Raw genomic sequence first — 288358 nt, 5'->3', positions numbered from 1 at the left:
AACAGAACAGTGCGGTTATCAGACTTTAAACCTTTTCAGTCTTCATTAGGCTTTGGACCTAAGCCACAGAATTATCCGCATCTGAACCTCTCAAAAGCAGACAGAGGCCAGGGGGAAAGCTCCATTTCTTTCAAGGTGTCTCTAATAACCCTTCTTCCCATACATTATCCTTTCTATCACATCATGAGGCTCTGTAAGAGACAGTGACAAACAGGCAGACTTCTCAGTGTCAAGATTTGATGGGAAGAATCTCACACACACCATCCTAGGTCACCATAGTAACAAAGGTTCTGAAATCATTTAATCTACTTTCAGATTCCATCTCCAAGGTGAGCAAAACCAATGTAAGAGAAGAAATATTAGGCCAGTAAGGCCAGGGGAATATTTAAGTTTTAATGCCAGTGTTTTGAACTTTAAGACACAGAGCATGAAGGTTTGTGTGGCTCTCCATCTTATTTCACTTAGAAATACTTTGGGTTTCTAAATGGAAGAATAGAGGATCACCTGGAAATTAATGGACAGTCAATGTGGAATAAATGAGGCAGATTAGCTGGTAACCTGGCTACAGGAATGCAGAGCATTATCCCTGTAAAGAGAGGCCAAGAGTGCCTGGATGTTTCACCAGCCTTCCACACCCTTCCTCTCATTCCCCCCTCAGAAGTCACTTCAACGTCCAGCTGGATGCCTCCTCTTGTCCTTGCATAAGCTCATCAGAGTGGCAGAACACAGTGCTCATGGAGGAACCTGCCTTTGCTGCTGGACAAATCAGCGTATGTGTTTTGGTTCTGCTTTTCCTAATTGTGTAACACCTGGCATATAAGAATCTTGTGTGGATTAAGTGAGATAAGCATGTTGATCTTCTAGCAGAGAAACTGCCACATGAAGAATGCTCAATAAAGGTCACCTGGGTGGATTAAGTCTCTGCCTTCAACTCAGGTCATGATCTCAGGGTCCTGGGATCAAGCCCTGCATTGGGCTCTCTGCTCAGCAGGGAGCCTGCTTCCCCCCCACCCCTTGGCCTGCTGCTCTGCCTAACTGATCTCTCTCTCTCTCTCTCTCTCTGTGTGTAAAATAAATAAATAAAATCTTAAAAAAAAAAGAATGCTCAATAAATGTTTGCTATCATTCTTACAATCATTAATGCTATAGAGGCAGTAAACACTCATATCTGTGAGTGAAAAACAGCACAATTGTATTGAAAGCATGACAAAATGGAAAGAGAAGAAACAACAAGAAAGTTATCACCCAAGTCCTCTATATTTCATTTTCTCCCGAGTTGCCTGCTTTGTACTACATGGTGAATTCCTCTTTAATGGAGCGACTGTGGTGGTAAACCACTGCTGCCACTCAGGGCCTAGGCCATGGCTTCAGGAATGTTCCACTATTCTTCACATGGGTTTCACTGAACATAGTCCCCAGGCACTGTAACACTAACATGAATTTGGGAAATTAATTAACAGAAAGAAATACAGTTAATGGGGAAAAAAATGTATATAAACCTTAAGCAGGGAGATTTCAAGTCACCGTTAAAACCATCACCAAATCCTGCTTTCATCATGAGAAGATAACATTTGGGGGTAAAGTGGGGCTTGGAAGCAAAGACTCTCTGTACTCCAGAGTTTAGACTTCCCTAGTCTCAGTGGGTATCTTCTCAACAGTCAGAAGAAAAGGCTTAAAGAAAAGGCTTAAAGAAAAGGCTTTGGGACTTTCCCACACCCCTTCTTGCACTGTTACCTGGCCTGGGACACAGTGTCATTCCTGCCCCCTGCCCCCTGTCCTTTCTTCTTTACCACCAGCAACTGTCTACACCGCTTCCCACCTCGCCACACACTGAAATGCTGCAAACCTGCCCACCTGCAAAATGGCGATACTATATTTCTTCCTGACTGTATCACCTGGGTCAAGTTCACGAGCTGCTCATCTGATGAATAATCACTCTAGACTACAGAAGAAGAAGGAAACCAAATTCTTTCATACTATCTATCGATAGGAACACATGATGATATTTCTTTTTAGGGAGGCGTGATAGATATGAATTAGTCCACATGACAAAAGTTAAACGTGTATGCAGAAAAATAATCACTTGAGATACTAGGTTGAACTATATGAAATTGCTGCTATTTGACTATTTTTCCCTACAAATACAGCAATCTCACACAGTTCAACCTAATAGACACATTACATTATTTTACAACGTGCATATTGCCTCTGGAGGAAAGAAAGTGGAACACTGAACCAGTATTTACCATCACAAAAAGACACTGGAGGCAATCAGTGTGATTCAGAGGAGCTCAAAAGTTCTCCAAACACTTTCTCAATATTCAGAATGAAGAGACCTGAGCAAACACCACATCCCCATTTTGCAGGTGTGAAGTTTAAAGGACCACTATTAATAAATTGACTGAACATAATGTAAATCGACAGCCAACATGTTTCTCATTGTTTAGTGCTAGTTCTTGGCACAAAAATATATAAGATAAAAACAGGCACCCTGTTGCAGAGAAAGAAAAATTGTGAAAGTAAAAGTAAGGTGCCCAAGCACTCAGAGGACAGAAGAAGGGGTGCTGACTCAGTAAACACACACACAGGAAAGTCAGTAATTGCAATCACTCACTCAAACAACGGGCTCACTCTAAGTTTAGAAATCAGACAATTCACCTCAGTTCTCTCACCAGATTCAAAGGATGTGTTCCTAAGGCACCACTTCTTGTATGTCTGTCACTTTCTCTCCCTTCAAAAACTGTTCTTGGTGGATAGATCTCAGCTCTGTTATATAAGAAAAGACTCCCGAGGACTGCTTTGAGGCAGGAAGAAAAGAAAATCAATAAGTCACCATGGAACAGAAAACCAGGAGGCTCAGTTCAAAGAGACAACCTAAAGAGTCCTTTTCCTTACTCATGAGGATGGCCAAAACGCTTAAGTACCTACCACCTGTGGGCCAGTCATTAGATGATTTACACTCATTCAAAATCTCAAGATTCAATCAGTGTATTTCTATAAAATATTTCAGTTTCTTAAAACATAGTCCCAACCATTATCCTGTCACCCCATGAAACAGGAAGGAAAATAATGTTCTCCCTATGAATAGGTAAGAAAGGTGGCAATTTTTCTGCTGATAAGGAAACCAAGGCTCATGTGCTTACCCAAGACCTCACAGGCATTCCGAGAACCACGACCAGAATCTAGGCCTTCTGACCGTTCCACTTCAGAAATAACATGCTTTGGATCAAGAGACTAGCATCCGAGTGTCAGGTCCAGAACCCATTTCTCTGTATTCAACTGAGTCTCCATTTTGTTGGCTGTGAAATGTGAACAACTGGGTCTATTTCATGGGGTCAGAGGTTGTGCTTAATTACTGTTGGTTCTGTTTCCCCTGCCTCCCCAAGAGGGAGGAGGCTACGATGGAAAAGTAGAGTGAGGCAGGGAAGAAAAGAATTTTGCAGGTCCATGTCTGAAATTACAAGAACGCCTTTTGAAGCTCTGGACCTCCTTCACAGTGTTGTTACCCAAATCACTTAGAACAGTGGTTTCAGTCTGAAGCTAACATCCTTCAGGTTGTCCATTTTCTCCATTACACATGAGTAATGTGCTTTAACCTAGGGATTACATATACTCTAAAACCTAATTAAAAATGAAGATTATAACCCACTCTCCTTATCCAATGAAAACAAAATACAAAAGAAGTTGCCCTAGAGGTTAATACAAAAAAAAAAAAAAAAAGAATTTATTATCTTGATTCTTTTACCTTTCTAAAACATTTCAGTTCAAACCTAAATTGAATACTGGATTAGCTTTAATGAGGGATGATAATTTCTTGAAAAATATAATGTTGCCATATCTGAACTATCTTATTTATAGAGAGAATCAAAGGAACAAAAACCCTAAAACAGCAGATTACCTCAAAGAATTTTCTTTCCAGGAAGACTGGAATATGGGTGAGGTCATATAATTTTAGAAAATACAAACTACTACTTCATGAACATACACATCTTCGAGGATGGTAAACACAGCAAGCTACCAATTTGGTACAAATTAATTCACCAGCTAGTTGTCACCTACATTCTAAGTGGGACATTAAGAGAGTGGGACTTGGAAATAATCATCCTAACAATAAATAACAATTTTTATGTGACAACACTGAATTCAAAGGAAATACTCATTTCTCAGTTCTTTGGGACAGCATGAAATTCTGAGGGAAAGGAAGAGAGATCACCAACACAAACATATCCCCATTACCTTTTGCATGGATTGGACACTGTATTAAAATGTGCAGGATGTTAACTGCTTTTTAAAATTTTATAAAATATATCTATTAATTTTTTCATTCAATAAATGTTTTGAGCACCAACTATTTGCCATGCACAATGCAAAATTTTAGGAAGGAAAACAAGCTAATTCCTAGCTACCATTCCCAAATAGTTTAAAATACAATGATACATAAACTTGTTTCAAAATAAGTTTCTATTCTCTGAACCACAGACAGAAGAGGCCTTAAGGAATCACCAAATGAACATTAAAAATTAATTGTAATCACCTCAAACTATCAGGCATTAGTTGAATGGAATATAGTACATATCTTAATGGAATATGATGAACTAATTTAAAAATAATGTTCTTGAGTTTTAAGAACATAAGAAATTGTTCACAATATATATATATTTTAATTAATTAATTTATTTTCAGCATAACAGTATTATTATTTTTGCACCACACCCAGTGCTCAATGCAATTCGTGCCCTCTCTAATACCCACCACCTGGTTCCCCCAACCTCCCACCCCCCGCCGCTTCAAACCCCTCAGATTGTTTTTCAGAGTCCATAGTCTCTCATAGTTCACCTCCCCTTCCAATTTCCCCCAACTCCCTTCTCCTCTCTAACTCAACCTTGTCCTCCATGCTATTTGTTATGCTCCACAAATAAGTGAAACCGTATGATAATTGACTCTCTCTGCTTGACTTATTTCACTCAGCGTAATCTCTTCTAGTCCTGTCCATGTTGCTACAAAAGTTGGGTATTCGTCCTTTCTGATGGAGGCATAATACTCCATAGTGTATATGGACCACATCTTCCTTATCCATCCGTCCATTGAAGGGCATCTTGGTTCTTTCCACAGTTTGTTCACAATATATTAAATGAAACATCAGGTTTAATATACAGTATCTCTTATATCACTTAGGGGCTTAAAATAACAAAATGGTATATTTCATAATCATTTGGTCGGCTAAGGAGGCCTTCTGTTGCAGTCTTCTGGGATCACTGATGGAGGAATGCCATGAAATGGAGCTACAGGCTCACCTGGGACCTGGCTTATATGGGACATTTGGATGACTGGACTTCCCTATAAACGTGGTCTTATATTCTCATGAAGGTTAGACCAGGTGACTATCAAGCCTTCCACTTGTATCAGGCTTCTTGGTGTCCCACTGGTTGATAAAAGTCACTGGGCTAATCCCAAAGTCAATGTGAAAGGGATAGGCATACATAGAGGGATGACTCCTCAGCAACCATATACAATCCACCACAAATTATACGTCATTATGATCACATCCTAACACACATACATTTCATACACACAGTCTGAAGGAGTTCGAATAAAATTTTCTGTGGATATGGCCCCATCCAACAACATGGAATTAGCTCAACCATTAATATATCTGAATGATACATATTTCATAGCAAACATACCACTTAGAGACAATGTCGTCCTTCTCTCCCTCAATCTTTTGAAAGAAATTTGCAACACCCCCATGGCTCTTTTCTTACAACTTTGCTAAATATCACACATCCATTTAATTTTGAAGGTTTGAAAATTACATGAGTCATGCGTTATTCATCAAAGATTATAGTAATATTAGAATGCCTTCAGGCAGTGATTTAAATATACACACATACTTGTAGCCAAATCAAGTTATACTTAAGAGGGTCACCTCATTCTTTAGTAACAGTCCCACAACTAAAGCTACTGTGCTTTCTGTCTTCTGATTGTCCTCACCCTTTTTGTGGTCAGTCACTTCCTTTGTTCCAAAGCCTCACCTCACTAGGCCAGCCCAGGCTTATATCTTCTTTTTTTGCAGCTTGTTCAGTCACCTGGTTTGTATTGTTCTTCAGTGGCTTATCTTGTATACATGAAGGCCCTGCATGACCACTGTGATTACTTGAATATTTGAAACTTCTCAGAAGCTCTGACCTCTGTGTGTGGTACTTGAACACAAGCTTTGATTATCTAAGTGCCTTGAAATTTCAATTAGTTGAGCCTTTGGATTTTCAGAGGTAAGGAGCAATCCCAGTTTCCATCTTTTCCTGAGCAGCAGGAGAGACGGGTCTATGCAGATCTCCTGCTTAAGAGCAGTCCTCATTTTTCCTACGCAGTGACACCACTTTTTGGTAAGAGAACTTCCTTACAAGTAGAAATTTTAGCAGGTGCACCTCACTTTGGAAATTTGTGAAGGCCATTTGGCGAGAAGGCATTTTAGTAAATGAAGAAACATCTCTGCAGGGGTAGATTTTGCTCATCACAAATAGAACAAACTCATTTGGAAGACCCCTTCTCCTCCCCTTCTATCCTCTTCCTGAGTATCCTTTCTATCATCTGGAGAGGAAAGAGGGTAGCTTTGTTGGAGACAAGACTTACACAGTAACATCTCCTGGAGCCAGAAGGGAGGCAGGCAGCTCTGGGTACATTATGGAGATGTAAGGAAATGGAGTTGTTTCAAAAGCAGTAAAAGTTCCCTTTATATAGTCTCCTCTTTTTTACAACAGTTGTTTAAGTCTGAGGATTTCATAGCTTTTTGCAGATGATAAAATGGATGGAATATTTACCTACTAAAGTGCATGCTATTAAACAAGCAATTTTATTTTGAAAAAAAGGTGCATCATCACTTTCTTCCACCAGCATCCAAAGTGGGATTGACAAGCCTTTTCTTTTTTCATTCTCTCTCTCTCTTTTTTTTTTTTCCCATCTCTGCCACTCCTTCAGGATTCAGTGTCCATGTTTGTGCCCCGACACTGCCAGAGGGGCATGGTGCTGATCTCATCATCGTGGTGCTGATCTTATCATTATGGTGTTGCTCCCCAGTTGTTTGCCTGCCTTATCGTGATCCTCTTCCTATAGGACTCGAATGGCGAGGAGACGGCTTGCATTCAAAGCCTGGCTCCACCACTTCTTAGGTGGGCAAACTTCAGCAAGTTATTTGACTTGCGTGTGCTTGGATTTGTTTCAATCTATGATCAAACCTACCTCATAAGTTTGTTGAGAGATTAAATGAGTTGACACATGAAAAGCACTTTGAACACCATTTATCACATTATGAGCACTCAGTGAATGTCATCATTATATCTGTATTCATTTCTTAAACCATTTGAGAGTGGCGTCCATGTCTAACATCTCCCCTACAGTATCTGACTGAGAGGAGCTTATTGCCTCCATGGATGCTTGGACCAACCTAAGAAATGAAAAAATAGATCTATAAAAGGAACTTAACGAAATTAATGCTGCCAAATTTTATAGAATCCTGGAAACTAAAAGGGAATTAGAGACAGTCCAACCTAATGCCTATCAAAGTTGGAAATATCGATCAGAATAACCTGGAGAGATTAAATTTGCATTCTGTCCCCACTAACAGCTTACATACATACACCATCAACTCTTCCACCTCCATCCTACCTGGAATCCACCAAACCTCAACCCCAGATTCTGTTAAGATTCATTGAAACCCTATGTGTAGTTTGAAAAAAGCAACGAGATTATCTGAGATATTTTCACTCACTCCTTGCCCACTGGAGTCTACATACCCTAACTTTCTTGGTTTGTGGAGGAGAAAAATGATACCAGAAGAGGAACAATGACTTTACCAAAAACATGCTTCTAGTTATTGTGGACTAGGGCTTCCCTGGCTCTTTCCCCACAGCTGCTGGCTTAGGGTATCCAGCTTCTTATGATCAACACTTGCCCCTAAGTAAAATAATTTCTGGCAGTCCTTAGGGATGATATCCTACGCATGCTCAAAATCAAATTGTCCTAACAGCTACTGAGTGGTGTCTCTGTTCCTCTTCTTCCATTCTTGATCAGCTCTTTGAATTACTAACTCATGTTCCAGGTAATGCTGGGCCCATGGCACCTACAGGTCCTTTGGCACGTTTCAGTCCCCACTGCTGCTTCTGCTGAGCATGCATGCTGCCACTCCCATGGGTGCTGCTATCTTCCACTTGGCACCACTGCCTATCCCTGGGCACTGTACCCCCACCAATGCTTGGGACGTTTATAAGGCACCAGAAGTATGTGTTGTGTAGTACGTCTTGTCACACAGAAGACCAAAGTAGTGCAACTTGTGTCGCAGTCTGCCCCAGATTGCAGAATAACTCTTCCTTCCCCATTCTTGCTTATGGCTCCTGTTTTCCACCCTTATGTCTCTTACTCGACTTGTGTGTGAAAATGAATAGATAAAAAATACAGTAGAGAATACAGACAACTAAGAATCAGAGGTTCTAACCACCCTACTTTACTGCCTATGGCAAGATAGTTTGCAAGCTGACTAAAATTTTACGTACAAATGTTGCACGTACGCGCATTTTTCTTTCTGGTTAGAAGTATGAGATACTGAAAGGGCCAAAGGAGGCCATAACTTTAAGTTGAGGTTTCCTTTACAAAGCCCTATAGTCTCTTATGAAAACAGACACTTGCTACATCTACCCCTCTGGGTCACCACACCTGTCAACACATGTCTGAACCTCAGTAATGGATGCAGCGCTCAGGCTTCCACTCTATCAGCTTTAAGTAGCACAATCAGGACCATGTGTTTAGCTAGGCTGAGCTGATTGAAGCAACAATATCACGTGCCTCTCATTTTCCTAACTGAAGTCTTTCTGGATAACGGAAGACCCTGTGAAATTGGGGGGCTGGAGCTAGGTAAACTGAAAGAATCCAATCCATGAGAATGTCAAGAAAGGCGATAAGCCCAGTTTGGTGGAAGCCACCTCTCTGGAGCTGACGACAAGTGTATCCCTCCCCACCTGTGTCTGCTCAGGCAGCCCCATGGGGTGGTTTAGCACGCTGCAGCTGTGCAGATTTCCATCTCTGATAAAACTTTGCCTGAGAGCTATTTGCTGATGATTGTCAACAATCAAATGAATTATAGATGATGTTGGTAAACAAAATGCTGCCTTGATGAATGATGAGTTGGCTCTATTCTGACACGACTGCTAAGTCATTCAAAGCGCTGATTAAACCCATTACTGTAAAATAATCACCATCCATTACCTTTAATGTCGTGAACTGACAACCTAGTTAAGGCAGCTGATGGTGTCAGCAAAGTGATTTGTTGTACTGCATGTCCATCGACAATAAATCACTCCGATAAATCAATGAACAGTAGCAATAAAACAATATATTTTCATATTTCTTGACATTCAATTACAGAGTGTGTATACTGACTTATTCTTAAACACAAACACCAATATGGAAGGATTCAGCATTCACCAGCAATGAACACAGGATTAATTCTATTTTAGCCTAGACTGGAGGCGGCTTGTATAATTGTGTGTGTGTGTGTGTGTGTGTGTGGTGTGTGTGTGTGTGTGTGTGTGTGTGCCTTCTTCAGCTACTTACAAATAGTTGCTGCTGCCAAGATAACACATTATAGAAGCGTAATGATGATACTAAAGATGTTTCTGGTCCTTAACTTAGATAAGGAAAGGCAGTAACACAGAATAAGAACCAATGGACAAAGAATTAAGAGACCCAAGAGCACATTTTAAACCAGCTGTTTGACCTTGCACAAGTCACTTAACCTTTCTGGGATTTAGTTTCTTCAACTTTAAAGTAGGGATGATACCTGTCTACTTTAGAGAGTGATTTTATCAACCAAATGATGAGGTGACATACAGAAGAATCCTTTGCAAAAATGGAACACCTTCTTCAAAATTTAGTTTTCATTTTCCTTATTCTGAAGCCACTGTTAACTTTAAAACTGTCAACTTATATTTTGAGGGCTCTTTCCAGGTCTAGAGGTCTTGTATGCAATTAAATCTTTGCTAACTCGATTTTTAATATAGTAATACTTTACATACTTAATCTTTATTTATTCACTGACATTATCGAGCACTTAATTTTTGCCAAGCGATGTCCTAGATCTGAAGAGGACAGTAATGGAAAAAAAAAAAAGTTCAACATTTAATGATGGAAATGGAAAAGACGAAAATAACAGAACTTGCATTAAAAAAATCATTATACAAAAGTCAATTCCCCCCAAACCCCAAACCTATTTTATTTTAGCCATTATGGTAGAAATTTTGAAAATGATAATGCATACTTCTGAGTCTTCAACTGAGTTTCACAAATATTTTTCAGTCAACTCTTAGATACAAGGGGTTGCACAGATTAGGCATACATATATGATTTAGACCCTCACAGGACCTTCTTTCTAGTTGAGAGGAAAAACACGTATACTAATAACGACAATAGGAGACAAAATTTGTGGAGAACAGTCAAAACAGTAACCACTAATCCTTAGGATTAGAAGAGAAATTACATCTGATTGGGCAAATAAAGAGAAGCACTAAGGTAGGACTGGCGCTCAAGATGGTTCTATAAGAAGCAATAAAATTTAAATAAGTTGAGCAATGTGATGAGGGCTGGAGGAATGGATCGTTATAAGAAAGAAGTTTTTAATGGACAGATAAACAAAGGCTAGTGTAAGGTTATGGGAGAACACAAAGAGATAGGGAAGTTGGTGAGTTCCCCTACTTTGGTGATGCATCAGTTTAGAGAGGCTAGGTTGTGTTGTGGTTACAAATTAACCCCCAGAATCCCAGTAGCTCAAGAACACACCAACACACGGAAGGTTTATTTCTTGCTCACAATGCATTTTGCAGCTGCATGATCTGAAACGTGCAGCTTTCTTTGTTGCTTCAGGAGAATAAAGCAGCATGGAGAATTCACGCCTGTTCCTCTGTGCTCTGGCACAGAAGAGACCCATGTCTTTTCTGCTAACAGCCAATTAACCAGAACTAGCCATATGTCCTACTTAACGGCAAAGAGCTGAGAAGTGTAGAGAGGGTTAGATTCTTTGGTGAGCATTACTATCTGCGTCATGGCTGGACTATAAAACATGCACAAACAAAAGCAAAAAATGAGAAATATCAGTCACTTCTAGCCATGATAAATAATTTGCACTTACCTTGATAGGAATTGGCATGCCCACTGAAAGTGTTCGATCAGAGGAATGATCTGATTGGGTTTGATTAAATTCGGTTGTAATCCTGAAGGTAGTGATCTGGAGAGAGAGAGAGAGAGAGAGAGAGAATGAATTAAAGCTTTAATTTGGTGCCATAGCCGTGAAAATGGAAAGAAGAGAACATACACAATGAAGTTACGATGGTAAAACCTATTAGACTTGGCCATTAATTGAATGTGGGACCTGAGAAGTGTGGAGGAAAAGAAAAGAAAAAGGAGAGATCCAGTGACTTGAATAAAGCTAATGTCATTGCACAAGTAGTCTAGAAAAGAACACACATTAGAGATGCCCTGTCTAGGAACTAAAGGTTATCATTATGAGAGTCACAGTGTTGAACTGAAGAACAACCACTACAGCAGAAGCCAGAAAAGTGAGTCGGGTCTAGTCTACCTTCTCATCCATTCAAAAACTGCTTAGATTTCTAATTGGCAACTCTTCTATTTCTTTACCAATATCGTGGTCACACAAATCTTCACTAAAAGACACCATGTGTCTTATACATCAGCAAGCACAGTGTTTTTACAAATTTAACATGTCTCACTACCCATAAATAATTACTGTTAATAATGGTAAATACAAGTCTGAAGTTTTTATTTATAGCGTAATGGAATCAGGGTGCTTCTGTTCTGCCTCTTACAGTAACTAGATATCAGAACTCAAGGGAATTACTTCATGACTCTGTATTTCAATTTCCTCATGGGATATGTGCTGTTTACTAAAAAGCCGTCTTCTCCATGAGGTCTTTTCTGGTCATTCCACCTAAATATCAATGGTCACCCTCCTACCAATATTGCATATACTATATACATATTTTTTATACTGAAATATGCCCTATTTTTTTCTTTTCAGTCTTGTGAATAGTCTGTCTCCCCCAGTAGAATGCAAGCTCCATAAAAATGGAGATACTTGTCTATTTTGGTCATAAATACACAGTACACAGAGGGCTGTCTATAAATGTAATAATAAGAAGAGTATCATTACCACAAAAAAGCTTGTAATTGGACTTGGCAGCAAACTGAATTTAGCCTGTTGTACTAGGTTTTTGGGGGACTCAAATAAGGCATATTCTTTTGACCCTAAAATTATTTCTACATGATCATTGTTAATATATGCTTAATATTCCAATATAGATGTTCCTCAAATTTAACTTGCCACTTCCTGTATCTTCATTAATCAAATTGTCATCTTACTATGAACCATACTATAATAAATACCATCAAACATATAATTTTGCATTCTTCTCACATCATTTATTTTATTCCTAAAAGAGGAATGCTTAGGTAAAAGCATATAAATATTTTTCGATTTAAGTGGTTTTTTTTGTCAAATTGTCTTCCAGAAAGGCATTATTTTATATTCTCCTTAAATAGAGAAAGCCTCACAATGATGAATGGCCCCTTAGGTTGATGCTGATTTCAAATGTTATCTTAATGACCTCTGTTTGAAGGTGCTAGGCAACTTACTGAACCCCTCAAGGTCTTAATTTCCACATCTGAAAAATAGGTAACCTAATGATATTTATTTCATAGAGTTATTCTGAAGATTAAATGTGAAAATATACAGAGAAATGTAAAATGGGGCCTGATACATATAGTATGTATTAAATAAAATTTAGCCATTGTTATTTCAGTGTATAAGAAAGTCTCTTCCTCACCCCCCCCAAAAAAAAGAAAGTCTCTTCCCCATACCCTTATCAACATTGGATTATCCCAAAGCTAAAACATCTTTATATTATTCATCAAATTAGCATTTATTTGATCATTAGTAAGGATGAACATGCTTTCTGATGGTTATTTCATTTCTCTATTGAGGCTGTCATCTCGTACTGACCTGTAAAATTTATTTCAGTATTAAGAAAGTTAAACCTTTATCTGTCAAATGTATTATAAATGCTTTTCCAGATTGTGATGTGCCTTTTAGTTGGGTCTACGGGTTTAATTGCCTTACTAAATCTGACATTTTTTTGTTATCAAATCTATCAATATTTTCCTTTTTGAGTTTCATGTTGAGGGTATGCCTAGGCAGTTCTCCTTAACCAAGTGTAATTATTCACTTATTTCTTCAAGTCCTCTCAAGCTTCTGTTATTTATATTTAAAATTTCAGTCCATCTGGAATTTATTTTGGTTTAAGGCATGCAGTAAGCATCTAGATTTTTTTCACATGCTAATTCAATTCGCTCTGTTGTCTGCTCATAATTTCTGTTCTTTTTTTTTTTTCTGATAAGCTAAGGCATAACCAAAGGTACCAAGAGTAAAAGGTTAACAAGATTAATTATATCCACATCATTATTTTACGCAACAGTCTAATTCATAGACTCTGACCTGACTTCTCTAAACTTGTTAGTAAAATTTATTTAGGTAACAACTTCCCCATGTAACAACTAGTTTCCTAATGGTTTTCCCCTTTTTGGTTCTGCCAAAACTGGTCTTTAGGCTGAATTTGCTATAATACCAACAATACTATAATCATTACCTTTTCAGAAGTGGGCACTGGTATTTCATGTAGGCATGTTGATGTCTTTGGAGAAAGTTGCAGAGAATTCTTAAATCTGTAAGAGACTACCCTGTAGATACTTGTTTTAGGGGACTTCGCTTTGTAAAGTCAATTTTACCTACCTTTCTCCCATTAACTCAAAGAGATAATATCTCTTAAATATCTCTCTAATAGAAGTCAGAATTTGATCTTTCAAAACATAATTGATTTTATTGATTTTTTTGTCTTCCAGCCTACAGAGTCAATTTTTCCCAAAGAGTCCTCCAAATTTATTAGTTTTGGCAATTTATCTGAAATAAAACAAGCCGGCTTACTTAAGACCTCTTTCAGGCTGTGGTTCTTTGGGCTCGCTAAGTATAAGATTTTTCTCCCTCTGAAAAGGATCTTAGGGGAGCAGGATTGTAATACAGAATTACTGAGAGTTATTATCTATCTATCTAGTTATTATCTATCTAATGGCCTTACATCCATTCCCCCATCCCAGGCCTTTAAGTCAGTCTCCGGAATGTCTTCCACCGGCTCATAAAAGCAAGTGCTCCTGACAAGATGGCCCAGGAGGCTAAGGTCAGGGTCCTCTTTTCCTAACCCTCTCACCCTCTCTCTCTAGAGGTTCTGTTCTTGTTTCACCTCATCTACTTGATTTCAAACTCTGGATTCCCTATTTTGAGTCTATAGTGTAGTGGGAAAGGTCTATTTCTATTTTATTATCTCAAAGGTCCCTTTATTTTCATGTGTTTTTTTGCATTTGTTCTTACCACTTTCAGTTTAGCCTTGTTCACCCACAGTCCCTTCTGTCTTTCAGGAAGAATCAGACATTTCTGAGGTATAGGAGTTACTGTCTGGTGTGGGTTTTAAATGCATGATGATCATCTTACACAGGGACTATGACAAGGTTTACAATTCACGTTTTACCGGACATAAACACCTGTCTTTTCATCATCCTTATTCCCTCCTCTACCCTTATATTCATTATTCCCCGCTCCTGAAACAACTAACCTTTCTCCTGTTGTCTAACCCTTTAGGCCCTCCTTAAATCCGTGAAGCCTCTTCAAACTGTTATTGTCTTTTACTTTCCTTCTCTTTGGGACTTCATATTGCCTGTACAATATGTATTCACCAACTTGTATGTATATATTTTCTTGTCCAATTCCCAGGTCTGGGTCTTGCTTCTTCAGTTGGGTTATGGTCCTCTTAAGTACGGAAACTAGAATGTTGTATAACCCCCACAATGGTTAGCTTCGTGTCAAAGGTACAGTAAGAGCTCAGTAGATGTCATTTGGTGTATGAGCATCTCCTTTCCCACTACACTGTAGCCTAATGAAACATGGGGTTGCCTATTCTGATTAGAATTAACTCAAGGAGGAGAAATGTCCAATGTGTTTTTTGTTCATAATGTTGTCTTCCACAAAACTTGTGCTTTTTCTTCATCTTCTTCCAGCCTTCCTCCCAACTGTACAGATGACTGTACAGTTCATCAACTGTACAGTTGCTAGCATCTATTTATGTTACTAGAAATACTTACTGGAAATATTCATTAGTTGCATTTTAATATAAGGCTTTAAAATAAACATTGCAAGGGCACCTGGGTGGCTCAGTTGGTTAAGCGGCTGCCTTCGGCTCAGGTCGTGATGCCAGGGTCCTGAAATCCTGCTCCATGGGGAGCCTGCTTCCCCCTGCCGCCCTGCACTTGCTGCTCTCTGCCTGCTTGTATTTTCTCTCTCTCTGTCAACTAAATAAATAAAATCTTTAAAAAAAAATCAACATTTCACAGTTTTAGGATATTTTATCCATCAATCCTTAAAAAATAGAAAAGGGAAATATTTTCATATTCTTAATATGTTGATGAGAAAATGGAGATAGAGTAATTTCAAGTGGCTTCTTTAAGTGCATACATTCTAGCTTCTTCACCAGCCCAGGTGAGACCCAAACCATTCATCTGACCTAAAACCAAGAGTCTTCAGAATGAAACCAGTGCTGATTCCACTAAGCTTCCTCAATTACTTTTAGACCAAATTTCAATTAAAATCCATCTCACTTGAAAATGTGTATAAACATTAGAGAGTAGCAATGTCTCAAAACTTATCATTTAAGACATTATTAATGTCTCAAATCTTAACCATTCCTCTATGTTGCTTTCGTAAAAAAAATAGAATTCTAGACTTCAAGGCTATGATTTGTCCATCTATTTTACCCTGCAAACCAGCTATTCCCTTAATTGAACCAATCTTTATAAAACACTTTCATTTTTCTGTCAGAGGTATTTCAGTGCCTTTTACTGAATTGGATATGAGGATTGTGTCTGAAATTAGTTAAGGAGATAGAGTGGCAAGCATACTACGGCTACTTGCAAAATGCAATTAAGCCCTGGGATGGCGGCCAAGAGTCCTGGCAGGCAGAGACTTGAAACCAGGGAAGGATTATACTGGAGCCATATTTGTACCATCTAAATGCCGTTTCAACTTTCTCCTTTCAGCCATACTGGTTGTCCTGGCAGGGACGTGATACTTCCAACACAAGAACAAGGGCCAAAGAGAATTTATCATCAGACTGAATTTGTTTGTGTTTGAATTAGTCTGAGATCTGGCTGTGAGAAATTATTTCCTTTACACCTTTGCTGTTGTTCCAGATGTTCTGGGGCTTGTGGGGCATTATGCTGCTGATTCAGCCCTGGCCCTCACACTAGGAAATGATAGCCAACCAACCTTTGGAAGTCCATCCCAAGTCAACTGTTAATAGGTTTGTATGTGTTCCAGACACCAGGACTTTTGGAATGAAACACTTAGACATTACACCGAGAGAGAAATGAACATTTAAATTCCTTTTCATAGTAAAGGGAATTGGAACACCATAGTATAAAATGTGGTGGTTGTTTGTAGGAGGAAATCCGTTTTTTCCAAGTATCTTCTCCACTTTTACCTGTAATTCTGTACTAGCCAGAGTAGAAAATATCATTCACTTCAGACTCTTATCAAAAGCAAATCCTCTTAAAATGGGGGTTACAGCTAGACCAATAGGTCAGTGTGGACGAGCAGGAGAGATTGTGTTGGCTTGAATGAGGTAAATATGCAAAGGAGAGGTTATACAGGCTGAGGCAAATCTTACTCTGAAAAAGTAGCTACTTTTTCCAGAGTGTAAAGGGTTAACATGTAACATCTTCAGACATATATAAATATTGCTAAGCCAATATTCCTCAAAAATTGGTGTCTTAAGTAGTTCACTAAATGTGAATGAATTTACCAAGTTAATAAATGCAACAAATGCCTTTACCAAGTTAGTAAATGCAATATATCAGATAAGCAACTCAAAGAATACCTCTAATAATTGAATTAACTATTTTAAAATTCTCTCCCTAAAGATATTTATTTCCTTCAGGTTACTCTGTAAATGTGTACTATTTTTATTTTATTTTACTTATTATTATTATTATTATTATTTTACTATTCACATCTGCATTTGCAGGATGCTAGAGTTACATTTGTATCTTTGCTCTGAGTGCTGGATATAGTAGAGTAAAAAAAAAAAAAAATCAGCATTTACTTATATAAGATAAATAAGTTCTGGATATCTACTACAAAGCATAACACCCATAGCTACAATACTGTATTTTACTTAGAATTTGTTAAGAATGTAGATCTTATGACATTGTGTTCTACTACTATGACAATGACTACTGCTACTACTACTACTGGGAAAGGGATGAAACTTTTGGAGCTGACAAATATGTTTGCATCTTGATAGTGATGATGGTTTCATGGGTGTATACTTATCCCCAAACCCATCCAATTGTGCACATTAAATTGTGTATAATTTAATACACAAATTATTTCCCAATGTAATAACACATAACACCAACCCAGAAAAAATTCCCACAGAAATTTCTCAGTAATTCCCAACTTGGGATAAAAGAATGGTAATCAAACCACTTTATATGTCAAACATATTTCAATAAAGTGGTTTTTAAAAGATTCGTCATTCTGCATTCTTCCTGTGCTGCAGAATCTTGCAGTACTGCAGAACTGGGAGGGGAAGAGTAACACCAAATTTAGAGCTCTCAAAGGCATTAGTTACATGGAAATAAAGATACCGTTAAACACCTAGTATAACAATCTGTTAACACTTTCTGTGACTTGGAGCAACTCTGTTTTCTCCCTTTAACCATCTGACTTCTAAGTCATGTGATCAACACAAGCAGAACCTGAGAGGAGGGAAAAAATCACCGCTTATCCTCCTCCATCTCTACCCTTTCCTGTCCCAAGCACCCACACCACAGGCCACCACCATAGGAAAAAGGGGCAAAGAGGAGATCATTTAAGTGGGGCCTTATTTAAAGGCGAAGCATGGAAAGAAATCCGGTGGTCCATTGACTTCCTGCTCAGAACTGAAGGCCTTTTTGCAGCCTTTTCTTTTCTTTCCTAGCTGATACCCCTTTTCCCTCCATTGTCTTCAGAAACATTCCTCCATTTCAGTGAGTCATATGGAAAGGGACAATGGAATGAGATGCAATAAACAACAGATTAAGTTTCAGTCCTTCAACCCATTTGCACTGGAAACCGGGATGCCGCCCTCACCACCTAGAAAACTGGTGTGCTCATTTCACCTGGAGGGACTCTAGGCCGACGCTGTCCTGCTCTCTGGCCGTGTCTCCACTCATAGCACTCCAATGGGATTGAAGAGGTTCAAAAAGAGGATGTTTGATTACCACACTTTTATCCCTAGTGAAGAATTGCTGAGAAATTTCTATGGTACTTTTTCCTAGGTTGATGTTTTGTGTTAGTACAATGGCAAATTATTTACCTATTGAATTTTGAAAAATGCTGCAGATGCCTGAAATCTCATCATCAGACATTTTTCCTTCATGTTAAATATTACTATCTTTCCTTAAAATGAAACACCAATAGTATGGATCCAAAAAAATCAGTCCCATTTCCCTCTCCCCAGCCCTTGAGAGCTGCAGGTCCTGTATGCCACCACCAACTGAATAATGCCCGGCCCCCACCAAATGCCCGTGAACTAATCCTGAGAAAAGATATATGTTACCTCATCTGTCAAAAGGGACTTTTGATTAAGTGAAGAACTTGACGTGGGAAAATTATCTTGGATTAACCAGGTAGGCCCAATGTAATCACAAGGGTCCTTATCAGAGAGAGTTATAAGAGTCAGATACAAAGATTGGAAGATGCTACAATCCTGATTGTGAAGACAGAAGAAAAGAACATGCAAATGAATGCAGGCAGCATGCAAAAACTGGAAAAGACGAGGAAAAAGATTTTTCTCCTAGAGAATCTAGAAGAAATGCAGCCCTGCTGAAACCATGATTTTAGGACTTCTGAACTCTAGAGCTGTAGGATTATACATTTATTTTGTTTTAAGCCACAAAATTTGTGGTAAGTAGTGGCAGCAGCCATAGGAAACTAATACAGCCACTCAGTTTATACTTTTTAATTTGGATCTGTGTTGCGTTGGTTGTTCCTTGTCATTATTTTTAATTAGAGTAACTTCATTTGAATTATTCACATTAACACCTTATCCCATAACTAGCCGGTGCTACTCCTAAAGCTGGAGATTAGGACAAGTGGGTCAAAACTCTGGCTCTAGAACAAGACATATCTGGGTTTTAATCCCTTCTTTGAAATATTATAGATCTGTGACCTTGAACAAGATACTCTATAACTCTGATACTAGCTTCTCATCTATAATAACACTATATTAATTTCATAAGGCCAATGAGAGAGTAAATAAGATAATTTATAGTGAGCACTTAACAGAAGTTGCTATATAGCAGGTAGTCGACGACTGGTAGCCAATTTTTGTTTTAGAAGGGATGATTCAATCAACTAAAAGGTTTAGCACAGAGATAAAGAAGAAGTGCAATCCAAGTTAGGCCTTGAAGATTTAGGTAAATTTGGGTAGAGCCTTTCAAAAGTGAAGGTATCACACTGGGAATTACAGGCTTTGGGACAGCAACTTGAGTTCGCTGCTTATTAGCCAGGTCATTTCAGGCAAGTTATTTCACTTCTCTGACCCCCAATTTCCTCAGCTACAATTTGTAAAACAATACCCTCCTCAAAGGATCATTTTAAAAATTAAATGAGGATTGGGGCGCCTGGGTGGCTCAGTGGGTTAAGCCTCTGCCTTCCACTCAGGTCATGATCTCACGGTCCTGGGATCAAGTCCCGCATCGGGCTCTCTGCTCATCAGGGAGCCTGCTTCCCCTCTCCCCGCTGCCTGCCTCTCTGCCTACTTGTAATATCTCACTCTCAGTCAGATGAATAAATAAAATCTAAAAAATATAAATAAATAAATAAAAATAATTAAATAGGCTTAAGGATATGAAGCCTTGAGAAAAGCTCAGCACAGAATGCAGCCAATGCAGTTAGGAATGCAGCAGAGACCAAGTTGTAGGGCATGTTTGAAAAGAGCCAACAGAGGGTGGAACCAATAGACTGAAGGACAAGAGGCGACAACACTTGAGGATAGATTGGAACCAGATTATAGGGAGTCCTAGAGTCCTAGCTAGGATATCCTGGCCCAAAGCAGTTAAAGTTATTTTTGTAATAAAAGCTATCAAATATAAGGCACAGAAGGTTTTATGTGACACTATAAATTTCCATCATTTTGCCCATAATGCAAATAATACAGGACATTATAGAGAGGCACTCAGGTAATTTTATAGGCCAATGTTTTCAAAGTTTCAATGTTTCTTATCATGCATTATGTCCATTTTCTTTCTTTCTTTCTTTCTTTCTTTCTTTCTTTTTTTTCAAGATTTTTATTTATTTATTTATTTATTTGACAGAGAGAGAAAGCAAGAGAAGGAATACAAGCAGGGGGAGTGGGAGAGGGAGAAGCAGGCTTCCCGCCTATCCAGGAGCCTGACTCGGGCCTCGATCCCAGGACCCTGGGATCATGACCTGAGCCGAAGGCAGATGCTTAATGACTGAGCCACCCAGGTGTCTTTTTACGTGCATTTTCTTAGGATGTAATACATGCATTGCAACATATTACATTGTAAAAAGTGAAATAGTGCAGAATCCCAACATATAAATCACAAAATAAATTTAAATATAAATTTATATTTAAACATAAACTTATATTTATAAATTTTTACTATATTTCAAATTTAAACATATATATTAGGAAGGTATCTGTTGACTACCTACCATTTAAACAGGGATAAAATAATGAGCAAAGGCTTCAGTCACTGTGTTTATGTGTATGTGTTAAGTATGGAGACTGGTCTCATCAGAGAGATAGACATGAGTGCCTGTATATATACTTTATATCATATAATATATAATCACATGATACATTTGCATATTTTATACATGCTATGATAGGGAAGTATTAAAGGTTGTGATAACATATTCTAGCAAAACTTCATACAGTCTGCTATGAAATTGTGTCCCCTAGAATTTATATGTGGAAGATCTAATACCACCCTGTGTGACAGTATTTGCAAGTAGGGCTGTGGCAGGTAATTAACTTTAGATGAGGTCATGCCAGGGTGGCCCTCATGATGGAATTAGTATAAGAAGAGATATCAGAGAGCTTGCTCTCTCTTCCTGCTATGTGTGAGCACGGTGGAAAGGTGACCATCTGCAAAGCTAGGTAGAGAAGCTTCACCAAAAACTGACCATGATGACACCCTTATCTTGGACTTCTTTGGAAATTCCACAACCGTGAGAAAATATCTAGTTAAAGCCACCCAGTTTATGGTATTTTGTTATGGCAGCCAAAAAATACTAATAGTCTAGAGACTGTGTATCCTTGACATCCTTCCCTCTCTCTCTCTCTCTCCCCTGTTGGGTAAACTCTGAAGGAAGGGCAGGAGTCACTCCATCTACAGGCTCTGGAATGGGCCCCTGATTATGGTAAGCCAGTTCAAGGCAAACTCCCCTCCATCCTGGAACACCTGACTTCCTAGCATGTCACCTCCTCGTCATTCACTGACTTCACACACTCTTGGTGATCATAATTCTCATCACTTAGCTCGCTCCCTACGTATGTTGTTAAATGATGAGCATGATATCATCTCCTTGATTGTGTAAGAACCATTTCTTCTCCTACTCTCTACAAAGTACATACTGTGGTCGGTATGTACCTTTTGACTTGACTAACATGACTAAGTATATGAGGAGCTTCTCCACCGAGCTGGAATGTGGGAGAGTGGGTATGGCATGAAATAACAAATATTGCCAGGAGAATCAAGGAGGGTTGGGAAAGTAAGAGCAACAAGAGCAGAAACAACAGTAACAAAAAGAAGGAAAAGAAGAGGCCACTCAGCAGCTAGAAAGAGAGACCCCATCCTGAGTTAAACTGGACATGGGTTTCTAGAGTCCACAGAGTCAGAGCAGCCCCCAGAGAAAGGTCATTTGCTGCCACAGAGTTGATTTGATGTCTCTGAACCAAAAGAAGAGTAAGTGCTTCAGACAAAAGAAAGCAAGTTAGTTCTACTGCCTCCAGGTTTATGATCTGTTACTTTTGCCAGGCACAAAGCCTACAGATGATGTACCCACCTGGTCTATAACTAAAGCCTCCTCATAGTCTCTCACCCTCTCTTCTCCAAGTCATTCTCCACAAAGCAGCCAAAATGACATTTATAAACATAAATTGAATCACCTCCTCTTTAAAGCCAATCTGTGCTTCCTTTGGGTTTAGAATAAAACTCAAGCCCTTCACTATGGCTTACAAGGTACTAAACAGTCTGATTCCTGCCCACCACTCCCAGCCCATATGCTTGCCATCCTCACTCACAAAATTCATCTGCCATACTGGCCTTGCTTCCATTGTTAATCATGCCACTTCATCCTCACCTTTGGTCCCTGTGAAGGCCAAATGCTGGGCCAGCAATGCTCTTCTTTCACATCTTCAACTGCCTGCCTCTTTCTCATGTGTCAGATTTCAAGCATGAACATCATCTTCTACAGGAGGTCTTTCAATATGTATGCTGTCATATAATGCTTTATTTTCCTCTATAGCACTATGTAAACCAACACTGCAACAGGTAGATTTTCCCATGAGGGTCATGGTTTGTTCTTTTGTTCATCACTATATTAACAATACCCAAGCCATTGTCCTTTATATAGCAGCCTTTTAATTATTTGTTGGATGGATAGATGGCTGAATGGATGGATGGATGGATGGATGGGTGGTCGAATGGTGCATATTAGGCTGGTATCCCTGGGGAGAAAGATATGTGAACCAGACAGCAATTTTAACAGGAGTCATTTTTTTAAATTAAAGTTTAAGCCCTTCAGGAAATTAAAATCTGCCTTTATTTGGCCAAATGCAGAGTTCCCAAACACTTCTTTTCCATGCTTTCCCTTTTTCCTGGAATCTTATGGTACTAGGAGTATGTACACTATCCTTAGCCTTGTTAAAAAAAAAATCTTGTTTTCTTAATTTACATGATTTTGTCTATAACCTCTAGACCTTTGCCCAACATCCAGTAGGTCTTTAATAAGTACTTGTTGAATAAACAAAAGTATAAATCCTTGAGGACAATAATCATGCCAAACGCCTCTTAGGCATTTTTAAAAATTAAGCAACATGTCAAGGAATGAATTGACATTAATGGATTTAGACACCAACGTGTAGAAAAAAATAAACACATTAAAATCTTTCTGAAATCTAGGATATATATTTTTGCTTCTTATATATAGACACTGAACACAATCTGACATTTTCTTGATGTTTCAGGGTTACTAATATGAACATCAATTATTGTTTGCTTCTTCCTCTGAGAATGTAGTTTGGTCTGACATTTGCAGGAAAGGAAGGAGGCATATAAGCAAGAGCAGTCTCTTACAGCTCCCCTCAGCCATCTATGCCAAATGGCCTGAAGCATGCAAGACAAAAACTCTAAGACAACCAAACAAACGTCTTCCATGGGAAAGAGAAATGGATCCAAATGCAATCTCTCTCAAGACAGTAACAGGCATCTCATTTCTAGTGTAGGATGGCTCTCACATTTTCTCTTTCACCATATATGCACTTAAGAAAATAAGTTGCCAATTCTATCTTTGGGGCTTCCCACTTTAAATGTTTTGAATTATTCTGAGAAAGTGTGATTAAAAAGGGTACTGTATTTAGAGTCAGAGCTGAGGCTGAATCTCAGTTCTGCCACTTCTAACCATGCAAGGGGGATGTGGGGATCGAATTATATAAGGTATATGTCATACTTCACACAGTATCTGACACACAAATAAATAACTGTTTCAAGGGATTTTCTCATCCCCTCCAGTAAGTCATCTGCCCCCAATGACCTAACTGCCCTGTGATGTTCAGTCTCCATCCACATGCCTGGGGAAGGTACTCAGATTTCTTTCCTCTGCCTTCTGCCATCCATCAACAACAGTCCTTCGGAAAGAAGCTAATTGGTTTATCCAAAGGTACTGGGTTCCGAAAATTAATTACATGTTTTTCTTTCCAGGGGAATTTGCATTTGGAAAGAGGACAATGAATTCATCCACAGCAGTGGCTTTTAAATAACAGAATAGCAGGCATCAATAGAGTCAAACTGGATGTCGAGTCTGTTGAGGGTATGGGTTTGCCCATCGCTCTTCAAATCTCACCACCTGGGTAATCTATCTTTGCCTTCATGCAGGGCAAAGCCTCGCACCAGATATTTTAATGCACATATTTAAAATCAGTGTGCTGATATGCTTGATATTTAAGATTTATATGAAAACTTTCTTCTTCAAATGTAATATGGTGTAGCATAGCCCATACATTTTCTACCTGGAAAATAAGGTAACCGCTGTGTCTTTATATGGCTGCATCTCATTCTGACTTACTGAACGATTTTGACTTTTCATGGAGTGGGTTTTAATGAAGCCACTTTAAGCCTTTTTTAGATTTGAAATGATAAAAGCATTGGCAGGACTTGTAAGAGATAGCACAGGGTCGCTGTACAGACATCTTTAACAGTGGAAACCTGCCCCTATCCAAAGAGAGCACTTTGCTACTTATCAAGATTTAGGGGAGAAACTGAAGTGCAAGCATGATGCAGTTTTGAAAGATCCCATCAAAAGTAGACATTTCCACACCTACTGGAAATAGGCATCATTTTATCTCAAAGTCTGCAGGTGGAGTATTTTCCACTTCTGTGACCATTAGGGTATGATTCCAGAGTGGAGGCTGACTTGCAGGTCCTAAGGTTCTTTGTAATCAGAGGGATAAAAAACTCTCTCAGATAAACTAGTAGTAGCTCAGATGATTCATTTATGTGGTGATTTCATATAATACATAATTAGAAACCAAAGCATTAATTGCAATCTCAAGAAATAAATATATATTCTAGGGTGAAAAGGCAGGTGGGTTAATTTGTTTGGCTGCCTGTTACTACTGCTTGTAAGTTTATATGTAAAGTCACTAAAACTATGTATTGTGGCTTTGTATTACATACAAGCCCAACTTCATAAATATTTTCCTAAGCACTGAAGCAGAAATCAAGGAATACACCATTTCTTTAGGAAAGTGATATGGTTGACACCTTCTAAAATAGGTCCAAATGACCCTCACCTCCTAGTATTCATGTGCTTATATAGTCCCTCTCCCTCTGTATGGCTTCAACTAAAGAGAATATGGAAAAAGTGATGGGATGTCACTGCTGAAATCAGGTTATAAAGACTATGACCCTCTTTTGCTTTCTTCCCCTTCCCCTTCTTCTTCCTCTGTGTGTGTGTGTGTGTGTGTGTGTGTGTATGTGTGTGTCTGTCTGTCTGTTTCCTCTCCTTTCCACCTTCCTCTCTTCCCTCCTGTTTTCTAGGATAAGGCCAGGTACCATACCATGCTGTGAGTTCTCCTATAGAGAAACCCACATGATGAGGAACTGAGTACCCAGTTTCTGAGTAATAACAAGTGAGGAATTTAGTCTTTTAGTCCAACAGCCCATGAGGAACTGAATCCTATCAAAACCCACATGTTAAAAGCAGATCCTCCAATAGCTGAGCGTTCAAATGAGACCATACCCCAGCTAACACTTACTGCAGTCGTGATACAGACCTTGAGGCAGGTGACTCAGCTAAGCCACGCCAGATTCCTGATCCACAGAAACGGAGATAAAATGTTGTCCTAAACCACTAGGCTTTGGGGTAACATATTATGCTACAATAGATACCTGAATCAAAAACATTTAAATATGTAATATTATATTCTGTAATAGAAGAGTAGATAAATAAAGTATGGTAAATTCATATAAGGTTGAAGACCATTTGGTCATATGGAAATAACGTCTAAATGGTTACATATATTACCTCCAAATAAGACTAAATCAATTTCCCCAGAAGGCTAAGAGATAAAGAAACCAGAGCTTAAGGCCAACATGTAGAAATTATGGAACACTTTACCAAAAGGCATGGGAACATCCCAATTTTAGTTTTAAGGAATTCTGTTCTTTATCAGCCAGTGCCCAGGGAAGTAAACAGAAATTATGCTGGAGAAAGAGATTTAATCCAAAACATTAGTTAGAAAAGTAGTGGAAGTTCTTGGGGAACAAAAGAGGAAGGGTGACACTAACTATGTATCAAGAAGCTTCTAGTGTTCTTGCAAGAACCCAAGGGGCTACACTTGCTGCTGGTGCCACTGAAGGTACTAAACAAGAATGTGACCCTACTGCTAGCTCTTATGCCTAAGGTACAGCAGAAGAAAATGGCTTCTACTGCCCTCTTGCCTTCTTATACTCCATGAAGTTCTCCTATTGACAGAACTTCCCTCGAGCTCAATGGAAAAGAGGTTCTGGGAAATGCACCATCAGTAGCAAGGTGAGTAGTAGATGGCTAAGTGAACTATATCTGCCACACATATTGGAACAGTTTAAACATTCCCCTTTGAATGACAGCATTTATTTTTCAATACTAAAATTTTCAGGCAAGGATACATGGTACAAAATTCCTTGAGTGTTTTACAAGAGTGTGATAAATTGAGCTCCAGACTACCTCTGTATTCACATGATGACAAGATAACTGGATGAATCCATCCATTTCATCATACATGAAACTAAGGGATTCTGGATTTAAAACGTCACTCAAACCTGTTATGAGTGGGTTTTAGTTACTCCAGGCAAAATAGTTTATTCCAGAACTGCCCTATATACAATACTTACAAGTCTAGTATGCCCAGGTTTATAACCTTACTGTGCTGAGAAACAAAAGGAAAAATGCCAGCTTAGACATGAGCACTTTCAAATCCAAACTTTCTCCTTATTCATTTACAGAATTGTTTGGGATGCTGAATATGTAGTCCTGATATGTCCAGCCACACCAGACAGTATCCAATGTTCTTGAATATTTTGCACAACATTTTCCCAGGCAATTACTTACTTTTCCCTTAACTTGGTCAAATTTTGCAGGCATGCGTAGGAAAGGAGTCAGGTTAGCAATTAATTTTCACCTGCTTATTACTCTAGCTTTCAAACCTACCTGAATTTTCCTCTGTGTGCCCTCACAAAGTGCCTTTCTTTGCCTCATTGTTTGGAAAACGTGGTATTTGAAAACAGTGCCCATATTTTCACTTTAACAAATATTTATTGGTGTCAACAGTTCCAAGATGTTCCAAGCACCGTGGTAGTTGTTACCCCCACATCTTTTTTGAGGTCCAGTACCATATTCTGGCCTCATACTCTGCCTGGCCTGAAGCTACTGTTTGAGTAGTTATCAAATAACTGGTCAGCTCAAGAAAAAGTACAATTCATGAGAACTAAAACTTTTCAAATTAAACCACAGTCTGCCACCTATTATTGTAATGGATTTATTTCCTATCTGCCTTCAGAATCCCTGGTAACTTGTCAATGGCATGGTTCCTGCAGAGGAGAGAAGAACCTCGGTGTGTTGCTTTAATGCTCGGATTTGTACAGGTAATTGGATTTCTTCCTTCTTAAGGGAACACAATTGGAAATACATGTCTCTGGTCCTTGTCTTTAAAGAGTCTAGAGGGCACTCAACCACAATTTGCACGCTCCTTTTAAGAGCCTTTACTGAGGTGAGCTAAGTGGCAGCATTAGAACGCTTCTGAAGGCTACTGGAGGGGAAGAAAGGGCAGGTGTTGACATTTGTATCTGAAAATCTGTACCCAACACCAGTGCACTCTATCAGGCCCTCGGGTATCGCTCTTACCCCTGATCCTTACTTGCTCATCTGAACGAACAGTTCTAACTGCCAATGTCAACTGAAGAGGCCCTGAAAGGACAACATTCCCAGATCAATGATGCAACTGACGCAGGCACCAGTGAGAGATGGCAGAGTACACGCGAGTGCTCACCTCGGCGCCTTTCAGGACATACGGAAATGATAGGAAAACTATTTGGGGGAAGTATAATCTCGTAAAGACAAGGAGAGGAGGCAACAGCCACAACATTATAGAAGTTGGAAGGCAGATGCTCAAGGGCAAATCCGAAACACTGAAACCTAAGTGAAGTAGAGAACGCAGCTGAGCAGCAACTTGATTCATACTTGCAGAAACCTACTAAAGTCCTAGAAAGGGCATCCTACACTCTGTATGTGGGTGTGAAGATGGGGCTCCCAACGCCACAATCAGATCAAAGTCTGCTTACATAGCACTTCAACCCCAAGGTCATCTCTCTGATTCAATGTACATTTGTACTCCATCAGAAGACTAGAGATGTATTCCCTGGGGAAGAAAACAGAAGGTCCCTGCTTTAGGGGACAGAAAACAGTGATAAAAATAGAAATGTGATACCAAGGAAAGGAAGAAAATATGAAGGTCTGCATACAGAATCTTGAAATACCCACCACTACCACCACTGATGTTTTCTTTCCTTGCTGAGTCCTCAGAGTGCTATTAGTCTTGGAAATCTGACCAACCCTAGAGGAAATGCCGAAAAACTGATAATTCCCCATTATGACACCATCCAAGGAAGCCCACAATTAACTATCCCATGCCAACAGAGCTTCTATTATCTTAAAAATGAGCAGAAAGCCAAAAATCAGCAAAAGCTAAGAAAACACTACCTGAAAAGCAGAAGCAAAACAAACAGAGAAAACAACTTAGGGAAAAAAACAAAACAACAACAAAAAAGTAGAATATAAATATATCATTAGTATCTTCATAGAATTGACAATATGTTGTGCAAAAGTAACATTCAGATAAAAAAAAACTTGGAAATTAAAACTGATATCATGCACTTAAAAATTCAGTTAAGAGTATAGAAGAGGGGCGCCTGGATGGCTCAGTGCGTTAAGCCTCTGCCTTTGGCTCGGGTCATGATCTCAGTCAGGGTCCTGGGATCAAGTCCCGCATTGAGCTCTCTGCCCTGTGGAGAGCCTGTCTCTCCTCCCCCTCTCTCTCTCTACCTGCCTCTCTGCCTACTTGCAATCTCTGTCAAATAAATAAATAATTTTTTAAAAAAAAAAAGAGTATAGAAGAAACACTTGGGGAAAAAATGCTCAAAGAGCTGTGCAAAATGACAAGATGGAAAAAATGGGATTTGCTTTAAGAAGTGAGGTGAGGTGTGCCTGGGTCGCTCAGAGGGTTAAAGCCTCTGCCTTCGGCTCAGGTCATGATCCCAGAATCCTGGGATCGAGACCCACATCAGGCTCTTCTGCTCAGCGGGGAGCCTGCTTCCTCCTCCCTCTCTCTCACTCTCTCTCTCTCTCTCTCTCTCTACCTGCCTCTCTGCCTACTTGTGATCTGTATCTGTCAAATAAATAAAATCTTTAAAAAAAAAAAAAAGTGAGGTGAGGCAAATGAGAGAGTTAAATTCTTATCTTCCAAAGGTATGTGTCAATAGACAATATTAAAACTGAAAAACAAGAAATAGTAGTATAAGCATGTTATACAAAGTTAGGAAAGTTAAAAGTGCAGTGGGAATCCGTTGTCTTTAGGAGATGAAAATGGGAGTGATATGGTCAGGAGATTATTTTTTTTGGAAACAAGCCACAATGTAACTATATACAAGCCACTGTATAACTCCCACAATGTTTTCATACATAAACTTCAATAAGCCTGTTTTTATTGTCTACACATCACAGACTTTTTGCATCTGGTTTTTAAAATTTAGCTCTGCCACTTAGAAGCCTTGGGCTTCTCACTGAACTTCTTTAATGTCTCTTTTTCTGTTTGGTGTGGGAAAGAATATCTATTCACAGAATTGTTGTGAATATCAGAGATGACACTGTATATGGAGAGTTGATTAAATAGCCTCATAAATATAAATGACATGTTAGCTATTATTATTCCCTAAATTAGCTAGAAGTCAATTTGTCATTTGCTAGAGCATTTTCTCATTCCATCCTTGTGACAGTGGAGAAGGAAGGAGCTTTGAAAAATACTGTATTTCTAGGCCTGCCTCCAGTTCTTGAGAAGGACAGCGACCAACTAAAGGTTTCTATAAACTAACCCTTGGTACCTATTGTTATGGCTGCTAACCACCTCTTCTACACCAGAGAAAGAAGTCTGGAATAGAGAGTTTATGAAGATGATGAAGGGGTAATATGGAGATTCTTGTTCCCTGATAAGTAAAACAGTTATTCTCATGCTATTGTTTAATTACTTCTGTTAATCTAATAAATTTTCCAGCCACCAAGAAATGAAATAGTGACAATATTTGTAAAAAGAATAACACTCCAAAGATGTGCATGCTTTATCCCTGGATCCTGTGAATATATTGTATTACAGGGAAAGGGGAACTTTGCAAATATAATCAAAGATACTAACCTTAAAATAGAGAGATTTTTCTCAATTATCTAGGTGCCCAAATACAATCACCTGAGCCCTCACAAGCAGAGAACTTCATCTGTCTGGAGGCAAGAGAGAAGTGGCAAAAGAGAAGTCAGGGACGTTAGAAGCAGGAAAAGGGCTCAACCTGACATGCTTGGGACCATTCCGAAAGCAGGAAAAGGAGTGCAGGCAGCCTCTGGGAGCAAATACCAGTCCTTGACTAACAACAGGCAAGAAAAAGGAATCTCAGTTCTGCAAGTGCAAGGAATTGGATTCAGCCAAAAATTTAAAGAAATTGGAAAGAGTTTCCTCCTCGGAGCCCCTAGTGAGGGACACATAGGCCTTCTAGTACCCTGAGTTTGGCCTTGGTGGACCTCAGCAGAGGATCCAACAACACTCACCCCAACTTCTCACCAACTAAGGACTAATTTGGTGGCAAATTCTTATGGCAGCGTAGATAACTAATGCTATATTAAAACACTAGGAGAGTCTCATCTGATTCAAAATGGGTAATCTGATCCACTGGGTCCAGCGTATTTTCTAGAGATTTCACAACATAAAAACATTTTATTGTAGCAGGTAGTACTTTAAAAGGGTACTTTTAGGGGTGCCTGGGTGGTTCAGTGAGTTAAAGCCTCTGCCTTCAGCTCAGGTCATGATCTCAGGGTCCTGGGATTGAGCCCCACATCGGGCTCTCTGTTCAGCAGGGAGCCTGCTTCCCCCTATCTCTGCCTGCCTCTCTGCCTACCTGTGATCTCTGTCAAATAAATAAATAAAATATTTAAAAAGAGGAGGTATCTTTATGATATAAATATTAAATACGTTTATCTTTAAGACATCAATGAGGCTTAAAACATTAAAAAAAAGACATCGAGGGGAGGAGTCAAGATGGCGGAGAAGTAGCAGGCCGAGACTGCTTCAGCTAGCCGGAGATCAGCTAGATAGCTTATCTAAAGATTGCAAACACCTGAAAATCCATCAGCAGATCGAAGAGAAGAAGAACAGCAATTCTGGAAACAGAAAAACAACCACTTTCTGAAAGGTGTTTTCTTTTTTTTTTAATTCTTTTCTTTTTTTTTTCTTTCTTTTTTCTTTTTTTTCTTTCTTCCTTTTTGAACCTCTTCTTATCCCCTTTCTCCCCCCTCACGATTTGGGATCTCTTCTAATTTGGTTAAAGCATATTTTCCTGGGGTTGTTGCCACCCTTTTAGTATTTTACTTGCCCCTTCATATACTCTTCTCTGGACAAAATGACAAGAAGGAAAAATTCAACACAAAAAAAAGAACAAGAGGCAGTACCGAAGGCTAGGGACGTAATCAATACAGACATTGGCAATATGTCAGATCTAGAGTTCAGAATGACAATTCTCAAGGTTCTAGCCGGGCTCGAAAAAGGCATGGAAGATATTAGAGAAACCCTCTCGAGAGATATAAAAGCCCTTTCTGGAGAAATAAAAGAAATAAAATCTAACCAAGGTGAAATCAAAAAAGCTACAAATGAGGTGCAATCAAAAATGGAGGCTCTCACTGCTAGGATAAATGAGGCAGAAGAAAGAATTAGTGATATAGAAGACCAAATGACAGAGAATAAAGAAGCTGAGCAAAATTGGGACAAACAGCTACTGGACCACGAGGGGAGAATTCGAGAGATAAGTGACACCATAAGACGAAACAACATTAGAATAATTGGGATTCCAGAAGAAGAAGAAAGAGAGAGGGGAGCAGAAGGTATACTAGAGAGAATTATTGGGGAGAATTTCCCCAATATGGCAAAGGGAACGAGCATCAAAATTCAGGAGGTTCAGAGAACGCCCCTCAAAATCAATAAGAATAGGCCCACACCCCGTCACCTAATAGTAAAATGTACAAGTCTCAGTGACAAAGAGAAAATCCTGAAAGCAGCCCGGGAAAAGAAGTCTGTAACATACAATGGTAAAAATATTAGATTGGCAGCTGACTTATCCACAGAGACCTGGCAGGCCAGAAAGAGCTGGCATGATATTTTCAGAGCACTAAATGAGAAAAACATGCAGCCCAGAATACTATATCCAGCTAGGCTATCATTGAAAATAGAAGGAGAGATTAAAATATTCCAGGACAAACAACAACTGAAAGAATTTGCAAACACCAAACCAGCTCTACAGGAAATCTTGAAAGGGGTCCTCTAAGCAAAGAGAGAGCCTACAAGTGGTAGATCAGAAAGGAACAGAGACCATATACAGTAACAGTCACCTTACAGGCAAAACAATGGCACTAAATTCATATCTCTCAATAGTTACCCTGAATGTTAATGGGCTAAATGCCCCTGTCAAAAGACACAGGGTATCAGAATGGATAAAAAAACAAAACCCATCTATATGTTGCCTCCAAGAAACTCATTTTAAGCCCGAAGACACCTCCAGATTTAAAGTGAGGGGGTGGAAAAGAATTTACCATGCTAATGGACATCAGAAGAAAGCAGGAGTGGCAATCCTTATATCAGATCAATTAGATTTTAAGCCAAAAACTATAATAAGAGATGAGGAAGGACACTATATCATACTCAAAGGGTCTGTCCAACAAGAAGATTTAACAATTTTAAATATCTATGCCCCCAACGTGGGAGCAGCCAACTATATAAACCAATTAATCACAAAATCAAAGAAACACATCAACAATAATACAATAATAGTAGGGGACTTTAACACTCCCCTCACTGAAATGGACAGATCATCCAAGCAAAAGATCAGCAAGGAAATAAAGGCCTTAAACGACACACTGGACCAGATGGACATCACAGATATATTCAGAACATTTCATCCCAAAGCAACAGAATACACATTCTTCTCTAGTGCACATGGAACATTCTCCAGAATAGATCACATCCTCGGTCCTAAATCAGGACTCAACCGGTATCAAAAGATTGGGATCATTCCCTGCATATTTTCAGACCACAATGCTCTAAAGCTAGAACTCAACCACAAAAGGAAGTTTGGAAAGAACCCAAATACATGGAGACTAAACAGCATCCTTCTAAAGAATGAATGGGTCAACCGGGAAATTAAAGAAGAATTGAAAAAAATCATGGAAACAAATGATAATGAAAATACAACGGTTCAAAATCTGTGGGACACAACAAAGGCAGTCTTGAGAGGAAAATATATAGCGGTACAAGCCTTTCTCAAGAAACAAGAAAGGTCTCAGGTACACAATCTAACCCTACACCGAAAGGAGCTGGAGAAAGAACAAGAAAGAAACCCTAAGCCTAGCAGGAGAAGAGAAATCATAAAGATCAGAGCAGAAATCAATGAAATAGAAACCAAAAAAACAATAGAACAAATCAACGAAACTAGGAGCTGGTTCTTTGAAAGAATTAATAAAATTGATAAACCCCTGGCCCGACTTATCAAAAAGAAAAGAGAAAGGACCCAAATAAATAAAATCATGAATGAAAGAGGAGAGATCACAACTAACACCAAAGAAATACAAACTATTATAAGAACATACTATGAGCAACTCTACGGCAATAAATTTGACAATCTGGAAGAAATGGATGCATTCCTAGAAACGTATAAACTACCACAACTGAACAAGGAAGAAATAGAAAGTCTGAACAGACCCATAACCAGTAAGGAGATTGAAACAGTCATTAAAAATCTCCAAACAAACAAAAGCCCAGGGCCAGACGGCTTCCCGGGGGAATTCTACCAAACATTTAAAGAAGAACTAATTCCTATTCTCCTGAAAATGTTCCAAAAAATAGAAATGGAAGGAAAACTTCCAAACTCATTTTATGAGGCCAGCATCACCTTGATCCCAAAACCAGACAAGGATCCCACCAAAAAAGAGAGCTATAGACCAATATCCTTGATGAACACAGATGCGAAAATACTCAACAAAATACTAGCCAATAGGATTCAACAGTACATTAAAAAGATTATTCACCACGACCAAGTGGGATTTATTCCAGGGCTGCAAGGTTAGTTCAACATCCGCAAATCAGTCAATGTGATACAACACATCAATAAAAGAAAGAACAAGAACCATATGATACTCTCAATAGATGCTGAAAAAGCATTTGACAAAGTACAGCATCCCTTCCTGATCAAAACTCTTCAAAGTGTAGGGATAGAGGGCACATACCTCAATATCATCAAAGCCATCTATGAAAAACCCACCGCAAATATCATTCTCAATGGAGAAAAACTGAAAGCTTTTCCGCTAAGGTCAGGAACACGGCAGGGATGTCCATTATCACCACTGCTATTCAACATAGTACTAGAGGTCCTAGCCTCAGCAATCAGACAACAAAAGGAAATTAAAGGCATCCAAATCGGCAAAGAAGAAGTCAAATTATCACTCTTCGCAGATGATATGATACTATATGTGGAAAACCCAAAAGACTCCACTCCAAAACTGCTAGAACTTATACAGGAATTCAGTAAAGTGTCAGGATATAAAATCAATGCACAGAAATCAGTTGCATTTCTCTACACCAACAGCAAGACAGAAGAAAGGGAAATTAAGGGGTCAATCCCATTTACAATTGCACCCAAAACCATAAGATACCTAGGAATAAACCTAACCAAAGAGACACAGAATCTATACTCAGAAAACTATAAAGTACTCATGAAAGAAACTGAGGAAGACACAAAGAAATGGAAAAATGTTCCATGCTCCTGCATTGGAAGAATAAATATTGTGAAAATGTCTATGCTACCTAAAGCAATCTACACATTTAATGCAATTCCTATCAAAGTACCATCCATCTTTTTCAAAGAAATGGAACAAATAATTCTAAAATTTATATGGAACCAGAAAAGACCTCGAATAGCTAAAGGGATATTGAAAAAGAAAGCCAACGTTGGTGGCATCACAATCCCGGACTTCAAGCTCTATTACAAAGCTGTCATCATCAAGACAGCATGGTACTGGCACAAAAACAGACACATAGATCAATGGAACAGAATAGAGAGCCCAGAAATAGACTCTCAACTCTATGGTCAACTAATCTTCGACAAAGCAGGAAAGAATGTCCAATGGAAAAAAGACAGCCTCTTCAATAAATGGTGCTGGGAAAATTGGACAGCCACATGCAGAAAAATGAAATTGGACCATTTCCTTACACCACACACAAAAATAGACTCAAAATGGATGAAGGACCTCAATGTGAGAAAGGAATCCATCAAAATCCTTGAGGAGAACACAGGCAGCAACCTCTTCGACCTCAGCCGCAGCAACATCTTCCTAGGAACAACGCCAAAGGCAAGGGAAGCAAGGGCAAAAATGAACTATTGGGATTTCATCAAGATCAAAAGCTTTTGCACAGCAAAGGAAACAGTTAACAAAATCAAAAGACAACTGACAGAATGGGAGAAGATATTTGCAAACGACATATCAGATAAAGGACTAGTGTCCAGAATCTATAAAGAACTTAGCAAACTCAACACCCAAAGAACAAATAATCAATCAAGAAATGGGCAGAGGACATGAACAGACATTTCTGCAAAGAAGACATCCAGATGGCCAACAGACACATGAAAAAGTGCTCCATATCACTCGGCATCAGGGAAATACAAATCAAAACCACAATGCGATATCACCTCACACCAGTCAGAATGGCTAAAATCAACAAGTCAGGAAATGACAGATGCTGGCGAGGATGCGGAGAAAGGGGAACCCTCCTACACTGTTGGTGGGAATGCAAGCTGGTGCAACCTCTCTGGAAAACAGCATGGAGGTTCCTCAAAATGTTGAAAATAGAACTGCCCTATGACCCAGTAATTGCACTATTGGGTATTTACCCTAAAGATACAAATGTAGTGATCCAAAGGGGCAGCAATGTCCACAATAGCCAAACTATGGAAAGAACCTAGATGTCCATCAACAGATGAATGGATCAAGAAGAGGTGGTATATATACACAATGGAATACTATGCAGCCATCAAAAGAAATGAAATCTTGCCATTTGCGACAACATGGATGGAACTAGAGCGTATCATGCTTAGCGAAATAAGTCAAGCAGAGAAAGACAACTATCATATGATCTCCCTGATATGAGGAAGTGGTGATGCAACATGGGGGCTTAAGTGGGTACGAGAAGAATAAATGAAAGAAGATGGGATTGGGAGGGAGACAAACCATAAGTGACTCTTAATCTCACAAAACAAACTGAGGGTTGCTGGGGGGAGGGGGTTTGGGAGAAGGGGGTGGTATTATGGACATTGGGGAGGGTATGTGTTTTGGTGAGTGCTGTGAAGTGTGTAAACCTGGTGATTCACAGACCTGTACCCCTGGGGATAAAAATATATGTTTATAAAAAAATAAAAAATTATATAAAAAAAATAAAAAAAAGACATCAATGAGGCTTGACAGCATCTACATGTCTCTGCATATAAGAAGGGTTCCAGTGGCTGGATGACAACCCCAGAAACCCGTACGCAGAAATATCACAGATCAACTACTTTCAAAGGTGATTTGGTCATTCATTAACTTTACAAAGAGCTAAAGACACGAATGTACACCATAAATTATAACATGGCATTTATTTTCTGTCATTGCTATTAGACTACATTTTAGCCTTTATTGAAAGGTAGTAAAATACATTATAAGAGACTACCTAATTCATTTCTAAAAGGGAAGGTTTAAGTACAAAGTGGACATTAACGTAAGTTGCTGAAAATTGTGAATTAAGACCTTATCAACTGTGATACACTATAGCATATTATCAAGTGTCCCATTTATAAAGCAAGTTACCTTGCAAACAGCATAAAATCTCAGCCCTTCACTCGTGTTGGTAATTGGGGAGATGATACTGGATGTCCACAGAGACATAGCTTTCTGGAAAATGAAGTTCAAATGCTCCATGGACTGGTTTCAAGGATATGGGAAGATTCCCCAAGATCCATTATTGAATACTGGGACAATCAGGGTTAAAAAGTCACAGAAAGAGAAGCATGAAAAATTATAACATGTACAGGAGTAGGTAAAGAATCTGTTGTGCCAGAAGCAAAGGACTAGAGAGAAGATAAAGGAGTAGAGGTAATGAGGCGTTGGGAAGACAAAGAAGGATCAGACGCTGTAAGCTAGGGTTGGGCTCGTGGACCAAATCTGGACAACCATTTGTTTCATACAGCTCATAAGCTAAGAAGGACTTTTACATTTTTAGCTTGTTGAAAAAAATGAAAAGAAGGATGCTATCTCATTTATCTTTCTTATAATGGATACTATGACATGTAAATTACACAAAATTTAAACATCAGTGTCCACAAATAAGGTTTTATTGGTACCCAGCAATGTCCAGTTGCTTATGTATTGTCTACGGCTGCTTTTGCAATATAATGGCAAAGGTGAGTAGTTGTGACAGGGACTATGTTGCCCACAAAGCCTAAAATAGGTACTGACTTTCTACAGAAAAAAATTTGCTAGCCCCTGGTGTAGGTCTTTATATGCCACGTTTCCATAATTGAACGTTTTTCCTATGAACTCTTAAAGAAACAGAAGTCAAATAAAATCAGAATTGTAACTCCAAGGCAGTATAGAGGATGAATTAGATGAAGGAGCAGCTATTTACAAATCAATCACTTAGAAATTATTGCCAGAACCCAAATTACACATGAAAAGAGAATGCACTTGAAGAAGAGGGTGGGGCAGGGAAGAAAAGGCAAGGCATATGTTGTGAGATGTTATCATATATAATTGACAAAATCTTGCCGGGAAAGGAGGGAAATACAGGACTGATACCTTCGTTTTGTTGGCTAATGTGACATTATTTGAAGACAGGGGAGCAAAATTGAGAATAGGAAAGAAAAAGCAAATGAGTTTGGTGCTGTACATTAAAAACGAGGTAGGGGCACCTGGGTGGCTCAGAGGGTTAAGCCTCCGCCTTCAGCTCAGGTCATGATCTCAGGGTCCTGGGATTGAGCCCCGCATCAGGCTTTCTGCTCAACGAGGAGCCTGCTTCCCCACCGCCCCCTGCCTGCCTCTCTGCCTACTTGAGAGAGATCACAAGTGTGATCAGATAAAGGACTAGTGTCCAGAATCTATAAAGAACTTAGCAAACTCAACACCCAAAGAACAAATAATCAATCAAGAAATGGGCAGAGGACATGAACAGACATTTCTGCAAAGAAGACATCCAGATGGCCAACAAATAAATAAATAAATAAATAAATAAAACAAATAAATGTGTCAAACAAATAAATAAAATCTTTTTTAAAAAATGAGGTATACCTGTGAAACAGCTATATAATCCTTGCCGCTGAACATTTACAGTAATCTCATGTCATTGACTGCCTATGACATTGTACTACGTTTTGTATAAAATGAATTTTATTGTATTGTGATCACCCAGGGACACATTTAATGCCCTGACACAATGTGTTGTACATAAGAGGTAATTCATACCTATTCTTGAATGGATGGCTCAATTGTAGACTCTTGAAGGGCAAGAATGTGTCTTAAATTGCTTCAGCGCCCCTCAGCAGCCAAGACATTGCAGAGAACACCAAGAGACAGGAACAAGTAGTTTGTGAACCAACCCTCCAACCTACAATGCACTGGCATTGACCATCAGACCCCTCACCAGCCTCTCCCTGGCCCCGTTACATACACACCACTTGCTGTAATTAGTCAGGTTTCTGGAACAGCACTTGAGAGGGGGATGTGGTCTGGTCAAGAACTCCTCTCCCAGCAGCTGCACACGATGGAAACAGAAAGCCCATTTTTTAACCTTTCCGTCCTCAGGGGACAGAGAGAGACAACAACGGTTGCTATTTTAAAAGACAGGTTATTGGAAAAGTTGATGGTTCAAATGAATGGGAGAACACTTTGGCAGTGAAAAGAATAAACACAGGAGCATTAGGAGAGCCATCAGGAGATGCCATCCCCCGCAGCCAAATAAACCTCCTTGCCAGTGACATTGCTCGGAACCACTGGCCAAACTCAACTGTTGGCAAACAGACTCTCATATCACTAGATAAAAAGGATAGGGAGTGACAGGTACGATTGGTTGAAGGCTACCCTGTTATGTACAGTGGATGCCTGAGGGTGATTTTTGAATGTGTAGATTACCATTTGAGATTAAATCATTCACAAACAGTTGCCAGAATGAGAATAAAAGAAAATAAAAGGATGCTGGGTGGAGGCCAGGTGAATATGGGGCTGCCACTGAATCAACGGGAGTGATGCAGAATGAAACAAATGGCAAAGTCACAGATGTATCCACAGCCACAAAGAGTAAGGTCTATAAGTGGGACCTTCGAGAGGAGAAAAGGCTGTAATACAAATGACTTTGGTCTTAGGGTGAACACCCTTAACTTGGAAATTTTCCCCTCACCTGTTCAGCTCACAGCCCTTCTACCTCTTACAAATTAGGGTACATTTTCAATACATGCCACTCAATGGTATGGTAGGCCTAAAAGAAATAAAAATATATACTCCCTCCTTTTGTCCACTTAACGGGTACAAATACTCAGTCAACAACTTTTTCACCAGCCTTCCATACCACCAGGAATCCTAAATTACATTCACTCTTCAGGACTGAAAGCATTATGATCTCCTGGCCCTCTTAAAGAATAGATTTACCCTAGAACAGCAGCATTAGTACTTTTTTAGGATGGTCTCAGCATAAGGTGGCATCTCATGAAGCCAGCTGAGTAGGCCCAAAATAAAAATGGCTGGGCTCTATAAGAGGATGAGAGAGAGAAAGAGAGAGAGAGAGAATGGTGGAAATGAGAGAATTTCTTTGGCTGACCAAAGCCCACTATACCCAGAACATTGGTATCTGTGTGTTGTCCGGAAGAGTTGCTATCAGCATGTACTATCTGGTGAAAGGGCAAGAAACACTCTTCACATCAGTTTGGGCTGTGACATCCTCTGACTTTATTTTTGTTCTTGGCAATCATCATGCACAATTCACCCATTAAAAAAATAAGATGAATTGTCCTATATATTTCAAAAGTAACTTACAACTGAAGAGTTCAAAGCACCAGCCAAATTCTTACATCTTTCTTTAGAAAGCCATTGCATCTGAAGTTCTTTTTAACCTATGATTTATTTTAATGATTGTGGACCATTAGAAAATAGTTTGTAAGATGGATCATCCTTGGAAAGTTCCCACTGAAAAAGACAAGGTTCACAGAGACTTCCCATGGGGGACGTGGCCATCACTGAAGTAGAACGTCATGAATGATCATACACTGTGGCCAAAGGTAGAGGAAACTAAAAGAAAAGGAACCCATCTCTGCCTCAAAGAACACAGTATAGAGGAAAGAGAAAACACGGGGTGCATGTGTGGCTTGGTTGGTTGAGCATCTGACTCTTGATCTAGGCTCAGGTCTTGATTTCATGGTTGCAAGTTGAAGCCCCTTTTGGGCTCCATGTTGGGTGTGGAGCTTACTTAAAAAAAAAAAAAAATAGAGGAAAGAGAAAACACATTCACAAGCTTTTGAGCTGGGCAGATCTACATTTGTATACTGCCTCTATTACTTTCTGTGTATTCTTGGGCAAGTGTTTTAATATCTCTGAGGCTTAGTGTTGTCATTTGTAAAAATAAGTATGATATATTATCTCACAGAGTACTTGTAACAAATGTGCCTTGTATATTGTGGGTACCACATAACGCTTCCATCTGAATTTTGATTTCCCACCTCACATTGGGCAGATAACAATTTAGTAGAGGTTGCTTGATATAATGGCTAAACCAGGAAGGAGTCAGAGGATTTGGCTCCTAGATATAACTCTGCCCCTACAAGAATAATAACTGTTATTTTTACCAATTTTTAGTTTATAAACATGTTAATGTATACTCCCAACTATCTACTGTTAGTAATATCATGTCACTGAATTTCAGTTGCATCATCTGAAAAATGAATGGAGCTGGTCAGATACACTAAGAGCTCGTCCACCTCTCTGATTCTAATTACTAGATTGTATAAAGTATAATAATTGAAAAAGAAGTACAATGAACACTAGAAGATCCTGATCAGTTTGGGAACCTGAAAAAGTTTCATAGACCATCAGATCCTACCTCGTCTCCTGAATCATGGGTAGGATGCAAATAGATGAAGGAATGATGACAGAATGTCTCTAGGTGATGGTGTAATTCTGGGTAAAGGCAGGGAGTCATAATTAAGGAAATGTACAAGGTTAAGGGAGGAAAATAACCTAACTGAAGCAAACAAGAGTACTGAGATATAATTATGAAGAAAGGCCAGGAAGGAGACAGGCAGCATTTAGATACATTGCAAAGCCAAATGAAAATGAGATTAGCTATGGCAGGAAACAGTTACTGTTGAACATTTTTTGTTTTTATTTGCCCCCTCTCCTGTTGTAATATGGGTTAGAAAAGAACCAACACAGTAAACAACTAACATCTCTTTAAAATTTCCTATCTTTGTAGGAAAGAGAAAACACATTCACAAGCTTTTGAGCTTACCAAGTAGATTTCTCCAGGGCTCAAACCACAACTTCTACTTGCTTATAGAATTATAGACACCCAATCCAAAACACATGGAGTGGCCAAGTGCTTGCACCAAGTACAGTGCTTATAGTGCTGTGATTCACATGGTATGATACCAAAATGGAACTTAGGTCAAAGAACATGGATCATACAACCAAAAGAAAATAAAAATAATCCAGCTCCAATCCTCACTTTTTGCCTAACACTTAACACCGTAAAAAGAACTTGAGTGAATGTCAGTACTTCTTATAATTTCTATCCTTCTCCAGGGCATGTCTTGCATACACTGTACCTGCTTTCAGATCCCTTCTCAAAATCACCTGAAGTTACCCCTCAAATCCTGATTATCACCCTCTGTTCCTCCTCACTCCCCCAATTCTTTACCCCTAAATCTTAGAATAAATCCAGGGAGGAAACAGAGATACTGAATAAACTTAACAAATTTTTTTTTAAGATCTTTTTATTTATTTTGGAGAAAAAGCACAGAACAGGGGAAGAGGGAGAGAGAATCTCAAGCAGATTCCCCACTGAGCACAGAGCCAGACACGGGGCTCAATCTCATGACCCAGAGATCATGGCCTGAGCCGAAATTGAATTGGATGCCTAACCAACTCAGCCACCCAGGCCCCCCCAAACTTAACTAGAATTCAAGAGAGAAGGAGGAGGCGATTTGGTAGCTATTTACGCATTCCTCATTTTGACATACATTTCCATCATCTACTCTATGTTGTACCAAACGTGATCAAGTACGTTCAGTATAGTGTGTCTCATCTAGATTATACTAGAGATGGGCTTCAAAGACCCTAAATGCACAGACAGTGAGAGAGGAGGGGCGGCAACAGCATTTGGTTCCGTGGTACATCTCCTGGTGGGTGGGGTCAGTACACTTACTGCTTCTAAACTGGCCCTGAGGGGCACTTGGGTGGCTCAGTCCGTTAAAGCATCTGACTCTTCAGCCCAGGTCTTGATCTCATGGTTATGAGTTCAAGCCCCAGTTGGGCTCCATGCTGGACAAAGAACCTACTGAAAAAAACATTAGATACTAGAATGGCCCAGAGCCAGGAAAAAAAAAAAAAAAATGGCCAAGAGTCAGATTTGAGTCAAAAGGAACAGAAGAAAGGCATTTGAGCAGCTTGGATATCAATATACACCACAAAGTCCGAAGTTTCTCCATGAAATCTTAAGTTTCTGGTTAGGCTTATCTCAAGGGAACTAGTCTTCACTGAACTCATAAAGATAACTTTCCCCAGTTCCTAGCTCCTGCCCCTGAAATCCCTTTATCAAGGGTCAAAATATCACTTCCCTCTTTTGTTTCTGCTGAAAATGAGAATAACTACAAACCCAAGGAGCTAAAGAAGCCTACCCCTGTTGTCTTCTGGCAAAATTCCTGCAACTCTTTAAATAGCTCCAGGGGAAACCAAGATCAAAGCTTATCTCTCCAGGATATGCAAATATGTTCATTCTAGTATCTCTTTCCCTTTCTCCCTACTTGGCGCACATGTCCCTTCCCATTAATTGAGGGCAGGCTGAATCCAGTTTCCATAATCCCACATTAACAAATCCTCATCTAGTTTTTATGAGGAGCCTATGCCCGCCTACAGCCCTCTTCCAAAATACATGATGAAAAATCTACTTGGGAGCTATGTTTCTGCAAGTCAGAAAGATGCCCTACATATTTTTTTTTTTTAACTGATCAGTCTAAAAACAGCTTCAGCCAATTTAAACCACTTTTTATAAAATAGCATTTGCATCAGGTTTGACAGCCTGCCTGCCATTTTTCCACCCCATTATGATATGAAACAGCTGAGCTACCAACTCTGAGGAAACGAACTTTCTACAGGAAAGGACGACTAAATGGTGGTGGTCACAGGCCTAGAAGCCATCCTTAGCCCACGTTATAGAGCTCAGCCTGGGAAATTTAAGAGCAGTTAAATCAAGCTGAAAAGGCAGAGAAAGAACTAATTTCCCTGTGTTACACAAGTGAGGAAAGAGATGCTGGTGTCTCCATGCTCTGTGGGGCCTCAGGTAACTGCACCAATGTTCCTCAGGCCTTGTTATAGGCTCTATGGGGGAAAGGGTCTCCTTCACCAAGAAACACTACAGCCAGGGGTACAACAAGTGGCTGGCCAATGGAATGAGCTCCCCAGCCCTGAGAAGCAGTGCCTGCTAGAAAACACAGTTGAAAAGTTCCCTGTAATTAAAGAATTGCCTGCCTAGGACTATGCTTTGCTTTGCTTAGCTATACTAAAGCACACAACCCAATTCTGAAAGTCACTGTGGTATGTCTACAATTTAGACAACTAGAACAAGGCACATGAAATATACTCTCTGTCTCTCCCCAGATGAGTTTATAAAATGCTTCTATTCAAAAACTAGAGCTCAAATTTGGGGACAGAAATCCATAATCCTAATTGTTCTGGGGTACCACGTCCTTGGACATATTCCTGTCACGCAGGAACAAGCGGATTTTACTGACATTCAGTCAACTAGCTCTTCCTGCTACCAGTCAGCGAGCTGACTCAGAGGAACTAAAACCTTGGTATGGAGCCATCCTAGACGTCTGGAAAAGGCTAAATGCTCTGAGAGCTGCTCCAGACTCTTATCATTCAAGACACTCACTCACCTCAAGTTCTGCACTTCAGCTGCCCTTCCTCTCCTGGGGGATTTTTTTTTCTTTTTTTTTCTTTTTTTTCTATTTCTAATTTTTAATTTTTTATAAACATATATTTTTATCCCCAGGGGTACAGGTCTGTGAATCACCAGGTTTACACACTTCACAGCACTCACCAAAGCACATACCCTCCCCAATGTCCATAATCCCACCCCCTTCTCCCAAACCCCCTCCCCCCATCAACCCTCAGTTTGTTCTCCCAGGATAGCTCCCTCACCCTCTCCCTCTCCTCTTGAAAAACCTGCTGTTGCTCTGACCTGGGTCTCACCCAGACCCCTACCAAACAGGCTGGGATTCACATTATTCTCCCACATGCTAACCACTATTGGGGGGGGGGGGGTGGATATAATCTCTTCTCACTACTGCCAGCATATTCCAACCCTGCCTCACTTCATGACCTGTATGGAAAACGGTACTTACTCATTCATTCATTCATTTGTTCATTCACTCAACAAGGCTTATCAAGCACTCTCTATGCTAAGCACTGTTCTAGCTTGTAATAGAGCCCTGAACAAAACAAACAAAATCCTCCCTCTTCTTGAAGTTGATATACCAATAAGCAGGAATTAGATACAAGATTTAGAACCTTTCAAAAATGCCACTTAAAATATTCTCCTTCATCCTCTGTGCTAGCCAGCAACCATCTCTACTCTCTATTATTTCTGTTCTCCTATAAATAAAAAAGAAACCTTATATTTTACACAATTATGGCACTTCATATTTTTTTAAGTTCAAATATTCAAACATTATTGCAGAAGTTCCTTAAACAATTCTGTGAGGTACAGCTTTTACATTTTTTTTTTTTATTTTGACTTAATTATGTACTTACAGAAAAGTTGCAAAAATAGTTCTGAGAATTCAGAACTATTTACCCCACTTCTTCCAATGTTAACATTTTAGCAAGGTACATTTGTCAAAACTAAGCAATTAATGTCTGTGCAAGAATCTCAACTGTAAACTCCATACAGTTTTCACAAAACTTTCCACTAATATGTATTAATGCTTCTTTTTGTCGTTGTTCAAATATTCAACCCAAGATCCCATAAGCATTTACTCTCCTTAAACTTTTCCAATCTGTGGTAGTTTCTGAGTTTTTCTTTATCTTCATGTCTGTGACACATTTGAAGAATACTGGCCAGGTATTCATAGAACACCCCCTTCCCCCACAGCTGGGTTTGTCTGCTTTCTCATGCTTGGATGGGGTTATGGGTCTGTGAGGAGAAAACACCACAGAAGCAAAGTGCGCTTTTCATTGTATCATATAAGGTAAATGATAGCAATATTAACTTGTTACTGGTGGTGTTAACCTTGATCAGGGGTTAAAGTGCGATCTTTCAGGTTTCTCCAATGCAAAGCTGTATTTTTCCCTTTCCATATTCTTTGGTGGAAGTGAGTCTGTGTCCAGTCAACATTCAAGCAGAGGGGAATTAGCCCCGCCTCCTGGAAGGAGGAATAGCAAGTAATATGTAGATGTGTTAGAACCAGCAAAGCATTTAATATATATATTTGGGGAAAGATAATTGGAGGCTATGCAAATATTCTGTTTCTCCTTCAAGGTTTGCCCACTGGTTTTAGCATCCACCTGTGGATCTTAATTGGAGCAATCTCCTAATGGTGATTTTATTTCCCTAATTCCTTCTACTTGTATTTTCAGAATTCTTCTGTTTGCTTCTTTTTCCTCATTTATTTACCTTATTTTATATATATATATATATATATATATATATATATAATTTATTTTTATATATATTTTAATATATATTTTATATTTATTTATATATATTTATATATTTTTTATTTATATATATTATATATATAATATATATATATTTATATATAAAATGATGGATTCATTTATGTTCCTGGATCATCTGGTAATTCCCATTCTACAAATACAGGAATTGAGACGGAGAACATTTTTATGATTCGCCAAAGATCACACAGTTACTCAGGGAAAATCATTATTTACAGTTCAGGTTTCCTCCCTCTCAACTCTACCCTGCCTCTGCTTTTACCTGGCATGCAGCTTGCTACATAGCGTAAATTTATGAATGAATGAAGGAAGGAAATCCGAAACTTAAAAATTCACCTGATGATTATAGTCGACTGTCAGTAATCTTATTCTTTTTTTTTTTTTATGTTTTATTTATTTATTTGACAGATCACAAGTAGGTAGAGAGGCAGGTAGAGAGAGAGGGGGAAGCAAGCTCCCTGCTTAGCAGAGAGCCCAATGTGGGGCTCGATCCCAGGACCCTGAGATCATGACCTGAGCTGAAGGCAGTGGCTTAACCCACTGAGCTACCCAGGCGCCCCCAGTAATCTTATTCTAAGAGCACAGAGAAGCAACGGATATGTGGCTGGGAGATGGGAATACCAACCCCCACAGAGGAATTTTACTCAACAGTAAAAAGGTTTTATCCTATTCACAAGGTGATTTTGTAGGTTTGGCACTTGTCCAAATGTTCAGAATATATCATGGTTTCCTCTGGCCTGATTTGATTTGATTTCAAAAAAAGAATGAAAATATAATCCCTGTAAAAGGAACACCAGCAGCTGGTTTTCCTGATAATCCACCATGATCCCACTGTGTTGACTTAATAATGCTCCCAGGAATCTACAAACTGCTCAAAGGCAGAAGTCATGTCAAATCTGTGTGGCACACACTCAGTTAATGCTGATGAATATGTAGCTTGCTTCTTGTGGTTCCTCCTTTGGGAAAATCACATGACCAAAACTCCCTTGATGAGCTGACTTAGGTTTAGGTTCTGAGTTACAGTTTTGTTTTGTTTCTGAATTATGTTTTTAAATGACAACTTAAAAAAATATATATATGTTATTTTTTTCTTTGACAGAGAGAGAGCGCACGCACAAGAAGGGGGAGCAATAGGCAGAGGGAGAAGCAGGCTCCCTGCTGAGCAAGGAGCCCGATGTGGGATATGACCTGAGCCGAAGGCAGATACTTAATGACTCAATCCAGGCACCCCTAAATGACAACTTTAGTAAATAAATTGCATTATTAGCAAATCATGTCCTAGTAACAGTAGGGTCAGTAGAAACATCTGGCCCCTTGCCTAATTTCTGGTTTTCGGTAAGTGCTAAATAAATATTTGCAGAATTAATACATGAAGAAATGGATCAGTGGGCTAGAATAGTTGGAAAAGACTTTGTGCAGGAGGTGGGGCTTGAAGAGGACCAAGAAGGATTCTGATGGCAGGTAGAAAGCCTTATCAGAACATCCTGAACAGTCTTTGTTTTATAGTTTCAGTAACATCAGCCGGTAGTAAGACTTTTCACTTTATGAGAACGCCCCTTGGCCTCTCTGGGACTGAGGTGCCCTGGACTCTTAGAGACTTAGTAATTCTAATCCAGGGTCCCAGAGTTGCTCTTATTCCTTTAGCCGTACTCTTGTTTCTGTGAACCTGTTCAGTTAAATGGGCAATAAGCTGTTTAGTTAAGTTAGTATGTGTTCAGTTTCTGCTACATACATACAGATTCCTGAAAACAACAGAGATTAGTCATTAGAGGTGAAGCATTACAAATATCCAGCCCCAGAATTCTGAGCTGGTTGACTTCAGGGAGAGCACGGTTATAAGATGGCTATTATGTGGCCTGGGAAACTGGAATCCCCATTAGGTAATCTCACAGCAGACAGTGAGATAAGACAGCCATCTCTTAGGGTCATAGGCCAACTGTACATACCAGGACAGGGCCTTTAAGGACTTGGAAGACAAATATGGGGACTCTAGGAGGTTTTAGCTTCCTCTTATGTTTGTCAAGAGGTTCTCATAAAGTGAGAAACAACCAGGAAGAGATGCAAGTTGTTCAACACACCGAGGACAGGGTACAGACAGGAAGAAGCACCACACTGCCTCCGTCCTGGGCTGCACAATGATTGATGCCTTGTCTTTCCCACTCTTGCTTTTCTCTCTCCCTTTCCCTCTGCCCCTTTCTGGTCAACACTAAGTTTATGGAGACTAGTGTGGAGGGTGAACTGGGAAGACCTGCAGACAGAAGGTGTCTGGAGCTTCTTCTGTTGCAGAGACCCAGGGGAAACTACTCATGACTAACAGTCCTCGGCCACTAACAGTCCTAGCAGAAAAACGGCATGCCTTGGGAAAGGGACACCCAGACAGCACAGACACTTATAATCAGTTCAGACACGACATAGCTGTCAATCTAGGGGGTGAGATGATCTGTGCTTTGGGGTATTTAACATTTAACATTGATCTGGGCTTCTATTATCTTCTATCAATAAATTACACTCTTGTTTGTTCCATCCTTTTGACCTCTGTTTAACACATTAATGTTGCATTTATTCTCGCTAGGTCTACTGTGCCTCACAGGTTACTGACAAATGTCCATGAGTTTCCTCTGTGACTCACAAGATACTTACTTACTTACTATCTATAATTAGTCTTGCTTCTATCTTATGTATTTTTCCATGTAATGGAATTAAATATTCTGGAATGAAACATAAAAATTAAGCACATGATAACCTTCAAGACCTCATCCAGCACTGTAGCACTGGGTGACTGGGGAAGGAGCGCAGATGAAAGCTAGGCATGGAAGCCAGCAAAAGAGATGCCTTCTCTTCGGTCCTCCTCTCCCCATATGCCAGGATAGCCACCATCAAAATACTCCTCTGAATGGTGAGATATTTTTGTGACTCAATGAACATCTGACAATTAACACTTAGATAAGTTATGCATGTTTTCCTTCCTTGAGTTCAAAAGCAGTTTGGTAGGTGGGCAGAATCCCCCAGTTATAAAACTGGCTGGTGGCTGCCTACGTGACCTCAGCTACTTTCTTGTCCCATACCACATTTGGTAAACAATTCTTGTATGAGCTCAGTTGTCTCTGGGGATTGGGCAGCAGTGATAACCTCTCAGAAAGCAACATCTATGGGCTGCAGCCATTTCAGCAAGAGGGCGTGACCTTGCGCCGTGTTTACCACCCAGCTTTGTCTTTCTGCCTCAGACAACCCAACCCTGACCACCACAACTGCAATCCACTAAGACACAACAAGAAGTCAGGCTGACAAGCAGAGAGTGGAAGAGTAAAAGAAGGTATGTTCCAAAAACTTAACCGCACATTAACTATGCAAATACTTTTAGCCCTCAGACCTGTGCTTTCAGGATGGGCTACTGGAAAAAGCAAACCCACCCCTCCATCTACCTTTCAGGAACAAATAAATGAACACACAGAGATAACCAGGAGAATGAAAGACAGGGGGAGGTTTTTACTTTGTAATTTAAATAGGCCAGGATTGGGCGCCTGGGTGGCTCAGTGGGTTAAGCCGCTGCCTTCGGCTCAGGTCATGATCTCAGGGTCCTGGGATCAAGTCCCACATCGGGCTCTCTGCTCAGCAGGGAGCCGGCTTCCTCCTCTCTCTCTCTCTGCCTGCCTCTCTGCCTACTTGTGATCTCTGTCAAATAAATAAATAAAATCTTTAAAAAAAAAAAAAAAAAAGAAAAGAAAAAGAAAAAAAAGAAAAAAAAAAGTAAATAGGCCAGGATTTCTTGCCAGAGCCAACTGATGGGGATTGGGTGGTTGTCTGACAGCTGGGTCAAAGAAAGGCTTTGTGAACGATGCCTAGGATCTGTGGGACCAGAAATACAGTCAGCAATGATGCTATACCAGGCATTCCTGTTGGACACTTTCTGCAGGCAATGTCAAAGTGCCAGCACATCATGAGAGAAGTGTTTGTCTCCTGCCGGTTTCCCATTTTGTTTGTAACTCCCACAGGACCCCGTCCAGCTTCTCCTCATTCCTTGCACACAGACAAGTTCCTGCCTCACTTCAGCAGGGGCATCCCAAAGAACTCAGCAGGGAAGGCCAGGGAATTAGCATAAAATTTGTCTTAGACCAATAAAGCTTCTCAAGTGACAGACACAAACAAATTAAAAACTGCCCCATAGGGATACATCCTCAATTCAAGTCACACAGGATTTCTACAGATAAATACCCTCCAAAATGAGCTCAAATCCCAATTACAGAATAAATGAGTTGACAGTCCATCATAAATGAGTCAGCGAGAACAGCAAAATCAGACCATCCTCAAAACTTCAAACAACTAGAATATTAAATATGCACCCCAAAATGAGTATTTTCAAGTATAGAAATTAAGAAGATTCAAAAACATGTGAAAAGCATGTACAGATTTGAAAAGAATCAAACAAAATGTAAAATACAAGGAGAGAAACTGAAATTGCCCAAGAAAATAATTATTTTTTCTGTTTTTCTGTGTTTTCCTGAGTTCAATGTCTCATTACATGATTATCTGCCTTCAGCTAATCATATGATGATTTTTTTTCTGTGTTTTCCTGAGTTCAGTGTCTCATTATATGATTATCTGCCTTCAGTGTTACAACTCTCATATCTTCTTCTGTGATCTTCACAGTTGTAAACTTTTTTTGCTATCCTTGATCAGGAAAACTGGAACTGATCTTTTGAGGAACTCAGTAAATAAAGCCCAGTTGATTTTTCCAATACAGAGCTAATAGTTGGACTAAGCTAACAGTTCTCAGTTTAGTTTACTTCACATGTGATTTCTAAAATTTCTTGAATATCTGCTCTTAATTAAACACAAGTCTCAGACATCAGGAAAGGAGTGTGGCTACTCTGGTCAGTTCTCCTAGTCTACTGGCTACTTTCTTGTGGTGAATGGTTAGCTCTACCACCATGGCCTTCTAGTCAGTTGGGCCTCCCTGTAATACCTCACCAAGCTGGACCCTGGACAGAAACAAGGTGATAGCCAGTAGTTGCCAGTGGAAGAGCTTACCCACAACTTTGCTTAAACCCCACACCTACATGAAAAGTTCTTCTAATGTTAAGATAGAAGAAGAAGACAAAGAAGATGAACTTTAGGATAACCATTTGTGGAGCAATAAAATATGAATTTCACAACACTGTTTTGATGCTCATGGTTTACTCTCTGCTGGGCTATTCTCTGCTCAGATGAATGAAGAATGGATTCAGCCACAAAAAGTGAGTCCAACAAAAAAATCCACAGCTCCTGAACTGGAGAGAGGAAACAACCACCGACTTTGGTCTCCCATAGTATTATTTTAATATTAAAATGTAGGAAGCCTTTTTTTTTTCTTTTTAAGATTTTACTTCTTTATTTGAGAGAGAGAGAAAGAATGGGAAGAGGAGCAGAGAGTGAGGGACAAGCAGACTCTCTGCTGAGTGTGGAGCCTAATGTAGAGCTAGATCCCAGGTCACTGAGATCGTGATCTGAGCCAAAATTATAAGTCAGTTACTCAATGAACTGAGCCACCCAGGCACCCCATGTAATAAGCTTTTTAAGCAACAAGAATTATAACAATCATTGCTTAACTCTAGATACTACATCATGCCTCATGTGGAGCCACAGAGGGGTGCATCACGTAGAAGAGTGTTTGAAGGTACAGAAGATTCCAAGACACGCGACTAAGGGAAGACACTAAACAATTTAGTCTGGTCTCCATGATCTCATGGTCATAGAGCTCATGGACAGGACTAGTTATCACACTCTCCTTCTGTCTTGGTAAATGGCAATAAGTCAGGAAAGCCTTTTGAGAAAGACTATTCCACAATTTTGTTTCCATCAATATAACAAAGCAGAAATCCTGTAATATGCTGGTTACAAAAGTATAAAACTGTTAGACAAGATGTTGTTCAAGGACCTTTGTAAATTAATGAATAAATGTAGACTAAATTAAATGAAATTCAGAAAAAAATGGGAAAGTGAGTCTGGGAGATAAGCCAGCACTGTAGCGTTGCATACCAAAGACACATGCAGAGATCCAGTTGGTTTGGAGCTTCAGTGGATAAGGGAAAGGTTAATGAACCAGAACTTAGATCACTCCACACAAAGCAAGGGCTCAGGAAGGAGTGTATGTACCGAATCAGAAGAAAACCCATCCAGTAGAGGCTTAAAACCAAGGATGTACCATATCCTTTGCTGTGGATCTTGAGATCCAAGTGAGTTTAGGTTTGAATTTGCACTTTTTTTTTTTTTTTTTAGTTGAAGAAACCACAACTTGAAAACTTCGATTTAAAGTAAACCTGGTTCTGTAGTAGTGCCCCTAGATGCCCAAAGCATCAAAGGCACATCTCTCAGGAGAAAAACACTTCAGTGTGGCCCTCTTACATTTTTACAGATAATGAAAGCCTATATAAATACAAATAAAAGAAATCAGAGGCACAAAAGACCTCACATTTAAGAAATAAAATGGGACACAAAAATAAGAGTAAATATCAGGAGACTATCAAAAATCAACAAATTGGTTTGATAAAGATTCAGAGAGATTTCTTAGAATTGAAAGGTATGATCACTGAAATAAAAAATGCAATTGGAGGATTAAACACTAGAAGAGACACATTTTACATTTGTAAAGAAGCTGACTGGAAGGGAGATACAATGAAACTGAATAGAATGTCCCGGAGATTGAAAATAGAAATTGGAAGTAGAAAAGAGAGGTTAAGAACATGCACAGTAGAACAAACACTTATCTAAGTGCTCTGGCAGGAGGAAATGGTAAAGAAAATAAGGAATGGATAATATTCAAAGAGATAATGCCTGAGTCTCCCAGAATCCATGATAGACATGAGCTCTCAGATTTAGGAAGTCATGAAACCCAAAGGAGAGCAAACATTTAAAAAAAAATCCATTTTAGGTACAGTGCAGTCAAATTACAGCAAAGATTAAAAAGAGGGTCTTAAGTGCAACCACAGAGAAAAGTTAGATTAGGTACAAAGAATATTATTTAGACTGACATCTAACTTTTTGATGGGAACAAAAACAGCCAGAAAGTTGAGGAAAAGTACCTTCAAATACTTTCAAACCGTGAGTGAATGGTCAATCTACATTTGTATGCCATTAAAAAAGTATCTTTTAACACAAGAATAAAAGAAAAATATATCTCTCTGATATGAGGAATTTGAGAGGCAGGGTGGGGGTTGTCAGGGGTGGGTAAGGAAAAAATGAAAACAGATGGGATCGGGAGGGAGACAAACCACAAGAGACTCTTAATCTCACAAAACAAACTGAGGTTTGCTGGGGGTGAGGGGTTTGGGAGAGGGTGGTGGAGTTATGGACATTGGGGAGGGTATGTGATATGGTGAGTGCTCTAAGTGTGTAAGCCTGATCATTCACAGACCTGTATCCTTGGGACAAATAATACATTTTATGTTAATAAAAATAATTTAAAAAAAAATATATATATATATATTCACATTAAAAAAAAAAAAGAAATGAGTCTTCCACCTACAGACCTGCACTAATGCAAACAAAGGATGCTACTAACCCTAAGGATGAAGAGTGGTTAAAGTAAAATACTAAACATACTAAACATGTAGATTAAACTAAACAGTTATTGTACAAAATAAGAAAAACAATAATAAACATTATTTTTAAAATAGTAATAAGGTAATTAGTGAGGTTAAAAATAAGAGCTCTAAAAAGCTAAGCAACAATGTCATGTAAGTTTGGAATGTGTTTCCCATTCAAGCATTCGTCCGTTTAACAATACTTCGTGAGTGCTTACTGAAGGAGGAGCTGTTGGATCCAGGGTACACAAGAGTAAAAAAAAGCTTATCCCTATGAAATTTGCATGGTAGTATAGAAAAAGCAGGCAATAAACAAAGTCAGATGATTATAAATTCTACGGGGAAAAATAGAGGAGAGAGTGAATGAGTACACAAGCTGAGGGCCTTCTTATCCCTTCATATCTATCATACATTCCACGTGTTATTTCTATAAATTTATCTTACGATAAATAGAAAATTATTCTAGGGCTTTTATATTTTTGAAGGCGAGTAAATCTCAATTACATTTAGGTTTAAGTTTATGAAATATGGAATTCAAAGAAGTAATTCAAAGAAGTAACATTCTTTGAAATGTTAAAATTTCAAAAATGAAAAATAGAAGTAGACCAAATAGGTATGAGGAGGGGTGGTTAATGGAATGAGTTTTTTTTTGGGGGGGGGAGGTTTCAATCAATTCAAAAGGAAGCAAGAGAGGAGGAAAATCTGAGCAAAGAAAGGGTGCAAAAAATAGAAAGCTTGAAAATAAGATGGCAAAAATAAATCAAAATAATTTCAGATATTATAGTAAATGAGAATGGACTGAGCTCTGTGGGTAAATGGCATGAACTGTCGGACTTGATTACAAAAAATCAAGCAATATATGGCTTTTAGATGAAAGAAGCCTCACACATAAAGACAGAGAAATACTGAGGATAAAAAGAAGAAATAAATATACTAGGCAAATATGAGCCAAAGATATCTGGTACACCTATATCATACCAGCCAAAATAGGCTATATATCTATATATAGAGATATAGAGATATAGAGATATATCTCCATATATCTATCTCTATATATCTGAAACTGGAATTAATGAAGATCACATCAAAAGGGGAAAAAATATTTAAGCTTCCTGGGAAATGTAATAATTCTAAATTTTTATTGCTCTAAGATAACCCAAAACATGTAAAGCTAAAAGTGAAAGGACTGTGAGGAAAAACTGACAAATCTATCAATCTGTGTCAGGTATTAAATCGTCTCTGAGTGATTTACAGATCAAGCAGGCCAAAAATCAGTACCAATAAAGAAGATTTAAATACTACTGTTAACAAGCTTCAATAATAAATAATATGAAAAATGTTGCACTAACACTTTCTTTTCAAGCTTCCATGGGATACTTATAAATGTTAAAAGATGTTATGGAGATTACATTCTCCTGGAAGAAGACAGACGTTACCTAAGTAAATAAAGTCAATAGTATATTAGGTAATGATAAATAGTAAGGAGCAAAACAATAAAACCAGAAATGAGGCAAGAAATTAGAGGAGATAGAGAAAAAAATTCAGATAGGGAGGTGAGGGCAAATCTCCCTAAGAAAGAAACACTTGAGTAAAGACCAGAAGGAGGTGATGGAGGAAGCAATGTGGTATCTGGAGGGAAATCATTCTCTAGCCAGAAAAAAAAGAAAATGAATAAAGTCTGAGGTCAACTTATGCCTATACCGTTCCAGCAAGGTGGACCATTTGTCTGGAGTCCCCGCAGAATACACCTGAGGGAAAGCGGTTGGGGTAGCAGGAGATGAGGTCAGAGAGGGAGGCCAGACCAGGCACAGCTCCACAGCCACTCTAAGAAGTGTTGCCCTTTTCCATGAATGAGAAAGGATAATATTGGAAGAGGATTTGATCTGATCTATATTTTAATAATATCAAGCTATTACATTATGAATAGGTGAAACAGGCAAAACAGACACAAGAAGACAAGTCAGGAGGCCACTGAAATAACTAAGTGAGAAATCACAGTGGCTTGGAACTCAGTGATAGTAGCCAAAGTGGTAAGAAATGGCCGGATTCTGCATTTATTTTGAGGTAGAACCAAGGACATGAGTGACAGGTTAGATGCAGGGTATTAGAGGCAAGCAAGACCCCACATTTTTCAGGCTGAACAACTGGAAGGATAAAATCTAAAAGAGGAGAGCTGTGGGAGGCACAGAAGCTCAGTGTTAGATGTATCAACCTTTGGATGTCAGACATTCAGGACAGAGATCACATAAGCAGCTGGGTATATGAGTCTGCTGTTCACAGGAGTGGTGGAGGCAAAAGGTATATATTTGAAAGTCATCAGTATATGGATAGTTTTTAAAGTCTGAGACTAGATGAGATTACCAAGGGAGTGAGTGTAGATAGAAAAGGAAGAATTCAAGGATTGAATATGGGAGTCAACCCACACTGAGAGTCAGAAAGCTAAGGAGGAAATAACAGTGCTAACAGAAGGGTGACCACACGTGCAGAAGAAAACCTGGGTGGCCAGCTGTGTCAAATGCAGTTCACAGGTTAGACAGGATAAGGACTGGATACACAAAGTAATACCAAATGGTATTCAACAGTGTTTGAAAATGAAATCTTGTAAATATCAAATTGCATTTAACACAGGGATGCAAGATTAATATACCTTTAGAAAATTGATTACAGTATTTACTATATTAACATTAAAAAAGGAAAATCAAATGATCATACTAAAAATTCAGAAAGGCATTTAATAAAATTCAACATCCATTTCTAATAAAAGTTTCTGGGAAACCAGCAAAAAACTGAGTATCTTTTAGCCTTATTAAGGGTGTACACCAAAAAATCCTACAAAATATCCACTGGATATTCCAATAATTGAACTACATTTTAATATTAAAAAGAAGGCAGGGATGCTCACTATTCAACATATTCTATTAAGGATTTTATTGAAGGTCTTAATGATCTTAGTAAGTAAAAATAAAAAGTAAAATGGGAAGAATTGGCTAGAAGACACAAAATCTCATTGTTGAAGAATTATATAATTACCTACAATGAAAAACAAAACAAAAAAAAGCATACAAACAAAATGGTAGCATTTATAAGAGTTTTGAAATATAAAGAGTGATATAAAATTAACTGAATTTTTCTCTACCAAAAACATCTGAAAATGTAATTCTAAAAAGATACTTTGTATATTAACAGCAATGTAAATATACGTATTTCACCATGAATGCGATTAATAAATGCATTGAGTAATTAAATAAATGACCTCAGAGGTCAGTGATACACAATGATCTTGGATTGGAACACTGAATTTCATGAGCACATACAAATTATACCTAAAGTGACCTATAGTTTGAATACAGTTTCATCAAAATCCCAAGAAATATTTTAAAAATTCAACAAGCTAATTCTAAAACGTCTCTGTTAGACCAAGACCAAGAAGACCCAATACTCAGGAAGAGAAGCCCTGCTCTATCAGAGAAAAAGATTTGTCATAAAGCTCTAATAAATGAAAAAATGAGAATCAGTTCAATGAGAGGCAAATACAATGATAGGCACAGTACAGAAAAGAGAACCCAGAAACACTCTTACATAGATGTTATTTGCCATATTGATGGATGTAGCATTACAGGTAGGGAAATGAGGAATTGTTTAATAAATGATGCTAGAATAAAATGGTTAGCTATATAGAAAAATTGAAATTCTATCTCTAAGGTCACAAAACACACAAATCAATGCCTAATGGATTGAAGACTTACACATAAGAGGGAAAACATCGAAATTTATTTCTATGACTTCAAGGTAGTGAAGCAAAGGCTGACCATAAAAAGAAAATATTTTACTAGATCTAAATAACTTAAATGACTGCATTAAGAACTTTTATTCATCAAAAAGATTCCAGGGAGAAAATGAAAATAGAAGCCATAACCTGTGAAAAAGATCAGAACAAAGTTATTTTTTAAAAGAGCTTCAAAAAATCAATAAGAAAAAGGCATACAACCACAAATAAAAATCTTCACAAGATATGAACAAGCATTTCTCAGAAGAAAAACAAATGACTGATAAATAGGTCAGAAAATACTCATCTTAAATAGTAATCAGAAAACTGCAAAATAAAGAAATGTGATTCACAATCACTAATATGACAAAAATTCTAAAATCTGACCATACCAATTATGACAAAAACATGGACTAATTAAGATTATACACCAATAATGGAAATTCATATTTTTTCCCACACTTCTCTTGCCTCTTTCCAGGTTCTATGATGAATGGATAAATAGCTATTACCAATTAAACCTAGCTAGCAAACTAGTTGTTTAATAACAGCACACCGACTTGAGTAAAACCAATTCAAAGTACAAGTTACATCTTGTAAAGCTGATGAATGTAATCCTATGACCCAGAATTCCACTTCTAAGAATATCTTAATTATGTCCTAAAGCAATGCTGTCTAATAAAAATCAAACACAAACTACATATGTCAATTTTTCCGATAGACACATTCTAGTTTTCAAATAAGGTGAACTTATTCTTAATAGGATATTAAATACATTTAATTTAAAATAATATATCTATAATATCAATTCAACCTGAAATCAATATAAAAAATGTGAACTTGATATTTTACATTATTTGTATTAAATCTTTAAAATCTGGTGTATATTTTATACTTATATTTTATACTTTGATACTTTTTTATACTTATACTTTTACTACTTGTATTTTATACTTATACATCTACCAATTCAGAAAGCCCACATTTCAAGTTCTCGGTAGCCAGAAATGGCTAGTGACTACCATACTAGGGTATAATTTAGGAAATCATAGCAAACATGTATGTCAATGTTTACTTTAATGGCAGCTCTGTTCCTGACAGAAAAAAAAACTGGAAACAATTTAAATATCCACTGACAACTGAAGGATTAATTTAATTGCAGACTGCTCTGCATTTAAATTTAATGGAAAACTATGCAACAATAAAAATGAAAGAAAGCAGCCCCACATATTAAGAATGTATCTTGGAATCAAATGCTGGTTGAGAGGTGCCTGGGTGGCTCACTCTGTTAAGTGTCCCACTCTTGACTTCAGTTCAGGTTGTGATCTCAGGGTGGTAGGATCAGCCCTGCCTTAGGCTCCATGCTCAGTGGGGAGTCTACTCATGATTCTCTCTCTCCCTCTGCCCTCCCCCTCTCACTATCTCTTTCTAAAAGGAATGAATAAATCTGGTTTTTTTAAATGCTGACTGAGAAAAACCAAGTTTGAAAATAATAGACAGTATATTATCATTTTCATAAAGCCCAAAAGAATCAAAACTAAATAGTGTGTTAAGAATACATACTTGTGGGCACCTGGGTGGTTCAGTCAGTTAAGCATCTACCTTGGGCTCAGGTCATGATCCTGGAGCCCCAGGATGGAGCTCCATATCGTGCTCCATGCTCAGCAGGGAGTCTGCTTCTCCCTCTGCCCCTTATCCCACTGGTGCGCTCTCTCTCACTCTCTCTCTCTCTCTCTCTCTCTCAAATAAATAAATAAATAAATAAAATCTTTAAAAAAAAAATAAAGACAAAGGCTTTACAAAAAAAAATTCATATGTGGTAACATTATGAAGAAAAGACAGAATAAAAACCAAGACAGAAATTACCTCTGAGGGAAGGCAGAGAAACAGCATCAGGAAAATTCACAGAAGTTCCGAGGATTTAGGTAACTTTTTACTTCATGGTATTTTCACTGCTAATTTATTTAGTATTCTGACTCATACCTCATATATGTTCTTTTTTTATTTTGTATCTATTAACTTCTTTGTAATAAGATGAGAAAAAAAACAGAGGTTGTTCTGGAAAGCATCGGATTACTTTGCTTATGGCCATTTCCCTTTTCCTCAACATTTTTTTCTCAACCTTTTTTCTAAGCAGTGGAGAAAGTAAAGAATGGCCAGATTTAAATGCATGTGAGTTGCATCTTAAAAACAAATAATTATTAACTGTCAAGGCATGGACTAAATTCTTTATATCCAATATCTTATTTAATCAGACCCCCTAAAAAAAGTGGGTTGGCCCTTCTTTGATCTCCATTTTACATAGGAGGAAATAAGTTCAGGGAGATGAAATGATTCACATGCCCAAAGTCACAGGGTCAAATGGCCAGGACAGGAGTTGAATTCATATCTGATACATATCAGAGCCTGAGATCCTAACACCTGTTGAACGGCACAGCTACAGCTGCTGGAGCAGGGTCTAAAAGGTCATTTACCTGGACCATACATCATGAGTGCACAACTGCCACTGATTAAATAAATTATTTACACCATTAATTAAGTACTTTCTCTATGCTAAGTGCTGGGTATGCATTAAGTCTCTAACTTTCACCACACTGCTAGATAGGCATCCTCTGTTTCAGAGGAGGAACCTGAGGCTCGGAAAGTTACAATGTTAGTGGAACGTCATTCATTTAGTTGAGGGCAGGGCTGGAATGCAAACCTCAGCTGAGGGTGCTTCCTCAATCTTAATAAATGCTAAAGGCATGAGAGCTGTGGTCAATATGTCTGTCAGATGAATTTGCAGCTGGGTGGACCCTGTGTGAGAGAGCTAGGAAATCTTTCCTATTGTGATCATGAAAGCCTTTAAAATGTAAAGGATGACATTTACATGAAACATGACTATATATGTGTAAACCACAGCGGGGGCAGGACATGCCCCAGAGAGGACAGAAGGAGGTTCTGTTACCTCACTGAGGGGGGGTGAGTTGGGAAGAGAAGCCACATCAGCAGCAAGCTAGCCAGGAAGGAAGGTGAGTAATGATTCTAAAGATGCTGTCCAGTTCATGAACATGAAGGTAAAGGCAAAGCATTGGGTGGTTTAGGCAGTTTTACTTTTTGAAAAGCACACTTTGAAGCCTGATGCTATATATAGTGAATAATTCATGCTCCCAGGGATAACAGAAAGGATTTGAGATGCTCTAGGAAAAAAGAAGTGGGGAAAGCTGTCCAGAAGGGGTTGTAGATTTGGGAAGAGAGGAATATGTATACTCCATACTAATGCAACCCAAACCAGGTTTCTGGATCAGCAGAGCTTGCTGCAGATCACATGATAAGGAATCAGATTGGGTGGCATTCTGTGGAAGCTCAACCAGCTCTGTAAACTATTTTTTTTTTTTTAATCATCATACAGTGAACATTCTGTGAGGTCTCAAAGCTCAAGCAGCTTTTTTTCTTTTCTTCCATTATCGCTATAGGCTTCTGCCTCCTTCCTCTCTAGGTCAGCTTTACCTACTGGGGTCCACCACCCACCCCTGAACTGCCAGTCAGTAGTCCTCAGACGTCCAGACCAAATTGGAAAATCTTGTGATTCAACAATTGCAGGGGGAACCAAGAGTTGAGGGAACTCCACTGGATGACCCGATCAGGACTTCTGTTAGTTAACTCAGATATATTTCCACAAATCCCAAACACTAAAGAAGGAGAACAATGGTAGAACACAATTTATACTATGAAATGCCCCCACTAGCCATCTCATTCCCACAGAAAATCTATTTGGATTGAGGGAATCCACAAGGAAGGACTGCCAAAGGAGTCCCACACGACATAATACAGAAAGCTGGATGTACCTTGAAGGGTCACAATGGACATAATCTGAGCAAAATCAGAAAACCCAGAGCAGCGAAACTATATGAAGGATTAGATGCAAGGAGGAACTAGGAAAGCACAGGGCAGGCAGCCATGCTGAGCATGTCAAGAAAGTTTTGGAAGCAACAGTCAAAGAGACAACAGAGACTGAACCATGGCTTTCTTCCTTGAAGGTGACTCATGCTCTAGGGATGTTAGAGATGGGTGAGACCTTCAGGTAATGAACTCTTATTGGAGTGACAACCTCACCTGCTACTTTAGTGAAAGCTACTCCCAAGGAAAGTTACTGGGGCTGCTCCAGCTCAGCAATCCTTAAGAGATACTATAAGCCTTAACAGTAATGGCTCCCAGCAGCTGCCCCTCCAAAACTCTTAGCTCCTTGACTGGTTCACCCATCTCTTGGGTCCCTAAAAGTTTAAAAATGGATGATTTTGATGATCATGGTAATGACGATTATATGGAGATGATAGCTAACACACCATGTCCGAGAGATCATGTACTGAGAAGCCATTATTTTATTTATTCTTCAAACTAAACCCATGATGAAGGTATTTTTGTTATGATGATGATGATGATGATTACACCCCTTTTAACAAGTCAGGAAAACGAAGCACAATTCATTTAAATAACACACTTATGTTTATAGTTTAAAGTGCCAAAGCTCATATTTGAACCAGGTCTCTCTGATTTCAAACTCTATGCATTTAACCCCTAGAACAATGTCTCTCAAATTTGGATGATGTACAGACCTCTTTAAGACAAAAGGATCCTAATCTCCAGGACGTACTTGTTCACTTTTTTACAGTTTTATTAAAATGTGAACAAATATAAAACTAGCTATAAATCCCTTCTAACATCATGAAACCCAAACTAGACATATATATTAAAAACATTTAATAACTAAATTTTAAGACCAGTTAAATTCAAATTAAAAACATTAATTCAATGTGATGAAGGACATTGTTCTGCTGAAATTAGACCATCAATGTGGGTTTTAATAGGAGAAAGATGAGCCTCAGGTCAGGTTTGGCATTTAACTGTGTGTGTGTGTGTGTGTGTGTGTGTGTGTGTGTGTGTGTTAGCTTCAGTGATTCAGATAATGCCTGTTAGCATAAGTACGTTATTAATAATTTCAAGGCCTTGCTTGCTGGTTCACAATAAATAGACTTCACATGTTCCCCAAACGCTGCCAACAAACAGTCTTCAAGTGTCAATTTTAATTAAGTGTCATTTGATAACTCTGTAATGCTGTCTTGTTTGCTTGAAAAGAAGGTTATGATGGAACATTATTGAAATTTTCATTAAATAAACCCTGATTGCCAGAAGCAGGTCTCGTTTCATGTGTCTGGCCACGCTTACAATGAACGAGCGGTGACAATTTGGCTTATTCAAAGATGGGTTCTGCAGTGGGTGTCTGTGCAGTTTGAGATTGCCTGCCCAGGAGCATATGGTTGTGAGTGTGATATGCATATAGTTCTTGGAGCCTCTGATGGCTCAGTTCTCCCATCACATTTCTTCCTGTGAAATTCTTATTAGTGCATCACTCCCTGAAGTCATCCGACCTACCTCTAGTAAAAATGAAATTTGTAAAAACAAATGCCAATGTCCACATAGTGAACAGCAGTTCATGGAATGTGTGATCTTAAAAGGATTGAGAATGTATGCTAATTTATTGGAATACCACTGAGATGCAACACAAACTTAAGAACATTCTTTTATGAGACATTTGTCCATGGGTTCTAGCTTGAAAAACATGGATGATGGCTTCTGATTTCCCAGCATCCAGTGTGTAGACAGTGGTCCAGCCCCTTGAAGGATTCTCCACTATTAAAAAACTTTGGTCCTAAAATCATCTGTCAAATACACCCAGAAGTTCTATCCTCAGCGCCTTTCTCTAGATCCTCAACACATCCCAACATTTCTGTTTCTGTAAGTCCCCTCAACATTCACAGACACTCCTGTTTCCTAGCACCTAGGTCTCTCCATGAAAGTGAGGAAAGCAATGGACTTGAGCCCTACATTAGCTTGTTATGTCTGACCTTGTAGGGAGACAAGTTTCATCACCCTCTCTGAATAGATGAAGAAACTGTAGCATAATGAATTGATGTGAACTTGCCAGGATGTGAACCTGCCAGATCTCACTGAAAGAAGTTACAGATCCAGGATGTGAACCCATGGTACCTGGGTTCCTGCTTCATGTTGTTCCCATCAATACAGGCTGCTTCATCCAAGTAACACACCTACCCACTTTGTAGCAGCAGGAGATTCCCACATTACTGTGACCTCAGAGAAAGAGGGTGCACAAGAACAAAGGAAGAGTCAAGAGCCGCTTTACACTTCTATTAAAATATAATACTGGAACCTCTTATTCTACGAATACCAACAACATTACAGCTGATGAGGCAGAATTTCAGGTAAGGTCTCTACTGTCATTTGCTCTATTTGCCATTGGTTTAAAATGCAATTATTAAAGATATTTTTTTTTAATCACAGGACCCTAAAATCCATTTACTAATTCAACAAATACAAAATTTGGAAACAATAAACACAAACTTTAAATGTTTTCATTTTATTTTAATGGGAAAACTTCTATTTAGAAATTGTTAGAATCTTTTGAAGCCAGATTCCTTGGTTTAGGAGAAACCAACAGGGGGGACCTTTCCATTCCACAAAGAAAATGGAAATGCCAATGGCAACAACTGTTCTCAGAGAAAGTTGATCTCCCCACAAATGTGAATGTAGATCTTGTAGGCCCAAGTTTTGCACATTTCTGGTTGGGGAAATCGGGTGTGTGCATTGTAAGCCAGACTGGGACCTGAAAGATTCAGACAGTTGTTCTAAAGTAGGATTAATAATTAATGCTCCTTAAATGGCATGATTTAAATCAGAGTATCTCAGACTTAGGGAAATATATTGCTGACAATTTCAATTGCCTTTCCTAAAGTTCCCCTGAAACAAATGCATATTTGTATTACAGAGGGAAATAAAATCTTCTATAGGCTCAGAGATGTGTGCCAGAGGTCCCAGCAGAAGCCAATGCTTATGACAGTGCATATTAAACTTGGAGCTGTCCTTCCGTGATTACACCAGCAATCTGTAAATGAGTCTGGTCTTAGCTGTGCTTTTGAAGACCTAATGGAAGAGACAGTGCCCATCCTTAGTGTAGAGATCCAGCACTCTGCAGAGCTGAATTATAAGGTAACATGATAATGCAGCATTTGCAAGTAGCAGGGTTTTAGAGCTGAGGTTGTGGACAAGGTAACACATAACTACCAAGTTGAGTTTGCAGAACATGTAAGCATTTATTGGGGTCCCACTTGGTAAAGAAACCTGGGAGAAAGATTGACTCCTAAAATCTGGATCAAGGACCATGACTATTTTGGGCCAATTTCAGGAGCAAAATAAATCGGACCTTAAAGTTATGTTTTATTATTTGTACATGCCAGACACAATGCCTGGAACTGGAGATCCAGGTAAACAAAGCATAGCCTCAGCCTTCAAAGCTCTTAAAATTTCTTGGTGGTCATTGTATGTGTATGTGTGTGTTAGGAGGGTGAAGGGGTGGTAGGCAGATCAAGAGGGTTGTCTTTCACCACTAGGAGATCAAAGTATGAATAATCATTTCCACGTTTGTGATCTAGATGTAGAAGAGGAAATGATTTGGTACCTACAGCCTTCCTACTAGTGTTCCTCCAGTGTAACCTCCTAGGTTAGCCACTGGCTAGCCTAGAACAATGGGCAATGACATGGCAGAAGCCACACTTCAGTCACAGCCCCTATGAGGCAGGGGGTGCTTCATGCCAACTGTGGTTTATTTCATTCTTTCTAAAGTAAATGAAAAGATTTAACAAAAGAAAACAAGTTAACTATTTGTTAAGACATCAGGAGAATACAAATGAAAATATGAACCTCTGTGAACTGAAAGCCAAAAGGAGGAAAGACAGGATCCCGTAATAATCTCACTGACTAATAAGGAAGAGGATGATTATGTTCTGGGTTTCAGCCTGGGTGATCTCTCCCATCAACATGGCAAACTGGCTTTAGCTTCCTCCTAGAGTCACCTGGGGCAATGGCAGCAGCCAGAATTCCTCACAGCACACATTGATGGAGAATCACCCCCATGTGTTAAGTCACGTGAAGAAAGATGATGGCTCTCTCAGAGAAATTGGAAAACATGATTTTTTATTGAAGAGGCAAAAATAAAGCAAGCATCAGATTTAGGAAAAGCCATCTCTCTTCCCACCTCTCTCTCATCATTATTCAAGTTATTGACAAATTATTGAAAGGTTTTAAATGACCTAGCACTTGTAAGAGTCAGAATTGACTTCTCTTGAGGGGAAAGAGGGGATATGGGTCTTGAGACCTTAATCAGTGCTGAAGTAGACTCTGTGCGTGAGGGAAATAAGCCAATCACTGGGGCTAAGAGTGCTTTGTTTCCTCACCTGTAGAAGTTGACTACACGTACAATAGGATTTTCTCAGGAGTTTGTGTCCCTAAGGCTAGTAAAATAAACATAACTCGAATTTCACCTATGGTTACCAATGATATCTACACTGTTAAAAAAAAAAAAGGCGTAATTTTTCTGTCCTTCGGATTTCATAACAGTCTTGACCACTTCTCTCTCTTCATGTCCTCTCCCCCTTCCATCCACTCTCTTCTGATTCTCCCTTAACTTCGCTGACTCCCCCTTCTCAGCTTTTCACAAATCTCTTCCTTCAGCCCCTTATAGAGCGATGCTCCCTCTTTCTCTCAGTTTGCTCTTCCCCTGCACTAATGAGCCCACATTGTTTTGTTTACCTTTTAACTTGGACTGATGCAACAGCCTCCTTCTGGGTCCTTTCACCTTTAGTCTTGAGTCTTTCCAATTCAGCTTCTATATAACTGCCAGAGAATTTTTACAAAAGAAATCTCATCAATCTTTTCCTTGCTTAAGAGTACCCCAGGGTTTCCCATTATGCATAAAACCGATCCCGTGGCTAGGCATAAAAGGATGTCATGATCTGGCTCCTGTCTCCTTTCTTGAAACTTTCCTCCCACTACACCTTTCAACACATAACTTGTGATCTGATCATACAGAATTATTTGCAGCTCCAAAATGTTGTGTGCCATCTTTACAGAATTCTCTACCCTGCTTTGCCAGATTAGCCCTCTCAGGTAACCTTCTAGACCATGCCTGTGGCACCAACCAATCTGGGTGAGGTGACATACCTTTCTCATCTTCCTTTGTGCTCACTACTTGCCCTCATTAGAACATCCTCTGGCAGTGATTTGAACAGGATTCACACAGGAAAGCAGACTCACTCTAAGTACAATGGGCAAAGGGGGGTTATTATAGGAGTTAGACTATACAAACATGCAGGGAGGTAGGAAAGAGATGATCTGGAAAGGGAACCTGGAAGGTTAGAATGACAGTTACTAGTCAAATAGTCAAAGTATGAGTGGACCCATGGGAGTTTAAAGAGAAATCCAGCAAGTCACAAAAGTGGGACCACAAAGGTCATGGAGAAGTCTCTGGAAACTCACCCTCTGAGGAAGAAGTTGCCTCTGCATAGTGCAGGCTTGATGGGTCCCCAGCCAAGCACCTGGTGACAGGCCTATACCCAGCCACTGGTGAAGACAGAGTGGATGAGGAGGGAAGGGGAAAACTGGAGCCCACCAGGTACCTCTCTCTGTCCATCACCATAGCGAACGACAAAGAGCTTGTGAGAGCCAAAGAGTCTTGTTTCATTTCTGTCAGCCAAACTGCATGCAAGCTTTTGTTTTTGAAAGAACACCCAGGCAAGGTTATCTGGGGAAATAAGCTATAGTTTTCAGATTTGGCCAAGTTGGCCTAACACGGTCTAGCACACGTTAGCTGTCTTTTCCTACTCCAGACTGTGGTATCAGAAGACAAGGAGTGTCTTATTCATTTTCAACTATGAAGCAGCAAGCACAGGGCCTAAAACATAGGAGACACTCAGGACACTGGGCAGTGAATAAAGCACATTCATAGCTGGTACGGCATTTGAGTTTTCGATCATCCTCAGAATAGATGGTGGGAATGGTACAATGCCTTCTTGGAATCAAAATCTCTCAAGTGACAAGACTGAACTCCAGTGACTAAATAAATATAGAAAGATTCCATCATGGAAACTAAATTTGATTATTTACATCAACACATGAACTTAAAATGTAAAGGAAATGAAGAAATATTTTCTAAAATCATTTTTTTTTTCCCTTAATGTGATCAACATTTTCAGCTTCACTGTGTTTTATTTTGGTTTTGGGGAGGTCATTCATTTTGTTTTGTTTTGTTTGCTGTCATTGTTTTTAGGACGCTGACAGTAATGTATAGGAAAGGCCTATATTGTGTCTATTACGAGGTTAACTGTGGTTAACTGTGTTTTTATCATAAAGTCAAAACTGTTTGAAAGGGCACTGGTTTTTTACATCTGCTTCAAGCAAACCATAGCCATCTCTCTTTTCCTTCTTAAAGAAGAAAAAGCACACACACCAAAAAATTTTTAAAAAATTATAAAAAAATTAAAAAAAAAAAGAAGAAAAAGCACATTTCCATCAAGAAGAGGAGAAAGGCAAATTCTAAGTTACATCAAATACATACCATTGTTTTAATCCCACTGTATCCAGAAATCCCAAATTTTAAACCACCCTTCTGATGAAAGCCAATGAAAACCAGGAGTGATGGAGCCATGTGGAAAGAAGCTCCTTCCTGTTACAGGTTGTCCTGGGTCAGTATGATTATAGCAGGAGATTTCTCTCCTTGTTTTCTCTCCCAGCTCTTGGCACATCTATAGTGTACTCAGCCAGTAACATCGTCAGAGTAGCTTCCTTATCTCATACTCAACCTCTGGTCTTCTGAAGTATTTGGAGGGGAAAAAAAAAAAAAAAGTATGAAATGAAGTCCAGGTTTTTATTTGACTTTGACAATCAAAATTCTAGACGTAGACTCCAAAAATAATGAATTCCTCCCTGATGTCAGCTGCTGTGGGTGGTTTTCTATTTCCTCATTCCCAAAATGGAGGATGCAATGTGATGCCAGAGGTAATGCACTGGGGCCAATAAAAATGGCATGACTTCTTTGTCTGTAACTCTTACTATGGGGATATGTGAGAAATGTGATAATAAAGCCATGTGAACATGTATATTGTAAAACAGAATCTAAACTCTACATGGATTTAAAATATAAAAGAAAAGGCCCCAAAGGAATGTTGACTTTACTGGGGATCTCTCTGGAAAACTCACCCTCCCCCCCCCCCCATCATAGGTAGTTAGATGGACATTGCTGAGGAGCCTGGTCTCAGATCAAGCATTATTTTTGGCATTAGTAATAAAAAACACTCAAGTTTTAGACAAGGGAAATTTTCTGTCAATCCCAGAAAGATTTAGGATGGGAAGCTACTTTCTAAATTGATACTGTCAGGTTAATCCAAGAAACATATTTATGTTTCTTTATTACCAGACATGACACAAGACAACATGTCATTTGATCAATGATGCTGTCACGAATCAATGCTCATTTGTCAGCCCAAAGAGAACATATGACAAGAAGGTCAGGGATTGAAAGGAGGAGGGGTCTGGGTTACAAGTCCATCGTCACACTGGAAGACATTTCTGAATTTTGTTGGCTTAATGGCACCTGGATTGTGCTTCCTCCCTTCCACCTTTCCAGACTCCCTTTCTCCTTCCTCATTCCTTACCCCCTTGTTTAGAGCCCCAGACCAGCAATATGTGTTATTTTCCAGATTTATGTTATGTCTTTGGTTAAGTTGTCTGTTAAGAGAAATTCCATCATCTCTGGTTACAGTCCAGTTTATAAATTTTAAGGGAAAATGATCAAAGGCCTTCAAGAGTAAGTTCTTTAATTGCTGTAAGTAAGAACAGCCCAAATTCATTAACTTGGGCAGTAATCAAGAGGTTTCCACATAACTGTGTCATGCTGACATGGCAAATCAGAGCTGCCTTGGTTTAGTAGCAGTAAGTAAAGGCTGAGGGATAGTGTTCACATTCAGACAGGAGATAACAATTGCGGTAGGAGATAACCATGTGGTAGAGGAAATTCACTTTGGTGTGGCTGTTTCCTGCTTTGAAGACGTACTTGGCTGAGTAATGCAGATCTTATTTCCTTGTTAACTATACATTTCAATCCCATATTGGTAGGGTGATCATAAGCCTTTGGTGCCCAGGATAGTCCTGGCATAATTGCCAAGAAAGTCCCCATTTACTCTCAAATTTGTCCTGGTTTACATGACGATTAAGTATTAAAAGAAAGAAAGAAAGAAACAAACAAACAAACAGACTCACTGGAAAAACTGGCATTAAAACTGAGCTATTTCCAGGTAGATCAGAGCCACAGAAATAAAAATGTACTATTAAGGCAGGTAATTCGGTCACAAGGGAGTTGGGTTAAGTAAGACCATATAGCAGAAACAAGTGAGGGACCATGGCTTTCCAGGGTCACCGAGGTAATAGAGGGAGGAGTTTCTCTCCCCTGGAAGATCAGCTGAGCACAGTCCAGCAGAAGTCACACTGTCAGTCGGCCAATCAACTGGCCTCAGCCTGCTGCTTCTGGTCCTGTGCTGGGCTAGCCACCTGCCTTTCCAGAGCAGTGCTACCCTGAAGCAGAGGGTCACTGGCTTTAGAGCCACGGCACTTGCATTTCAGTTCTAGACTAATAATTTATCAGCTGTATGACTCTGGGCAGATTCACTTAACTTCTCTGAGCCTCAGTTTTTCCATCCACAAAATCAGAATAAGCAGAGCTTCCTTACAGGGTTGGTATGAGGATCAGAGCTTATGTAACTGTTTAGCCTGGGGTCTAGCGCAAAGTTAGCATAAAATAAATAGAAACTGTTCTCATAGCCTGTATCTGAATTCTGAATAATTTAGTAGATGACTCTCCACATCTTATAAATGGGTCCCTATTTTTATATGCCTCACTCTCATCAATCCCAGGAGTCAGCAAATCCCTTAAGGATAGTCTCCATTTTATACCTCAGTTTTCCCCAAAGCACCCAGCATTCCATGGTGCAAGGCATAAAGCAGGCCCTCAAGACATCCCTGATCAATTACTCAGTTCCTTCCAGAGCCCAGTGAACACTGATGGCCAGGGCCTGCCTGCTGGCGCTTTCCCTTGCCCTAGAAAGCATCAGAATATCACAGCACCTGCATCGCCCGAGGTATCCGCCGGGAAGGGGACATCACTGTGAGGCGAAGGCATGAGGCCCTATGTGGAGTCAAAATAAATTATCCTTTGAAGGCAATGAAATTTCACTGCTTCTCTTTTCTTTAACCATGCTCATAAATAATGGAATGTCAGGATTATTTTTCTTCCTTCCAAAGAATGAAAACAGAAAATAGGCCTTGGGTTTCTAGCTTGCAGTGCTGTGTTGCTGGCAATCAGCCCTCGTTCTTTCCTAAACAATAGCCCTACCCTGAGATGCTGTTATGTTTCAAGTGTATATATACACTACACACACATAAATACAGATATGTGAAATATTTTGTTTAATTAGGGTTTGACTGAGATGTTTAAGTGGGTATAGGAAACCGGTGTGTCAGAAAAGTGCCCGATCAGCTGCTCTGGAGACTCAGCTTAAAACCCGTGTCACCTCAAGCACTACAACATTCACAGTTTGAAACTGAATACTGCTGCTCTCCTTTAATTCTTCATTACATTCCTGTGAAGTAAAGAACAATTAATATTGCTAAAATGTCCATCCTACCCAAAGCAATCCATGGATTCAACATAATCTCTATCAAATTATCGGGAGCACTCTTCACGAAACTAGAATAAATAATACTAAAATTTGTATGGAACTGCAAAAGACCCTAAATACCAAAGCGATCCTGAGCAAGAAAAAGAAAGCTAAAGGTATCACAATTCCAGATGTTAAGACATACTACAAAGCTGTGGTAATCAAAACAGTATAGTACTGGCACACAAGAGACACACAGAACAATAAAACAGAGATCCCAGAAATAAACACATCCTTATATGAGCAATCATCTATGACAGAGGAAGCAAAAATATACATTGGGGGGCACCTGGGTGGCTCAGTGGGTTAAAGCCTCTACCTTCGGCTCAGGTCTTGATCCTAGGGTCCTGGGATCGAGCCCCGCGTCGGGCTCTCTGCTTGGCAGGGAGCCTGCTTCCTCCTTCTCTCTCTCTGCCTGCCTCTCAGCCTACTTGTGGTCTCTGTCTGTCAAATAAATAAATAAAATCTAAAAATATATATATATACATTGGGGAAAAGACAGTCTCTTCCTGTAAATAGTACTGGAAAAACTGGATAACTACAGGTAAATGAATGAAACTGGACCACTTTCTAACACCATATGCAAAAATGAACTCAAAATGGATTAGAGACCTGAATGTGAAACCTGAAGCCATTAAAATCCTAGAAAACAGCACAGGCAGTGAATTCTCTGGCATGAACCATAGCAACATTTTCTAGATATGACTCCTCAGGCAAGGGAAAGAAAAAGCAAAATGAAACTATTAGGTCTACATCAAAATAAAAGTCTTTTGCAGCAGCAAAGGAAACTGTCAACAAAACAAAAAGGCAACCTAATAAATGTGAGAAGTATTTGCACATGATATATCCACTAAAGTTAAATCCCCCCAAATAAACAAACAAAATGTATACAATTCAACACCAAAGAAATCGTCTGTTTTAAAAATGGGCTGAGGACTTTAATGGACATATTCCACAAAACATACAGTTGGCCAACATGTGAAAAGATGCTCACCATCACTAATCATCAAGGAAATGAAAATCGAAACCACAATGGGATATCACCTCACACCTGTCAGAATGGCTAAAATCAAAAAGCAGAAGAAACAACAAGTGTTGATGAGGTTGTGGAGAAAAAGAAAACTCATACACTATCAGTGGAAATGTAAATTGATGCAGCCAATGTGGAAAAACACTGAAGAAAAAGTTCCCCAAAAATTTTAAGAGAGAATTAACTATGACCCAATAATTCCCTTACTAGGTATTTACCTAAAGAAAATGAAAGCACTAATTTGAAAATACTTATGTATACCTATGTTTATTTTAGCATTATTTACGAAAGCCAAGTCATGTAAGCAATCTAAGTGTCCATGAACAGACAAATGGATAAGGAAGATGTGGTATTTACACATATTGGGATATTATGTAGCCTTTAAAAAGGATGGGATTGTGCAGTATGCAACAATGTGGATGGACCTAGAAGGTATTTTGCTAAGTAAATCAAATACTAATAAAGGCAAATACCATATAATTTCACTCACAGGCAGAATCTAAAAAAATAATAATAATTTTTTAAAAAAGGCAGAATTAGAACTTACAAATGCAAAGAACAAACTCGTGGTTTCCAGAGGGAAGGGGTTAGGGAAATTGAAAATACAGGTGAAAGAGAGTAGGAGATACAGACTTCCAGTTAGGGAATGAATAAATCATGAGGAAGAAAGGTACAGCCAAGGGACAATAGGCAGTGGTATTGTAGTAACACTGTGTGGTGACAGATGGTAGTGGTGCATATAGCATAACACAAAAAATTGTCAAATCTCCATGTTACACACATAATCCTAAGGTAATGCTATGTGTCAAGGATACTCAAATTTTAAATTTTTTTAAAAGAATGTTATATCATGCTCTCATAACTAAATGTTTCACCTCCTCAGGTGAAGGGGCAGTATATTAGACTGGTATATTCCAACTCCTAGTTGATACTAAATATCAGGTATATATTTCTATTCATACAGGCTTTACTACCAGAATTCCTGAGGACATTCACTAACTTTTTAACTTTCTCACAGAACTTCCCACGATCAAACCAGAGACTAGATACAGCCGCCACCATGGCCTCTCCTGGGCTCCTGTCTGGAATCTGAACACATGAAGCATCTGGGCTCTATATCCACATGCCCCATTTCCCAAGCATGCTCCCCTTCAATGTCTGCCTTACTGTAAAACCTAGAAATGTTAGAAGTCAAAACATGGACACAGGATCATTTGCAGTAACTAAAATGTGATTTGGATTTTTTCCATTTTGTTTTTAAAAGAGATGAAGGCTTTCTATGTGTCTCCATGAGAAATTAAACTAATGCAAGGATTTTAAAATCCACTTTGTTCACTCAAAAGCAGCATCAACTTGCCCACCAAGTTACAAAAATGCCTCTCCTTCACCTATCATAGTAACATTTTTGTTGATATAAACTTGACTGTATACTTCATTTGTTATCTGAAGCAGTCAAGGACAAGTCAGGGAGGGTACGTCATCTCTCTGCCCACATTGTCAGCCTTGAACTCCCCAAGTCCTGACTGAGAGGAAGGGTTTGAAAGGGGAAATGGGGTCAGTGAAACTCCATGTTGCCAACAGCATTATTGTGGTGATGGGCTCAGGCAGGTTTTAGAGAAGAGGCATGCAGGTTCAAACAATCATGTGACCAAAGTTGTCCGCATGCCACTTCACCACATAAACTGGAAATTTGTCATTAAAATGATCCACTCCCGCAGTGTTAAGCAGTTTACTTTTCTCCCCTTTCACCACAATAGCAATGAAGAGAACATCACACATTCCCACTCCCAGTGTTGCACATGCTTATCTCATTCTGTCCTCACAAGAGCCCTGTAAGTTACATGTTCATATTCACATTTTAGAGAAGAAACTGACTTCCAAATGATTGACAATCTCCCAAGATCCCACAGTAGTAACAAAGATATGACCAGAGCCCAGACCTCCCAAATGCAGTGAACTGCTCCTTCCTTTGCTGGCCTTAGTTATAGGTAATACAATCAGCTGCATGGAATCCTAAGGGGTGCTCCTCTGCATCACCTCCCCTGATGCTGAGTACTCTGCCAAGTGTCTCTGCTAAGCCTCCACTGCCAGTGTCCAATATGCTTATCCTCACTAGGTCAAGTACTCATCATGGGCACCCACCCAGAGTCCCCACGGCAGGGCTGCCAGGTGCAGTTGTGCAAGTTGTGCACTGCTCAACCCAAGAGGATTCATTAACATTGTGGCCTAAATGTCCTGTCTCAATATGCAAAATGTGCCATGGCCAATCAGGTCATATATGACTGGTTGCAGAGCTGGTGTCACAGGCCCATATATAATGTATTTCAACTACATAATCTCATATAACTCTCTACTATAAACTGTATTACAGAACAGCAAACTATCAATAAATAAAGCCTAATGTGTAAAAAAAATAAGTATTAGAGAAATTATAACTAATATAATATTGACAAAGAAGACTCAAGAATGTTGCTAGCAAGATTTAGTGTTTCAAGATTACCATGTTTTAGTAAAGATTCACAAGCTATATATTTATGCTCTTTTTCTATCACAAAGAATTTTTATTCCTGCTATGAGTCTCATAGCATACTTCACTAAGGCCTATAATATTATAAAAAGGCTACATTAAAGCATATCAACAACTGAAATCACAACACAATAATGTATAAAAAGAGAAAAGGAATTTGTTTTTTAAAAAACAAACAACTACCAAATATGATTTCTGAAGAGGGAACAAATACCTTTGTTGTCTTATAACATCATAGTTTTAAAAAAGACCAGCCAACATTACTTTCCCTTTTGGGGTAATAACATGCTTAAAAATTGAACAAACTACTAAGAGCTGAAAATGAATCTGCAACATTATCATTGCCAGTATCCCTATTAGTTGACCTAACTTGTATTTTGGAAAACAATAAGGAAAATAAATTACCTAGTGTAGACAATAATGTCCTCTCTAAATGTTTAAGTGCCTGTGCTAAATGTTGGGAAAAGTGGCTGCAGTGATTTCCACTCGTGTATGCACACCACTTTGTGTTTCTGTCATTAAGAGGTGAAATCCTGCAGCCCTTGAATCTGATCTGGTCTGCTGATTTGGCATGACCAAGAGATTGCAATAGAAGTTATTGTGCGCCAGTTCTAAGGTTCTTGGAATGTCACCATGTGAATACCAGCAAGCTATCCTCCTGGGGAATGAATGATTTTGTAGACCAGAGCTAAGAGATTGCAGCTGAAGCCATCTTGGACCATAGAGCAACCCCCTGCCCCGACGCTATAGCTGACTACAGGCATATGAATGAACTGGGTCAAACCCAGAACTACTCAACTGAACCCAGACCAAAGGGCTAACTCCCAGAATCATGAATAAAACAAATGGTTGTTTTAAGATATGATGACTTGTCGTTGGCAGTTAAGCATCAAAATCTAACGGCATAAATAAGAGAGGAAAAAATATCATCTTATATTCATATTTAGTTTCTTTTTAGCACAAAAGTATCTAGTGCAAATATTTCTACCTCACCTTATTTCACAGTCTTGCTTCTAGGACTCCATTCTTTCTGTGGCTACTGTCTCCATCATTAGGACATCTTTCTGCCAATAGATGGACAGATATTCTCCTACTGACCCCAGACATCTTATCTTCATAGGACTTCCCTGAAAAGAAAATTGGTTTAGCAATTAGTTTTTCCAATTTATGGTCAGCCATTTCAAATTTCTAACCTGTGACAAAACCTTCCTTGGTAAAGAATTCTGCACAGTTGTGTGAGAACATCAGAGTCCACAGCATAAATCTGCTTGAAGAATCTACCCTAAGTCCTCCACTCTAATGATGCAAAGACATGCTACTAACCCATCTTTGAGATTTAAGGTCTTTGAGATTTGAGAAACTTTAACTTATTAAATCAGGAAGCTAAAATGGACCTTGAGGTCCTAAGAGAGTCCCAAGGGAATTCCTGAGTCCATCCCAGAGACATGCTACAATCATAATTATCATCACCTGATGTTTACTTAATTCTTAATCTCTAGGAAATCAACAGGGAAATCTGAGCAATCTGAAGGCAGTGTCAAATACAAGGTGTCCTCTGATAAAAGGAAGAATAGGCAAACAACCTCAAAAGAAAGCTTTTCATGAAATAGAATACATGAAAGAAAAAAATGGAGGAAGCTAACGACAGGATTAAAAGGATGACAAAGGTCAAGTGGGAGATTTACTGTGGTAGAAAAAGAGCTGTATTCCATACCATTTTTCAGGGCTGAACGCTCAGTAATAAGTCATTTAATTCAGGTTTCTCACCACTAATCTCCTGGTAAGCTGTTAAAAGTCTCATTTTCCGTATCTGACTCCATTTGATATTAGAGAAGGACTTTTCCCTTCTGTCTCCAATACCACTGCCTAACATCGCTGCCACAACTGCTATGCCCAATTCTCTTCAGGTGTAAGTAGCGCTTTCTTTCACTTGAGGAGAAGAGTGTAAACCAGATAGTTGCTTCTGAGAGCATGCCATATATATATATATATATATATATATATATATATATATATATGTGTGTGTGTGTGTGTGTGTGTGTGTGTGTGTGTATGTGTGTGTATGTATACATGTATGTGTGTGTGTATATATATATATGTATATATATATATCTCCCCTGAAACACTTCTCTTCTGCCCAGATTCGCATAGAGCCCATAGAACTCATGATGGTTCTGACAAAACAACCCAGAACAACACCTTGGGCTTCAGGCACTGAGGTAAAGCGACTGATGTTGGAGATTACTCTAAAGTGGAGATCTGGATGAACTGTAGCACGTGCCAAGCTATGTCAGATAAGGAACAAGCATAAGAACAGGGGATCACACTGACAAGAAGATGATTCAAGAGGTACAATAAAGCCAGCAATGTGTTAGGACCAGCTCTTACCTGCTCGGAAGAGCAGATGGATAAATGTTCAGGTATTTTACAAGCTGGCTGACATCACATTGGCAGCTTGATATACTCTATAGTGGAAGAATTTATACCACAGAATTAACAAATACAACAAATAAGGACTTCTTTTCTGTTTGTTACACATTTGCCAGTTTATCACTGAAAATAACTGTCTTCAACTACTTTAAGGCTTATCTTTCTAAAGAGATTATATTTAGTCATAAGCAATGCTACAGAAGGCTTTCTAACACAGTATCCATAAAGGCAAGTGAGAATAAAACAGACTCCTTGGAGCTCCAGTGACATGGTCCAAAGTGGCAGAGAATTGAAGCGAGTATTAAATGCACAAGATGATATATAATTATGATGGAACTAAAATACTGGGCAACAATACATGTATTTTATCTAGCCCATGAGTAGGCTTTAACTTTTAGAGTCCATGCATTGTTCAGGAAGGCATTAAGAATACTGATAAAATTAAATTTTAAGAAAAACTATATGCATAAGGTAAATGTATAAGGTAAAAATTTGGGAGTAACTATTAAAAATTTTAAGGAGAATATATAATGTCCAAAACTGTATATGGGACATAATATAAGACTATGAAATAAAACAACAGCAATAAGTAAGCAAACACATGAAAATTCAACAAACACACACAAAAAATTCAACAAATAAAAGAAAAGAGAAAAAATGGAAAATGTAAAATGAGAACAAAATAGAAAGTTACATGGTAGGAAAAAAATCCATATATGCTGATCATTAGAATAAATATTAAATTATTAAGGTCATCTGTTAAAAGGGATTTTAACAACGGACTAAAACACAAAATCCTGTTGATAAATGGTTATAACAGATATGCCTAAAACATAATGACATAAAGGTTGAAAGCACAAAGGTAGAAAAATATACTAGAAAAATATTTGTCAAGTGAAAAGCTGTCATATCTATATTAATTTCAGGTAAAACAGCCATTGACATAAAATATTATGACTAGAGTAAGATTCTATAGAGGGACTGAAGTTTCAATTCACTAGGTATATGGCTCTAAACTTACAACCCCAACAATATTTAAATACATCAAGAAAAATTGACAGGATACAGGGACAAGTTTTGCCATTCTGTGAAATATCAACAGAAATCCCTCAACTAGATAAATTAAAACTTAATATGTTAGTAAATATGTAGAATATTTTAGAAAAATAATAATATGCTGGATTTATGGGATAAATATAGGACCTGTCAACAAGTAAATAGAGAATATTGATTCTTCTCAAGCTCACACTGAATATTTATAAGAATCAACTATACTAAGCCATAAAACAAGTATCAACATATTTCAGGGAAAAAATCAATACAGAGAATAGTCTCTATTAGGCAATTAAATTAGAGGTCAATAACAAAGAGATAAAATTAAATATTTCTGGTAGTTCATAAATTTCAGAAGAGTACATCTCATTTATTTATGTGCCAAAGAAGAAATCAAATGGAAAACTGAAAAATATTTAGAACAAAGCTATAATGAAAAACTTACCTATCAATATCTGTGGAATGGAGCCAAGGCAAAGATTATAGGAAAACTTACAGACCAAGTGTATATATTACAAGGAAGAAAGACTGGAAAACTACTGAATTGGCATCAAATAAAAAGTTAAAAAGGAAACAGAGCAAACAAAAAATAAAGGAAAATAAGAGTAAAAATTGTGTAAAGAGAAAATAAGGGCATCAGGAAAAGGAAAATTAAGTCTTTTGAAAGAATTAATAAAATAGAGAAAATTTTGACTATGTTGGTCAATATAAAGAAAATGGACAGAAATAAGCAATACAAGAAATTGTTTTAAAAGAATTTCAAAAAGAATACTAAAATATTGATAACAATATTAATATCAAAATCAGAAAGACACCACCAAGAAAAAAACCACTGTCTGATATGTGTGATGAACGCAGATGTAAAAATTCTCAACAAAAGATTAGCAAACAATGTTCAGCAATACATTAAAAGGCTCATTCACCATGATCAAATGGGATTTATTACAGAGGTTCAAGGATGGTTCAATATCTACACATCAGTGTGAGACAATACATTAATAAAACAAAGGATAAAATCCTATGATCATCTCAATAGAGGCAGAGAAAGTATTTGACAAAATTTAATACCTATTCATGATAAAAACTCTCAACAAAATGGGTTTAGAGGGAACATAACTCAGCATAATAAAAGCCACATAGGAAAACCCCGAACTTGCCATCATTCTCAATGGTGAAAAGCTGAGAGCTTTTCTTCCAAGATCAGGAAAAAGGCAAAGATGTCCATTCTTACCGCCTTAATTCAAGGAGGAGGAGGAGGAAGAGGAAGAAGAGGAGGGAGGAGGAAGCAGAAGCAGAAGAAGAGCAGGAAACAAAGGACATCCAAATTGGTAAGGAAGAAGTTAAACAGTCATTATCTGAAGATGACATGATAACATATATTGAAAACTCTAAAACTCTACAGAAACTATTTTAACTAATAAATGAATTCAGTAAATTTGGAAGACACAAAATTAATACATAGAAATCTGTTGGGTTTCTATTCACTACAACGAAGTAGCAGTAGTAGAAGAAGAAAATAATTCCATTTACAGTTTCACCAAAAAGAATAAAGAGGTGAAAGACCTGTACACTGAAAAGTAAAACACTAAATAAACTGAAGATGACACAAACAAATGAAAAGACATACCATTATCATGAATTAGTAAAATTAATGTTATTAAAATGCCTATACTACCCAAAGCAATCTATGAATTCAATGTAGTTCCTATCAAAATACCAATAGTATTTTTCACAAAACTAGAAGAAATAATCTTAAAATTTATATGAAACCCCACAAAAGACTCCAATAGCCAAAATAATCTTGAGAAAAAACAAAGCTGGAGGTACCACAATTCTAGGTTTTAAGATATACTACAAAGCTGTGATAATCAAAAGAGTATGATCCTGGCACATAATGGAGACATAAAACTATGAAACAAAATAGAGATCCCAGAAATAAACTCATACTTACATGGCCAATTAATCTATGATAAAGGAGGAAAAAATACATAATGGGGGAAAAGACAGTCTCTTCAATAAATGGTATTGGGACAACTGGGCACCTACATGCAAAAGAATGAAGCTGGACTACTTCCTGACTTGATACACAAAAATAAACTCGAAAAATAGTGAAGACCTAAACATGAGACCTGAAACCATAAAACTCCTAGACAAAAACATAGGCAATAATGTGTTTGAGATCAGTTTTCTAAATAAGTCTACTCAGACAAGGGAAAGAAAGGCAAAAATAAAATACTGGGACTATGTCAAGATAAAAAGCTTTAGTGCAGCAAGTAAAGCCATCAATAACTGAAACAGCACTATACTGAATGGGAGAATATATTTATCAGTGATACATTCAATAAGAGGATAATATCCAAAATATATATTTTTTAAAAACTTATAAAACTCAACACCAAAGAAACAAATACCGATTACAAAATGGGCAAGGAACTGAATAGATCTTCTTCCAAAGAAGATGCTAATAATCACTAATATGAAAATTTTAAAAAGATGCTAATAATCACTAATAATCATGAAAATCAAAGCCATCATGAGATACCACCTGATACTTGTCAGAATGGCTAGTACCAAAAAGATAAGAGCTAACAAGTGTTGGCAAAGATGTGGTAAAAAAAAAAGGAACCCTCTTGTACTGTTGGGTAGGAACATAAATTGGTTCAACCACTGTAAAAAACACTATAGAGATTCCTCAAAAAAATAAAAATAGAAATATCATGTCATCCTATATTTCTATTACCAGGAATTTTTCCAAAGAAATCAAAAGCACTAATTAAAAAAGATAAATGTACTCCTATTTTATTTTAGCATTATTTACAATAGCCAATATATGGAAGCTACCCAAATGTCCATCAATAGATGATGGATAAAGAAATGTGGTGTATACATGTAATGGAAATTAATCAACCATTAAAAAGAATGAGATCTTGCCATTTCTGACAACATGGGTGGATCTAGAGGGTATTATACTACGTGAAATAATCAGAGAAAGACAAATACCCTGTGATTTCACTAACATGTGGAATCTAAAAACCAAATGAAGGAACAAACCAAAAATGTTAAAAGATCCATGAATGCAGAGAACAAACTGATGGCTAACAGAGAGGGGGGGATGGGAGAATGGCAAAAATAGGTGAAGGCGAGTGGGAGGTACAAGTTTCTAGTTATGATGATATGTTATCTAGTTATGGTAGAATGAGGAAGTCCTAAGGATGAAAGGTACAAAATGGGGAATAAAATCAATCATATTATAATATAGCATTGAATGGTAAAAAATGATAGCTACAACTATGGTGAGCATAACATAACATGGAGTTGTTGAATTATGTCCTACACCTGAAACTAATCTAAAGTTGTGTGTCAGTTGTACTTCAATAAAAATAAATGGACAGAAATAAAATTGTTTTTAAAATATTTCAGAGAAAACTAAAATTTTTATGATAATAAATTTTAAAACAAATTACATCAAAAATTTCTTAAAAAGTATAAAAAGATTTAAGAAAAAAAGAAGAAGCCCAAATAGTCCAGTAACAATTTTAAAAAATTGAATTCATATCTTTAAATACACACAGTATAAAACCAGGCTTAGATGGTCTTATAGACAAGTAAAGCCACACTTAGAAGGAATAGATCATTCCAATTTGTAACTTTTTTATATATAAAAATAACAGAGATCAGCTTGATCTATGAGACAAATACACCCTTGATACCAAACCACATAGGGCCAACATATGTGAGAAATCGCATTGCTCACTAAAAATTACTCATTACTTAACTACTAAATTTAGCCTAGATGCCAAAATCCTAAATGAAATGATTGCAAATCAAGTCAGGGTATAAAAGTGACAATTACTCATAACCAAGTTTGTTATTCCTAAGAATATGAGTGGTTTAAGTATAAAATTATCATCATAACTCAACAAACTAATAGGTTGGGATGGGAAACAAATGGAGAGAAAGGCATTCAACAATATTGGTCTCCATCAATACTAAGAAAGAAATTCTTAGAAAATTTTCTAACATATTTAACCTGGTATCTATCCTGGTATTCCCCAAAAGCCTATAACAAAAATCATCTGAGCAGTGAACAATAAGAAAATATTTTCTTTAAAAGCAGGAACATGACAAGAATGCCTTACACGTCTAATGGTCATTGCCCTTGGTATCATAACCAGAGAAGAAAAAAAAAGGAGGGCGGGGGAAGAGAGATGGAGGGGAAAAGACAAGGGAAGGAAGGAGAGAGAAGATAGTGGAGAGAAGAGAGAGAAACAAGAACAGGGAGGAAGGAAAGAATGACTTAAGAAGAAACAGACGCATATATACATATTACATACATAATATACATATTGTATATATGTGATTGTTTAGATGTAAGTGATATCCTATATAGAAATGTAATAAGGCAGTTAGGTATGAGGTAAATATTATAAGGTAAATATTCCAAAATCAATTGCATTTCTACCATGTGATAACCAACATGGTGTTATTTTAAATATTGATGTTATTTACAATAGCAAAATAATGTAAATGATATTTAGAAATAAATTTAAGAGATTAAGACCTTTATGGAGAAAGTATCAAACTTTATTGAAAGACATCAAAGAAGGCCTTAGAAAGATGGTGATATACCACAATTAGGAACAGGAAGAATTAGTATCCTCAAGGTGACATTCTCTCTCAAAATTAATCTGTATAATCAACGTAATTTCAAACAAAATTCTATCCCAGTTTTTTTCAAGGAGTTTAACAAGCTGATTCAAAAATTCATATGGAATAACCAAGGTCCAAAATAGGCAAGATCCTACTTTAAGAAATAAGAGAAAGGTATTTTCTTATACTATATCATATACCAAGACTTATCAAGACTTAAATTTCACTGGCACAATTTCACTGCTCTAATATAGCACTGGCAGCAGATAAAAAGGACAATGGATGATAAAAGAGCTCAAACAAAAACCCATGCAAAACAATTACTAAGATAAGAGAAAAATAGTTTTTACAGATGAGGGGGAAAGGGTCTATTCACTTTCTGAGACAATTGTTTATTCATGTGGATAAAAATCCTAAGTCACTGGATAACACTGAAATTGAGTTCCTGATTCACACTACATATAATTATCACTGTCAAACAGTTCAAGGCCTTAAATGTGAAGAACCAAACTATAAAATTTTTAGGGGAAAAAAAAAAGGAGAATATTTTCCTGAGCTCAGCATAAAGATGGATCACATGAGAATGAAGACATAAATTATAGCATATTTACACAATGGGATATTATATAGTAATGAAAATTAATTAACTACGTTGACCTGTTTCATAATAAATGGGTGGTTCTTAAAAATGTCAAGTTAGAACAAAACAGAGGATCACAGGGGAAGGGAGGAAAAAATGAAACAAGATGAAATCAGAGAGGGAGACAAACTGTCAGACACTCATAATCATAGGAAACAAACTGAAGTTTGCTGGAGGGGAAGGGGCTGCGAGGGATGGCATACCCAGGTGATGGACATCAAGGAGGGCACATAATGTAATGAGCACTGGGTATTATGTAAGACTGATGAATCACTGACCTCTACCTTTGAAACTAATAATACACTATACATTAATTAATTGGATTTAAGTTTAAAAAATATTAAAAAAGGAAAAGAAAAAAATATCAAGTTAGGGTAAAATAACAAGTAAAGAAGACTCCTTAAAGACTGATGAGATTTGTATAAAACCAGAAAAAAGGCAAAATCCTGCAACGTATTATTTGGAGATTCATAGTTTGATGATAAAATTTTTAAAAATTTTAAATCACAAAATTCACTTTAGTGATCACTTCTGGGCTTAGGAACATCATAGGAAATTAGAAGGAGCAACTAAATAGAGGCAGTGGCATTGGTTATATCCTATTTCTTCCTGCCACAACTATTCAATTACTTTGCTTAGTAAGTTACATTTATTTTATTTAAATATGTTATAAGTTGTGAACATGACATAATTTTAGAATCAAACTCTCCATTTTAAAAAGATTTGTCCTCATTATAGATGGTCTAATCTAAATACAATTGGAGTTCTACAGGTCTAAGTGAGGATTTGTGGGGAGGGGTATAGGTGGGAGTTTCTACTGGTAATGAGTTTGGGTTTTTGTTTTTGTTTTGTTTTGTTTTGTTTTGTTTTTAATCACTGGAGTTAATCAAGCATAGGGAAGTAAATCCCTTTAAATTGCTGTATTTTAGAGTGAACTAAAGCATTAGTTGACTGATTACATTAAATCCCTTCCACATCTGAAAGACTATTATTCTGTAGATCAACTGTTGAGTGAAATAATTTCACTATTCACCTTAGCCAAAATTGGAACCATAGAGAGTCCATATAAATACTGCCCTGATCTTCTAATACTGGAATTAGAATGAATCAGTTGCTCCCAGAGGAAAGTAGGGAATATTTTCATCCTAAAAGCAGCGTGCTTCTTCTGTTTCCCCCTTAAAGATAATTTAATCCTTTCATTGTAAGTCTTTACTCCTTGGTGAGGTAGGGGGAAGGAAGAGATGGAAAAATAAATGTTTAGTATTTCCACCTAACTCAATTTTATGAAACTAATTACTTAAAGATAGTGCTGAAACTAATTTTAGCAAGTAATAAATTGTAGGTAGTATCTTAGAAAATATTCTGCCTTTTAATCTTTATAGATTCTAGAGTTGGAAGTAGAAGGCCACTTTCCGGAAAGTGTTACCAAATGTTGCCAGATCCCACACCATCAAGAAGATCGAGAATGCCAGTCAAAATGCCAGGACTGTCACCTAGAGGGGTCATTTAAAATTAACTTAAAAGCATAGATTTTCAAAAGAAAAATGGAATGAAAGCAATTCATTCATGCCAATGTCCTAAAGGCAAGGGAAATCTTCTGAGCCTGAACATGAGATAAGCCAGAAGGATCCACAACAGAGGGTGGAGTGTCCACAAAATCCACAGTGAAAATACCGCCTGTTCCTCAAATCACTCAGATAAGTCCATTATCTCTTTGGACACCCTCTCAGAGGTGCCCTCTCCCTGGGATAACTGCCCAGCACTCACTAGTCCACCCCTTCTATTTTTGGTTATTAATTATAGCAAGAAAGGAATCATGACTACTATCCAGAAGCTACAGTTTTATACCAAGTGGGCTGGAGGAAGATGTTGACCCCAAGACTGGAGACGAGTCTTTGCCCCTCACTGAGTGACACTCTTACTGATGTTTCATGTCGTAGGTCATGTCTTTTTTGGAGAAAGTCAATCATATCACTTTCTGGAAGAGAGACTAGTGATCAGCAGGGGACACTTCTACAGTATAATTAATGTAAACTATTCCAGACATGCATTAAGTTTCTATTTCCTCTCTCCCTTGGGTCAGCGTACAAGAAATCCAACAGAGAAGGATAAGGGAGTAGCTTATCTTGCCCTGGAAATCATTAATGACACACAGGAATTTTGCTCTTTGTCTGGAAGTGACGGGAAAAAAAAAAAAATCCATAGTGGGTCACATGACCCTGGCAGATCTCTTCTCATAAGGGCTGTGTGAAGCTTCTGAAATCTGTGGAGATTTTTCTCTGCAGATGCAGGAAGAAAGCAGGTGGATGGATGAATAAGTATGGCCTTGCTCCCGGTCGCCTTGCTGGCATTCCTGAGCTTAAGCTCGGGATGTCACCATCAGATCTGTCACTGCTCTCACAGGGTTTTCCTCTGCCAAGAGAGCAAGGTGACAGAGATTCCCTCCGACCTCCCCAGGAATGCCGTTGAACTGTGAGTATCTGAGGCAGCGGGAACAACAGTGGGGCTGGCATCTGTGTGTTGTATGCTATTACTATTTTCACGTTAGGCTGATAACTGTTGGGCTGAATTAATTCTGCCCTGACCAAGGGCTTGAGTAAAACAGACTCCCCCAGCCTAACACCCCTGCTTGCAGCTCTCCCAGGATCTTAGAAAGATTTTGACTCAGCAGCTGCCAGGGAAGAGCAGTGTGGAAATCTCAATCCAAAGGCAAAAAGAAGATATTTGAGTCTTTTCAACACATTTGCTCTTGGGTTCCAAACTGTCTTTGGTAGAACCAGAAAAGTAAAACTAAGAAAACCTAGAAACTTTGAAGACCTGGAATTAGAGGCAGAAAGACAGTCATGATTTAAGGGGCATATACAACGTGTCTCCTAAAGACACAGAATTTCAAGAAGGCACGAGTCACTGTCACTTTGGAGGCTCCAGAAGATAACTCCTGAACTGAGTTTCTGCTTCCTGGGGAAACAGAGTTAGAGGAGAGGGGAAGGGGTGTGAAGAAAGAGAGAGAGAAAGGAGGGGGGTAGTGATCTGGAAAAAATATTGCATCATCTTTCATACAGCTGGGAAAATGTGATTCACAACTTTAGAATGTCACTGAACTATTTTAATAGGAAGTCCATAGACTCTGAGAGTAGGACAAGATCTTAGACATCATTTTACTCTAGCTCTTCATTTTAGAAATGAGGATTCTGGGGTCCAGAGAGTCAAGAGGTTTGTCCAATCTCTTACGATGAGTCAAGGCACATCAGGCCTTTTGACTCATAATCTACTGTTCTTTCCCCCAAACCCTATTCTGACTATCCAATTTCTACTTTCCCGGAGTACTAGTAGGTTGTTAGGCTCAGAAGTTGAAGATAAACTCAGTCCAAGGATGTTAAAGAGAAGCAACTATTCTAGAAGCCTGTTTCACTCTTGGTCCCATAAAGCTACAGATGACTCTTACTTGACTGCAAAGTACAGTCATCTATTCAGTTCACAATTACCAACACTACACTCAAACATGGAGGTGCATTTCAGGTTGTCACTCAGAGACAAATGGTCACACACTTGGTTAGTTATGCTTGCTACTTTTCCCCTGGTCATCTCGTGTCTTCAGTTCCTATGCAGAGGCTGCTGCACAGGCAGAGAAAATAACTAGTCAGCTCTGTGTTTTGGCTACACTGCTTCCAATGAGACAAATATTCCTGATTACGGGGAAGAATGTGCCTATGCAAAATTTGGTTTATTGGGTCATTACAAAAACAGGAGAAGGTCAACACACTTGAGCTCCTATAAGAAGTCACTTACTCCTAAGCAACTTTGAGTAATTGTTTAACCCTTTCCGAACCTCAAGTTCCTCACTTCTAAATGGTTTTAACACAAGCAGTTTGGTTGGATTATTGCTAATACTAGAAAATATAACTCCCTCACAAACATACCCATTTCTACCTCTCTACTTCTTCCAATGTTTCTAGATGAGCCTAACAGTGCCAACCAACTGCTACAGCAGACGATCCCTAGCAAGGTTTAATTTTAGGGTGATACTCATGCATCCCAAACTCCCTTCTGCACTAGACCATCTACTTTCTGACATCTCTTTATCAGAAGAGAGATTTTTTTCATTCTGCATAGAAAACATGAAGAAGGAAAGAAAAGAAGGGAGGAAAGAAAAGAAGAAAATTCATTCCCAAACTCCAAATCTCAGGGAGTATGTGCATATAATATGGGAGGAGCAGGAGTATGGTTTTTGGAAAGTAATTCATACTAAGATGTAAATGACTAAAATACGTCTCTGTCCAAGAGCACTTTGCAACTGAGAAAGAAATTGTAGGAGAGCGTGTTTATCTCTTGACAAATGCTAGCTCTGGGTGAACCCCTCCCTTCGGTGTATATACTAGGGGACAAAGCTGCATAAAACTAAGGAAGGGAAGAAAGTATTTGCCTGTTATTGGCAAATAACCAACCAAGATAAATGTTGCTTTAGTCATTAGATGTAGAAAAATTATTTGAGGATATTTTTGAGGTTAGTGTTTTCATCACTGTAGAGCAGATAAAATGCCAAGTGAAATAGAACTCAGATGTTGAGTTAGAATGCAAGAACAATAATTTTTATTTTTGTTTTTAAAAGGATTAGGTGGGGCTTATCTGAAACACCAGCAGAGGAAAGATGAAATGGCTTTTTCAACTACGGATTTCTAATTCACCTTGCAGTCTTCTGCATTTGGGTGTTGACTTAATGATGATCACATCAGGTGGAAGTGGGTGGAATAGCTGGGCTTCAATGAGTGCAACAGCTTAATCCATCACCAAATCACAGCTTCATAATCAGATTCACCCAGGGGAAAGCAACTGCTACCTCTTACCATGTATAATTTATCCTATCATTCCATCTACTTTGCAGCACTCTCATTTCATATACATGCCAGCTATCACGAGAGGTTCCTAATTCCCAACCATCTGCCCATGTTAATATACGGCAAAGCAAGAGGAAAGCACCACCAACAGGCAGGTGCATTCCATTTACGGAAGGGCCTGTACCATTTGCCTGAAGCTCTACACAAAATACTTTATTAAAAGTTCACAACAGAACTGCAAGTTTGGTATTATTGCTCCATTTTTCACATGAGACAAACCAAAGAGCCCAAAAGTTTAATAACTTGGACGCTGTCAGCCCTGTGGCTCCTGGATGGCAGAGCTGGAATCCAAACTTGAACCTGTGTCTTCTGTGCTGTGTATAATGAAAGCTTCAGACTCCTTTCATTTGTTCCTCTTCAAACAGAGATGTACCTTAGAATTTGCCCAGAGGTCAGTAGTTTTTCGCTTAAGACCCAGTAATAAATACTTTAGGCTTTATGGGCCATAAGTCTCTGCTGTGACTACTCAATTGTCACAGTTGTAGGAAAGGTGCCAAGGACAAAATGCAACAAGCATGGCTGTTTTCCAGCAAAACCCTATTTTTGCCACTGAAATTTGAATTTTGTACCATGGTCCCATGTCCCCAAATAGTCTTCTTTTGATTTTTTTTTTCATCATGTAAAAGGTGAGAAATAGTCTCAGCTCATGAGCCACAGAAAAACAGAGGGCAGGCCCACTTTGACCCACAGGTTATCAGGTACCCAATTCTGATTTAGACGGTAGCTAAAAGTGGCTAAGTCTTACTGGCTTAAGTGGGGTTGAGACAGCCTGAAACAACATGGCACCATGGAGAAAGTACTGATCTAGATGAGCTAGGGCAGGAATGGAGGGACTTGCAAGGCAATATTCACAGGGGGGCTTCTTACTGTTTTTGACAAGTCAGAGATAGTATAGAATAGTCTTTAGAATCCAAGAGACTGAAGTTTGAACCCAGGCTATGAGCTTCTTTGCTCTACCACATAGTCTCATGGCTGTGTAATGTAAACTGTAATGTGAGCCTTTCTCAAAGTGTTGCTGTGAGGACTACAAAGGACAATGGATCTTTAACACCTAGGGCAATGCCTCTCGGGTACTGGTGGTGGTGGTCACTGGTGGTGGTGGTCATCCTTGCTATCTGTTGCTATATCTGTTGAACACTAGTAAAAACAAACAAATGCCAAAGGGCCTTCATGATGACCAAATGAATCAATAGGTATGAGAATGTTTTCAACAACTGATACAGAGATCTTTGTAACTCTGAGACAGTTTATAATCTCTTACTTAAGAATGATCTCCTCCTTCTCCCAGTGGCTGAAGCACTTACTCTCTATGCACTTATTTTCTGAGTAAGAAAATGTGTTCATTTAGGCTTTCAATATTTGCCAAGAACTCAGGGAGGTTTCATTCTGACCACGGTCAAAGGAAATTTGATTTCTAACTTACCCTAGAAACTCAGTTTAAATTGGAGGCAGTCAGTCAGTCTAGAAAGGACACTTCAATCTTGCTTTATTCTTCCTGGAGTTAACAATTTCTAGGGAGAATGTGAGCACCCATTCAAAATCCAAAATTTTAGCTCTAAGTGACAGCATACGAACAGCCATCTTTTTCTTCAGCAGGTTCAGACGACCTCATTAATTAGAGGAGAAAAGGGTCCACTGGAGGTCCCTGTTGACTCAGGGAGATTGGTGTTGAGATTTTATTATAGGTTGCCTGTGTTGACCCCTCTCTTCCTATCAAGTTCTTGTATCTCATTGTGATCTCAAATGACTCACCTTTACTTTTAATTTTCTAATTATAGTTTTTTGTTTTAATTTCTCCCTTTGCCTTTTATTTCTTGTTTTGCTGCTTTGGTTTAGATCACTCACCTTATTCCAGAATCACAGATTACTGTTTAGCTAGGAGCTACTTTTGTCTTTCTTTAGTTCTGAGGGATGTATCAGTACTGTGTGCCAAAAGGAAGACTTTTACTGTGCCAATAAAGTTCTGTGATCTTCAAAAGGGAAATGGAGCTTTAGATGTGTGCAAACAAGTTTAATTGTGCATTTTTCCCCACTGAAAGCATATTCTGGGATTAATATCTGCAGAACACACTCTAAGAAAGGCTACTCCAAAGGCTGGTCTATCCAACCCCAGCCACCAGAATGAATCCTTTGTCAAGTCTGGAGCTGCAGCCTGGACATCCTACCTCCCAGTTCAGGGTTCAGTATCAGCTGGAGGCAAATCTTTGGCTGGGGTTTCAGGGCTTTGTGTCTGAGAAGCTGCTATTTAAGAATGTAGTGTGTTCTCATAAAGAAGATGGTTGTGAGGACTATAGCCATGTGTTACTTAGACTGAGGTGAAGAAAGGAAAAAGAAAACAATGGATTATAAGATGAGTAAAAACCACTCCTGACTTCTGGATTTGTTGGGTATCAATGGCTCACTTTCTTGATTGCCCATATCCAATCAGTTTTATAAACTCCCTTCCTACTGCTACTACCAATAATTCTTTTTTTTTTTTTTAAGATTTATTTTATTTATTTGAGGACGAGAGTGTGGGCACATGCAAGTGGAGGAAGGGACAGAGGGAGAGGGAGGGAGAGAATCCCAGACAGACTCCCCGCTGAGTGTGGGGCCCAACAGGGGGCCTGATCTTACAACAAGATCATGACCTGAGCAGAAACCAAGAGTCAGAAGCTCAAATGACTGAGGCAACGAGGGACCCCCATTAGTAATTCTTTCTTTATTGCCAACATCTGTTTAGGCCCTGAACATCTAAAGCCAGGATTGTATAATTATGTCCTACTTTATCTCCCTTTAGTCAATTCTCTTCTTCTCTAAACCAGCCTGCACACTGTCATTGAATTTTTCTCCCTAAAAAAAATTGCCACCAAGTTATGATTCCCCCATTCAAACTCACTCAGTGGCTCATTTTTCTGACTGCTTCTCACTCCTCTCCAACAGGAGCCATCTACTCTGTAAGACTGACGAAGACTCCCTCCTAAGCTCAGTTTGTGCATTTCTGCCTCCTTGTGTCTTCATGTTATGCCTCCTGTTTATACTATCCTGAGTTTCTTCTTTCTTGCCTCTTAAAATCCAACCTACTTATGATCACCTGGCTCAAAGGTAGCCTTTCTTAGAGTGTGTTCTGCAGATATTAATCCCAGAATATGCTTTCAGAGGGGAAAAATGCACAATTAAACTTGTTTGCACACATCTGACCACTTCATCTTTATTTAATCCGAAAGCTAGTACAATTCATTTTGCACTTCATCTTACTTTGTCCTTATTTTTTCATGTGTGTCCTATTTCCTCCACTGTAGTGAAAATTTCTTTTGTATTCTTTATTGTGCAATGTATGTTCTGGGCCCTCAATTACATGTAGAACAAATGATACAATAAATCAGGGGGAATTACATCTGTTTATTTGCTCCATTCTTCAGTACTAAGGAAAAGATTCCTATAAAAGATGATTATTGCTCTCCCTGTGGTGAGCTACTATAGGATTTGATAGCTTTCTTATTTTCCTTGCCTTTTTTATGTGCTTGTTTTAAGAAAATGCCTGTATGTCATTCTAGAATCAATTAATTTATTCAGAAAGATACAAAGATCAGGAACAAAGTCTAAGTTAAAAAGTTGAACAATCTGTATTCTAAGCACGTCACTCAATTCTCCTGACATAAGTAATAATACTTGCTTCTCTATACCTAACAAGAATATTGAAAAGATAAATGACATTGCCTAAACAAAATCACTTTAAGTCAGGCAGAAATGTTCAAAGAAATATAATTTTTGCCAATTAAGGTCAGATCCCAGACCCTGAATGTGAGGTTTCCTGTGTTCTCCAGATGTGCTTTGATTACTGTAGTTCTATCTGGATATCAAAACCAAACACCCCACTGTGAAGATTACCCCTGGTGCCCATATCCTGAGACTCCTACTGTCTTGTTTAGATATTTCTTTGAAGGAAAAAAACAGCACAGTTTTTATGTTAATGCATACATAATCCTTTCTCTCAAAACAAAATCTTGCACCTACTTCAGTGAGAAATGGTATATGTATGCCCAACATTTGGAATTTAATTGGGCTGGGGGTAGGGGACATTTATATTCCCCATGGAGGAATCAGGAAAATGACCAAAGGGGGAGCTATATAATGTGGTATCTTCAAAGGGGAAAAGTAGAAATTATATCACAGGGAAAGAATCCTTTAAAATACAAGATGAACTCTATCCTGAGAATTGGCTGAGAGCTATAATTTACAGAGTCATTATCAGCAATTGAAGAGTAGGGGCTTGAGACAGCAAAATTCCGCTAGCTTGGTGATGATAAAATCCCTTGTTTACCCTAAAGATGAGAGTTTTCCTTCCCCACCCAAGTCCTCTACCAAAGAAGCTTCGGCTTCAGAAGCAAGATATGCTGGCAGTAAATGGGAAATTCATTTAACTTTTGATTATCTTTCCCCAAAGCCACTAATTGGGTTATCTAGTCACTATGGTTGACTGGACTATACTTTTATTTTAAGCTTTTAGATTTAGACTCTCCATTTTAGCTTTATTTAGACTTGACTCTAGCTTATATACCCCACAAGGTCAGCTAGGAAAGAGAGTAATTATTTTTAATTGCTTAGAATCCGATTATAATGAGATCTGGATGTTTGTTATTAATCTGACCTCCCCCTGAAATATCTCAGAGCATGTTTTGTGTGTTCGACCTGAACATGCCATTACCTTGTTCTGTCATACGGAATAGGTCAACTGATCTGAAAAACTTCAAGTGATGTGCAAAAAAAAAAAAGGAATAAAGTAACCAAACCTTTGCCATAGCCTTGAACTCAATGATATTTTTAGTCTTAGGAGTAGCTTGAACCCACAATTTCATCCCTTCTCCCAGACACTTTCAGCAAGAGCTAACAGAGTCATCACAGAATGCTATGTCAGAAATAGTGGAAAATAAACAGTATTAGACAATGTTGGTATCCCACTAACGCAAAAGTTGATGAATACCTCTAAAATAAAGGAACATATACATTTAAGTGACAGAGAGATCAATTAATAGAGGAAATCAGAAAGAAAATTTGTCAGTACATTGGTGGAAACTTGAAGTAAAGTTAATGCCAAAATTTCACTCAATTCTAAAGTGCTTCGATGTGACAAACATCTTCAGGCACCAAACCTCCCAAAGCCAATAAGCTTTTTCTAGGTCTCAGAGTCCAGCAGATATATACTCCTCAATCCTGTGATTTCAGTTGGGGGATTTAGGGGGGTGGGAGTTGAGCAGGGTTCTTTTAGGCTCAATAGACAGTTTTGTTTTGAAATCCAACACGGGAAACCTCATACAGATACTCCTCTCTCTCATTATTTTCAATTTGGCAAGGGGTTTTAAACAAAGATCTGTGGGAGATCCCATCTCCAGCAATGACTGGAACTCAGTAAATGAGGGCTGACTGGAGGACCCTGAACATTTCATCCACAGTCCTCCAGGAATAAGAAGGCCATGAAAAAGAGAGGTCCCTCATGAGGAAAAGCCAAAGCCTGGAGCGCTAGATTCTTCAGGAGTGACCCAGTTTAAAATATTCTGTCCCTTCTGATAAAGTCTACTAAATTTGGGCTCGCATGATGGATCACATCCCTGGAAGACAGGCTTCCCTCTACTGGTATGTTTCTTACCATCTCACAATAACAGCTTCTGAACTGGTTTCTGTGCCTACCATAGGTTGCCCTCCAGCTCCTTGTTCTGAGCTCCTGCTCTCATTTAATTCCCCTGTGGGCTCCAATACACAGAGTTAGGACAAAAGCCCCAAGTCCTACATTGGACACTAAGGTCTTCCATACTTTGGCCCCAGATTAACTCTCCTGTCCTCTCTCTCATCTTCCATCCCCCTAAATCTTTGCTTCATGCACTACTTTGTGTTCCTAGAGAGATCTTCTATTCTCCAACCTCAAGTATGTTACTTCAGTATTATTCAGTTTTTGAGACCAAAGTAAAGATGCTCATTTTTTCAGTAAGCTTTCCTTCAATGGAAAATATTTGGTTATCTTTGTACGAGGCACTGTGCTAAGCTGTCAGGAAAAAAGGGATCAACAGGAGAGGTATGGTGCCTGATCTCATGGAGTTGTTTTAAGAGAAGAACATCCCAGAAATAATAACAATACTGTTTTTCCTCACTTTTACTCACAAAAATAAAAATCCCTGCTGAGAATCCAGTGTAGTCAATGTCAAATGCAATCATTTCACAACTAACTGCAAGTTGCAATCTGAAATCATAGATTGTGTGAACTGGAAGGAACAGATGCCTAGTAAAAGCCAATAAGAAGCTTGTGTGCTTCATACCAGAGGCAAGTGAGTGAGAAGCAGGGCGTCTGTCTGTGCCATCTAAATTGACTCTTCTGACCACCAAGGGTTGGTTTCAGGAGTCAGGCAGGGCCTCTTCCACAACAGTCTAATCCTTAAAAGGTCAGAAAATCTTTGCTTTATTTTTCAAGGACAAAACGGACCTCAAATAAAAGAGAATGACAAATGAACACCAGCAAATTTATGGTAAGGTTGAGCAGACTGATGTTCAGATATTTAAGTGTGACTAGAAGTTTTCAAGTTGTGCAAATACAAGAGACCGGGTCCTTTGAATTGAGATAGAAAAGAATAATACAGAAGGTGGAAAACAGCACCAAAAGGGAAAACTTAGTCTGCACTGTTGTCTTTGCCAACTTTATAATTTTCCCCGACGCGGCTGTGTTCATGAATACTATTATGTGGTTACCAGGAGAGAGGAGGTTAAAAGACTACATCAATCAACAGACTGTGTATGCCGACTCTCCCCCAAAGAAACTGAGTGTCGTCTCTGAAATCCAGTAATCATGTAGACTTAGGCTCAACAAAACCCAGATGTCTCTTCTGAAAATGACACAAGTTTAAATTTTCAACTTTAGCAAAAGGGAACGCTAAGAAGGAATTTTTCAGTGCTCCTGAACTTATAAGCAATTTCCTTTTTGTGTAAATTTTAAACTGTTTTGCATGTCTATGCTAACTTTAGAATTGAAAAACACATTGAATGAAAAAGAAGGATCACACCAACATCAGGTAACACCTGAGCAAGTATCAAGAGCCAGTCCAAAACCTTGTCACCGCTATACACCCACAAAGTCTAATCTCTCTTCAAGGCAGGAACGAAAGAAGCCTTCACTTAATTGGTGTTTGTTTTGTGAGCAAACTGTGTAGAATTTCTGTAAGTAAATATATTGGGGGTGGGGGAGAGACTGGGAAAACGCAGCAAGAAACACCCTTTTAATTTAGAAAACAAACTGAAAAGGCAATGAAAGCAAATATGACAATATGGTGAAGAGCAAAGAGGTCAGCTGAAATTCTACATAAAGTAGCAAAACTGCTTATCGGGACCCTGATTGTGAAAATCTGTTGAGCTCCTTCAGTAAGAACATATAGTCTTGGAATGGCATCTCATTCCTCCAAACAAATACTAGAGACAAGAGAAAAAAGAACAAACAGTTATGATAGGCAGATAAGAAAACTACAAAATAGCTCTGGAGAAAATTACAAAGTAGCTCTGGAAGCAGAGCTCTCTGGTGAGATGGGGGTGGGGGAGAGGGAGCAAAAACAGCAAAGGAAGCGGAAAAGAACAACGGAAGGAAGGAGGGAAAGCGTAGGAAGGTGGGGAGGATAAAAGGGGGAGAAGGATGAAGGGAGGGAGGAAGGAAGAAAGGGAAAGAAACAAACAAATGGCTGCGCTATGAAGTTGGGAAACTGCTGAGTCCGTATGTAAATCTTGCCTCTTGGATTGGTCAAATTCCCTGGTAAGATTTTCCCAAGCTTCTACCCAAAGGGTGAAGCCCTATGCCAGCATTCTGGTAGCTGAGGAAAAAGGCTAGGGCCTCAGCCGTCATCAGTATTACCTGGTATCCTCCAGTCCAGAAACTATCTGCCCTACTCTCTTTAAAGAATAGCCCTTTGTTGTTTTGCTCAGGTGGAAGGAAGCACTTGCCTGACTGCTTCCAGTGGAAAGCATGGCTGCCTCTTCATCTCTCTACCAGTCCTCTCTATTGTAGCCACTCGACCCTGTTTCCTCCCTACTCCCACTTCCAGGGACGCTAATGCCTCCAATTCCTGCGTGTTTTAGGGACATGCAGGGTGAATCACATCTGTTTAGGATTCCATTTCCTAGAGTCTGCCAAGTCAGTACTTCTCAAACTTTAATGTGGAAGCAAATCAGAAAGATGTAGTGGGAAAATTCAGATCCTGGTTCAGTAAGTCTGGGGTGGGTCCTGAAGGTCTACATTTCTTACCAGCTCCCAGGAGGCTTTGCGGCTTTATAAAAACCCTTTAAAAAACAATGGCTATCTTCTCATTGGGATTTCCAGAGGAAACAGATAGTTATTTAGTTATTTGTTTACTATGTCATCTTTTCTCAGGAATCTCCACATGTTATTCAACCCACTGAATCTGGTTCTTTTCCCATAGGAACCACTGAAAATTTCCTTGCTATAGGTACCAGTAAACTTTATTTTTTGTATGTTTTATACTGTGGTTATATCTTTTTTCAAATAAAAAAATAAATATTAGAGTATAAGAGGAATGTCACGCAATTCAGGTGCCAGAAGTAATCAATGGTCACTCCCCTAGCCACGTGTCACATGCCTCTCAGGAACACTCCACACATGTGAGCCTCCTCTTGCTTGAAACAGTTTTCTCTTTGAACTTCCAGCTTCTGTAACACCACACTAGCCTCTTCTTACATCTCATGCCAGACCTGGATCAGTGCTGAGTTCTTCACTGCTACCCCGTCTTTCAATGTTGAAGTTCCCCAGACCTCATCTGGAAACTCTTCTCTCGTTCACCTGTACTCTCTGCAGGTATATATCATCCAGTCCATGGTTTTAAATATCATGTCACCTACTATATATATGCTGTTCCTAACCTCTTCATTTACCAGCTGAAACCTTGACATCTCCACTTGGATCTCTTACTGGCATTTCAAAACCAAACAAGTAGAAAATAGTACAATTAATCACCCTTCCCTAAACTGCTCAGAATCTCTCTGGCAAGCTTCATCATCTACAGAAATGCACATATCACCAACCCCCCCACACATACACAACCAAATCCAGTCTGACAGCAAGTGCTTGGATCTGACCCATAAAATACACCACAAATGTCTCTACTTCTGATCTTCCCTACTACCACTCTAGCTCAAACCATCATTGTCTCTTGCCTGAACTATTAGAATAATCTCAACCTCTTCTACCTCCTGGTTCCCCTTGAAGCTACAATCCAGCCTCACACAGCAGCTAGATAAAGCTTTAAAGAGAATGACATACAATTACTTAGAATTGTACTTGGAATAAAATTTATTCAACCTGTGTTCCATGTTATCTCCTATAACAGGCACTGTTCTAGGTGTGAGAGATCCAATATTGAGTAAAACAAACAAAACCCCTTCTTTGTTGGAGCTTCTGTGCTTTGCCATGGCTACAAGACACTCCATGATCTGACCTCTACCTGTCTTTCCACGGGCATAGTGCATATCGTGCCACTTGCCTATCTTCACTAATCTTAACCACCCTGGGTGCCATTCTACTCTTCCAATACACCAAGCTCTTTCCCACCTGAAGTTTTGTTGGTGTGTGTGTGTGTGTGTGTGTGTGTGTTTCACTTGCATTTCATTGTCTATAATGTCTTTTTCCCCCCTCATTGACTTGCATCTTTCCAGCATCTTCCAAAATGCTACCTCCTTAGAGAGGTCTTCCTTGACCACTCTGCTAATAGTAGCAATCCTCTAGCATTGTACCTTTTTCTTTCATAAGGTTTCATAAGGTTACTGCAATTTGAATGTTTGAATGTTTTCACTTAGCTATTTATTTTCACCTACTAGAAAGCAGAAGAAAACTTTCATGATGGCAAGGATTCCAGGATGTAGAATATTCCTGATACAGAGTAGATGCTCAATACACACATGAATGAATTAGAGTACCTGGATGGCTCAGTCAGTTAAGTGACTGACTCTTGGTTTTGGCTCAGGTCATGATCTTAAGGTCCTGGCATCGAGCCCCATGTCTGGCCCCATGCTCAGGAGGGGGTCTGCTTGAGATTCTCTCTTTCCCTCTATCTCTGTCTCCACCTCCCCTGCTCAAGCTTGTGCTATCTCTCTCTAAAATAAATAAACCGCCCCCCCAAAAAAATAAATACATGAAGGAATAAATGACAGTCCTTTCAAACAAATGCAATCTGGAAGGAAATACCAAATTTAACAAACATCTAGGAAGTCCTACTATATCACCAGACTGTTTATTTCTCCTAATACCTCACCTAACAGTCTTGTACTATAGCTATCACTGTTCCCATTTTGGAAATAAAGAAAATGTAATTGAAAAACTAACCCAAACTTATTTAGCCCCTCAGTGTCAGAAATGAAATTAATATTCTTGATAAACCTAATTTAAAGATACCCAGTCTTTGTACTAACCATGAAAAAGACAAAGAGGACCCCCTGTGCTCTGAATCTCTAAAGCAAAACAATCTAAACACTGTATCTACATGTAAATATGTACAATTCTGGAGTTATCCATCATGTAAAACTTATATATTATCTTGTCTCTCAAATACAGTAAGCTCTGTGAGGGCCAGCAGTCCATCCCTCTCCTGCAGCCATCCAGGGCTGAGTACTCAGTCACTACTCAATTGGGAGGACACACACAGACAGAAGATGAATGAGCAAGGTCACGAATAAACAGAGGAGGACTGGAAAGTAAATGTCAATGGTCATTTCCACTGATATATTGCAAAATAACAAGAAGTTGTCTAATAACATTTAAGACCCATTTGAGCTATTTGTGTGTGCCTATGGGAGAAGTGATTGGTGGGGCTAACTCCACTCTCTGTTGCCCCTTACACATGTCCTATGAAGACAGTCCCTTAGAAATAATTAACTGTCAGCAGGTGGAGAAGCTCATCTTCTGAAGGTGTAAAGGCTTTAAAAAAAAGTGAATGCTATGTGAAAATGGAGTGCTGGATGAAGGCTTGGAGAGCTCTGTAGATACTCTCTAAATTGTCTTCATGCAATGTTAATGAACCTTGCTGATGATGTTACAAAAGTTCCACAGAGTTAAAAAAAAAAAAAAAAAAAATCCTTAGTGATCTCATGTGACCTCACAGCCTCTTTTCTAAGAGTTCTTCTAGATTTGAGGAACTGTACCTCTGTTGTCTCATCTTGGATGTGGTTTGAAGTCTAGTCCACCTTGCTCTAACTAGTCCACATCTTATGTAATACGATTTGAGAAGCACCAAACTGGCTCAGTTCACCCAAAATATCTCCCCTGCTACTTGTTGCAATGCCACCATTAATAAAGTAATTCTGGGAGCCTTCAAGATTGTCTTAATTTCTAAGACTCTGCAGTTAAAATACGAAACCCTCTTAGAAGTATCTTAAGTTTTTGAAGACTAGCCCTTTGCTGTAGCATTTTTCAAAATATATTCCTCATAACCCTACTTTTTTAAGACACTCAAGAAAAAGCAAATTTTAAAAAGTCTTCCATGACCTTAGGTTTGGAAAAACTACATGCTTTATCCCCATTCTAAAGATTCACAATGTACATATTAAAACTCTCAGAAGCATTCCAATTTTATGTAACCCGTAAGCGTTCTATAGAATACACTTTAGGAAACTGATTTAGTGAGATGTAGCTAACTAAGATTACGATTTGGCAAATGGGCCTCATATATGCCCAGAGGAGCTGGAGTGACGAGCAAGTTAGTATATACAACCCAATATAGGCACCAAAAACTATTTCCCCTCTTTTTGAAAGTCTATATCTGTCAATTCTTCATCTGTGCAAATCTGCTTTGCTCTTCAAATTAGAGAACTTTTACGCTAAATGAACTTTAGAGAGCATATGCTTCCTGTCTCCTCTTGCTTTAGGAATGAAAAATGAGGCCAAGCCAGATGAAATGACTTGCCTAAGGTCATGTGGGTGATTAAAGCTATTGCCTAGTCTCTGTTTCCAAAGCCAAAAACCTAAACCCACAATTTACAAATTTCTATGTCTGGATTCCTTATAAAACCTACCTCTCGGGGCACCTGGGTGGCTCAGTGGGTTAAGCCGCTGCCTTCGGCTCAGGTCATGATCTCAGGGTCCTGGGATCGAGTCCCGCATCGGGCTCTCTGCTCAGCAGGGAGCCTGCTTCCTCCTCTCTCTCTCTCTGCCTGCCTCTATGCCTACTTGTGATCTCTCTCTTTCAAATAAATAAATAAAATCTTTAAAAAAAAAAACAAAACAAAAAAAAAAAAAAAAACCTACCTCTCTACTCCCACAAAGAACAGACAATCCTCCACTACCACCTGTGCCTCTCCTTATACCCAGATTTTATGAGCATTAGAATTCTACTGTTATTTTCCTCTGACCTTCACCTGCTTTTGAAAAACAGCATTATTAAGATAGAACACAAGCACACAAGTCATTCAAAGAATACATTTTGGTGGTTTTTAGTATATTCACAGGTATGTGTAACTATCACCATAGTCAATTTCAAAACATTTTTATTACCTCAAAGAAAATCCTTTATCCTTCAGCTAGCACTCTCCTCCCTACCCTCTTCTACCCAGACCTGAGCAAGCACTAATCTACTTTCAGTCTCTAAATTTCTCTACTATGGACTTCCTTCTGGATGGAATTATATGAGGTTTTTGTGACCAGCTTCTTTCCCTTCACATGCTATTTGCATGGTTCATTCAAGTTGTAATAGGTATCAATATTCCATTCTTGTTATGGCTCAAAATATTCCTTTGCATAGATGTATCACATTTTGCTTAAGCATTTGTCTGTTGATGGACATTTCAATTATTCACCTTATGGCTATTATAAATAATGCTACTTTAAATATTTGCGTATAAGTTTTCGTGTGGACATGTGTTTTCATTTTTCTTGGTATATACCTAGAAGTGGAATAGTCGAGTCATATGGTCACTTGATGTTTAATACATGAACTGTTTTCCAAAGTGGCTGAGACATTTTACGTTCTCGTGTGTGAGGTGCCTATTTCTCCACATCTTTGTCAATCCTTGTTGTTATTTGACATTTTTTATTCTAGCCATCCCAGTGAGTAGGAAGTGATATGTCATTGTGGTTCTGATTTGTATTTATCTTATGAGAAGTGATGTTGCACATAATTTTATATGCTTATTGGCCATCTGTATCACTTCTTCATTGAATATCTCTTCAGATTCTGTGCCCATTATTTAATGGTTGTCCTTTCATTACTGAGTTGTTAGAGTTCCTTGTACATTCCAGAAACAAGTCCCTAATTTGCATAATTTGAACATTTTGGCCCATTCAGTGAATTGTCTTTTCACTTTCTTTTTTTCTTTTTTTTTTTAAAGATTTTATTTATTTATTTATTTGACAGACAAGATCACAAGTAGGCAGAGAGAGAGGAAGGGAAGCAGGCTCCCCGCTGAGCAGGGAGTCCAATGCGGGGCTTGATCCCAGGACCCTGGAATCATGACCTGAGCCGAAGGCAGAGGCTTTAACCCATTGAGCCACCCAGGCACCCCATCTTTTCACTTTCTTGTACAAAGGTTTTAATTTTTATAGAATCTAATATATATTTTTAAAATTTTGTTATCTGTATTTTGGTGTCATATCTGTATCCAAAAACCCCTTGCCGAATTCAGGGTCATAAAGATTTACTCCTATGTTTTCTTCTGAGAGTTTTACAGTATTAACTCTTACATGCAGTCCTTGATCCATTTGGAATTAATTTTTGTATGTAATATTAGGTAATTGTCCAACTTCATTCTTTTCCAAGTAGATAACCAGTTGTCCCAGCACCATTTGTTGAAAAGACTACTCTTTCCTTATTGAATGGTCTTGGCACTGTTGTTGAAAATTAGCTGACCATAGAGGTATAGATTTATTTCCAGACTCTCAGCTCTGTTCCATTGATCTGTATGTTTATTCTCCTGTAAGTACCACACTGTCTTGCTCAGTATTGCTTTCTAGTAAGTTTTGATATCAGGAAGCATGAGTCCTCTAACTTTGTTCTTTTGCCATTTTGTTTAGTTTGCACTTCTGAATGAATTTCAGAATCAACATGTCAATTTCTACAAAATAATGAGCTGATTCTGATAAGGGATTGTACTGAGTCTACAACTCCATTTGAGGATTATTGCCATCTGAATGATGTGAAGTCTTCTGACTCATAAACATGATGATTTTCCATTTATTCTGATCTTCTATCATTTCTTTCAATGTTTCATAGTTTAAGTTACACATTTTGTACTTCTCTTATTAAATTTACTGTTTTATTCTTCTTGATACATTAATGAATGAAATTATTTTATTTTCAGTCTGTTCATTACAAGTATATAAAAATACAAATGGATTTTATATATTGATCTTGTAAACTGTAACCCTACCTGAATTTGTTAGTTCTAACAGGTTTTTCATTGATTCTACAAGATTTTCTATATAGAAGAACATGTCATCTGTGAATGGAAATGTTTTTCACTTCTTCTTTTCTACTCTGTACAGCATGTCACTGTTACTTTTTATTGCCTACTTGCCCCACCTACAATCTTCAATACAATTTGAAGTAGAGGTACCAAGAGTACACATCTTTGTCTTCCTCCTGATTTGGGGAGAAACAACTAGATTTTTACCATTAAGTATGGTGTTAGCTGTAGATTTTTCATAGATGCCCTCTATTGTGTCGAGGAGGTTCTATTCTATTCCTCCTCATTTGCTAAATATTTTTCATCAAAAAAAGCTGTTGGGTTTTATAAAAAAAACTTTTTATGTATCTGTTGAAGTGTTTAATTTTTCTTATCTGGTCGATATTATGTATGACATTATAACATTGGGATGTTAAAATAACCGTGCATCCTTGGGATAAATCCCACGTAATCATCATGTATAATCTTTTTACATGGATTTGGTTTGCTAGAGTGTTGTTGAGGATTTTTATATCCATATTCCTTTGAAATATTGGTTTATCGTTCTCTTTTCCTGTGATGTCTGTCTGGTGTTGATATGAAGGTAATATCTGACTCATAAAATAAGTTATAAAATGTCCTCTTCAAATTTTTTTAGTAGATTTTTTGAAAAATTGGTATTAATCCTTCCTTAAGTATTTGGCAGAACTCAGTAGTGAAGCCATCTGGGTTATGGAAATATTCTTGGGAGTTCTTTTTTTTTTTTTTTTACTAACTCAATGTCTTTACTTGGTATAGATCTATTTGGATTTTCCATTTCCTATTGAGTCAGTTGCAGGAGTTACACTTTTCTAACAAATTTCTCAATTATTCTAAGTTATCTAATTTGTTGAGTACACTTATTCATAGCATTCCTTATTGTTACCATAAAGTCAATGATAATGTCACTTCTTTCATTTCTGATTATAGTAACTTGAGTGTCCTCTCTTCATTTCTTGGCCATTTTAACTGAAGTTTGCCCATTTTTTTAGATCTTTTCAAAGACTCAGCTTTAGGTTTCTTTTTTTTTCTTTTCTCCCCTTCATTCATTTCTGCTGTACTCTTTGTTATTTTCTTACCTCTCAAGTTAGGTTTAGGTTGCTCTTCTTTTCCCATTACCTTAAGATGGAAGGTTGATTTAATGTCTTTTTTTACTGCAGGTATTTACAGCTATAAATTTCCCTAGAAGCATTGCCTTAGCTTTGCCTTAGCTACATCTTGCTATGCTATGTCTTGATTTTCATTCACCTCAAAGTATTTTGTTTCCCTTTTTACTTATGATACGTCGGTTATTTAGTAATATATTTTCAATTTTAGCATACTTGTGAGTTCCCATTTTTTTCCCTGCTACTGATTTCATATTTCAATCCACTGTTGTTTGACAACATACTTTATTTCTAACTTATCAAATTTATTGAGGATGTTTTTTATGGCTTAGCACATGATCTACTCTGGAGAATGTTCTATATGCACTAGAGAAAAATCTGTACCTGTTGTTGTTGAGTGTTCTGTATGTGTCTGTTAGATCTAATTTCTAATAGTGGTGTTCGAGGGTCTTATACAGTTGCTGATCTGTCTAGTTTTTCTACCCATTATTGAGAGTAGGGTGTTGAAGTTTCCAACTATTACTGTTGAATCTTCTATTTCTCTCAATTTCTGTCAGTTTCCACTTCATGTATTTTGGTGCCATGTTATTAAGGGCCTATATGTTTATAATCATTTTATCTTCCTGATGATTGAAACTGCTATCCTCATAAAATATCCCTCTTTATGTCTACTAAGATTTTTTTGTTTGTTTTAAAATCTCCTACCTGATATTAGAATAGCCACTCCAGCTCTCCTGTGGCTGTTTTTACAAGATATGTCTCTTCTAATATTTTTAATCTATTTTTGTCCTTGAATATAATGTGTCCTTTAGAATACATAGTTAGGTCATGTTTTTTATATCCTATTTGACAATCTGCATCTTATAATTAGGTTGTTTAATTCATTTGTATTTAATATTATTGATAAGGTTGAATTTACATCTGCCGTTTGACTTTTTGCTTTCTATATGTCTTTTTTGTTCCTCTATTCATCCTTTACAACTGTCTTTCATATTAAGTGGATCTTTTCCAAGAAGCCTATTCATTTCTTTAATGATCTCTTTCACTATGTTTTTGAGATTTTTTTTTTTAAACAGTTGTTCTTATCAGAATTGGCTTTGGGTTTATACTAGATTAATTCCAGAGTAAGAGTAAGAATGAGAGAGAGAATGTCACACCTATAAAGCTCTATTCCTATCAGTTAAAAGCAAAAAAGAAAAAAAATACACATTTATGGAATCTTTTATCATTACATAATTACATTTACTAGTGCTTGTTTGTGTGGATTTGAATTACCATCTGGGATCACCCGCTTCAGCCTGAACCAATTCCTTTACTAGTTCTTCTAAGGCAGGTCTGCTACCAACAAATTCTCTCAGTTTTTACTTATCTTGGAAAATATTTTGCCTTCATTTTTGCAAGATAGCTTTTCTAGATGTAGCACTCTTGGTTCACAGGTTCGCTTCCTCTGAGCACTTCAAACGTGTTATCCCACAATCCCAGGCCTCCATGAAGAGTGAACTGCTAGTTTTATTGAGGTTCTGTTGCAAGTAAAGGCACTTTTTTGTGTGTTTTTAAGATTTTTCTCATTTTCTTTGACTTTAAGCATGTTTACTATAATATATCCGTTTACAGGTCTTGGTGTGTATATCCTACTGTAGAATATTGTTTTTCAAAATATTTGGGAAGTTCTCACCATTACTTCTTTAAGTATTTTTTCTTCTTCTCTCTCTCTCCTCTTCTGTACTCTCATTACACACATATTGGTTTCCCTTTTTTGGCTCTCGTTTCTCTAAGGATCTCTTCATTTTTCTTCATTCTTTCTCTCTGTTCTTTGGCTTGAGTTATCTCTATTGATCTATTTTTTTCTAATTCTTCTGCAGATTTAAATCTACTGTGGAGACCCTCCAATTCTTTAACAAAATTTCAACTGTACTGCTGAACTGTAAAATTCATATATTTTTAAATAGTTTTTATTAATATTCTCAATTTGATGCAATATTGTCATTGTACTTTATTGCTTTAATCATGCTTTTACTTTTTTGAACATATTTCCAATAGTCATAAATGACTGTTATCTTTTTCTGTTAAATTTGGCTATCTTGTTACTCTCGGAGTCAATTTCTGTTGCTTACCTTATTTTTCACTATATGGGTCATACTTCCTTGTTTCTTTGTATGCCTCATAACTTGGGGCTGGAAAGTTGATATTTTTTAATCTTTTTTAAAGATTTTATTTATTTATTCATGAGCGACAGAGAGAGAGGCAGAGGGAGAAACAAGCTCCCCAACGAGCATGGAGTCTGATGTGGGATTTAATCCAAGGACACTAGGGTCATGACCTTAGCCGAAGGCAGACTATTTTTTTTTTTTTTTTTAAGATTTTATTTATTTGACAGACAGAGATCACAAGTAGGCAGAGAGAGAGGAGGAAGAAGGCTCCCCGCTGAGCAGAGAGCCCAATGCAGGGCTTGATCTCAGGACCCTGGGATCATGACCTGAGCCAAAGGCAGAGGCTTTAACCCACTGAGCCACCCAGGTGCCCCTGAAGGCAGACTCTTAAACCATCTGAGCCACCCAGGTGCTTGAAAGTTGGTGTCTTAGAAAAGACATTATAGCATTCTGGGTACTGATTCTCCATTGTTTGCTATTTGTTTACTTAGTGACTGGCTGGGTTATTTTAGTCGAAGTCTATAGTGTTCTCAGAGAGATACAGAGCTGAATACACCCACAGCCATCCTGGGAGGAAAATGGTACTGGGAGGGCTCTCTTTCACTTTTCCCTGACCACACCAAGATGTTAATCTGTATTACTTGCAGACAGACAATGTTATGATTCTTAGCAATCCCCTGCAGACCTAAATTTCTTTACAGACTAAGCAAATTGTGGCTCCTTCTAAGAAATAATTTCTGAGGTCATTGTTTGATATTTGTTCTGACTCTGGGAGGGCTTCTTCCAGCTGTCTTATTTTCCTGGTTCTTTCCTGCAAACTAGCCAGCCTATATTAGATACTTATTAGATCCATGAATCTCCCAATTGCCTTTTACCACACCTCTATTGGTTTTAAGAATGCGCTTAGGCTTAAACTTTTCCATGCTCCATTGCAAATGAAGTCCTTTCCCTTGGGAGGAGGTTACTAGATATCTGTTTTGTAGACTGCTTTCCCTCTACCTCCCTAGACAATATCTAAGTCCCAGCACTGGAACCAGGAGTAGATTCAATGGCAACTTCTCTCTGAGATCCTCCTTCTAGGAGTTAAGCACTTGGTGAAAGGTAGGGTATCCACCTAAGATCCTCTCAGTTGGATTCTTCGGCCAGGGAAGCACTGCTCTTCCTATCGGCCTCACAGTTTCTTAAAAACCATGATACAGTGTGCAAAACAGGTGGAAATAGTTACAACTGAAAGGGTGCTTTCCAGGTCTGCTCCAGTTTGTTAGATCACAGGAAAGAACAGATTTATTTTCTCCTGAACAGAATAGAGTTAAAATGACCTTCTCCCTGTGTATTTACAGTCTTGACCATTTGACTTAAGTATTTTCAGCAACAGAGAGTGTGCAGTGGTACCGAATGGAAAACAAGCCAAGAAAGTATCAAAACCCTGAGTTCAGCATCTTCACAGAAAAATCATTGAGACCCTAAACCAAACAGTACATCATGCACAACCTGCTCCTCCAGCAAGACACCTTTACTGAACACTTACTGTGTATACAGCCATTGGCTGGGATAGAAGAGCCAAAGATACAGCCTGACCCATGAACTCTTAATGTAGCTGAAGAGAGTAAACACACACACATACACATTCACAAGAAAAGAGAAGGCTTTTCAGTTTGTCATGTAATGACATAAGGAGAGAATAAATGGAACAAAATTAGAGCACTGCGTACGTTCTTTGAAGGGACAAATCCCTACGCTTGAGATTAAATATAGAACACTTCCTTGGAAAGGTGACACTGGAGCTAGATATTTTTTAAAAAGCTTTAAGTATACAGTACACCAAAGGAGATGCATGGTAAGCAGGAAGAACACATGGAGAGCTAGGCACAGAGCAGCAAATCAAAGAAAGCGTTTCTTCTCCTGAAGGAAATAGTATTGCTGCTAAATCAATTTCATTGCTAGAAATGTGCCAAGTATACACTCAGGTGAGGGTGGGGTAAATTGGAGCATTTCCATTCCAGATCTTCAAGGTCAAGAAATACTGTCTAACAGGAAGAAAATGAAGTTCCCTTTTAACATTCTGTGGAAGTTTAGGTGAAAAAAAAACCAAGGTATAGTTCACTGATTGGGTTGTAATAAAAGGTTTCAGAAATCTCTATTACTGAATGTAGAACAGATTAGATCCTGCCTTAGTCTGTAGTTAAGAAATACAAATTACTTAAGTCACTTGAAATCTCTTCAAACAGAATTAGTTTTTTATTCATTTATTTGCTTCAAGTGCCTGAAGTGGGGAACAACTGAGATCATATTATGCCTGGCAGATCTTTGGATCTAAAGCCACATGTATCTAAAATAAATAATTCCTTCAGAGACACTTATTTAAACATTAGCTTAATTTATTCTTTTACACAGTAAGCAAATTGGCTTCAATTAGATCTAGACAATTTTTCCTAGAATTAAGCTGAAACTACCATTTTGTTTGTTGATCCCCGAGTTAAATAAAGAATGAAATGAATGAATGATTTTAGAAAGATAAATTCAAAGATGTTTCTGATATCCTGCCTCCCCATATACTGTGCTTTTCTAACTCTGCCTTTAAGACAGGTAGTCAAAATCAGCTACTGATCCGTAACCCATCTAATTCTGTCTTTGTCTTACCCTAAGTTATCTCCCTTCCAATAATCATTATGGTCTCAGTGACACTCCAGGGAAAATCAATTCCTTCTGACTAAATAGAAAAGCCCAGTCTTTGTTTATTTCACTGTTGTTTGAGCCCTGCAACAGCCACCCTTTTGTTTTCAGCAAAGTCGAGTAATTTGTCTGTTACCCCTCCAGGGAAGATTTGTCACTCTTTATGAACCGCCCCTCACCCCTTGAGTAGGAATAATTAGAACCACTTCGGTATCAGAACTGCATTTCCCAGCCACTGCAATTGGCTAAATGTTGTTTACTTAAAAATTGTTTAAAGGAAAAGTCCTTTAAACCCCTAAAGGGGTAGAGTCTTTCTTATTTTCTCTCCACTAAGAAAAGATGTGAAGCTACAGAAGGCATTCATATTTGTAAAACCTTCAAAAAACAAGGATTCCCATGACTTGTTTCTGACTTAGTTTTGGCAAGTATATGGATGACTTAGACCTCCGGAGATAATGTTGAATAAAGGAAATGAATGAGTTGCACTAAATTCAATTGACAAGATGAACTCAATTGGATTAGATCACATTGGAATGAACTGCAACGAGCTTCTCTGGACTGACAGAGTAGCTATCATGAAAGTAAAGGAAGGTCAAGCTGTCCCAGTCGCCAGCTAATCAAAGCCAGAACTTGGAATGATCAGGAGTCCTCCTGGCTTTTGAGAAGAATGAAGTTAAATGATTTGGCAAAGACAACAGCAACGCGGGAGACACCGGAGACTCCAGACATAATAACGATATACTCAAATAATTGGGCTTACAGTATTGAGTACCTACTATGTGCTCCATGTGTTTCCCTGTATTATCTCATTTACTCCTCAGAGTAACCAGGTAGGCCAGACCCTAATATTATCTGCATTTGCAGATAAAGCAACTAGGAATAAAACAATTAAGCAACTTGCCCAAGTAGCACATCTAGGATTGGATCTCAGAAGCAAGACCCCAAGACTCTTAATCATTTCAAAACATCATGGGGAGTGGAGAAAGAGAATTTATAATATAGTCTAAATAAAAACTTTTAAAAAGGAAATAGCATTTTAAGAAAATGGAGAAAGAGAAGAAAGGACGATTCTTTCTTCTCTTGAGGACTTGAAGTTATATACCTGTTCCAATCTCCTTTTTTTTAAAGCTTTTAAAAAGCCATATTTCACATCTCTTGGGTCACTTGAAGTTAGACCTTGGTATTTATGTCAGATACATTGTACAGAGCCTTGTAGGTATGTCAAGGTTCTAATTTCTGGGAATGCCATAAAGTGAAGCTTTCTTAAAAATAGTACATAATTTCATATTCATATTTTTCTATCCTTTATATTCCAAAACATAGCCTCATAATGTTGAAAATGTTCAACTTGAGTATCTGGGTGGCTCAGTTGTGTAATCAACTGCCTTTGGCCTAGGTCATGATCCAGGAGTCCTGGGATCAAGCCCACATTGAGCTCCTTGCTCAGCAAGGAGTGAGCTTCTCCTTCAGCCCCTTCCCCCTCTCATGTTCTCTCTCTCTCTCTCTCTCTCTCTCTACCTCTCTCTCTCAAATAAATAAATAAAATCTTAAAAAAGAAAAGAAAAAATAAAATATTCAACTAATACCTTAGGACTCAGAGACCCTAGTCAATATTGGACACCATGCTCTGCCCTCACCTCCAAATGGACCGGGAACCCTGACGTGGCATTATCTCACTGCCCTAGATACCAAAGTCCTGTTCACCTCTGAATTTTCTGTGAAGAATAACCAAATGCCTCTGCTGAGCCTGACACAGAGATATTCTAATCAACCTATTAGAATGAAAACTGCCCAAGTGATAATAATTATTCACTTCTCTAGTTCTGACCATCTAAGCTCTTTAGATCCTGAACAAACAGAACTCGTTACATAATGGTTTTGTAGGCCACTTAGCAGTCTCTGCTCACTAAGAATCAGATGGGAATCAAGTCATCAGGGATGGCTGTAGATGCAGAGAGGCAAATGGTGACTCAGGATCCTCAGACGTGAATGATGGATTTGCTATGAGGTATGAGGCAGAGGCCGAAGAATAATGCCCAAGTCTAGCATTTACAATCTAGTGGACGGCAGTGTCATTTACTGAGTTATGTGAGGAGCAGACTGGCAGAAGATGGGGAGGGTAAAAACAAAAGTAAAGTTTGGGACATGAATTTGACCTGAGTTTGAAACACATGAGTAAAGAAGCAAACAGATAAATTTTCTAGAAGATTTAGGTGCTTTAACCACCATGTGGGATGAGAACATGAAATTAGGATTGTCCTGTGATGTTCTTAATGAATCCAAGTTATTTTCTAGTGATTTTTAGTTTTTTTCCTCTGTTTATTTGTAAACACCTCACCAACTATAAATTGCCAATCCTAGAAGAAATTACTACTGAAATTGATGTTTTCTGGTATACAGTTTCTAGAATCTGTTTTCCATCTTTCTGAAAAAGAAATGGATCATTACTTGTTACTCTCCAGTCTTTTGATAGCACTCCTGTTTGTAATTCTTCAAATATCAGGAGTGCCTCTTCATTTCCCTTAGTCTTTCCAGAGCCTTGAGATGCCACCCTTCTCTGTTAGGAAGTAGAAACTCAACTGAAGCAGCTCGCTCTTCTCTCTCTGTCCTCTCATATACTGAACTTCACTTCCAATACGACAAAAGACAGTTCAACACTCTCCAGGACTGTTCTCCAGGATTAAGAAGGGAGAGGTCAAATAGGAATCAGTTACTCCTATGTTCTCTTGTTATCTCTGAGAGTTACAGTAGTGGCAGGTTGATCGGTAGCTCTTGTCCTGAATGCGGATGAAGAGTCTTCTTTGTAGGTCTTAGTATTTACCCCAAGCCCCAACATACTCTAGGATTTAGGTTCCTGTCATTCTTTCATCTTTACTTGTGATTTTGGCCTCCTTTCCTTTGTATGGTATAACCTTTAGTGTAATGTTTTTCAAGATGTTTTCTCAGCCATTGTTCCATCTTTCCATATGTGTGTGTGTTTAAGATCCTCTATAAATACTTTTAATTCTATTATGATTACTTAATAAAATGTTTCCATTCATTTAACAAGTATCTTTTGAGCATGCACTGAAGTAGTGCTTGTGAAGGACAAAAAGACTAACCAGACACAGATCTGAGTTTAAGAAGTTAACACACCAGCATGAGAGTAAGTTATGTATAAATCACAGACAACATAAGAGATAGAAGTCTTGTGGGAATTCAGAAAAGGAAGATACTACAGGCAGCATTTGTGGATGACATGGTGGATCAGAGAAGAAAAGTTTCATGGAGTAGATGGCAGTAGACCTACACCTTTAATAATGTACAAAAGGGAAGGTAGTGTGCGTGCGTGTGTGTGTGTGTGTGTGTGTGCATGTGCTGGCCTTTGTTGAGGGAGAAGCAGGGTATTTCAGAAGTAGGAAAGAGAACATTATTGAAAATCAGTCTTTAATTAACACAGGAAACTTAAATGTATGTACTTATTCCATTCCATTTCTTATTTCTTCTTTTTTTTCCCCCATAGTGCACATTTCTTGCAATTCCTTATCTATATTGTCTTAAACGCTCAGATATTTCAATTATTTTTGCCACCTTAGGACTCTTTTTCACCCGAGATCATTACTTTCCACATTTCCCCACCTCTCTTTGAGTTTACCCAGAACACCCTTGGTTGCTCACTGTTTACCTGCCAGCTTGACAGAGGTAGACAATCTCTCTCTCTGGTGAATACAGAAAGCAGAGGTAAAGGATGAATACCTCCCTGGGGGGCAGGCTTGCAGGCCATCCCTGTAACCCTCAATTTCCACCTCCTGAGAGGCATATCAGAGGACAAAGAAACCATAAAGTAGTAGAATGACCCCAAGGCTTGAAGGGAGGAGGCCTGGGTTCTGGTTCTAATCCCAAGAACACTACATTATATAACCCAGGAAAATTATTTAACATTTTTGGGCCTCAGTTTACTCCTTTATAAATAACTAAACCCAGTGATTGCCAAAGTCATACCCACCTACACTAAACAGAAAGAAAACTTGACCCATGGGAATGAACTGTGACTGAGTTTGTTCAACCATTTTTTTTTTTATAAACATGTATTTTTATCCCCAGGGGTACAGGTCTGTGAATCAGCACTCACCAAAGCACATACCCTCCCCAATGTCCATAACCCCATCCCCCTTCTCCCAACCCCTCTCCCCCCAGCAACCCTCAGTTTGTTTTGTGAGATTAAGAGTCACTTATGGTTTATATTTTTCTTTATTCGTTTTCTTTTTTTAAACTCTTTTATTTTTTTTTTTATTTTTTCTTTCTTTCCTTTTTGAACCTCTTTTTATCCCCTTTCTCCCCCCTCACGATTTGGGATCTCTTCGGATTTGGTTAAAGCATATTGTCCTGGGGTTGTTGCCATGCTTTTAGTATTTTACTTGCTCCTTCATATACTCTTATCTGGACAAAATGACAAGGCGGAAAAATTCACCACAAAAAAAAAGAACAAGAGGCAGTACCGAAGGCTAGGGACCTAATCAATACAGACATTGGTAATATGTCAGATCTAGAGTTCAGAATGGATGTTCAACCATTTAATAACAAACCAGCTTCATGTCTGGTTCACTGTGCTCCGCAGACTGCTGCTTTCGTGACCCTTTATAATAGTCTTGTCATTTGTGAGTCTAGGAATCTCACATGCATAGTGAAAATCTTGTCCCCTCCCTTTTTTTTTTTTTTCCAAGCCACTTTCTTCTAGCTTGTGATGATTAAGTGGCAGCAGGAATAAGCTAAAGGGCCAGGGTCTTTTTTTTAACAATTTGTCCTCTAGACCCTGCCCCAGGAGGAGAGGTAGCAGAGGTTAACAGGCTCACCAGCCACCTGCAGTTATCTAGTCTGTAGGTCTCTTAGCAGCTGATATTTTGTCCACACCACTATAGCTAGTGGCAAGATTGGGAGTAAGGGCCAGTGTGATTGTTTCTGGCTTTCTTTGTCTAAGTCTAATATTCAAAACCAACAGTCCTACAAACTTGAGGCAGCAGATGACCTTAAATTCCTCAAGTAACTGAATATCATTTCCTAAAGAAAGAAGGAAGCAAAGCTTGGTGACCATCAGTTCACTCATTCATTCAACAAAACCCACTGATTCCCTACTCTGTGTCACACAACGCTCTATATGCTAGAGAGAGAGCCGATAACAAAACAGACTGCAGCAAAAGATAAAAAGCTCTCATGGAGCTTATATTGTATAGTAGATGATTGAAAATGAACATGAAAAATAAGATGTAAAATGTATTAGATAGTGATGTGTCCTAAGAAAAATAAAACAGGAAAAGGAAGTAGGAAGGGTCAGAATGGTAAACACACTGGCCATAAAAGCCCTTCAGAGAAGGAACCAATTGAGTCAAGACCTCAAGGGGGTGATGGACTTAACTATTGAACGACTTAGTGAAGAGGATTGCAGGAGAGAAGCCGGCAGGACCAAGGACTCTTGAGTCAGGGACACGCCTGCATATACAAGGGACATCAAAAAAGTCAGAATGCCTGGAATGGATGAGTGAAGAAGGCATAGTGCAAGGTAAAGTCAGAGAGTCACAGAGAAGTTTGCATGTAATGAAGGACATATAGACCCTTATAAGGACACTCGCTTTTGTGGGGGGTGGGATGGGAAGCCATGGGAAGGATGTGATCTGACTCAAGCTCACAGAGAATACTATTAAGAAGAGACTGAAGGATGTCAAGAGAGAAGTAGGAAAACCAGTTAAGAGCTATTACAATAATCCATGTGAGAGTAAATGATAGATCCTATGAAGGTTGGGGACAGTAGAGATAATGAGAAGGGGTCAGATTCTGGGTGTATTTTGAAGGCAAACACAGTAAGATCACTGAAAAACTGAATATGAGGTATAAGGGAAAACAGTGTCAGAGACAGCTATAGGTTTATGAACCTGAACAATGAGAAAAATAAAGTTGCTTCCCAAGATGAGAAAGAATGCAGGAGAAACAGGGCTTGTTGGGGGGGGGGGGGGGGGCACTGGTAAATGGAGCGGTAAGGACTATGAGACAGACCTCACCAAAGGAAGACAGATCTTTATCCACTTAAAAATAATTCCATAGTCTAAAGATTTGATTTGGATATCATATTCTTATTTTCAAATGCTATCCAGGCGAAACTTCTGTCTGTCCTTTGTCCTTAGAATGTTAACACTAAAATCTTATGCTTAAAAAACAAAACAAAACTGAAGAGTTCGTGGATGATTACATTGTACTTCAAGATTACCTTTTAAAAATGCCTCTAAATTGCTAAGTAAGTTCCTTCCAGCTATTAATGTAAACCATATACCCTCTTCTCTAGTGATGATGCAGGGAAGACCCTCTCTTACGTGAAGATAACTACCAGATCTGTTCCTTTTATCAGCAACACTCATAACCTTCCTCTTTGCTTTGTCTTCCCCCGTGGCAAAGTCCCAGTGCCTCTACAAATCCCTTCTCTCCTTCTCCCCGACCTCCACCCACCCTCTGCTAAAGACCAATAGGATATGCGAAACCTGCCTGGAGGGCATGACTTATTTTACAACAGTTTTATAGACAGGATATGGAAGACAGAGTCTCTCCCTATATTACTATGTTACTCAAGTAAGTAAGTCATTGAAATTTGCCAGGTTCTGGTTTTTTGTTTTTGTTGTTGTTGCCGCTCTTTTCTTTTTAATCACAAATCAAACTGTGGGCGGGAGAAGGAAGAAGGCAGGGAAGAAGAGAGGAAGGGAGGAACTAACAGAAATGAGGAGAAATACTACAATTCTTAGAGAATAGAGAATTATTTGAGATCCAGAGAGCTGAGGGAAACTTCCCCAAGACACAGAGCCAGGATTTGGTGAAGCCAGGAATGGAACTCAAAATTTTGGACCTTAATCATTAGCAGAAGTGAGTCCTCCTCAGCAGAAGGGACTTTAAAAGAGAGGCAAATGACTGTAGATTGAACATGACAGGCAATGGGAAGCCACCGTGGGCCCTAAAGCTGAAGCAGGAAGTCATGTTTTCAGTGTGCCTCCTTGAAGGTAAGTGTCCTAGACAAGTTAGAAAAGAGACAAACTGGTGAGAAGGAGACAGAGCAGAGGCTATTCAGTCATGAGGTGAACAAGACTCTTGACCAGAATAAAACTAGAAATAGAGAAGAAAGGTTGAATTCAAGAGAATCTTCCAAAGAAGAAGCAATCAGACTTCTGAGTAATGGGATTGAAAGCTAGAGATGAGTCAAAGAGGACTCCAACTGCCATAACCACAGAGGCTGGCTCACTGTTTCAAAAGCTTCTAGTAACCCTGTGGATCCATTCCTAGAGGAAACCAGGTCCATCCCCCATCCCCACAGTTGGAGTTTGACAGTTCTGTCAGCATAATCAGTAAGGCACCAGTTCATTCCTGTGTAAGCCAAGAACATGCCCACATGGATCTGTCAGTCTATTCTCAGCTCTTTCTTTCCATCTTGAAGGTACAAAGAAAAATGCTCAGAGCATGCTTTAGGCAAAGCATATTTTATCCCAAAGCTGAGAAAGAAAAAAAGTTGACTCTTGTACCATCACCACCAGGATTTTTAAAGCACCAAGAAGTGGATAAAAGAAAATAAGCTACAGCAAGGGCTCTGATTCCTTAGTTAGGAGCATTTGCAGAGGTATGAATGTTGCCTGACTAAGCAAGCTTTGGGGAGGGGAAATACAGAAGGAGATTTAAGAGTTTGAATGAAAATTTTCTCAAATAAATAAGTAACTGGGAAAGAATCATGTTCAAGGGAAAGGGTATTCATTTTTGTCCTAAAGACATAGATCATGAAAGGATAAGGCAGAGAAAAGACACTACTTTATGGATATTATTCTTAAGGGGGGAAAAAAAGAGGTCTTTCTTATTTAAAATGCAAGACTTGAGAATTTTGACATGGTGGTCCTCTGTCTTCCTATGATGAACTTCAATGTTGGAGCTTGGGTTATTATGCATATAACTCTGTCTCTGAGCTTCTCTTTTCATATGCACTGAGGTATTCAGAATAACTTAGAGGCAAAGTCAAAGCTACACAGGAGTCTATCACTGATACCAGAACCTCAGTCAGGTATGCAAAAGCCCTCAAAGAGTATCTGGTATCCCAAAAATGATTAGCCCCCTCGTGCTACTCTCAATGATAGCAATGTTCAGGCTAGGGACTTTCAGAGATCTCAAAACATACCAGATTTCTGTTCCTGAGAGTTCAACTTCTTCACAATAGCTAACATTTACGGAACACTTTTAACAGGCATTATCTCATCTGCTTCTCACAATATACAAGCATCTTAGTCCATTTGGGTTGCTAGAATACAATACCAAAACCAGAGACTGGGTGAGTTATTAACAACAGACATTTATCTCTCAGTTCTAAAGTCTGGTAAGTCCACAATCAATGTGCCAGCAGATTCAGTGTTTGAGGAGAGCCTGATTTCTGGTCTATAGATGAGATGATGGCACATTTCCGCTGTAACCTCACATGGTGGAAGTGGCAAAGGAACTTTCTGGGATTTCTTTTATAAGGACACTAATCCCATCCATGAGGGCTCCATCCTCATGATCTCATCAGTTCCCAAAGGTGCCACTTCCAAATATCATCACCAGGGGAGCTAGAATTTCAACACACAAATTTGGAAGAGACACAAACATTGAGACCACAGCAGTAAGGTAGAGGTTACCATTCTGAACTGATGAGAAAACTGGAGGTCAGAGAGGTTAAATGATTTGCTCAAAGTTATGCACTTTATAAATGATGAAAATGAATCCAAATCCAAGGTTGTTGTGAAGACCAAAGGTAGGTCATGTCAACCACTCAGTAGCACGTCTGACGTACAGATGCCACTTCATATTGTACTTATACCCCAAGACAGAAGATTCACCAAAACAACTTGTCAACCACTTGAGCAATTCTTCCTTCAAAGGATGACCATGAAAAGAATGATTAGGTTCATTATCACTCTCTGTCTAGAAGACTCACAGAGAGTCTAGAAGATTCACTCCCATTCCTGTAATTTATTAAGCCAAGAAGAAAAACCCCACTTCACCAATATCTTCCTGGTACACTGCCATGCATTTTGCTCTCATATTCTAATACCCAATTAATTTATACTGATACAACATTGGTTTGGGATTTAAAATGTGGAAGCAGAGCAGGAAGAAACCAAGTTTTGCCTATCACCTGCTATAAGTCAACAATTATCATAAGCCCTTTTTAAAACAACTCCAGTAGGAGAGCTGGAAATTACAGTCTCTTAGTACAGAAGTGAGAAGGCACAAGAAGGCTGTATAATTTGTCCATGGTGTAACTGGTGTGTTATGGAGCCAGGGTCCGACACCAGAAATTGTGTCTGGCTCCAAGTCCAGCCTATTTCAACAAAAGCACAGTACCTCTTGCTTCAACAGATTGCTAGAATCCTATTAAGTGTTACTTAAACCAGCAAATTCTAGCTCTTTCAAGACTTAATATTATATCGCTACATCAATATAATTCAAAGTGCCAGATTCTCCCCTGAGTTAAAGAGTCAGTTAACCACAAAAGGCCATTGTGTCCAAGGACAGAAACCAGAATTCATCAGCATTCATCCTCAGGGAGCCACAATACATTTCCCCCAAATTTTGATTCATAATAAGATCCACTACCACCCTGACTTAGAAAATGAAATTCTGCACTTAGTGTAAAGAATTATAACCATTTCCTTCTTCTCTGAAGAGCTTCCATTGCTGGGCCTCTCCGTGTGCTGGTCACTGCATTTTGCTGTGATTGCACTCTCTCATTGAATTCTCAAATTAACCCTATGATGTCGAGACTATCTCCTTAGTCCCAGTCTGCTGATGGGGAAACTAAGGTTCGGAGTGTTCATGCAACATGATAGTTCACACAGTTCTAAGTATGAAATGAGACACAAACCCTGTGCGTGGGCTCCTTGCTCCATTGTTATACTTTTGACCACTTGTTTTAGGTTGAAAATCACCTCTTACAATCCTCAAAGCTGCAAAAAGAGTACGTAAGGATAATGTATGTCACCCAGGATTTCAGTAACAATCTATGACAAATGTTTGTACAATATTTGCACAAGAACCCTATAAGACAATCCAATCCTAACATTTTTTTTTTTACAAATAAAACAAACCTATAATATTTGCCATTGCAACAGAAAGGGATTAAACTGTGTAGGTGTGCAGCAATTTGAATTGGTGGGTTTGAAAGGGAAGTTAAGGAAATATTTCAGGTTTCCAGCATGGAACTTTTTAGAGAAAAGAAGGTGATTGGGAGGACCAAAAATAAAAACAAAAACAAAATTTTTTAATTTTAAAAGTTTTTTTTTTCTTTTTTTCTTCTTTTTTTTTTTTTTTTCTGGTCTGGCCAAACTATGTATTATTTGTATATGGAGCATCTTCTAATATATGTAACCTAAATTTCTTCAAACTTCGCTAGCATAGTAGAAACAAATTATAGTGTGGTAAAAGTAGATTACAAAGGCTCTGACTTCTTGCCCCACTCTCTCACTCCCCAGTCACATCAGCTGCCACTCTGCACACCTGCTCATCAGTTAGGCCCCAACACTTCTAAATCTGTAAGTGTTCAAGTCACCTGGATCCCAACACCCATATGTCACCCTAGTTCCTAGTCGAGGGTTCAGTAGTGTTTGCTAAGTGCCACATCATTGTTCCCTAACTTAGTTCTTTAACTCTCCCTTGCACTGGTTCTCTACCTCTGCCATAATGGGTGAATATTGCCCTGGGGCAAAATAGAACCCCTGGCAGTGAATAAAAATGTTAAGATGAGACCAGGTGAAAAGTTGGGATAACTTATTTTCAAGAATGGTCAAGCAAAATAAACACTGAAGGCAGAGAGAGAGGCACATCAGAAAAGTGAAACAAAAAAGATAGCCAGGAGCGAAGAGGTTAAAATACCTCTCCTGTGCTATATCCCATCTAATTCATTGTTAACATTTATCGGGTTGTTAGTATCACTGAACCTTTTACTTCTTCAGCTGCACTGTCCTATAAGGACAACCCAGTTCTGTGGAATAAAATGCTATTTTTTTTCTTTCTTTTCTTTTTTTTTTTTAAGATTTTTTTTTACTTGTCAGAGAGAGAGAGCACATGCAAGGGGGAGCAGCAAGCAGGGAGAGAAGCAGGCTCCTCAACAAGCAGGGAGCCCAATATGGGACTTGATCCCAGGACCCTGGGACCATGACCCAAGCCAAAGGCAGACACTCAACTGCCTAAGCCACCCAGGCGTCCCAAAATGCAGCTCTTTAGAATTCTGATTAGTCTTTGGGATAAATAAACAGAAGCAACTGCTAATTTCTATGGATCCGATTGAATTCCAGAGAAGGTAAAAGGACTATCCATGTATAAACTAATATTTCTTTGGCTCCACCTTGTTATCAGTGGACTATTATGCAAATACTCAGAGCCAGAGCAAGTCCTATCAGATTAAAGGTGTCCATCCCATTCAGTAAAGTTCTCTCACTGAAATACCAGATGTGCAAAGATGTGTGTGTGTGTGAGAGAGAGATACAGAGAGAGAGAGATGTGAGGCAGAGTGAGGGACTTGCTTTGATCTGGGAAAATCATCCCAGAAGCCTGGAAGGGTGAGTATTAAACAGAAGCTGCATATTGCCATACTTGCACTCAGTGATTTTTTTCATGTAAAATTAAAGTCAGTTTCTCCTGTGAACATTTTCTTGGCCTGATTTGGGACTGGCAGCCCCCAAACTCTGACCAAGCCAACGACAGCAATCCTAGCTAGAACTGATCGGGTGCTCAAAAATGCCAGGGCCATGCTTTACGTGGCGGCACGTGAAGAAGGCGAAGAAGCCTTCCCCCTTCCCAGTTCAACCTTCTCGTGTTTTTCTTCCTCTTAGAGCTAGTGGCACAGAAAACACTTCCACCATTGTCAGTCTCAGGCAGAAACAGAACAGAGTAGGGTGACTGTTCCCTTGTCTGCTTTTTGGCTTCTAAGTAAAGCCAACAAAGAAGGTATTAGGTAGAGAGGCCAGAATCTTGAACTAAGAGCATTACTCTAACAAATACAGTAGCAGAATGTGGCAGCATAAAAACCTATGCTTGGAGACTTGGAGGTTAGGGAAAAATTCTAGCTTCCTTTTTCAGCTATCACTTACCAAGTTACTTCACTGTGTGTTAGGTACTGTGCTAAGAACTTTACATGCATTTATTTCATGTAATCCTCATAACAACCTCATTAGAAGCATTATTTCACCCTCATTTTACAGACAGGCAAACACAAGTTCCGAAGATACATGGCATGTAAGTAGCGTAGCCAAGACCGAGACCCTGATTTGTCTCACTCTAAAGTCATGCCCTTGATCTCACCACGTTGCTTCCGGGCAATACACTTGCCAGAGCTGTGAAGCTCATCAACCTGTCCTGCCTTGGTCTGATCCCTCCCTACCTCCCTCCCTCCCTCTCCATAAAGCAGCAAAGGGAACTTAGGAACTCAACTTTGATCATCTTACTCCCATGCTGGAAGCTTCTCAGGGCTCCCTAAATTCTCCAACACGGCGTAACAAGAGCCTCCTGACTGGACAGTGCTCAGACTCAGACTCCATTTCTGCCAACGCCTCACTCTTCTCTACCTGTGAAGATTCTGCCTCCATTCCTGGAAAATGACACATCTCCACATTTTTTTTTTTTTTTAAGATTTTATTTATTTATTTGACAGAGACAGACACAGCAAGAAAGGGAACATAAGCAGGAGGGGGTGGGAGAGGGAGAAGCAGGCTTTCTGGTCAGCAGGGAGCCCAGTGCGGGGCTCGACACCAGGACCCTGGGATCATGACCTGAGCCAAAGGCAGACGCTTAGTGACTGAGCCACCCAGGTGCCCCCCCATGTCTCGTCTTACTTGCAGGTATTGGTGTAAGATGACTGCCCCTACCAACAAGAGGCTTGTCTCTCCCTCCTACGTCCTGATTACCTGTTTTGCCAAAATGCAAACACACCTACAGGATTTGACACTGATTTATTTACTGCTTCTCAGAAGAGTCTCAAAGGCCCTGCAAGTTGTCCTTTCTTCTGGGGTCATGGAGCCACCCCTGCACCTGTGTCATTGCACTTATCACACAAATCACTTTTCTCTCCATCCCCAGATCAAGGGCAGCAACTATCCCATATTCATTGTTTTAGTCCTTGAACTTGGCACTATGCCGTCCATAAACCAGGCCTTCTTCTATCAATCAGCTCAGTGACTGAAAAAAAACACCTGATGCTGAGAGTGGACTTTCACTAATAGTGCCACATGAGCAGGAGATCCCTAGAGCATAGATTCTTTACCCTTTTCATGATATAATATAGCACGATTTAAGGGGATCGTGTCTCCAGCAGAATGTGGATCCCTAGTTTCAAAGCCCAGCCGTGACTAATAAGTCCCTAAAGTGAACCACCTTCAGGAGAAGCTTTACCTTGCTATTTCTCTCCTCTTTTTAGTAACAGCACTGTGTTTGTTTTCACCATAGTACTGAACCCAAATTGCAATCATCACTCCACTGGACTACACAGACCAGTCAAATCAGGACCATTGCTAAACCGGCTCTTCCCTCTTTCCACTAACCTACAATAGTGTTGGCACATAGAAGGTGCTCAGTAAATCTGTGTTGAGTGAATGAATACTGTACCTCTCTGACTGTGTGTAAGATCATAATAACTATCACAGGTGACTATCACGTGGCACAGATAGAGTGCTAGGTTCCGAGTTGTTGTTCAAAGTGTATCTAGAGCTATCGAGGAGTGCATCTGGCAGCCATGACCTCTCTCCACTCTCAACCCTCCAGACATGCTGGTTGGATGCTGTGAAGGTTCATGCTGTGGCCAAGTCTTATTATCTGCCCTTCTTGATATAATTCGGGTGTTCTCCCCCCACCAGTTTGGGGTTTGGGGAAGGCAGCTGCTTTGCTAGTATGTGCTGTCCACTGGAATTGGGCTTATACTGGATCATTCTCTACAGGCAGAAAAGAGGCCAAATAAACTTTTCAATCAATGGCTTAAACCTAATTCCAGTCCTTCGTGTTTTAGCATTAGGTAATAATACATTTTCTGTATATCTTCTTAACGTTCTAAGGATCCTTATTACATCACATCGTTTTTACTACAAAGATTTCTTTGATCATTGTAACAATATATGGCTGAGCCAAGTATGTTTTAATGCTCCTTCCCTGCCAAAATTTCTGCCTTCATTAGAATTCAGGGTGTGAATTCTAGGCCTAGTGAGGGAGAAACCATCCCAACCTCTCACTTCTTCAACAATATAAAGAATTATGATTATTGTTTGACCTTAATTCACTTTCTAAGACATTTTCAAATGCTCTGTCCCTTTTCAGGACCATCGTAACCCCCTGAGGCTTCTTCATTTGTTCTTTTTTTTTTTTTTTTTAATAGTTGTAGCAGCTGAGACCCAGAAACAGTAAGGTCACAAAGCTATTAAGTACTAGAGCCAAAGTTTGAAGATGGGACTCCAAGTTAATGTGCAAACCTTTTCATTGAATTTTTTCTTCTGAAGCACTTCCCAAAGGTCACTGTGATTCATAAATGAGGGAAAATAGAGCATGCTCGTTCTGACATGTCATGTCAAAGCCACACATGAGGAGACTATGGTATTGGTCTAGAATGGATGTCTGAGTCCACAGAGGCTCCCAGGATACAGAATTAATTATTCCCCCACCATCACATTTAGCATTTGGATAGCACTCAGCCTGTGATGGGAGGCTCAGCAAAACTTCCCTGAGTGCAGGTGGTTGTACTGGCCAGGGGGTGACGCTGGGGTTCCAAAGCTAGTCATTTGCACAACGGCCTCTGTGTCAACCTCTCGTAACCAAGGAGAGAAGTGAAAAGATGGCTTTGCTGGAGAGTAAAAGCCTGCCGGGAGAGAAGCATGAGAGCATAACCATCCTGCTAACTGGAATAACAGCGTGTTTTGCTGATGTGGCCTGGAATCTGGGAAAATGAGCTCTTTACTAAGTCTGCCATGTCTCCAAATCTTACTCATCCCTTCTTCTAAATGGGGGGGTCATAAGACTTCCTTGAGACAACTCACAGGTGACTTGAGAATGACGGGAGATAACAGGTGTGAATTATTAGGGCACTTTGCATATTATCAATGGAAATGCAGGGTTTGCTGCCACCATGTCTGGTTGTGCATCAGGGCCTACGAACCTGGGCTTCTAGGCTTCCCTCAGTGTGTCCTGGAGTCCTTTTCTACACAGTTTTAGTTCAGAAACCACCTCCTACAAAATATCATTGTCAAAACAGGAAAACCAGCGGCCATGTCACCAACAGAATTATTCAATTCAATTAAAACTAGGTGGGGGAGGGGAACAGACAGACAAACTTGTGTTCTCACAGGTCCTATGTAGTTATCCCCCAGTTAAAAAAAAAAAAAGAGAGAGAGAGAGAGAAATGAAGAGGAAACCAGGCAAACTAAAAGGCTTGAATGGTTTTCAATTTAAATCTTGTCTCCTGACCTGCTGAGCTAACATCAGTGCTCTCCCTGTCTGTGTAAATCCACAGCCTCCCAGAACATAAGGTAGGGATATTGCTGGATGAACTGATTTCATAAATAATCATTCTTTTCCATTTTGGCACTGAGGAGACAAGAACTCACAGGGGCTCAGAGAGTACTTTTCTCAGGGCTCAGCCTCTCACCCTGCCCCGCATGCCTCCCAGACTTGCGCAGTCACATAGGGCCATCTGCACAGAGATCTCCAACCCATATTTTGCCGGCGGAATAAACAATGTGTTAAAATGGCTTAGCCTTGTCAGGCAGAACTGGCTCTCGGAGCCGCCAGCATCGCCTGTCTGGAGGTGTTGGCATCCCCTCAAGGTCACTGGTAGTTAAGGCTGGTGGTGAAGGGCGCCCTTCCTGCACTGTCTCCACCCTCCTCTCTTAGGTCACAGCTCCCACGGTGTCCTCCTACAGACCCTCCTGCCTGCTGCTCAAATATGATCCACCAGCTCCAGCCTGTTTTCTTTCCCTCTCACACTCCTGCAGGCTTTTTTCTTGCCCCCTCTGATTGCTTTCTCCCAACTGGGCATTTGGATTTTTGTCTCAGGAATAAAAATTTTCAGGGCTGGATCCCTTATGGCCCATTTTGCATTAATGAACCTTTCAAACACACAGCATCACTGTGTCTCATTGAAATACCTTGGTGCAACTTGAGAAACTAAATAAACAAATAAAAGCAACTTATAGGGGCAAGAAGCCCCCCCCCCTTTATTTAGTTGAGTATTGGGAAGTTTCTCTCAAGGAAATAAAAATCTGGTGCCGGTCAATATTTGGTTCTAATGGTTGCAGGAGTGATCTTACGCAGTGTTCCCTTTAATATATTTACCACGTGGTCTTCTACTCCTGTGTGAGGATTCTGGCTCCTCCACTATCAAAATATCTTTATATATTTAGCATTTTGTTACAAAAATTTCAAGATGTTCAAACATGTGCACAAAGCAATGTAATAACCCCAAAGTAACATCAGTTTCAACAATTATCAATAAGTGGCCAATCTTGTTTCATCTAGGTCCACCACCTTCCTCCACAACCTCCTCTACCATACTATTTTCAAGACAACCCCAATTATAATTACCTTATATTGTAAGTATTCTTCTATGTATTTTATAAGAAAAAAAAAAATACGTTTCCCTTTCCAATCTCACCTTCTTATTAAAATGCAGTTACTTCACCCTGAAGCACTTTGGGCGTACCTGCTTGCAGTTTTGTGAATGGAAAGGTAATGACTGGAATGGGTATTCTCTCTTTAATGAGCTTGAAGACTCCCGTTAAAGGAAGCACACACACATTACCAAGGCATTGATCTCATTTTCTGCGAGAAGTGACACAATGAAGTGAAAAGAACGTTGACAAGGTTCTCGTTGCTACCCTATCACTTGACAGTTGTGTTACCTGAGTAAGCGATATTCCCTCACTTACCTCTTCTATAAATTGGGGGTAATTGTGCCTGCCCACTTGTCTGACAGAGCTGTTAAGAGAATCCCCCTGGGATGGTCCACATGGAATCACCTTGTAAAGACAATGTGGTGTGCAGCTGTAAGAAATAATTACTGAGGGGGGGCAGGAAACAAACTAAACTAAACAAGACACATTGCAGAACCAGAGCTCAGCAGGAGTGGAGAGAGAATATGGAGATTTTTCCCTGCCAATGCTCCCGTTATGGTTCCTGGCGCCTTCTGTGAAAGCTCCTAACGCACCCTTGCTGAGAAGCCATGGAGAGCGCCAGCTGCAGCGCTCTCCCCGGAGAGGTCTCAGCACGTATGATCTCGATCAATAAACCTGCCTCCTCCTCCACTGTGTGGGATATTCAGACACAAAAGCCACCAGAAAAAGGCTATTTTTCACCTTCTTTTGAGACCTGAACAGAAGAACAGATCACTGCTCTTTCCCCTTAGACAGAAGAGAAATTGTCTAATGATAATCCTTTCCCTGGCTGGCCAGAGAAATAAAGTGACCAGCTGAGCTGCAAGTAGATGGTGATTCTTTCAGCAAAAACTATGATCGGTCGGAATTCAGAGACCAAAGGCATTTTAAAGGCAAAAAAACACCTGGGGAGAAGAATGGACAGTGGATTAAAACAAAAATTTCCCTCACCTATTTTCCTCACAGGGCCAGCCAGAAAAGAACAGGAGGCAGAACAGGCACTGGGAAGGAATAAAATAATGGTTGGTTATACAAAGGCCCTTTGTCAGAGAAGCGTTCTGGGGCTGCCTTTCTCTCAGACATTCAGAACATGGGTTCTCACGTGTCCTAAAGACTGCATGAGAACAAGATGGTGACAGCTAACTGATCAGGACAAAGACAAGTCCAGCGGGGTTGGGGCGGGGGTCTGCCTCTGGTTAAGTTCCATGGCTAGAGGCTATATGTGAAACAAGACTCCATTTCTTTTCTTAATTTAAAGAAATCACTGTGCATTCATAAGGGCAAGCCAAACTGCTATTTAAAGCAGCCTCGCCAAACTGCAGTGGCTTAACATGACAAAACTGTATTTCTCCTTCCTGCATCATGCCTGGCTAGGTGGCTCTTTGACTTAATTCCATTGTCAGTACCCTGAACAGCCCCACCGGGATGCAGGGGACTGTAACTGTTGTCCCTGGCTGGGCAGCCACCTCCCCACAATAACCCCACACATGGCACGGCAGCAGAAGCAGCAGCTTTTGACTCTGACAAACTCTAGTATGAATAGAAATGGTACAGAACAGCCAAATTGAGGGGAGGAAGGAGCTGGCTGATAGGCATTTATGATCACCTGCTTGACACAAAGACCTATACCATCTGTTATAAGGCAGACAGGAAAAAAGACCCTTAATCCTCAAGAGGCTGAAAATCTAGAAGGTGACAAATATGCAGACAACTAACAACTAACTAGATGTTGAACCTCCATCCTTCCATTCTCCCTCGATTGTTATAGCTAACTTACTTCATGAGATATTGAGGAATGTCAGATACCCACCTAGAAAGAAATGACTTACAGTTTAAGTGTCACAGAAAGCAGTGCTGATGAATTTAATGAGCAGAGGCATATTAAGGCGTATTAAGTGGTTAAGAATTGGCATTAGGGCTAGAGTACCTGTGTTCGGATATTGGTCTGCCACTTCCCAAAATTTATTTGCTCTGTCCCTCAGTTTTTTCTCCAATGAAGTAAGGATGGAGATTGTTCTTACTTCACAAGTTACTAGAAGGTTTAAATGAGTTATAGAGGTAAAGCACATATAAACATGGGAATTCTTGACTTACTCTGCTTCCAAACGATCAACATGCAAAATCCTCCCAAATGCACTCTTCTTAGACTACTCTTACACCTGTCCTGACCTGTTTCTCAGGTGACCTGAGGTGATCTGTCACCCATAGGCCCATGCTGTCATCCTAGGAAGTCCTTTTTCTTACTCCTTAACTCTGGTCCCACCTAAACAGATTTGTCTTGATTTCCTAGAAGCAGAAAACATTTAATCATTTTTTTACTGGAGGATGCCTTATCCTTTTCCTAATTTTAAATTTTATTTTGATTTTCTTAATATGGCACAATTGCCTCTCATCTCCCCATCATGAAGAGAAATGAAGGAGAAAGCAATGAATTTCTAAAGAATCATAGGGGTTTCTTGGAAAAACTGATATTGAGTTGAGCAGGGCTACGATAGGTGCAGGAAGCTCTTCATGGCAAAGGGTTTTCCCATTATTTGACCAGCTCTCGCTATGTCTGGTCTACATATCTTAACCTAGATTTGCCCTGTTTCCTCTTCCTTCCCCAACTTTTGTAACTATCCTTTGGTTCCATTCCTGGAACAGACTGGGTTATAAATGTCTATAGCATGACTTTTCAGTGCCCCATATCCAGTTAGGTATCTAACGTTTTAACTCTGTCAGCTATCCCTGGAGTATATGCCCCTCATCATCATTCTTCCAGTTACCACCACAGCTACCTTCTCCTTTCTTCTCCTTCAGGCCACTACTTGCCACTCTATTCCAACCCGGTCTATGTTCTCAATTGCCACACAGGACTAACTGCACATGTCCTTATTGTCCCTCTATGGTACATCTCACTTTGTTTTGCTTCCATTTCTGAAAACCCCCATGTTCAGATTTTATGTAATGGGTTCTTGGCAGAAGAATATGGGTTCTTGGCAGACCATATGACAACAGGACATTGTCAACATGATCTCCCCCACCCCCAGTCCTTTCTAAGGTAGGTTTCATTGGCCAGAATGGAGCAGAGCAAGGAGAAAAGACAAAAGCCATGTGAGACTTGGAAGGCAAATACACTGAGGAGCTGATATGTATTGATGTATCCAGGTAAGGAATGTGTACTCAAAATACATCTCAGTATGCTTTGCTGTGGGGTGGGAGGAGAAAGAGCGCCATCTTTGGGGTCAGAAGTACCTTGCCTGAAACTCAACTCTGCTGCTAAATAATTGTGTGAACTTGAACAAGTCACCTAACCTCTTCCCAACCTCATTTTCCTCACCTGTAAAACTGGGGTTACTTGTTCTTCCTTTGTAAGGTTATCAAGAGAACTACAAGGTAGACAAATAAAGACCCCCATACAGTTCGTGTCACATAGTAGATTCCCAATAAAAGATAGTAGTTATTACTAAGAATTTTGTGATTAACCTTGTTGATTAGTTTTCATTTGAAAACTCAATAGCTTCTCTTGTACCATCACAGATGGATCAATTACTCTCCAATAAATACTCATTATACACCTATTGTTTTTTAAATACAAGATGAATGAAATCGGAGCCTACGCTCCCGGGGCTAATTATAAAGGGGTAAGCATCCAGGTCAGCAAATGGTCACAACAGTAAGAAAAGTGCAGTAAGATGGGTACGAGCAAGGCAGCACGCATGCCCCAGAAGAAAAGGCTTAGAGGAGCCGAAGAAGGTCAGAGGCCAGAGACATCCACTCTGAGGAAGTGACACTGGAGCGGTCTTTTAAAGGGAAGAAATCCGTTGAGAACCAGGAAGGAGGAAGCCAAAAGAGTAGCGTAAAGCGTTCAGGAATGCAGGAGTCTGAACTTTATTCTATGGGTAATAAAGAGTTGCTGAGTGGCAATGACAAAGTAGGATTTACATTTCAAGACTTTTCTTTGGATAATTTTTCATTCTACAATTAGAAAATGGATTAGAGTAATATTTTCCTTTATTTTTTTTTAAATTTTTCCCACACCATGGCACAACAGACATCACAGCGCACATAGAATAATAAAGGAATGACTCAGACTCACTGTCCTCAGAGACAAGACTGCTTTAGGCGAGAAGGCTGCCCTGGATCCCCATGCATGGCTCAGAGAGTCGAAAGGGCCACAATTTTACATGTACATAGCAGCCTTGTACCCACCAGTGTGACGTGGCACGTGACTTGGGAAGAATACAGATTCAAGGACAGCTGAGATGATTAAGCAAGAAAAGTGTCAGAGAATTAACTACATTGAGGTTGTCTGGGTGAGCCCTAATGAGCGAAATGTGAGGGATAGCCAGTGACATAGATTTAGTGTCAAGAACGTTGCTGCATGCCAGTAGGCCCGGGGTTTGGTAGGGTTTCATAAAATGTCTCTTTCCATGGCATAAAACCTCCTAAGGAACAGGATGGAAAAAAAAAACTATTTCTTTCTTCTTCCTTGGTAATTTCAATCTGTACTTCTGAAGAAAAGCCCCGAGTGGCAGGATCAGCCTCAAGCCCAACTGTGAAAATGGTGATGTTTATCCTGGGAATCTTGTCTTCCACCATCTCTCTCCTTCCTTATGCACCCACATCTTTATCCTTGAGCCAGCTTCAGGGACACCCTCTCTTCCCCTCCCCGAATCACACCTGCCTCTCCAGACATCCCTGGCGCAACCACTCATTCCTCAGTGTCCCAGTGTCACTGCACACCTTCTCCCTAGAGAATGTGCACTTCAGATAGCATCTTTTTGTTAAACATGAAGACTTGCTTCCCTTTCAAGCTATTTCAGGCTTTGAGGCTCAGAAAAAAGAGAGGTGGACAGGTAGAGAGCCTTATCTGCACACTCCTGAAATCACCCTACACTAGCTAGATATCTCCATAAACACCCAGGGGGTATTCATAGCTACCAAATATTGCCTTTTTTGGTTTTCCTAATAACCTGGTCAGAGGGCAGACCACATGGTCATATCCCCGTTTTACAGGGGAGAAAAACGAGATCTGGAGGGGTTATGTGATTTGCTCGAGGCCTCACAGTTCTCTTTAGCACTGAGGTCTAGCCTGCCGAATGGTGGTAGGGAGGAGTAGCGTCAGCTTGCCATGTAACTCTTCTGTATTAGTGTTCTCCAACTCCCACCTCCACTTGGAAGATCGAGCCAGCCGCACATGGTGAATGGAGGTCAGTCCATCCAGACACACCTCCCCCAGGGTTTTGTTTGTCTTCGTGGTGGCCTTGAGTCTTGGCAGCTCCCAGCTGGCTTCCAGGGGAGCACAGCTTAGAAGGACAGAGATGCTTTGTCCTGAAGGACTACATGTTATCAGTGTTGAGACTAAGAAGGGACATGTGGGGACTGGGAACCAACAGGCACTGGTGAGAGTCGGCCTGCAGGGCCTGATCTCTCTGAGAAAGCAGAAACTTCAACTCTTTTTCTTATTTAAATATTTTCCATTTCTTTCTTTCTTTCTTTCTTTCTTTCTTTCTTTCTTTCTTTCTTTTTCTTCTCAGCCTCCTGACTTTGAACATTTAATAGCCAACTTTGGTTTTTTAAGCACAAACAGGAAAGTGTCTGGCCTTCTAATGCATGCAGCAAGCTGAAACGAGGTTTCTTTGGACCACAGCCCTTTCACTGAACTTAGGAAACAGGCCATCCAGTCTCAGGAGTAAGTGGGCGACTGGGGTGCAGCTGGTGGTAGAGGAAGCTAAGGAGGAGTATGCCAACAAATCACGATTAAGGCATAGAAACACTAACAGCACTCCCCTAGCACGCCAAGGCAAAGAGGAAGAAACCATCCCTGCTCTTTCAATATAGGCTGTTTTTGTTTTCTGAGTTTTTTTGTTTGGTTGGTTGGTTCAGTTTGAGGTTTGTTCTGTTTAATTTTGTTTTCAAAGCTGTTCTGGAAAATCAGATAAACTGGGTTGCACTGGTGAAAATACACTCAATCTTTATGCTTTGTGTTATGCTTTGATTCTTTGAGAAGCACGAATTGTGACTGGCCTCAATCTCCTGCCCTTACCCTATCTGGGATTGATGGCTTTTCCTCCAACATCTTTGTATCTGTGGATTTTTCTACACAAAGCAGGTATTTCTATCTGTTATCTGTATTTACTAAACTTTAATTCTGCAGTCCCCACCGCCAAGCCCTTCTCACCTTCCACATCCCCCAAGTAGTTTCTGGAAGCCTGGTCTCTTCTCTGCTACAGACGAAACCCATCTTCTCTTCATCTCCTGCTCCATGACCTGAGGAGCTTCAGGCACCTGGGAGTCAAGCTGAGCTAGACCAGCTAGACTGCCTGAGGACTGCTCCCTCTCTTTACACTTTGCTTTTTCGAGGACAGTCAAAGGGAGACAGAAGCAAAAAGAGAGACCCAGTTGAAGTTACTCCAGTCTTCCACATTCAAGGAATTTGCAGTCCCATACCACACCACGCGCCCTTTGGAACACAGTATCCGCAAACCATTTTCCCCTTACTAACTTTCCAAACTGACTTGCTTCTGTCAAGGTTAAAGCTTAACTAGCAGTTAAGAAAAGACTGAACAGAAACATTTTCTCTTTCTTAAACGTTTCCCCTTTTTCTATGTAAAAGAAAAGGCTTTGATAGATGTGAAAGAGAATGGAAGCAGAATGGCTCTCAGAGCAGCCTTCCATGGTGACTTGTTTTGAACTCTGACCCACATAGGAACCTCCATGCTCTGTCCCTTTCCTCCTTCACAAAGAATGCTGCCCCAGCCAGCCTCTGCCTAGCACCACCTGCTTCTGCTCAATGCAATTCTCTGTCTGCAGGGGAAGGAAATGCTCATGGCTGACCAGAAGGTCAAAGTGTGCCTGTTAATCTCATCGGCCTGCTGGGACACTAGAGAAATCCAAATTGTTAGTTTCAAGGACCACCCTTTTCTTTGAGGGGCCTCTAGGCATTGTGCAAGCTTTAGATCTACTCTAGTTTTCCTCCATTTGAGTTTTTGCTTCTACCATGTAAAGATCTGTTCTTTTCTGTTGTCAAAAAAAAATTCAGAGAGCTTTATTCAACATCACTATTTTACTGAGCAAAGTGCTCCTGAATAGGTATACTTTATACCCAAAACCGGTAGGACTGAGAGGTATGACATCACAGGGTGGCTTACAACATGAGCACCGGGATGTTATTAAACCATTGGTTATTGCGTTGGAGGCTTCCAGAAGGCAGAGGATTGGTTAAAAATGGTCACCCAATCATTTTAATAAGATGACTTAAGTTTCCTTTACGACTATCAGGAGCACTTATAAGAAATAACCTAAGTGAATTTCCACTTACATCCATGAAACATGCAAGATTAAGTTTCACTTATGTGGCTTACCTGGTTTTGTCTGTTTGAGGAATCTCAAAACCTGTCTCCAATTTCCACTTACATCCATGAAACATGCAAGATTAAGTTTCACTTATGTGGCTTACCTGGTTTTGTCTGTTTGAGGAATCTCAAACCTGGTCTCCATTTTATTTTAACATTATTCTTTTCTCTGGCTGAACTGAAATTGCCATGATAATGCTAAATTCTTTCAACATCTCTTTAAGGGATAAGGAAAGTGTAGCTCACCCTGTTTATAATAACCAATGGCATTTGGACTTGGGGGAGAACCAGTGGGTATTCAGTTCACGCTAAAAGAAAAAGATAGCTCTTGGTGTCCCCTACTCACCTAGATTTAAGGTGACCTGTCTTAATTCCAAATTTCATCCCAAGTGGTGTTGAGTGGTGAGTGTGGGCTTTCTTATATCTCTTTTGGAACATCATGAGAGCGAAACCCTGGCCATTATTTAGATCATTATTTCAGTAACAGTCAGATACACTGACTTAAACTCCTATCTCCTTTTCACCATCATTTAACATAACAGGAGCAGAGACTCTCTCAACTGACAAGCCAGTCATTAGGGGCAGGTCACCAGTTCTGTGAGGATGCCATCTCAGAATGTGCCCATTTCCCTGAGATTATTAGGTACTACTTGGCCCCTTACCCAAGATCAGGGCTGACATCCACTTCTTGTTACAAGGGGCTCTACAAAGCAGTTTCTGCATTTGCAACTTTGGAAAGAGTAGGGAGAAGTTGACTTCTACGGTCAGTACCAGTCCTTCCTTACAACTCCTCAGCGGCCCCTATTCCTCTCAAGAAAAGTCCAGACGGGGCGCCTGGGTGGCTCAGTGGGTTAAGCCGCTGCCTTCGGCTCAGGTCATGATCTCAGGGTCCTGGGATCGAGTCCCGCATCGGGCTCTCTGCTCAGCAGGGAGCCTGCTTCCCTCTCTGTCTCTGCCTGCCTCTCAGTCTACTTGTGATCTCTCTCTGTCAAATAAATAAATAAAATCTTAAAAAAAAAAAAAAAAAAAAAAAAAGAAAAGTCCAGACGTATTTACCTTGAACATTTCTTCTCAATGGGATGATATTACTCATGAGGAGGTAAAAATGTGCTCTTGGCGAGGCAAGGGGAGGCAGTTTTTACTCATTTTATATATAAAGAACAGATATACATATAGTACATAAACAGATATACAGTGTATCATTGGTATTAAAATTTCATGAGAATGAAAACATCAGGAGAGGAAGATTGAGAGGAAAAATGTCTTCTGACAAGGCTCCTTAGGGAAGAAATAATGCAAGTCAAAGTAGATCAACACTGACCTAGAACAAAACCTTGACAATCTGATCCCTACATGCCTTTCTGTCCTTTCTCCATCCAGCCAATGGTTTAAAAGGCAGATCCTAACAATCACAGGGATTTTTGTAGAAATATTTATATGTTGGAATTAACATGATCAATCTGTAATATTCTGTTATATGAGCTAAACTGACACAAGATTTTGAGCTACACTACTTCATACATCAACTTAGTTTTCAATGTCCATGTAGCCGACTCATTTGACAATTAACCTCCTATATGCTAGATAACTCTAAAGACTCTCACTTTGGTTCTGCAGCCATTTCCAGGGCACATCCTCATTTCATTTATTGTCCAGAATTGTCCACCACAGTCGGTATTTAACCCCATTTGTCTCTTCTACAACATACAACCTCCTATCTTATCAACCCTCACCACACTTCTTGATTCTGACCCCCTGGCTGAACTCCTACCACATGATCCATTGATTTTCCTCCTGGATGTCACCTACCTCCTAGCCCTCCTCTCTTTTCTATCCAGACCTGGTTGAACCTTTACTTTATTCTTTCATCAGAATTCTTGACTCTTTACACCTAGCCTATCCCCACACCTTCCCAGCAAAGAACCAAAGGGAGAAGCATCCATGAAAGGGGGATAGCTCTGGTGAACTGCCACAATGCAATCTCTTCACCCCTGTGTCCAAGAGACTGTGCCCTAAGAGTACAAATGCACACTCATGGACAAATAGCCAATAAAACAAACAAACAGAAAATACAGTTTTGGACTAAAGCGTCAGCATCATGCTTAGCTATCCTTGGTTAGTGGTTTTGTCCATTCTCTTAATCTAGAACCCAATCCTTATTATTCTCCTCACATGCCTTTCTCAAACCCACCTCACCACTGAAGCCAGTGGCCTTGCCCCCTGTATAATTTATTATACAGAAAATTCAATGTATCTGGTTAATCTGTCTCCCTCAATAACTTGCTCTCTTACCTGGAGAATTAACTATAATCTCTCCTTTCTCTACTTAATTTTCTCTAGTCTCACTGGACAATGGTCTTTCAGACATGTCCAAGATCAGCCCCTCTGCTAACATCTTCCCCCACACACTTCCACTTTGAAGGGACCCCACTCTATCACTCTTCCTCATACACATACACACAAACACTTGCTCCTTCCCAGCCTACAAACATGATTGTGTCTCTCACCGTCGGGGGGAGAGGAGCTCTTCTTTGACTTTCCTTCCCTCTTCCTCTAGCTACCCTCCAACATCTCTTCCCTATGCACTCAAAATTGTTGAAATACTATTTCACACTTGCTATCTTTGTTTCCTTAACATCTCCACATCTTTTCTCAATTGTCCAGCCTGAATATTTTCTGCTAACAGTCCATAGAAAATGCTCCTTATAAGGTCACAGTGACCTCCCAAAAGTCAAATCCAAAGCACACTTTAGAGTTCTTATGTTACCACATCTCATTGGTGTACTTGCCATTTTTTTAATCTTCCAGGCTGGGAGACTGGAGAAGGGTGGTGGTAGGAATACTACTTTCTACACTTGAAACATTAATTTTTTTTTTTTTTGCAGAAGGGGAATCCTTATGAACTTTCACAAGAAATGTCTCACATGACCACCGTAAGCTGCAACAATAGCTAAGCAGTGGAGTATTTTAGTTTGTAGCCTTGGAAATGGAAGAAGTCAAGGAAGAAAAAAGCTGTGAATTTCTGGATTTTGATTTGCTGGTACTCAATGTCTGCCACAGAGTATAAATGCACTTTCTCTCTTGGTGTCAATTAAGTTCAACAGGCAGAAAGGCAAAGCACCCACAGCATGGACAGTAGAGTTGGGAGTCCTTAAAACAATTTGGGCACTATAACTTGCTACCTTTGTGACTTTAGTCAAGTCACTTGAACCCTCTGTATTTTGGCTAATTTAAAAATCTGGAATAGGTAATGGTACCTACCTAATGGGTTTGTTGTGAAGATTACATGAGTTAATTTATATAAAAGACTTAGAACAGATCCTTCCATAGAGCAAGCATTATAAAAAGAGGTAGCTATTACCATTTTTATTATTAATGCTTACACATACACTGCCCTATAAATTTCTTTCCTTCTAGCTTTGGATTTGTACAGTTAACTGTCCACTAGACCCTGTTTGAGCTGCAACAGGGGCTGCCATGACAAAGTACTACAAACGGTCAGATTTAAATAGGAAAATTTTATTTTCTCAGAGGTCTGGAGGTTACAAGTCTGAAATTAAGGTGTCTATGGTACACATTCCTCCCAAGGACTGTCAGGAAGCAACCATGTCATGCCTCTTTCCTAGCTTCTAGTGATGACAAGTAATACTTCGCATTCCTTGGCTTATAGGCACATCACTCGAATCTCCGCTTCTATCTTCAGGCAGCTGTATGTCCTTACATGTCATTCTCCTCCTTTGTCCCTATTTTCCTTTCTTAGAAGGACATCAGTCATATTTGATGAGGGCCTACCCTAATTAAGTATGATCTCAACTTGGTTACCTTTGAAAAAAACCTATTTTCAAAATATTAGGATTTCTACCTTTTGCAGGGGTAGGGGGGACACGATTCAACAAATAGGCACCACAACTCTCACAGAGGTACCTTCTAAACAATATAGGATGTCTGTGATTCTTCTCAATCTCACACCCCCCAAATTCAAATGACACACCAAGTTCTGCTGGTTCATATTTGTGTGTGTGTGTGTGTGTGTGTGTGTTGTAGTAGCAGTCAGTAGTAGCAGTAGATATATACATAGTTATACATGTGTGTGTGTACTCACACATACTCACACATTATTCCTTCCTCTTAACCCCTTTTCTTCTACTCTATTTCTCCAACATTCAAATGCAAAGATATAATCTCCATAAACTGGCGTTTAGGTCTTCCAAAGTCTGTCACATGTTTTTGCTGAAGACCAGGTACTAGCTCCCACCTCCTTGAAATGTTTCCCTTTGCCTAAAATCTCTCTCTCTCCTCTGCTCCCTTTCATCTGGTTATGTTCCACTCAACCTTCAGGACCCCACTGGAGAAGGACTTCCTCCAGAAAACCATCTCTCTCTCTCTCTCCTGGCTCTATCCTTCCAAGACTGAATTAAGTAACTAATCTTAGCTTTTTCCTTAATATTCTGTATTTATTTCTATCACTGTGTGATCACAATGTGATTTCTATCACATTCCATTAAAACTATTTTCATGCATGTACTACATGTGGCTACCCTGGAAAAAGATCAAAATTCAAACTTTTAAGTACAATTTCTGCTGAATGCATATTGCTTTTGCCCCATTGTAAAGTTGAAAAATCATTAAGTTGAACCATACTAAGTCAGGGACCACCTCTAACATTATAGGAAGGTTGAAAATAAAAGGGTGGCAAAAGATATTTTATGCAAACACTAATCAAAAGAAAGCTGGAGTGCTATATTAATATCAGACTTTGTAGCAAATAAAACTACCCAAAATAAAAGGAAACATTACATAATGACAAAGAGTCAAGACTTAATTTTAAATGTATATACACCTAACAGCATTGCTTCACAAATGCATGAAGCAAAAGCTGACACAACTGAAATGGGAAATGGACAAATCCAAACTGTATATATAGGCTTCAACACTCCTCTTTAAATAAGGAAAAGAACAAGTAGGTACAACATCAATAAGGATGTAAAAGAATGAACAATAACATCAGCCAACTGGATCTAATTGGCATTTCCAACTCATTTTATGAAGCCAGCATTACTCTGATACCAAAACTAGACAAACTAGAGACTAATATCCCTTATGAACACAGATGAAAAATCTTTGACAACATACAAGCATATCAAATCTAGCAACATACAGTAAGAATCATACATAATGACCAAGTGGGGTTTATCCCAAGACTGCAAGACTGCTTTAGTGTTTAAAGATCAAACAATGTAATCCACAGGCTCTAATTTAAAAACTAAAGAAGAGGGGCGCCTGGGTGGCTCAATGCATTAAAGCCTCTGCCTTCAGCTCAGGTCATGGTCTCAGGTTCCTGGGATTGAGCCCCACATTGGGCTCTCTGCTCAGCAGGGAGCCTGCTTCCCTCTCTCTCTCTGCCTGCCTCTCTGTCTACTTGTGATCTCTCTCTGTCAGATAAATAAATAAAATCTTTAAAAAAAAATTGTCCCTGTTAATAATAAATGACAATTGTATACTTATCAGATCCATGAAATTTCAAGGAAGAAAAATGATTCTAGAACTACTCAGTAAGTTTAGGAAAGTCGCAGGGTGCGAAGTCAACAAGTAAAAATCACTTTTACTTCTAAATTAACAATGAACAACTAGAAACCAAAAATAATATCCAATACCACTCACAATCACTTTAAAAAATTTGAAATACTTAGGTATAAACCTAATAAAATAGATTCACAATCTGTATCTTGAAAGCCATGAAATGCTGATGAACGAAATCAAGGATGATCTAAATAAATGGAGATACATACTCTGTTGTGTTTATAATTGAAAAATGTAATACAATCAAAATGTCAGTTCCCCCAAATTGATCTGTAGGTTAACACAATTCCAATCAAAATCCCAGCAGTATTTCTTGTACATACAGATTAGCTGATTCTAAAATTTATATGGAAAGGTAAGGAAATTAAAACAGCCAAAACAATTTTGAGAAAGTATAAAGTCTTACTATAAAACCTGCAGTAATCAAGAATAGATGGCTTTGTCAAAGACACAGACACACAGATCAATGTAAGAGAGTCCAGGAACAGACTCATACAATGTAATTTTTTTTTTTAAGATTTTTTCTTTATTTATCTGACAGAGATCACAAGTAGGCAGAGAGGCAGGCAGAGAGAGAGGAGGAAGCAGGCTCCCTGCAGAGCAGAGAGCCCGATGTGGGGCTCGATCCCAGGACCCTGGGATCATGACCTGAGCTGAAGGCAGAGGCTTAACCCACTGAGCCACCCAGGTGCCCCACACAATGTGATTTTTGACAAAAGGGCAAACTCAACTCAGTGGTACAAATTGGAGCATATGCAAAACAAAACAAAACATAAAACAAAAACACCTTGACCTAAACTTTACATCTTATACAGAAATCAACCCCCAAACCCAAAATGAATCATAAGTCTAAATGCAAAACAAAGAACTATAAAACTCCTAGAAGAAAACATTGAAGAAAATCTCTATGACCCGAAGTTAAGCAAAGAGGTTTCAGACAGGACATTAAGCACTATCCATAAAAGAAACAATTAATCAATCAGACTTCATCAAAATTAAAAACATTTGCTCTGGGTAAGACATGTCAAGAGAACGGATGACTGGGAGAAAATATTCGTAAATTATGTATCTAAGAAATGGCAGGAATTCACAATATCTTTTTAAAATCCCAGAATGTCACAGAAAGAAAACAACAGAAAGGTTGGGTAAAGATTTGAAAAAACATTTCACCAAAGAAGTTATACTGATGACAAATAAGCACACGAGGAGATAATCAATAGCCATGGCCATTAAGGAAATAATTAAACCTTAAGATGATAACTTGTCAGTAACTGGTCAGTTACTGCAACTGCAGAAAAACGAAATAAAACATACTACCAAGTGCTTGCAAAGTTGCAGTGTTCTTGGAACTCTCACATGTCGCTAGTGAGAATACAAAATGGTAAAGCTTTTATGGAAAACAATTTGGTAGTTTCTCATACAGTTAAATTTAAATTTGCCATGTAATCCAGCAATTTCATTCCTAGGTATTTATCCTAGAAAAATGAAAATGCATATTTATACAAAACCCTGCATCTTCATATTTATAGTAGCTCTATTCATTATCCAAAAATGGAAACAATTCAAATGCCCTTCAGTAGGTGAATAAGTAAATGATAGTATATTCCTACAATGAAATATTACTTAGCAATAAAAATGAACACCTGACCTACACAACAAAATGAATAGCAAATGAACTATTTAAAAAAAAAAAAAAGCCACTCTCAAAAGATTCTATACTGTATGATGCCATTTATACGACATTTCAAAAAGGCAAAAATGTAACAGCAGAACACAGATCAGTGGTTGCTAGGGCTCAGAAGTTGGGGTACTGTCATAAGTGACTTCAAAGGAGCAGCAGAGGGAATGAAACAGTTCTGTATTCTGATCATGGGGGCGGTTTACATAGATCCATACATAGAATTGAACACACACACTCACTTATACTTTATGTTAGTTTTTTAAAAAATGAACTTCCTTTGTTACACTGCAGCAAGAACTCAAAATGAGAATGTCATGTGGCAAACAGCCTCAAGCGATGGCTATACCTACTGAGTCCTCAATCAATGTTAGTTCACTGCCCCTAATCCTTGTTTTTCTTAGCTAAGGCTAAGCCCCTTTCTAGTGGTCAGTGTCCCCCCCACCCCCAGCTAGAATCATGTCTTTTGCACAATTCAGAAATAGAAAATTCTGGTGGGGGCTGTGTGGATCTGCATTCCACCAGCAGAGATTTGGCTCCTCACCACCACGTTTTGGTCTTCAATGAGTGCAAAGATCCTATTTAACAGGTGCATTTATTTCTTAGATCAATAGAAACGTCAAATGTTGAGATACAGATTTCTGTCTTAGAGTAATATGAAATACAACCCTGTTCTGGAATTTGGAGACAGAGCCCTCTTTGTTAAATGCAAAGTATCAATACTATCTTATCATTGCTGCAAAACTGTTGCTTTGTGGCATCGTCATTCTAGAAATTATTATTTGTAGATTTCAGTATTTGTTAATGAAGGAAAAAGTCCTTGTGTTTCTATTGACCATGGCTATTTATTTCTACCAGTTAAGTATTATAGATAAAAGTCACTTTGCGTCTTTTACAACATGCGAACTACTCATCCAGGATCAGCTCTATACCAGCACTTAGTATCTAGAGAAGCATAAAGTATATTTAACGTTGCTTTATATTCTTCTGATGCAAAGAAGAGATATTTCTTGATTTCTCGTAAGATCTCCGATCCATTAAAAAGAAATAATGCTATTTTTTTTCTTCTTACCCCCCCAAGAGGAAATTAATTTTTTTATGAAATCTCTCCCTCTGTCAAAATTCATGTTGCTCCTAAGGGTTAGATATAGTTATTATCAGGTTATCACATTTAAGACTAAATAAATCATTCTTCAAAATTCTGTAATAAATAACATTTATTATCTTAGAACTGAGTGGATGCAGGGTTACCTTCTGAGCACTGTCTTGTTTGCTTCCCTCTGAATCTATTTTAGATAGTTTTAGCATTTGTTTCTAATGGAGTTCATTTGAACATTCGACATTTGCACTTTACACAGTCAGTAAAAGATAATTATTCAACGCATATGCTTTCTGATTAAATGTGTGAAACTTCTAAATAGAAAATGGAAATTGGCTTAAAGTGCATTACAAAAGACTTAAATTTATCTTTGGTTCATGGAGCAGTGATCAGCTTTTCTCCTGGTGTTCCTGTGATTTCATGCTGTGATTGTCACAGTCAGAGCCCATAGATTCCAGAAGGAAGTTTATCCCTAGTTAATCCTTCTGTATCTGAGAAGAAGTAGCCCCAAACTGACCTTTATGTGACAGTCACCTTTCATTACCTTGTCTTGAGCTAAATGTTGTCAATAAAAATCACAAGTTAAGTCAGGTTGACATTAACCAAGGGGACCAAAAGAAATGCTTTAGAGGCAAAATATATTTGCCATGTTATCAGATGCTGAGACCCTAGTGAGTCATTGAAATGGAATTCTGTTTATTCACTTTGACAGAGTAAGTGCTGTGAATTGTATCCAGAGCAAAATCCAGAATCTAGAGTAAAAAAAAAAAAACAATTCTGAATTAATTTAGTAAGAATGGCCATCAGAGAAATTTCTGGTAAAATCCCTTCTTTCACTTTTTTGAGGCTTGTGTTTTTCCCTTATTCCCAGCATAATCCTCACCACTTTCAATTCATTTACCACCTTTACTGTTTTTTCAGAGAAATATCTAAGCCCCAGACCTCTCTCGCTCTGGTTGATCCCACTTTAAAACTCACACTTTCATTTAAACCTTACCAGCCCTGCCAGCATAACCCTGATACCAAAGCCAGACAAAGACACTACAAAAAAAAGCAAACTACAGGCCAGTATCTTCAATGAAAATGAATGCAAAAAATCTCAATGAAATATTTAGAAACTGAATTCAATAATCATTCCACAATCATTCAATGATCAATTGAATCATTCACCATAAACAAGTGGGATTTACCCTGGGGATGAAAGGGTGGTTCAATATTTGCAAATCGATGTAATGTATCACATTAACAAGAAGAGGCATAAAGCTATATGATCATCTCAGTACATGCAGAAAAAAAAATTGACAATATATAACATCCATTTATGATAAAAACTCTCAACAAAGTCAGTTTAGAGAGAACATCTTTCAACATAATAAAAACCATGTAGGAAAAACCCACACCTGACATCATACACAATGGTGGGAAACTAAAATCCCTCTAAAACTAAATTCCTTTAAGATAGGGATAAGACAAGGATATCCATTCTTACCATTTTTATTCAACATAGTACTCTAAGTCCCAGCTGCAGCAGTCAAACAAGAAAAATAAATAAAAAGCACCCAAATTTGTAAGGAAGAAGTAAATTCTAGTCACTATTTGCTGATGACATGATACTACGTATAAAAAACCATAAAGACACCACCAAAAAACTACTAGAATAAATAAAATGAAAGGATACACAGTTAATATATAGAAATCTGTTGTATTTCTATACACTAATAACAACGTAGCAGCAAGGGAAATTAAGAAAGCAATGTCATTCACAACTGTAACACAAGGAATAAAATAAGTTTATATATAAAATAAGACTAAAATAAAATAAATAAAAATAAAATAAGTTATTCTAAGAATAAGTTTAACCAAAGTGGTAAAAGACTCAGGCTCTGAAAACTGTAAGACACTGACAAGAGAAGCTGAAGAGGAATAAATGGAAAAATCGACCAGTCTCATAAATTGAAAGAATATTGTTAGTATGCCCATACCCCCCAAAGCAAACTATGGATTAAATGCAACCCCTATCAAAATACCAACAGCATCTTTCATGGAACTAGAACAAATAATCCCTAAATTTGCATGGAACATGAAAGACAGGAATAGCTTAAGCAATTATAACAAGGAAGAACAATCTCACATTTCAAAACATACTACAAAGCTAAGTAATCACAACAGTATGGTACAGGCACAGAAGACATGTGGATCAACAGAACAGGATAGAAATTCCCAGAAATAAACTTATATGTTATGGTCAATTGGTCTATGACAAAGGAGGCAAGAATATCCATTGGGGAAAAGAGGGTTTTTTTCAATAAATGGTGCTAGGAAATCTGGACAACTACATGCAAAACAAACAAACAAACAAACAAAACAACAAAAACTGGACCACTTCCTTACACCATACACAAGAATAGACTCAAAATGATTAAAGACCTAAATGTGAGACTTGTAGCCATAAAACTCTTAAATGAAAACAGAGGCAGTAAACTTTCAGACATTAGCCTTAGCAATCTATTTATGGATATGTCTCCTCGAAGGAAACAAAAGCAAAAATAAATTACTGGGACTATACCAAAATAAAAAGCTCTGCACGGCAAAGAAAACCATCAACAAAATGAAAAAGAAACCTACTGGAAATGGAACAAGATATCTGGAAATAACATATCCAATAATGGGGTTAATATAAAAATATATATATATGTATATATCTCCTAGAACTCAACACCAAAAGCCTCCATAGAATCCATTTAAAAATGGACAGGTAACCTGAATAGTTTTTCCAAAGAAGAAATAAAAATGGCCAGCAGACACATGAAAAGCTCAGTATCACTAATCTTCAGGGAAATTCCAATCAAAACCACAATGAGATATCACTTTACCCCTGTCAGAATGGCTAGACACAAAATGACAAGAAAAAACAAGTGTTGGCGAGAATGTAGGGAAAAAGGAACCCTCATATATTGTTGGTGGGAATGTAAATTGGTGCAGCCATTGTGGAAAACAGTATTAAGATTCCTCAAAAAATAAAAAATAGAAATAGTATACAATTCCATAATTCTACTATAAAGTACTCACCCAAAGGAAAGAAAGGCACTAATCTGAAAAGATATAAGTACTCTTATGTTTATTGCAGCATTATTCACAATAGTGAAATTATGGAAGCAGCCCAATTGTCCATCAATAAATGAATGGGTAAAGATGTGGTATAAATATACAATGGAATATTACTCAGCCACAAAAAGGAATGAGCTCTTGCCATGGGACAAGAGGGTATGGACCTAGAGGGTATTATGCTAAGTAAAAGAAGCCAGACAAAGACAAATACTGTATGATTTTATTTTTATGTGGAATCTAAGAAGAATAGAGAAACAAAAATAGGCCCCCAAATACAGAGAAGTGATGATTGCCAGAGGAGAGGTTGAGGGGAGGGTGGGCAAAATGGGTTAAAGTGAATAAGAGGTACAAACTTCCAGTCATAAAGAAGTCACAGAGATAAAATATACAACACACAGAATACAGTCAATAATATTGCAATAACGCTGTATGGTGACAGGTGGGGACTATTCTTCTCAGGCTGACCACTGAGTAATATAGAGAACTACGGAATTGGTATGCTATACACCTGAAATATAACTTTGTATATCAATAGGGAGCAAGTGAGCATGTCTTTGGGGACCAGTCTTGAATTCAATAATCTGGTTTGCCACCTACTAGCTATGTGCTTGGTAAGTTATTAAATCACTCTAAACTCATGGCCTCATCTGTAAGTAGTTGCAAGTATCATTACTTTTTAAGGCCGTTTTGAAGATAATGGATGAGGCAATTGAAATACTTGGCATAGTACCTCACACAATAAGCACTGAATATGACCACTGTCATCACCACACAAACTGCACGATAATTATTAGATTACATATGTATCTCTTACAATAGAATTAACACTGGTAAAACAGGAAATGTAACTTTCTTACCACTGTTTTTCCTAAAACCTTAATGTGTGTCATGGAGTAGATGACCAATAAATAATTTATAAAGGAGTAACTGTACCTAGGTCTGTGTCTGTCTCGCCCTCTTCCTTCTCTGCCCCTGCTCCTCTCTATCTACCTATCTCTGGGTATTAGTGTAATTTTTAAAGGAATGCTTCTCCATTATCCTGCGAACTTATACATAATTGACCTTCCTTTCATTCCAAGCAAGTGTGCCATGACTGCACCTTTGTTCTAACCATTTCCCATTCCTTATTTTCCTGACTAGACTATAAACTCATTAGGGCAAATGCTTTGTTTTTTGTTTTTTGTTTTTTTACCATAATGTCATCAGGGCCTAGAACAGTGTCAGACATACAAACAGTATGACAAAGAATATTTGTCAAAAGAACAAATACTCTCTGAATTTCAAGATCTGCCTTTGGTCCTTCTTCACATTGAACTCCCCTCCACCCCCCGCTTGTCTCAATCCCATTCAGTACTCTCCTTCTTTACTATGACAGGCATCACCCTTATTCACCGCATTATACACTTCGTGGTAGAGTTCCCTCCACCCTGACCCAGTCCCAATACCAAAAACTTAAGTTCCAATGACCAAAGAAGGAAGTCTCCAAAAGAAGGTGCACACATTCTATTTGTGTTGTTATTCCAATGGATCATGATGATGTGTCAATTTAGATTATAAAGAACTCCTAGATTATAAGGAACGTCTTAGATTATGCTTCAACCTTATACTGAGGAGAGGGGGATTTAGAGTAAAAGCAGCTTTCTAAAAACCTTTCCCATTGTGCCCACGGGTAGTTGCCAACTCTCTAACTACCCATCAGAGCAACTTGCTGCTGCTGCAGCTTTGTAGCCTACCTCTAAAACAGGTGTCCCCAGTCTTTAACCATGCATGAGAATAACCTGGGTTGGGAGGGGCTTTTAAAATAAGAATGCCTGACTGTGCCTCTCCCCCAGCCAACAATGGTGAGGTTTAAGAATTTGTATTATGTCAACATTCCCCTATATGATTGTACTATGCCTCCAAGATTGAGAACCTCTGGGTTCCAAAGAGTTCAAGCCCTTTCAGGTAGCTTTCCAAGTACCAGAAATCCCAAACTCAAAAGTCTTAAGGCACAGGACCAGACCAGGAAGGAGTTTAGCTAACCGTAACTTGGGCCATGTCTAAGTATCAGCCATTGTGTAACTATAGCCAGTTGTACTTCTGTGGGAAAGTAGCCTAGTACTGCTACATCTTCTTAATCTTCAAGAGAAGCCATAAATCTGCAATTTTAGATGAACTTTCACAATTTGAGTGCTGGCAACCAATTTAAATTTCTTTAAAATACTGTGTGAGGTAAACAAAACATGTCTTGAGCTAGATTCCATTCATGGGCCAATAATTTGAAGTTTTTACCAACTGCTCTACAATATCCTGAGAAATCCTTTATATATTCTTCACCAAGGGTCTATTAAGTAAATTCTTAGAAAGCTAGGTTCCTTCTCATCATCCATGTATGTTCTAGGTGTTGTTTTCAACAAATTTGATTGATATGGCAGAAATAGCTCCAAAGGGCACATATTATGTTATTCAGAGTATGTGATACCCAAATGCCTAAACTTCATGCTGTCAGCACTGTAAACATCGCTCCCCAATCTACCAATACACGTTAATACCTGAAACAGGCAAAGCATTGACTAGGCTCTTTGGAATAGAGACAAGTGCCATAGTTGCTGTTCTATAGAACCATTCCACATACTTTGGGAGGTAGGACATAGACTCACGAGATTTTAGTGAAAATATAACATAGCTATTTACTAATGGTAAGGGCATGGCTAGATCTGTGTTTACCTGCAAGAAATAGAACATTTCACTGAAAAGGAAATGGAGGCAGACAGTGGAGTGCCCCAATGGACAACAAATTAGTTAAGGTTCCTAGAGGCAAGGTCAAGCCATTGAAGGGCTTCATGTGTTTTTTATTTTTTTTTCCTTTTGTTTTGTCTTACTTTTCAGTGGCAGAGAATCATGACAAGTAGTGTTTAGGAGGAAAATTTGGGACATGATAGATGAGACAGATTGGACGGTAGAGAACAGAGGAGGGACAACTTATTATTAGGTCACTGCCAAGGCTGCAGACATGAGGAGTGGAAGGGAGGATGGTGTGGCCTGGGTGGTGGCCGAGGGATGAGAAGGAAAGGGTAAGCTCAAAGTGATTTTGATCTTGACTAGAGAAAAAGGAGGGCTAGTAATTATTCAGTAAACCCCTAGGGTGGACTTTATTCCATGTTGAGTGCTTAACACAAAATTGTCTCTTTTGCTTTAAAACAGAATATGACTGAAACAGGAGACCACTTCAAGATTCTTCTATATAACCACACTGTAAAAGTTATCTTATAGGGCCTTAGAGATCATCCAGTCCAACCCCCTCACTTTACAGAAGGGATTCGACTTTCCCAGGCATTTGCATACCTTGTAGTGGAGTCAGAAAAGAACCCAGATTTCTAATTTTTTACCCTCATGATCTCTTCTCCTCACCACATTGCTTCCTCATCCTGAGCTTTCATATAAATGGGCTATAAATCAGACATCAGATTCAGGTAAGAAGATTCCCCGGGGAACAGGTGATAAAATGTGGTGTAGAAAGTAATTCTATAACCACTCAATGCAAACAAGGGAGGGGGGAGCTGCAAAAAAAAGGTCTCCACAACCTTGATGTAAAGGTTGTGCAGAGGAGGAGATAAAGTCAGCAGTGATATACAGTTAGCAGTAGTGCCTACGTCCTTTTTTATCAGCCCAGCACAGATGTTGAGATAAGAGGACATAAATGGGGAGAAAAAAAAAAAAGGAAAGCAGATTCATAATAGCTATTAGAAAGCCCTGTTCACTGGAAGATGATAAAAGTGAAGAATCACCACTCTGGAAAGGTTGTTGAGGGGAAATCAGACAGACTCAGGGGGCCGGGAGGTGTCACTGGAGCTGGATTTGGAGTGGTGCCTGCCTCATGAGTTTCTATCTTGTAAACATAAACTTTTCTCCTGAAGAAAACATCATGCATCATGAGTTGACACAATGGCACGTGGCAGGGTCTATACCAAATAGAGCATCTGGAAGTTTAACTAATAGATGATTTATGGAAACTGAAGACAACTGGATCTCCCCTCTTATAGCCGGCCATTCTGGTATTACTTAGACAGTCACTATGGCTGGGCCCCTGAGCTGAAAATGTTTCTTGGCTATCATAAACTCTGGCAAAAAGGAGAGCCAAGTTACTCACTCTGTCCTAAATTGCCCGTCAGCCCATGTAATGAGAGCTAGGTAAGGACAGGAAGTAGGAATAAGAATGTTCTCTGACTTTCCATGCCTCGCCCTGTTTACGTCCCTCGCACTTTCTCTTCTCACAAATGAAGGACTACACAGGATGACTTGGGAAAAGTTTTCACCAAATCAGAAATCCTATCTATCAATATGGATTCAGTAGGGTCCAACCAGAAAGTAACATTCTTTTTCACTACCACTGCCAGACAAAACCACTCCGTTGACTCATTTTTCATCACCACAGATGAAATTTGGGGCAGGCATCATAGATGTTCCAGCCTCATGAACAAAATCAACGTCCAGGGTCATCTTAGAGAATGCTTCAGACCCAGAAACTCGCAACTGAGGAAGGGTTTCTTCATTCCCTCTTATTTCCCTTTCTCTGCAGTTGCCAGTCTTTCTGGCTTCATCTGGGTTGGGCCTTGGCAGGGAGGGAAACTGGAAGGAAAGGAACTGGATCCCACTCGGAGGCTGCAGTGGCCATCTGGCTTTGGGACCCCCTGATTGTGGCCGGTATTTAAATGCCAATTTTTATTCTCACTGGAGCTCACATGTGTTCCTCAGGATCCCTCACACTGGAGGCCTCCATCGTCAGAAGAACAATTCCTCCCCCTACTGGCTTCCAGCAGCCCACACTTGGGGCTCTCTTTTGGGGTCAGTTCACTATTCAGGCAAGCCCATCTTCCTCTTGGTCAGCACTCGAGCTCCCTGCCACAGGCTCTAGGTCTGACTCATGGGAAACCCACACCTTTGTCTATAGAACTACAGTTCTCTCCCAAAGCAGCTGGATACTTCCTACCCTTAGAGGTCAACCTTGAGTCATGCTCCAGTCTTTCTAATTCCCATATTGCAGGAAATGTATGTCGGCACCCTTAATTGGTTCTATTACTTCCCACATTTGGTTTAAGATAAAGGACAAGCACACTCTCCACACCATGGAAGAGGGACACAAAGAACACTGATGCTTCTATCCCAAGAAATCCTCATGGGAGACTCTGCAACGCGCCCCCCCACCCCACCAATAAATCCTTGGCATATGCTTACAATGCCTGCAGGTGGATGAAAGGCTAATTCGAGCTGAACCCACTTCTCTGTACAGTGACAGAGCACCTCATGTCTAGGCAGTTAGGATTCATGCCAAAATGTGAAGAGGCCCTAGAAAAACAAAGTAATTTAAAGTCAAATGCTGTGGAAACTACCCCTTCCAACCTTCCCACCTCTTCCTTCCTGCTAGTCCCTGCCCCACTGGCTTCAAGACCCGTGTATAACAAAATGAAAAATGCAACCAATTAGATGCACAGATGATTTGGATAGTGGTGCAGTCGTCTGCTGGATCATGGTAAACAGCCAAATCGTGTTATTTAAAGTCTATTTTTTCCAGATGATTTGCTCCTTTAGTTCAATCCTCCTCTTTGGATAGTTTTCCTAAACACATTCCCAGAAAGTTAATTAGGGTAAGAGTTTGATCTAAAGAGTATAAAGCTCAAAAACTCTTGGCATTTTGAGGTCAGGAAGATGATCAATTTCTTTTTGTATATCCTTTGCCAAGCTGTTCTCACTTTAATTTTTAAACTTGTGTGAAATTCAAAGAACACAGAGCCCAGTGTCATTTACACTTGGGCCATCATAAAAAGGCAGCTTTCTCAAAAAGAGTATTGGCTGTTTTCCAGGCCGCCAGAAAGCTTTTTATAGGAACTTTTAAACCATTCTCCTTTAAGCCAAAAAGGGAAATTAAATTTGGCCAAGGGTGAATGGACTGCCCAAGATATGAATTGCTTCTAACAGAGACAGAGTTCAAGGGAATCCTAAAGTTTCCCAATTTCAGGGAAGAAAAAAAAGTAAATCCCACCTACTCCATTTATCACAGAAGAGACACTAAATAACCTGCAATACAGTGAAGAAAATTTTCTTTTCAGATCCATTTTGATAAATTGTGCATTTTTTACAGAAATCATTCAGACACTTTATGCCCTTACGGAGGAAAGGTGCCATCTGACGCGAACAATATGATGATACTTTCAAATTGCTCCCTCTGTTTAAAAACAAATAAATGATGCTGTGGATATGGCCTGGTGAGAATTTCAATCTTGAAAAATTATGAAATATTTCAAGTATGAAGTGTAGAGAATAGTATAATCAACACTCCTAAAACACTCATCTTTGCTGAATCTTAATATTTGGTCATCATTGTCCAGATCTTTTTTAAAAAAATAGAAAATATTTTGGCTATGGCTGTGTCCCACTCCTTTTCCTCTTGTCACAGAGATAATACTGTGCTTATTTTGGTGGTGATCATTCTCAAGTTTCCTTTTGATAAATATACATATATCTTGAAGCATGTTTGTTTGTTTGTTTTTGAAGATTTTTTATTTATCTATTTGACAGAGAGTGAGAGATCACAAGTAGGCAGAGCAGCAGGCAGAGATAGAGGGGGAAGCAGGCTCCTCGCTGAGCAGAGAGCCCCTTGTGGGGCTCAATCCCAGAACCCTGAGATCATGACCTGAGCCTAAGGCAGAGGCTTTACCCCACTGAGCCACCCAGGCGCCCCATTGAAGCATGTTTTAAAATACAGGTTTTATTGTTCTTCAGGAATGGTGAGGCCAACAGATCAGGAGATAGATATTGAAAAGATACTCTGTTACACTCACAGAACCCACAGGCTGGAGGGGCACACCAGGGCACACTGGGAAGCAGAGGGGAAAACAGGGCGAGAGGTTTTGTTGTGGCTTCCCTGAAGGGAACTGGTGAAACAGGATAAGGAGGTTTAGGATCACCTACTTTAAATAACTTCCAAGGACTCTGGGGTGTAGAGGTTGCCCTGGGGTGATCAGGGCAGAGGAACAGAGTGTAAGGGCTCTTTGAAGGTGGCTGTAGACCTTAAAGACTCTGGATAAGTTGGTTTGCACATGAAAGACACACTCAAAGGGCAGTTGTTTGCCATCTCTAAGAATTAGCTAGCCCTGGTGGGAGTAGGCCCTCCAGAGCCCACAAAACCCTGAGATGTCGAAACATCCGAAACACAGAATAAAAAGACAAGATTTATATGCAACAATATATTGTTTTAATTTGCATGTTAACCTTTATAAGAGTCATATAATGTACATATTGTGTATATATGGCACCAACTTTTTTTCTCAACATTACCCTTTGGAAATTTATCCAGACTGCTGCATGCAGCTCTGGTCATTTCATTTCTTTTTACTGCTTTATCATTTGGCGCTATGTCAACATGCAACACTTTATTACTATGTATTCGTTCTTTTGTTCCTGGAAATTTGTTCCCGGTGTTTTACTATTATAAATTTTGTTACCGTAATTAATCTTTTACCTATTTCCAGGTACCCAATGGCAGAGAGACCTGGAAAGGCATTTCTTTCTTTGACTTTAACACATATTGTCAATGACTACTCAAAGTACTTGTAGCAAATTATCCTTCCATCAAGACTATAGAAAATGCCCTGTTTTTGCCACTGTCTCACCAGCAATGTTATTGTTTCAAGTTTTCCTTGTATCAAGTTTTCCTCTTAATGTTTGCCAGTGCTAGTCTGTAATGGTATTTCATTTTTATTTAAATTTGCATTTTCCTGATTACTAATGAGGTTGGGCATCTTTTCATACGTTTCCTGGTCGTTTCCATTTCCTCTTATATAAATTGCCTGTTCATATCTTCTGACAATGTTTTTTACTGTGTTTTATTTTATTTTTATTTTTTGTAAAGTTCTTCATATTCTGGAAGCTAACGTTGTTAGTTTTATATGTGTTACAGGTATCTTTCCCCAGTCTATAGCTTATCTTTTCAATTATGTATACTTGTTTAATAGAAATATTAAGTTTAATATAGTCAAATGTATCAACTTTTCAATTTTGGGGTCCTTTTTTAAAAAATTTTTATTTATTCTTTAAATTTCTTTTCAGTGGTCCGGAATTCATTGTTTATGCTCCACACCCAGTGCTCCATGCAATACATGCCCTCCATAACACCCACCACCAGGCTCACCCAACCTCCCACCCACCCCCTGCCCCTCCAAAACCCTCAGATTGTTTTTCCAAGTCCATAATCTGTCATGGTTCATCTCCCCCTCCGATTTCCCCCAACTCCCTTCTCCTCTCCATCTCCCCATGTCCTCCGTGTTATTCCTTAAGCTTCACAAATAAGTAAAACCATATGATAATTGACTCTCTCTGCTTGACTTAAAAGTATTCTGAACCCAAGGCACCTGGGTGACTCAATCGGCGAAGCATCTGACTCTTGATCTCAGCTCAGCTCTTGATCTCAGGGTTGTGAGTTCAAACCTCACATAAAATAAAAACCATAAATACAAATAGAAGTGTTCTGGGGGAAAAAAAGTATTCTGAACAGAACTGACCAGAATTTTACATTTTATTTGAAAGTTCTAAACTTTTGCCTTTTCACATTTAGATCTTCAGTAAGCCTAAAATTGAGATTTTTACTATGGTAATAAGTAAAAGTATTATCTTTTTCTATAAGGATAACCAATAGTTTCTTGATTAATCCACACTTTCCTCTACTAATTTTTAATGCTATTCTTTCAATTCCCATGTCCTTTTGTTTATGATCTATTTCTGTGGCATTCTATTCTCTTCCAGTGGCCTATTTCCTAATCCCTGTCGATACCACCACATCCTAATCACTGTAGCTTTCTAAAAATTATATTGCCTGGCATGTCAATTCCCCCAGTCTTGTTTTACACCTTAGAACTGTTCTGGCTCTTCTTTGAAACTTGCCCTTCCAAAGAGTATTATTCGGCTAGTCAATTTCATACAAACCTACCAAAACAAAAAAATTATTGCACCTCAGATGTGTCATACATTTAATTTATATATTAATGTGGATTAAAACAGATACCTTTATAATACTGAGACATCCCATTTATGAATGTGGCATTTCTGTTAGGTCAGGGTTTTGGTTTTTTCCCATGGTTTTTAAAAATGTTTTTCAGTTAAGTATTTGATTATTCTCCATATAACCCTAATTTGTTTTTTCAGATTTCCTTTTATTGTTTAAGTTTTATGGCCATTATAATTGATATACTTTGAAATAAGAATACAAATTATTTTATGCACTAATTATTCTGCAAGCTACTTTACTAGTCTTTCTTATTAGTTCAACTACTGATCTCTTAAATTCAAGTAGATTTCTTTGTTTCTGTAGACAATAATGTTACCTATAGATAATGACAACTGTTCATCAATAGCACTATCTTTTTTTTTTCCTTCTCTTACTATCTAAGCTAGTACATCTAGCACAATAATGAATGGAAGATGTATTGGCAAACATCGTTGCCTCATTCCTAACTTTAAATGGAATATATCTAGTACTTCATCATTGAGTGTGGAATTAATGCAGTGTTTGATAGATTTTTACCACTTACAGATTGGGAATATTCCTCCCTTTCCTGTGTTAGAGTGAGTAAACTCCTTTTACTAAATATATTTTCTATGCCTCTTTTAACTTCTCAGTGTGGAAATCTTAATAAGAGTTTTCTAATATTTAGCAACACTTGAATTCTAGGACAAACTCAAACTGGCAACAATATATTATTTAGTCTCTCTTGAGTACATACTGTCACTACCTTATTTCAGATTTTTTTTCCCCATTAATGAGATTGGCCTAATCTTTCTTCTCTTTTATTGTCCCTGTCTGGTGTTATTACTGATGTTATACTAGCCACATAAAATGGGTTGGAGAGTATTCCCTCTTTGCTAGTTCCTGGAATACTTTGTGAAAGATTGAGATTTGCTATTATTCTAAAAATGTACAGTTTACTTCTAAAATCATATGATGCTGACCTTATTTTGGGGTGGATAGGTTTTAAACTATCAACCCCATTTATAAACAGTTTTACATCTATTCAGTTTTTCTACATCTTCTTTAATCAATTGTGCGATGTGTATATCTCTAGGAAAATTATCTGTATTGTCTGATTTTTCAAATTTAATGTTTTAAAATTGTTCCTAGGGCTAATTTAAAGCCTGCTTATCTGAAGAAACCATCAACAAAATGAAAAGGCAACCTACTAAGTGGGAGATAATTGCAAATGATATATCAAATAAGGAATTAATAGCCCAAGTACTTTAAAAAACATATGACTCAATACCAAAAACCAAATAAACAAATTTAAAAATGGGCATAAGACATGAATAGACTTTTTTCCAAAGACATATAAATGACCAGCAGCCACATAAAAAGATTCTCAGCATCACTAAGCATAAAGGAAATGCAAATCAAAACAACAATGATATACCACCTCACACCTGTCCAAATGGCTAGACTCAAAAAGACAAACAGTAACAAGCATTGGTGAGGATGTGGAGAAAAAGAAACCCTTGTGCACTGTTACTGAGAATGTAAACTCATGCAGCCACTTTGGCAAATAGTATGGAGGTATGTGTATATACACGTGTGTATGCGTGAATTCACACACACATCACACACATTCACAGAAACAATGAAGTATTATTCAGCCATAAAAAATGATGTGACTTTTGCCATTTGTGACAAGATAGATGGACCCAGAGAGTATTGTGTTACATGAAGTAAGTCAGAGAAAGACAAATATCATATAAATTCACTTATATGTGAAATCTAAAAAACAAAACAGTTGAAGAAGTATAAACAGACCCATAAATACAAAGAAGAAACTGGTAGTTGCCAGAGAGGAAAAGAGTGGGGGATGGGAAAAATGAGTGAAGGACAGTAGGAGATACAGGCATTCAGTAATGGAATGTGTAAGTCATGGGGATGAACAGAACAGTACATATAGGGAATATAGTCAGTGGTACTGTAATAGTGCTTTATGGGTGACAGATGGAAGCTCCACTTGTGGTGTGTGTAGCAAAACACAGAGTTGTTGAATCACTGTGTTGTACACCTGAAACTAATGCAGTATTGTGTCAATTATACATTAAAACAAAACAAAACAAAACAAAAACAAAACTAACATCCTCACTTAAGCATCATTTTTCATGACCCTCATTTATTTTGCTTGGTTTTTTTTCTTGGTTGAAGTGAACAGACTTTTTTATTCTATTGATCTTAATTTAAAAAAATAGCTTTTATTTTATTGATCTTCTCTATTATAATTTTCAATTTCTACTCTTATCTTTATTACATTTCTCTATACTCCTTAGGTTTCTTCTCTCAAGGCAGCATTAAATTTTGAATTGTGTCTCAAAGTTAATCTGTTAGATTCTCGTTTATTTATTTCTAAAGTGAAAATTCATAGAAAATAATGCTTTTACCAATATTCTTGATTTAAAGGAAATCTGAGCACAAATTTATGAGTTAATTAGAGCTGGATCAGTAAAGTCATAATGAATCAATTATCAGAAAGTTACTGGTTAAAATAAACATATAAGTAGAGTTTGCAACTTTAAGTGATAAATGGTTTCCTTCAACAAACATTCAGATAAATGTACTTTTCCATAAAAGTCATTTTTAGTGTTAAAGTTGTAAGTCAAAACACTTGAAACTATTCTAATAAATCTTTTAATATTCTAAGAAAACTCCTTATCCATGTTAGCAATAAACTTATGAAGAAACTTAACCTTATAAGTGAAACAAGTTAGTATAAACTATATCTATACATCAAGTTGTAATGTCTAACTGAGTGTTTATCTTTTCAAAACATCTCTATCAATAGTCCTTCATTTCCTCAATTTTCTTACTAAGTTTGTACCTAAAGTTCTGACCAGAAATGGAGTAAATATTAACTTTACAGTTCTGTTTCCACTGTTGTATTATTCCTTCACTAGTTTCCTGTGTTGGAAATGTAGCTTGTGAATTTTCCATTTTCTTTTCTTTTGGGGATAGAAAAGCTATTAATTTCTCTGTATATAGTGATTTATCTGCATTCTGTAAATTTCATATTTTCACTACAGCTCAATTCCAAACAATTCTTAATTAAAATGTAAATTTTTTCTTTGGCTGATGTGTGACTTAAAAGAGTGGGGTTTTTTTGTCTTGGTTTGATTTAATTTTGACTTTCTAGATGTCTGTACATGTATTGGGGGGGTGTTAATTATTATCTCTCATAACTGATTTTTAAGTAGCTTAAATGCACAATGTTAAACAAAATTCTATACTGATTTGCTTTCTGACTTAGTTCTTGGTTGGTATTTTTTCCGGCATTCTTTATAGAATAGTAAATATTATGAAAATCCACCTATTCAATAAGGCATACTGATTTCTCTGTTTACTAGTGTTTGTTTTTTTTTGTGTCTTCTTACTAGATTAAATTTTCTTATTTCTCCAAAGGGATTCCTTGGCTAAAATTTCATTAATGACTAATCAAATTTGTCTAAAAGTGTCTTTATTTTACCCTCACATATGAATGTTTATTTCTGGGTAAAGGATTCTAAACTGGCAGTTGTTTTCTATAATAATTGTGAAGATATTTACAAAATTTTCTAATTATTTTTGTTTGAAGGTAGTATATCTTAAGATAGTTTCTTTTTTGGTTCCACTGTTTTAATTCACAGGTATCTGGCAGTAGATTTATATTTGTTTCCCTTCCTAGGACTTGAAATTTCTAAATCTGAGGATTGATGTCTTTTTTAAGTTATGGAAAATTTCCAGACATCTTTTCATTAAAAATTGCCTGTCTTCCATTTTTTGCACCTTTTTTTCCTAGAATGAACGAGATAGAATACAAAATAAATAGAACACAAAAATAAATCTTTGCATTTCATCTTATCTCGTCTCACCCAACACCTTCGCATCAAAACACAGAGCACCTGGCTACCAGGTCCAGAAACTGACCTCTGCCCTGAATACTTCAGCGTCAGTTTACCCTCTTCAGTTTCTGTTTACATTCTGTGTTCAGTGGCTTTACTTTGGGCCCCTGGGGATCTTTCATACTTTCTTATAAGCTCAGTTATGCAATTAAAACAGTATCTGTCATGATTTATAGAAGACTTCTGGGTGATTTTTAGTGGAAATTATTCAGGTTATCTAGTTTTTTACATTTCAGGAAATGGAAGTCAAGACTTTTAATCTTTAAAAAAAAGGATTTAATTATGTTAATAAGTTTAAAACATTTAGTACAGGTATAGGTGTTTAAAATTTTAGAAAATGTATCTGCTACTAGGTTTGAAACAAAAAGCACTATCCAGTTGACTTGTTACTTGCTTTTTCTAGTTTGTTTTAATCATTCTTCTGTCTTGTGATAAATAGGAACAAAAAGAAGTTTTCTATGCTAAGATTAAATGAGTACCTTAACATTGATTCTTGGGTGCCTGGGTGGCTCAGTGGGTTAAAGCCTCTGCTTTTAGCTCAGGTCATGGTCCCAGGGTCCTGGGATCAAGCCCTGCATCAGGCTCTTTGCTCAGCAGGGAACCTGCTTCCTCCTCTCTGCCTGCCTCTCTGCCTGTTTATGATCTCTATCAAATAAATAAATAAAATCTTTAAAAATTCTTTTCAGATGGGAATTCTAGAAGTTGACACTCTTCCAGATACATTGCTCACAGTCTTAATTTAGATCTCTTTTATCTAAATGGTTTCATATAGACTGTGCTTGTAGTATTATGACCTGATGGTTTTAGGACCCAGTCTCAAATTCACCCACTTCTTCCCATCTTCCTTTTACATATTTATGTACTTTGGGATCTTTCTCACTTCAATATTTACATAACACTTGTAGTTTTTACATCAACTGTATCCCACAACTGTTTTCTGGTGATTCTAAGGTTTCTGGCTTTACCTTCCTATATATATAAACTCCTCCAGAGCAAAAACAGTACTTAAGATTCTCTCTCACACTGCTTCTCCATAGAGCCAGTCCACACGACAGCCAAAGGCAAACAAAGTTAAAGAACTGTTTGCCTTAATAACTTTACCTGTCACTGGAGTTTCACTAACACAAATAAGTAATAGGAAACTGAAGCAATGAAGGTTTGCGTAGCTATCCAAATTCTTAGTGTTTCATTGTTTAATTCCTGCTGACACACCACCTTGTGGAAGGAAAGATTTAAGAGTGGGGGCCGGGGCATGGGGAGGAGTACCTATGAATCAGTCACAAAACAAGAGAAAGAAAGCTGGAGGAAGGAATAGTGTACCTGTTGTAGAGATTCCAGAAGTGTCACTTGTAATTCCATTCTCAAACTTAGAATTCTCAGACTGATTAAAACCATCTCACAAAAAGGTTTTGAGTACTTGCTATATATCAGGTAATGTTCCCAGGCATTTGGTATACAGTAGTAGACAACTTATACAAAAATCCCTGCCCTTACAGAGTTGGTATTCTAGTTAGAGGTTAGAGATAAATAAATATGTGAATACACAAATAGATGAATAAACATAACGTATAACATGCCAGAGGTGCTGTGAAGAAAAATGTGAGCAGGAAAGGCGGCCAGGGGTTAACTAGGGGAGACTGTCACTTTAAATAGGATAGTTAGAAAAAGCATCACTAAGCAAGTGACCTTTGAGCAAATAGCAGGCTGGAGGAGGAAACCATGCGGATATCTGAGAGAGGAGTGCTCTAGGCAGAGAAAGTTGCAAATGAAGAAACACAGGCAAAAAGGATCTGGGATGTCCAAGAACTAGTAAGAGAGTACTGCGGTAAGAGCTAGATAAGCAAGCTAGATAAGGGGGAAAACTGTCAAAATGGAGGGTGAAGGGTCCACGGAAAGGGAGAGCAGGAAGATCCCTGCGAGTCCTGGATATCACTATAAACTGTGAAAGCAAAGTCACTGGGAAAGACCTGACTGAGATAAGAAGCCACTGGAAGAAATTTTGGAGTAGGATTAGACAAGTATTTGAAGCAGAAGAGAATGGCAAAAACTGAAGGTGGCTGAGGTTTCGAGTTTTGGGGTTGTTATGTTGTTGTTGTTGTTGACGAAATAAATTATGTCATGTTTGTATACTGATGGGCAGGATCCAGTTAGAGAAGCAAAAATAGGTGAATAAAATCTACACAAGAAAGGGGGAAATTGCTGTAGTGTTTACCTCTACTAGAAGAGAGGAGAGGTCTGACGTGGATTAGAGGGGCTGGTCTCAGCCAGCTCCAGAGTCCTGGTCAACCTTGGTAACAGGAGGGGGGCAGGGTGCAGACGGCTTCATGGCTGAGGGCCATGTAAGAGCATGAATAAGTTCTCTTCTCCTAGGTTCGTTTTCTCTTTGACCTAGGAAGCAAGGTCAGCTAAGAATGACACTAAGTGAAGAGGTTTTGGGGGTTGGTGTAGAGAAAGAGGAGAGACCTCCCAGAAGGCTACAGGAGGCAACACAGAGTACTAATGAGCGGGTTCATAGTTCAGCTCTGTCACCTCCCACCCATCGGCTGGGTGACCCTGGGCCAATCTGCAAACGTCACTAAACTTGTTTCCTCTTAGGCAAAATGAGGATCACGGCTTTGTGGCGAGGATGAAGAGAGATCATGTAAAAGCAATTGCTGCTACCACTAAATGACCACACTGGGCACATGTTGGCTGTTGACTGCTATTACGGGGTAGGCATTCCATTGTGTATCAGTGAAAGGAGAGGTTGTAATATTTGATGTCCACTCTCTTTCAGGAGGTTTGTCCTCACCAAGCTTCGAGTCATCCCAAAAGGAGCATTTTCTGGATTTGGGGACCTGGAGAAAATGTATGTACCTGACAGTACTATGTGTGAATGCCTCAACCGGGCTGTGGGCAGCTGCGTCACATCATGTCCAGTGTGATACTCAGAAGCCAGACAACCTTCTGAACTGCCTCCCATCTTCTTTCCTAATGATGGGGAATCTTTCAGAGAGTGGCTGTTGAGATGAGCCTAAGGTCAGTCTAAGCAATCCTCACTTTTTCTTCTCAAAGGCATTGCTCCCAAGTACCTGGGAGCTGAATTTTTATAAACCAGAGCTCATTTTCTCTGCTCATACCCAGGGATATTGTTTATTATTTCTGATTAAGTTTCAATTAACAGTGGGGCCTAACATTTGTGTTTGAGATTCTAGAGACTTTTCTTTCCCAAGCCACACTGACAGGTGGTAATTGATATATCAACATTTAAAAGCAGTAGGAAAGGTTATAGCACTGAAGGAGATTTCCTTTGAAAAGAGAAGACCCCTCTGCTAATGCAAACATTTGCTCCTTACTGAACTAGTTTAATGTAGGCATCTCCGCAAACAGGCTTTTCTCAAAATGAGGCACAGGAGGAAAAAGTACAATAACTTCTGCCATGTTTAAAATAACCCACTCTTCCTTTGAAGACTCCTGATCCCATCTCCCAGGCCTCAAGGGCCAGGAAAATCTGTTCTTCACCACAGTGGCAGCCAGAAGTTAAACACCAATAAATATAGCAACAGATAAATGGATTACACAGGAGGGAAAGATTTTTTTCTTGTTGTAAGAAGAAAGCAACTCCCCAGGTTACATACAGTTCTCTTTCTTAGAGCCATTCCATTTTCCTCTTGCTTCTTTCACCCCTGTTTAAGAATACTTGCTGAAGTCTGAGGAAGCAGGAGAGAAACCCATTAATGAAGGAAATATAAAGCAGAGAGAATGGCGATGTGTCTCAGCAATTACATCACATGCTGAGAGGACGGTACTCAGGATCCTGGATTGGAGAGCTCGCTTCAATAGAAACTTACAGTACGACCTTGATTAAATCACTGTATCTCTCGGGCCTTTGGTTTCCCCATCGGTGGGTCAAGGAAGGAGTTTTCAAAGAAGGGAATAGCTTACGTGATTCCTAAGTATAAGGATCCCCAGCTGGAGGAGAGCTCATTTTAAAACCTGCCATCTTCAGGGTTTACCTTCTTGAGGACGTCAACACTTACAGGACTTAGGAGATAGGGCACTCTTTGGAGTAGAGTTCACCAAAGGAAAGAAGGAAGCAATAGAGTTGGAGAGATTTCTGCTCAAGGTGTATTCCTCGACAGGTGAGCCATTGCCCTGCCTGGAAGTGACATGAACTAAATAACAAGCCTATCTGATATGCCTTGTCCCCAAGCAGCCCTGTAACTGCATAGCAAACGTGCTAAAGGGAGGAATACCATATACCACAAATAATCCACCTTAATTACATTCAATCCAGCCAAAATGAATGACCCCTCATTGGCTCTTCACCACCAGCTGGGACCTTGCAATAAAAATAAAAGTTGTTAAACTGGGCTGATAGAGCCGTAATCCCAGAGACAGGGCAGCTGGCTCACAAACTCCTCAACTTCCTTAAACGCAGCTTGTCCATTTCCACGGCTGTCCCTATTAATCAGCCTACACTGACACAGCAAGATGCCTAAAACAAAATTAAACTCCTCTCATTTCTTTTCAATGCTTTTTGTATCCCAGAGCTTCAAAAACATTGCGTAGTGGAAGGCCTGGCACCAAACTGAACTCTGAACAGACTGTACCCTTCAATCTCTATGCTCCCCTTCATCCACTGTCTCACCTTCTGCTCTTGGTCGGTGATGAGTGCTCATCTCCTCTCTCATCTCCTTCCCTGTATTTCTGTTCTTCACTGAATTTTTAGCCAGTTTCCCGAACTCAGTAAGCATTGGCTTCCTCTTCAATATCTCCCTCTCCGTGGAGCATAAAATCCCTTTGATTCATTCCGCACATGTGGCAACATTTCACCTGTCCTCTTTCTTGCCACTCCCGCTCTTGTGAAAGACAGGGGCATTCGCTGGCCCCTTGTCTTCTTTCGCTCACTCCTCAGCCAGCCCTCATGATATGGGACCACAAATTCTCTAACACCATGTAATTGTTCTGTGAAAGTTCCCAACAGATGGAATGGCCAGACTCATGACTTCTACTTTGTGTTCTTCATACTTAACTTACATGCAGCTTTGCAGGTCATTGACTATTCCTGCCATTCTTCCTAATACTTATTCCCCTTTCCACTTCGGAGACACCACACCCTCCTGCCCACTCTGCGAAGCTCCCAGACCACTCCACAGATGATTCTTTCCATCTTTCTTGTTCCTCAGCTGCCCCTCAGAAAATCAGATTTCTGGGCTCCATTTTGGCCATTTTCTTTTTTATATTATTTTCACCATTCCTGATCATTATATATCAAATGACGCCCTAGTGTCAGGGCTCCTAAATGACAAGTGCCTCAAATTTAATACATCCAGATTAGCTCACTGTCTTTATTCTTAAATTTCTCATCTTCCCACATTGCCCAGTGACTAGCATTACCACCTGTCGAGACTCCCAAACAGGAAAATTCAAAATCTCCCTTGACTTTCTGTCCCTTAAACCCAGGTCCCTTTCCAGTCCCATTGGCTCTTTCTCAAAAATATCCCTGGAGGGGCACCAGGGTGGCTCAGTGGGTTAAAGCCTCTGCCTTCGGCTCAGGTCATGGTTCCAGGGTCCTGGGATCGAGCCCCACATCGGGCTCTCTGCTCAGCGGGGAACCTGCTTCCTCCTCCTCCTCCCCCCTCTCTCTCTCTATCTGTCAAACAAATAAATTAAAAAATCTTAAAAAAAAAAAAAAATCCCTGGAATCCAGCCCTTCTCTCACTCCCACTGCTATTAGGTCCAAAGTCTCATCAACACTTAGATAGCCTGTTATGTGAGGCTGTTATGCCAGCCCCTGCTCCAATCCCCCTAGCTCCCTGCTGCCAGACCCACACTGCTCAAACTTTCTTACAGAAGAAACTGGAGGGACTCTCACTGCCATAGGCTTCAGTCAGAAGTGCCTGGCACAAAAATCAAAGCCCTTTAAATTTCCACCATACCCACTGCATACTCACACATTTTCACCAGGCAGGAGAAATTGCCATTTCTCAAGCATTATCATTACCAGACATTGTACTTATTTAGAATGTGATGGCTGGTTCTTTGAACAATGCCTAGCACATAGACAGATCAAAACCAAACAAACAAAAACTCTTAAAAAAAAAAAACCCAGTTACAGGTGAATTAATTAGCCAATTAATTAATTAACAAAATATATTTTCACACTGCTGTCCCTCTGACTAAAATTTCGCTTGAAATTGGAAAAGGAATCCCGTTTGTCCTCCAAGGTCCAGACTAAATATTTACTCCTCTGTAGCCTTTCCAGAATTCTCTCAGTGTTTCCAAACCATAATCTTATGTCTATACTATCAATAACACATTTATCGGGCTGTATTCAGAATTTACAGTTTTTCCAGATCCCTTCATTGTTCTTTAAGGGCAAGGGCAAGTATAACTTTTTGTTAAAGTACAAAACCCAGTCCTACTGTTTTTGCCTCCTTGCTATACCTCTAATCTGTCCACTTACCTCCTTCTCCAGCTACTGTAATCTTTCCCTAGATAACTGCAACCGTTTTCTGTTTCAGCTGCCCTATCCACCAGCATGCCCTCTGCTCAACCCCCCACCCATTCATTACCCGGCAACCAGAGTGATAGTTTCTAAACTCCTATCTAATCCTGTTCCCTTCCACATCTGTCCTGCCATATGCACATACATGCCATGCCTTACCAGTGCTCTCAACATAAAAAAAAGAAATGAGACCCTCTCACAGACTCTCCTTTGTCCTATTTGCCCTTTATCAGTTCACAAAACGTACTGTGTTATCTGCCCACCATGAGCCTTGGTTGGTGCATGCTGTTCCTCCTGACTAACACTTCTTTTCCACTCTGTGCTTTTAATTTAGTTGGCTCCTACACATCCTTCAGATTCCCATGCCACTGTCATTAGCCTAGAAAAGCCCTCCCTGGCCTCTCCAAATAGGGCAAAACCCCTTCCTACATAAACTCTCCTATCACTAGTCTCCCGGTGCTGACTTTCATTTTAACAATATATGAAACTTATTTATGTGATAATTTAATTTCTAACTCCCTGATTGGACTAAGGACATGTTTGTGTTTTTTCAGTATTGGATCCTTGGTGCCTTGCACAACAAATGACTGATAAATGCATGAATAAAAATGAATCAACAAATATAATTAGTTGGGAGGACTAATTGGAAATAAAAATACCAAATAATATGAACGATAGTGATAAGCAATGTACGAGTTGATAAGCATACTGTGAATGACTGAGAATCTACTGTGATTCAGGTACTTATGTGGTGATAGTTTAAAATGCACAAGATAATTATGTTCAAAGTAAGTGATACAAACATTGTATTTGTTAGGCACTTTCTGTTGTGAGAGGCAAAAGAAAATAAACCTCGGATAGGCTTAAGGAAAGGCAGGAAATGTAATGGCTCATTTAACTTGATGGTCAGAGAGGACAACGGCTTTAGAAACAGCTCTATTCAGGTTCCATGTCCTTAGGACTTGGCCTCTCTCCCTCTCTCAGATCTCCCTTATACTATGTTAGTTTCAGCCCTTTGCCCCAACCCAGTGACAAGATGCCAGCAGCAGTTCTGCTTCTCATCTCCTGGGTTCCATTCAGAAGACCTGACCTTCTTTTTTTCCTCCATCTCATAAAATCTTAAAATTTAGTGTGACTCCTTTAGATGACACAACCATTTCTGGACCAACCACCACAACTAAAGGAAAGCAATGCTCAGAGTGGCTGTGGCCTGGGTAACAGGTTCCATACTCAGAGTTGAGAACACCCACCCCACCCACATGGGCTTGGAGTGGGGGAGGGAGAGCCACTGACAAACCCTGAGACCACTGCCCGAAAAAAAGAGACTAGGGGCTGGTGGCTGAACCAACAGATGATGTCGAAAAAGAAAATTAGTCTGGTTCTCATCCCCAAGAGACAGGTCTCTGTGGCTTGGGTGGTTGAGGCTTTGATTCTTCCCCCTTCCTCCTGTTAGAAAGATTTAAAGAATCTAGCAACTCTGCCCAACTCATGCCTGATGATTCTTCTTCCATTAACCCAACCCCTCTGTTTCTACAAGAAGTCACAAGCGAAAGCAGTCTTTCTGATAAAGGAGAGGCAGTTGCTTCTCCCTGAGAAATGAAATGATCACTGTTCACACCATGGCTTTGCTCAGCCTCACTGTCTCAAACCTCCCTACTCCTCACTGCTTTGGGAATGGCTGGGGGAAAAGGAACCATTAAACCCTCTGCAATGTGAAGTGGCTTTGCAAAGTGCACTGTAAACTGTTTACATTGTCTTTAATTACTTCAGAGCCATATGTCAGCTTGGTATAAAGTGTGAGGATTACACTGAATAGGGTAGGGGGAGTAGGTGACAAGGTGGTGATTTATGGTAACCAGAAAAATTATGTATGGAAATGAGTGCAATTTAAAAACACATCTACGTGCTATTATAACACTGGAGGGGGAAGAAAAGCCAGTTTATAACAAAATATCTTTGAAAATAGGAGCATGATGAATATGTAAATGAGACCAATCAACATCAGCTGAGATATGGTATATGCAGATGAGGCGGCAATGAGCCAACATGTGAAATAGCTCCCAAGCCATAAATATGAACCATATAAAATTCATTTGAAATATTCATGATAACATAAGGACAAAAAATATAATCAAGTGATTTATTTACATATAAAAATGAGAACACTAGTCTAACACTTCAGCCTCCACACCCAGATCACTGGGGAAAGAAAAGTTAACTTAAAGAGGGACTTCTAGAAGGAGAAATTTATTAAATGAGAACTAGAGCAAACATACAAAAAAAGTTGAGGATCCTTCGATTTCTCAGTTCTTTGGACTCACTCAAAGGCACATAAAAAGAAACAGATCAGGAACCAAGACTGTAATGCTGGAAATTTGGGCTCCAATATGCTTTGCCTTCCAGAGCACCTCCTTGTTAGATAATGTAAGTCCATTCCTGCCCCAGATTTCTGTGTTTCTGAGGTAATAGGCAGAGGAGCTCCACATGGTGAAATAAAACAGGAGGGGGGGGGCAGACCGATGACACGCCAGCTTCCTGGTTAACAAGGGGAGGCCAGTGTTGGAGCAATTAGGCCCCTGAATAGGAAGAGGAGATATGAACCCCTGGGCATAAAAAGGATAATGAAGTTCAGTGGTTCTCATCTCAGATTACACTTTAGAACCCCCGGGTGGGATTCTAAAACAATTATAAAATAAAATAAAAATATTTTAGAGGCTCCTAAAATAATCCACAGGCCTGTCGTTTGCAGGGATTTTCATTTGTCTGGGGTGGGGCCAAGCACTGATCATTTTTTCAATGCTCCCTTGCTGACTCTAATGTCCATCCACTGTTGAAGGCCCTGAGGTGGATGATATTTAGGGCTGAATCCAGTTTGTAGACAGAACAGAAATAAATGTATGTAGTGTGTCTACCGGCTGTGGCCGGAGAACAAACAAAAGGAGGATGGTAGAGATAGGATCAAAACAGCAGCTGGGGCGAGGTCATGGAGTACCTTAGAGGCTACGGGGACAAGTCTGGCTCTCATAGTTAATCATGGGTATGAAATGAGTTATTTTGAACAACCAAGTGAATGGTTTGATTTGTATTTGTTAAGTATCACTCACACACAGACTTTTGTCTCTATCCATAGAGCTATTAGTCTAGACAATACTGGATATGGGTCGGGCTCTGGAGAGCTCTGGAGAACTCTCATACACATCCGGTGAGAATGCAAGATGGTACAACCTCTTCAGAAAAGAGTTTGACAGTTTCTTATAATGTATTTCCCCAAGAGAAATGAAAACATATGTCCATCCAAAGACTTGTTGGAGAATGTTCATTACAGATTTATTCATAATAGCTCAAAACTGAGAATAACCCCAGGCACATCACGAGGTCAGGGGGTAAAGAAATTGTGTTTTACCCATGTGATAGAGTATTACTCCAAAATAAAAAGCAATCAACTGCTAATACAACATGGATGGATCTCAAAAGCATTATACCAAGTAAAAAAAGCAAGCCAGACACAAAAGAATACACACCATATGATTCTATTTATATGAAACTTTAAAAAAGAAAATCTGTGGTGCCAGAAATCAGATCAGTGGTTGTCTAGAGCCAACAGTGATAGTAGAGATTGTTTGGAAAGGAGAACAAGGAACTTTTCAGACTGGTACAGATGTTCTCTATCGTGATTGCAGGTTGTTACAAAATAGATCCATTTGTAAAAACTTGAACAGTTAAAATGAGCACATATTATCATTTGTCAAATTATACTTCAATAAAGTTGACTTTTAAAAAACAATTCTTTAGTACCTATTTGGGGCCAGTTTTAAATACTGCATCTCTGTTAATCTGGACTTTACAGACAGGGATACTAACATTCAGCAACGCTAAGCAACTAAACAGCATCAGAGGGTCCTTCAGTGGGTAAAGCAAGGTAGTCTGATCCTTCCTGCTACACAAGACTTCCTTTATGTTGGCATCTACTATTTCCCAGAATTATTCTGCTAAAATTAAAGAGTGACCAAGGGTAACATTATGGCTGTGAAAGCTTTCCTTGATGTCATTTATAATTAGACGAGTGGATTTCTATACCTAAGCACTCGGAACTTCCATAAACCAGAACCCAGAGTCATTTTTTTAACAGAGAATCATAGAAGTGGACAAAACTCTTCTTTCAGTATTTTTCGCCTTTGACTTCCTGTGTGCCAACTCATTTCTGGGTAGAGCTCTTGCTGAGACGGACTTAAGTTCAAGGGTTTACAAACTGAGCCGCCTGTTAAGTTGCAAATTAACTTAGTCAGCAGTTGCGAAATGTAAAATTAAGCCAATTAAGTTGTCATTATTGACCCAGGTCAAACATGAGTTAGTGTCTAGAAGGTGAAAGTCCTTGTCTCATTTCCTGTTCTCCATAAATATTCTGAAAATAAGTATTTTTGTTATATTTATTGCTTCAACCAAGAATACAAGAAGCTGTTTTCTTGTCACGTTTTGGATTGATATGGTTTTAGTAATGCCATGAAGTCTCTTTATTTCAACTGTTTCTAGGTGGGTTCTTAAAATAAACTCTACAATATCTAATGGCTGTCCAGCTCAAAAGAGAATAATTTATTAGCTTCATATTTATATGCTTAGATTTTTGCCCATTTTGGTTTTGCTTTGATTTCTTTTATGGGTTGGGGGGGATAGGAGAGGGGAAGTGTAATAGGGGAATCAGAGTTCCTGAGATGTGGTGATTTTATGGAGTCTCCCAGAATAGTATTCATTTTAACTCTCCACATCTCTGTCCCTTCTACTTTATTCATGAAGAGAGTGCATGGTTTCCTTGCTAGAAGGGAATACTGGAAGAATATAGGTAAAGGACCCACTGTCTTAGTCTATTTGGGCTGCTATAATAAAACACGCCTGGATGGCTTAAACAACATTTATATCTCACAGTTCTGGAGGCTAGAAGTCCAAGATCAGAGTGCCCATATGGGCAGTTCTGGTGAGAACCCACTTCTTGGCTTATAGACACCTGCCTCCTTCCTGTAGGCCAAAGAGAGAGTGCTGGTCTCTCTATCCCATTATATGGACACCAACCCCACCCTTAAGAGCCCCACTCCCAAGACATGGTGCAATTACTTCACAAAGTCCTTACTTCCAAATACCACCGCACTGGGGATTAGAGCTTCAACATATAAATTTGGGTTGGGGATACAGAGAGAAAGACACAAACATTTAGTCCATAGTATGCATTGTAAACTATCAAGCTTATAGTGATAAAGATGCATATTATAGATGCTCACTTGCTTGGGAAGGCATAGATATGCTGTCATGTACATAGTCCATCTCTAAGATCCTCCACCCATTTGACACTTCCAGGCATTCATGGTCCTGGTGACCTCCACTTGGTACCCTTCATGCAGCAGCTAAGACTTCCAAGTAGCAAGACTTGACAGAGGTTACTAAAACAAGGTTTTTCTGGCTTGTACAGTATTCTCCTATTTTCTAATCAACAGCCAAGCAATATCTTCTCTGTTAAGATTTCTGTTTCAGCCATGTTTGCTCTTCTGACCGTTCTTGACAAGGCAAGTTGTGGGAGGGACTTTCAAATGTGTTATGTTTGTGGTTGCTCACAGATATACCAGAAAACGAACAGGGCTTTTTTTTTCCCTCTCTGCCAGTAACTCAATGTTTGTGTCTTCTCAGAGAAGATACAATTAAGGCAGCATAATACTCAAGTTAAAAATAGCCTTGTGGCTCTGCCCTGGAGACTCCTGCTAGGCTTTTTTTTTTTTTTTTCAATAGAATGGTATTAAAATAAAAAGATGCAATCTAAATGCAAGCTCCAATCGATGCACAAACTACTTATTTTTATTTCCTCATTTAGCCCATGCCTATCACAACCACATCCATCTGGACCATTTATGACTTAATAAGATGCTTTCAACAGTAAAAGACTCAAATAGGATATGGACCCACTTGCCTGCCCACCCCCCTGACAAATAAACCACCTGAATCCTACACTTCATAAACCTTTCCTGTGATGCTCAGCTCCACCCTGGCCAGCTTACCTGGAAATCAAATGATCAGAGATGTTTTATAGTTCAGACCATTCCAGAAGTTAAACAGGCAGAGAGGAAAAGCATAAGAGGGATAAATGCCAGAGGAGCCTTAATGAATAAAGCAGAAGTTAACCACCACAGTGGGTCTGAGATTCTGAGAGAGTCTGGGCATAGAGATAGCAATTGTCGATGCCAACTGTTTTATAAACGTGTAATTTGCACTTGGATGTGAGCATGCTTTGGAAAGTTAAAAGTGCATACAAACAAAAGGTATGGAAAAAAAAAAGAGAGACCATTTGATCTGCTTCCCATTCACGGTATCTCAGCTCAACTACACAATGATCTTCTCTCTTATATTCTTTCAAAGCGCTGAGCACAGGACTGGGCACAACTGACAGATAACAGCAGGTGAAGTTTGTGAGTTTGTCATCTCTACCTCTTGGATTCTTACCCAGCCTTTGAGAACATTTCCCTCAAATAGGGTCTCAATATTTTTTTAAACCCTTTTTCTTTATTCTTCTTTCCCAGTAAAGATAAGGACATCTGAAGAAAGTATTGCCGTTGAAACTTAAGGAGTTAATGAATTGGATCCTCCAAGACAGTTTGCCTTTTCATAAAGACATGAAGTAGCTAATGCCTATTTCAGAGGACTAAATTGCTAATGGTGAGACGTTAGTCAATGTGGCACATATGCTCACGGAGATTTTCTTTAATACATGAGAAAATCCTATCTAGATTGATTTACTTGTTTGGACCGCAAGGGCCCATGTGTACATGAACTGAAATTTGAAGGAAGGATGAGCTTCCTTTCATCAGACTGACATTAAGGCTTTCAAGACCCGATCTACTGAAGGGCTCTCTCATTCACCGACTGCCCAGGAGAACTCAAGCTCATTGCTTTTTTTTTTTTTTTTTTCCCTCCTTTAGTGAATGTTAAAAATTGAGGCGCCAATCTTCATGTATTTGTTTCAAGTGTGCCCTTTTATACCTTCCTTTATATTGTCTTCCCTACTTCCTCTCATATGTACATATAACTTCTCAGTCCAACCAAGTAAGACCCTCGAGATGGGACTTTTCATTCAGTAAAGTAGACATCTGCTTTGGGGGCAACAGGATGGTGGCTTAGTGTAGTACCAAGTTCCAGACGAAAAAAAATAAATAAATAAAACCCTGGATAAAGAGTAAGTTCCACACTGACTTCAAGGAAATGAAGCCAAATCAGAGATCAGTTTGGGGCCTTTTTAAAGGGAAGAGATTTACAGACTTCAGTCAAGTGCCCAAGACAAGTGCAGGTTGATGGATGACACCAGCTAATCCATCAAGTGATTTATCAGGGTTCACAGAGTAAATGATTGTGAATTCCATCACTCCCTGAACACCAGTGAGGATGAGGCTTGTAGGGCTAATGAGCTTCCCTAAGCCAGGGACACCTCCTTCTGACTAGTCTATGTGCTGTTAACGTCTATTCTGTTCTACTCAGAGAGAGACCTGCAAACTCAGGGAAGCATAATCCACCCATCAGTCAATAGTTCCACAAATTCTTCTTGAGCCACAATATACGTGTTAATTAGGTGAGGGAGAGATTTGATGAAGCGTATGGGCCTGTCACTATTGGATGTTCTGGGCCATCAAGATGAATCTACTCAGTACTGGCTCTCAAGGAGTTCCCGTAGTGATCAACAGCAATAATAGCTGTCGCTTGTTGAGTAATTATTTTGCCATAAACTGAGATAAGCCACTTTACATGCATTAGCTTAATTATCATCCCAGTTTTACACTGAAGAGATTAAAGCCAAGAAGGGTATATAACTTGCCCAGCATCACATATCTAACAAGTGACAGAGCTGGGAGTGGAACCCAGCCATTCTGACTCCAATGCTCACACAGTAATCTATTATTCTAGAACATCTAGGAATAAAACCAGGGTATTCCAGATCGTATATGATACAGGAGAATGATAACCTTTCTCTCTAATGGAAAAGAGGAGGACATACACAAATTCAGAATTCTTATTTATTTTAATTGTGGTAACAACAGTAGTTTGAATACCTTCACATCGGTTACCTATTTTATTTTATTTTTTTAAGATTTTATTCATTTATTCAACAGAGATCACAAGTAGACAGAGAGGCAGGCGGGGGGTCAGAAGCAGATTCCCTGCTGAGCAGAGATCCTGAGGCGGGGCTCAATCCCAGGACCCTGAGACTATGACCTGAGCCAAAGGCAGAGGCTTTAACCAACTGAGCCACCCAGGCACCCCACCTATTTTATAATTTCAAAATAACTCCTATACCTATAACTCGCTTAAGCTCCTACACCAACCCTTCAGTGGCAATAGGGGCAAATATTTGTGCCCACCTCAGAGGGGGAGAAATGAAGTTCAGAGAACTTCGGAGACTGGCCTAAGTTCAACAGCTCTCAGCCATGGAGGTAGGATTCCTCCCATGCCACATTTTTTGCACTTTCTCCATATAATCCTTTGCCTTTTGCAATGCTGCCTCTCCTTTATTAAAGAGAAATTACATCTTAAGACTCTTATGGTCACTTCAGGACAGGATAGTAAAAGTGTCCAGGTCAGAAGAAAAAAGAAACCCTTATGTTTCTGCCAAATACATACCTTCATATGCCGGTGTTTCTGCTCAGTGTTCTCATACATCCCACTGCGTGCTAGGCACTTGGCAGTCATAAAGAAGGATGCCCTAGAAGTGGAGAGATATCTGATCCAAACAGTGAAAATCCCAGAGCAAAACTGGTCTTGTTCATGCCAAAGAATCATTGCTCCAATTTGATGTGTTATTAAAAATTGGCCCAAGCTATCTCGCCAGAACATTATTTTTAATGAAAATTTCTTTATGTCCGCTCCACTTCATAGACTTCTTTTCTTCCTGTTTTTGCCTACTTATCTCTGCCTCTCCTTAGACTCAACATTCTAGTAACATAGAGAGTCAACCAGAAATTCTTGGCTGAGATACAAGATTTCATCTCTGTAAGACAGGATTTTTCTTTTACTGAATGCAATGAGCATTTTATGAGCCCCTGCTAGGAGTCTCCTACACCATAGCAGCTGAGATCTTAATGTGCACAAATCACTTGGGGATCTAAGGATGGAAAGTCTGACTACAGTGGTCTGGGTAGAACCAGAGATTCTATCATACTAACCAGCTCCCAGGTAAGGCCAGCACTGCTTGTCCATGTTCCATATGGAATAACAAGATATAAAAAATAGTAATTCTGTATAAGACAATGTATGTTGGAGGATCCAAGAGAAATGGGCTACAGTACCTGGTCTAGTGTAGTTCTCAATAAAATACACATGACATGATTGGAGAAAAGCACAGAACAAAATGCATAAACCTGTGCTCCATTGCTATAAGCAAATGATAGATAATTAGACAAAGTTTCCTTACTCTCCTGTTATTGTCAGATCACATTTAATGGTTAAAATAGTACTCCATTTTTAGTATAACTAGTCACTTACCAAAGTACTGTCTTACTTTCTGAAAACCCTTTTGCTGGTGCTCTGCAAACACAGATAGACACTGAAAAATACAATTCTCATAAAAATATTTCAGGAGCAACCTCATCATATGGTTCACCTGAGCAAACTGAGCCTGAGCACTCCTTGTGGCAGGAAATTTGCATCTCAGGCAAAAAGTAGAGGACTAAATATAAACAACCATGTCCTGGTAGTATCAGGTGGGCAAAGGTCAGAGGGAAAGTACAGGTCAAGGTAGCACCTAAGGTTTCACCCAGAAGAAACTCAGCTAGAGTTATGAGTGAGGTGGTTTGGGGGAAGTGAGATGGAGGAAAGCAGTGAGAGTGAGAATGCTGGAATGAAACAAAGAAATCTTCTTTTCTCCTTTCCCTCTCCAGCCAAGACCCAGAAACATTCCTGGCACAACCAATGGGGCTCCTAGAAAACCTAGAGTAGAATGAATGCTGTGCTGGTCTGCATGAGTTCCAAGGGAGGAATGCCACAGACCTAATCACTGGACTGAGATTGCCATTTAATGCCCTTCCTCTACAAGCCATTCATCAAGTTTATAGCAGCAACAAGAGTTCATTACCATGTTCCTGTTTTGCACATTCTTGAACAAGGTTATGCCTCCAATTTTAAGTGTGGTGTATAAAAGAAATGAGGGAAGGTGGGAGGGTGAGACGCTTCCTGGAGGGAACAATAATAAACAGAATAGGTGCTCCTCACCAACTGGAAATGAGACTCTCCCCCACCTGCTTATGACTTTGTATAATCAGAAAGAACAACAACCCGAACTCTCAGCTTCATTATTAGAAGTTCCTAAGCTCCTTTTGTCAATCTATCTAACCATTCTTCTTTCAATCTTCCATAGTAGGACCTCAAAGAAAAGACTGAATTTCGTTTTAACCTTCAAGAAGTTTGTGATGTAGGTATAGAAGAGGAATTCTTGTGAAACGGAGGACACAGACCAGAAGATAAGCAGCTTCTAAATGTTGCTGTCCAGACCCTGGGTGCTGAAAGCAGTTCAAATCGGTGGGAGTTAGACCAGAGTAGAGCAGAAAAGCCAGGGAAGCTTTTATGGAGACAGTAGGATTTCCATAATCAAAAGGGAGAGAGGAAAATGTTCTGAATGGCAGATATGAATGAAATAGATTCAAAGTTATACTGGGGACCCGAGGTCTCCCTAAAGAGGTCTGCAGGCGTCCACAGTCCTTGTCCTCTGATCACATTACATACAATGGGCTCCTTCCTACTGGGCTCTGAAATAGCTAATAGGAGATGAAAAGAAACTCCATGCACTGGCATAACTTCACCTGAATTCACCAGGATATTGACTTCTTTGATGTCCCAAGCATGATCCTGTACACAAGATGCCTGGTGCTTGTCTAGCAATGTCCTGATAGTGTAATGGTCTGTGTACGACAGACAAACTGAAATTACATTTAAAACCACTTGGTATCACTGACTTGCAGGAGCCATTGTTAAGGAGGTCAGCTCTCCACAGAGTAGATGTCCCTTAGGCCAGGCTTATGTAGAACCAAAGGAAATGAGAGACTTATGCATATCCTCGTATCTCACCCTAATTATAGTCATATTAAGATATGGTCAAATTAAGACACATGTAAAATTCACTTCAGGGACTTAATTGTTCAATTTCTCCATTTTTATAGATTGAATTCATGGAGTAAATAATAAATATATACTACTACGATATCCCAGTCAAAAGCACAAGTAGAATTGGCCAACCATACATGGGATAATCTGGCACAACCCTATCTCCTAGCTCCAAGTAATTCTCCTTCCAGAGGGAAAAGTAAAATTCTTCAATGCTCTCCTTAACTTGTGCAGGAATGAAGACAGAAAGGAAAATATTTTTCTCCTACCCAAAAAACAACAATAGTGTTTCCCTGATCTAACGTTTGGGAGAAGTCAGGCAAATGCTCACTTTCTCAAGTCTAGTTTTCTCTATTATAGGAAAATGGGAAGGTTTGGTATGCCTTTTTAAATGCTCTAAGATCTGATATATTCAGCTTTTTTCATAAAATTTTGTCCATGTGAGAGTAAGAAAGAAGCTACATCTCATCAATGAGTCCATGAGTGACACAACACAATAGTGCATCTCTGCTTCTTGGTAATCCTCGACATAAGCAGTGCAAATGGCAGGATTTAACTCAACTAAATATGCCCCTTTCCTTGGTCTTTCTTCATTACCTCTCTGTTTTTGGTCCTAACCTGTTCTAGCTCCTCTCCCTGAAGTCCAGGGATAATCAACCTTACAGATCAGTTTGGTTCTTTACAACTTAATATGCCACATTTAAAGCCATAAGAAAAGGAAATTGCTATTCCAATGTTCACTACTATATGATTAAAACAAAACTATGTACTTTGAAAGGCTTCAAAAGATAAAGTAACAAACACATGTGTGAGTTTTGTGGTCCTCCTAAATAGAGGGGAAAAAGTTGATGGCAATGAATTTTTCAGCTCTTTATCAAGAGCACTGATCATTTTGGCTTCCTCTTTGTCAAAGTGCCTCCAGCCTTTATGAGACTGACTACACTGCTTTGATAATCCCATTTTAGGTTTCAGTGTTCTCTGCTCTTGTTCTGTCATTACTTCTTTGGTATTCATAATCTCCTCATGTCTCTTTTTGACACCTAATCTGGCCTGATTCTCACTCTAAATAATTCTTAAACACAGAGGTAAATGATCACCTTTAAGTCACAGGTTAAATGTCCCAGAATCAGGCCACTGGGCAAAATTTGGGAAAGTAAAGTTTTAAAATCACCAGCTCTAGAGTCTTTAATATAAAATATGCTTGCCTTGCCAATGTTCCTGGAAATATTTCCAAAATCAATTGCTATGACATGGTGGGAAAGTGATTAATGTGCTTTAAGCCACTATCAATGCACCATTTCTCCAGCATGTTTTCTTCCTCTTCACTTCTTAAAAATGTCCCATGATTAGACAGGAAGAAAGCTCCCTTTTAGGTTGAGAAAGTCTACCCCTCTCCCTTCAAGCAAGGATGGCAAAGGTTAATCTCTAGGAAAAAATACATTCCCCTGTCCAGAACCCATTAGACCAGACTCCCTTTCAATTCTAGATTATTTCCTTGCAACCTTTCCCAGCACTTAGGGTCTTCCTTAAAATAATCGAGAAACTTAAAAAAAAATAAAATAAAATAAACCCTGCAGCGCCATTAATCCAAGATAATATGAGGAATGAAACAGTATTTCATGAAGCTTGCATGTCTTATAAAAGACATGCACATTTCTAGAAAAGAGACAGGATCTCTGTTCCGCTCATCCTAATTACAATTTCCATTTTCCAGTGTAACAGGATTTCTGCATGGCAGGAGGAGCTCCCTGACATGTCACCCTCAGAAGGTGGACTAAGCAAAAAGGCATGCTGTCTCTTCAGAAACAGCAAAGGCGTGCTCACTGTAGCATGTAAACATTTTATACTGAGTGAATTTCATTTCTACCCATACTCATCACAAATGAGCATCACCAAAATGCTCAAATACATATTCACAGTGTGCCTTTCAAATGTATTGTATGAAAAAAATCAGAGCTAAGCATGAGGCACAGATCCGTTTCATTTAATTAGAGTTTCAGAGAAGCCTAAATAAAAAGGTCTGTATCCCCTTAAGTGTTCTGTTTCTGCACGAGTATAGCTGTCTTACATTGTCAGTGGTTTGAATTAAAAATGATTCCAAATGCAAAGCCTTTAAATGCTGAGTGTTTGACTCAGGTAATATTATCACAGACAGACAATGAAAGAAACCATTTTGCCCATTCCTCTTCTGAAATTTATACCAGTATCCACTTTTCCTGTACAGTAAGTCAGGGTGAGAACCTATCCCCTCTGTCTCAGTGGCAGAGCCCTAACTTAATGCCATGTTAGGAAATCTTCACTGCTCTCTGCACATACTTTGAGTGTGCTCACTCCTTGTTTTGAGTTGCTCCTTTTGACTTTCAAATCCCTTTTAGCATTCCTCCCCAGCCCAACCACCCAATTTTGCTACTGCTCACCTCCAAAGACCCTCCCTGACAAACAGGCTAGGCTGCTCAATTCCCAGCATCCCCTCTCTTACCTTCCTGTTTCTACTGTTGCCCAGTCTTCAGTGTTACCACTGCTCTCTCCATGTTTATGTGACGATTGAGTGTGTACGCCTTCCTTCAGCAGGTATTTACTGAGCCCCTACAGTGTGCTAGACAGACCCTTGCCTTTGAGGAGTTTAGATTCTTGGAGCAGGAAACAGACAATGGACAATAAACTTCTTAAATACCATGTAACTAGGTGAAGGGGATTAAGGAGTGTCCTTGCTGTGCTGAGCACCAGGCGATATATGGAATTAAATCACTGTATTACACACCTGAAATTAATATTACACTGTACCTTAACAAACTGGACTATAAACTAGAACTTTTTAAAAATCAAGTGACTTACATAGAGAGTAAGATAAATTCTAAGTGATAGCAAGGGAGAAAAATTACAGCAGGGGAAGGGGGATCAGGAGTACCTCTTCTAAGGCTTACTGCCCTGGTCTGAGATACAGCTGTCTAAAGATACTCAACTTACATGTTGGCTTTACCATCCTGTAATATCTCTTGGCCACCTTTGCAACACCTCTGGGGGCTTATTCCTAAAATAAATCTAACTGCAACCAAAGAGTACAAGCAAAGTTGGCAACAACTGTTTTTCAGGTAGCGTCTCAAACCACAGCATATATTGTTTTTCAAAGGCTCTGTGTACTTATACACTGCCTGTATTCTTTTGGTGACCTATATAATCACCCATGCTGTACAACCAGGAATGCTGTCCAAAATAGAAGTGGTTTAGTTTTTGCTTTTAATAATTAAGATAGACAGTTTTATGATTATAAAAGCAATGCAGGCACAAAACAAACTGAGGGTTGCTGAGGGGAGGAGGAGTAGGGAGAGGTGACTGGGTTATGGACATTGGGGAGAGTATATGCTACAGTGAGTGCTATGAAATGTGTAAGCCTGATTCACAGACCTGTTCCCCTGGGGCAAATAATACATTATATGTTAATAAAATTTTTTTTAAAAATAAATATAATAAAAATTTAAAAAGCAATGCAGGCTTGCTATTGGAAAAAAAAACCATTAAACAATGCAGAATGTTAAAAATAACAATGATTTTACGTAGTTCTACAATGATATGCCCACTTCAACATTTTTGTGGACAGCCTTCCACAATTTTTTTCTCTGCTGACACACATTTTTTAAAAAAATTAAAATGAAATTATATTACACATGAGCTTTTGTAACCTACTTTTTTTTTTTAACATAACACTATGCTGACAAATGTTTCAGAAGATATTGATGGCTGTTAAAGTATTAAAGGGCAAGAATCCCTAATTCAAAAAGACCAAAACTCATCCATGACTACAGTAAGTATAAAGAATCAAATACTAGTTTGGGGAAAAAGTAGGAGCCTTCAAAGAACATTTCCCCACTAAAACCTTGCAGAATGCAGAAGGGGGGAGAAACCACACAGAACAGGCACTTCAACAGGGAAAGGGCAATTATTTTAATCATTTTGTAAAGAAGATGAGAGAGTAGAGAATTATTTTCCTTTTTGCACTACTCTATGCCTGCCTCCATGGAGGCGGAGTGTGGAAAGCATTTTAGAGTCCTCTTTGAAAAGGGCTCTGTGATATGCCGTCTTTATCAATGGATTTTAACTGTCATTAGAGGAAAGCCAATATAAAAGATGTCAGGTCTTTAGAATGTAAGCTTGGCAACACACAAAACGGCAGCTTTTGGGCTCCTTCAAAAACAAACAGAAGAGGGGGCACCTGAGTGACTCAGTGGGTTAAGCCTCTGTCTTCAGCTCGGGTCATGATCTCAGGGTCCTGGGATTAAGCTCCGCATCAGGCTTTCTGCTCAGCAGAGAGCCTGTGTCCCCATCTCTCTGCCTATTACTCTGCCTACTTGGGATCTCTGTCTCTGCGAAATAAATAAATCTTTAAAAAACAAAACAAAACAACAAAAAAAAAAAACAACTAACCAGAAGATAACAGTATAAAAATGCCCCCTAGAAGCACCTGTACCTGCAGCCTGGTTTCTCAGAGACAATCTGTTGAATGTAGCAATATATACAATTGTATTTGCTACAAAAGAATAACCTAGAAAATTTGTCATTCTGGGTCTATGCATGTGTTGAAACTTTGCTTTCCTTTACAACAAAGACATACACACACACACACACACACACACACTCACACACACACACAAAGGGTTAAATGAAAATATATCTGTGAGCTATGAGAAGACATTTAGCCTCTAGCACATACACACATATGTGTCCAGAAAATAATAAAACTTTCTTGTTAATGCTTGGAAAGTCACCATACAATATCTTTAGTCTCTCTTTTATCGTCTCTACTCTTCTGGAAATTATATGTTCTATCCATATTATTTTATTGTTACTTTACCTTTTTTAAAATATTTATCAAACCCTCCAGTTAATCAGCATCCTGTTACTCTACCTGAACACAAGAAACTCCAAATGATTTAACTCTGATCTCTTCCTCGCAATTTTCCATGTCATTTTGATCTAGAACTTTTTTAAAAATACCTCCCAATTAGCATTCTTTTTCATTGAATTTTTTAGTATTACTATAATTTTTACCAAGAATTTTCTTCTCAAGCGCTGTTTCTTCTGAGTTCCATTTTGTCTTACTGATGAAAGTCGTTTAATTGTTCTTCACATTTAGGAATGATAAGCTCTCTTCACTCTTTACATATCTGAAAGTCTTCTCTGCCGTCTCCTGAACTCCTTATAGTCTAGGTGAATTTATAAGCCTGGGTTAGCCAGAATTTCCACTCACCTATATTTACTATCTTCTATTGTGTACAGTTGCTTCTATGAAGCCTGCTCTCAGTCTCATTTCTGGTAGTCTTTCCTCTTTGGTAAGTTTTAAGATATTCTTTGTCTACAGTTTCACTGTTGGGTATGGATTTTTATTATTTTTTATGCCTGTGACTTAGGGGTTTCCTCAAACTAAGGTGATCTTTTCTCAACTCTGGAAAAGCTTTTATTGTCATCTCTATCCTCTTCATCATTCCTTCTTCATTATTCATCATCCTTCTGGATTCCCTATCAGAGCTATGTTGGAACTTCTTATACAATCCCCCACGTCTCTTCACTTAGCATTCTTGTTTTCATCTTTTTGTGTGTGAGCTACATTTTGAGTGATTGCCTCATCTCTTGTCCAATTCATTCCCTTTGTTTTTCAATATATCTAGATCATTACTCAATCCATCTATCAGGTTTTTAATGACCTTAACTGCATGCTCTTATATTAGTATTTTTTATTAGTTCTTTTTAAACCTCTGTCCTTTTTCACACTTTCCTGTTATCTTATGACTTGCAGACCTTTATCTTTGAACATTTCAATATACTTCTTTTTAAATCTATTATAGTCTTATTTCAATGCTTGGTCATTGAGGTATAAATATTCTCTCTAATGTATTCTTTGTACAATTTATAACATTTAATCTCAGACCATCTTAGAAGGGATAAGGTGTGTTCAGCTGGAGCCCCATGCTCTAGATACAGAAACACCCAAACATACAGTTTCTCAATTGCTGCTATCAAACATTTTCATTTTCCCCAGTTCTGCTAAGGTCTTCATATTAATTTCTTGGCTTGAGCTCACTATACCCAGTGGATAGTATGAATTCTCATTCATGTAACCAAGTATCACTGGACTGGTGTTAAATACTTGCAGGTGACTATTTCTACCCAGGGCCTAGGTTGCTTCTCTGATTATGTCCTTAGTCACAAAGTGGAATTTTAGGGTCCCATTTCCCTAGTAAGCACTTTTCCTCACTCAACTTTATGCAGATAATTCAGCTCTAGCTCCTCTCAAATATAAGTCTGCAATTTGGGCTCAGCTTCCCAAGTGGGTTTTGAAGCTCCAAGACCAGCCATTAAGCTAATTAGAACTTTTCTTTGGTCCTTTGGCTCCCCTGTACATTGACCATTTTGATCAGCTTAGGGGGTGGAGTCACTTTCATTTTTTCTAAATTAGCTGTTTTGTAAATGTTTACCCAACATTCCTATGTGTTTGAAAGTAAAGAAGCCTTCCCCTCCAATTTCCCTAGTACTCAGAACTCCCAACATCACTCTTCCATTTTTTATAACAGTCTATCACTCTCTTACCCTCCTTTGCAAACAGGAAGAGGTCAGAGGGAGGTAACCAACATCCTGATGGAAGATTAAGTTTAGATTAACTGCTGCCTTGACAAACTGGGGCTTATCCCATATAAACAGTATCTAAACATCAAATGCATTCAACACTGAAAACTGAACAACTTAAATCCTGTCATTCACATATGAGAATAGTTGCGAATTTAAAACAAAGAACAGGTAAATATCTTAAAACTATGGGATGAGAAACGGGTTTGGGATAATGGATCTAAAAGCTGTAATTAAGCCCAGTCCACACTGGGTGATTCATACCACCATAGCAACTCTAAGGCCAGGTAACATATGGCTGCTTTAGTTTTATACTTTGCCTTTAAAAAATATAGTTAACTTTTCAAAGCATTTTTCTACCTACGATTCATTTATCCATTCAACTCATGTTGCTAAGTTGATCTTCACGTCACCTTAGAAAAGTGATCAATAGGTACTAACATCTTCATGTAAATCATGAGAACCCTTAGGTCCCACTTACATTTTTAGTCAATGGGCCAACTGAGCTAGTTTGTAGAAAATTTAAACACAGTTCTTCTAACTCCTGATCCTTATCCCTGTCTAGCAGATAGCATTAAATTGGCTTTACTCATTTACAGAAAGGTACTATTTGAGAAAAATTAATTCAAAGATTAGACAGAAGACTATCTGGTTGCTCACTTTCTAAGTTTGGCTTTCAGGTTGCTTCCATCTTTGCCTATTCCCCAGCAGCACCAAGCCCATTCCAACATGGGCATCACTACAAAGTTCTTTGTGATACAAAATGCTTTCCTGGTGGTACTCCCAAGGAGTTAAACCTCACAGCTTTGCACCTTGTATGGGCATGAGGTTAACATATATAAAGCACTCTTTGTCCTTGGTCCCTTCTGTCACTGGTAAATATCCTTTGAAAATGAAAGACACTGTGAAATCAAATAAAGCCCTTAAGAAAACTATGCCAACAGGAGCAAGTTGCATACAAGAACCTCCTTAGGACATTGTTAATATTTCTGCCCTCTCCCCTTTCCTACAATTCTATGATTTCTCTTTCCAGCAACAGATGAGAATAGAGGTTACCTTTAATACAGCCACCCCGTGTTCTAAAGGAGCAATGCTTTGTATGAAACATAAAGCCTGAAAGACCAGCAATAATGCTTGAAGACACTGAAAACATGTCGAATGTCACAATGAATAGCTACTTGTGTAAGTAAAAGAAGTACCCCCACCTGCAGCTTTAGGGGAGGGACACTGGAGAGGGTCATCCTCACAAAATAGAATTTTAAATTAATACAGCGTCTCACAGTCATCCTTCATGCCCAAATTCTACCTCCTAGCACCATGTTGTGTTAAAAATCATTCTCTATCTATTTCTCGGGGGGTAAAGTAATGCTAGGTGTAAAGTAATAACTCAGGGGTCAATTTATCAAGTTGGTCATGAGTTTTATCTCTAACGCTAAGAATAAAAAGCATAATGAAAAGGAGGAAAAGAGTATACAGGGAGGGAGTGGGGCTGTCTTCAAAGAAAAATAATAGTAATAACAGTAGTGATAATCATTCTAATAATTTCAAAAATATGGTTATGCATTTAACGTTTTACTACTTAATAAGTGCTTTCACCAATATCACTTAATTTTGATTTTGATGCTATGAAGTAGAGAATTGTTTACTCACTTCACACCTAAGATTTGGAAAGAGTCTGTCACAGTTCACATCTTTGTAACAAAGGGGGGAACCTGAAATTAAAGGCTAGCTGTTGATCCTGCAAATACATTTTTGTTCCAAAGATGGCTCAAGGGGCACCTGGGTGACTCAGTTGGTTAAGGTCCAACTCTCAGTTTTGGCTCAGTTCTTGACCTCAGCACCGTGAGCTCAAGCCCTGAATCAGGCTGTTGGCTTGGCGGGGAGTCTGCCTGAGATTCTCTCCCTCCCTCACCCTCTGCCCCTGACCCCACCTGCCATCACATTCTTTCCCTGAAATAAATAAATAAATCTTAAAATAAAATAAGAGATGTCTCAAGGGCCACAGAGACTCTCTTTGGAGGAGACATATTTGGGTTGCTAACCACAGGTTTAGCTGGTGAGCTCTCCTTGAATACTGTGGACCTTGTAGGCATCAGGCAATACTTTAATACTCTAATAACACGACACCTCATCGCACCAGCTCTCAGGAGCCCCTCCCTTGCACTCTCTCCCATCTTAGAACTGGCTTCCTCCCACTCAATTTTCAGGCAGAAAATAGCTGGGGAAGAGGAGGGGAAAGGAAGTGTCAGGCAGAGAGTTAGTCCAAGATTTCCTCCTGGATGTTAAACATTTGAGCGTTCCAAACTTTGGGTCTTGTTTCCGTCACACAAATGCTCCCAGAGAATATGACTTTATGTTTACTTTCCATGCTGTTGCCTTGTGTTTGAGCCGCATCTACAATTTGACCACAGAACAGTGACCTCTTTTCACCTTTTCCTTGACTGGGTGAGGACCTGGACATTTTCAACCAGCCTGCTATGAAATCATGATAGGTCACAAATATGATGTAAGGGGATCCAGAAAGGCTCAAAGGCTCCAAAAGTAATTCAGCCATATGTTCTGTTGTGCCCCAAAGTACTTTAGCTATATGTTCCACTATGCCCCCCAAACACTTCAGCTATGTGCTCCATTGTCCCCAGTGTTCATCTTGACTCTTTGTTTACATCTTTGCTCCCTGTGAAAGTGTATGGCCTCCCCCTTAAACAAGAGTATCATCAGTTTTCAGAGATAGACACTTTGGTGTGAATGACTGCTTCTTCTTTCAACCAGAGACTAAGACAGGGTGTGGGAAAGAGAGGAAGTCACTGACACAGGCCCAAATGATGCAGGGTGCATGGCCGGCTACACTTCCTAGGATGCCGGGAGCCAAGCTCTGCTCCTAGAGCCACTAGACGAACTTGGCTGTGGCCCATCCCATTTCCTCCCAAGTATCCTCATTACCTATCGGAGGTGAAAAGAACTCCCCTGTGTTTGCCTCTTCAATAATACCCCCTTCAGCTACGTTTTGTCCTCCCGTTCAAGTTGGTGATTTTCTTTTATTATTATTATTATTTATTTATTTGACAGAGAGAGAGATCACAGGTAGGCATAGAGGCAGGCAGAGAGAGAGAGAGGAGGAAGCAGGCTCCCTGCCTAGCAGAGAACCCGATGCAGGACTCGATCCCAGGACCCTGAGATCATGACCTGAGCCGAAGGCAGAGGCTTAACCCACTGAGCCACCCAGGTGCCCCCAAGTTGGTGATTTTCAATCTTTAGTTTTCTTAAGTTCTGGGAACTAGAAGAAAGAATAAATGAGCACAAGTGAGGTGTTCACTTATGCCTCCTGCCTCCATTCTCAAGTTCTTCTTGGCAGATTATAAACTGTTGCTACTATAAGATATCTCTTCAGGTTTACAGAAGCAGCAAGCAATAAAGGACTCACTCCCAACTGTAGGGAGAGATTTTCCAAAATTTTCTCATTTCCTCACTGTGCCTGCACCTCCCAGCTCTCTTTAAATAATACAGAGCATATTCTCTCGCTGACCTTGTCTGATCATATTGATTGTCAGCAATTGCGGTCTAAACGGAAAGCAAGTTGCTATGGTAATTCCTGTGTCTTAGGTCTTACATTTAAAGACACAATGATCCTTAAAAGGGGGAAATTGCTTGTGGTTGAAGACAGAGGAAAATATACAAATTGTGCAACTAACATATTCAAATGAATTCTGAAATCTAAAACAGGATTGGATGTAATAAATTGGTCCTAGAATTTCCACCAAAAACACATTTGCTCCGAATGTTTTTCTTTTCCTTCAAATATATATATTTTTATGGGGTAAAAAGCATCATGAACAAGCAGGAAGGAGGGGACTATTTATAGCTAAACATTAAGTTTGAGATAATTAGCACAAAGATCCTGCATTGTGAGCTTAAAAGAACATCAAATGGAAGCAGGCAGTCCCAGGTTCTACTTCTCCAAGTTGGTGTATGGCCTTAGGTAGATCACCAAACCTTTCCATGCTTTCTCATTCTTCCCTCCTCAACAAGATAACAGATTTTTGCTTCTTTCACTACTTTAGTCTATCAACAATCACTTGGTCAACAGGAACCCTGCTCTCAGTTGCGCTGAAGACAACTGTTTACAATTTCCTATTAGAGGCTCCTTGAAGGCAGAAATTCTATTCTCTTGAATATATCTGAAGACAATGACTGCAGAGCAATTTGAGATTTGATGCCAAAAAAACTAAAGCATTGTTAATGCCTATTCCCTTCCGCTCCATAGACTTGAAACCCTTCTGTGTGTGATGTGATAGGTTCAGTAGTACTGAGAGTGTGACGGCGGCCACAGATCCAGCCCTTGCGAACCCACGGACAGAAGCACAGCCAGCATAACTACACATCCAGCAATGATAAAATATTCTGATAAAGACAGAAGGAGTGTGCTAGGGAATCTCAGAGGAAAGCAATGTCTTAATTTCAAGGATTAGAGAAGGCTTCCTTGGAGAAACTATAAGGGTTGCTCAGAAAATTGAGGAGATACTTAGGTGTGAGGGGTTAAGTTTACTTTAATCAATACAAGGCAAAGGAGTTCAAATACTGCAGATGTCACCTGTCCAATCAGCACACACTTGTTGAGTGCTGGCTGGGTGTAGAGGTGACAAGCTATGAATATAGCAAAACCCTTGACCTCAAGGAATTATAGTCACTAGACTAGACTCCAGAAAAAATGATAATAAATACCATTTCTTTAACACTTACTAAGCTTTAGGTACTTAACATTAATTATTCAGTATTTAGGCCTCACAAAGTTCTGCAAGGTAAATACTATTGTCCTCGTTTCAGATATGAAGAAACTGAGGCTCAGAGAATATAAATAACTTTGCAAGCTTCACAAAGCTTGGGTGAGTCTATGAGTACTTGTATGGATCTACAATACTGGCTCTGTTACCTGGATCCTAACGTAGATATCCCCTTGTCCTGGTTAGCCTCGACTCAGTTTCTGCAGCCCCAGCAAAAACTCAAGTGGATGAATGAAAACGGGTGAATGAAAATTTGTAGAAAAAAGGAGAAGATGCATGTGTGGGGCATGAAAATCTAGTAAACCTAGACAATAACTACTTGAGAACCTTCCTTCCTTTGCTGATGTTCTGAAATTCTCTTTTCAGGCATGTTACAAAACAAAAAAAAATTCCCTAAAAGTGGTCTTCCTAACAAGATCTTTGTTACCTAAAGTTATGTTAGTAAAGGACAAATGTGCATTTCACAAATTACTCAAGTGCCTAGGAGTACAAAAGTTCCCCCCAGAAGCTGCTAAAGGGAGAAAGGAAATATGGGTTCTTTTCTGCCCCACAGCCAACACCGTAGAATTCATAAGGAATAATCCCAGCATTTTTTGTTTTGCCACTCTCTAAGCTTTTGTTTAAACAAAGGCTACCAAGGCATAGAAAAGGCCTGAAAATCAACTGGTTGGTGATTCCCAAAATCTTGGGTGGACTTATCCAGCTAAATCTGACTCGTGTCGAGAGACAGTCCACTCTCCTCCTCCCTTTCTAAAATGATGCCATTTTCCTCCAGGCAGTGGCAAAGTCTCATTACCTAGAATCTGTTTCAAGACTTAATTCTTTATTCCTGACCATACGGATCCTCCTTGCTGTAGGGGTACATTCAGTACCAACGTGAGGCAAATGTAGCCCAAGAATAGGGCTTTTGACTATCATTTGATGTGGGGTGGAGAAATTTGCTCAGAAATTGACATAAAATCAATGAAATATGTAATCATTAAGGAGGAGCCCCTGCATTTCTGAATTCAAAAAAATTCAGAAAATGTCGCAAGGGACAGGATGGTATCAGTTTTCCATGCAGGACGCTTGCCGAAGAGCAAAGTAAGAATCAATCCAACTCAAATTCAGAAGTGGTCAAGTGTGAGTTCCTTCTTCTTCCTTCACTGCTGCCCATAAAGGAGGCACTTTTATGCCAGGAATAAGAGTTAATGAGGTGGAAAATGGTGGGGCATAAAAGGGAGAGTAATTATGAATTACAGAGTGAAAACAGAGACTAGAAAGAGGATGAAAGCCATTTGGGGAAGGGCAAATTATGTTATAGGTATAGGAAGGTTACAAAAAAAAAAAAAGCATAACAGATCACAGAGATAATTATTAAGGAAGCTTTGGGGATGCTGTGGGGCAAGAGAAGTATGCAGAAAAGCATGCAATCATTGCCACACACACATACTTGGTGTTTCCTTTGGGAAAGAGGCTCAGGATATATGACAATGAGGTATTCAACACTGACTTACAGGGGGATCAATGGAGCCTTCTTTAAGCTGACAATGAAACAAGCACAGTCTTCAGGAGAATAATGGCTCAGACTAGGGGTACCTTCTCTCCTTGTCCAGGCCTCAGGAAAAATGGCCCTTGCTGGTTATCTCAGAGAGCTGCTCCTAAGGAAACAGGTGCAGTGCCTTGAGAAGGATGCTCCACAGAGTCCTTCACCCCAGCTTGTTAGAAACAGAAGCTGGCTGTCATGCAGGACTGCTGACGATGTGGCTGGCTGCCTTTTAATAACAGAATCGCAGAAATAATTAAAAATCACTGAATTCTAGGGCAGGAAGGGACCCAGGAGATCATGTGGATCAACAGTGTTGTTTTATAGATGAGGAACAAAGGCCCAGAGAAGGTAACTGATTTGACTCAAACAGAGTGGTTAATTAGTGGCAGAGTCAAGACTAGAACCTAGGTCTCCTGACTCCAGTGAAGTAATAAAAATCATGGTAAGCAGCATGACCTTTGCATAACATTATGTGTTTTCTTTTCCTTCTGCATGGCATACATTATTCATATGATCTTCAATAGCCCAACCAACTACAAAGAATCGAGTATGAAATGTATTGAGGTACCAAGGGCCTTACCAACATCTTACTGCAGGAAATGGATCTCAGAGAGCTCCAGCAATTTGAAAAAGTGATGAAGGACTTCCTCTGACCCACTCAAGAGACCTTGACTCATGCAGCTCTACATTGCTGTAGTTTAGAGAGCTAGAGGTTCAAATTTCTTAATCTGAACACCCCTCCCCCAGTCTGTGTGCTAATGGATTCAGTAGTCCCCATTGTGAAAAAGATGTTCTTTCTGGCATGTTGGCGCATCTTCTTTCATGACATAATTGAAAAAGAAAAGAAAAAGCCAAGGGACCATAATTCCGGAAGGAGCAGCCATCTGCTGTGCTCACAGCAAGAGGCCACACAACTCCACCACAGGTAGCAAATATTGTATCACTAAGTTTAAGAGAGGACTCTGGTAAATGAGATCAAATAGACACTTAGTTTTGGGGGGAAGTTTTTTGGTTGGTTGTCTTCTTCCAATGTGGTCCAACAATACTCCTACATGACTCCTAATTAAAAGGCCAACAAAAATTTAAACACTTAGTGTATATACCCATATTCCACCAGATGATGGATGGAAAGCTCATACGTGCCTGATAGGAGGAGACTTGTTGGGCAAATACAAGATACCATGCTACAGTCTTAGGTTTTAGAATGAATAGATGGCAACAGCAAATTCCAAAATGTCAGGGACTTTAAAACTAAGTTTCCCTCTTTGTCACCTAGCAGTCACACTTTATTTAGGATGCCAGGGCAAGAGCTGCTTCACCATCTTTAATCATGGCTTCCAAGTTTGCCCTGGATGTCTCTAGCCAACTTGGTTGGAAAGGAGAGAGAACATGGAAGAACATCGCGGGGCACTATGGGCCAAGCCTAAGGTCACACACAACACTTCTGCTCACATTCATTGGGAGGAACCTTCTCACAAGATGATGCCTAACAGCAAAATTGCCCAGAAAATGTAGTCTAACTATGTACTCAAAAATAAGAGAGGAAAAACCAATTTTGATAGACAGCTAGAAATTTCTTCATGCCATGTATTATGTCCATAATCTCATAAAAACCCTAAGAGGTAGTTATAATGATCCCCACTGGATTAAATAAGCCTCATGAGGGTTAGCTAACTTGTCTAAGATAAAGGTAGAATTTTAATTCAAGTCTGTTTGTCTTCCAGGTTTATGTTCACATACATTCACATGTGGATGTGAGCTAAGACAAACACAAGTCAGCAGAACCTTAGTAGATCAAGTCATTAGTGAAATTACACAGGTAGAGCATTTTACACCATGCTGCTATATAGGTGTGTAATAAAGGTTAATTATTATCACTATCATTATTATTGATGCAGCCTTGAGTCACACAGCTGAGACTTCCATATGTCCCAATCCGACAGATCACTTCTCACGGCTTGTGTGTTAGAAGCACCACCTACCTTCCCACCTCCTTTTCTTTGGCCTCTGCAGAAGCTGGCAAACTACAACGAAGCCAAGTGACCCAATCGACGTGCCTTCCCTTTCTTCTCTACACACAGTCCTCCACTCTCTTATACAACCCTGGTTTTCCATGACACAGAACCCACTAAACTCCTGGTTAAACAGTTTCCAACAGGCATACAGAGTAATAAAGGGATTTTCTGCCTTTTCTAATTTCTAACTCCAATATCATTCTATCTCTAGAAAATCTCTTTCCCTTTCCTTCTCTTTCTTTCCCTTTCTCCCTCCTTCTCTTTTTATCATCATCTTAATTCCCTTTGCTTTTCCAAACAACAACCATCATGGCTCCCAAGCCCAAGTACTAGCTACCCTCCTATATTCAGGCAGAGATGAACTCCTTTTTCACTCCAACTATGTCTCCACTAGCCACTTCATTTTTATTTTCTTGCATATCAGATACATAGCCTTGAATTTTAAGTAAATCATTGGGACACTTAATTGTTAAAAAAAAAAAAAAAAGAGAGAGAGAGAGAGAACTCATGACCCACATCAAACCACCAATAAGTCATCACCTGACTGTTAATAATGAATGGTCTAGCTGAAATTGCAACGTGCCATAATTACAATAATGATGGTAGGAAATGAAAACGTTTACAAGAAACACTGAAAAAAAGTAATTGAGAGGACTTGAGATTTGTTAAATATTTGAATGGAAGGTAGAGGTGACCCCAGGATCTAAAGCTTGGGTTTGTCTAGTGAACCAATAGGGATGATAGAGCTGTTGGCTGGACTTACTAATTGGGGAAGGGAGTGGAGTTGGGGGAGGAAAATAATGAACCTGCTTGCGGTAGAATATACGGCTTTGGTAGTTGCATACATGGACTCTGGTCTAAGAGAGAAATATGTCCCAATAACATGTGAAGCATCAACAGAGAGGTTCTAACAGGGAAAGCTTGAGAAATCCAAAGATAGAGCTTCAGAAATGTTGACATTAAGAAGGCATGAGAGAAAACATGGTATATGAGAACAAAGAATAAAATGTACTGAATCCTTACTCTGTACCCTGCTCTGCACTGCTGTGTTGGGCATCCTTCCCACACTTTCCTCCACTTCTTTTCTATTGCACTTCTGTACTCAAAACATCACATGCATGCTGCTTCCCTCCAACAAAACCGCTAATTCTTGGGAGACAGTTCTTGCTTTTTACGTGCTCTTACACGCTCTACACTTGCATAGAGAATGTACTAAAAAAGCACTTACCATATGAGTCACTGCTTGAGATTTTATCTATGAAAGGTGATTTTGCACGTTGACATATTGCCTTGCCAGAACTCTAGTACGAAGCAGCATGGAGGAATGGGGTGGTATTTAGTTGTTTTATAGGCATATCGCTCCCAAAAGGATTTCTACTCTAACAGGATTTTCTTAAGTGGCAATAGTTTTCCAACTCACTCTAAATATAGCCTACCTGATATCTGCCATCTTTTTAAGGCCCCATGATCATATCCGAGGTCGACTTTACTTACTGGCTCCGTGGTAATTGGGGAAATTACTTAATCTTTGTAGGCTTCTTTTTCCTCTTCTGTAAAGGGACTAAGAGTGATACAACCTTCATAGGGTTGTAATGATGATTAGGTAATTTAATAAATATGAAGAACAGAAAAACTGGCAAAAAGAGCCTAATAAATGTTAGCTATTATGACTGATTTTTAGTCCTTTTCCTCATCTGCTCTGGGAACTAAGGAAAACATATTACTTCAAAATATAATTACTCAACATTTTGTATTAAGACAAAACTAAAAATGACACAATTGGTTGCTGTTGATGTATTTGAAAGTGAGTTGTATTCAACTGTCTCTGATTGAGTCATGGAGGGTTCTTTTACTGGTCTCAGTTTGGGGCCATATTTAGAGCATCTTTAGCAAAGACTCACCTAACCCAGGAGAAGGAAGGAGATGTGACATATCAGAAAAGGAGGGCATCTACCTGCTGCCACTGAGGAGGGAAAAGGAGCCCTTTGGTGACATCCTTATCACACACTAACAGCAAGTCCCACTCTGTACTGACCCTGTCCCAAAGGGAACAATATCCTTTTTAGGTTATGCCTTCAGTGACAGAGACATCCTTATTGGGGCACACTGCCCACTCTTCTTTGATGGCCAATAGACCAGTGGTGGGTCTCTGTGGGAAACACTCAGAATGGAGGTTAGTACAATGCTATATATCAGCTGCTTTCAGAATCCGATCTGCATTGGGGTTGAAATAACTATTCCTAGGACCTTTGCTAGCATCATTTTCCCAGCACAGTGGTTGGCTAACTCAGTATCTCCCAACTGAAGAGGAATTCAGTCTTAAACTCCAGAAGAAGGCAGACTGTCTAGCAGGCATGGTGACATCTGGGACTGACCATGTGATAAACACTGTGCTTTCACACATACCATCATACTTGGACCCTTTGACGACCCTGTGAGATAGTCATTATTCCATTTTATAGACAAGGAAACTGAAGCTCAGTGAGACTCCCTAACTTGCCCCCAGTTATACAGCTAGTAAGAAACAGAGGCAGGATTTAAACTCAGATCTCTATTCTAGTCTCTGCATCTGACCCTTAAGAGAATTCTAAATGAGAGGGTTAAGTACGTGTTCAGAGACCATCATGAAATTTTCTGAAAGGCATTTTCACTGGAATTTTCACCTGAACTGTTCTGTATTTTTTAAAATTATATAGCACATTTCCAGAAGAATTTGGAGAGTAGAAATAGGATAGAAATACAGAAAATCATACAGTATATATTTGTGTGCATGTACATACATGTGTATATATGTGTATGCATATATGTATACCTGTATATGTGTGTTATGTATATTATGTATAAGCATGTTTAACATTTAATATGTAATAGTTAATTATATGTACTATATGTAAAAGTATATTACTCATGTATCTGCAGCTATATTTAATTGCAACATACCAACCATTCTTTTTCTTTTTTCCAGTAACTCAGATGTAGTCTATCAAATAAAGACAGCACTGGCTAAAAGAAAGCCTAGAATACTAGACTGACTTAGAGATGATTGCTAAAACCGAAGATCAATTTTATTCATCTTTTAGATCCCTAGCACCCAGGCTGGTGCCTGAAACACAAAAGCTACTTAATGACAATCTGTTGAACATTTGTTGAATTCGTTCTTAACTCTTTTAAATATTCACTCCAAGGTTCTGCTAAACAAGACGCTTCCTTCCTGTGCTAATACACAATTTGATTTGTAAATACGCTGTTTACTGCAAGTTTTCAAGAACACAGCTTTGTTGTGCACGAGCCAGGGTAGAAAATCTTTTATAATCTTTCAAAGATAATTCATTCACTCAGCAAACATTTGGCTGGTAGCAGGAATACTAAAATAAAAGGCAATGTCGCTGTCCTCTTTGCTTAGTGAAGGAGACAAACCAGAGTGCAAATTCAATACAGTATGTGAGGGCTATAACAGAGTGTGTATGTGGGGATTCCAGACTACAGGGAAGGAAAACAATCAACTCCCATTTAGTCTGAGGTTATTAAAAACAAAAAATATTTGGGGCGCCTGGGTGGCTCAGTGGGTTAAAGCCTCTGCCTTCGGCTCAGGTCATTGAACCCAGGATCCTGGGATGTCAGGGAGCCTGCTTCCTCCTCTCTGCCTGCCTCTCTGCCTACTTGTGATCTCTGTCTGTCAAATAAATAAATAAAATCTTTTAAAAAAATATATGTTTATAAAAAATAAAAAATTAAAAAAAAATTTTTTTGATTTAGTGAATATTAAAAATATTTTAATGCACTTGAATCCCCTAATGTGCCTAATTAAGAAGGGGTATTTTAGAATGTTAGAGGGAAATCCTCTGTGGAAAGTAAAGGGAGGAGGGAAAAGAAGAGGCAGACCCAGTTGGAAAATATCTCCTATGTTGGGGGAGGGGGGAAAATAGAGCAAAGTCGTCTCCATGTGTATTTTATTTCATATTACATCCCAATATGTAGATGTCATTGAGGTTCTAGTGAGACCTTTAATTTCTGGTGACAGTTTCTTAGTTCTTCCTTATCCTGTATACCCATAACTAAACTCTGCTCTGAATCAAACAGTCCCAGCATTTAGCAAATAAGTATCAGGCAAAATGGTAGACAAATTAGTACCCCTCTATGATAGTTTGAAATCTTATGCTAGACCTGGTTGAATTCTACATGCTCATTCATTCCCTAAAGTCCCTCCTACTGAACACCCCGCCCCCTTCCATCAAGTGTACCTGTATATAAATACCACCCAATGACAAGAAGAATGCACATCTGGAGTAGAATTTGTGGCTCAGAAACTCACTCCAGAGACATGCCCTGAAAACCTCCAGTATGTCACACAGACACATCTTCCCTTCCTTCAAGGAAACATGGAATTTCACATGCACAGAAGAGACCTTAAAAGTCATCTCCAATCCTGATAAAACCGTACCAATCATCTCTGCTCTTTCCTCTTCCATGGCAGTTTTGTCAGTTCAAAGACTTTATCTGGGAGCCATGGGGATCTGGGAAATGCTGTGACCCAGAGAAACAGCTAAAGGCATCCAGAAACTATTGGTACAGCAGACCAAATACATGTATGTGCTCCTTATATGTTGTGAATTAAAAGTGAAACTCCCGGAAACAAATGCCTAACTCACAGACAAGTTGGCCTCGGCTGAAATTCAGGCATGCTGCCTACAGGAAAAGGGTGAGAGACACTGACAAGTGTCACCTCCTTTGTAGTTCTATAGATGCCATTTCTGAACCTCAAGACTTTTCCTCCATTTACCCATCCATCCACTAAACATTTATTGAGTATCTATTACATGCTAATTTACCACTAGATGCCAAAGATTCAATGATAGATGAATGAGATGCCATCAGGAATTCAAAGTCAAGTTGGGGAATCAGACAATGACCACACATCCCCATCAAAAAAAGAGCATGACAAAACAATGTAATTCCTTTAACTGAGCAATCAAATAAGCCTTGTGAGAAGGAGAAGGTAGGAAAAATTTCAATGAGAAACATTTCAATTGTATCCAACAGGGATACAGGGTTTTTAAAATCAAGTGCATCGGGTGGTGGGGTTATGGACATTGGGGAGGGTATGTGCTATGGTGAGTGCTGTGAAGTGTGTACAGACCTGTACCCCTGGGGCTAATAATACATTATATGTTTATAAACAAATTTAAAAATTATTTTAAAAAATCAAATGCATCAATCCCCTTGGTTTAATTTAATTGAACTCCCCTATTGTGCTTTTCACATCAAGTCATGTTTGTGATATGGAGAAATGTCTGGTTGAGTGTTATCACCAACATTTATCATACTAGAAGTTAAAACTGGGAAGCATTTTAGTTGTCAGTCCATTTTAAAACAATAAATCCCTACATGCTACCATAAATAATAATCATTTGCAAAATAACTTGTCTTCTCAAAAAAAATTAGTGTGCAGAGTACCATGATTTTACATATTTGCAAAAATTTTCAGCAATCTGGCTTAATAGAAGACAGATGGAATCTCATGTCTGCTTCTGCATTATAATTTTGCCTGCCATATTACAAATCGAATAACCCCTGGACTCCATTGTAGCCTCAAAGAATAAGAGGGAAAACATTCTATTTTTAGCATTTTTATGAAAATACTTTTGGCCATACACACCACAAGATCACATTCTGAGAACAGCTAATCTGTCACATCCCTAGAGCTCTCCTCTTCTTATAAGCCCTTTACCTGTTGCCTCTAAGAAAACGCCATCACAGATGGAATTGTGCCAATTGCAATGATTTGTCACAATTGCAAAGAAAATTCTTTTTTTTTTTTTTTTTTTTTTTTTTTTTAATATTTTATTTATTTATTTGACAGAGAGAGATTACAAGTAGGCAGAGAGGCAGGCAGAGAGAGAGAGGAGGAAGCAGGCTCCCTGCTGAGCAGAGAGCCCGACGTGGGACTCGATCCCAGTACCCTGAGATCATGACCTGAGCCGAAAGCAGCGGCTTAACCCACTGAGCCACCCAGGCGTCCCGCAAAGAAAATTCTTAACTGAAGTTATTGAGACAAAGAATGGTTTCTTAATTATATAAGTTATTTGGATGTAAAAATTCCACATCCTCCCTTCAAAAACCAATTTAAGGATCCTCACAGCTGCGTATTATCTTAGTCAAGTCAGGTAACCTTTGTTAAACCTCCCTGGAGATATTTTAGCTACACTAACTCCACTTTACATAGGTACACTAAAAATCAAGGGAAGCAATACATAATGAAAAATACTGTCAATTATCAATACTAAATAAATATTCTTATAGATTTTCCACACCAGCTCTTGCTACACATTTAACATCTGAAATAGTGTGGCTTTTTTTTTTTTTTAATTTTCTTACTTATGAAAAACTAAACCTAACTAGTACATTCTCTGTTTTACTCCTGCTTCCATCTTTTATCTCTGGTTTATCTTGCTACAATTTTGGCTCATTATCTCTCATTATCTTGTGCTCCAAAAAACTTATCTAACTTATTATCTCAGTAACCAAGGGAAATTTGGCCCTTCTTGTTCCTGAAGCCAATTTTAAGACAAAATTCAAAGACCTCAAAAGGACCTTAATGATCATCTAGTTCAGCAGTTCTCAATCTTTCCTGTATAGGAGACTCACCATTGCTTAGAAAATTAAAGGGAGAAAAAAATAATACCAGAGTCCCGCTCCAGACTAAAATCCAAATCTTTGGTGTGGACACAGGCTTTGGAATTTTTTTAAGATCCATCAGAAGATTCATTAGAATGTAGTCAGACTTGAAAAACTATGATACAGGCCAACTATTCACTTTACAGTTGGGGGGACAGCAATGGCCAAAAGGGGAAGAATGCTTACTAATAGAATCACCAGGACAGAACTAGGATTTGGACACCACCTTCTGGCCAAGCAACATGACCAAGATTCTTCTATTAATTCCCTTAATTCAGACTTCTCAAAACACAAAGTTTATTCTCCTTCCCTTGCATAAAAGTCATCTTTCAAATAATTTTATTTATATTCCATAAACAATTAAATAGATGCACCCATTTTTTTCCTTTAAAAAATCCACTTTATTTAAATTTTAGAGATTATGTAATTCACATAAACAGAGAGAAGAAAAAAAGACACTGGAAAGTAGAAGAAGATTTTGTCTAAGAGTCATAATAAAAAATTAGGAAAACCAACTTAATCTAGAATGAAGATATCATTATGAACTCTTGTGGAAGATAAAGTTCATTACTTTAAAAGTTTATGGAATGGGCACATAGGTGGCTCAGTGGGTTGAGCCTCTGACCCTTGATTTCAGCTCAGGTCACATGGGGTCTTATGATTGAGCCCCACGTCCAGCTCTATGCTCAGTGCAGAGTCTCTCTCCATCCCCCTGCTTGCTAGCCCTCTCTCTCTTGCTTTTTCTCCTCCTTTTTTTAAAAAAAAATTATTTATTATTATTTCTTATAAACATATAATGTATTTTTATCCCCAGGGGTACAGGTCTGTGAATCGCCAGGTTTACACACGATGCACCCATTTTTTTTTTTTTGCCCATTTTTTTTTTTAATTTTAATAAATTTTTTTATTTTTTATAAACATATATTTTTATCCCCAGGGGTACAGGTCTGTGAATCACCAGGTTTACACACTTCACAGCACTCACCAAAACACATATCCTCCCCAATGTCCATAATACCACCCCCTTCTCCCAAACCTCCTCCCCCCAACAACCCTCAGTTTGTTTTGTGAGATTAAGAGTCACTTATCGATGCACCCATTTTTTAAAGATTTTATTTGCTTGAGAGCATGGGTTGGGGAAGGGGCAGAGGGAGAGAGAGAGGGACGAGCAGATTTCTCACTGAACACAGAGCCTGACATGGGGCTTGATCCCAGGATCCCGAGATCATGACCTGAGCCAAAATAAGATGCTTAAATGACCAAACCAACCAGGTGCCCTGAAGTGCACCATTTTAAGTTTGGCAAATTAGATAAGCATGTACACTCATGTTACTACTTCCCCAATCTTGATACAGAACATTTCCATCACCCCAGAAAGTTTCCCCTCATCTCCTCCCCATCAGCAATCTTCATCTCAGACCCCAGATGACAATCACTCTGACTTCTGTCACTACTGATTAATTTTTCCTGTTTTAGAACCTCATATAAGCTAAATTACATAGTATGTGTTCTTTGACTCAACATGATTTTTTAAAAATTCAATCATGCTGTATCCACAGTTTGTTCCATTTCATTGGTGAGTAGAATTTCACCAATATATGGATATTCCAGCTTATCCATTGGGTTGTCTCCAGTTTGAAACTAATACAAGTAAAGCTGCAATACATGTTTGTCTATAAGTTCTTGGGAGGGCATATATTTTTATTTATCTTGAGCTAATATATACAGGAGTGGAAATACTGGGCCCAGGGTGGCCCGGGAGATAGGATATGTAGAAGAAAGAGCTCCAGGCCTGCAATCAGCCAGAGGTGGTTCTGCACACAAGTGGGGCTGTTTATTAACATGGAGATCAAAATATTCACAGGCATGTCAAAAAGATTGCAGAAAGTGTATATGGAGTAGCTGGTAAATACAGATGTGTAATAAATGATAACAGAAATGACTAGAGATGGCACTAGTTTGGGCTGAAACAAGATTCCTGAATTTCTCTGTGATACACTCTTCCACTGCTGCATACTGTTCACCTTCCCTCAACCCTCAGACTGTCAAAGGCTCCACCTCCCCCTACACAACCCCAACACCCTCTCTTGTATTTGAAGATGAGGATATAAAATATGAACTACCTTCCGAAATAATTTAGAAATGTTCTTTGGCTTTCTGTTCACAAAGAATGAACAAAGAAAGAATTGAGAATGATAAAATTATCACTCTAATAATTTGTAGTTCTCTTTGACAAAAGGATGGAGGGGAGGGAGGGAAGATATCCAGATAAGGGAACTCGCAACACATACATTCACTAAAGGAGAAAAGTTTGCCTTTTAGGCAATATGAGGCGAGATATTACCATGAGTGGTGAACCAAACCTACTGATAGCTGTAAGTGAACCTGGAAATCATTTTTGAAAGATATGGCCCCATTCGGATTTAAGCTCTGTCCTCTAGTACTTCCTCCATGACCTATCCTTCCCTGTGCAACCCTTTTACTTAACTCCTTTAAGTGTTCAAATTAACATCTTCTTTTTCTAGGTCTACCACCTCTTTCCTACTCCTCCTCATTCCTGTACCTCCCAGAACTCCTTCCACTTGTAAGACAGAAGAGCAAAATAAATGACCAATGGCCAACATGTTCTATCACACAGACACACACACACCACCCTTATCTATATTCAACTGTAAAAATTGTGAATACTTAAGTTTACCAAGTGAATCACGAAAAATGCTATCATAGAACAAGAAGGCTCTTTTTTCTCACAAAATGTCTCCTTCCTCATAGGGGCTTATGAGAAGTCACCCACCACCACTGAGTTGACGAGCTCCAGATATCACCAGCCCCCCTCAGTGAGCTGGCTGCTGCTTATAATCACACCTTCTCTGTAAAACTTCCTCCCTGCTCTGCCCTCCAGGCTTTCCCCTCATCAAGAGCCTTTCTAGAGCTCTTCAGCTAAATCCCAGGCCAACAGACAGTGCTTCTGCCTCAGCCAATTTGAATGCATGCTGCCTGTGAGATTTCCTAAGACACTCTCAGCTGCTGCATTAATACTGCATGAGCCTTCCTCTGGAGGCCTAATAATAGCACGTTTCATCTGTGAGCCACTTTATAAACATTAAGTGATTAAGCCACCCTCTATCTTCTCAAGCTCTGGGCTTTGGCATAGTGGACTTCACTCTCCACCATCCTCAAGTTACTCTAGCTGGGAAAAAGAAAAAAGAAAAACAACAACAACAACAACAACAAAATAAAAATTAAAAAAAAAACCCCACAAAACCTGAAAGATCTTTCCTGGATATTTTACATCAAGACATGAAGACCAAAGACCGTGCAGTAACAACCCCTACTTGGGTAATAGTATGGGGGGAAAGGGGAATGTTACTTAAATCCATGTTCCTTTGAAAAGAGATTAAATTGAGGTTCTCATCTCCCAAAGCTTGATTAGTAGAGAGAAGAACTTGACTCCATGGTCTAGAGCATGGTCATTGAACTAGAGCACATGGCACCAAATCCAGACTGCCATCTATTTTTATAAATAAAGTTTTATTCGAAGACAGTCATGCTCATTCATTTGCTTGCTATCTATGGCTACTTTTGCACTGCATTATCAATTGAGCAGTTGTGATGGAAACCAAATGACCCACAAAGCCAAAAAATCCTTACGATCTAGGCTTGTAAAAAAATTTTGCTGAGCCCTGCAGAGTCTAAGGAACTTCAAGCTTATTCTTATCCTGTATATTCCCTAAGTATCTTTTTTTTTTAGATTTTATTTATTTATTTGACAGAGATCACAAGTAGGCAGAGAAGCAGGCAGAGAGAGAGAGAAAGACAGAGGGAAGCAGTCTCCCTGCTGAGCAGAGAGTGACTCAGGGCTCAAACCCAGGACCCGGGATCATGAGTTCAGCTGAAGGCAGAGGCTTTATTTAACCCACTGAGCCACCCAGGCGCCCTGCTAAATATCTTTAATCAATTCTCTTTCCCTTTCTGGGCTTTAGTTTGTACATCTATAGACTGAATAACCTCTAAACTAACCGAGCCATCACCTTAGGCTTATTCTCTCATTGTTCTCTAAGTATTAGCATCTCATATGTTAGCTTTGACTCATTATTACAGCTGACTTGAGGGCAGGAATAGAGTTGTGTGTCTCTATGCTGAGCCCTAAATCCATCTGTGAAGTGTAACTGTACTGACTTGAATCATATAGTTTGTTTTTTGTTTGTTTGTTTACAGAGAGATCTCACAGAATGAAGTCTTGGAAGTGATAGAGGCAAATGTGTTCTCCAACCTGCCCAAATTACATGAAATGTAAGCAAGATCCTGTGGGGTTTGTTCATGGTCTTTGGCAATAGCCTTAAATTTTGTGTATATCCCTGGAAGGCCCTATCTCTGCTCAATCCTCTGATCTCTGAAATTCATTTTAAGAGGTGCCTGGGTGGCTCCATCAGTTGAGCATCTGCCTTTGGCTCAGGACATGATCTTAGGATCTTGGGATGGAGGCCCGCATTGGGCTTCCTGCTCAGCAGGGAATCTAATTCTCCTTTGCCCTATGCCCCTCTCCCTGCTCATGCATTCACATGCTCTCTCACTCTATCTCTGTCTCAAATGAATAAATAAGGAAAAAAAGGGGCACCTGGGTGGCTCAGTGGTTTAAAGCCTCTGCCTTCAGGTCAGGTCATGATCCCAGGGTTCTGGGATTGAGCCCTGCGTCGGGCTCTCTGCTCTGTGGGGAGTCTGTTTCCTCCTCTCTCTCTGCCTGCCTCTCTGCCTCCCTGTGATCTCTGTCAAATAAATAAATAAAATATAAAAAAAAAAAAAAAGAAATTCATTTTAAGATGTCAAAGTCAGCCTGAAGGCACTGTCATAGGTCTCTCTGCCTGGTGACTCAGGTACTAACCTAGAGACTAGTCTTGTCATGCTCCCTCCCTCCCAGATTGTTTTTCAATAGACCCAAGAACCTTGTTCAGTAATTTAAGATACCTCTATCTCATCTTCTCATTTAAAATTATTCCATAGTAAAAATCTAAAATAAATCCCACATGATGTAGTTAAAGATAGGCAATCCTCACTTGAATACCAGCTGATGCCATAGATCTCCATGAAACCTTGGCCAAGATACAGAATCATTCCAAGACTTGGTTTTCTTATCTGTAAAATGAGAATAACAATGAAAGTACATGGCAAAGGATCACTGTGACGAATAAAGGAGATAAATATAAATCAGATCTAACACATCAACTGCCATAGAGGAAGTATGTCATAACAATCCTTGGTTCCTCATTATAACCCAATTTTCTTTCTCTTTTTGACATTCTCATTTTACACACCTGCCAATATTCATACAGATGCAGTTCTGTTTCATACCAGCCTATAATTACAATAAACCAATTCAGAGAATCATAAAGTATCAAGGCCAGGGACACCTGGGTGGCTCAGTCAGTTAAGCATCTGCCTTCAGCTCAGGTCATGATATTAGGATCCTAGGATCAAGTCCAGCATGGGCTCCCTGCTCCGCAGGGAGCCTGCTTCTCCCTCTGCCTACTCTGCCCCCTGCTTGTGCATGAGTGCTCTCTTTCTCTGTCTGTTAAATAGATAAATAAACTTAAAAAAAAAAAAAATCAAGGCCAGAAGAGACTGGAGACTATTTGGTCCCAATTTTTCCAGAGTATATTCTGTTCATCATCAAACACTCAGGAAATAATATATTGAGTGTTGTTTAAAAAAGATAAATGATAGTATGGTCAAATAAGTTTGGGAAACACTGGGCAAATAAAGTTAGATTCACTTACTGTAGGAAAACTCAGAACCTATAATATGCAAATATATACTTAGAATCTCCAAGGAGGATATTTCATTAAGAGTTCTCAGCCAAGATCACTGGAAAGGTTTCTTCTGTGGGGCATGTATTAGTATCTCACAACACTTCCCCGGAAATGGTTAGGAAAGCCACTGAACCACTTTCTTAACATTACAGACGAGGATGAAAGACACAGAGACGTTCCAATACTTATCTAAAGTTACCCAGCCAAATCCACAACAGGATAAGGACTTGAAAATAAATCCCAATTCTGGTATTGTTTTTAAACGTCTTTGTTAAGTTTGCCAAGTAGATGTACATATACACATTCACATTATCCATCCTATTTATTTAGAAATGACACATGGTTTGTCCATACTGGCAGCCCCTTCCCTTTTCCTTCCTTCTACCCACTCTGCCTCCCACCTGCATCGTTCCTCAGGGCCATTAAACCTCTGCAACTGATGCCTTCCCTCATTCTCCCCCTGCCCTCCTGTTCCTTCCTTTCTTCTCTGTTTGGTCTCACCTTTTCCTAGCTGGAAAAAGAGAGTTGACCAGGATCTCAGACACACAGGGCATGTCACAGAAATGAACCAAAGGGCAGCCAGCTCTCTGGGCAGGGTCAAGCAAGCATCCCCTCTGTTGTTCAGCGGGCCGTGGAGCTAATGGAACGGCTCTTTCATCTCTTCCCTGCACGGAGAGGTGCTCACCCCCATGTAGCACTGACTGTACTTAAAATAATTAATTACCTGGTACTTGGATCTGGGTAGCTACAGGTTACTGCGATATAAAAGCTAATGAAACAGGGAGGAAGTAATTAACACAGAGCACCTCTGCAAATATACATTGATCCAGCAAGATGAGGAAAGGGCAGTCTCTCTCTGCTGGCATCCAAATGTGAACATGCTCACCTCCAGACTATTGACCAGGACACAGTCAAAGCCAACAAGGGCAGAAGTCCCCACTTCTCAGGAGCTGTGAGAGTAGCCTCAGTCTACAGCAAACAGGGAATCATCAGCACATTCCCAGCTACTGTCTGCTGCAGGTTCTTGGTTAAAATCTGCGATGTCCACTGCTTTTCACCTGATCTGTGTTTTCCTTTGCCTCTTTACTTTTTCCCTAATCTCCTTTGCCCTTCACCCTCCCTTCCATCTTCTTTTCGCCTTCTTTTGTTGTTTTCCATCTCCTGCTCTCTTGTCTCCAGACCAGACAAAATCTCTTTTCCTATGCTAGTCTCATTCCTGCCCTCTTAGTCGCCGCAGAGGAAACAAGAGGGTTTCTAAAAAACACTTACCAGTTATGGATGCAGTGTGCTGGGTGAAAAGGACGCCCTCAACCAGTGCTTTGTTAGGCTATTACTAACAGGTGCCAAGAGAACATTAGTTCTGAGAGCCAAGTGGGTTAATATTCAGTTTGCACAGTCTCAACTCTTCATTGAAATGACGGATGGAGGGGCACCTGGGTGGTTCAGTGCGTTAAGCCTCTGCCTTCAGCTCCGGTCATGATCTCAGGGTCCTGGGATGGAGCCCCACATCGGGCTCTCTGCTCAGCAGGGGGCCTGCTTCTCCCTCTCTGCCTCGCTGCCTACTCGTGATCTCTGTCTGTCAAATATATAAATAAAATCTTTTAAAAAAGAAGAAAAAAAGAAATGACAGATGGATAGAGGGATGGGTAGGTGAATGGATAAACCCTTTGCATAACATGAAAAATACGACAGCAATCCTCAGTGTTGAGTTCATGTACACGTTCTTTACTGTTTTGCAGTAGAATTGAAAAGGCCAACAATCTGCTATACATCGACCCAGATGCCTTCCAGAGCCTTCCCAACCTCCGATATTTGTAAGAACTCTTATACTCTGGTACCCCCTCTATAAACAAATTGTGTATTCCTGTTTTAGCAAAACATCCACCTACTACTCAGAGGAGCAACTGGTTTTTTTTTGTTTTTTTTTTTTGTTTTTTTTTTAAATAGGTGTGGGTTAACGTAGAAGAGGGGAGACACTTGCTGGTGGGTTATATTTAACTTTAATAAGTGAGTTCTACTATTATAACTGCATTTTTGTTTTCACTTACTAAAACAGACATCATAAGGCATGTCACTTGCATAAATGGAATTGTCACATGGACTTCTTGCAGAAATCAGTCATAATTTAGTGTTAATAAGATGCAGCCAGAATTTGTGCTAGCATTTAGCTTGTGACCTTGACCTCAAAGACATCTCATTTGTTCTGCATATACACATTTTTTCTTTGATACATTATGGTGCTTTATTTTGTAAGTTCTAGTTAATAATAGACATGGTATTTTATCAGCGGAGAGATTCCAAGTGTTTGAGCTCCATCCTTTGAGCCTGCCACACTAACAAAAACACGGTTTCTTCCATTCAAATGGCTTCCAAAACAGCTGAGTGCTTGAAAGACCCCAGAGTGCTAGGATAGAAACCCATAAAACACCACGTAAGAATTTGGGCTAGAAGTCACACTAAGCCCATTTACTAGCTACTTATCACAGGCTAGAACTTAATCTCTCACAGCTTTTTCCCTGTCACAAGAATGGAAATAATAATGATAGATGCATATCAGTTACCTATTAACATAGTAATGTATAACCACCACCACCCCCAAAAAAGAGTTTTAAAGCAACATCTCTTTATTATCTCTCATCTATGAGTTGATCCATGGAGTGGGTCTGCTGACCTGGACTGTTTGCCTGACCTCAGCTAAGCTCACTTAAAAGTAGCTACATTGGGGCACCTAGGTGGCTCAGTGGGTTAAAGCCTCTGCCTTCAGCTCCTGGGGTCCAGGGATCGAGCCCCGCATTGGGCTCTCTGCTCAGCGGGGAGCCTGCTTCTCCCTCTCTCTCTCTGCCTGCCTGTGATCTCTGTCGAATCAATAAATAAAATCTTTAAAAAAAAAAAAAAGTAACTGCATGTAGGTGGCAGGTCAGCTGGGGACTGGCTGCTGTGGACTATCCCAGGTGAGAGGACAGGTCTCCACCAAGTTGTGCTCATTTCCAGCAGGCTAACATAGGCTTGCTCTGATGGCAGTCCTGGGGGTTCCAACACAGACAGCTCAAACTTGCAAGCCTCTTGAGACCCACACCCTGAATTAGCACACTGTCTCCTCTGGAATATTTTATTAGCCAAAGGAACTCATGGGGCCAGCCTTGATTCAAGAGGTAAAGAAGCACATTCCCTTTTTTTTAATGGGACAAGCTGCAAAGTCACAAAATAAGGTGTGTGGATACAAAGAAGCACAGGGCATTGAGGCCAACTTTGCAACCAGTTTAAAGTATGTAAGAAGTTCTACCCACTGCCTGTCACATGGTAAATGCTCATATTAGTACTAGTTGCTAGTGATACTCTGACCCTAAATTTTGATCCATGATAACTGGAGTTAGTAGATCCAATGAGCAACACTTGGCTGTCGTATACCTCAGCTCTGATGGACTAAGGGAATGAAAGATTGATTTAACGGAATAGAAACTATAGGACATGGAATTTCCTCTCCCTGACAGCTGCTGAGAAGGGATCTGAGAAAGAGTCAAGGTTGCTCACTCCTGAGTTAAAGTCAGAGGCAGGACCGGCTTCACTGGCATGCTGTCCATGCAGTCATGCAGGGCTCCATCCCCAAAGCACCCCACACCCAGAGGGCCTCCCATTAGGTGTGATTCCTTGCTGCTGCTGTTGTGAAATGCTTAAACTTTTTTTTTTTGTTTTAAATACAAAGGGTCCTGTGTTTTCTTTTTGCACTGTGCCCCACAAATGCAGCCTCTCAGGCTCTGAAGTCAGGGTGACAACCTCTTCTCGTTTCAGACCTGGGAGTCTTGGCTCCCTAAATGCAATTTGCTATACTGTCTGCAGAAACTAACCTGGATTAGGCATATAACAGTTGAGGAAATATAGGTTAACAGAGAAGGCGTGGGCCTAGAATTTTAAAAACTGACTTCTGACTTCATCCTCACCCCACCATGTACTCTTGGGCCAACTGGACTTCTGAGTGCACTTGTATAGGACCCTCAAGTGAAATTTATATGTGAAAATACTATACAAACCAGGAAGTGTTCAAAAACACTAATAAATGTACTGAGTATTTTGTAGGATGATTATTTCTGACCAACTCAAGTCTAACAGTCCACTCTAAGGAAAAGTTCACTAAGGGCTGAACAAGAGTTATGGTGGCCACTGAGAACTTCAGCTTTTGCTTACACCAGTTGTCATGAGTTCAAAAAGAAGAGGCTTGAGAAATGCCTTTACATTTCATGGAACAAGATAGAAAAGAAAAAAAAAAACTATATATGATGGCAGAAGGACCTGATTTCGGTGGGATACTGATATTTATTAGGTAGACAGCAAAGTACTTTCTGGAAGCTTCAGTTTCCTTATCTGTAAATAGGGTGGGTTGTGAAAAATAATTAATATTATACCTGTGAAAAACATCTTGCAAGTTGTTTCTCAGTATACAAACTATAACTATACAAACAGCAGTGCCTGAGTGGCACAGCTGGTTAAGCAACTGACTCTTGATTTTGGCTCAAGTCATGATTTCAGGATTGTGAGTTCAAGTCCTGCATTGGACTCTGCACTGGGCATTGGAGCCTGTTTAAGATTCTCTCTCTCCCTCTGCCTGTCTCCCTTTCCACTCACATGCACATGCTTTCTCTCAAAAAGAAAAAAAAAATTACACAAACATAAAATTATTAGTGCCTGTTACCCAGTTGGCTTATTTCATTTCTTCTTTTTCTTCTTTCCCTCCCAAATGCCATCTTCCCTTCTTTCTCTCCCTTTCCTTTAAGAAAAAGTCTGAGCGGAATATGGCGGCCACAGAGCCTTCAACAACAGAATAAAATCACATTAGGACATGCAAAGGAATCCACAGGAGAACTGCCACACACATGCATGTAATGAAGAGCATTCCTGTAGAGGATAGGTCCAAGAAGAAAACCACCCCTTCACATGTCTATTCCATAATGCTTGATAATAACAGCATGAATAGTAGCCAGAATGGTGGGCTGGAAGCAGGGGAATAAGGGATGAGGAATCAAAACAAAGTTTGAAATCAAGAGATCCAGAATTAGACTCAATATTGGCCTATACTTTATGGTCAACACCATTTGCTCTTATAAATAAGGACCCTCAGCCCTTCTTCTAGGGGGTGAGAGCTAGGGAGGAACTTAGGAGGATGTGGGCATGGAAGGCACAGCCCCAGTAGGAAGGAATGGGAACTTAGACAAAAAAGAGGGGCCAGGCTATTCCTGTGATTCTGGAAGAAGCTAAAATCTATGCCATCAGTCATCAAATCCAGCACCCCCCACCCCATGTCCTTTCCTCACTTTGAGATGTTGAGTGGTCCCCACTCCCACCTGGCTCCCCCATCAAGTCCAGACAAAGCTGTAGGTGACTGATTCCAGCCACATCATTTATAAGAGCAGGTTATTGTTCTCAGACCATTTGAGAAAAGAACTTGTCAGCAGTTTGGACAACAACAAGTCGTTGTCAAAGTAGCCTCCTTGATTACTCTGAGAAAAATATTTACGTAATTCTACAGTGAGTAAAATTCTTTCACATCCACTGCCATGCATCAAGAAAGTAAGAAGTTAAGAAGAAGAGTGGTCCATCTTAAATCTTTTGACTTTATTGCTAAAGGTGAGCTATTACCAGCTGCGCATAGTTCCTTCAGATGCGGTACATGATGACCCTGGGAATCCCAGAAACTCTGCACTCCAAAAGCACTTCTACCAGTAATACTTCTATTTGGGGCTCAGCCTGTGGCCCTTTGAAAAATTTTCAATACTGATAAGGGATCTAAATTAGGTGGACCTCGAATCTGAAAGAGTCCATAATGGAAACAAAGCCCAGTTGAGCCTCCTTCTCCTTCCATGCTTATTTGTGTCTGAGCAGCAGTCACAACGGCCTCACAATCCAGTAGCCAGGTAGAGGTAGTTGGCAACGATTTCAGATATTCTTTGGGATGATGAACTACTTGCTTCATGGCGAAGAAGAAACACAAAATGGATGAAAGAATCCAGAAGGGACCAGTAGGATTGAATACTTGTTTATTTCCTGAAGCCAGGATAAATGTTTATCATCACAGCCACCAAAGCAGGAAATTACAAGGGGTTAGAGGTAAGTTTCCATTTGACTGGAACATCCTAATTCTCACACACACACACACACACACACACACTTGGAAATGTTGTTTTGGAAATTTTCAGCATTGATTCCATTTCATGATGATCACTTGATGGCACAGAATTCAAGACAACTGGAAATCAACGTTCTTCATCACTGCCTTCATACTTCACTGAGGAACTTAAAGTGGTTAGGGAAAAAAAAAACCTCATGAATAAAGAAAGGTACTTTGACTAGAAGAATATACATCACAGGATTCATCTGGGTGCATTTTTAAAGTCAATATTGTATTTGCAGACAATATTTCTTTCTTTACTGCTCTGCCTTCCTGGAGCTGACCTTTTGTATATGAAAGATTATCTATTGATCTGTAAATAAGGTTTACACAATATTTTCTTGCCTTTGCATCCTGTCAATGTAATTCCCAGGCAGCTGGGTGTTGCTCTTTACTTCTCAATAAACCCTAATTCCATCTTAGCAAACCCTCCCCACAGCTGGGGAGGGCCGCTCCCCAACTGACAACCATCTTCTCCTCACATGCAGGCTTGTTAGACCCTCCTTAGGATCCCTGTTAGCAGTAGCCACACCATCTGCTTTCTCCAGCCAGGACTAATTCCAAGAGAGTCTTCGCTGGGACTCACCCAAGCAATTCTGGCTGTTTCCTCCCCATCCCTCCCCTAAGTCCCTCACTCTCTGGTCTGTATTCCTCTTTCATTTCCTTTAATAGGAGTAATGAAAGTAGCTTCTCAGATTATAAAAGCTGAACCAAATGTTGGACATCTCAAAGGACAGATGCTAGGGACTCAGGAAGCCACACAGAGTAGAGCCACCTGTCTGAGCTCAGGTGTTGGCTCCCACTCTTCTTGGCTGTGTGACCTTTGGTAATAGCTTTACTTCTCTAAGTCTCAGTTTTCCTTTCTATAAACCAGGAATAACATTACCTGCACCTCTGTTTTGTATGAAAGAAGTTACTGAAAACAATGACTAACGCTTAGAAAATTCTCAGTAAGTGTTAACAATTCTTATTAAACTCTTGACCCTCTCACTTACTAGCTAGGAAAGCTCACAGAGGAGACTTCATCTCTCTGTACCACAGTTCTCCCCTATGCTTAATAAAAACAAAGTGATACCTACCTTTTCAGATAGTTGCAAGGATTAATTTGCTGAGGATGGTGACAGTAGTGGTGATGGTGAATATTTTCCCACTCCGGTATCCCTAAAGTTTTTGGACGCATTTTTAACATTTCTTTTGGAGAGAATCCACTGACCAGCATTCAAATGTGGAAATACATCACTTATGCTTCTCAAAGGAATAAGGCATCCTTCTTACTGAACTCCTCACATATCCAGAAAGGTCCTTCCAAACAAGCAAAACTGCATTATCCTTCAGAGTTCTAATGGAGAGCTCTTGACCTCTCCTTTTATTGTTTATTTTCAATACTCATTGTCCACAATATCTCTTGCCGTCTCCACAAAAACTAATTCCAGTTCTTCACATCACGGCTGGTTAGATAATGCGTCCCACTTTTATGCTGATTCACAGTTTAACACTTTTCCTCATTCTTTATTGCCTTTGAGCCTCCCGACAATCCAAGAAGTGGGCAAGGTAGAAGTCCATGCATTTGCAGCAGTACGCTGTCCTTGCCTGTAGTCCCTGAGTACGTGGCTCTCCTCACAGGAATGTGCAATGGCCCTACAAATTGGAGTATTCTGGGTATACAGCAAAGGCTGGCTGACTGTCCTGATGACCATATGAATGTTCATTTTTAGAAGTAATGACAGCCATGTACATAGTAGAAAGGACTGGTGTCTGCCCTTTTCTCCTCTATCATTTTGGATGCCAATTGGCCAATAAATAAGAACTCATTCATTCAGTCTTTCAACAATCATGTATTGGGGTCCTACTATAGTCTAGGCTTTGTAGTAGTTATTGGATATACAAAAGATGCCAAGACAGATGAAGCCTCTGCGCTTGTGGAACTTACATTCTAGCTGAAGAGATAATGTTCAATAACGTTAGGTGGTGTTCGTGGTATAAAGAAAGATAAAGTAGGACAAGTAGGGAATAATGTTTTAAAAAGGTGGTGGTTGAGAAAGGATGGAGGAGATGGCCTTGTGAGAGAGATAGGAGACATCTATGGACAGATCTCAAGGAGCTCAGTCTTTTGTGGAGAAAAGGCTAGCTAGCACCCATTAACTCCTGGCAATAACACATCTATCTGTAGAGCTGTGTGGTCCTTGTCATAAACAAGAGGACTGACCCCATGCTTCAGGCTGGAGGAGTCAGGGGAAGTGTCATGTGGGTAGGCAGCACTTAGCTGCAACCTAAGGGGTAAATAAAATTTGGAAAGATAGAAAAGAAGGAATTTCCTGGAGTGGGGGGGGAGAGATGAGCAAATACATAGAAGGTAAAAGGATCATGGAACAGGCAGAGGAGGGGGAGAAACTGAGTCCCAGCTACAAACAAGACACACACTGAAGAGTAGGAATGCATTAGGATAGACTGGGTTTGGTAAGATTAAAGAAATTAAGGCAGGGGAGTTCAGTCCTACTACCATAGTAAAGAGTAAGCTGTAAGAGATTTTAAGCAGCACAGTAACGAGATGACAAGGGTTTGAACTGTACGTTGACCAGGAGCAGAGTACCGACATACACTAAAGGGAGACCTGCTAAGAGGCAACTGCTATAATCCAAGGGTACAATAATGATGGCACCTGGAGGCCTGGGGAGGCATGGTTCAACTGGGGACAGATTTCCAAAGAAGAATCATTGGTATGTGATTTACCTCTAGGTGAGACATGGACCCAAGTGACTGCAATGATTTTTGCCCCTCACTTCCAGTAACCCCCAAAGCCTTCCTTCTCCCATGCCCCCTCTAAGCACCTCACACATAGAACCATCCTCCAGATGGGACCAGAAGTCCTTTTACACAGGGGCTGGTGCTTATTGGAAATAAATTATTAGCTATCTCCCTGGCTGTCAGTGTTGTAAGGATCTAAGGATGTTGTCATGGCGACAAAAATGGGCACAATGGAAATTATACAATTGCTTCTTTTATCAGTTAGGTGTCTCGCAGAGCCAACTATGCCTGCCATTGTCAATGCTAGGAAAATATGGTCAGATTTTTCTTCTGAAATGCTCAAGTTCAGGATGAGATTTCAGCCTGAGCCTGTCCGCTCAAGGAGGGCAAGAACCTCCGCTTTGCTGAGGGCCTGATAATTAAGGAGGTGATGCTTTCATACTGCTCACCTCCTTTCCTCATTCCTCTAACCTGTTCACTGTGTCTTCTCCTACAAGAAGCCCAGGGATTTTCCCTCAGCAAGCTATTCCTTGATCCATCATGGTACATCAATACGTTCAGGGCTTGATGTTCTTCTTCCTAGAGGAATTTCTGTTTTTAAAAGAGAGGCATAGACAAGGCAATGTGAAACCCAAGGACTGATAATGATGGACTTTAGGTATGGAGGTTTCTGGAGAGAGAGCTAAGTCCCAAAGGATCCACTCTAATAGCACCTAGGCAACCATACTTAACCCACGTGCAGAGTCTCTGAATTGTTTTTTTCATAGGATAGAGCTTCTCATGAAGTAGTTGTGTCCTCACCTCATTTTTTTTTAAAAGATTTTATTTATTTGACGGGGAGAGAGAGACAGTGAGAGAGGGAGCACAGCAGGGGGAGTGGAAGAAGAAGAAGCAGGCTTCCTACTGAGCAGAGAGCCCAATGTGGGGCTCAATCCCAGGACCCTGGGATCATGACCTGAGCCGAAGGCAGATGCTTAACGACTGAGCCACCCAGGCACCCCTCGCCCCATTAATTTTTAAATAAGCCATGTCGGTCATCACCAGAAGTCAAATGTACAGACAAGTGCAGCGAGGGGCCGGAGACAAGTCTCAGAAGAGCTGTGTGAAGCTCAGACTTGATTCCTTCCTCAGTGCTAGCACAGCTCCCACTTCTCCCAACAGTGATGGCTGATCCTTTTAGGGCTTAGTTTCTTTTCTTTTTTTTTCTTTTTTTTTAAGATTTTATCTATTTATTTGTCAGAGAGAAAGAGAGAGAGAGTTAGCACAGGCAGACAGAGTGGCAGGAGGAGGCAGAGAGAGAAGCAGGCTCCCTGCTGAGCAAGGAGCCCGATGTGGGACTCAATCCCAGGACACCAGAATCATGACCTGAGCCGAAGGCAGCCGTTTAACCAACTGAGCCATGCAGGTGTCCCTAGGGCTTAGTTTCTTCATCCACATAATGGACATAATATGCTTAATGAGGTAAATGAGAAGAGGAAACTGGACTACACATCCTCTAAGATCTCTTCTAACTCTCAAGTCTAAACTGTGATCTTCACAAATCTGGGGTTTCCAGTGATGGTGCTGTCCTCAGTTCTGTATATTTAGACCCAGCACGAAGCGCCTTGTACAGAAGGAGAAATGCTCTCTGCAAGATGGGAAAACACAGCTCCCTGCAGAACACTGTATTTCCCAGACCAGTCTCCTCTTCCCCAGGATGCATGTGGACCTTTCAAGTACTGAGATCCTCTGGGTACATTAAGAACTTAAAGCAGCTATAGATTTACTCTTAAATTAGGAACAGCAGAAACTCAACTCCTGGAACTAAAGGACAATCATAGGATCCATCCCAGTCACTTCAGTCCCACACACCTGGGCACAGCCAGCCTCAGCAGACTCCGGCAAACACTGGAAGTGGGGCTGAGGCCTACAAGGCAGACTGTACTGGGCAATGCTGGAGCTGGCCTGGGAGGGCCAGATCCCCAGCAGGGGCTGCCTCAGGCACAGGCAGGAGGAGCGACAACTCCAATGGCAAACCCTAATGGCATCAGGCAAAGCGCCACCTCCATGCAAGATGAACCCCTGCCTTATCTTCCATCGCTGCAGTCAGTGTGGGGAGATTTAAAGGCTGTTTGTGTCTTTTGCAGACCCTTTTACATTTGCAGTTATCCCTGGGAGATGTCACAGATGCTTAAGAAATTAGAGCTAACACAGAATTCTCCCTAAGGATTAGGGCAGCCCATGGAGACTAGGATGGGCAGAGGAGTCTGGGGAGGGCAGCAGGGGCAGGCTGGATGATGACAGAGGGAGGGCGACACAAGAGAATTCTAGTTACCAGATTCTGTGCTACTCCAAGGTGGGGACTAGGTTGTCTTCATAGCTAGATCCCCAGGTCTGGGCATTAAAAACAAAAACAAACAAACAAAAGAAAAAGAAGGCACTCAGCTCTGCATTTTTCCTTATAGAGTATGTTGGCTGTTCAGGTCTCATGTACCTGGTTCTCGCCTCCCTCTAATAGATGTTGAAGGACACACTTTTCCTTTGTTGCCCTAATTTATCTCATCTACTTTCTCTTTCCCAATGTGTGTTCGTAGGCTGTCAGCTACAAACAAAGGCATGAGAATGTAGGCATGGTCTAGTGGAAAGGCCCTGCTGCTCCCACACTCTAGACATGCCCATCTGAGAAGATGGCTTCCCCACACATGGGGTACAGAAAGAACACAGCCCAGGGGACTCACCAGCCAGCAGATGAAGTGGCTCAGGACTAGGGAGCAATGAAGTGGCAGAAAATGCAAAGTAAGGGATTCATTTCTGGGCCCCCCACAAGGCACGGGGTTTGCGCATAGTAGGTTCTTCATGAAAATGCAGGTCTGAGTTTGAACCTGTCTGTCTGGGTAGGGAAAGGGAAGGAGCTTTAGAGGAATATCTGAGGCATTACGGAGTATGAATGCCAAAGTGACAAATGCTCTAAGGAAGAATATCTTCATTGGTAGCAGACAAAAATGTTCTGTTGTGGTTTAATCATGAGTTTACTCATAGTGAACACCCTGCCCCAAAAAAAAAAAAAAAAAAAAAAAAAAAAAAAAAAAAAAATGCTGAGTTCAGGAGGCGGAGAGCTCCTCCCTCACCAGTTTGGGTTTCAAAGCTAGCAGTGCAAGGAAGAGAGCAAGATGTTTAGGGGGCTATGGAGAAGAAATCAGGTACCCCCCAACAAAGGTCACCCATTAAGGTTTCTCTGGACAAGGAACAAACCACAGGAGTCAAGTAGACACAGAGTCACTCGTCAGGACACCAAGAAGAGCCACAGACCCAGGTTCCAGTCCTGTCAGTGGGAACTTGTAAGCAAGCAACTAGACCCCTCTGGGCCTCAACGCAATGAGGAGAGAAACCATGTTCCTCTCTCCTTCTAAAAGTTGTCATAAAGAAGGAAAGGCAGGGAGAAGACGAAACACGTAGGAGACTGCTTTTCAAGTTTAAAGCAGCAACAAGAGCAAGAACTGCTAACTCGAAGAGGTTCTGATGGATGATACAGGGGCGGGTAACAGGAATCCTAGCATAGAAAGAAAGCATTTGCACTTGGTGTAAGTTGATACAGTCTTACAAAAGCGCTGAGAGATATTTTCTGATGACTCCATGTTATGGGTGGTTAATTTGAGGTTCATAGATGGTGACTGAATTGCCCAAACTCAGAAAATGGGATTAAGAAACAATCCTGGGACATGAAAAATAGGGAAATTAGTGTTTATTGAGCATCTATTCATCTCATCGTCCCATCTTCCCAAAATAGTATGTGTGTATCTTGCCCAATTGACAAATGAGGATTTTGAAACTCAGAGATTATGTACTTGACAGAATGGAAGCCAGAAATGTCTGACTCCAACCCAGTTCATCCCACTTTCTGGCACACCACAGCGGGGAAGGTGTAGAGCACAGATGAAGCCAACATAATGTACTCGGTGTTCTGAGTAAAACATTGACACCTTATTAATGTTTGCCATGTGGAACTTGTGATCATCTACTCAGGCTAAGTCAGAGTATACCTAAGAAATAGCTTCCTAAATAATTAATGTTAGAAATGAGTTGTGAGGAAGGGTGTGCAAACTGTTTAAAATATTAACTCTTTTGTGACTCCCCTATGTATTTTAAAAGTAACTGCTTGCCACAAATTGGTAGTTTGATTAAAGTTATTCTTACATTGGCATCCAAACAGATCCCAAAAGGTTGCCACTTGGCAATGCTCTATTGGCAGTGAATCTAACCTAGAGAGAACTTTAGGTTTTAAAAGTCCTTTATGTAGCCAATGTGCTATAATGGAAAGAACATCACAGGAAAAGCATAGGAGCCAGAGTGCTGAGTTCAGATGCCATTTCTTCCACTTTCTAGCAGACAAGCCAAGAAAACAGAGGCTTCAAAACTTTCAGTTACCCGAAAATGGAGCTAATACTACCTTTCTTCTAGAGTGTGGGCAGGACTAAAGGATTTCAATACAGGAGGGCCTTTAAAATGTTGCCTAACCCTTGCTAAGGTAATTGGTAAGTTTTAACTATGATTCTTTCTGGCTTGAGTCTAGAAATTTGAGTGATTTTTTTTATACTACCTGTGAGCACTGTAAGATGAGAATCATAATCATGCTCATTTCAGAGACTCACTGCCAGGTCACATGTGATAACATACAATAGCTTTGTGAATCATATGTGCTACACAGATATAAGGCAAGGGCTTTTCCAGTCTTCCCTTCATCAGAGAGGCCCGGGTCAGAACTGTGACCTATGTTACTTCATAGGTCTTCAGTTACTTCCCCAAAAGTAGTCCTCTGGTCTACTGTCACTGTAGCCAGCCTCTCACTTGGCCTGAGTCAGACACTGGTCACTACGTCCCCCCAAGCAGGAAACTGCTATGAAACTACCACACGGTCTACTTCAAGTTCCTTTCTCAACATACATGAGGCAGCCAGCACTGCCCACACTTGTTCATGGAGGGGCAGGGGAAGGGCATATTCACAATCATCCCCAGAAGCCCTTCTCCCAAGGTCTCTATACCAGTTTCCTGTTCAGTTTGCATGAGAGGTTAAGAACTATGTAACTGGAAGGTAGCATCTCTCATCCCTTGGTGTCTCAGGCAAAACCAACATGAATATTCTATTTCACCGAGATGTGCCCTAGCTAAGGATACAAAGGTATCCTACAGTGTGCTCAAAATTGAAAGCACAAAGAACATCAACAGCGACAGCTAGCTGCACAATTAGCCCATCAGAAACTTTTTAACATTCAGGCCTGTTTTGTCTATTATTTTTCTTCAGTTTAGTTCTCTTGATTCAATTTGCCACTAAAGCACATGATTTCTTTGTACCCACCCACGGTACCTTTAGAGGTTAATTGTTGGGCTGAGAGCATGAGTCTTATTACGTGGCAAACATATCTATACAGTTACAGAGGAGTTACTCTGAGTCTCTTACCTTCTTCAGATGCAAGTAGAAAGTGAGCTAAAGTTCACTTGACATAATGATCCCTACTTGGGTTCAGCTAACTTCCTAGAATGGCTTCTAGAACTCAGAGAAACATTTTGCTTACTAGTTACCAGCTTATCATAAAGGGATATAACTCAGGAAGAGCTAGATGGAAGAGATGCACACGTAGGGCAAGGTGTGGGGAAAAGATTCAGAGCTTCTGAGCCTGCCACTCTCCTCACATCTCCACCAACCTAGAACTTCTGCACAAGGAAACGGGACAAACATGAAATATTTGTTTATTATAAATTACAGTATCATGGCCCTCATGAAGAAACCCTCCCGGGCATTTAGTTGAACACATTTCCAGAGGTAAGGAATGGAGTGCTTAGCTATATAGTCCATTCATTCATCTGTGGGCAACCTTCATAATGAAGGACCATCAGTCATTATGCTAAACCTGATAATGTTAACAGCACCAACTTTATAGAGTCAGAAAGAGGTGGATTTAATCTCTAGCTCTGCCCTCCTTATGTGTGGCTTTGTGAAAATTACTGGACCTCTATCAGCTGAGCCTCCTCAGCTCTGATATGAGGATGGTAATGATACCTGTCTCCGCAGGTAGAGAAGAGGAATAAATAAAACGATCAATGTTAAGTGCTTGGTGGTGCCCGGTGCATAGGAAATGTTCAATAAATGTTGACCATTATTATTATTAATCCTATACCTATCTAGAGCAACACAACACTAATCTATTACCATTTCCATCTGGCACCCCTTCAGAATTATAGGCTTTTCTTTCCAAGCAAAATATCCTACACATTGGACAATATGGTCTTGCTTCCTCACCCCATCCCAGAAAAAAATAAGGCAAGCATGCATCCCCAAATAACCTTATTTACAAAGTAGATACATATATGATTGCAGTATTAATGTATACATGACAAAATATATGCAAAAAAATATTTCAAAGCATGAAACCAAGATGAATATAGGTTTTTATGTCTTGTCTCATTATATATATTTTATATGACACAAAAAGCCTATTTTGCTCCAAGTATAATAAAAATATTTTAGAGAAAGCAATGTCCTAGGATATGCTTCATTATTTTTTAATCCTTTGTTTTACACTGGAAAAGCAATTCACAGGTTGTATCAATACTAGATTTCAGGGGCTGTCAAAGCTGAAAACCAAGTATCACTAAAATAAGTAGATCTCAGAGAAGACAAGCCTACAGCAGTACTCTGAGTCATCAGACTCAGTGGTTCAACCCTATACTTTCATGCTAATGTTTTTATGACATTCAGCTAGGAAATTTTCTTCCCTAATGTCAATCAGATGTTCTTACAAACTACCTACAAGGTATTGCATTTTTATATTTCCAGTGAATGTGTTCAAAACCCAATGAAAAAGCAAACAGGTGAGAAAGTTGTGTTTCCATATTTTTTAAAATGTATAATATGAGAATTTTAATGATGACATGCATCATTTTTTGCAATAAATGAACTATTTCCATTCTTTTTTTTCCCCAGATGATCTCTACATAGCATAGATTTCTTTCAAATGCATTGTTTTCCCCCTCATTACTAATATATCATCTTTTCCTTAAAAAGACAAATCAAATGTGCCTAATTTTAAAAAATATCTGCTCTGTAGCATATTTCTGAAGTCATTTGTTATCACAGAAAATAACCAATTTGGATTGCTTGTATTTTTGTTAAAAATAGTCGACTAAGTCTTCAATTTTGTCAACTCTTTGCAGTAATTTTCCTTGAGATGACCCGCAAACCTCTAGGTGATAATACGATCAGGACCCAGAAAGTACACAGAATCAGACACACAAGAAAGTTGATTCAGGCACAATTATCAGAAGTAGCCGAAGGAAATTAGAGGAGGGACCAAGAAGAATCTGGGAAATGTAGCTAGAGCTTCCTGGTGTTGCAAGAGGGTAAAAGGACATTCGGGCAGCAGATATCAGACCAGTCCGCTCTGGCATCATGGAAGTCCCACAGTGACAACTCTTGACCCAGACGTGGAAATGGCATCTCAGTACCCAAGAGAACTGACAAAAACAAACAACCAAACAAACAAGACATGGTCTAGGTCCTAGGGGAACCAAGAAATCAGGAATGGTCTCAGTGCAACTGGAATACAAGGCTGGAGAAAGACCAAGAACAGTGCCTGAATATGGTGCTAAGGTGTCGTGTAAGGAGTATCAGGACAAAGGATCAGAGTCACAGAGACATCAACTAACACTCTTAAAACCACACATCTTAAGAAATGGTACAGGTTGGACTTGAACCCAGATCCTCTAGCATTGGAGATGCTAGTTTCAAAATCTTTGCTCTCTGCCCTAAGAGGATCAGCGACTGATTATTAAGACAGGATATTAGGTCAAAACCGAATATGCGGCCACATTAACAGGACTGAGCTATTTAAAATCCTGATGTTGGGCTCATATATTCTCCACCACTACCACCCATCCTGGATTACTAAGTCTATTTTCCATGGAGGCTGAGGGGAATTTAAGCTGAGTATAAGTTTAATGGATCCAGTTCTGAAGTTACAAGACAGGGGAGCAGGAAACTAGGCGCTCCACTATCTCTTGTAATTCCCTACACAAAGTCATTGCACAGAAAAACTGAGGCTCTGAAAAAGCAGCTAAACTACTCAGTATTATCCAGATGGTAAGAGGAAAGGCATTCAAGTCCAGGGTCCCTAATCGTAAGTACAAGTCCTTTTTCTCTGTACCACAGCTTCTTATACACTGCCATCTAACTCCAAGATTGTGGAATTCTACACCTAATCAATCCAGTACACGTTAGCTAACTGGCATCTTATATAGTGAAGTATGTAAAGATGCAAATTCTCAATTGGTAAGACTGCAGTAAATAGAAATCTCCATATAAGTGAACCCCAGGTAAGAAATCTTTTCATGTGTTAACCAAGCACAGTCTACTCTCCTGCTTATCTGTTAGCAGATGACTATCTTCTCCCAGAGTGGTCAGGAGGAGAACACTAAATAATATAATTACATATGTAAAATGAAAAAAAAAAAAAAAACTCAATTAAGTGCGAACAAATTCCTTATGGTAAAACAACTAGAAAGTAGAAAAAGAAGTTCAAGTTCAAACACTCAGCTTTAGCTTCTAGGAAATGTGCAAAAATTAATAGACCCCTAACCTAAACCCATAATCAGCAGTATACCCTTCCTAACTCAAATCTGCCTAAAGCCTCTCAATGGGCCTTCCAGTCCCTGGCATGAACTCTATTTCAGCCTCTGTTCACAGGTTAAAAGAGCTGATTTGCACAGTCTCAGAATTGATCATTCCCTGCCATAGTGGATTTGGGGTGAAATACAGATAAAGAATAGCCTTCTTGGCCAGCATGTGTGATGGAGAGGGTCCTTCTTTCCTGACTTTTCTCAGTTCAGTTATGCAGTAGGGTCTCAACTACCACTCGGTTTGTCCTGACCAAACGACCACTACGAAGCCCAGTGTTATGGGATGGTAAAAACATGGGCTACCTCTGCTCAGAGAACCCCCAAGTCATACTTCACCTTTAAGCACCTTAAAGTGATTTCCAGTCACTTACCCATCAAGTCCACATTCCCCTACATAGCTGTAAAATCCTTAGCATACTACCTCCTCCTTACCTTTCTGTTCCATCTTCCTCTGTTCCCCCATGGCCCTCCCATGAATGAGCCATATGCATTCACTTCTCTCATTCAGGCCAATAAAGCTCTATACTCACTCAGAAATCTGGTTTTCTTTTCTTTCTACAAGAAGCCCGCTCCGACTCTTCCAACCCACATTGTTCTCCCCTTCTCTGAATTCTTAAGACACTCAGTGAATAACAGAGTTTGCACTACACCAGTCTGAGTATTTCATCTGTACCAACCCAAACTCACTTTCTGAAGCTGGGGGATGATCTTTGGTATCCTCTCTTGGATGGGACAGAGGCTGTATGGAAGGAAGACATACGGTCCAAAGCAATACAAGTAAGAACACACACGGTTTTGGAGACAACAAATCACCAGCACTTTTGAAGATTAATAAAAACACTAACAATGTTTACAATGATGAGCCTCAGAGCTCAGAGTTGTGGGGTCACCTGTCCATAAAAGGCAAGTATAGCACTTGCTTCGGCAGTATATACTACAAGACAAGTGCATTATCTCATTACGCGGCAGCACACAGTGGGAATTGTTCCCAGCAATAGAAGGAACCTCACTAAGGTCACCCCAACAGAAGTGGAGCCCATTTCCATTACGGTAACCTAAACATTAGTGACAGTTCAGCATGAAAGTTGTTAACACCAGCTCAGAACACACAACTTGCTGTTGAGAGGGCTAACTGGAAGTTTTCTTTAGAAAATCCTTTTGCAGAACTTAAATTTGCTGACATTTTACCCTCAGGCCTTTCCTGTTTTTGAAGATAAACCACAGTTGAGTGAATCAAAATAATTTTGCAGCAAACAGTCATTTGACCAAAGCAAACCCATTGAGACATAGAGCTCCTGGGTTATTACCCACTTCCAGCCTCCATCAGACATGAATTTATTGATCAAAGGGGAAAAATGAATTGAAAACTAAGTGTTCATCCGAACTCCATTTCCTGAGTTATCTTGGGGTTATGGAGAGTCTTAGCTATAAACTTATCACCAATAATCCATCTCACTAGATGGTCACTAGATCTTCTTAAGTGTCTTAAACCTAGCACTACTGGAATAATTTGAGCCATTTTGCTGTGTGTTTTCTATAAAAACCAAAGATTTCAATGTGCAACTATAGACATTTTTAGATATCCCGTAAGTTTTGTGGCTTCAGAAGCTCATGCTACTGATATTAAATAATGTACTATTCTCATTGACAATCAAAATTCTTCCCTCTTTCAATGTTGTAAAAGTCATAATCATTCATTAAGAGAGAGAGAGCCAGGTTACTATCTATATTATGTCAAATCCATCAGGTGTGATGAACACGGGTAGTGAATGATTCCTTTTCTATGCTCATCTCTAAATAGCACATAGCACATTGCCTGGCCTGAACAACATCAAGCATATTATATGTGCCAACCACTGTGCCAACACTGAATTTTCAGGAAAAACATGATTTTTGCACTCATGCCATTCACAATCTAGTTGAAGAAACTGATACTGAATAAACACAAAGTGTATACTTTAGAATTTTGATGGGTGCTAAGAAGAAAAAATGCTAAAAAAGACATGATTATACTGGGAATAAATCAGAGGGCTTACTTTAAGCTGGCAGTTGGGGAGTTCTTCACTGAGAAAATGACATTTGCAGTTGACCCCTGAAGCATCGGTTGAGAGGGACTAAGCAAGGTGTGGGTGGTAAGCCTTCCTTAAAAAGCATGTGCGAATGCCAATTTAGTGTATTTGAGGCAATGAGTGAGAGCCACAGATGCTACAGGGCAGGGGGAAGATGGCATGAGATAGGGTTCAAAGAGTAAGAAGTGCAAATTTTACAGTGGCATCAGTAGTGTTGGAAGAAATTGTATGCAATGAGGAAATCTTTTGAAAATGGAGTCAAAGAGGATTTTGAGGTGTATTGATATTGGGGAGTGAGGGTGAAGAAGCCAAGTTTAACTGTCACATTTGTAACATACAATTGATAGATGGTAGTGCTATTTATGAGGAAGAACTGAGGAGGAACAGTTTGGTTGAAGTGAAGAGGGAAAGAAATGTATTTGCTATGCATTCAGAAGAACATATAAAGAAACTCTAATTAGAGATGGACTAGAGCAGTCAGAAGTCAAGTATGAACCTAAGAGTCGTCAACATACTGGTAGTGCTTAAAGCAATTGGAAAGGAGATCTTCCGGCAAGATTATAAAGAAAAAAGGCAAAAGGTTCAGAGTGGGGGGGGGGGGGGCAAAAAGAAAATAAAAAGGAGTAAGAGGAACAACAGAAGAGAGCAAAATGACAGAAACTAACAGGAAAGGGGGAAAGTACTGAATCCTCCTAAAAGATGTTTAAAAAAGAATTTAAATTGCTCATTAGATTTATTGGTTATGGATTAGTACATTTGGCACATAATAAAGTAGTTTTGGTGGAGAGACATACCATGAAGAAACTTGGGAGGAGGCTGAGGGGAATGGGATAGAAGAAAATGAAGACAACAGATACAGACAGCTCTTTCTAGAAACTTTACAGTAAGGGAAAAAAGAGAAACAGAGCAGGCTAGGCTGCAACTGAAGACAGGTTTGCAGAGTAACGGGTAATAGCAGCCATCAGGGAATCTATATAAATGCAAGATTCAGTGCAAGCTGGTATTTGTCTTAGCCTAGGCACTCTAAAACATGTCTGAGGAAGGACTTACATGGGAGTAATTTATTTTTATACCCCAACCCAGAGAAAGCGGTTGGATGACTAAAGAGAAGAAAACAAAGAGGGAGAGCCAACTCAGGAATTTATCATCAGCTCACCACCACCAGTAAATGGGGTTCAGTCATGCTAGAGTCCCTCTTAAGTGTCATTTAGGATATATTCAGAATTCTTCACCCAAAGAATGGAAGAGAGGAGTTGATCACTAGTCAAAAGTCACTGTATGGTGTATCAACCTCTTTGCACTGCCTGATTTGTACATGCCTCTGAATGGTAGAGCAGATTCATTTGAGCGCCCCACTCAGATGTGGCAGAGAAGTCCAAGGCAGAAAATGAGACAATCAGTATAACTCCATCCAGTATCTGCCAAGTTAAGTCTGTATGTAACTAGTTGCTATGGTAACAGCTAGAGTAAAAGATGGACCAAGAGGATGTGAAGCAGAGCACAAAGGTGTCTGATAGAATGTCTACCTTGATATTCATGCACTCCACATCTTTTCCAGGCTAGAGAGATGAAGCACATTATGTCTAGTTCATGACAGAGTTGGCACGTAGGTTCTACAGATTCCTGGCCTCAAGACTTCCCTGTGTCAGTTTAAGATTAATTACTCTAGGTAGCAGTGACACTAGAAAAATAAATTAACTGATTAATTTTTATTTTTTCTTGGTGACAGATTCAAGCAATGTTTTAGAAACATCAACCAATTAACTCAATATTTTATGTTCACATACTACATTCAAAATCTGAACATAGTCATATAGATTGTCAGAGAATATTAAATATGGCCCTTGCTTTGGTATCTCATTAAGGGAATAGTATTTAGACACACGAGAAGAGATCTAAAAATAGCAGATGATTAGATATGATTAAATAACAAATAGGCAATAGGACTGTGTCAAGCTAGTATATACTTATTTATGGCCATGTTTCTGTTTAGAATGAGTAGAATCTCAGAGATTTGGAGAGCAACTACGAAAGCCATTTGTTTTGGTAGAAACATCAAACCCTCAGTATTAGCAGAAACCATATCTGGGTAGACAAACTAAAGGTGATTTTACTTTCTTCTGTAAATGCTCCCATACTTTCTTTAATTCTGACAATAAACATGTATTACTTTTATATTCAAAGAGTATTTTTTACATAACCAGGGATGTGCAACAACTAGAACATTCATATATTGCTGATGGCAATGCATAATGGTGCAGCCACTTTGGAAAACAGTTCGGCACCTTCTAATAAAGTTAAACATACATTTACCATACGACCCAGCAATCCTGCTCATAGGTATTCACACAAGATAAAAAAATGTTCTCTCTCTCCCTCTCATATGCACACACACATGCATGTACACATGCTTACACACCGCCATCACCACCACAAATGTTTAAAGCAGTTTTTTTAATTATTACAAAAACAGGAAACAAACTACATGTCCTTCAATGGTGAATGGGTCTGCTCTGGTGCATCCATACAATGGAATACCGCTCAGCAATAAAAAAAAAAAAACAATGAATTATTGATATATACAACATGATGGAAGACTGTCAAATGCATTAAACTGTGTGAAAGCAGTCAGATTCAAGAAGTTGCATAATACATAATTGCATTGCTATAACGTTTTGGAAGAGGCAAAATTATAGGAACATAACTGATCAAAACAGAGGAGGACCAAATCAAGGGCTGCTGAGTAATCAAAAGAATTGACCAAGATGGATTCTATGTAGTTCATTGAGAACCAAGAGGGAACAAAATCTGAGAACCATTAGAGAAGCCACAGGCAGAATTCACTGACTCTGAATATAGAAGCAAAGATAGCACAGTCTATTCTAGAATCATAAACCCAAAAGGACACACGAACCTTCACATTGTTCACTTGTACCATGGAACATTCTTTAGATTGCAAGTGATCAAGACCAACTCTGGCTTGAGTAAGCCACATAGAGAAGAAAAATGGTGGTGAGGAGCTATTAGGATTCTGAATAACTCACTAGAGGGAACCTCTCATGTGCCTTGAAAATCTTCACCATTGCTGTGGCAGCAAATTTCAATCAGCTGGAGACAGGTGCAACTGGACATCATCTGGCCCAGCCTTGCAGACCTCTCATTTCCTGTGCTGGGTCTCCTCACTCACTGGGCACTCATTCAGCATGTAAGCCATTAAGTAGGGAGTTAACCCCATGGAAACACATCTGACCAATAGGAATAGTAGTCCATGACTAAATGTTTCCTCTTCTTTCCCATTCAGAGCAACAGTTCTGAGATCCATTTTGATAGTCTCCTAAATCAAGTGTTTGGCATTAAGTAACCAGTCGCAGTGGCCAACTCAACAACTTATCTTTGTATTGATTAACTTTCTTCCCCGTTTCATTACTTGATGTCACAAACTCTCTAAACTCATTATCAAAGATGCCATCTACAGGCTAGGCTTCATCTCAGTCTTTGCTTCCTGAGGAACCCAGATGAAGATAAGCAGACCTTGGGAAGGATCCATTATAGCTCTGGACATTTCAGCTATAGAAATTTATGGACTATCTCTTAAGGGTGATAGCATCAATGGATTCAGCTCTAATCAACTTCTAACCACTTCCCAGGAGACCGTCTAATTCACCAGAATTAGGTTACATGCATATTCTGGGGTCAGAGCACATGGAACCCCATGCTCTAATATCAACAGAATCACTTGGATTGGGGAAGGGGCAGTTTTCCAAAGACTACAAGCGATAATTTAGGAACATTTTGTTATCTAGTCACAATTCACCTTTGGATTGTGTTAACATTTTTTTTTTTTTTGTGCCCAGTGTTCCAAAATTCATTGTTTATGCACCACACCCAGTGCTCCATGAAATATGTGCCCTCAATACCCACCATATCTTATAAAAAAAAAAAAAAAGATAAAAAAAGTTTTGAAAAGTTTTGTGCATTGTGTCAGAAGTGTAAGTTTCTTTTCTCTAAGGAGTCAGTATACCATAGCAATTGTTAAGATAGCCAGGTTCATTTTTCCCTCATTTTAATTTTCTCTCTCTCCAGGTTAATATCCAACACGGGTATTAAGCACTTGCCAGCTGTTCACAAGATTCAATCTCTCCAAAAGGTTCTACTGTAAGTTTTTCCTTGAGACTTGACCTACTCAGTAGATGTCTTGCCCAATGGCCTCAGGGCCTGTAATATGCATTATTTGATGTATATCCGCCAAGGAGGTCACTCTGGGTAAGCAGAGGAGGAAGGAAGGCAAACAGGAAGGATCCTTGGGTTTTACAGGAAAGCCAGCTAAGCTCAGTTTGAAGACAGCAGCCTCCTCAAAAAGACCATTATCAACAGAGGAGTCTCCTTTCTTCACCACTCAGTGCTTAATATACCTCCCTCCTAAAACTACACCCCTCACCCCAGACTTGCACCACCCTCGCCTCTTCCCTCCTGAATTCTCATATTACCCCGGGCATAAAGAAACCAGCTGACAAGTTCACACTGTTAGCAAGATAATCTATTTGCCTTTTCTCAAGACATCTGCATTTTCAAAGAGGAGGAAAAAAGACAGTGTGTAATGCCATGTTTACTTTCAATAGTGAGATTGTAAGAATCTGGACAGAACCAAAAGGAAATGGTAAAGAAGGGGTATAGAGAGCTAAGGAAAAGGGGAAAGAAAGGGGAGAGGGGGAGGGAGGGGAAAAGATCTCTCAACATTTCTCAAATTGTTCTAGGCAGTTTACTATACCTATATACAGTGTATTTGTTAAATCTGACCATAGGGAAGCTTCATGGGAGCATGAGGGACATAATCTAAAAAAAATTAAAAAAAAAAAAAAAAAAAAAAAAAAAAAAAAAAAAAAAGATTTTCTCCATTGCTCCATTCAGGAAAAGAAAAATCAATGATAAAACTTTTCTGTGACCCAAGGGGAACAGAAGGAAGTAAACTGGCTGGAAGAGGGGGACTGAAATGGGAGGAAGCTGAAGGTCCAAGTACGATGAATGGAGAAGTTCCATATGTAGGTAAAAGGTCAGTGTGACTGGCTTTGTCACAGTGAGCAGGCAAGGATAATAAAGGAACGTATCAGAATCTTAACACGCTGAAATTAGCTACGAAAATGTCCAGACACAAGAGAAGAGGAGAAACTGTCAGCAATTTCATTTTTAGGAACGGATATACTGAAGATAAACTCAATGTCATTTATTTCCCTAACTTTGAACTCATCATCTTTCAGAACACTAACCGTTCCAACACTGCCTCAGCTAAAGACCATATCTTGCCCAGGAAGCTAAGCATGTGGAGGTTATAGGAGTGGAGGTGGCATAAAGACCTAATATATTTGTACTTTCTTCTAGAGACATTCAAGATAATATCAACATCCACACAGTTGAAAGAAATTCTTTCATGGGACTGAGTTATGAAAGTATGATTTTGTAAGTAAAGAAAAAACTCCAATGGAGTAACATTTGGTTTCTGATTTAATCATCTCTCATAACAGGATGCTCCTTTTGTGTTTGGGTAACTTTGGCATGACACCATTTAAATTTCTCTCTGCTTCAGTATTTTTCTCTCATTCCCCATCTTTACATTTCAGAATCACAACATGGAGTCATGTTAATAATTTATGATTCTGTGGTGCGATTCAAATATTTAAAATTGCTCTTTGAATGATGCTCTCCTGCAATGCAACATCTGTTCTGAAGGACAGAATAACTCATGCATCAATAAAGCTAGTTATTGCCTGGCAAGGCTTTTGTTGCCCAAAGAAAAAGACCAAGGAGGAGGCTGAATTCGGAAGATATTCCCTCATAACCATGCCAAGCAGCTCCTGTTCAACCCCATGCTGGGCGTAAGATGACTTCTCTTTTTCTTGGAACAATTACATTTTTTAATGAGCTTGAGTTAGTCCCTCTTATTTTGAGGAATGTTTTCAAATGCACTCTGTGCCAATAATGGACTACTTCATCATCATTCATACTAGTAGTCTGTGTGACAGTTCATCCACTGCCCAAGATGGCTAAGAAAGAGAAAGCTTGGGGCTACCCAGGTGTTGGCAGGGTCTACAAAGTTAGGGAAACAGAATGGCATTTGGGAAACTGGTAACCACCATTACATCTTTAGGAAAAGCATTTTATCCTTCCAGTTCACAAACTGTTGCATTTTTTGAAAAATATACCAGTGTGTGTGTTTAAAATATGCCATTACATAAAAAGGTAAGTTCCAGCCAAGGAAGAATTTCAGTCATTTTCAAAGCAGTAACATGGTTCAGAGACTACCCAGCAGTACAAAAAAGAAAAGAGGGAGGGGGAAGAAACAGTAGAGATGAGGACATGCTGAAGATTAAAGCTAAGCACAGCATTTGATGTAAATTAATTAGAGAGAACAATAGGAAAGGTTTCAAAGAGACTAGCAGAGGCAATGCAAGTATGAAGGAAAAAAAAATTTTAAATCAAAGGCATGTATTCAGTACATAGTATTAGAACAAAAATTTTAACTAATACCTACTCCTTCTCTTTAATACACTCATGATATTCAGAATTTATGTGCACCTGTATTAGAATGAGTCAATGGGGTAGAGGAAATATGAAAGAAGGGGAAAACAAAAGAAATGAATTAAAATATAAACAGAATGAAAAGTATACAAAATAAAGGCAATTATCCTAAGAGGACAGAAGGAATAATTTACTCTGACTGGCCTGTAACATGAGGGTTGAAGGAACAGTTAAAGAAGGGAAAGGTGGCTGAGAAAGAAGGTTGTGTCTAAGATGGGGCTTTAACAGGTAAATGGGATATAGCCAGGCAAAAGGCAAGGAGAGGAAACAATCATCAAGTTTATGGAGGTTAAAAAAAGAGGGGGGAGGTGGAGAAAGAGTTTGGGGGAAAGAGGGAATACCTGAGTAACATCAGCTCGCCAGGTTAGAGCACGAATGACAGTGCACGGATTGCCAGGCTACATTATGGAAGGAGACTAGTGATAAATGCCATCAGGTGTACCTAGCCATCCTGTGCATCTTTAAATCTTGCTCTAAACATCTTTAAATATAGTGATTCTAAGTTACTTCATGTTACCATGTGGCAAATCTATTAACAGAGTATTTTATAAAAATACATCATTAAGTAGGAGTCTACAGATATCCTCACAGTTTTCTACTTTGACACACATTCTTTTTGTCCAGATCACAAGACAAAATCACAAGAGGGCAAGGATCCTGATCTAAAGAGGCCTTACCTCTCCCCGGGTGAAGGCAAACCTGAGGAAATAAGAACTTAGGACACAGCTTCACAAACCCAAGCCTACCAAGGAAATGTGCAGATCGTGGCTGTTCTTCTCGGGCTTGTGTTCATGGACACTATGTGGCCCCCCGAAATTTAGAACACACTCTCCCGGAGAGGAGAGCTTTCTTAACGGTCAATACTTCTCAGACCCATCTCTGAAGGATAAATTCACTTTTGTGAGAACAAAATCTATTTTTCTTGACCTCAGATGGTCCTTAATCTATAGATAATGGAATCAGAAAATCCCTGAAGACAGTTTAAGACTCCAGGTGTTCTAGTTGGGGTGACCCATCTGGATGCAGGGGCATCTTTTCCCACTAGGAACACCCAAGTATGCTCAGAAAAAGCAGCACGGCTAAAATGGCACAGAGGACCGAAAGAGTTTTCTGTGCACTGGTACTTTCCAAAATCTTAAGACCCTTCTCTAAAAAATATTTTATATGTATAATAATAATAATAATAATAATAATGGATTATCAGAAACTAGGCTAGTGACTCAGAGGAAAATGAGCAATAAAGGTCCACCATTTCCCACCCCATCTGAGCCCTTTCCCACGCCCGCCCTGCAACCATAGGGCCTGAATAGGGGAAAAAAACTAGCTATGACCAACCAAAAGAACAGCCTCAATTCAGAAAAAAATAAAATGAGCTTTTAAGTGTATCAGCTCCCACCATGTCCCAGCCATAGGAGAGGCTCACTCCATGTGCATTTCCTCCTTTTCTTAGTTGGGTTCCATCTCACTTGCCTGCCCCAGCTTCTGGAGCCTCCCGAACCTCTACTGAGGCCACAAACACATGAAGAGGAAAGAAAACCATGATCCAGTTATTCTTTAGCTGATGCTTTGCCCAGTTTGTCCTGGTCACTGTGGACGTCGTCATCATCATCAGGCTTTAAAACCAGCACTATATCTCTTAAGAGACTAAGAGTGTACATAATAAATGTCAGCTTCTCTCTGATAGTAGTTTGAATGCTATAGCCTAATGTAAACCCCAAGGCCGGAGTTCTAGACATCATTCGTGTATGTGTGTGTGTAATGATCCACTGCTGACACCAAAAACTTCCACCCCTCCCTGTAGGATGGTGTCTGTTGTTTGAGAAGGATCCATGAAGACAAAAGTCTACTTAGGAATTCTTCTAAATCCATCTGTATATTATTTCATCATAGCAAGATCTATTTGCAGGAAATTTATGTACAGAAAAATCTAGTCTACAGAAACATAGGTGGAGCCCACCCAGATTTACCCACACCTTTGTGTTAGATGAAGGGTCAGCCAAATCCAGCCCATGAACTGTACTGCTTTGTACAAGTGAACATTTTGATGACAGGGAACACTGACACTGAACCTAATTAAGCAAGATGGTATCCTGCCCAGAAAAAAACAAAACAAAACAAAACATGCTTTTCAATAGACATCTATTATTTAAAAAATCAGTATTCTATTTTTAGTTTGGTCAAAACCTTTGTCAACATTGCTTCACACATACCTATATAAAATATCTATGTAGTATTCTCCGTTCTGTCTCTTGGCCCATGAAACCTAAAATGGCTTTTCTGGCCTTTTACGGAGAAGTTTGCCAATCCCTGGGGTTGACTGAAAATCCCAGGAAACTACATCCCACAGATTAGCGGCAGCTGTCGCACCAACTCACTACCAGGGACAGGCTGACAAAGCCGTGAGCAGGAGGGATAGCTGGGGTCCAGGCAGGTAGTTGCAAGGTCAGTGGGAGTGGAGGCGCACGGCAACTCCTTGCCATCAGAACCCACTGACTGGCTGCTGATGTTTTAGAAAGGTTTGCTTGTTCCTGTCTGGATCTCTTTATGTAAACTGGTTTTCGGGAGGAAGAAAAAAAACATACGGTTACTGTCCTGTGATTGTGTTTCTAGCTACCCATCGCAAGCCAGGAAATACGAGTCTGCAACACGCAGGAGCCTCTCGGGGTCAGCTTTTCAAACACTGTTACTTGTAAACCCACTGAGCCTGACAAGGAAAAGAACCTGACAACAAATCAAGAGCAGGTGGTCAAAGGCTCTTCGGGCTAAGCTCTCCCGACCTTGGATTTTGTTTTTGTTTTCAGATCCATCCAGGAGCACAGCAGTGCGGAGCTGTCCGCCCAAGGTGTCCTTGGTCTCCCCTAACCTGCTCACTGTCCTTTGCACAATCAGCTTGACGGTTCCACATCCAGCCCCCTTCAACCGCAGAGGCCCCTCCTGTTCCCACTCACACTACTGCGCCCTGCCACAGCCCACAGTCTCCGTAATTGATTTCTCTTCCTTTCTGGCTTAACCCAGAGCCACCTCCACAAACCTCCAATAACCAGGTCCCTGTGGGTCACAGGAGATGTTCAGGTTGTCCGACAGCTTAATTAGATCACCTTTTGATGACAAGCAGGCCTGCTGCTATGAGTGAGCATGGGTGAGAAGCTTAAGGCCTTAGAGAAAGGATATAAAATGTTCTTTGTCTTATAAACACTTGTCTAATAATTGCATGATTTCGGTCCTTCAGGATGGGAAAGATCTTTGTCTCATGCCCCCATGGTACCATCTCTATGCACTAATGATGTGCACGAAGACTGTATAGGATCCAGGTGGTAGGCCTAAATGTGCCCTTTCAAAACGAATTTTTCCCCTCTGGATATGTAATACACGCACATAATGCAAACTTCAAACATCACATGAGGTCACACGGTGATAAATCAGCCTCCCTCCCACTCCTGTCCCTGAGCCTTATTGGTGGCATTTTATTTATGCCAATAATCTGCAATGTCTGACCTTGCCCCAGTGCTTCCAATAATGAAACCCCTGTATTGTTTGCATCCGACATTATTGTTTTTTTAATGGGCCTTTTATTTCAGATGGCTGAATAAGAATGGCATTCAAGAAATACACAACTGTGCATTCAATGGAACCCAACTAGATGAGCTGTAAGTAGCCCTGCCTACTCTTCCAGGCCATTTAGAGGGAAATGGCTCTTACAACAGTGATATTTACGTGGCTTTTTGTCTCCCTTCTTCTCTCCTTAACTCCATCCCCAGGAATCTAAGTGATAACAATAATTTGGAAGAATTGCCTAAAGATGTTTTCCACGGAGCCTCTGGACCAGTCATTCTGTAAGTAGCTTCCCCTGTTTCCATGTGCTAGAGATTAACATGTCCAAGTCAGAGGTCAACTTTCTCCAATTCAAAGACGCTTCCCATATAGGGTTGGCAATTAAGGTCAGTCTTGACCTGCGTCATCTACAAAGACTTCCAGGGACAATTTTAGACTGATCTATATCCTGACTTTCAATAACATAACGGCAACTAATATATAATGTGCACTAGCCAAGTCCCAGGCAGTGTTTTAAAAGCTTAAGAGGCATTTCTAATTTAATTTTCATAAAACCTCTGTGGTAGGAGCTATTGTTCTCATTGTAGAGAACAAAAAACTGGCTTCCATGGAGGGATGTTAACTAACTCATCCCAAGTCATGCAAATTTGGGAGCATATATTTAACACCAAACTGGTCTGACTCGAAGCACAGGTTCTTAACCACTCTGCCATACCTTTCTCCCCTGGAAGGGGAAGCACAGGTCTCCTCCTTCACCTTCAATGTCTGGGAGTATGTTCCCCTGAGAGATCCCCAAACACACTTATTTTTGGATCCTCTTTGCCTCGATTGAAATCTCCTGGGGCACCCCTCCCTCTGGTGCTGCTTCCTCACCTCTGTCTCCCATTCTCTTCTCATGGGCCCCTGACCTTCCAGTAGGGTCAGGCCAGCTGCCACCACTTCCCTGACCACCTTAGCCAACAGAGAATTCTTCCTCCTGTGACTTCTATAGCCTTCATGGTGACAGGGACCCCACTCTCCAAGATTTTTTTTTTTTTAATGTGTTTTCCTGGGCTGTTGGCAAGGCCTACTCCATCTACTGATGAAATATATTGCAGGAAGGAAGGAATCAAGAAGGAAGAAGTTAGATGTAAGAAGAATTAGTGAGCACAGAAATAGACATATGGGAAAAAATCAAGTTTTAGTAGATGATCCATCCATGGTCTGCCCAAGGTCATTTGAGGCATTTGAGAGCCACTGGACTCCACCTTGTATTTGGCAATCAATATAGGCTCCCACATGTGGTTCCCTCTCTCCTTCCCTCCTATCTGTCAACATCACTTTTCCCTTTCATTCAAAAGTTTATCTTCTCCTTCAGGTTGGAACGTAATGTATCTCTAGAACTAGACACACCCTATATGGTAGAGAAGAAACTCCACCAATGGTTACTATTGATGATAGAGCATGTTTGACCCATAGACAGGATTCTGCCTCTTTGAAAAGTACGATTATTCTAGTATGCCTGCCTTCAGATGGACAATATATGCAATAGAAGGAAGTGTCAGCATGATTAAAGCAGAGAAGCCAGAGCAGACTACCTTAAGACCATTCCTTCACCTCCCTAAGCCTTGGTCTTCTCACAGAATGTATTCTCCTAAGACAGTCAGACAATTACTAAATATACACATTAATACAACAGCTCATGATGTGCGCTACGAAGAACCAGGTAGTTCCCATGCATAATAGAGAGTGCCAGGCATATGGTCCATATGCTCTAATATACCAAGGACTTAGACAAACAGACTTCGAGACAGAGCTGTTCATGTCTCTGACCACAAGAGCAGTTTGTCTGTTTCCCTTACCTGAGAGTCCTAAGGATTTTGAATGTTCCTAAAAAGGCACCTCTGTCTGTTATGGCAAAACGTCGTCTGTGAGGGGACACCTTTCCCTTTGTTACTTGTACTGAGTATACTATTAAAGCATAGCTCCTTAACGCACTCTGCAACCAAGAACATGTGAGTTGGACTAGATCCTCAACTAGCTCATTATCCAGGAACCCAAAATCAGAATTTTAAAGGGACCTGATGGACATCAGACTGCCACTGTAAGTAGCAGAGCTTGGACCAAGAATGGGTCTTCTGCCTTAAATTCCACGGATTCCCACTATATCATGTTGTCTAAAGCACATAAATATGTCTAATCAAACATCTTAATGTTATACAGTTGTCTGCGAACTAAAAGATGGGCGGGGGGGATAATTGTAAGCCCCAGACTCCCAGCCTAAGTACACCAGTAAATGATAAGGACACACAGCACAGAAGCACATCTCCTACAGGAGCATAGGCAGGTCCCAGGCTGAGGCATGGCACCACATGCTCATCTGAGCATCTAATGGAGAACACGGACATGACTCCCTCAGCTGGTCCTGCCACGTATGCCAGCAGGAAGAGGGAGGTCACCATCACAAGCAGCTCACAGGGTCCTCAAGTTACGGGTGCATTTTTCAACCCTTTTACCACAGGAACAGATCTGGCCAGAATAAAGTGAATAACATTTACAGAAAATCCAAAGGAATTATGAAGCACTTACCATGACTTAAAAGGGTAGAGGGTGGTAATACATTCCCACATCTTTTCATTACAATGCATGAGGATATATGTGCAAGAGCCTGGCCAAAAGCCCAGCCTGTGATTGCTAGTCTCCTTCTCCTCTCCCGAGGGCCAAGAGGATTGATCACCTCAACATGAGCCTCCCTTCTTTCTGGGGCTTTCGGGTTAGTCTGTAGATGTCCTTCCAGTCTGTTTGCTCAGCTAGGATTCTATGGCCTATTCTATCTCTTACTCCTACAACCTGATGTGCCAACCTCAGCCAGACCCTGACCTGAGATCTCCTTGCTGGGGTGTGTGCAGAGAAGGAGCCCACCCCAGGTGCTATGGGTTGATGAGTAGGAAGAAGGCAGACTGTGAAGACTGCTTTGCACAGTAGATGCTCGGGCTAGCACTTTGACTGTGCATTGGTGCAGATTCCCATTCCCCCAAATAAGCCTGTTATATGGATGTTTGCATGCAGGAGGTTGACTGGGGAATGCTACTGGAGTATGTGAGAAGTACCTGCTGGGAATAGAATCAGGCTAAAAAGAAAGTTAAACTGCAATGCATTTGCAACAGAAGCCCCAGCTAATCCCATGGGAGTTGTGAAATTAAGATGGCCCTTCAAAGTTGTACTGAATTAAGGCAAGGGGATAGTCCCCCTCCTCAACAATCACATGATGCTGACTGATGGAGGCAAATCATGGCTAAGTCAGAAGTCCATTCCAGAGAAGAGCTCAGCTACGAGCAGCTCAGCTGGGAGTGGTTCCAAGCTTGATTATGCATCACAATCACCAGTCATGCTTATAAAACCCTGGAATGTGGATCCCTACCCCCCAGAGTCATACTTATCAGGTCAGGAATGGGCCTGAGAAGCTCCATCTCTAATAATTTGCATAGATAAAGCTGCTGTTGCTGGTCCAGAAAGTTCACCTAGGATCACTGCACTAGAACCAAGTCTGAAAACTGGGAAGCTTCCTCCGGTCTCCAGGGTAGCTCCTCCACAAGCTAACTAGGGAGAATCTTCCTCTCCAACAAGCTCAGCCCTTTGTCCCCAGTACTTGCATGCAGAGGATTCCAAGAGAGTGAAGTGAAAGGTGCCCAACCAATGGTAACTCCTTTAATGAAGGCAAAAAATTTTAGATGAGTGAAAAACAGAATCTCTGAATACCAAAGGATGCAAGAGTGAGATGTTCCACTGCAAAAAGAAACAGATGTGGAGAAAGTCAGGAGCATACATGCATGTGCCTCTGAGTTTCAAAGGAGAAGGCTAGCATCTTCGTTTTCCCCTCCAGAGTCTTGGCCTTGAACATCAGTGGCCAGCTCAGTTCTCACCTGATATTCTAAAGTCACTCAAGTTTTGGGGTGTGTTTGTGTGTGTTAAGCAATCAAGCAATTGCTGTTTCCTTGGGAAACTGTTTCCTATGGGGAAAATTTAATGCATTGCCTTTGTAGGCTGGAGCTAGTACAATCATATTCTGATGGTTTATCAAATTGATTTGGCTATAGCTCAGATTCATTTGATAGTTCAGATTCAAACACTGAGTTATTTGTATAAGAATGATTCTCTTCCATTACCAGTGTACCCACAGTCCTATAGATAGTAAATTGCCTTTTTATTCCGCCTGGGATCATGAAAGAGAGGTCTTCTAGCCATCTGTCAGTGTAGTATACACCAGAAATGTGCTCTCACTTATGGAAATGATTGACCTGTAATAACATCTTTGCTGGAAAAATAGAAATTGTTCAAATCAAATTTGTGGCACTGGCTATAACACACTTTATTAAATGGGGCACAGAGTGCAATTTAACTCCTGCCTCTCCTGACTCGGTGCCTTATTACTGACAGCTATCTCCCTTTTCGCTTTGTGTCTCAAAAACAGGAATCCTAACAATGTTGAAACAATTTAGGATTACTAAATCTCTTCAGTGCCAGCCATCATCCCATTATGTCTCCTGTTAGTACTTTTCAGGATTTAAATTCTCCAAACCAGTCACTGCCAAATACAGCATGTGCTGAAATGTTAACCAAGTGACATCTTAAAAAAAGAAAGACTGCAGTCATTAGACCAGCCTGAAAGACAAGGATTAAAAACAGCAGCCCACGACTAGCCCTCCCTGTATGTCCAGCCCACCAGCCCGAGGAACCGCATCTGTGATAAACCTTCTCAGCCATTCCCTGAGCACACTGGCTCATGCATGTCCTACATTTAGTACATGTTGACTGAGCACCTACTGTGCATCAGTACTGTTCTGGTGTAAGGGATGTAGAGATTTAGAAATAAACAGTGTCTGCCCTAAAGTATCTCATTCTGGTCGAGGGACAAACGTCATTGCCCAGAACAATATGCTCTGCAGAAATTTTCCTCAGGAGGCTATAGTAACAGAGCAGATGCCCAATAAATCTTTGTCATGTGATACAGTGACTTTAACAGATGAAGTGACAGCATGTGAGGAAGAGCGCTTATTCCTCACTTCCTGCAACAGTCACTCCATTTGCTTCCTACCTTCAATCCTTTTTCCTTCCAATGCACTCAACATGGATTTACAGGCACCTACTATGTGCCAGGCTCAGGGTTCTATAGACTCATCCTACAAAAACACAGCTTTCAGTGAGTTGTTAGTCTGCTCATTATAAATTCTGGGCTCATCTACCTGGCTCTCCAGGTTCAAAGATCTAATCTCATTTATTTATTCCTCAAAAAATCCTTGGTCAGAATAACCATTCTGAAAACCCCTCATTCGCTATGCTTTGTGCTCTGGACCTCTCTCCAAGCCCACTTTCAGCCAATAGTCCTAATAATCCACTTTCATGAAGATATGAGTACCTGACAAGGTCTTACTTTGTTACCCCTCCCACCCCATTCCAGCCCCCCACTGGACGTTTGTGTCCTAAGCATGGAAAGTGCTTTTACAGAGAAACTGCAATCGAACATTAGACTTCCAGTCCTTGAAGAAAGATCGTAGCCAGGGAAAAGAGAAAGAGTTTTAGGGGAACAGGGAGCAAAAGTGGGAATATTTGTAGTTCATTCTCAAACCACACTCAACAATATCCACTTATCTTTGTCCCTGCTGATATAAATTTCTACGATTTTTCTTAATCCATGGAGATAACAGAAACATTTTTCGGCCTGTCCAAAACTTGGAAGTCTTGATAGGTCCCATGTTTACTCACTCCAGCAAGTATCCAGCAAGCTCTAAGTCAACCCTTCTACAAAGACGTATTTCCCTATCACCCTGGAATCACCTTGTCAAAGACAGCTTTACTGACATGAAAGTGACTCTACATCCCTCTCCTACAAACCACTCCCTCCTTTCAACATCCACCAGCAGAAGATCTGGATCCCAGGACTCTGACAAGATGCCTTGGCCTCAGAGCAGCAAAGCCACCTAGTGCTAAAGACAACAGCTTACGTATTTTGTAGCTGTGATAGGAGCAATCTGCGATACAAGCTAGCTCCAGAACACTGAGAAGGCAGAAGCACCAAAGCTTCTCAGTCTCAGTCTCAAAGTTCTCAGTGCGTGAGTGCTTCTCAGGCACTGAACTGTATTTAGATCAAGCCACCCAACACATTACTCTGCTGCTTCTCTCATACACGTCTATTTGCTTGTAAACTTTGCACAGGTTGCTCCCTTCCTTGGTGCCTTTGATACTCTCAGTTACATAGAGTTGCCTGCTGCAGAAGCACCATTTTGCTGATCAACCTTGAAATCCAGATTTCCTCTCTCAGTCTGCCTTGCAGTCTTCTCCCTTTAGCTCTCCTGGGAGACTTGTTCCAGCTTCTCATCTATATGTACTCTGATGCCAATAATGAACCATCTCTGCTCATCAGAGGACTATCTACTGAGTAGATTTCATGAGCCCCGCCCTGTGCTCAATACAACGTATAACACCAAAGTTTGTAAATAATCCCAGCTCTCAGAGCATCTGAAATCTGAGCAAAGACACAGGAAAAGTCCAGCAGTATGAAACAATAGAAGAGATAACACAAGGTGGGAGATCCTTTGAAACTGTCAGAAGTCAGGGCACATCACAGTTGACCGGGGTGACCTAGTTCTTCATCTCCCATATCCTTGTTCAGTGTCACTCCCCAGACTCTCTTCAAACAAATCAACAATTTTCTGGGGGCTTACTATGTGAAAGGCACTGCTGAGAATGCAAAGGGTGCTCCACCATCAAGAAGAGATAAAAATGCAAATACAAGGAGCTAGTATATAAAACAAAAGCTAGTAAGTGATGAGAAAGGCATAAAATATACAGAATATAATGTTATTGCACTCTTAATGGCTTTCAAGGAAAAATACCTCTACAACTATTAAAAATGATGGAGATGACAGAATCACAGAGACTTCAGTGGGAGTCTGGGATCTCTATTATGGGCATAAAGACTATCCTAAAACTTAGCAGCTCAAAACAATCATTCCATTTTGCTCATAATCGTGTGTTTCAGAAACGTGGGTGGCTTGTCTCTGATCCATGTGATATCAGCTCAGGTGGCTGGGGTGGTCTATGTGCAAGTGGTCCTTTCACTCCTGTGACTCATGTAGTGAGCACTACTTCTCCCTCTTTCTCCTCTCTCTCTCTCCCCCACCCTTCCTATACACACACATACACACACACACACACACACACACACAGCATCTCATCCTCCAGGACCTCTACACACAGCTTGGATTTTTCCTAGCATGGCGGTCTCGGGGCTTTCAGAGTTCTTCCATGGCAGCTTAGGGCTTTGTGAGACCAATATAGAAGCTGTCAGTTCTCTGAAAGCTAAGGTCCAGAGCTGGTAAAGCAACACTTTCATCATGCTCTATTATAGTCCAAAGGCATCACAGTGCAGCCTGAACTCAAGGAAAGGGCAAGTAGACCCTGCATGGGAAGAGTGTAAAGAATTTGCAGCCCTCTTTAATCTACCACAGTATATGAGATAAGAGCATAGCACTGCATGGAATATAAAAATTTATTTTTAGAAATCTTCACTTAATGTGATTTTTTATATATATTCTGAACTCAAGGGGGGGAACATAACTAAGAAAAAATAGTCCCCTGTTTTATATTGCTTGCTTTTAAAAATATGAAAAATGTTCATGGCAGGTAATGATTGCCCTGGTTTCAGTTGTTCCTGAAGGACTTCTTTTTATACCTTCATCTTATTCCTCAGATAGAGCCTTGAACTGTTTTATACAAAATAGGCAGTCTGCTTTCTTTCACACTTGAGGGGGGAGAAAAGCCAGGTGAAAGAAGAACTTGGACACAGAGACCAGAGCAAATGTCAATAGCAGAACTGGTCAGTGGAACAATGGTGTGAAAACAGAAACTAGAGATTTTCTAGGGCAGGGAAGGATGTTGAGAAGCTCCAGAACAATGGGGAGTATAAGTGGAGAGCAGGCCAGCGTAGCTGGATCACTGAGCAGTGGGGACTTGAGACTTACCACAGGAACAAAGATTCATGGATCAGACTCTTGTTTCCAGGGACCTCATCTCTGAAGGATCCTAATACTTCAGAGATAACCAGAAAGACACCTTGGAACACCAGAACTTTTACCCTATGGTGATAGCAATGACTGTTGTGAAAAGTGGTTCATTCCAGACATATGTGGAAAGCCAAGATGTTCTGCGGAGGGTTTGCATATGGGGTGTGAAAGAGGAGCCAAGCATGCCTTTCAAGTTTTTGCCTCAACAATTGGAGAGGCCGCAAGTGGAGGTTTGGGGGGATAATCAGGAGCTCAATTTTTAATACCCAAAGTTTGGCCTTCCCATCAGACATCCAAGCAGAGATTTTAAGGAGGCAGTCCAATTTAAGAGCCTACAGTTCTGGAGAGAAAAGACATATAGGTGAGATAAGTATAAGTGATCCAACAACATATAAATAGTGTTTAAGCTGTAATATGAGGTGAGTAAACCTATAGATTAAGTGTAAAATAGAGGAAAGAAGTCTAGGCTCTGAGCCCAGGGGTACTCTAACAGCTGGCAGTTGGGGAGGAACCAGGGAAGAAGAAACATCCAAAGCATTAGGAGACAAATATTACCAGATACCAAGCAAGTCACCAGGAATATCTAAAATTCCTAAATTGTACGTACCTAAAACATTTCCATAAATATATAAAGCAAAAACTGACAAAACTAAAAGTAGTAGTATACAAATCCAAAATTATAGTTGGAGATTTTAATGCACTTCTCTCAGCAGTGATAGAACAAAATAATAATAATAATGATGATGATGATGATAATGATAAAATAAATAAATAAACCAGTAAGCACACAGAAGTACCTGAATGACAGATGCCAAGTTTACCAAATTTGTCAGCACTAAAAAGGAAGGGACTAAGTGAAATATACATAGGTGTTAAATAATGTAATCAATAGCTCTCGAACATACAACCTGCCTAATATCAAGCAGAGGAGAAGCAGTCTAGGCATTGGTATTGATAGGTAACCACTACTACTAAAGGTAGGACTTGAGCAAGTGAGTAGAAGCTGGACCCTCAGCAGATCTAATGACGGTTGAAATCATAAAGGAACTGTTGCTTGAGATAAAGGATAGATGAGAAATGCCTTAACTTTTACCCCTCCTCTTAGCCTCCAATCTCCCACCAGTTTCATTTGCTGAACCCTCCAAAGTGGAGGCTATCTGGGAAATGGAACCTGCAGAGGCCATCCCTTCTGAAGTACAAAGCAGAGCAGAGAGAAGCGCACAGAACAGATGTTAGAGACACCAGGCAAATGACCCACACATCACATCCAGGGCTTTGTGGGGTTTGTTGTTGTTGTTTGGTTTTGTTTTTTATTTAGCAAAATATTTTATTTTGGAAACAAAGCAGAGGGTTTGGATCTGAGTTCAGTTGGTGTTGGTCAGGTTCCAGAGATCCCTGCTGATTTGCCCAGAGACGCCTACAAAGCAAGAACAACCGTGTACTCGAGGCAGAGACACGGGCAGAGAGAGAGACACAGTCAGACAGAGATGTTTAAAGAATAGCCATCAGTCATTAAGGGCTCTCTTCTGGCCAGAAGTTTCTTGTGTACTTTTAACTCATCTAATTGTCCCAACAACCCTCTGAGTTAGCTAGGATTGTTATCATTCCTATTGTATGGCTGAGGAGAAATTACATGACTTTACCAAGGTCACAGAGCTAATAGGTAGAAGGGTGGGGCACTTATACAAGCTAGTCTGGCTGTGCTCATACTTACTACTCTGTCACCACTTGCACATCGTGCTGAGGGTACATTTACTGCCCCTATAGTATGGTTTGTTTGTTTTTTTCTTGACCTTTTCTGAAATTTGGCCGCAGATTCCACCCCTAGCTCATCACAAATATTTTTGTAGCTGACTTTACGGTGGGAAGGAAATGCCTTCAATCCCTCAGGTCTCCATTAATACGCAGAGTCCATTTCAAGACAGACTGTAGGACGGGAGATGGCGGAAGTTAAGCCCCAGGTCAGGCAGGATGTGAGTATATCTGGGAATCAGAGAGGCCTGTTAATTAATCAGAGAGGCCCGTAATAATCATGTTAGGTTTACATTTTATCCTTCTAGAGATATTTCAAGAACCAGGATCCATTCCCTGCCCAGCTACGGCTTAGAAAATCTTAAGAAGCTGCGGGCCAGATCAACATACAACTTGAAAAAGCTCCCCAGTCTGGATACGTTTGTTGCACTCATGGAGGCCAGCCTCACCTACCCTAGCCACTGCTGCGCTTTTGCAAACTGGAGACATCAAATGTAAGTTTTCCCATGTCCATCCTTGAGCCCCACTCTGGCATTTCTCCGATGCGGAACTTGGTCCACAACTTCTATGTATCTTGAGCATGAAGAGAATCCACTTGCAGAGACCTCCCCAGCAAAAGCCCTTAGACATATTCTAGATCAAAGCTTCAGTACTGTGAAGGGTTTCTAATTTTCTTCAAAATGGGCTCACAACAGAGGGCTTCCCACAATGGTAGATCACCTTCCAAGTATTAAATGAGGCAACATGAAAAACTCCAAACATAGCACCTGACTCATAGCTGATGCTTAATGAATATTTATTTATTCCCTCTTTCCTTAGTACCAATATGGATTTATTGTTCTAGTCCCACACTCTGCCACCTGCACATGTCCCAGGAACCACCCAAGTCAACTTTGGAGGGGAGAAGCCTAAATGCCATACCAGAAACTGATGCATACATGCACAATACATCGCAACCCCTCTAAGAAGCCCCAGTCCATCTTTGGAGATTAGCACCTCACAGGGAGAACAAAGATTGGGACATCTGTTCACTTCGGCTTTCAAGGCTGGCCAAATTTGAAGAAGCCCAGAAAAAGAGGGTAATCCAGACAGAGACAAAAACTGGGAGGCAACTGGTTAAAAAAGATGAGGTAATCATACAGAGGATCTAGACAAAGTGGAAAGGGAATATTTTGGAGATGGCACACAAAGGTTCCAGACATTGAAAGGATCCATTGCAGATAGAATTTACTGGATATCAGGAGTTCTCAAAGCTCACATCCTCCCCGAGCTCACTGACACAACCCATGCCACACACTCACACTCAGATGATGCCTTGTCACAGAGTTTTCCTGTGTCATCATTGCACCACATGGTACAGTCTCCTTTACTGTTCAACCTTTAACAGACTTTCACCTGTCCGGGTAGACTTAATCCCTGCTCAAAAGCAAGATAAGGTAAAAACAAAACAATAGAGGGTATCTATCTAAAATGTTTTCCAAGTGACTAGGAGTCCACACTCACCCATTTGAAGGATTTGAAGAAAAGGGACAACTTCTCAGAAATACCATGCCTCAGGGAGGAACTATCCAGAATCAGACACTCCTCACACAGAAACACAAGGGTCAGGGAACTTCTTCCTGCTGACTAGAATGTGTAAGGGCTTGGGCTGAGGCACAAGGTTTGCCTCTTCTATATTCCAGACAAGAGTTATTCCGGCCCGGGGCAAGAAAGATACCAATTCACTAAGAAAACCCTGGAACTCAACACCCTTCAGGAGAACTCTCAAGGATGTCAAGATCACTGTGAGACTCTTCAGTGCTAACACACCCCAGAATAGGTTACCTAACTGCTGCTCAGCCTCTGTTGGTCTTGCCACCCCCAGGCAGCATACACGCAGCTTCAGGGTTCCTCCCAGCCAGCAATCTCCAGGTCTCTTACACCACCAAGGGACTCCCTGGCTCTCACCCTTTCTAGGTCCCTACTACAATTTATAACAGCGCCTGTCTGGTACAGGAAAGGAGAGCCCTACCCCTCTCCTAATAAGAGGTGCCAAAACAGAGTAACAAAAATTGCAGTGGGCGTTTAGTCTCTGTATTCAACACACTTACTCACAAACACAAAATAAAATAAGTATGCTATTCATAAGGTAACTGTAGGGCTTTTTTTTTTTCTTTAATGGTGTCATTTCATTGTATACCATAGTAGGTATGGTTTAGTAATGATATTCAAGTTTAAAACTGTATGATACAATTGTCCTTCCAATCCTCATTTGGCAACAGTGCCCAAGATATGTCAGGCCCTTGTGACTGTGAGGTTTTGGCCAATATCCCTCCTGAAAGACCTTGTTAACTGCACACCTGATCTGTCCTTGAACCAGGTAGCCCTTTGTCAGAGTTTTGCACTCAGCTGGCAATGTTACTTTGTTCATTTACTGATGTTAGTTTTATTTAGGCCTTTTCTTCACAACTAGATTTTAAACTGATACACTGTGGCATAGACATCTAAATCCTCACACAGGGCCTGGACCCCAACATGAACTCAGGAATTCACCGCAGTCATTTGTCTTGGTATTGCTCATACTGGCTACGTTCTCACCACCCAGCTCTGTGATTCGTTGTAACTTTATCTCGTAATTCTCGCAAAGGCAATAATATTTTTATTCCCTCCTCACAGAGGCAGAAACAGAGGCTCAGGATAGTAAATAACCTGACCAACCACAACCAAACTGCCCAAACCCTCTGCTTTGTTTCCAAAGCTCAGACTCTGGGCCACTCTGCTATACACTTCCCAAGAGCCCGTTCAATGATTTATCAAGGTCCAAGAACACCATTTTTTAAGATGACCTTAAACTGAATTCCCAACTCTTTATGATGTTTATTATTTGCTAAGATACTGCAAAGGCAGGACTACTTTCCCTCATTTCTATTTTTGTTTCTATCCTTTTCCAAGAGACATACATTGTTTACCTTTTCTATACTCGGGTGGTTGAGTCATTTCTGTTTCAGGAAAGGGAAGCATCAATATTTAAAATATGTTAGTAGCATTATCAACAGTAAGAATCTTCACAGAAGCCAACATAAGCCCCAGGAAGTGAAGACTGTCTCTAGGTGGTTAAGTCAGATCTGTTTCAATAAATGGAATTGTCATCTGTAGGTACCAGCTTACTTTCCGTTCTTAGAATTGGGCTGGTGCTAATCCGATGACAGGGTTTAGGAGTCACAAGGTAGGTGAAGGACCGTAGTGCTGCTTTTGTCCTCCCTATACCCATCTGAGCTTTGCCTCACCTTTCTCGAAGATCTCTGATGAAACCTCCACTCCCCCAGCTACTCTCTCCTTATAGGGGACTCTTTCAAGGGCTTAATACCTACTTCCCTACGTGTATGAGATTATGTTAGGGTTTGAGAGCAATGAAGTCACTTAACATTGTTGTGAATTTGCTTCTCAGGGAGGGAAAGTGGGAGGAAGTATAGAGGGTCTTGTGAAATTTTTTTTTCCCATCCAAAAACAGACCCAGTGTAAAACATCGCCTTTCCTTAAGTCTTTGCTTCAAAACAGATTACCCCATCTCTACCTGCACTATTCACACATAGATAGGATGTTTATCCTCTGGTTTTCATTCAAATCCCTTCTGCAAGTACCTCTATTTTGTTGACTAGGCCTCTTGTATGTTTGGGCTGAAAGGAAAAAGCAATACAAAAATGTGAGCCCAAGAAGAGCCAGTTCCCCAGGGAATAAATTATAATCTTAGAATGAGTTAGCACCATCCCAACCCACTTGCAACCTATATTTGCTCTCTCAGCAGTTAGTAGGTAACTATTTAATATGAGAGAGTCTGGTTTACCTTGCAGACGGATATATACCTGAAGACTACTGTGGCTCCTGGAACGTGAGTCAATAGAGAATAATTTAGCCTCCATAACATTTCAGGCAAATCACAGACCTCCCACTAGCCTGAGTAGCAGAGAGCCAGGGAGGGGTGTTGGTTGGGAATGGACCACAGACTGCACTTCTCTGCTTTAAGTAGATAAAAGAAGCAACTAAGTTCTCATTTCAGTCAGGAAACAGTCCATATCTTCCAGCAACAAGAGTAGAGAGTAGAGGAATAGCTTTATATCCTACTCAGGCATATTAACAGATAGCTAAATAGAAAGGGGGAAGGCAAAGGGTGGAGTAGATATTAGGTCTGTAAATTATTCGCACTTAACAGCAAATCTTAGCTAGTCCCGGGCGCCTTCCTCCCACATTCAGGTTGTGGCTAGATGGCTTCCCCAGTGAGCCATCCAACTCTAGGAATATACACATGAGTTGCTCTGTTCATTTACAGTAAGCACCATTAACCCTTGTGCTTAGACTCAAGGGCAGACAGACTGTGAGAAGGGGGGGGAATAAAAACAGAAAGAAACCCCATCATTTCTACCCTGTGCAAAAACAGTGATGTATTTGCCATTCTGGACGCAAGATGTTGATCCTGTTCTTTTTGTATTTTTCTAGCTCTGAGCTTCACCCAATTTGCAACAAATCTATTTTAAGGCAAGAAGTCGAGGATATGACTCAGGCTAGGGGTCAGAGAGTCTCTTTGGCAGAAGATGAGGAATCCAGTTACACCAAAGGATTTGACATGATGTACAGTGAATTTGACTATGACTTATGCAAGGAAGTGGTTGATGTGACTTGTTCCCCTAAGCCAGATGCATTCAATCCATGTGAAGATATCATGGGGTATGATATTCTCAGAGTCCTGATATGGTTTATTAGCATCCTGGCCATCACAGGGAACACCATAGTGCTGATGATCCTGATCACCAGCCAGTACAAACTCACAGTCCCCCGGTTCCTTATGTGCAACCTGGCCTTTGCCGATCTCTGCATTGGAATCTACTTGCTGCTCATAGCCTCAGTTGATATCTACACCAAAAGCCAGTACCACAACTATGCCATTGACTGGCAGACAGGAGCAGGCTGTGATGCTGCTGGCTTTTTCACAGTCTTTGCCAGTGAGCTCTCGGTCTACACTCTGACAGCCATAACACTGGAAAGATGGCACACCATCACCCACGCCATGCAGCTAGAATGCAAAGTGCAGCTCCGCCATGCTGCCGGTGTCATGCTGCTAGGCTGGATCTTTGCCTTTACAGTTGCTCTCTTTCCCATCTTTGGCATCAGCAGCTACATGAAGGTGAGCATCTGCCTGCCTATGGATATTGACAGCCCCATGTCACAGCTCTATGTTATGTCTCTCCTTGTGCTCAATGTCCTGGCCTTTGTGGTCATCTGTGGCTGCTATGCTCACATCTACTTCACAGTGAGAAACCCCAACATCGTGTCCTCCTCTAGTGACACCAAGATCGCCAAACGCATGGCCATGCTCATCTTCACGGACTTCCTCTGCATGGCACCCATCTCCTTCTTTGCCATCTCTGCCTCCCTCAAGGTGCCCCTCATCACGGTGTCCAAGTCAAAGATCCTCCTGGTCCTGTTCTACCCCATCAACTCCTGCGCCAACCCCTTCCTCTATGCCATCTTCACTAAGAACTTCCGCAGGGATTTCTTCATTTTGCTGAGCAAGTTTGGCTGCTATGAAACTCAAGCCCAGACTTACAGGACAGAAACTTTATCCACTGCCCACAACTCCCACCTGAGAAGTGGCCACTATCCTCCAGGTCTCAAGGTTACCAATTACATGCTTGGCCCTCGAAGCCACTTAGCCCAGAACTAAAATATTATGAGCAAATATCTTAGTGTTGAGTGATAACTCAAGTCTCACCTTTGATATGGCATAGCTGACAGTACTTCTGCATACTCCAGTCTAATCTTCCTAGCACAGTTAGAAGGTGGATTGCTTAGGAACTATTACTCCATATGATCAATTAGGAAGCTCAAGTAGTAACAACATTCATAATTAAAATAATACTACATTTGTTTTATCCTTTACAATGTTCACAGTGCTTTCGTTCAGATCTCAACTTTTACAGATCCCTATAAAAGTTTTATTAAATGGGCAAAACAGGAATTACTCTTGGAGTTTTATAGACAAGTAAACCAAGACTCAAAGGCTTAAGTGAACTGTTCCAAATGGCTTGGCATGTCAGAGGCAGAACCAGGATTAGGTGTTGTGGTCTCCAAATAACTTCCAAGGGAAGCAGCACAATATTCATTCACTCGTTTGACAAATATTCATTGAGTACCTATGTGATGGCTTTGTTATGTGTCAACTTGAATAGGCTGAACGTCACTACCCAGAATTCCCTTATGTGTTTCCCATCAGGGTGCACCACAGGGAAGGTTCTTGGGAAAAGAAATCAAGGGAAGCTCCAGCCACTGGCTGATCAGCTGATATAGCTCACTGCTACAAAGCAGCTACCGGACGTGCAAGTTCTCCACCTTCCCCTGGATCCTCCTTTAGGTTCTCGGACCCCTGAGCCAGGTATATGTGCTTCAATCCACGATGAAGAACCCCAGCTTCCACAAAACTTTTTATGAATAAGGGGGGAGTCAACAAGATGGAAATAGGGTTCAGTTTGACCTCATGGGGTTCAGCTCATGCTCTATCTTCCAGCACGTTTGCCATCTTACCTTTATCCCTGCCTCCCCTCTGGACTTAAGCTCTAGCATCACATGTAGAGATGACATCCTTATAGAGAATGCTTAACCAATATTCAAAATTGCATTAGCCAAGTCCCTGTAACAAATATTTACTGCACACATGCATGCATGCCTTGTTCTGCTTCTTTAGATGAACCCCAATTCGTAAAAGATAGAACCTACTATATGGCATGCATATAGGTTATAATGTTAAGAATATAGCAGCTTTGGAATTAGAACAGAGATTTTATCCTAAGTCTATAATAAACCAGGATAAAGCAGGACATTACCTCTCTAGGCTCTGTTTCTTCCTTTATTAACTGGCATTGGTTTTAATTCCTACCTATTGGTCTCATTATAAGAATTGGGTAAGAAAATGGGTACTAACAGGATTGGTAAATTTTAGTTTACTTCTTTCCACGGAGACCAATGCCTGGACTAGTGCCCAGTTCTCCTAACCCTTAATCTAGAACTCATTCCATTATACCATATTGTTCCTGATATATAATTATACTTCCTGTATCTATTTTCATAAAAGATACCATCTGGATAATCTGGATCATAAATACCAACCATAAATCTTCATAAAGTACTGTGCCATGACCACCTCACAAAGTTTTGAGTCTCCTCTCAGAGTATCCTATTTCCTTGTTAAAGGCAATCCTTCCTCCTCTTGCTCTATGGCAAACATTTCTTAGCTTGGTCCCAAATGCATTAACAAGAAGTCCTTATACATCTAAAAGAAAAAGCAATCATCTCTGCCTATGTGCCCTGGCACCATTTAGATCTGTTATGAGCATCACATAAAAAACAGAATGATTATCTTTAGAAATAATCTAGACCTATTTTATTCAGTCCAGTAACCACTGACGACATGTGGCTACTGAGCACCGAAAATATGGGTAGCCTGTATTGAGACATGCTGTAAGTGCAAAAGGCACACTTGATTTCAAATAGTTAGTGCAAAAAAAAATAAAAAGAGGGATGCAACTCAGTAATTTTTGATACTACCTACTAAAACAATGTTTTAGACACATTGAGATAAATGTATTTAAAATTAATTTCATCTACTTCTTTTTGCATTTTTTTAGTGGAGTTACTATAACATTTAAAATTACCTATGTGGGTCATGTTTGTGGCTCATGTTACATTTCTGTTGGAGAACAGTAGTCTAGTGCTATATGAAAATAAAATATTTTTCATTTAGCATTTTCCTCCCTGGTCCCCATACCAGTTTGCCACACTACGGACCTGTCCCAGTTCTATCTGCAGTCATACTTCTTCCTTGTTTTTGTCCAAAGAGACTATGCTTCTGAATTTGGACTCAAAAGCAAGTAGAAGCTAAATTAAAAATAGGATACAATATTAATTATTTCACAGCATAGCTGTGGATGACAAACTGGCTTAACAGATAATGGTTCTGAGAGGCAAGAATATGCTTAAAGATAAATACACAACCAGAGACACTCATAAGACTTTTGTTCCATCGTCCTATCACTCCAACGCTTCCTGGTAAGAAAGAAAATTTTTCTCAAAAAAGCAAACATATTTATAGGGAGCTAAATTTAGTGCTTCTAAACTCTTAAGTCTTAAGGGAAAAGCATTTCCTCCATTTCCTGTATTTGAGTAAAAACAGTTGGAGTCCAGTGTACCAATCACTCTTTTCCCATTAAAAAAAAATAATTATAGCAGCAACACTTGAGGCTAGCCTCCTGGAGTGATGCTTCAGTCCTAGATTAGTAACTCAGATTATATATATATATAAAATCTCCAAAAAGAAATTAAAATGTTATTCCAAGTTGTTTTTATAAAACTTGTATTTCAAATCTCTAACACCATAGAGGACCCTATATGTCCCAGAGATTTATCAAGTACTCATGATTCAAGAGGTGATACTGAAGATATTAACTGTCACAGCCTAAGTACTAATGTCTCAGAATGAACACTAGCTGTCAATAATGCATTTGGCCATCCTTGTGCAAACTGGCTGACTGGCAGCCACTCTCTGCCACTCTCAGACTTCAACCTGGACCTGCTCCCATGGCTCTCTCCTCAAACTTTTACCTACCATGAATTCCTTCAGTTCCCATCCTGGCCAGCCCCTCCTATCACCCACCTCCCCTCCACCTTTGCTACAGATTCTCTTTCACTGCCTGAGAAGCAGTCAGACAATTAGAATCCTCCTCGCAGGGATCAGAACAGAGAGTAAATTAGTAAATCCAGAAGCTTTTACTGAGAAGAATGAAATGATGAAGTAGGTACCCAGATTAATACAATTTTTATCTTGCCACATACAGAAATGGGACTGGACAGAAATGAAGGGAGGGCATGACACTCAAGATCATACTTTACTACAGAGCTCAGTGTATGTTAAACATGGACAACCTCAGACCTTGTTTCTGGAAGGAATACATGGCATGAGAAATAAAACAAGTAGAAAGGCTCTTACCTCCATCACCAGTGTGCTGGAGAATTGCTTACCAGAATTGACACTCTGCCGTATTTAGTCCAGCATCATATACCGTTCATCAGAAAATGAGAAAAAGATGACGAAAACTAACTTTTTTACTCTAGTGTGATGGCCATAAGCTTTGGATTCACTAAGTCATTTTTTTATTTAGGAAACTTTGTTTCTATTAGGAAAGTTTACAAAGACAATCAAGGAATGAACTTTCCACCCTCTGGATAGTAAAGAGCATTGGAGAAAGACAAATATATTGGGTGTCTTGTCTGTTTAATATATAACATTAAAGAAACTAAAACTTAGCATAAAATAAAGCCCAACCATGAGCTTGAGCTTGCTGGTTCCCATCTAAATGGTTTCAGCTCAAGTAGCAGAAATCCCAACTAAAAGTGGCTTAAACCATAAGGCCAATTCCCTAAGATGATCCAGTCTTGGATGGGCAGCTTGGTGGTCTCAATAATTCAGGACCTTTCCATGTTTTTGCCCTGCCATCCTTAGAGTATTCAGTCAGTATTATCCCTTGGTAGCAAAGCTGTACCAATTTCAGATGCCACATGCAAACGTGACCAAATCTAGACAAAGATAGATCTTTCCTTCCCTTTATTTCATTTTTCAAAGGAAAGAAAATTTCTCCCAGAAGACCCTTAGCAAACATCTCTTCCTATTATCCTAGATTACTACCCCAGCTACAAAAGAGATAGCAAAAATGAAATTTGCCACCTTTCACCTTTGTAGTCCAAGGGCAGTTCTGTCAGCTGGTGGAAGGGGAAGCTTCTGCCAACAAGGTGGAAAGGGAACCTTCAGGGGAAGAAAAAGTGGGCAGGCAATCTCATCCTACAACTGATTTAACCCAAATCCTGACCTAGGAGATGAAGCCAGGAAGTTTAAGGTCAGGAAGCACAGGACACATTTACAAGCTCACATTTCTCATCCCTCACTCCTCTCTCTCTCTCTACCCATAGCCCATAGGCTAAGCAACTCTAGAAGTTGCTTAGATCTGAAGGCAACCACTGGCATCAGACATTACCTAAGAAATTGTTCATTCGAGGCAAGATATGGAAAATGAAAAGGACAAAGAGAAGAGAGAGAAGGAAAAAAAAAAAAGTACAAGGACAGGAAGAGGGGAGGCATGAAAAGAGAACAGCACGACAAATTAAAGAAAGGGGCAAGTGGAAGGTAGCCAGGCCCAGACGGTATCTTCTTAGGGTAGTACTTGCCCATCTTGGTCTTTAAAACCTTTTCAACTTGTTGCAAAGTGTTCAAATCAAAACACACAAAAGACTCCACCTTAGATCCCAATAGAAAAGTCCATTGGTCATACATCATCGTGTTCTAGACTTCCCATGATTCCACACATGATATCTGGAGTCCCAGGATCTAGTTTAAAGGATGAGCAATAAGAAAGTATTTCTGAAGGTCTCCAAAGCCTCCTCATTTCAGACATCAGAAAAGGTAGGGAAACCAAAACCCTTTTCATGACCCATGGTCTTCCTAATAGTCTGTTCTCTCCAGTTGCATTACACACAGCCCCTGGGCCCTCCTCTTGGATAGATAGGCTTCAAAAAAAAAAAAAAAAAAAAAAAAAGTACTAAATCTCTAAATTTTAAGAGCATCCCATTTGTGTAGAGCTCTTGCTTCCTTTTCTTAACGAAGAATTCCTTGAAACTTGAAACATTTTTTATAAACAAACACAAGAGAAGAAGAATATAAAAAATCATCCTATTTTTAGTGATACTCACCATGTAAGATAAAAAGAGCTTCTGGGTCTGTCTTTAGTGAAATTTCAGGGTATTTTCCCCTCACATTTCATTAGCCAGGGTCATTTAAACTTCTAGATACTAATGAGTTATTTGAAGATAAGGTTTGGGTAGACAAGGTCTTAAGTTGTTTCATTCAGTTTCATTCACAGAAGCCATATCACAGGGCTCCTGTCTTAAAAAATTTTAAATATTTAAAAAATTTTTTAAAAATCTCCCAAATGGCTAGATGTTCCTGAAATCCATCAAGAGGGGTGTGGCGTGGATAGAGGGGAGAAAGAGAAGAAAGGAAAAAAAGGAAGAGAAGAAAACCTGAAAAATATCCGTAAGAATGCACTGCCTCAGATGCCTGTGTGGCTCTGCCAGTTGAGCATCTGACTCTTGATTTTGGCTCAGGTCATGACCTCAAGTTCAGGGGAGTGAGCCCTGAGTCAGGCTCTGCTCTCAGAAGGGAATCTGCTTCTCTCCCTCTCCCTCTGTCCCCACCTCCACCCCCACTCACATTCATGTACTAATAAATAAATAAGTCTTTGGGAAAAAAAAAAGTATACTAACCCTGTCTATAAAGTGATAGGATTACTTTATAAGCCATATCTCTTCAGAAATTCCAACAAAATTCTCCTCTCCCTCTATTCCAAGTACAACATGGGATGCTTCCCACCCAGTCTCCCAAATACCATAAGCAAAGGTAGTACTTCTTCAGGAAATGCCCCAGGAAGACCTCCATCCAACTTGAGCTGATATAGCATTGGATGGTAGGTAAGCCCAGGTCTTCCTAGGACATCTGGAAGTCTTAAGGCAGTTTAGCTTTCTGTGTATTTCTATAGACAGCTATAGGTCAAAATTTAAGAGCAAAGTTACTTGTGGGAGAGTCTAATAAAAAGTCATAATGGTTAGCAAATATTTGGTCTCACAGTAAGTTATATCACTGGTGGCCACTTCAAAAACTAACTTTGAAGAAGCCCACACAGCTGTTTTCCATCCATCCATCTATCTATCCATCTATGCATCCAGTACAGATTTATGGAGTTCCTACTGTAAGTCAAATACCATGCCAGTCACTGAAAATTGTAAATAATCGGACAAAAATCCTGCCCTTGTTAAGTTTACATGCTAGTGGATATAACAGAGGAAACACAAGCTAAATAACATGTATTGAATGCTAGACCATGACAATTGCTAATGACAAAACACAAATCAAGGAAGCAGAGTATGAAATATCAGAAGATAACTTAAAGGCCTCCCTGAAACTTTTGAATGAAGACAGGAAAGAAGTAGAAAATACAATACGCGGACACGGAGGAAAGGGTGTCCCAGAGGGAGCCACAAGTGCAAAAGGCTAGGGTGAGCTTGCTGTGTTCCAGAAGCCTGTGCCCAGAACCAGAGAACAGAGGCTGGGAGAATGTAGTAAGGGACAAAGACAAGTATACGGAGCCAGATTATTTTGTTTTCTTTGCTTCTAGAAGAGGTCAAGGCAGAGTGATAGAAAAAATATCTAAAAATTGTAGTATTAACTGAGCTAATATATACAGATTTCCTCTCCTAAGACTCAACACTAGGACATCTTGAATTCTGGTCACTTCTCATTTCCTCTAACAATGTGCTCCACCTCATCCTCTCGGTTCCCCCAGGGCCCCACCCTCGTCTCTCCACCCTCCCTGGAGCAAAGCTGCTCTCCTGGAGAGCCGTCACTTTGTAAAGGATATGATGAATGCTTCACACCACAGTGATAATAATCCCTTAAGTTTCAATCTAAAAGCCTTCGACTTGCATTGGCTCATTAGATCCTCAAAATATTCCTGTGAGGTAGGAAGGGTTCTCGTATTATAAAAGGAAGGAACTGCCATTCAGAGGTTAAGTGGCTATGTGGGGACAGGCAGGTAACAGAAGGCAGACTGAAACCAGAGCTCAAGTCCCCTGCTATCCCCTTCCTAGAGTTCCAGCAAAGTAAAGACACTGCAGACACTGGTCTTAGCATGGATTAAGGGCAGTAGGCTTTACAAGACACCTCCAACAGCAAGACTCCATCCACAGCTGAGCAGCTACAGCACTTGCATAAGCTGGTGATCACGGGTCATGGTGAAGCCTTGATGATACAAATTTAATCAAATGAACAGGAAAACTGGAGTCACAAAGTAAAGCCCAGCATTCAGGTGAGCAGACATTTTACTAATTCCTTGTAACATCATTTTTCTTCCTGATGCTGAGCACAGGGTCACCCTAACTGGAACGCAGCCAAGCTCAGGAAAAGCCAGGGGAAGACAAAGTTCATCAAGTATACTCTAACCCAGGATGGCCCTAACTCATGGACCATACTTGGACATGAGCCAAGGTAGTTAACACATCTGTTTCCTCAAGAAAGAAAGAAACAAAAATACACATAAATTAATGGGTGTCCTTAGAAAAGCCAACTTTTTTGAAGAGAATAAGACCACTGCAAGGCCTGGGCCCCTCTCTCTGCCACAATCAATCATTTCACAAATGAAACAACATTGGGGCAGAAGTGCCCTCAGATCTAGACTGCTATGTTCCTGCCCGGATACCACACTGGAGGGCCCCACTCTGGCCATCCTGTAGCCATGCCCAAGCCCTGCTACGGAGTCTGAGTTTATAGGCCCAGGGAACGTGACCACCCAAGTCTGCACCGAACATGCTGATACTTAGGGCCCTGACACTTCTTGCCCAAATAATCAGGGTCTGTTTTGTCCTCCCCACGGTAAACTACACCCTCGGCATGCATACCACAAAGCCTGAAGACTGCGGTTTGCAGGGTGCTAATAGAACTCAGGGAGCAGGCTAGAATGTACCAGGCATGCTCGATGGAATGAGGACAGGAAGAGATGGAAGGAGCTGTAGGTCAGTACCTCCATTTGCACACTTACCTAAGTCCTGCAGATGTTAATGGTCTGCACAAAAAAATGGAGGTAAATGGGTAGCCTCCCATCCCCACTACTGAGAGAACTACTCAAGGTTTTCAAGCCTTTTTCCTAGAAGAAGTGCTGTTTTGTTTTTTGACTGAATAGCTTTAATGTAAAAACCTTTTAATATACAAACTGCAATCACCACAGTACCTATGTAGATGTAAGGAGACGGGGTGCAGTGGTTAACAAGGGAAGAGAGGGTTTCGCAGTCCCTCCTGCTTCCGTTGCCCACAGTCACTCTGTGGTCTCTAAGAACATGAGGTCTCAAATCTGTGTGGGCAGATCAAGGCAGCCAGAGACAGAGGGGCCCTGATGCTGACACTAAGATAAAACAAACATAGCAGTTCCCTCCAACATGCCGTCTCCCCACTGTGATAGCCCCCAAGTAAAGCCCAATCTAGTTAGGAGGAACAATCAGGTAGTAATGACTAAGAGGAGTGGAGAGTCAACCATCATTCTTCAGCAAAACTTCTAATCACACCTTTGGGAACAGTTTTCCAGGGGCTGTTGGATTGAAAAGACCAAAAATCATCATACTCCTACACAGCTGGCAGGCAAGTCATCTTTGTCATCTTTACTTGGGACACATCCAGGCTGACCCTGTTCTCTGCCCTTCAGTGACCTTCACCATGTTTACCAAAAAACTCTTAGCTCCTGTCTCCATTTCCCTCCTCAATCCTGCACCTTCCTGAGGACTTCAGCGTCCTCATGGGTCCCCCAGCCTGGACCTCAGCTTCCGAATGTTTTGACTTACTCATTCCTAGTGCTTTACATCTGCATGCACTTTGTCATGCAGATATAATCCTTAAGATTTCCAAAACCGCCCCCATCCCTCTGAAGTCTTCCCCTTCAGAAACCTGCTCCCCCAGACTCCCTCAGTATTTTATTACCTTTCTCAAATCTTTCCTCCGGGAATATCCCTTGTCTTTCAGGCTGTCATGCCTTTGCACACACTATGCTCCCTGCCTAGAACACTGTCCCAGCATTTGCCTGTCTGATGTGTCTAACCCATCTATTAAAAAGGCAGTTCAAACATGGCTTTTTCATTCAGCATAAATTTATTAAGCACCTGCTAAGGAGCAGACATTGTGATAGGCAGCAGGATTACAAAAATGTGTAGGTGGTATTCTTTTTCCTATAGATACAGGCTCAGAAAACTGACAAGGGAACATTTAATTCCATCCATACAGGAGTTCATCACCACGAGACCAACCTTACAAGAAATGCTAAAGGGCATTCTTCAACTGGAAATAAAAAGATGCTAATTAACTTTATAAAAACCTATTAATATATGTGTAAAACTCACTGGTAATGGTAAATATATAGTCAGAGTCTGGTTGTCTAATATGATGGTGATTCATAATTTACTTACAACTGGTTTAAAAATAAAATGAATATATTAAAATATTAATTTATTATTGGCTACACAATACAAAAAACTCTGTAAATGGTAAAATCAGTAACCTAAAATTCAGAAGTGGTGTGGAAATCAAGAGTATAGTATTTCTGTATGCTAACACAGGTTGTTTTCAGCTTAAAATAGGTTTCCAATTTAAGATCTTTTATTTTAGCTTCAGGGTAACCACAAAGGAAAAACCTATAGTAGATAAGATAGATTATGATAAAGGAGTCAAAGCATACCACCACAAAAGTCCTCAAATCACAAAGGAAGACAGCAAAAAGCAAGGAACAAAGGATCCACAAGAGTCAGAAAACAACAAAATAGTAATAGTACGTCCTTACCTATCAATAATTACTTTAAACACAAATGGGTTCAATTCTCCACAAAAGACATAGAATGGCTGATGAATAAAAAAAAATCCAATAATATATTGCCTACAAGAGACTCACATTAGCTTTGAGAACACAGAGAATGAAAGTGAAGAGATGGCAAAGATATTTCAAAAGAAAAAAATAGGGGTAACTATACCTATAGCAGACAAAATAGACTGAAAGCTAAAAATCGTCAAAAGGGACAAGAAAGGTCATGATATAATAATCAACAAGATGTAAGAATTTATACACTCCACATTGAAGCATCTCTATTAGTATTTGCTTTATCTGCACCATTTGCATATTGTGCATATACGTGTCATTTGCACATAAAGCAAATACTAAAAGAACTAAAAAGAAGAAATTAACAGGAATATAATAGTTAAGAATTTTAATACTAGGGTGCCTGGGTGGCTCTATCAATTGAGCATCTGACTCTCTATCTCAGCTCAGGTCTTGGCCTCAGGGTCATGAGTTCAGCCCTGGGTTGGGCTCCACCCTGGGCATGAAGCCTACTTAAAAAAATTAAATTAAATTAAAAAGGTATTTTTAAAAAGATGAAGATTTTTAATATTCACCTCTCAACAATGGATACATCATCTAGACAGAAAATCAACAAGGAAATTGTGGATTTGAACAACGCTTGGAGCAAATGGACTTGGACATATAAAGAACATTCCATCCAGTAGTACTGATGATAAGTTCTAGAACCTAGGTGAGGTTCGGTGGGCTGAGGTCCAGAACCGATGACCAAGAAAGAATTCTTGAGACATCTTTGGTGCAAAATGGTGGTTTATTAAAGCACGGGGACAGGACCCGTGAGCAAAAAGAGCTACTGCCCCAGGTTGTGAGGGTAGGCATGTTATATACCTTGTGGTTGGGGGAAGGGGAGGGGAAGGGATGGGAGGTTTCAACAGAGTCTTCACATGTTAGAAAGGGCCTACAAGGTGCCGGGGGGGGGGGGGGGGGAGGCCTTGCCCTTATGGCTTGATCAATGTTGTCTTTAGGTCAGGCACTAACATCAAGATAGTTGGGAGATTCTTGGTGGGGTATTATGATCCTGCTATCATTTACATTCCCTTCTACCTCAGTCTCCTCCAGTTTATGGTGGGAGGGAGACATTAGGGCTTCAGGAACCGAGAGTTATTTGCCTCTGGAAATTTGTGCTATTGATAAGGTAACCTCCCTGTTTAGGTCTCTAGGACATCTGTAGAGCAAGGGAGATTCCTGTTCTGCAGGACTGCGATCCCTGCAAGTTAGCTATTTATCGTTTTATGGCAGTCAGGGGTGTCTGAGGGATGCTACATATATGGAGGGGAGCGGGTGAAGAGGGGGTGCAAGGCGCCAGCTTTTGCTCTGTCCTCAGCCAGCCTCCTGCTCCCTCATCATTCCCCCCTGAACAATTTTGACCCTTAAATCTTTAAGGTGGTTGAAGGTGGAAGGTCTCATCTTCTGTAACTTCTTCCTGCTGAATAGGGGCGTAGAGCTGTCCCTACCTGCTCGGGTCAATATTGATCAGGGTAGGAACATATAAGGGAGTTACGAAAGGTGGAGGCAGCTGAATCCAGCGCTGACAGTGAAGAGGCGTCCTCACGCGTGACAAGGATCATCTATCGTGGTGAAGTCATTGTAGCAATGGAGTCTCGGCACCAAGTAGAGAAACATGGAACAAAGCAACATATTAAGATTAATAAGGCGATAAGAATGAGAACCCCAAGAAAGAGATTTTTAATTGTTGGCCATGGTCCTCCTTCAAACCAGGAACTTATCCATTTCCTGAGAGAGAGAGAAGGACCTTGTAGAGCCTTAATCTGGGCATTCATATCCTTTATTAGTCCTGTGACATTTTTGTGATAGTCTGGGATGTACACACAACATTCTGTTTGATAATTGCACGTGTGCTACCCTGGGCTGCTGTCTGGACATCTAAGGCCATCCTATTTTGTAGGACTGCCTTGCGTATTTGTGAGACTTCGGTATTAAGTAGGGAGAGGCTATTTAGTGAATCATTGAGTGCTTTTGTAGTATATTTATTAAGGGCTTCTACATGTCACATGACATCCTCCAGTCCCGCAGATGGAACAAAAATGGATGCTAAGTGATCATACCATTTAAAAACAGATCGCTTCCATCTTTGTTTTAAATTGGGGAGATTAGCTGGAGTTGTAATGGTTTTAGTAATGCGCCCATGAATCCAGGCAAATCCTAAAGTACAGCGACCTATCCACCCTGGAGGAAGCCAGGGCCACAGGTTGGTTCCACATATCCAGTGGGTTCCGTTTGGAGCTGGCCATCTAATGCCAGGTCGCCTTACCCAGTCAGTAGCAAACCAGTCAGTAGTCTGGAGTACTATTATTGGGGAACACATTTCTAATGATAGCTATCCTCGATGTCATGTGTTATTTGCCCAAGTACCATATGTATGATTTCTTTTGTTCCCAGCATAAAACTGCCTTTTAACTGAGCTGTCCAATCGTGGGTGTGAACCACAAATATGTATCCCGGATCTGATATATGCCATCTTCAGTATAGCGAAAAGGAGGGTTTCGTAACTTAGGCCCATATTTGATTGGGGAGTTATGGCTTGATACCAATCCCCTTTCCTTCCAAATAGCTCCATGGGCATGTAGTACCAATAAAGCGTATTTGGAGTCAGTGTTAATGTTTATTCTTAGGCTTTGGCAATTGCAAAGTGCTAGTGAGCGCTATGGCATACCTAGCTTTTCTTATTCTTTCTATGAAAACTACTGTCATCAGAAAACCAACTGTCATTCGTATTTTTAACAGGGGCATCTTAAATCTGGACAAATAGAGTAAGCAAGATCAATAACCTCTGAACATTTTTGCTCTATAGAGAAAAAAGTACAGTGGTCAGGTTCAGGCATACATGTAACTAGGTTTAAAGTTTGACAAGTTTTTAAGTATTATTTCTGGCATATCTGTTAGTGTAGCCCAGTATTTAATAAGTCGGCCTCCATCATCCATTGGTGGCCTTTGGCTTCTAAGACAAATCTGGACCTAATGTGAAGTCATTACAGTCAGGGACTGTCCCATAGTGAGCTTTGAGGCTCTTTTATGAGGGCTGTTCTATGCTTAACTAAAGCATCTGTTTGCAATTGCACCTCAACAGAGGTGGCTTCTAGGATAAATATGACTAAGGGATGAAACCAATAAGAAGCCCTTTGAATGGTCCAGGCTTAACAATATCCTGATTACAGAGGATCATTGTCAAGTGGGAGAAAACTTGTAAAGAGATAAGGGGAGTGCCCCATGCATCATCCGATCCTATCATAAAGAAAGTGGGGTCATCCATTATCTCCACAAGTCCATAGTTAATCCTATGGAGTGCGATAAGCTGGCTTTTAGGCAATTTCATTATCCCAGCCACACACAAGGTGTTAGTCAAGTTATACAATTGTAGGGGAATCAATCCCATTTTTCCAGTTGTTTAATCATGTGTGAGGGGGTTCTACTAATATCCCCACAAAATAAAAAGCAAGAAGATCATCTAAATGAGCTATTGTGTAACTTCTCTGAAGTTTACCTCAAATTATTTAGCTTAGGTAAACAAACATTTAAAGACAATCAAATCTAGAATTTAACATCCATAAAGGTGTGTTACTAAAACATAATTTTTCTCTCTAAAATAACCCTCATTTCCAGTGATAGCCAAATCAGGACTAATTCACTTGTGAAACAAGTCCAGTTTTAACAAACTTGGCCTAATTATTTACATAAGCTCAGCAAGAACAGTGAGTGTGATCAATAGATCTCTTAGAATCCGCTTTGCTGGAACTTCTTATAAGGAATCTCTAGGTTGAACTTTAGTAGCCTCTCTGAGCCAGAAGCCAAGCCCTGTACTTGCCATCAGGCATACCTGCAATACCTGTTGATTTGGGCGAGTTCCTCTTCTGAGTCTCCGCACCTACCAAGGAGTAGTACTCACCTGGTGAGGCTGCTGGGAACTCTGTAAGCAAGGTATCAGGCCAACAGTCCCAAGGGGCTTTATGGCTCCAGGTTTCATAAAGTCAACCTTAGTTCCTTTAAACTGTCTGGTCATATCTGAGTCTTTTCAAATATGACATCCCAGTCAAAGCCTTGGTAAAATAACCAGTTTCCAATGGTGTCCTGTTACAAGGAGAACAGATTCTTATTGAACTTATGCAAATGACTGATTGCCACATTAGAAAGAATACTTAACTGAGACCTTTTGGTTTCAGAGGGTTCAGATAGAGAGAAAAGGTGAATGCTTTGAACACTTTTACAAATGAGCACTTTTACATCTCTATAAGTTACAGATAACTAGGAGGGAGTATCCCTAGTCTGTAAGAGCAAACATTAGAGAGAACCAGCAATGTTTAAAGTAAGACAAAACATTAAGAGACACAACACTATAATCTTTTAGTTCATTTAGTCCCATGTTACTAATTCTGGTGAATGTGGCTTTAGTCAGTTTTGGAAATTCTTACCCATTTCAGTTTTAGAATTTTCAAGTATATCAAATATCTGTATTTGTCCTGAAAGCCCTTTATAAGAATCTCCTTGAAGATAAAACTCATTAAGAATAAGAGAATTAAAACAATTATAAATGACAAAACCTCAGAATGGATTTGGTTAGAGCTAAAGAGACCCAGGAGTTTACAATTTAGCTGCAAGGAAATCAGGTTATTTCTGTGATACATAACATTTCCATAATTAGAGTATCAAGCAATGATCTCTCAAAACGTTAAAACTTTAGGAAGTGCGTAGAATCTCTAGAATAGTTATAGCATTTTCCCAAATGTAACCCAAGGTTTATCATTGGTTCAGTAGTACTTCATGAGCAACTTTGCATACCAAGGAAAAGCCTGAGTTAAAGAGATTTACAATTTAAATCCTGTCAACATTTGCTAAAATTTTAGAAAGTTTTAAAGCACATGCCTAAGTATAATTAGGGTTGTTAAACACCTGATAAAACTGAACATAGAAACTGGTTTTTCTGGGCAGGCAAAGAGAAAACCATTTACATTTTCTTAACAGAAGATCAATTAATCTAAGAAAACTTTGTCCTTTGAACAAAGAATTTCAGTCTTGTACCAATATACTTTTAAAACCCATTCATTTCAATCTTAGTCCATTCTCGACCACAGCTAAAATTCTTTTTCTGAAGATTTCCCTTCACAAACCTTCTACAACTTTCCTTTGCATTCAGGTTTTGTCCCAAGCCATTTCCTTCCAAACAACCATCTCATTTAGGACAAAATTACTTTCCCTTACCTTCAACAAAATGTATTCCCATTCCTTAAATCTTTCTTACATATCTCCTACTTTCCTACATACAGAGTTTCCCTTATTTCCATCAGTCTTAGTTACACTAAGCAGAACTTTATATTCTTAGAAACACCTTTAGTTATTAACCAATTGTGAACTGTTACAACAGAATTCTTCAGGTGGCAATTTATGAATCAGTTAAGTGGAAAACAAGTTTACCAGCAGATTTAAATACTCTTAGTTTTTTTGCAGTAAGAAGTCAAAAGCCCAACCCTACATCCAGTAATTAACAACTTAGCATTTTATCCTGTTTGGTTAAGACCTAGATGTCCACAATTTAATTCCATTTGTCATCCAAGCAAAACTTTAAAACTTTCAGGTTACCAAAGACTTTGAAAGCTACTTCAGCAATTACCCATTAGAACTTTGAGACAGACAATTAACCATCAGTTTAGTCATTTCTTTGCTAACAAATTTTAATAAATAACACAAGCTTATTTGACCTTCAGTAAACTTCGAAGTTTCACATTTACTGCTGATAACTTAAAAGACACGTCTTACCTTAGTTAAACCAACAAACTTAACTTAGTTCCAATAGTGATTTACATTCCACCTGGGCCCACTCCACTTTGGATGTTTACCTGAGACATGCATGGGAAGATCTGGAGTGGGGGTGTTAGGTCCAGGGGGTGCTCTTCTTGCTCCTTGACAGTGAAGAGAGGAGCCATGATGCATGATCTAGAGGCTAGTCACGCAGGCTGCACACACGTTGGTGCAGAAACAGAAGGGGAAAACAGAGGAAACAAAGTGCTGCCAGGAGGCAGAGAAAGGATTCCCAGTTTTAGAACTCATAAGCCCCAACAAAGGAGCAGACACCATGCTTTCCCACCAGCAAGGGGGGAGGGGTTAGGCAGTCCAAGTCAGGCCAGAGAACACAGGGAAACTTCCCTGAAACAAAGAGAGTTTCGGCAGCTGCTTAGGAATATTCCTTATGGTCTCTGTCTCGGTTAGACCAACCCCAGTTGGCTCCAGTTATAGCCATTAACACGGGAAGTGAGTGAGGGAGAAGCCCCCACATCTATTAGGAGAAACAGAAATAAAGCCAGAGTCCCCTTTGCTAGGGATGGCCCAGCAACCTGGGTTTACTAGAAGAAGGCTTATTTACGTAATTACCATCCAATATGTCAGGAGAATGTTTACTAGCTGAGTCATTTGGGCAAACACATTTCACAAAAGCCCCTTAGTCTGGGGTCCTGGTGTAGAGCAATGAAGGCCTAGGTATGAGCAGTGAAGGTATCCTAGGTCCATTTGCCCTGTTTCCTGCAGAGATCTAACTGATAGATCCCACTGGGGCCATGCAGTGTTACAGGAGCTCAGTCCTTTCCTAAGTTTTGCATTCCAAATTATTTCCAGTGGGTTAAAAGGCACCCCAAGGTAGAGTCCTTGGGAACTGAAGAAGCCTACTGGGGCTATGCTTCCAGAAAAGTAATGAAGGTCCATTACCAAATCCCCCGACTCCTGGATGGCATCCCACACAGGGTATGTCAGAGGTTTTAGGTGTCAAAAGCGACCGGAGGCATCCCTCAAGATACGCTATTGATCACCATCCTGCCTTAAAAGGCCCTGGAGGGGTGCCGGCGTTCCTCCACTTCCCCATCACATCCTAGGCTACAGATGGGTGCCTGGTGAATGGACTAGGAAACTGCGCCATGCCATGCCATTGTCTGTCCTGAAGACTGCATACTGTTTTGCCATATTAACCCATGGAAATACTAGAAAAGTTTGGCAAGGGGAAATTACCCAATTTCATAGCTTTAGGCAGTTTGTAGAAGACACTGACAAGAAACATTAAAGACTGAAATCCATCATGGTCTATGCGACATTCCAACACATGTGGTCCTCGCAGCCAACTTCCCTAGGAAACGGCCCCTGGCTGTGTTTTAATTCAATTGGGTACTGGTTTCGGCCGGCTCCCAGTGGAGGTCTCACGGCCAGAAGTGGCTGTACCAGGGATGTGGAGGGGATCACATTAGATCAATCAGGAGGAAACCTCACACGGGAGTCTTAAGATTGGCAGCCGTCCTGGTGACTTAGGTGGCTGTCCCGTGCCCAAGAAAGACAACTTTCTATAAGAACAGGAATAAAGAGGGTATCAAGTTTCTGGGTCTTATTGCCATTCCGGCCATGGTACTAGCTTGCAGCCAAAAGGCAGACGCTCTCCTCCCCATGGAGTAGCCACTGGCTAGAGGATTACAGCCTGAGCAATTGACATGCAAGTGTTAGAGTAAGACCATACTCCTTGAAAAAGCCCTGGAATGAGAGTAAAGGAAAAAGAGAGAAAGTACTCACCAATTTTGCACCGAAGCTCAGAGTCCAAATGTAAAGACTCACAGCCCCACGTTCAGGCGCCATATGATGAAGTTCTAGAACCTAGGTGAGGTTCGGTGGGCTGAGGTCCGGGGCCAATGACCAAGAAAGAATTCTTGCGACATCTTTGGTGCAAAATGGTGGTTTATTAAAGCACGGGGACAGGACCCGTGGGCAAGAAGAGCTGCTGCCCCGGGTTGTGAAGGTAGGCATGTTATATACCTTGCGGTTGGGGGAAGGGGAGGGAAAGGATGGGAGGTTTCAACAGAGTTCTCACATGTTAGGGAGGGCCTACAAGGTGCAGGGGGGAGGCCTTGCCCTTATGGCTTTATCAATATCGTCTTTAGGTCAGGCACTAACATCAAGATAGTTGGGAGATTCTTGGTGGGGTATTATGATCCTGCTATCATTTACATTCCCTTCTACCTCAGTCTCCTCCAGTTTATGGTGGGAGGGAGACATTAGGGCTTCAGGAACCGAGAGTTATTTGCCTCTGGAAATTTGTGCTATTGATAAGGTAACCTCCCTGTTTAGGTCTCTAGGACATCTGTAGAGCAAGGGAGATTCCTGTTCTGCAGGACTGCGATCCCTGCAAGTTAGCTATTTATCGTTTTATGGCAGTCAGGGGTGTCTGAGGGATGCTACATATATGGAGGGGAGCGGGTGAAGAGGGGGTGCAAGGCGCCAGCTTTTGCTCTGTCCTCAGCCAGCCTCCTGCTCCCTCATCAGTACCAAATAAACCTTCTCAAGCACACATGGAACATTTTCTAGGAAAAAATTGATGTCAAGCCTCAAAACTACTATCCACAAATTCAAGATGACCATAATTACATCAAATATCTCTGCTGACCACAATAGTATGAAATTAAAATTCAGTAACAAGAAGAGAACAGGAAAATTCACAGATACATTGATGTTAAACTATATACTCCTGAATAACCAATGTATCAAAAAGAAAAAAAGAGGAAATAAAAAGATTATCTTGAGACAAATGAAAATACAACATGCCAAAACTTATGGGATACAGCAAAAGTAGTCCTTTTTTTAATATTTTATTTATTATTTGAGAGACAGAGAGAGCATGAGAGAGGAGAAGGTCAGAGGAAGAAGCAGACTCCCTGTGGAGGTGGGAGCCTGATGCAGGACTCGATCCCAGGACTCCAGGATCATGACCTGAGCTGAAGGCAGTCATTTAACCAACTGAGCTACCCAGGCACCCAGCAAAAGCAGTCTTAAATGGAACATTTATACTAATGTCCACATTAAGACAAAACTAAAATCTCAAAACAACCTAACTGTAAACTCAAAGAACTAGAAAAAGAACTAAGCCCAAAATTAGCAGAAGGAAGTAAATAAAGATCAGAACAATTCAATGAAAGAGGAAACAGGAAAACAACTAAGAAGACCAACAAAACTAAGAGTTAGTTCTTTGAAAAGATCCACAAAACTGACAACCTTTAGATAGATCAAGAAAAAGAGAGGACCCAAAGGAATAAAACTATAAATTCAAGACAAGACATTGCAACTAATACTATGGAAACACAAAGGATCATAAAATATTATGAACAATTATAGACTATTATAATAGTTATAATAGACTATAATAAACAAGATGCCAACAAATTGAACAACCTAGAAGAAATGGATGAATTCCTATAAACATACAGCCCACCAAGACTGAATTACGATAAAACAGAAAAGCTAAAGAAGCCAATAAGAGATTGAATTAGTAATCAAAAACCTCTCAACAAGGAAAAACCCAAGACCAGATGGTTTTACTGGTGGATTGTACCAAGCATTTAAGAAACTAATGCCATCCTTCTCAAACTCTTCCAAAAATTGAAAAAGGAAACACTTTCAAATTTATTTTATGAGGCAAATATTATCCTGGTGCCAAAGCCAGATAAGGACACAATATTCCCGATATACAGATGCAAAGACTGTCAGAAAAATTCTAAAAAACTCCATTCAATAGTATATTGAAAGCATCATATACCACAATCAAGTGAAATACATCCCTGGGTGGCAAGGATGCTTCAACATGATCAATAAATGTGATACATCCCATTAATAGATTGAAAATTAAAATTCTTCTTCACCTCAACAGATGCAGGAAAAAAAAATTGTCAAAATTGAACATTTATCTATGATTAAAAACACTTAACAAATTGTGTATAGAAGAAATGTACCTCAACATAATAAAGACCATGCAGTAGAAAGCCACAGGTACTTCACACTCAATGGTGAAAGGCTGAAAGCTTTTCCTGTAAAATCAAGAAAAAAACAAGGGTGCCTTCTCTGACCACTTCTATTCAACACAGTATTAGATGTCTTAGTCACAGGAATAAAGGATTCAGAAGTGGGAAAGAGGAAGCAAAGTTAGCTGTTTGCATATGACATGATTTTATAGAAAATTCTAAAGACTTCACCAAGAAAACCTGTTAGGTCTACTCAATGAATGCAACAAAGCTACAAGACACAAAAATCAGCATACAAAAGTCAGTTGCATTTCTATACACTAATGACAAATTTTCCAAAAAAAAGAAAGAAAACAATCCCATTTATAAGCATTCAAAACAACTAAATATTTAAGAGTGAAGTTAACCAAAGAGGTGAAAGATCTGCCAACTTTAAGACACCAGTGAAAGTAACTGAAGAAGACACAAATAAGTGGGAAGATATTCTACAGTCATGGATTAGAAAAATTTATGTTTTTAAAATGTTTCTATTACCCAACGCCATCCATACATTCAATGTAGTCTTTATCAAGATTCCAACATCATTTTTTTTAACAACAACAACAAAAAAAAAATCCTAACATTAATATGGAACCACAAAAATACTTGAGTAGCCAAAGCAACTCTAAAAAAGAAGAATACAGCTGGTGGTATCACATTTTCCGATTCCCAACTGTGTTACAAAGCTATAGTAATCAAAACAGTAGTATTAGCATAAAAACCCACACAAAAACCAAAGGAGCAGGTCAAGAGCCCAGAAATAAACTAATGTATGATGTATATATGGTCAACTAATATTTACCAGGAAACCTTGAATACCTCAATGGAATAGTCTCTTAAATAAGTGGTACAGAACAAATTGGATGTTCGTGTATCAAAGAAAGAAACCAGACTCAGATTCCTCCAGTGCCAGGGCTCAGCCCAAAAGACAGCCAGAGTCCAGCATGGGCCCAACTCGGTAAAATTCAGTTGTAATTTCAAAATGCACAACACTATATTCTTCCTGTTCAAGTGTGAGGGTGAAGTAGACTTTCCAGAATATACCATGACTGTGAGAACTGACTATCCCAGACTCATGAAGAAAAGTAAGTTCAGGGACCCCTGGGTGGCTCAATCAGTTAAGCCACTGCCTTCGGCTCAGGTCATGATCCCAGGGTCCTGGGATTGAGTCCCACATTGGGTTCCTTGCTCGGAAGGGAGCCTGTTTCTCTCTCTGCCTCTGCCTGCCACTCTGTCTGCTTGTGTGCTTTCTCTTTCTCTCTCTCTCTCTGCTAGATAAATAAATAGAAAAGAAAAGTAAGTTCATAGGCATTGCAAGGGTACTAAAGAAGATGATAGTCACAGCAACAGGAGTCAATGAAAGCAACTATGGACTCTTAAAAACAACCACTTCATTGCTTAAAAATCAGTACCAAGGCAGTCCAACTGCAGAGTATTAAGTCACCGTGTTTTGTCTAGGAGAGGAAGTAACTTTAGATGGAGAAAACAATTTAGTTAATAAACATAAAAGTCATCACTGAATTATAACAAAAATGGAACTTTAAGCTTGTAAAACCTAAGACATTGAGCTTTTTAGATAAAACATGCAATACTATCTTCATGATGTTAGAGTCAGCTACAATTTTGTAGTCAGGACCCTGAAAGCACAAACCATTAAAAACAAATTGATAAGTTGGACTTGATTGAAATTAAGTATTTATGCTCAAAAGACTTATTAAGAAAACTAAAAGGCAAAACAAAGGCTGGGGGAAAATATTCTCAATACATATATAATGGACAGAGGATTCATATCCAAAATGCATGAAGATCTCCTAAAGAAGAACAAAAAGAATCAACAGTCCAACAGAGTACAAAAACATCTATCACATGTCCCAGCAATTTCTGTTAGATACTTACACAAGAGAAAAAAATACATCAGAAAAAGATAGGAATGTATCAGTCTTATTTATTTAAAAAAAAAAAAAAAGCAAAAAATGTTTCTGAATCCCTTTTTCCATCAAAAGGTGAGTGGACAATTTTTGGTACATTTCAACAATGGAATATTACTCAGCATAAATATGAAAACTACTAATAGCACACACTTAAACATCTCAGAAACATTACATGAGGTGAATGAAGCCAGACACAGAAGAGTAAATATGACTCTAGTTATATAAAGTTTGAGAACAAGCAAAACGCATGTGTGGTGACAGAAGTCCAAAAGTGGCTGTCTCAGGGTGGGGTGTGGATGGCAAATGGCAACCTTCTACACTGATGGAAAGAGTTTATGTTTTATGTGGTGGTTACACCGACATAAGCAATTATCAAACCTACCAAAAAGCATACAAGATCCGTATTTTATTTTACGTAAATTAGACTTCAATTTGACAATCCACAAAAGAATTCTGATTGTGTTCCTTTAGCAACCAGTTAGAAAATACAATAGAGAGGGAGAAAACCTCACAACAGCAACAAAACCTACAAACTACTTAAAAGAAGTACAAGACTTTCACAAAGATTATAGAACTTATTTAGAGTTGACCTAACCTAAGATAAAATGTTCTTCAATGTGACCTTTTGAGATTATAAAGGTATCATTCACACACACACACACACACACACACCCATCAGTGTATAAATTCAATGCAATTCCAATGAAACTCCCAAACTTAATTCACAGGCCGCGATTCACAGAACCTTAGAACTCACTTTGTTCTATCAAGTAAAGATGCACATATCTGGAAACTTAGAATGTCCACTGCTAGGAATGTGCTCCAAGGAAGTCTTGTTCTTTGTGGTTGGAGAACTAGTCTGCATGAGGTTGATTCTTTGGGATTTAATGATAAATTCTTTGTGGCCTAATTTCATGGTCCATTTTTTTTTTAAGATTTTATCTATTTATTTGACAGAGAGAAAGAGAGAGCAAAAGAGGGAATACAAGCAGGAGGAGTGGGAGAAGGAGAAGTAGGCTTCCCACAGAGCAAGGAGCCCAATGTGGGGCTTGATCCCAGGACCCTGAGATCATGGCCCAAGCTGAAGGCAGATGCCCAATGACTGAGCCACCCAGGGGTCCCACGGTATGTTTTTTAAAAGTAACCTTTTTCTACTCAAAATAATGTGCATTCTGTGTTTGTCCATTCCTTACTTACCTTTCTTCCTAAATTTAATTGCTTCCTCCTGGAGTCATTTCACTTTTAGCTAGAATACATCTTTGAGAAGTTCTTTCACAGTGAATCTTTAGTAGCAATTACCAGGAGACATGCATGCCCCAAGTATCTGTATGTAAACCCCACATTTAATAATTTTGCTCCTCGGGATGCCTGGGTGGCTCAGTCTGTTAAGCATCTGCATTTGGTTCAGGTCAGGATCTCAGGGACCTGGGATCGAGTCCCACGTCATACTCCTTGCTCAGCAGGAAGCCTGCTTCTCCGTCTGCCTTCTCCCTCTGCTTCTCCCTCTCCCTCTACGCTCACACTCTCTCTGGAAAATAAATAAAATCTCTTAAAAATAGGGGCGCCTGGGTGGCTCAGTGGGTTAAGCCGCTGCCTTCGGCTCAGGTCATGATCTCAGGGTCCTGGGATCAAGTCCCGCATCGGGCTCTCTGCTCAGCAGGGAGTCTGTTCCCCACCCACCCCCCGCCTCTCTGCCTCCCTGTGATCTCTGTCTCTGTCAAATAAATAAATAAATCTTTAAAAAAATAAATAAATAAATAAATAAATAAAATTAAAAATAAAGTAAATTTCCCCTTTATAAAATTATAGTTTTACTGTCTTTCCTTTCACACATGGAAGATATTCATGTACTGCTATCCCCTATCTAACATAGTTGCTGATTATATAATAGAGCTCTATAAAGTACATAGGTATGATCCCACAAAGTAGGACTGTAATCTGATTTTCTCATTCCTTTTGGATGCTAAGGGTTTTTATCTTTGAAAGTTTTTAGAATTTTCCTTTTTTCATATCCAGTCACGGTGGAATGTCCCTGTGTGAGGTCACCTCTCCTGATCAGGACTGCGTCCCTCCCATTCAGGGTCTTTCCCTGTCTTCTGTGATTCTATTGAGGGGAATTTTCACTTCAATCCTCCTGATCTCTCAATGTGCCATTTAGCTATCCTTTTCTGCTGCCTTCCAGGTAAATTCCTTGTTCCAACAGTTTTATCTTTCTATGGTCTTTGGCTGTATCCATTTATCATATGCCGCCCATCCACTGAGTGCTTTATTTCAATTATATTTAGGTACTTGATATTTCCAGTTGGATCCTATTCATATTTCCTTCTCCTTACTTTATTTTTTTAATATCCCTCTATTTTTTTATATTATTGTTAGTTCTGGTTCCTCTGGTTTAGTTCATTTTCTCAAATTTCTTTCCTAGAAATTTTACACCTCACATGTCTGGCCATTTTTCCTTTTAGGCTCGTATTCATTCCCTTAACACTGCCAACTGTTTTGCAAAGAATATCTACCTAGAAGAGAGATGAAACTTTGGCTGTGCTTATTCTCCAGGTGAATGAAAGGAGGGGGTCTTCAAGGTAGAAAGTCCCAAAGTTTGCCCTCTAAATTCAACCATTCCCTGATCCCCACCACCACCCAGCATTCTGCTGACCTCTAGGGAACATCTCATCACTTCTTCTCCAGGCATGTTTTCCTAAGCATAGACATCTCTGGTATAATAACCGTTTAGCCCCCTGGGTGGCAGAAGGCAGGATATGGCAATGCTCAGGGAGCATATATGGGTCGTAGCTACTGGCTTCTCACTTTGCTTTTGGAGCTCCCTTCACATGCCCCTCCCACTTCTGCCTGGTACTGCCGCTTCCCTGCCCGCAAAGACGGACAACGCATCACCAGAGTAACATGGGCAAGAAAAAGGGCACACTAGAAATCTCTCTGCCAGCTAATCTTGTGGACATCGCAGCCTTCCTCTTCAGTCTGTTTTTGTCACCTACAGTGGCAGCCAAACACACTCACCTCTCCAAGGTTCTCAGTTTTTCTGTCAGTTAATGAAAACAGTGGAGATCCACCAATCTCTTTTTTCCTATGACATCTCTGCCGTTGGGTTCAGAAAAGAAAGCCAACACCAAACAAAAACTGAGCCATTTGGGACTCCAGGTATATTAAGGCCATGTAATAGCAACTCTGTCAAGAAAATTTTTTTTTAGGGGCGCCTGGGTGGCTCAGTGGGTTAAGCCGCTGCCTTCGGCTCAGGTCGTGATCCCAAGGTCCTGGGATCGAGCCCCGCATCGGGCTCTCTGCTCAGCAGGGAGCCTGCTTCCTCCTCTCTCTCTGCCTGCCTCTCTGCCTGCTTGTGATCTCTCTCTGTCAAATAAATAAAATCTTTTTAAAAAAAAAAAAAGAATTTTTTTTAAATACACTGTAGGGCAAGGGTATCGATAACTGAGCGCAAAGCCAGATTACATGCCAGCTCGTAGCTCAGGCTACACGGCTTTCTTGACATCTTCAAACCAAGAAGAGAATTTCAGAATCAATTTAATTTAACCAAAGCTTACCAGGGGCACTAGAGATCAAGAATCGCACAAAGGCAGTATTTCCTGAGAGGACTCAGCCACAGACATACCCACCCTAGGACACAATCCCTGCCTTCATCTCAGCCACCTTTTCTTTTAAGCTACCTTTTCAAACTTTTCATAGCTCTCTATCAGTTTCTTTCCCTCCTTATTATCAAGTCTTAGTCTATCTTAATTTTATTTATTCTGTTCCAATAAGAAGATATAGACAATGGCTAGAATAAACAGCCTTTCATAGGTTCTCATATCAGAAAGGCTACAGTCAAGTTTCTTCAGTGACTTCAGGGTCAACACTAATTGCTCTGAAATTGAGTAAGACCTTATGGAAATTTGGGATAACAGAGGATAAAATCAAGCTCCTTTTCTCTGCCAAAGGTAACTTAGCATTTGTACGGTATCTGACAGAAAACAGAAAAGCAGCCAAGACTTGAGCCTTCTGGAAATTTGCCCTGCTAGAGTCTAGATTTTCTCCTAATGAAATAATATCAACTTAAAGGCCAAATCACTTCTGGATAAATGGTCAAAGTTGTCTCTTCTCCAAGGCCCTTTGAGTAAGCATGAAATAAAAATCCTGTCATTTCCATAATGATGGGATTGAAAAATACATCTTTAATATACCAAACACCACGAAATGACCCAAGTCCCTCACCTATAAAACAGGGACACACTATGATCACAGATTGTTATGAGGATTCAAGACAACTAAGGATGTCCTGACCAATCCATAGTAATAGCCAGAAATTATGAACACTTCCTCTCCTCCTTTCTATGGTTCTAGACCTAAGTAGACCCACATGCACGCACATACCACAAAACCATTACAGAACTTCTTCCCTCTCACCCTTTACCTCTATCCCCTTTTCTATCTCTTCCTGTGGCAAAAGTCATACCCATGGTTTTCACAATGAGAAAAGCATCTGCTAAGACTCCATCCACCGGACCAAAAACTAAGAATTGAAAAAAAATAGACAGTGACCAGGATTCTTTAGCCACTTCTTCTCCTTTTCAAGGAGACACTAAACTTCAACTTCTTTTTCTCTTCACTGATAAAACAGGACAAGATCTTAGAGAAAACTGCCTCAGCCTCTGACAACTTAGGTATTATCGTCTTCCATTTTACAGATGAAGCAACTGAGCCCCTAGAAGTGACTTGCCAAATATACCACCACCAAAGGTCAACAGTTGAACTAGAATGCAGGTTGTGTACTTCCTAAAACTTCTCCCCATGCCCCATAGTCAGTCATTAACCAGATGCTCAGGTATTATCAATTCATCACTGTCTGTGAGGAATTGGGGGGAGACTGGTATTCCTCGAATTTTATTACCTCAAACTCATCAACCACATCATTTCACAGCATCACAAAAGCTTCTGTATTTCAGTATGGTGGGTTTTCAACCACCTCCAGTTGACATTCTACCACCCTTTGAGAATGGGTAGTTCATCAGGCCGATACAAGGTCACCATCTAGTGGTAAAATCCTCTAACTGCAGGCCACTCAGCATATCTTAGATTCTTCTCTATACCCACCTTTTGCCTTATTTCCACACCCACCTACCACCCCTGCAGTTACTTCTAGTCTTCCAGAAATAATCTACCAAGGAATAAGGAATTTCCAGTTATGAAACAAAATACTTTTAAGATGCTTTTAAGATTTAGGCATTTATTAAGACAATATTAGACTCATATTAAGTAATGATCTCAGCTGTCTGCTGACTACTTTTAGCAGCCTAGACCTTAACATACAATGAGACATCAAGAGAACACTACAGAAAAACCTACAGTGAATATCATTCTCATTGGGAAAAAGCCAACAGCCTTCCCTTTGAGATCAGGAATGACAAGGATGCCCACTCTCAGGACTCCTGTTCAACATAGTACTAGAAGTCCTAGCAACAGCAATCAGACAACAAAAAGAAATAGAAAGGTATTCAAATTGGTAAAGAAGTCAAACTCTCTCTCTTTGCAGATGGCATGATACTTTATATGGAAAACCCAAAAGACTCCACCCCCAAATTACTAGAACTCATACAGCAATTCAGTAATGTGGCAGGATACAAAATCAATGCACAGAAATCAGTTAATTTCTTCTACACTAACAATAAAAATATAGAAAGGGAAATTAGAGAATCAATTCCATTTACTATAGCACCAAGAACCATAAGATACCTGGGAATAAACCTAACCAAAGAGGTAAAGGATCTGTACTTAAGGAACTACAGAGCACTAATGAAAAAAATTGAAGACACAAAAAGATGGAAAAGCATTCCATGCTCATGGATTGGAAGAATAAACATTGTGAAAATATCTATACTGCCTAGAGCAGTCTATACTTTCAATGCCATCCCAATCAAAATTCCACCAGCATTTTTGAAAGTGCTGGAACAAACAATCATAAACTTTGTATGGATCCAGAAGAGACCCCAAATTGCTAAGAAAATGTTGGAAAAGAAAACAAAACTGGGGGCATCACGTTGCCTGATTTCAAGCTTCACTACAAACCTGTGATCACCAAGACAGCATGGTATTGGCACAAAAACAGACACATAGACAAGTGGAACAGAGTAGAGAGCCAGATATGGACCTGCAACTCTATGGTCAAATAATCTTCAACAAAGCAAGAAAAAATATACAGTGGAAAAGACAGTCTTTTCAATAAATGGTGCTAGGAAAACTGGACAGCTATGTATAGAAGAATGAAACTTGACCATTGTCTTAAACCATACACAAAGATAAACTCAAAATGGATAAAAGACTTCAATGTGAGGCAGGAATCTATCAAAATCCTAGAGGAGAACAGAGGCAGTAACTTCTTTGGTGACATCAGCCACAGCAAATTCTTTTAACAAGTCTCCAAAGGCAAAGGAAACAAAAGAGAAAATGAACTTTGGGGACTTCATCAAGATAAGAAGCTTCTGCACAGCAAAGGAAACAGTCAAGAAAACAAAGAGGCAACCCATGGAATGGGAGAAGGTATTTGCAAATGACACTACAGGCAAAGGGCTGATATCTAAGATCTATAAAGAACTTCTCAAACTCAACACTCAAAAAACAGAGAATCATGTCAAAAAATGGGAAGAAGACATGTAAGTCCAAAGAAGACTTACAAAGGGCTAACAGACACATGGAAAAATGTTCATCATCACTAGTCATCAGGGAGATTCAAATCAAAACCACATTCAGATACCACCTTACACCAGTTAGACTGGCCAAAATTAACAAGACAGTAAACAAGGGGCTCCTAGGCAGCTCAGTGGGTTAAAGCCTCTGCCTTCCACTCAGGTCATGATCCTAGGGTCCTGAAATCCAGCCCCACATCGGGCTCTCTGCGTGGCAGGGAGCCTGCTTCCTCCTCTCTCCCTGCCTGCCTCTCTGCCTACTTGTGATCTCTGTCTGTCAAATAAATAAATAAAATCTTTTAAAAAAATAATAAAATCTATAAAAAAAACCCAGTAAACAAGTGTTGGAGAAGATGTGGAGAAAGGGGAACTCTCTTACACTGTTGGTGGGAATGCAAGTTGGTGCAGCCACTTTGGAAAACTGTGCAGATTCCTTAAGAAATTAAAAATAGAGCTTCCCTATGATCCTGCATTTGCATACTGGGTATTTACCCAAGATACAGATGTAGTGAAAAGAAGGGCCATCTGTACCCCAATATTCATAGCAGCAATGGCCACAGTTGCCAAACTGTGGAAGGAGCTGATATGCCCTTCAATAGGTGAATGGATAAAGAAGATATGGTCCATATATACAACGGAGTATTATGCCTCCATCAGAAAGGGTGAATACCCAACTTTTGTATCAACATGGACAGGACTGGAGGAGATTATGCTGAGTAAAAGAAGTCAAGCAGAGAGAGTCAATTATCATATGGTTTCACTTACTTGTGGACCATAGGAATAACATGGAGGACATTGGGAGAAGGAGAGGAGAAGTGAGTTGGGAAATTGGAGGGGGAGACAAACCATGAGAGACTGTGGACTCTGAGAAACAAACTGAGGGTTTTGCAGGGGATGAGCCTGGTGGTGGGTATTAATGAGGCACATATTGCATGGAGCACTGGGTGTGTTGCATAAACAATGAATCTTGGAACACCGAGAAAATAAAAGAAAAATAAATAAATAAAAGAGAACACTACATATGAACCACATGGTGAGTAACTGCAGATCACCGTAACTTGAGGTGAGCCCCTAGGTGCTAGACTCTACTTTGCTAAATGAGCTCTAAATCTTAGCAACTTCCTGAGAATTGACCAACTGCCCCCCAAGCAAAAAAACAGCTGCTTATGAACAGGATGTGAATTCTGACTCTACTATCAACCAAGTATTTCTTAAACATCTACTACAGGCTTAAAAATATGAGGTCTGTTATTTAGGTACTGAACAATCCTCAGGATCTTGCTTCGGCCCAGCACTCACTAGTCCTTAAAATCTGCTATCTTCGTATTAAGCAAGTAAGTTTGAATGCAAAATTCTATCACATTTTTCCAGTCCTCAATATTGTGAGCTTCTCTGCAGCCTTTAGCACCATCAAGCACGTTCTTCCTCAAACTCTCACTTGTCTTTAATTCCTTGAACTGTGTCTACTCTCTTGGTTCTATGCCCACTTCCCAGAGCACACCTCTAGTTGTTAGTCCCCCACATGCCTCCTATAGTCTGTGTCCCCAAAAGACCTCATTTGGGCCTCCTTCTCTCTTCCTTCTTTTCCTTTTATGTTGACTATCTACCACATTTGTAGCTTCAACTATCACATCTCTCTCTATATCTCATATCTCCATCTCTCTCCATCTCTCTCTCCATCCAACTAGAGCTTAGAATAAGCTCTAGTTTCACATTTTTAACTACCTTACTAGAAGGTATTTGTCCATCAAACTGATGCTAATTGAGCCTAAGAAGTAATCACCAAGATTTGTGTTTGTTCATATTCTCAGTACTAACTGCTGATTTTTAAGGCCTTACATACTTGATTCATTCATTCATTTACTTAAATGACTATATGATTTTAGAGTGCCTACTATGTGCCAGGCATGCAGCTGGCTACTGGGGTAGAGAAATAGGACACTAATTATGCTCATATGACAGCCTCACAGGACTAGGCTTTGTGCAACAGTGAGAGTTAAAATAGAAACTCACATCAAGTTCTGTAGGAAGAAGATGGGTAGGAGTCAAGCAAATCTTCGCCACAAAGACATAGGTTGGGTCTTAAGGGATGAGGGTTTTTCAGTCCAGGTGCAGAAGGGTATCGCAGACAGATGGAAAAAGGTATGCTTAAGGGTGTAATGCAACAAAAGTCTTCCACTGGGGCAACTGCCAATACATGACATAGGAGTCCCAAGGTTAGATGAGAGGAGGGAAAAAGCCAGTTCTGAAACTTGAACAGAAATATCAAGACAGTGTCATACTTACACATCCTTGGCAGATACTAGCCAGTTTCCACCATTAGCTTGTTGGACATATATTCAAAGGACCTATAATCATGTAATATGGACAGATACACATAACAATCTACTCCAAAAGTGTAAATTACTGGTAACCTTTTAGCCACTGATTCTGCATTTAATCATTTCATAATTCCTTCAAGATGTTAAATTAACATATCATCAGTGTGCCCACTTTTTCCAAGGCAACCATGAATTTATTAAAAGAAACTTTAATTCTGCCTGCTGGTTTGTGTGATCTAGTGTTTGGCTGTTTGTGTTGTTACCACAGCAACAGGTGGACAGTTAAATTTGGCTTAGAACATGTGGTACTGCTAAAATACTGCTTTAGGATAAACTTTCTGGTACTATTTCCCCTGGAAGTGTTAAAGATGATATCATGAGCCACAGCCCCTGAGGAGGAATCAGACAGAAGAGGGAGTAAGATAAGGGGTGAGGTTTCAAAAGGGTTTCATGGAGCACATCCTAAGGCAAGGAGTAGATAGCTCTTACCGGAAAAGTCTTCGAGGCATACAGTGGATTAAACAGTGCTAATAATGCCAACGAGAGCTTGCCACTCCCAAAACAGGAAAGGGTATTCAGGCTTTCCAACTTAATTGACCACGGATCACTGTTTCACCTAGAAACTCAGGGACCTTCCATGAAATATACATTGAGAAAATGCAGAGTTAGCTATCACAGCTTTAAAAGAAAAAAAAAAAAAGTAATCCATGTAAGATTTTTAATAAGTGAAAGAAGCCAATATGAAAAGGCTACATTCTATTTGATTCCAACTACATAACATTTTGGAAAAGGCAAAACTACAGAGAGAATTTAAAATATCAGTGGTTGCAAGGGTTTTGGGGGGACTGCATGATGTACAGGTGGAACACAGCATTTTTAGGGCAGTGAAACTACTCTTTATGATACTACAATAGTCATAACACACTTGTCCAAACCCATACAATGCACACTATGAACGAAGCCTAACGTGGACTATGCACTTTAGGGGATAATAACGATGTGTCAGTTTAGGTTCATCAATTGTAAACCGTGAAGCACTCTGGGTAGAGGAGGCTGATGGGAGGCTGTGCAAGTGTGGATGAGCGGGGGTCTGGGAAAATTCGGTACTTCTAAGTTTTGCTGTGATGTAGCAGCTCTAAAAAACCCTGCTCTAAAAAATAAGGTCTATTTTAAAAAAATTATATTCTATGTAGGAAAACTACAAAATTAGAGGAATAGCTTTATACTGAGCTGTGATCCCCAAATTCCCTTCGCTGTATTTTAAAAACAGGGTTCCAGGTGAACAACTGTGGACCCAGCCCTGTGCCAGGTACTGTGGTAGAAATAGGAGAAATGGAAATGGAAATCTTGGCTCCCAAGAGTCTGTAATCTGATCTGGAAGGAGGAAAATTGGATTGAAATGGATTGAAACAATTAGAAAAACAAGCTAATATTTATTGTGTCCTTCTCGTGATGGAACTGACAGTCTAGGTTGAGGGAAAAGTATCACATCAGCAAAAACACCAACAAGAACTCCTATTAGGGAGCTAACAAAAGCAGCTTAATTTAGAATCTGGTATTGAAGACTTTTCTGAGGAAGTGACATCGAGCTAAAAAAGATACTAGCCAGTTGAAAAGTGAAGGAAACAGTATTCTAGGAAGAGGGATAGTATGTCTACATTCCCTGAGGTGAGGACAGCTCACAGTTCGTAAAGCTAAAATCTACCATTTCCGCACGCCTGTGTGGCCCAGTCAGTTAAGAGTCTGCCTTTGGCAGAGGTCATGATTCTAGAGTCCTGGAATTGAGTCCTACATCAGGCTTCTTGCTCCGTGGGGAACCTACTTCTCCCTCTGCCTGCTCTAACAAATAAATAAAATCGTTAAAAAAAATAAAATTTAAAAGAAAATTAGAAGCTACCATTTCAAAGTGGAGTGTATATGAGGGCAGAACGGCAAAGTGGGTAGAGCCCAGCAGGCAGGGCCAGGTGAAGGAGCTTATCTTCTATTCTAGTGGAAATGGGAAGACTTTGAGAGGTTTTAAGCAGTGACAGGTCATGATCTGCTTCACGGTTTTACTCTATAGGATGTTAGGAATAACTCCGTCATCAAGTTTGCTGGCCGTCACTGACTCCTTCTCTGGTGAAATGCAAGTCCAGAGAAAAGAGGCAGCCCCGTGGGTTCAAGTTTAAGTGTTATTTAGCCAAAAGCTGCAGCTGTTACAGGGGTGGGGGCAGGAGCACATTGGTTAGGAAGCCTAGGTCACAACTGCAAAAAACTTGGTCAGTATGGCAGCATCTGTGGTGGGAAGAGGGATGAAGGATTTCCATTCACAAAGCCAAGACAGGTCCCAAGTAAATGGAATTCAGAAAGGGGAAAGGAACAGAGCCAACTTGGAACAGACCTCCCCTGCCTGCATCTTTCTTGCCAGTGCTCGACTCGATTCAAGAGACTCCGTCTAGAGCCCACTGACTTTGAGTAAATAGCTTTACTTCTCTGAGCTTTCCTGTATCACTGGTAACTAGTAAGGGTTTAACTATATGCTCATGAAGGTCTTTTCCCACTCTACTCTTGATGCTGTGATTCTCTTTACTAAAAGAAACATCTTCCTTGAGACCACTCATAGCCCAAGTTGGGGGTAGAGAGGGAAGGAGGAAGGAGGTAAAGGGAGGGGTGGAGGGGGTGTTCTGCATTTTAATAGTCACAGAGTTCACAGGAGTCTTGGAACCTGCCTGTGTCACTCCCTGGCGGAAAGGATTGGGCACTTGTTCAAGAGCAGTCCTGGGTCTGGTGAGAATCCCCAGAAGCAAAAGCATCCATGCAGCCAGTTTCATTTTTACTTCCCAAGCCAGTCCATGCTATGGGATTCCACCTCACACTCCCAAGGTGGGGAGGGTCACCCACTGCAGAGACAGAGTTTCAGAGGAAGAACAGATCATCAGGGACTCCTGGGAGACTAGCATCTCATCAGATAGCGTAAGACTGTTTGTGAAAATATCCAATGCTTGGTTTTTATCTATTAAAAGATTTTAGTCAATTATTTCTGAAACAGGTCCTCATTTAGACACATGTTCTCCTACACTGAAGAAGCATCTGTCAGGAGGAGGTCAAGACAGGATGTGCTTGGTATTGGTAACTGTTGAAACTGAGTGATGGGTACATGGAGATTCATTATTCTTTTCAGTTTCACATCTGTTTGAAGTTTTGCATATTAAAGTTTTAAAAACAGAGTTCACAAACTCTAAGATGAACCCATATTTGATTTTCCAAATTTATGTTTAAAGTTCCATGAATAAGGGGCACCTAGGTGGCTCAGTGGGTAAAAGCCTCTGCCTTCAGCTCAGGTCATGATCCCAGGGTCCTGGAATTGAGCCCCACATCGGGGTCTCTGCTGAACGAGGAGCCTGCTTCCTTCTCTCTCTCTCTCTCTGTCTGCTTCTCTGCCTACTTGTGATCTCTCTCTGTCAAATAAATAAATAAAATATTAAAAAAAAAAAGAAAAAGAAATTTCCATGAATAAGACTACATGGTTAGATAGATCAAGGACTGGTAAACTATGGCCTATTGGCCAGAGCTGGCCTACTGTCTGTTTTATAAACAAAGTTTTGTTATAAAAGTTTTGTTATTCTATGCTCAAAAAAAATGAGCATAGAATAGTCTATGTCTGGGTGCTTCTATGCTACAACAGCCAAGAGGAACAGTTACAATAGGGACTCTATGGCCCATAAAACCTACTATGTACTGTATCGCCTCTACAGGGAAAAAGTCTGCTGAAATCCCTAACCTACTGATTACAGGGTAAGCTACCTTGGGTTGGTATTTACTATGGAGACTGCTAATACTTGACTCTACCCTAATCTCTCAGATTGAACCATGACCCCACGTCTGACAGGTGCAGAACATCTAGTCAAGGCTATCTGATAGAATGTTCTCTGATGAAAAGGTTCTTTACCTGCACTGACCAATACAGCAGTCACTACCACGATGTCACTACTGAGCATTCAATGTGGCTGGGGAGACTGAATTCTCTATTTTATTTATTTTTAATAAATTTAAATATAAATAGCCACAGATAGCTGGTGACTACCACACTGGGCAGCACAGAGCGAGAATTTTGATGCCTTAATCAGTGAAATGCTGGCAAATGTTTAATCACAAGACAGGTGCCCACCAGTACACACATGCACATAACCCTTGATTCCTCAGTTTGCCAAGTTTGTGGACTTCCATGGTGCCCATTCTGCCATTATTATAGATTTCAAGTACCAGATGCAGAATTGAGAAGAGATATACAGTACTGGCTCTCATGCGCCAGGGCCTGCCACCTCCAGCACACCAGGATGAGACTTAGTTTTTGGAGCTAAAGCATAGGAAGTAGCAAAGGAGCTTGGGTAAGTCAGAGGTTGACAGAGATAGAGGACTTATGGCTCTGAACTAAGGCAGGAATTGTTTAAGTGCTACGAGCAAAATTGCCCAAAACACAGGGAGAATGACTAAGTAAACATGTGGGACCTAAGAAGGCAGCACAGGGGGGAAAAATTACTACAAAATAGCCTCCTTCCAAACCAGCCTCATCTAAGGAAAAACTGTGCCACACAAGTTCCCTTTCCCTTGGTCTGATATTACTGATACCCAAGAAGACCAAGAACAGTGTTATACCCACTTCTCAAACCTAGAACGCCTGAAGATTCTGAAGAAATTTAGTGTTACCGATAGAACTTCCCAGCTTACTGGCATTAAAAAGACCAGACTGCAGAGGGACAGTAGTAGAAGTAAAGACATTTTTACATGTATGCCCACTACAAGTTGTCACCAACGCTAACTAGAAGCAGAGATCTTCCAGGCTGAGAAGGCCTGGACTCTCATTCCTTTCATTTCAAAGTCATGGGGTGGGGGTACCTGGGTGGCTCAGTGGGTTAAAGCCTCTGCCTTTGGCTCAGGTCATGATCTCAGGGTCCTAGGATTGAGCCCCGCATCAGGCTCTCTGCTCAGTGGGGAGCCTGCTTCTTCTTCTCTCTGCCTGCCTCTCTGCCTACTTATGATCTCTCTCTGTCAAATAAATAAATCAAATCTTTAAAAAAAAAAAAGTCATGGAGCATGGGGACTGTTATTGTTTTGTTTTACTTGTTTTTTTTTTTTTTTTATATAGGCTCCACACCCAGTGTAGAGTCCAATGCAGGACCTGAACCAACAACCCTGAGATCAAGACCTCAGCTGAAATGATGAGTCAGTTGCTCAACTGAGCCACCCAGGTGCCCCCACTGGAGTTCATTTCCAGAGAAGGAGCTACGCATTAGCTGTAGGTACTGTTTTAAGAGGGAGGAAGACTGGAAGAAGAAATTGAGCCATTTGACAAAGGACACAGTGAGAGGTGAGGAAGAGGAAGGAGAAAAGAGTAGAATGAGCCTGACTACAGTACAAAAGGCAAGGAGGAAAATCAGACCTGGGAGTATCAAGAAAAGCAGCCAAAACTAAATATAGGCAAATGTTATAGTAAATGTGAAAGACCTAAGGCACCAGAAAAGGGTGTGGGGGAGGAAAAATCAGCGTAAAATTCAGTAAATACTTACTCAGCTGCCAACACCAAGCAAGGTGCTATGCTGCAAAAACAAGGTCAATAGTGTCCAGTCCCTGAACCCTGGGTGCATATTCATGAGAGGGGAGCACACTGTAAGCAGGACATTACAATCTGGAATGATAGCTATGATAACGAAGGGCAAGTTTTGGAAGCAGGACATCTAACCCAGTCCTGGGAGTCAGAGAAGTCTTCCTGAAAGCTCATTGCTGGAGACCAAAACCTAAAGAATGAGTGAACAGGGGCTAACCAGGGGAGGTAGGGGGAGAACATTCTCTATAGCCAAAATGGCATATAAAAGGTCCAAGGGCCAAAGTACACTTACTGCATTGGTGTGGGGCTCTACATTTCTGTTCACCTGGGCTGGCTCTGGTTTGTTCTTGCTGTTCAAGTGTAATGATCAATAATTATCAGAGGTCCCATTTTTGGATGCTAAGTTATGTGGTATCTGTATCCCCTGGTGGCACTCAAAAGAAAAAGAAACCTGAAGGGACATGGAAGGCAGCCACTGCCCCCCCGAATTCCCACCCACCCACTTTCTATTATAAAAGGAATCTATGCTGAATCTCCAAGGCCTAGAGATGGTACAAGTTGCTGGAAGGTTAGACCAGCAGAAAGATGAGTTGCAAGCTGAAGTAAGGGCAGGTGTTACCAGTACAAGAAACAAATAGGGAAATTAAGACTCAAGGGAGAGGCAAGTGTTTCTGAAAACCTGAACCAATTGGAGCAACTAAAACCCTAATTCCCCCAGAAAGTGGTTTATAAGTGCTTCCACACAAAGCCAGAGAGAAACTTAACTACTATCAACAGGTTAGCATAGGATTTTGATCCTTCATCTATGTTATTTGGAGAAAACTTACAGGGGAATTTAATTTCAGGAAATGCCCAAAGGAAGAATCAGACCCAGACTTCCTCCCCCAACATACAGCACAGTGGAGAAGCCAGAGGGGAGCTGAAGTTCCAAAAATGTTCTGTTGCTATCACAACGGAAGAGAATATAACCTCTTTATTACTGGGGCAGGCAATTATGCAGTGCTCTTGGAAACCCAAGCCCTTTTGGGAGTTGGAGATGATGGAACAATAAATGAAAGACAATTCTTTTATCACCAGAAAGTGTTAGTTTTCCAACAACATTTACACATCTCCATGGCTGGGTGCTATTTTTCAGTGACCACTATAGGGCTCAGAAAAGGAAGCTGTGATGCTATTCAAGGTGACTGAGATCTGGACTTGCTTCAGGTTTGGGATGGGTGTATATGACCTAAAGAGACCACAATAGGACACTTGAGGTACCCAGGATTTTCCCGATTATTGGTTCCAGTTAATCCCTTCCCTCAGTAAGACAGGGAGCCAAGGAATCTTGCCTCTAGCCTTTGTTTGCATTCTTCCTGAACCCTCTGGGGCCTCTTCTCTCCCATTCCAGGTCCCCATGCCAACTTGCTCATTTTGGTTCCATACAATTCTCAAGCTACTCCCAGAATCACGGGGACAGTGACCAGTGCTACCCTGCATCAATGGCTGTTCCCACCATTTGGCGTCATTCCATTGGCCTCTACTGGTCTTGGCCTTCATGTGCATCCACACTTCCTTTAAGGGCCCAGGAAATATTTGAACAGTCAGGGATTCTTCACAGAGAAACCATAATTAGCCAAAGTATTCAGGGAGGGAGAACTGCTCTATCAGCTAATCAGTTAGTCTGATCCTAGTAAGCAAAAGATTTAGGACCTTGGGCAGAATTGCAGTGGGTTGTGGTATAATGGGCAGATGTGAGGGAGGACTTCATCACCCATTGTTTATGCCTGAAACCTATTAAAAGCTCAAAAATAGTTTGGAAATCATCCATTCATTTTACAGATCAATAAAATGAGATTATTACCCAAATTCACATAATTTATTATAGCCAAAAAGTATTTATTACAGTAGTAATGTCATATGTGATAGGCAGAGATGACCCAAGCTTGAGATGTTTCTAATGTCCAGCAGGGTTTCTTCTTGAATTTGATCATCATTATTTGTCAAAGGTATAAAAATTGGTCCCCAGTATGCAGTCAGGAAGGGAGGGACTCAGATGGAGAAGTGACCTAAGGATATTGGTCACTCATTTCTATCACTCTTTGAAACTTTTCTTTTGGGACCAAGGTTATATTTTCAGTACCTTAGAAGATTTGTCAAGAGAAATGTTGGTACTGGTCACTTATTCTTGGTTTGGCCAAGAAAAGGACAAAATTGAGACCTTACCCACAACAAGTAATGTGTGATCAGTAAAACTAGGAATTAGATGAACTTCAAGCAATAGCAAATATTCAGAATTTGCTGCTGCATGACAACATCACCTAAGAACACTATTAAAATTCAAGGAAAAGGGATAATTATGAATGGAATGCTAAAGAAAAACAATACGGTTGCTTTCTAGGTTTTATCAAGATCCCCAACCTATCACTCTTTGAAGTGGGAATGAGGCTCCTGTTCCTGATTTAAAAATATCTATTTATACTAAAACACCCTCTGAACATATCACCCCAAGTGTTACCATGACCAACACCAACTTTGTTGGTGTAAAACCTACAAAACCATGACTGATGCAGAGGACTGCTCATAGAGGGGTCATAGTTAGAGAGACATGGTCTAGTAATCCATAATGTGTCTTCAAAGTAACTTTGCTTATGTTTATCAAGTACTATGATTGGGGATAGATCTCCTGAAGTTTTCTTTTCCACCCACTTCCCTCACACTTGCAGTTCATATAATGTCTCTCTGATGCAAACCTTTCAAAAACACTCACCCCTCAGCTCCATCCCAAGGTTCTGGTTTCCCTTATCACCTTACCCTCCACCCAACCATCTATCTCTCTCTCTCTCTCTCTCTCTCTCTCACACACACACACACACACACCACAAAAGCCTATCAAATCCACCCAGCAGGAACAGAACACTATAAAAAAAGAGAAGACATTTGAAGAAGCAAAGCCCAATCTCTCCCCATTCCCACTTTAGCAGTCCAGTCTATTCTGGATTCTCATTTTTTAGTAAGCTTGACCCATCACAAGTGAGATTCAGGTATTTTCGCTCAACATTTGAATTCATTAAGGGGTAATTTTCTAAGGGAAAATCCTGACTCATAAATAGAAGATGTATCTGTATGGAAAATTTTATTTAACTTGTGACTGGGGGAGCCAGTAAGTACAAAGAAGAATCAAGGGCTTACACATATGTGTCATTGGGAGTCCTCAAACCATGCAAGTTCAAAGACTATGAAGGACACCCCCAGAAGACCAAATAATCCAGAAGGGGACACTATACAACACCTGGAAATCCATTCAAGGGCCCCTATAGTCAATTTTTTGGCCCATTTCAATGTTGTTCCCAATTTTTCCTGCCAGTGTCTAGCATTTCTACATTGATGCAGGTTCTGCTGTCCCTGCTGATACCTGCCAAAGGCTTCTTTCTGCTCCCAAGATGACCAATCAGATATGGAAGGAACTGTTACTCATCTTGGCAAGATTCACCAGCACTCTAAATACTCTGTGGTCCCACTTGGCTTTCCAAAAAAGCAGGGAAGAATCCCACTCCCTGAATTGCATGTATATTTTTCAAACTAAGTTCTAAAGAGAATTTGTCTTTTGCCTCTAATGAGATATGGTGACCTTGGTGACATAACACAGCCAGTCTTAATTTTTAGCTCTTCAGGACTGGACCAGAGGATGCGCTGAATGTCCATGCCAAGCACATTCACAATCAGCACTCAGTTTCAGCTGGAAGACTCGAACCCTGGCTTACAAGACTTAGTTCATTCCCTTTTCCTCCGTCCATCCTTCCCCATCCTCCTAGGAAGCTCTTTCCCAGCAGCTCCCTGATCCCCCATACAAACAGATTATTGGAAAGTATAATCCACCATTCCTTGGCACTCCTCAGAATCTCAAGGTAAGAATAGGTTCTCCTCAAACTAAGAGCTCTTCTACTTACTTAGAACCATCTTCCTAGAGAGGCAGTGTAATGCTGTAGGAAGCTCAGCCTCTGACCTTAGAAAGACCAGGATTTTAATCCCAGATCTGCCATTATCTTTAAAAATCCAATTACTAACAGTGAACTTTCAGGGCTGTTTTAAGAATAAAAGTGAAAATAGTGCATGCAAAATACTCAAAGTTTTATTATTTTTCATTAGTATGTTGGTCACTCTAGGGACTGATAGCTGCCCTGGCTTTCTTTGCATCAGTTTCCTGTATCAATCACATTCTGTATCTCATTTCTATAAAAGGCAGTCTATCTCCCCTTCCAAGTTGTTCATGTGCAGGTTTCCTATCTTCCCCTTGCTCCAGGCTTAATGTCTCCCACTTTACTCACTGAGGAACACATGTATGCAGTGCTGGTGATCTTCCCACTACACCATAATCTACAGTAAGGCTAGCTCTCAGCCGTGAGATGTCCATAAAAGGAAAGGTTGCCCTCATCCCCTTTCCCAAAGCACATGGCACCCAGTCCCTGAGCCACTAAAATTACCCTGGTTTCGAATGGAAGTTTGTCAAAATCCTTATAAAGGGCTCATATGCAATTCCATTATCAAGAGGCTTGTCTAGAAATGACAATGGTAATGAAAAATATTGACTAGAGCAGCAGAACTCAATTTTTTAGCAGTCAAAATTATACCTTTTCATTATATTCAGCCCCTAGAGAAGAAAAAAGAAAGATAATTAAACAGACTTAGGATGAAAAATTACAGATAACATTTTCCTGTTCAAAGTAATCAGAAGAGCAGACACTCCGAAAGAAATGTAATGAGAAGAGGTCTGGGGGAGCGGCCT

At 39.8% G+C, this 288358-nt stretch overlaps 1 protein-coding gene across 1 annotated transcript; it reads left to right on the top strand.

Moving 5' to 3' along the window:
• The first annotated feature begins 85773 nt into the window (after positions 1-85773).
• On the top strand, positions 85774-248783 carry FSHR (follicle stimulating hormone receptor). Its single transcript, XM_059134768.1, has 10 exons — positions 85774-85992; positions 159938-160009; positions 200605-200679; positions 203933-204007; positions 225900-225971; positions 227193-227270; positions 231968-232036; positions 232148-232222; positions 242044-242229; positions 246209-248783. Exons 1-10 carry the CDS (start codon positions 85841-85843, stop codon positions 247431-247433), a joined length of 2079 nt encoding a protein of 692 aa, XP_058990751.1. The 5' UTR covers positions 85774-85840; the 3' UTR covers positions 247434-248783.
• Positions 248784-288358: the final 39575 nt, after the last annotated feature.

Source organism: Mustela lutreola, chromosome 9, assembly GCF_030435805.1.
Source record: "Mustela lutreola isolate mMusLut2 chromosome 9, mMusLut2.pri, whole genome shotgun sequence".
Taxonomy (NCBI): domain Eukaryota; kingdom Metazoa; phylum Chordata; class Mammalia; order Carnivora; family Mustelidae; genus Mustela; species Mustela lutreola.
The sequence above is the reverse complement of the archived record's forward strand: the minus strand, read 5'-3'. Positions and strand labels throughout refer to the sequence as shown.

What these genes read in the sequence shown, in the direction of transcription:
- FSHR (XM_059134768.1), top strand. Translation starts at nt 85,841, where the DNA reads ATGGCCTTGCTCCCGGTCGCCTTGCTGGCATTCCTGAGCTTAAGCTCG. An exon ending in CCCAGGAATGCCGTTGAACT is followed by an intron (nt 85,993 to 159,937) that starts GTGAGTATCTGA and finishes ACTCTCTTTCAG; the next exon opens with GAGGTTTGTCCTCACCAAGC. An exon ending in GGAACCCAACTAGATGAGCT is followed by an intron (nt 232,037 to 232,147) that starts GTAAGTAGCCCT and finishes CTCCATCCCCAG; the next exon opens with GAATCTAAGTGATAACAATA.